A 279,141-nucleotide genomic window follows, 5' to 3' on the forward strand; every position below is an offset into this window, starting at 1 on the left:
TGCCCCCAACCAGTCCGTGCTGGTATTTGGTCTGGTTTGATCTTATGTGGGTCTTGAAGACAATTACATCTACTGTCACTTCATGAGTCAAGTGGCTACATCATATTGACAGCATTACTCCCCATCCTCTCACTATTATACCCTTTCCATCTCTTCTTCTGTAATGTTATTTGAATATGTGGAGGAAGGGGTGGTACAGAAACAGAACTTATGGTTGAGCTCTCAAAAGCATGTATTCTCAGCATCTACACTAGTTATGAATTTGTGCATAGCCACTGAAACAGAAAAATACGTAGTTTCTCTGACCATGGTGTTGAAAGCAACGCTGATCTATGGCTATATAGATCACAAATGTATTTAGAAGATTTGTTTAACAGTATGGCCATTCAGCAAAATAACAGGTTCTTCACTAGATCAATCACTGACTTCCTAGCTATGACCTTTGGACCATGTTTACATTACCAAACATTAATTTTTCTTCTGTGGAATAGGCCTCAAATCTATCCAGGAACCAATCAGTTACCTCCATTATGGACCTACCACTGTCATGCTATTGGACATTTTTCTTAGTAGGTTGTTATTATAGCATTGTGTACAGTGATGAGGTTTGCAAGCATTTTGTAGAGATTTTTTTATATCGATGTTCACCAAAGACATTGCTGTGTAGTTTTTTGTTGTTATGCTTTTATCTGGTTTTAATATTAGATTAATTAGATTATGCCTTCCATTTTTTAATGTTCATGACTCATAGATGTGGTCTTATCATGGTTTCCCCCAAAATCTTATATTTTTTTGTCCATGTGGGCTTTCTTAAACTAATCATTTTCTTTGATTGAATGATCCAAGTTTTCTTCTTTGTCTTAAAAATCTGAACATTCTGCCTTCTACATGATTCATCCTGTTAGAGATGGTATCCAATAGTTTTATCTGGCTTGTTGACTTATTCCTTTCCAGCTTCATTTCAGTTGTTTATTCTTGTATTCCTATCCCATTATTGGATTATACTTTCATATACTGAATTGCCCCCCCTTATTTCATTTCTCTGCGTTTTCTTGGGCTTCTGTCCATTTTTTTCTGTTTTCCTTAAGTTGGTTCAGGTGATTATTTATGTCCTCTTTTAACTCTTAAACTCTTGGAGCAAGTTTATAAATGTTCTTTTGAATTTCATGTTTTGAGTTTATTCTAAGTTGTTCTTAGTAAGGATCATTAATATGATATTGGTGTTGGAGGAGATAGCATGTTATACATTGGTGTTTGTGTTTGTGGTGTTTTTGTGATGGGACTTGGGCCTGTAGGATTAGGCTGGTATTTGTATATTTTATATATAGCTTTGATATATGGAAGGCTGTCAGGGGAGTGGAGTTGGCTTTGGGTATTTCTAAGGGGGCCTGTGGAAGGGGAACTCTGGCTAGGGCCTCATAGGCCAACTGGAGATTTTGTGATAGTCAGTGGGGTGGACTTGGGGAATTCCTCAGGGTTTCAGGGGGAACTCTTGCCAATGGGCTTGCCTGAGTTTCTCTAATGTTATGCAAATGGGGTTGCCATAGGAGATTCCTGAGACAGAGAAATCTGACCAGAGTCCTCAAGGTCTGGCTAAAGCCCTTTGGACAGGAAGCAAGGTGGGGTGAGCTTGAGAAAGCCATTAGTTGACCTTGTGGCCTGCATAGAGCTTTATATGCAGTCAACATTGGTGGATTGGGCTTCTACAAACTATCTTAACAGTGACAAATAGTTGAACCATGTTAAGTGCAGTCTCACATAATCTTTTAATTGTAAGCCTCTATCAAATAAAAGATATGTTATATACTTCTAATGTCCAATGGCACTGAATAAACATGCCCATTTCAAAAGAAAGGAATAGAAGCATATCTCAGAAAGATCAGACCAAATAAAGTCCAGAAACCAGCAGGAAAACCACCAAGTTTTATGGTTCTCTGCCCCACATCTGGGGCTACTAATGGTATTATTATTGATCTCCAACAGTCTTGAACAGGGTAACTTGAACTCTAACAGTCTTGAACAACAGGGTAACTTGAATTCTTCCAATTCTTCTTTTTGTACTATATGAGGCCTCTCTCTTAGACGAGTTCAAGTCTATGTTTGTGATTTTCCTAGGTTGATATCACACAGATTTGGCATCTACAGCATCCTAAAGTCTTCAGTGCAAGTTGGGCTTCACTCTCACAGCTTTGCAGTGTTTTCTCTGGACCTTCTTGTAGGGAACCTGACCTGACCATATGTTGACCGTAGCCTTCGTGTAAACCTGCCTGACCCCAGAACTCTTACACTCTGCATGCCAATGAAGCTAGAACTATATGAATAAGGCTGACAAGTTCCTCTGTCTATTCAAGATGTAGTCTAGCCTTCATCTGTCACAGCTATAATGATGTCAGTGTACCTTAGCAGCTGAAATTTAGAAAACAGTTCCTGGACAGTTGTTTTTGAGCAGGAAATTTCTCTATCTTCAGAGGGATTTTCAATTTAGGATTTTTTTTTCTTCCAAATAAATCTGTGTTTTCATAATCTGGATCCTCTATGTGGAGTCTTACATTTGGGAGCCTCTTCTGTTGTTTCAGCACAGAGCAGAAGGATGTTCTTTAATTGTGCTGATCTATTTTTACAACTGCAGCCCTCTTCTCAGCACCTCCCTTTAATTTGATGATATGCCTTTCTTCACCAAACTGTACATTTTTCTTAACTTGCTGCCCTATTTGCTGCCTTCTTAGACTCTTTGCCAGATTGTAACATGATGGTACCCAGCCCAGTTCTTAAGAGAATCCTCAATCTCTTCTGAAAATTCTTGAGTTAGGTCCCCACCTTCCATATTTATCTTGGCATTCTAGATTTCCGAACTCCCTTAGAATGGCCCAATTACTTTGTGCTCAGGATGGTCTAGGGCTTCTTTAGTGTACAGCTCCATACTCCCTCACCCCAACCCCAAACCTGTTTTAAAGGCCTAAAGATATATGACCAGGATTATCACAGTGATGACCATACTCTGCCGTTTCTTTCTTTCTTTTTCACTGTAGCAGTCAGATTCTAGATAAAAAGAATCTAAAGAAAGAAGAGGTTATTTTAGCTCACAGTTGGAGGATTTGGTCCATCATTGTGTTTTGGGGGATATGGCTTTAAGAGTGGCTATGTGTGGTGGCAATAGTCTGTTAGAAGGTAGCATAGTGTAGTGGCAATAGTCTGTTAGACGCTAACAGGAGGCGGGAAGCAGAGAGAGGTAAATGTTGGTTGTCCACATGCACACATGTTCATTTGCTCAGGGGTCCCGGTGCATGGAATGGTGCTGCCCACCTTCCTGGTAAACCTTCCCACTTCAGTTAAACACCATCATAGACAGACCCAGAGATTTGTCTCCTAAGTGATTTTAAGTTTCATCAAGTTCACTCAAGATGAACCATCACACTTTTTATAGGAGAAAAATAACATGAATTTTAAGAAAGACTCAAAACTATAAATAATAGGGTTTTTTCCTTTAACAAGACTTTTAAAAAATGTCTATCAGTAAGATGCTTCTCTCAGAACTTGCTGTGAAGACCTAATTAAAAGTATCATGAAATCATGGGAAAAAAAAATAGTTGAGTGCCAGCATGAAAATCATGCCAGGATATAATGAATGTGTGGTTTTTTGTTTTTTTTAACAATGCTTGTATGGACGCTTTAAGGAGAAGAATGGTTTCAATGAAAATATTGTGCAAGTAAAAAGAGGACCATTTACAAGCTATATGAGTCTTCTGATCTTCAGTATCCATGGCCCCTAAATCAACACACAATGCCTCGAGTATTCCTATCGAAAGAATGGCTACACTACCACTAACTCAAGGTGCCTGGTGCCTTATGCTCATTATTTTATTTTATTTTATTTGCTTGAATTTAATTTTCATAACTCTATGTCTTAGTTAGTGTTTCTATTCCTGCACAAACATCATGACCAAGAAGCAATTTGAGGAGGAATGGGTTTATTCAGCTTACATGTCCACATTGCTATTTCCTCATTAAAGGAAGTTGGGACTGGAATTTGAGAAAATCAGGAAGCAGGAGCTGATGCAGAGGCTATGAGGGGATGTTACTTACTGGCTTGCTTCCCCTAGCTTGCTCAGCTTGCTTTCTTATAGAACCCAGGACTACCAGCCCAGGGATGGCACCACCCACAATGGGCCCTCCAGAAAATGCTCCACAGCTGGATCTCATGAAGGCACTCCCCCAACTGAAGCTCCTTTCTCTGTGATAACTCCAGCCTGTGTCAAGTTGACACACAAAACCAGTCAGTACACTGTATGAGAGTGGTATGTAAACTCCATATTTACATATAAGAAAAGTAACCCAGGAACCCTGGTGGGAGAGCTGGCAGAAGGACTCAAGGAGCAGAGTGGAGGGGATTGCAACTCCATAGGAAGAACATCAGATGGCTGAACCACCCAGTGCTTCCAGGAACTAGACCTCCAATCAAGACTCCTTGCTTGTACAGGGAGGGATCCATGTCTCCAGATACATACATAGCAGAGAATGGCCTTGTCTGACATCACTGGGAAAGGAGGTCCTTAGTCCTGTGGAGGTTTGATGTCTCAGTGTAGGGGGAGGTTGGGACAGTAGGGTGGGGGAGCACCCTCATAGAAGCAAAGAAGAGGGAGGAGAAGGCAGATGTGGGATGGGGATGTGTGGAGGGATAACCGTGAAGTTGGATATCATTTGAGATGTAAATGAATGGAATGATTAATAAAAATACAATAAATTCTGATAAAGAAAACAGGAAAGTAAAATAATAGTCTCTAGATGGGGAAATAAGTTTTCAAAGCCTTGTTGGATAGTAAATTAAAAAGCCAAACCTTTATTTAAGAAAGAGTCTCTTCTCAAGTCCAAGTGCATCAAGGACCTCCACATAAAACCAGATACACTGAATCTAATAGAAGAGAAAGTGAGGAAGAACCTGGAGCACATGGGCACGGGGGAAATTTTTCTGACAGAACACCAATAGCTTATGCTTTAAGATCAAGAATTGACAAATAGAACCTTATAAAATTTCAAAGCTTCTGTGTATTGAGTGCTAAGGACACTCAATAGTACAAAACAGCAACCAACAGATTTGGAAAAGATCTTTGCCACTCCTACATCTGATAGAGGGCTAATATCCAATATATACAAAGAACTCAAGAGGTTAGACTCCAGAGAACCAAATAACCCTATTAAAAACTAGGATACAGAGCTAAACAAAGAATTCCCAATTGAGGAAACCCAAATGAGAAGTACTTAAAGAAATGTTCAACATCCTTAGTCATAGGGAAATGCAAATCAAAACAACCCTGAGATTCCACCTCACACCAGTCAGAATGGCTAAGATCAAAAACTCAGGGGACAGAAGATGCTGAAGAGAATGTGGAGAAAGAGGAACATCCCTCCATTTTGGGTAGAATTGCAAGCTGGTAGAGCCACTCTGGAAATCAGTTTGGCAGTTCCTCAGAAAATTGGACACAGTACTACCTGAGGATGCAGCCATACCACTCCTGGGCATATACCCAAAAGATGCTCCAACATATAATAAGGACACATGCTCCACTATGTTCATAGCAGCCTTATTTATAATAGCTAGAAGCTGGAAAGAACTCAGATGTCCCTCAAGAGAGAAATGGATACAAAAAACAATGTGGTACATTTACACAATGGAGTACTACTCAGCTATCAAAAACAGTGAATTCATGAAATTCTTAGGCAAGTGGATGGAGCTAGAAAATATCATCCTGAGTGAGGTAACCCAATCACAAAAGAACACACATGATATGCACTCACTGATTAGTGGATATCTGCCCAAAAGCCCCAAGATACAACTCACAGACCACATGAAGCTCAAGAAGAAGGAAGACCAAAGTGTAAATACTTTGATCCTGCTTAGAAGGTGGATCAAAATACTCATGGCTCACAGCCAACCAATAGACTGAGCATAGGGTCCCCAATGGAACAGCTAGAGAAAGGACTCAAGGAGCTGAAGAGGTTTGCAGCTCCATAGGAAGAAAAATAATATGTACCAACCAGTACCCCTAGAGCTCCCAGGAGCTAAACCACCAACCAAAGAGTGCACATGGATGAACCCATGGCTCCAACTAAAAAACTGTGAAATAAGATATTATTGCCCATCTTATTTCTAACTGCTTACAAGTTACAGTTACAATACATAAAATTTGTTTACATTTTGAAACCTAATTATTACCCAATTTTAAACTAATATTTAAAACAAAGAAGTGTTTGTAGTCAAATATAATTTTGTAGCTTTTTTGAGTGGGTACATCTATTACTATTTTTTTATCCTTTGAGATAATAATTATATCATTTCCCCTTTGCTTTCATCCCTTTATACTTTTCCATATATACTTCTTTGTTCACATTCAAATTCATGACCTCTTTTTTCATTCATTGTTATTACACACACACACACACACACACAGAGAGAGAGAGAGAGAGAGAGAGAGAGAGAGTCATGGTTCTCCTAAATATAATCATCTCGATCTGCATAATGTTACTTAGACATACGTTTTCAGGATGACCACTTGGTATTCAATATGCAATCAGTGTGCTCTTCCCTGGGGAAGACTATCATGCCTGCTCTCAGAATTTCTTCATTGTCTGCAGTCCTTTGTTTATGGCTAAGGCCTTGTGAGATTTCTTGACAACCACAATAGCATGCCTATTAGCGTCATCATTGTTTAGCTCATGTGTCAGCAGCCTTGCTGGTGAGACTTTATAAGAACAGCTTCCGACATTTCTAGGAGAAACAGTCTCACAGCCAACTCCCTGATCCCCTAGCTTTTACATCTCTCCACCCCTTCTGCAATGATTGTTGAGCCTTAGGTGTGGATGCTGCATCACCTTTATTTTCTATTTTCCTCCCTTTTGTCTGTTTGTTTTCTTTTCTTCTATAATTATTTTCTACCATTACAATAACTCTGTAAAGGAGGTTATGACAAATTTATGAACATCCACCAGACTGTATTTTCCCAAACCAGATGAATAAACAAACTCCAAAAACAAAGAAAACACCACTGGTCACACCCTTTCGATCATCAGCTTCAGGTTATTGCTGGATACTATTTTGATTTTTACTCATAATGTTTTGATGAGCACCGCTGAATGAGTCACCCTTCCATCTAAACCAAGACACAGTAGGTATTAAACGATAAATATTCCAAAGCTTAAGAGTGACCAACTTAAAGATACTATTTTAGTCATAATCTCTCTCTTTCACCCTCAACAGGCAAAAACACCCCAATGACTCTTGCATGAGTCCATCTTCTGCAAGCTAACTGATCTCTGCCATCTCCTTGAAGGCTGTGTCAATCAACCTGGCAGGCTGCTTGAAAATTATACAACTGCAGGACTAAAATCAAGCCTAATGGAGAGTTAATTCTCATGTTTTGTGTATAATACAATTCTACATTCCCTATTCTTTTTTGACTAAGAATAGAATTGGACAAGGTCTTTCCTGCCACTCCCTGTGGAACTGAAGATTAAGAGTCAACACCTTTAAAACTAGCTCCTATTATGAACAATTACTTGGTCTCATCAGCCGTAATTTCTGCCCCACCTCCCTTTCTGTGTTGAGCTCATTGTAAGTATCCAGGAAGTCACTTTCAGACTGAATATAGTTTTCCCCATGACACTCCCTTGACTCATTTCAAGTTCTGTTGTGACATTGTGTAACCGATTAGCAGTAGGTATATGGTAGGATGGGAAGATGTTGAACATTCAAACAGTATGGGTTAACTAAGCACCTATTTGGTAAAAATACTATTGATGAATCCAAAGAAATGAGTATACAGGAATCCTAAGATGTAGGAGAAAGCCATATCTTTTAAGAGAAATTGTTGTAAATAAAAACAGAAGACAGCACTTCAAATCTAGAAAAATATTAAAACAAGATTAAAATGTAAAGGCATTACAATATTTCAATTTCCTATGTATAGAAATGCACACCTATAATCTTGGCACTTAGAAGGTTGAGCTAGGAGGATCACTGTTAGTTCAAAGACAACTTTTGCACTCATTTGGTCTAATATGACTTCTTAATGTATGTTAAGTCCCAATTCAGTAGGGGCATGAAATAGAAATATTATGTTTATGAAATTAACACAGAAAGAATCATCTGAAATAGAAAAAATAGAAATGATTTAAAACATTCCACATAAGAAAAGCAGTTTCTGTACTTAATGATAAATCTACTCAGGATAATGTGATTCATCTTTTATGAATTAAATTGTCAATAAATGTTAAATGCATGTACTTTAATTTTTGAGTTTGAAATTATATTAAATTAAGTGAGAAATATGAACTACTAGATATGAAACTTAGAAATCAGAACATTTTCATGGAATAACACTGACTATTATAATACAATATAAATGTTTGTACCAGGATATAATTCAAATGCACTGAAGAGATCTATAAGTGAATAACTTGAAGTTAGGAAATAAAAAAAGTTTAAAAAAACAGGTAAAATGTGTAATTTTTCAAAGGTATTTCACTCCTTTCATTGAAAGTACTAACTATAGAATCAGGCATAAGATAGAGTGTCTGCAGATGAATTTATAATGTGGAAAGAGGGACCAGAACTTAGTTCTTGTTTTAATTGAATTCCTATGGTAAATTCATCAGCCACTGCTGATCAGTGATGTGTGAGATAAAATCAAAAGCCTTCTCTAAGAACCTCTTCAGCTTTCTCATGGGCGCATAGAAAACCAAGAAGGGGTAAGTTTTGTTTTGTTGCTTTGTTTTCTGTTCCTTCCCGGCCTTTCTTTTCCTTTCCTTCCTTTTTGATACTGATGACTGAACCCAGGACCTCATGCATGTGAAGTGCTCTGCCATTGATTTCTGCACTGGACTAGCTCCCCACCTCAAGTTACACAATCAGTTAATGAAAAGGCTAAGATTGGAATTCAAATTGTAATTCCCAATCTGATTGTATTCCACTTCAATTCTTCAACATTCGTTATTTCCTAGGAAGCATTCCCAGCGCAGCCATCCAACTTCACCCTTTCTCCTTGCCAACCCATGAGACCAGAATGCCCTTTCTCATCGCCATACTTCTCTTGCCTGCGTAGATTCTCAGATTCGGTCCTGCCTAGAAACACCCTCCTAATCTTGCATCTTTGCCCTAATCCTCCACATGGCCATACTCTCCTTTTCTGCTTGCTTATCTTCTAGAAGCCTGAGTTAAGATACTTTTTCAGGAGACAATATTTGGAATAAGAGTAGGTGTGTTTTAATTTCAACTTTCATGCTTGCTTATCCCATAACAATGTGTCCTGCCTACTCAAGTTCTTCTCTCTCTCTCTCTCTCTCTCTCTCTCTCTCTCTCTCTCTCTCTCTCTCTCTCTCTCTCTTCAAGATTAAGAGGGGGAAAGTATTTTCTCACAGAGATAATCATATTCAGAGAGAGTGTCTGTCAGTGCATGGGAAGTATTTTCTTTAGTTCTTGGTTTTCTGTAGTGAGGAATGAAGTTTATGATAAGAAGCAGAAGTGTCACATCCTCCTGAATAAAAACAACACTGAAATATGTGGTCACAGGGTTGTGAAAAAGCAACTGCCAGCTGTAGTCATGTTTATTCACTACTTACCAGAATAAATGGGATTGTTTCTGATTTGTAAGGTTTGCCCATCTGATTCTGGACCACAAGTCACACTATTGGCTCAAGTTGATTCTTTCAGACTTGTTTTACAAGTTGGGTTTTAATTACCTGGGATTTCCTCCTTTGGCTTCAGGTACACAGAACACGAAAGAGTCATTCAGTTGAGAGGGAATCTCAAAGCAGTTGGACACACTGAAGCAAGGACCTCTTCATTATTCAAGAGTAAAATGTATAGGTAAGTCCTGCCTTTTGCCTCTATAGCTTTATAAGTTTTACTGTGTCTTAAAGCATGTGAAATGCAAAGATGTTTAAGAAACTTGGGCTGTATAAAACAGTTACAGTCACTTCTTTGAAAACATTAGTGAAACTGTTGGAGATTGTTTAAGTAATGTGCCTAATGTTTAGATAGCATGCTTAGCTGATTCTCTGCCTTTTGGAGGGGGAGGGAGGGGATTTATTTAAACCAAATGAATAAACCTGAGAAGATGATTTAGCATTACTACAATATCTTTAAAAAAAGGAAGGATTTTTATTTGTCATGTCTTCATTTACAGAAACTGAAGTGTAAACTTTGAAAATATACAATCATTAAAAACTCTCTCTGTTGTTTTAGAACATTTTGAAATTTAGATATTTTTATTCCTAACAGCATCATCACTGCCTACTAAATATGACCTGAATCCTAAAGTCCTTTCTAAAAGGTTAAAGGCAGTATTTGCCTATATTTTATGCAATAATGATATTTCTACTTTTAGTTAGGATCACTTATATTTAAGAAAATTGTTATCTCTTTAATTTCAGTGTGATTGATAATCAATTATATTCATAAACATTTACATAAAAGACAAGTTGTATTCTAACCTGCCTTCAGGCAGTACAAGCTTAGTTAGCATAACGAAAATCATTACAGAAGTGTATATATTATACATATTGAGTTTCAGTTAGCATAGAAAAAAGATACAACACTAACTGGCATGCTGTGCTAAAGGAAGGATCAACAAAAGAAAGGGCACTGTGTAGGTATAAGTACAGTTGAGTTTTTCTTTAATCTCATTAGGAACAGAAGAAACAAAAATTAAACCATATCAAATAATAAAAACCCATGTAAGACTATATCTATATGAGTATACCTATAAGTAAATAAAATAATGGAAACTAGATAGATGGCAGTCTACATTTCCAACAATAACATAAAAATAAATTATTTCATATTTCTCTTGGAATTTTGGTTCCACAGACTCTACATTTGACCACATTTTGCCTCTTAAAGGAGTTTTTTTTTTTTAACCATCATTGTCTTCACTTTGCTCATTAGCATATAATACCTATTATCCACAATTATGCAAGTTTGATGAAGTCCTGATATTGGGGAAAGGTTGACAGGGAGATAGTGCACTCTCTCAACCTGAGTGAAGCTTAGAATGTCCAGTGTGTGGAGCTGGGGAAAGCATTCAGATGGGACAGGGAGTTCTCTTATTAAATTCCAGCTTCCCAGTTCTTCCACACATTCTGAGAGGTCAGGGCATCAGGTCAGGTAGGAAAAAGGCAACAAATTTCTATAATACAATTTTAAAGGTAGTTCTAGTCAGTTTTTATCTAATTTTAGATGCATCTTTGGGTAACTCTGAAACCTTTGGTTTGACAGGGGCCTTTCTTGGGATATTTGCTTGCATTTCCTAAACACACATTGCACTCTGAGATTTTATCCAAGCTGCCCTTTCCTGAAGGTTGCACACAGGATGTGTTCCTCTCTTTACCCATGTTCCTGTCTTTTGGGACAGAAATCTCAAATCAGGTCCTAGGATCTAGGCACTTCTGTTGGGAAATAACTGTTACTCATTTAAGTTGGGGTATTCCAGAATTTCTTAGGTCCGTCCAGAGTATTCGTATCCACCAGATTTCATAGAAATTGCAAGATGAGGTTGAGATTTAGAAATCAGGGAGATGATTTTCAAGTCAGGATTCAGAACACAGATAAAGACTTAAGGTGCATGAGGATATCTCAACCCAGGAACAGACAGGTCCTGGCAGAGTTCCTCCCTTCATAACAAACCACATTTCCATTCTCTTCTCTTTTGTCACTGTTCATGATACAATTAGCTGAATACGAAGACATGCCAAAGCTGGTCAGGATAAGGGCCTGTAATACAAGCCTGGAAGAACATGAGATAAGTTGAAAATTGACTCTGCCTGTATCCAAATGTGTTTTACACCCTCTCTATTGTTTCCATTTTGGTCTCTGAAGTGTTGTTTTAGCTTGTAAAAATCCATGTTTAGATTTGCAAATCATTGGGCAGAAGATGTATTTCTTTATAAAAACTAGGTAGGTAGGCACCAATATGTCTCTGTAGTCATGGAGACCATCTAATGTTGGGATGGAATGGAGAAATGATGACGTCATGATGAAACACAGAAAGATCAGCTCCTATTTGTCATCCAGGATTAGATATTCTATAGCAAACTGGTTCATATCTATTGTCAATTTGACTACCAGAAATCACTCACAAGGAATTTCTTTAAGATTTCATTTTTTCCCCTGAAACTTGAGCTGTTCTGTAACCCATGATGTCTGCTCTTGGTGCCTCTAAAGTAAGTCTGCCCAACCTTAACATTAACCTAACACATGCTTCCTCTTGCTGAAACATTACCGTCAGTATAAGGACATGTAGAATCATCTTCACTTAGAAAAATCCTTCCTCCAACATTTCTTGTTTTAATACCTCCCCTCCGTAGTAGCAGGACTTTCCTAAAATCCCCTTTATTCCTGCATCTATCTTCCATCCTTCTTTGATTTTCAATTTTTGTTATGATAGATATCATTATGAACTATAACACACATAAAATCCAATTAAAGATGAGCACAATGGTAATGTACGAACAGTATACCATATGTATAAAAAACACTTGAAATTTTTATCGTAAGAGAATGATAAATATTTTAGTACACATAAACACACATGCTGATTTAAACATTACACAATACATACAAGTATCAAAATACCACATGGCATCCTATAAGCAAATTTTTCTTTATATATCTGTTAAAAAACAAGCAGATGATAATCAAACACAAATGAGCTATTCTTCTTTTAAAATTCTTCATTTAAAAACCTTTACCATACATTTTAATCATATTCTTTCACCCTATACCCACTCAACTTCTTGAACTTCTTGTTCTCTCTCTCTCTCTCTCTCTCTCTCTCTCTCTCTCTCTCAAAACTCCTACAAAACAATTAGCAAACATCAAAAACAAACAAACAAGACAATAAGACAAAAATATAAATACAAAACAAAAAGCACACACACATGAAAACCATGGAGTCTATTTTGTGCTGGCAACTGCACATTTCTTTGAAATGTGGTTGACAGAATGAGTGATATTCCATTGGAAGAAACTGGTGTTTATTTTCCCAGGATGCATCAATTGCCGATAGCTTCTTGGTTAAGGGTCAGATGTTTGTATCCATTTCCTTTCTCAGTTCTCAGGTTTGTCAGATATGAATTGTAAAGGTCCTGTGCGTGCTCTCACAATCTCTGTGAGGCCACATGTATCAGCATGGTTGTGTCTGGAAGACATTATTTTGTGGAGTCATCCATTATCTCTTCCTCTGACAATCTTTTGGCTTTCTCTCTACATAGATCCCTGAGCCTTGAGGAGAGGGCTTTGAGAAAGATGTCCCAGTTAGGGCTAAGTGCTCCAAAATCAAAACAAGCTATTTATTTTATTTTATTTTATTTTATTTTATTTATTTTATTTTATTTATGCTGCTTTCTTCAGACACACCGGAAGAGGGCATTGGATCCCATTATAGATGGTTGTGAGACACCATGTGGTTGCTGGGAATTGAACTTAGGACCTCTGGAAGAGCAGTTAATGCTCTTAACCACTGAGTCATCTCTCTACCGCCAAAACAAGCTATTTTTAAATTGAAAGTCTTTAGCATTTATTCAAAGATAAATATAACATAATACTTATAACACAGACTTACTATACAGCAGTTTAAGTAAATAATTCAGATGCAAATCAAATAATAACTCAAAAAATGCTTCATAATAGTACCTATAGTAGGCACTGCTTTGGTTCATTCTAAAAACTAGCAAAACAGTACTGTACTTAATTCATGAATATAATATCCAAGTATGCAAAGGTCTTACAAAAAAACCAAAAAGGAAAGCATTAAACTCATAATGTATGGTTGACTATAAGATTGGAACAGGAAGACAGACTGAGATGAAAAAAATAAAGGAATATAACCTGTAATGTTAAAAAAAAAAGTTATTTATTTTACAAAAAAAAAAAAAAAAGACCTAAAGTGGCAGGACATTAGCAATTTTATATTCTGGATGCTGGTACAAGATATTCATTGGGCAATTATGCTGATAATATTGGGTTACTCATAACAATAACCTATAAAGCATTTCCATAACACAAAATAATGGCACATGCCTACCATCAGACCTGTCTGTATAGTCTGTATGTGAGCTAACCTTATATTGAAAAGGTGCAGCTCCTGCAATGTCTGCTATTAGATTTACAAATAAATTACCTACATTGAATGCTTTTTAAATTACAAAAGATTCAAAATAATAATTCTAATAAAGTAATGGTTTCTCGTGTGTAGACATTTAAAAATGAATTCATGGATAATTAATATTTACTTAAAAGAAATGATATCACTGATATCCTGCCTTTGCAGGCACCTACACAAATATTCCATGTCGTCCAGCTTCCTTCTCCTCACCATCTCTAATGTAACCACCATCTGTGGGTGATGTCTTAATGCTCTTCATTGTGGTTTTCCACCTTTGCGGCATATCCTTTAAAACCTAACTTCTATTTTCACAAATGCATAAAATGTGATCAAAATTGTCAAGTAATAGTGTATCCATAATCATAGTTATCAGGATTACATTCTCAGGGTGTCCTACAACTGACATATCCACTCAGAGCGTTCCTAAGCAGATTCAGTGGTACAAACACACAGAGTCCCTTTAGGGAATATTCCAACACGTTAGTTTTCTGTCACACATTGTGTGCATGCTTATGTTTGCAAATAATTTTATCCCAGTAATAATGGTTTCTCATTAAAACAGCTCTGAAACAGTTCTTGTTTAGTTTTTAATGATCACCCACATTGCAAACTCTTATGTAGTTCTCCAAGCCTGTCTTACATATAAGCTCTTTATAACAGTCCATTCTCTCCTCCATATATAATCTCCATCAAGCTTAAATTCTCTACATTCCTGGTTTCTCCCAGACCCCACTTATCCTCTTTATATCCCAGCTTATTAAAAAGATGGTTCTCATTTTCCTTTCTCCCATATTTGGAGTGGAGGAGTAGTTATTCTGTTTTCTAGCTATATTTTCTGTGTGATACTGTCTATCCTTGAGGATTTGGTACTGTGTAAGCTGGTAGCCTTGAAGGCAATCAGTAGTCCCTGGAGACCATACTCATTCAGTGAGAAGCAAAAATGTTTTCGTCATTGAAAATGAGCTTTAAGATCCTATGGCAAAATAAGCCATGCTTAACTGTTTTATTTAATATTGTCTTTGTAGGATTTGTCTTATTATTGCTTACTTTATACATTATATCCTCATTATATAAGTCTGTTTTTCTTAATAGAAACCATTAGATACAAGATACACAGACTTAGAATGAAGAGGGCTGAGGCCTGTTATTATTTATTGTAAGAACATCCACGGAAAAATTAAATAAGTAAATTACTGTCCAATTCTTTTCTTAGTTTTTTATTAGATATTTTCTTTTTCTAATCTTATTTTTTATTATATATATTCTTTATTTACATTTAAAATGTCCTCTTTCCTGGTTTCCCCTCTCTCCGAAAAATCCCATAAGCCATCTCCCTTTCCCCAATCAACCCTCTCCTGTTTCCCTGTCCTGGGATTCCTCTACACTATGGCACCAAGTCTTTTCAGAACCAAGGGCCTCTCCTCCCTTTGGTGACTAACAAGGCCATCTTCTGCTGCCTATGTGTCTGGAGCCATGGGTAACACCATGTGTATTCTTTGGTTGATGGTTTTGTCCCTGGGAGCTCTGGGAGTGCTGGGTGGCTCATATCATTGTTCCCCTATGGCACTGCAAGCCCAATTAGCTCCTTGGGTCCTTTCTCTAGCTCTCCCATTGGGGAACCCTGTGCTTAGTTCAATGGCTGGCTGAGAGTCTTCCCCTCTGTATTTCTCATGCACTGGCAGAGCCTCCGAGGTTGCAGCTATATCTGGCTCTAGTCAGCAGGCACTTGTGGGCATCGATAATAGTGTCTGGGTTTTGTAACTGTATATAAGATGGATCCCTGGATGGGGTAGTCTCTGGATGGTCTTTCCCTCAGACTCTGCTCCACCCTTTGTCTCAGTATCTCCTTCAATGGGTATTTTGTTCCCCTTTCTACCAAGGAACAGAGTTTCCATACTCTGTTCTTCCTCCTTCTTGGGCATCATTTGATAAGTTAAATGTGTCTTGGGTATTCCAAGCTTCTGGGCTAATATCCACTTATGAGTGAGAACATACCATGTGTGTTCTTTTATGATTGGGTTACTTCACTCAAGATAAATTTTCCAGTTCCATCCATTTGTCTAAGAATTTCATGAATTCATTGTTTTTAATAGCTGAATAGCACTCCATTGTGTATATATACACCACATTTTCTGTATCCATTCCTCCATTGAAGGACATCTGGGTTCTTTCCAGCTTCTGGCTGTTATAAATAGGGCTGCTATAAATATAGTGGAGCATGTGTCCTTATTAAATGCTGGAGAGCCCTCTGGGAATATGCCCAGGAGTGGTACAACAGGGTCCTCCAGTAGTATTATGACCAGTTTCTGAGGAACCGCCAGACTGATTTCCAGAGTGGTTGTACCAGCTTGCAATTCCACCAGCAGTAGAGGAGTGTTCCTCTTTCTCCACATCCTCTGCAGCACCTGCTTTCTCCTGAGTTTTTGATGTTAGCAATTCTGACCGGTGCGAGGTGAAATCTCAGGGTTGTTTTGATTTGCATTTCCCTGATGATTAAGGATGTTGAACATTTCTTTAAGTGCTTCTCAGTCATTTGATACTCTTCAGGTGAAAATTCTTTCTTTAGCTCTGTACTCCATTTTTAATAGGGTTATTTGGTTCTCTGAAGTCTAACTTCTTGAGTTCTTTGTATACATTGGATATTAGCCCTCTGTCAGATGTAGGGTTGGTAAAGATCTTTTCCCAATTTGTTGGTTGCCATTTTGTCCTATTGAGAGTGTCCTTTGGCTTACAGAAACTTTAATTTTATGAAGTCCCATTTGTCAATTCTTGATCTTAGAGCAAAGAGTTCTGTTCAAGAAATTTTCCCCTGTGCCCATGTGTTCAAGGCTCTTTCCCAGTTTCTTTTCTATTAGTCTCAATGTGTCTGGTTTTATGTGGAGGTCCGTAAGCCACTTGAACTTGAGCTTAGTACAAGGAAATAAGAATGGATCAGTTCACATTCTTCTGCATGCTAACTGCCAATTGAGCCAGCACCATTTGTTGAAAGCCTATCTTTTTTTTTCCCCTCTGGATGGTTTTAGCTTCTTTGTCGAAGATCAAGTGATCAGATCATAGGTGTGTGGGTTCATTTCTGGGTCTTCAATTCTATTCCATTGATCTATCTGCTTATCACTGTATTGATACCATGCAGTTTTTAACACTATTGATCTACAATATGGGATACTGATTCCTCCAGAAGTTTTTTTGCTGTTGAGAATAGTTATCACTATCCTGGGTTTTTGTTGTTGTTGTTGTTGTTAATCCAGATGAATTTGTGAATTACTCTTTCTAATTCTATGAAGAATTGAGTTGGAATTTCGATGAGTATTGCATTGAATTTGCATATGCTTTTGGCAAGTTGGCCATTTTTACTATATTAATCTTGCCAATCCATGACCATGGGAGTTCTTTCCATCTTCTGAAGTCTTCTTCGATTGCTTTCTTCAGAGACTTGAAGTTCTTGTCATATAGATCTTTCACTTGCTTCATTAGTGTCACATCAAGATACTTTATATTGTTTGTAGCTATTGTGAAGGGTGTCATTTCCTTAATTTCTTTTTCAGCCTGTTTATCCTTTGAGTATAGGAAGGCTATTGATTTGTTTGAATTAATTTTATATCTGGCCACTTTGCTGAAGTTGTTTATCAGCTGTAGGAGTTCTCTGGTGGAGTTTTTTGGGTCGCTTAAGTATACTATCGTATCATCTGCAAATAGTGATAGTTTGACTTCTTCCTTTCCAATTTGTATCCCTTTGACCTCCTTTTGTTGTCTAATTGTTCTAGCTAGATTGTCAAGTACTATATTGAATAGATATGGGGAGAGAGGGCAGCCTTGTCTAGTCTGATTTTAGTGGGATTGCTTCAAGTTTCTCTCCATTTAGTTTGATGTTGGCTACTGGTTTGCTGTATATTGCTTTTACTATGTTTAGGTATGGGCCTTGAATTCCTGATCTTTCCAAGACTTTTAACATGAAAGGATGCTGAATTTTGTCAAATGTTTTCTCAGCATCTAATGAAATGACCATGTGGTTTTTTTTCTTTGAGTTTGCTTATGGATTACATTGATGGATTTCTCTATATTGAAACATCCCTGCATCCCTGGAATGAAGCCTACTTGATTGTGGTGAATGATCGTTTTGATGTGTTTTTGGATTCAGTTGCCAAGAATTTTATTGAGTATTTTTGCATCAATATTCATAAGGGAAATTGGCCTGAAGCTCTCTTTCTTTTTTGGATCTTTGTGTGGTTTTGGTATCAGTGAAATTGTGGCTTCATAGAACGAGTTTGAAAGTGTTCCTTCTGTTTCTATTTTGTGGAATCATTTAAAGAGTATTGGTGTTATGTCTTCTTTGAAGGGTCTGACAGATAAATCCACCTGGCCCTGTGCTTTTTTTTGTTTGGGAGACTTTCAATGACCACTTCTATTTCTTTAGGGGTTATGGGACTGTTTAGATGGTCTACTTGATCCTGATTTAATTTTGGTATTTGGTATCTGTGTAGGAAATTGTCCATTTCCTCCAGAAATTCCAGTTGTGTTGAGTATAGGCTTTTGTAGTGGGATTTGATGATTTTTTGAATTTCCTCAGTTTCTGTTGTTATATCTCCCTTTTCATTTCTGATTTTGTTAATTTGGATACTGTCTTTCTGCCCTCTGGTTAGTCTGGCTAAGTGTTTATCTATCTTGTTGATTTTTCTCAAAGAACCAGCTCCTGGTTTTGATTCTTTGCATGGTTCTTTTTGTTTCTACTTGGTTGATTTCAGCCCTGAGTTTGATGATTTCCTGTGTTCTACTCCTTTTGGATGTATTAGCTTCTTTCTGTTCTAGAACTTTCAGGTGTGCTGTTAAGCTTCTAGTGTAGATATTTTCTTTACTTACATTTCAAATGTTATCCACTTTCCTAGTTTCCTCTCTGAAAACACCTTATCTCATCCCTCTCTCCCCCTGCTCACCAATCCTCTCACTCCCACTTCCCTGTCCTGGTATCCCCCTATACTGGGGCATCCTAATTATAATAATGCCACAAAGGAACCTTTAGGGCTTTGGTTAATTGGGATGAATGGAAGCAACTGTGAAGCATTTGCTTTGTGGAAATTTCAGCGATACCAGACGACAATATTAACTGAAAATCCAAACATTATTGGCTAAAAGCCAGTCATATCAGTGATTGAGAATTTCACAATCCATTTTTCTAAAGACTCAGTGTAGCAGTATAAGGTAAAACCAGAACAGGGAAGTGGGAAGGGGTGGGTGGGAGAATAGGGGGAGGGAAGGGGGCTTATGTGACTTTTGGGGAGTGGGGGACCAGAAAAGGGATTTGAAAAGTAAATAAAAAATATATATCGAATGAAATTATAAAAAGGGGGAAAAAAGGAAAAAAAGAAGACACTGAAATATCTATTGTCATGAAAAACATATCAATCCACCTATTTTTGGAAAACTTCCTTGAGGACTTACCTATTATATAAACAGAAACTTAAGGGTATAGAGAACAGATTGCACACTCTCTTAAAGGCAATTAAAGAGTTTGCATGTTATCCTAAAAAAAAAAATTGTAAAGCTAGTAAAGACCATGAGTAGGAGCATTTCCTGCTAGAGTAACAGGAGCAACTTGCTTGATATTGGTATCATTCAATAAGACAGAAAATTTGAGGGTGGGAGACAAGAGAGGGTTTTGAGAGTTAGAAAGGATAAGATGAAAACTTCATTTTGGAAACACTGAATGTTAAATATCAATATGTGAAGGTTGCGGTTGGACATTACAGCCAAGAAATTATCTTTATATATGAACTTTGGTTAGTCTTGTCTGGTAGATTCTTAAATGTAGATTTTTTTTTGAACAGCACAACCAGATTATTTGAAATTGTGTGGCTGGTGAACATGACAATTTGCTATTCCCAAGCTCCTTCTGTTCTTAATTACATGATCGGCTGGAACAGTTATTAGATCAGAGGAAATGGGGAGAAAATAAACAGAGCTTGCAACAACACTAAGCAATTAAAGACAAAGCAACTAGCAAATAGTATTTAAGAGATTGAGAGGGGGACAGAAAGAGAAAGATAAGGCGTTTAGAAAAGGACAGCTTTGTGAACGTCTGGTTCTCAGTCTAGGTTGAGCAGAAGAGTGCCAATCACGTTTGTTACTGACTCTAATGGAAAAGTCGACCACAGAGGAGACCCCTCAGTACCCACTTATTAAGGTTATACAAATGTGATGTCTAAATGAGCCTTATAATACACGAATACAGATGTCCATCAGCCAAAATCATAAATCTGAAAATAAACTTTTATCGTTTGTACTGAATACTACATGTGCATTATACTTACTGCTTATTTGCTCCGTTTACTACCAACAAAAGGCAGCGCTTTAATGAAAGTGAATGTTTCTGTGACTATAAAACACCAAGAAGAGGTAACACCTAGAACTTATCTTCAATCAGAAATGGGGGTTTGAAAACAAGGGCAACACTTCAGTCATCAGCCATCACACCTACAACATAATACACACTCATTCGGTAGTTATGAATGTTTCCAATGTTCATTAATAAACACCAAATTTATGCAGCATCCATCACACACTAGGTTACAAAAAAAATAAAGTTTCCAAGAATCTTGTGAGGCAAAAGGTCAAGAAGCCTAAATGCTGACCTTTGAGGTACTGTGTCTGTCTACATATCATTTTATTCATCTGCTTGAGAAAAGAAAAGGAGATGCTTTTGAAGTTCCTTTCTGTTGCCAATATTCTGTCATTCTACAAACTGCTACCAATCTTTCAACATAATGTTATAAAAAAAAAAAGTACTCTGCAGGGCTGGAGAAATGACTCAGAAGTTAAGAGCACTGACTACTCTTATAGAGGTCCTGAGTTCAATTCCCAGCAACTACCTGGTGGCTCACAACCATCTATGAGTTTGGTGTCCTCTTCTGGCCTGCAGCGAAACATACAGGCAGAATGCTGTGCATATAATAAATAAATAAATCTAAAAATAGTACTCTGCTATCCACCTGTATTTGAATTTTTTGTCAGTTTAATATTTTAAATGATATATGAGTTTTGTTGCATGATAGAAGTATATTTCCAACTAAAACTAAGATTTACAAAGAAAAATACAATTTATTGACAGTGTTTCATTTAATCCTCACAGCTTCTAAGTATATATTCTCATATTTGTTTTGCACATAGAAACTAAAGTTCAGAGAGGTTTTGTCACTTTATAGCAGTCAAATAGTACCGTGTGATTTCAAAACCCATAGTTGTCACAATTGTATCTTCTGTATTACTTGTGTAGTAATTAAAGATATGAGGCTTTGTATAATGTTTTACATGATACATTGTTCAAGAAAATAAAAGAATTCCTTTGATGCCTGGCTTTTCGCTCAGTGTTAGAAAGTGTGACAGAAACTCAGACTAGACAAGGCTTGATCTCCATCACAGTCCATACAGACTCAGGTAGGATGACACGGTACAAAACAAATCAGTCAGTACATGTACTCATTTTGTTTTGTTTTATTGTTTTTGTTGTAATATACCAAATCCTAGTACAGGGTCTACCAAGAGCCAAATAATATCTATCATAGTTGCTTTGCCAAAATTTTAACTTGTTTATCCTAATACGACTGGAAGTTAAGCCATGTTGCATGTAATTAGTATATATAGAAATTAAGAGTTGGATGATTTCCTAGGTTCACAGAGTAGAATTCAGTTAGGATAGGTTCAATCTAGGGTCTTGAGTATACTGTGGCATCTGCCTCCCTCTGTTCTTACAGTCTAGTGCAAGACACTTGAAGAGATGGACAGACAAGTAATTGACAAGTGAGCAGACACATATCTTCACTTATTTAAACATCATGCAACGTTATCATCATGACATTTTTTTAATAAAATGTGATATTGCAGATTCTTCTTCCCCACTTCTATTATACACTTCTGTTGGGAATATAATGCTGACAAAACTGGGGAGCCTATATGAGATGTGGGGGCATCTCCTTAATGGAAAGGTCATGGAACTGAGGAGGTCCCTTCAATGTAATGGAAGAGTGGACGAAGAACTGTGGCATTCACCAGAAACCTCACCTATTCTTTGTTCCAATGACAAAGAAGAAAAAACAAAGTCTAGAGTAAGGATTTTTGGGTGCCAAGCAGATGTACTGATCATAGCACAATCCCTGCATGAAAACTGTTTCCCAGGTCATAAGCACATAACTTGCAAGATATCTCACAAGCTCTGAGAAATGACACTTTTAATAATGGCTGCAGAACTTTTGTTTCATAGACCATGCAACTCTGTTCACTTTGTTATGAACTGAAGCATCCCAGGAGAATGATAAAGGACAGCCCAGTTCTTTGTTATGTTTCTGAAAACCATACAAGATTGATGTTTGAAAAATACATTAATGAAAGTAAATACTACTTAAAAGTATTTGAAATAGCTAATCTTAGGTGTGGTCGTGGTTCACTAAAAGTTTCCTTTTCTCTTTGTCCATGATAACAATTGTCATTTACTAGATAATTAAAACTAACCATGACGAATACAAACAGGGCTCCTTCCCAGGTCTCCCCATTAAGTTAGACATGGTAACCATAGGTCAGCTGTTCTGAAGGAATGGTCCCAATATGTTTGTACCATCTCCTTTGACTTCTCTTATTCAATATATTTTACTTTATCTTTTGTGCTTCAAGCTTTATCCATGATTCTTTTTACAGCTAGAACTTTCACATTTAATGATCTATTTCTTCTTCTGATCTCCCCACTCCTGACCCCAACACTTTAAATGAATTTCATGTGCCTTGCGTCTATCCTTTATTCAAATTTAACAAAGTCATCCTCTTAATAATTGTCAAGAACATTTTCATATTTAGGTCTATATTTAACAATCCAATTAATCACTAGAGAATGCACACATTTTCACCAGTATTACCACTCCCTGTATTCAATAGAGTATTTGGAGAGTACCAATTCCTCATCACTTTGGAACATATTTTGTAGTGACAGTAACAAGGAAAACAATACATATCACTATGACCTGAACAGAAACGCCCCTAATTCTTCTGTTCTTTTTTTTATAAAAATCAAATTACGTTTAGCTCCTTACTAGGGTTAGTATATTTTAATGGGGTAATAAGTTAAGAGTTTGAACATCTAGAGAAGAAACTTGCCTAATGGATGGCTATAAGAGACAGGGACCTAGTGTGTATCAATAAAAACTCTTCATCTTCTCTTTGAACTTCTGTAGTCCAATTGTTTCTACAGAGCTCTAAGAACACTGTGTACTTTTAAAATGCTAGGTATGGGCTGGAGAGATGGTTCAGCGGTTGAGAGCACTGACTGCTCTTCCAGAGGTCCTGAGTTCAATTCCCAGCAACCACATGGTGGCTCACAACCATCTGCAATGGGATCTGAGGTGCTCTTCTGGTGTGTTTGAAGACACCTACAGTATACTCATACACATGAAATAAATAAAACTTTGGGAGAAAAAAGAAGGGCCGGGCAGTGGTGACTCATGCCTGTAATCACAGCACTTGGGAGGCAGAGGCAGGCAGATTTCTGAGTTCCAGGCCAGCCTGGTCTACAAAGTGAGTTCCAGGGCAGCCAGGGCCACACAGAGAAACCCTGTCTGGAAAAACCAGAGAGAGAGAGAGAGAGAGAGAGAGAGAGAGAGAGAGAGAGAGAGAGAGAGAGAGAGAGAGAGAGAGAGAGAGAGAGAGAATAAAATACTAGATACTTGAGATACAAATGTTTCTATGCTCAGGTAAGTTGAAAAAACAATCCTGTCTCACCAGTTCAGGCACAGGAAAGAAGAAATCGAGCTGAGAAATATTCACAAGACAATAGCTGTTTTGGTTTCAGCAGGTGAATACAATTGTAAGGCTTTCAGCCTCCCCGGCTTTTCTCCACTCTGACATGTAACAGGTGAGGCAAATACACATTACACCTTTGGAGGGCGCACTGAGTTCATGAGCAATCTCTAATGAACTGTATCTCCACGCAGTAAAAGAAAATGCAAGTGTGTGGGAGGAACATTATTCTAGAGTTAAGAGCATATCATTTTGTAAGAAGATAATCATCCCAAATCTCTGATGCTTTTGCTATTATGTGTAACAAATTGCTTACCATCAACAATACCCCCACCCCACTTAATATTCTCTCTTAGATCTGTTGCCTGCCAACTGCATTGAGTGCTGAACTGAATGAGTTTCTGAGTCATCTTTCTGTTCCTGAAATTTAAACCCACATACACTGTCAATTGCTTACAAAAACCTTGACCATTTTAAGATTAGAATGTCAAAAATATTAAAAGATAAATAGTTTTGAATAGTTTATGTATTTGAAGTGTGGAATACAATAGATTTTAGTGCAATTCTTTATATGTAACTCTCACCAAAATCAAATCAGAACAGTTTTAGTCCAAAAGACACCCAAGTATTCAATATATTCATTTCCAAAAGTGGCATTTTGATAACTAAATAGTACATACCATCACGAATATTCATAATTTTCAAATAGCTGGAAAATAAAGGTGAAAGAAGATCTCTTTGGAAATGAAAATAAGCAAAAAATAAATAAATAAAAGTTACCACTAAATCCAGATAGAATATATATAAAATTAAATTTGGGCTATCTTTGGAAACAGGCAAGGAACAAATCTTCAACCAAGAAGTTATCTCTTGCTTTGAAACTCAGTGGACTTTTTGTTTTTCAATGCCTAAACTTTTTTGAAGGCAGAAATAGAATTCTTTTTTTTTTTTTTTTTTTTTTTTTGGTAAACAAAATTTAATGTAACCATATAGTCAAGTAATGTTTAAAAGACATTAGATACAACTTTTATAAATTTAAACTATGGAGGAAGTGCAATTGAACAAAAACATAAGCATTACTGTACTACAGCAAAACTGAGAACAAGGACATAGAAAACATTTTTTTCACTATCAAGATTCAAACTCTAGGCAATAGGTGTGTGGCGGTTACAGTAAATCACGTACACTTGCTCGGTTCCGGAAGCCTTGGATAGCTCAGGAGACTCACTGCAGGAGAGGCTAGAATTCTAACATTGTACAATAGTGCCCTCTAGAGTATACGCTTTGCTTCCTCCAGCTAATGCATCAATTACACTCTACAATAGCCTGAGTCAGCCCTTTCAGAGCACTACAACAAGTTCTTTAACAATAGAAACAATGAGGTAATTGCTCCCATCCCCTTAAGAACTTATAATAACCAGAGCTGGGAGGTGGCTCAGTGGTTAATATTTGCCAAACAATTGTCAGCTTCAGACATCTGATTCTCAGTGCCCAAGTAAAAGCCTGCCTGGCACAGGAACTGACAGTAATTTCGCCATAGGAATCAGAGGCAGAGGATAGTCAAGACAAGCTGACAATCCAGACTAGCAGGAATTTCAGAGCTTCAGATTCCTTGAGAGACCCCGACTTTGTATGTCAGATATAGAATGATGGAGAAACTCACAGAAAGTTCTCTGACTTTCCAAACATATGCACATGTATATACCCAACTCATTCTCACTCATAGATGTGTGGACACTCACATACACATGCAAAAATATGACTTCTAGTTAATGTACATGAGACATCAACCTCATAAAATTTCAGAAGTGTTTCTGTTGGCAGTGTCCATATGCATGCAGAATAGGCTTCATAGGATCACTTATGATAGGACACAAAATCTACCATTTGTGCAGCTCTACAGTACCGTCAAACATAGCCTTCTTAGAAAAACAGATATAATTTGCCATGTAGCCTTAAGAAAAACATACCTTCAAGTCATTAACAGACTCCTCACAGAAACGTCAAGTAGTCTATAGGTGCCTTCAACGAATAAATACAAGAGCAACTCTACATAAAATATGATGCTGTTCATTGAGTGGAGGCAAGTTGGCCATTCTCATGAAGCTGAATTCATCAGTATTCTTCAGTGGTTCACAACATCCTCCCAAGCTGAACCATTTGTTACATGAGGCAAAAACCACAATATTTATAGATAGATAGATGATAGATAGATAGATAAATAGATAGATAGATAGATAGATAGATAGATAGATAGATAGATAGATAGATAGATAGATAGACAGATGGCAGAGCTGCCAGGGGCCAGACCCAGCTATTGACATTGTGGTCCTGAGAGGAGACAAGGAGTCTGTGAGGGAGGAGTGAGTCAGGTGTGATGGTCATGGAATCTTGTAACTCTGACTATCCATCAAGTTGCTTCTTTATTTAAACAAGTTTCATGGAACAAAGACAGACCAATGATTATCCGAGAAGTTCAGAGTATATACTTTTGTCCTGAGCATGGTGTTTGATTTTTCATCACATGCCCAGTATTACAAATTCAGTTACAGTTAGAAAATAGAAACAGAACAGATTTTATTTTTATTATTATTAGCCCTCTAACTCCAATTCAAAGAATCTAAAGAATGTCTCCACCAAAACAAACACATTTATTAGATGACAGCCTGCTTTTAGATGGGCAGTATTTAAGGTTTTAAAGCACTCCAGACAAACAGCAAATATCTAAACTGGTCTTCTTACGAACAGCAAGCCCTAATACCTAACTCCTTTTACTAGCCTTTCAGCATCTAAGTTACAAAGTAGGAAAGGTTATTTCATCTATCTTATTTGCCGAGTTCTACTCCTCCAGGGTTGTACTCTGTACAGCCCCCTACCTTTGAACTGCATTTTCAGAAAGCTCTAAGCATATTGTAAAAATAAGTCTAGAATCTGTTACAAATTCTCCTGGTCAGTCAGAGTTTGTCAATTATCTGTGTCCTGCACCAATTACACTGTTTGCTTAGGGGTGGAGGATACCTCAAGAAGATTTTTTTGAGTCATGGCCTAATCTAGTAATTTCTAGATTTGTGCTTATCACAATCTTCAAGACATAAAAAAGACTTCCAAATGGGGCTAGATAGAATTATTTTCCTGAAAGCAGAAGGAATATTAAGTTTATGACTTTCCTAAACAGACTGAGGTGTAATTTTCTCAGGAAAAGACATAAAATGAATCATAATGCAGAAAGCCCCCAGAAATTCTACACACAGAGACAAAAATCTAAAAGTGAGACACAGAATTACAGTGGAGTAGCACTCAGCTCAGCTTTGCGGAAACTCCACTACAGCTGTGCTGGCATACAGCTGTGCTGGCTTCCTGACTTGCGCCATTTCCAGTGGATAGGGTTGTGCCATACATATGGATAACTGACTCTCTAGGGAACTAAGAATTAAGAAGGAAAAATATTTTCAGGCAAATACTTAGAGTTTTCCTAGATATCTGATAAACATAATTGCATCAGCAATTTTATTGCTAAAAAAAAAACTAGAATGTATTTAAATATGCAAAATTAAGCAAGAAATCATGGGTCCAGCATGACATCATCAGTGGAGTGAGGGATGTAGACCATGGGTGATGTAGCTTTGTTCCCAGATCATCCCCTCCAATTCCACAATTCTTTCCTTTTCTTTTTCTTTTCCTTCCCCCCTCTTTTAGTAGTAGAGAAAAGGAGTTACTACAAAAGCAGCACCTATTTGGAAAAAGCAAATATGAATAACTGTCCAGCCTATAGCTAAGAACTAGTAGAGAAAAAAAAACCTATCCAAAAATTAAACCTTTGACTGCAGGCTTATTATACCGTGCCCTAAGTGCATGAGCTAATCCCTTACTGACTGATGGCTTAATAAAGTAGGTGTGGTCCTTCAACCCACTGCTTAAATAACCACATACCTAAGCACTGAGCATGAACATTTAGTTTATTTTCATTCATCACTATAAGTTATTGTATTAAGAGTTAGCATTTGCTAGTAAAAAGTTGAGACCAAAATTCACTGTTCCTTCATTTCTATTGGTAAGCCATAGTAAAGTTTTGCTTACTCTGGATCAGACGCCACTAAAATTCTAGTCTTGTGTATAAAATAAGATCATGTTGTTGTATTTTTAAATATTAATTCATGACTGCCTAAGTCTGTTACGCACACGCTACTAGAACTGAGCAGTGTCTGTACATATTACTGACCGCTTTCATCTAGAGATTTATATACTAGAGTCTATATTTGTAATCCAATCATCTTTATTGTAATCAAGTTTGGCTTCTCGTACCACTTTTTCAAAGCTTAAGCTCTACCACTAAGAGAGGAAGGCATAAACGATACTTCCTGTCCCAAGACCTCCTCAGGCTAGAGTCACTGTGGTGAACAGTCTACAATATTGTCTTATTTAATAATTATTCTAAGAGCCTGGGGTATATCCTTTGAAATACAGAGTACAGAGCTAAGCAGATAGCTCTGTGGCAAAGAGCTCTCTGTGAAAACAAGAGAACCTGAGTTCAAATCACTAACATCCATTTAAAGTCAGGCATGAGTACAAGTGTCTGGGACGTCAATGCTGGGGTGAGCAGAGTCAAGTCGATCCCAGGGTTTGCTGGTGGGCCTGGTAAAACTGATGGGCTTCAGCGTCAACAATGGAATCAATTGGAAGTGACAGAGGGAAACACCTGAAGAACTCCTCTAGCATTCATGTCTATGTTCATGGGTGTGTGCACACATACATCAGTTGTTATACATGCACCATGCATGCACACGCATACACACACACACACACACACACACACACACACATAATCACAAACACACTTTTTAAAATTAATGAATTTATTTATTATTTTACACTCCATATTTTATCCCCCACCACCCCTGTCCACCCTTCATCTGGTCCACATCCCACACCTCCTCCACACCCCCTGTCTCCACGTGGATGTCCTTAACCCCCTGCCCCACCTGACCTCTAAACTCCCTGGGGCCTCCAGTCTCCTGAGGGCTAAAGGCATCATCCCTGAATGTATGTATGTATGTATGTATGTCCTCTACTGTATGTCATATACACGCACTTTTTAATCTAGGATGTAGTGAAAATATTTTCTTAATGTTGTAAAGCATCTTGGGCCACATTTCAATTATATAATGAAATAATAGTGACAGTATAATAAAAAGATGCGTGTCAAAGGACTTACAGAATACGAAAATAATTAATTTAAAAACAGAACCACCTAGAAAGTGTAGCCTATGCATCAAATGAAAGACATTCATTTCCCTCCTAAAAGTAAAGCAACTTGTCTTTTGTGATCACACACTGAACTCCAGAAAGCCGAAATAATCAGCCTGTGAAGCAACAGAACTCATATCCCAAGGCTCACTGGCAATACGTATTCATGAACTATCACTTGCTCTGCTCCCCTTTTCTTACTATTCTCCCCACTTTCTTCACACACACACACACACACACACATTCATTCACACAAACACATTACATGGTATTCACACAAACACATTACATGGTAGTCTTTCGCTCGCATTGTATCTTTATGAGCATGTTAATCCTCCAAGCAGCGCTCTGCAGGACACTTGGTTTCTGCTTTACTCTCTGTGCAGTGAGAACCGTGTACATGTTGTGTGGCTTTCCCGTGGAAGACTGGCGGCTGAAGTGAGGCCCGTGCTCCCTGTCGGCTGTCTGCCTCAGAGAGGAGCCATGTGCAACCTAAAGGAGGAGTTGTCTTTTTCTGGTTCGCATGAAAACAAATAGGCTCTCACAGTTCTTGTCTCTATATTTTAAAGTTGTATAGAGTGGTTGACACCATCAAGAAAAAGAAATGTATGTAAATGCAATTCAAAATAAAAGAAATGAGAATACAAATCATTAAAAGAGAGAGATTTTTAGCAGAGTGATAGAGATTTTTCATTCAAGTATAGATTTCTTCTCTTCCATATGAACTGAGAATTCTCTATCAAGCAAATACATTTGACAAACCATGATTCTGAGGCTGCCAGCCAACAAGTTACACAGTGCCGAAGAATGCTGTCTTTCTTTCGTTAGAGTATTCTGTGTGTACTTAAGATTATCAAGAAAAACAAGACAAAACAAACAACAACAAAATGAAAGAGTCCAGCAAGTAAAGCAGGAAATGAAGACCCCATTTCCACGAAAGAGAAAACAAAATGATTTTCTATTTTGATCTGTTTTAAATTATTGAGCTTTCAAATGAGACTTTGTTTAAACAAAGCATTCCTTAACATAAAGTAAATAAATGAAAACTAACTTTATTGGATAGTTCCCATTGCCTGCCTTGTGGCAGCAGTCGGCCTGGATTTAAGGCTGAAATAAAATGCCTTCTTTCGGACATAGTTCTTCACAACTCCACCTCGTAATATAAACACACTTTATCTGCATATTCTATAAGAGAAGGCCTGTTTGGAAGAAGAACCGTGCTTGCATTTCCCATTTTTTAATGTCAACAGTAGAGGCAGCAAGGGCCATGAGTGCTAACCACAGCATATAATTAGACAATCTCCTCCCATCTGTGTAGATCTTGGCAAATTGAACTTGCCAAACCTGGATTCAGATGACAGCTCTGTCACTTACTGGCTGAGTAACTTAATCCCTCAGCTGCTGTTTCCTCGTCCATAAAGCACGTATTTTTATGAGGATTAAGCGAGATGAGGGAGGAAAGCCTGGGACAACGCAGGCACACGGCAAGCATTTAAAAGCTGGTAGACATTGTTCTCTCATTTAGATTTGTATGCATCAGCGTTCAAGACTAGGATGCACAATGCGCACTTTAATTTTTAAAAGTACCTCCAAACTGCTGTAAAATTACATTTAAAATCTTCTTTGTCGATTCATTTGTTGATTTTTCCATTAGCAACGCATGTATAAATTCCGTGGTTTCCTACTGGTCATAATACACAGACTAAGAAAGAAGATTCAGTGATGCCTTTCCCAAGCAAGTAACCTGTATGTGGAACGTGTCGAAACCCCCTTGATTGATATATGAACTTGTAAAAGAGAGTAGGAAGAATACACAGCAAGTCTTATGAAATCAGGGAGCAGTAGGGGAGAAGAAACCACCCTCTGAGGAAGAAGGATGCACGAACTATCTTAAGGATAAGATCATTTAACCAGGCAACTAACCCACAAACATTTTTCAAGAGGTGTCACGTACGGAGACTGAGCCTGGTTAAAGCGACTTAGGCAGGTCAGGACAGCACAGAAGATGAAATGGCCAGGGTGATCATTATGTGTCACAGATGTCACGTGAAAAGTTCAAATACTATCTTAAACACAGGCAGATTCCATATAAGGGAAGGGAAAGGGAGATTTTTCTGTTTTAAAAAAAAAAAAACTCTAGAAGTATTTTCAGGAGTTGATTAGAAAGAAATAAAAATTCTATGTTCAGCTTAAACTTGACCTTGCCCCAAACTCTCTACACTCAAAATTTAAATAATGCCCAGACTCCAACCAGTCCTAGGCCACTCGCCATCATATCTAGGACGCCATTGTCATTCACCTTGAAAGCAGGATAGCCTCCTGCATTCTCTCTCACATTACCTCTCAGACCTACTATTCCTATAACAGCAACCAGAAGAGCCCACTGAAAGGATCTGATGCTCTCCTTGTGCCCCAAACTTCAAATACTTGCCTCCCTCAAATGAAGACCTTTACATGCCTGGCCCTAAATTATTGTCTCTGCCATGACGTTCTCTACCAGTCTCTCTGAATTTATTTCCTTATAGTGTCTTTCCCCGTTCATCCAGCCTCCCAACCCACAAGGTCATTGGTCTCACTAATCCTCCCTCCAGGTTGTCTCTCAAATACACAGTGGGTACCCTGGTTCAGGGCCACCCATTCTCTCTGCCTAGATCTTTATTCTCTTGCATGTGTATCTAGTTTATGACTTTTTTTTCAAGGAGACCAGCTACAATGTATTTAAAGTATCATTAATGAAGCAATTGTCAAATCATAGTTAAGGTAGAGATATACTAAGAAGAAATACGTAGGTAGTAGAATAATAATTGACTGGTTATCTCTTGTATTTGGGGCATATCCATGAGGAATGAAGTGAAGCTAACTCTTCAGTGCCTAATGTATGTAATGTTCAACAACATGAGAAATAGTATGTGCTGGGGACAGGGGCTATAAGCTGTTCATTTAGGTGGCTGTAGAGCATCTATAAGCTATTCAGTGAACAGCTGTAAGCAATGGTACAGAATACACGGAGAGCTATAGGCTAAGGAGGTATCTTAGGAATATTTTACTGGTTGCTTTCTAAAACTACGAGTGAGATCATTTGAAAAGACTACATATCAGAAAAGGTCTGTGTCTCAAACCACTGTTAACATCATAACTGACTTTTTAAAGGGATATAAAAAGTTTCAAAAAGTTCAGTATTCACAATATTATGTATATCTGATCTAATAAGTATTCTGCCACTAACGTCTTCAACTATTGTAGATAATGTGAATTTATTATCAAATTTCTATTCATCTATAGCTAAATATCAAGCATGTCTATGTAATGCCAGAAGTTACTATTCCCATATAAATATATTGAGATATATTTTCAAATTCAAATTAAATCAGTTCCTGTATCACATACTTCCTATGTATACATACTGTGTGTAAAATGTATACATACTATGTGTAAGACAAAATTCTAGACATTTGAGAACACAAATTTGAGATTTGATTAACCTCATGTTTCCTAAAGTGAGATCAAGGGAGACAAGGAACCCAGCACTTTTCTGCCCTCTGAAGTGTGTTGTAATTTAGGACATATACCTTAAGAGGTGTGTGTTCTTTCACTGAAACCTCTTTGGTTTCCATTTCCTGCCCTGTCATTCTTGATCAAAAAGGATTTACTTTCTCAGGTTCACTTTCCCTTTCATTTGCCTTCACATTTCCTAACAGAGATGGACTCTGTTAGAGAGCTCATGAGACCATTGCGAGAGCCAGCAGCCCACATGTGCTGTGTCTGATGGAGGCTTTCACAATAGGGCTATAAAAAAAGGCTGCTCAAGAGGAGAGAGAGAAAGCTAGTTAACCATGTTACAGCAAAGAACTTTTTTGTTGTTGTTGTTTTAATGAAAGTCTCTGGTCAAGAGTGTGGATGAAAAGTAAACTATGTCCTTACAAACTTCAACTACTTTACCCGTCAAAATTCAAACAAATGTTTGCAAACATTGCAAAACTTTCTATGCATTTACAAAGCTTACAATTCAACTGGAATTACCATAAGCTTTATAATCATCAGCGTGCAGAGATTTACCTGTGAGTTACAGGGCAGAGACTTCCTCAGCTTTTTCTACAGGGTGGAACAATCAATTCTTATGTAATCATCGCTTGAGAGATTAAGGTAATTTAGGCTCCACACCCTTTGTTTCTTGAGTCATATGTCTCCTGGTGCTTCTCCCAGTTTAAGATGTTTTCAGGGAACTAAAGGCAAAGTTGGCTCAAAGTCACTCAAACGGGAGACAAGGCTAAAGTAAAGACAAGACAAAGCAAAACATGTGCTGACTCCCACTGTTGTTTTTTGTTTTATTTTATTTTCCTTTTGTAATTTTACTTTATTCTTTTTTCTTCTTTTTTTAATTTTTTTTATTAAATCTTTGTTTTGCAATCCAGCTTTTATCCCTGTCCCAGTCTACCCTCTGCCTGTTCCCATCCACATGAGAATGTCCCCACACCCACCCACACCCACCCAAACAGACTACCCAACTCCCTGGACTCTCCAGTCTCTTGAGGGCTAGGTGCCTCTTCTCTGACTGAATCCAAACCCAGCAGTCCTCTGCTGTATCTGTGTTGGGGGCCTCGTATCATCTGGTGTCTGCCGCATGTTTGGTAGCCCAGTGTTTGAGAGATACTGGCACTACAGTCCTGGAGGGGACAAGTGAATCCAATGATACTCAAAGAGAAAGGGAATGTCAAAATTCCAGTTTTGTCCCCACTGTTGGACTCAGAGAGCCAGTTTTTACCAGTACAGTAAAAAAAATCAGATGAAGTACAAGAGATTAGAAAGGTACAGCTATATCTTTTATTGCTTTACTCTTGGGTAATGCCTTTCCTAGTACATACACTTAAATGCATTTTTATTAAATATGTTTGATCAGAGCTATATTTTTAACTTATAGTGTACCCAGTCAATAAAATCACAAGTTAAGAAATCTACATTTACTTCCAACTTTCATCTAAATGATCACTGATCCCATCCACAGTACATAATATAAAAAAGAATCTATTGCAACAAGGGAAGGGCTCCATTTATAAATCTGTTAGCTGAACATAATTCATCAATTTCATGGCAATCATAACATGAAACCTAAAGTTAAGGGAACAATGATCACCCTAGAATATTCTTTTCTCACCTCAGAATGTCCAAAAGCAAATAGAAGATAATGAAAGTCAGATTAAAATTGGCCTAAATGTACCTGATTCCCAGTTGTTAGGTTTCAAAATATGGAACATGGCCAAGAATTTACAAAAAATATTTATAAATATCACAAATGTTTACAAAAACCCTAAGTATGCCTGACCTTCTAGAGTATCGGAAACAGCAGCATGGAAGAGATGTATCCTAAAAGAATTCACAGATCAGCCTGTTTAACTAGAAATACTTTTATCACGCTAACTTCATTTACATAACCCCATTTCACCCTCCAATAGCCTTGTGAGATAGGCACTGCTAGTCGCATTTCTTCTGGTAAATGATAACGTGATGACCCAAACAAGGAGCTGTTCTGATGACCTCAGAGACAGTGAATCAGACTGTTCTAGACGATATGCCCACTCTGATAGGAAATTGTATATTAATGCAAATTGGTTGGCCTGCACCGCACTTTATTAAGTCATAAAAAAAAATAAGTCACATGCATCCTCTGATGCTGGAGAAGCTCTAATCCAGGGGTTCTCCCAACCTGTGCGGTCCAATCCCTATAGAGGCTGAACAACCTTTACACATGGGTTGCAATTCAGAGGTATCTACCTTGCATATTTGATGTTTACATTACTTTTCATAACAGTGGTAATATTACAGTCATGAAGTAGCAACGAAAATAATGGTGGGGGTCACCACAACATGAGAAACACATCATACATTGGGACAGGTGAAAAACACTTCAGCTCTTGCTACTTTCATGGCCTGTACCATCACCTGTATTAATATGAAGAACAGCTTGAGGGAAGTTATTGTCATAATCCTCAATCTCTCCCCGGCTTCTTTCTCCTCTTTCATCCTTTACATTCAAGGTGGTCTCTCCTTGCCACACCCTTTGTAATGGCCCCTAGTTAAGATGGGTTGCTGCAAGAGTACCAAATTTAGGATCTTGGAAGGCCTTGCAGTGCGGCAGCAGCTTTAGTGGTCAATCTTAAGAGCATACCATTGTGGGATGGGCATTGTGCTGCATATGCTTAACGAGTTTTGAGGAAACAATAGCAGGTAGATTTCCGAGAGTTCAGGCCAACTTTGTCTACACAGAGGTATATAGTAAAACCCTCTCTCAAAAGCACAAACAAAACCCCAAAAATACACAAACGGGTAGGAAAAGATAAAGTAATGTCATGCCATAGGTCAGATGTTCTTATAATTCTACCTAACTACTTCAAAAATACATCAGTTCTATGAACTGAAAAAGTGTGAAAGGAAAAATATGAAGAACATCCTGGTGGGGTTCAGGTTAATTTCTAGGACTATGTTTCTGTAATAAGATCCATGGACAAGCTACAAGATTCAAACACAGTCACGAGCATTGAAAGTACGCATTTCCCAGCAACCAACAAATTGGGAAAAGATCTTCACCAACCCTACATCAGATAGAGGGCTAATATCCAATATATACAAAGAACTCAAGAAGTTAGACTCCAGAAAACCAGATAACCCTATTAAAAATGGGGTACAGAGTTAAACAAAGAATTTTCACCTGAAGAACTTCGGATGGCGGAGAAGCATCTTAAAAAATGCTCGACTTCACTAGTCATCAGGGAAATGCAAATCAAAACAGCCCTGAGATTTCACCTTACACCAGTCAGAATGGCTAAGATTAAAAATTCAGGAGACAGCAGATGTTGGCGAGGATGTGGAGAAAGAGGAACACTCCTCCACTGCTGGTGGGGTTGCAAATTAGTACAACCACTCTGGAAATCAGTCTGGCAGTCCCTCAGAAAACTGGGTATGTCACTTCCGAAAGATCCTGCTATACCACTCCTGGGCATATACCCAGAGGATTCCCTAGCATGTAATAAGGATATATTCTCCACTATGTTCATAGCAGCCCTATTTATAATAGCCAGAAGCTGGAAAGAACACAGGTATCCCTCAACAGAAGAATGGATGCAAAAAATGTGGTATATCTACACAATGGAGTACTATTCAGCCATTAGAAACAATGAATTCATGAAATTCTTAGGCAAATGGATGGAGCTGGAGAACATCATACTAAGTGAGGTAACCCAGTCTCAAAAGATCAATCATGGTATGCACTCACTAATAAGTGGATATTAGCTTGGAAAACTGGAATATGCAAAACATAATCCACACTTCAAATGAGGTACAAGAACGGAGGAGTGGCCCCTGGTTCTGGAAAGACTCAGTGTAGCAGTATAAGACAAAACCAGAACAGGGAAGTGGGAAGGGATAGGTGGGAGGACAGAGGGAGGGAAGGGGGCTTATGTGACTTTCGAGGAGTGGGGAACCAGAAAAGGGGAAATCATTTGAAATGTAAATAAAAAATATATCGAATAAAATTAAAAAAAAAGAAAGAAAGAAAGAAAGAAAGTACGCATTTCCAAGTGAACTGGGTAAACGTCTTTGTTTTATTCCTGTTTCAGGCCAAGATCAATGCTATCGCCGTCGAGATTCTTCAATCCCTTTGCAGTAGCTTTAATTGTCATTACAGCGGTAGGGCTCCTGGCCATGATGGCAGGCCTACTTATTCACTTTTTAGCTTTTGGTAAGTACTTTTCAGATTAAATAATTAAATATGCTCTCAGGTTAAAAAAGTAGTCTTTGCTCTTATGGCTATATCTGTTTCTGAACATAAGTCAATATTACTTAGAATTCTTCTCTAAATAGATATTCCTATATATCCATATTTCTATTCAATGACCATTTTAAGGTTTTGTTTGGTTGTTTTGGGGAGATGGTGGTACATTGGTTTTTTAATAAATAAAAACCATTTGATTATATAAATTCTTTCTTATTAATGAATGAACAATCATCTATTATAAATATCTATTAATGATTACTGAATGAGTAAATCAAGATTATTTAGCTGTAGTACTAATAAAAATTATAATATTTCTGTAAATCTTTGGAGATACCAATAATACTAGTCTGATTTCTTTTACCTTAACAATCTTAGCTTTGTCAATCTTTTGAAAACCCAAAAGAAAATAATCGCATTACATGTATATTATATATGGGTTTTTTTTTTCTTTTAAGGAATACTATTTTAATTCTTTAACTTCTCATAATGCTGTACAAAATAAACAAATTTTAATTTTTTTATTTATTGAAAAGGGAAGTAAAGGGAAATAAAAACACTTTATGATAAAATTAAAGATTTACATGGAAAATATTTCAGATAAACACATTAAAATTGACAATTTTCATAGAAAATTAAAGAGTAAAGTGGTAGACATGTAAAACATTGCTAAATTAATTAAAATATGGGATAGAAATATTTTATGATAAAATTGAAGATTTACATGGAAAATATTTCTGATAAAATTGTAGAAAATGTAGTAAAGCATGTTAGAATTGAAGATTTTCATGGAAAATTTTATACAGATATAATAATAGTAGGTATAAAAGTATTCCTAAGTTGATTGAAAGTGGAATTATAAACATTTTCTGATAAATTTGGAGATTTACATGGAAAATATTTCTGAAAAAATTGAAGAAATATATAGAAAAAACATGTCAAAATTAAAGATTATCATGGAAATTATACAGATAAAATGGTAGGCATAAAGATAATTCTAAGTTGATTAAAGGTGGAATTATAAACATTTTCAGATAATATTGAAGATTTACATGGAAAACATTTCTGGTAAAATTCAAGAAATAAATAGACAAACACGTTAAAATTGACTATTTCATGGAAAATTTTCCATATAAAATGGTAAATATAAAAAACTCTTTCTAAATTAATTGAAGGTGAAATTAGAAACATTTGTGATAAAATTAAAGATTTACATTGACAACATTTCTGATAAAATAGAGGAAGTATATAGAAAGATATTAAAATTGAAGATTATCACGAAAAATAATGCAGATAAAATGGTAGACATAAAAACCATTACAGAATTAATTTAAAAGGGAATTATAAACATTTTCTGATAAAATTAAAGATATACATGAGAAATATTTCGTTAGTCTATGTCTTTTTATTGGGGAGTTGGGTCCATTGTTATTAAGAGATGTTAGGGAATAGTGATTATTTCTTCCTGTTATTTTTGATGTTATTTTTATTCTTGTGTGGATATCTTCTTTTGGGTTTGTTGGAAATTTTTCTTGCTTTTTCTAGGGTGTAGTTTCCCTCCTTGTGTTGGCATTTTCCATCAATCATCCTTTGTAGGGCTGGATTTTTGGACAGATACTGTATAAATTTGGTTTTATCGTGGAATATCTTGGTTTCTCCATATATGATGATTGAGAGTTTTGCTGGGTATAGTAGCCTGGGCTGTCATTTGTGTTCTCTTAGGGTCTATATGAGATCCTGCCCAGTATCTTCTAGCTTTCATCAATTCTGGTGAGAAGTCTGGTGTGACTCTGATAGGTCTGCCTTTATAAGTTACTTGCACTTTTCCCCTTGCTGATTTTGATATTCTTTCTTTGTTTGGTGAATTTGGTGTTTTGATTATTATGTGCAGGGAGGAGTTTCTGTTTCTGTTCTGGTCCAGTCTGTTTGGAGTTCTGAAGGCTTCTTGTATGTTCATGGGCATCTCTTTCTCTAGGTTAGGGAAGTTTTCTTCTACAATTTTGTTGAAGATATTTACTGGACCTTTAAGATATAAATCCTCGCTCTCCTCTATACCTATAATCCTTAGGTTTGATCTTCTCATTTTGTTCTCGAGTTCCTGAATATTTTGGGTTACAAGCTTTATTAATTTTGCATTTTCTTTGGCTGTTGAGTCAATGTTTTCTATGGTATCTTGAGCACCTGAGGTTCTTTCTTCTATCTCTTGTATTCTGTTGTAGATGCTTGCATCTATGACTCCTGAATTCTTTCCAAGGTTTTCTATCTCCAGAGTTGTCTCACTTTGTGATTTCTTTATTGTTTCTACTTCCACTTTTAGATCCTGGATGGTTTTGTTCAGTTCCTTCACTTGATGTGCTTTCCTGTAATTCTTTAAGGGATTTTTGTGTTTCTTCTTTAAGGGCTTCTGCCTGTTGACCCATGATCTCCTGTATTTCTTTAAGGGATTTTTGTGTTTCCTTTGTTGACCGATGTTCTCCTGTATTTCTTTAAGGGAGTTATTTAAGTCTTTCTTGAAGCCCTCTATCAGCATCATGAGATACGATTTTAAATCCAACTCTTGCTTTTCAGGTGTGTTGGGGTATCCGGGACTTGCTGTGGTGGGAGAACTGGGTTCTAATGTTGCCATGTGGCCTTGGTTTATGTTGGTAGGGTTCTTGTGCTTGCCTTTCGCCATCTGTATATCTCTTATGCCAGTTGGTATTTTTTTTTATTTTCTATATTCTTTGTTTACATTCCAAATGATTTCCCCTTTCCCAGATCCCCCCTCCCCATATGTCCCATAAACCTTCTTCTCTCCATCCCTTCTCCAATCACCTCTCTCCTTTTTCTCTGTCTCTGGCTGGAGTTTGTTCCTCCTGTGGGCCTGTAAGCCTTTGTCCTTACTCCTCTGAGCTCAAAAGTGAAAGCACTGCTGGGAGATCTCTCTCTCCTGGTGGGCTATGCACAGAAGGCTGTGGAGTCTCCTGGCTCCCTGGTTTAAATGGCAGCAGGAAGACTTCCTTCCCAGCTGTTCCACTGATCTCATGTCCTGTGTGCTCCTAGCAGGTCCCCTCCAGAGAGAAGGTGGAGATCTCACCTCTGTGCTCAGAAGTGAAAGTGCTGTTGGGAGATCACTCTCTCCTGGCAGGCTATACAAAGAAGGCTGTGGAGTTTCCCCGGCTCCCTGGTACAAATGGTGGCAGGAAGACTTCCTTCCCAGCTGCTCCACTGATCACCACAAAATAAAAATTAATCTACTTAGTAATGTTTTCCTTCCTTCTCCAGACAAGAAAGCTTACTTCTATCATAGCAACTTCCAAATCCTAAATGTTGAATATACTGAAGCTTTAGCCTCACCAGCTACTTATGAATACAGAACCTTGAGTGAAAGAATCGAGGCTATGGTATGTTATTACCCATCTTTTTACTATTTTCTTTGTAATTTTTTTTATCATTTTATTGAAAACAAATGGGATTCTTCTCTCATGCAATACATCCGGACAACTCCCTCCCTATCTCCCCTCTCCTCTTGCCCAACTACATTTCCTCTCTATTTCTTCAGAAAAGAGAAATGAAGCTCACACACAAACACATACATACATGCATGCATGCATTCACAGACACATATGCAGTGCACATGCAGACCAGTGTTCTAGTAGCTAGATCTATGCTCTTATAGCTTATTTCCTGTCTTCCTTGAACATTGAGCTTTCTGAATCTTTGAATTTCAAGAAAGTGAAACAATATGATAATAGACAGTAAAGAAGACCGCAAAACATCATCTCTACTACTAACCTCACAGATAACAGAAAGCACGGAATCTATCAACTAATATAGACTGGAAACGGTGACTTATAGAACACACAAGCAGCTACTACAGTGTTTCCACTTAAGATGCAAAAATGTGAGAGTATACTTTGATTCTATCTGTAGTGCTTTTAAATGAACTACTGAAATGATATGTATAATGATGACCACTTATATTTTAATTTGCTGGCATTTTCTTAAGTGACATATAATTCATATTTGTTCATAAAAGTCATGAATATAAATGGTGAGGATTCTTGAGTATTCTATAATATGAAAGGATTATTAGAACTGTCAATTGTGAGGAAAACACAAAATCCTTTCTTATTCCTTGTTTACTTGATTTTTCCCAATGTGATAAAAATAAAACAGATTGCAAAATCAAATGAATATTAAAATGAATTCATTTGAATAGTTTGATAACTTGAGCAGTTATAACCCAAGCATTTAATAAACATAGTTCTGAAAAACTGACTTCAAGTCCTAGAATAATATAATTTTCAGCACATGTCTAATTCATTTCTACATTCTCCTGTTGACATACACAAGGGCATAGTCTCATGTTATCAGTGAAAGCAATCTATTCTCTAATTTGAAAATAGAGTGTACCTGACCCTGCACAGCAGGGGAACTCTGATAAAGTATATTGTTTCTTTCTCCCCTTCAGACAGTTCATCACTAATCATTCTAATTAGCTTTATACTGATTTTGATTTCATCCATTTATAACTCAGTCATTGTATACCACACACGTGCCAGAAGTTGTTTGAAAGAACTTCCCCTAGTTACTTGAGTCTGATTTCTAACTACCTGACACACAGATACCAAAACATGTATCATGAGTGGCTTGGACTAAAGGCATCCCCTTCTCAGATCACCTGTGCTTAACAGCTGCAAAATAGAAACTGCATCTGAGGGTTACACCATTTGCCTATATTGGTCCTATGCTCTCTGTGACAAAACGAAGCTGGCCTTACCTGACAGATTTTTACTTTTCATCATATAAGTCCCATGTTGCAGATATTAAAATGCAATAAAGAGCCTGCAATTACAGTGGGATTATGTTCCCATTTTCTTTCTACAGATTACTGATGCATTTCGAGGATCAAATCTAAGAAGTGAGTTTATCAGGACACATGTTGTCAAACTGAAGTAAGTGATACCTTACCAAAAACTATATTTGTAAAGATACAATTTAGAACATTTGACTTCTGTTTGCACTGTGGCTGTTAAGTGACATGTTCATGTAATTGTTCTAATAATATGAAAATATGAAAAATGAAGTAGCTGAAAACACAAGGTAAAATGCTGAATTTATTCTGCTATTGATATAAATAACCATATCACTTCATTCTTAATGGGAGAAAGAAGAAAGTATACAGGAAAAGCTGATAATGAAGGGGACTATAACGGGGCCAGGCTACTGTGTAAATCCACTAGATATCATAGTGCAGTCTACGTAAACAGTGTCTCCTTGAATTGCACAATACTTGGGGTGTATTCATCCAAGATCAGTACAACATGCCAACACTAGAAGTACGTTTTTGACTTCCCAGAATGTCATAATAAAAGGAAGATAATGTAGCAGACTCCATGACAAGTCTGTCATGGACTAATAGCAGGAGTGACTGGATGCAGGCTTTGTGAGAATCTGTTACTCATACCTTAGTTACTATTGTGATAAATCAGGCTTTTCCAAGGAAAAGAGCCACACTGAGTAATAGTTCCAAGACTGTCTTCAAGGCCCACATTGCTCGGTTCTTCAAGTGACAATGTGAATATTCATTAATATGCTGAGATATTATGAATTTATTCTCAAGCATTGTTAACATCACAGAAAAGGCAAACTGATAGTTAATGAAGTTTTAATGAAAAATTCGAGGATGCGGAAGAAACTATGGAAGAGTACAGAATACATTTCTACCTGCTCAACGTGCATTCCTTTGGGTGCCTTCTGTTTGTACTAGCTGTTAACACTCAGAGGTTTAAGCCAACACTGGAGGAATAGATGGAAAAGCCTTTCCTTTCCTTTGGTTAACTTCTCACGTCCCACTGTTGTCCAACATCTGGCCACACTCCAAAGTATGAAGCGTTTTTGCCAATTTCATCAACAGCATCCAAATCACAAAATCCAGGGAGATCACTTTACTTTTACTCTTGGACCTCTGAGCATCATTTGGGACTGTTGGATTGTTGCTAAAATGTCACCCTCTGGCTCTCAGGACTCTTACATAGTCATGATTTTCCTGTTATCTATCTAGATAGCTTCTCTCTTTCCTTTGAGAGCTCTAGTTTATCTCTCACGTGTTGAATATGAGTGTGCACTGTGCCACACACATCACAGTTCACAGTCATTTTTTCCACTGGCTTCAAGGCCTCTGTTGATTATCTGTTAATTAGTCTTGAACTTGTATCTCTGACATTATTACAACCGTGTTTTTCATCCACAAATATGAACAAATGTAATGATACTTTTAGACAGCATCAATATACAGAGATCTGTAGCTGTCTAATCATCTCAATCAAACGCATTAGTCCACTAGCATTGTCTGTCTCAGTGTTTGGCATCACCACCAACCAGTTGCTTATGAATGAAATCTTGGAGTCACCTTCAACTTTTGATTCTCCCTCAGGTCCACATACCTAGTTTCCTAGTATTCAACTTTGATTACGGAAATACCTCCCAACTCCATAACTTTTAATGTAATGCAACCATCCTTCTCAATATTAGACTGTAACGGTCTCCAAATGCATCTTTCGCCACTGAATATCTCAAACATAAACATTATTTGAAGGAAAAATCCAAACATACTATTCCCTTAATTAAAACCATCCTACTGTCAATACTTTAACATTATTATATGTGAAAAGTTTAATGTATTATGTTTACATTTATTTACTTATAAATATGCACATTTACATGTTTATTATATAAATAAACACATAAATATAAATATATGTATATTTAAATAAGGGAATGTTAAAATACAATAGATATATAGCTATATATCTATAAATGGGTCCTGATATAAACATATAAAAATTATACATACAAACATAAGATGTATATCTTATACACACATATTTATCAAGAATATGTATATAAAAATGCAATTAAAATTTTCTTCCTAGTTTTAAGAATTCCATGACATTCAAGGATAAAGGTAAAGGACTCTATCTCAGTCACCTAGTACCTAGCACAGGATTATCAAGGTGGCAAATAGTGGTTTCAAGTTTAAATGCCAAAGTCAGGAGTTATTTGGAGGTGAGGACTCGGGATGGTGTGTTTTTATTTGAAAACCATGCTAAATGGTTTATGGTTTTCTACCATCACAAATTTTGCTACCCCTAGGAGTTGAGTTCTCCAAGGATGAAATGTCCCAAAATGTTAAGCCATCAGAACACAGGTAGGAAGCTACATGCTTAATACACCTCATTTAGCCATTTCTTACTTGCATTTAAAATCTCAGGTGGACCTTCACTGCTTCTTCCCCTGAGATATTTTAGTACAGTACATAAAAATAGTTATTCAATGCCTGTATCAACCATTTGTATCTATCAAATTCAACATCTTACTACCTTTTTTCAAGAAATCAAAACCTAACAATGTGGTTCAAATCTCAGTTGTACTCTACTCACTACCAACACTATTGCTTCTTTTACCCATAGTTCTCATCGGTTAAGTGACTGTTTCAGACACTAGTGTCATGTGTCAGACACTAGATTTGGTTCTAAGTATAGACACAAAGAAAAAAAACTGAGTTTCAGATTTGATGGGGAGGGAGATCAGATGATAAGGAACAACAAGAAAGCACAGTCGTGGGTCAATTGGAATATCTTTCACAGAGTAAAAGAACCAGTATGGAGCTAAAGATTGAATGAGATTAAGAAGCCTCCTGTGATGAAATGGTATTTGAGCAGAAATGTGGAAACAATAAAGATGAACTTGGAAAATAACAAGCCTTTCACGTGATAACATGTATGGAGTCAATAAACAGAAAGGATGCCTATGAGGGTACAATGGAGTTAAGGGTGATCAGAAATATAGACAGACACAAGAGCATGCAGGCCTTGTTGGACATAATAAAGGAAAGGAGAGTTTATTCTGAATGACATAGGACGTCATTGCGAGGAAGGGATGTAATCAAAGGATTTTAAAGAATCACAACTGGTAAACTCTTCGCCGTGCAAGCATGAGAACCTGAGTTTGATTTCCCTGAGTCCATGTTTTGTTTGTTTGTTTGCTTGCTTGTTTGTTTTTTAATGAGTATGTTGTCAAATCATTATAATCCCAGAAAGGAAGAAAGAGACAGAAGGACCCTTGGAGCTCAGTGACCAACCAGTGTAACCTGCTTGTTCTAGGCACACCATGCCAATGAGAGATCCTGTCTCAAAAAACTAAAGTAGCTGGCTCCAACATCTGGGGTGGACCTCTGGCCTCCACACGTGCATATGCCCAGCCAAATGAACACACACATGTTTTAAAGGATTCCCACCCTGTGAGATGGAACACAGAGAGGAGGACCAGCACTGACAGCAGGAAGCACCTGAGGAGTAAAAGCAATAAAAAATATAGATGCTGCAGGCCTGAATAATATCCTAGAGCATATCAAAAAGTAATGTGGTTCCAGATGAGCCCTTAAAGTAGTATTGGCAGGACTGGATACTGAATGAAAAAGATTTTCGTTCTTCTGCATACTCCTATGGATTTATCATACAAATGTATCCATAACAGATATATAGAAGCATTATTTTTAAATTGTTTGCATCAGTCCAGGTTAGATTGCTTTTCCCATGAGAATTAGAGCTGGATTGACATTTGTGAACTTTCTAACAAGTTATACCCTTTCAAAGCACAGTTAGTCAACTCTCATTTATTGTGATTATATATATATAAATGAATAATAAAGCTATTACTTCAGTGAGGATGCTTTCTATCAGCAAAGCTTTACCTAGTCTTTTTGTTAGTTTGTTTGCTCTTTTTTTTTTTTTTTTTTTTGGCTTTGTTGAGATAAGGTCTTCCTGTTAAAGCCCAGGATGGCCTCAGGCTAATTCAATCTCCTGCCTCAACCTTCAGAGTACCGAATTACAAGCATGAACCATAACACACCACTTATCTGATTTTTTGAGGGGGTGAAATCATATATTTTTATATTTATAAGCTCTTCTTGTATATTAATCATTTCCAATATACTGTGTAGAGCATTTCAAGGGGTGTTTTTTTTCCTTTTTGTTTTAGCTTGGGAATTCCCTAAAAATTCAGAGAATAAATTGTTAGTATATCAACACAAATGCAAATATCAGAAAGCCAGGTTCATTTTGTTCAAATTATGTGGAAAAAATCTTTTTATCCCATTCATATTTGAGTCTTGGAAAGATATAAAACTTTTCTTTAGGATGAGTAGGGTTTTTTCCTCCTTATTCATGCCTACACTGGAGTTCAGTTGTTTGAAATATCACTACTAACTCCTGTTTTGCACTCCCCTAAGACCTCACCTCTGGTTGTTACATATTTGTTAAATGGAAGCCTACTTAACATTCTAGCATTTGTAACTTAATAGATTGCTTTTGATCACAAGTATTTCCTCACTATCACACAGGCTCAGTTTTGAATCTGAAAGAGAATTTGTACCATTTTATCTAATATTTTACAATATTTCAAAATTGTTTAGCTTTAGCATCATGTAAGTTTTCATTGTTCAGTGTCTGATGCTCCATTTAAACTGCCCAACTGTGAGAGTGACCACAGTGAAATTCCACCACAGCTAATTTATCGAAACTTAGAGTAGTACCAGGCACCATAAAAGGTTTTGTATATGTTCTAAAAAGTACTAAATTAGTTGCTGGGACAGCAAATAGTATTTCTACCATTTGAACTGGCAGTTGAGTTGGAAGGATAAAACAAGAAATGTATGAGAAACATCAAGACAAATATGCCTATTGGACTTTTTCAAAGAAAGAAAGAAGGAAGGAAGGAGGGAGGGAGGGGAGAGGGAGGGAGGGAGTAAAGCAGGAAAGAAGGAAGGAAGGAAGGAAGGAAGGAAGGAAGGAAGGAAGGAAGGAAGGAAGGAAGGAAGGAAGGAAACTGTCCTAGAAACACAATAACCAAAAGCAGCCTGGGGAGAAAGAGTTTATCTGGCTTATAAGCTTACACTTGTACATCACTGTTCAACACTGAACAGGACAGGAACTCGAACAGCCAGGAGACTGGAGACAGGAGCTGATGCAGAGGACATGGGAAGATGCTGCTTACTGACTTGTCTCTCATTGCTTGCTCAACCTGCTTTCTTATTTTTTTTTAATTGAGTATCTTCTTCATTTACATTGCCAATGGTAAAACCTTTCCCAATTTTCCCCTCCCAAAAGCCCCCCTCCCCAAAGATTCCCTACCCATGCTCCCATCCCCTGCCTCCATGTATATGCCGCTCTACCCAACAAACTCCCACCTCCCCACCAATCCCCCACCCCAGTCCGTTTCCCTTTGTTGGGGCCTCTATTGAGCCTTTACCTGACCAAAGACCACTCCTCCCACTGATGCCCAACAAGGCCTTCCTCTGCCACATTTTTGGCTGGAACCATGTGTACCCCTTGGTTGATAGTTCAGTCCCTGGGAGTCTTGGGGTGTCTGTGTGCCCAAAAAATTGTTCTTCCCATGGGGCTATAAGCCCCTTCAGCTCCTCAGGACCACCCTCCAGATCCTCCGTTGGGGACCCCAAGCCTAGTCCAATAGTTGGTTGCTAGTTTCTGCCTCTGTATATATAAGGCTCTGGCAGGGCCCCTTTGGAGACAGCCATGGCATGCTCTTTTTGGTACACGCTTCTTGTCGTAGTGTCGGGGTTTGGTGACTGTTTATAGGATGAATCCCCAGGTAGGGCAGTCACTAGGTGGCCTTTACTTCAGACTATGCTCCACACATTGCCTTCCTTATTGCTCCTGTGAGTATTATGTTCCCTTTCTCAGAGGAACTATAGCACCCTCACTTAAGTCCTCCTTCTTCTTGAACTTCCTGTGCTGGGTGAATTGTAAATAGTTTATTTTGAGCTTTTGGACTAGCATCCGCTTATTAGTGAGTGCATACAATGTACATTCTTTTGTGACTGTCTCACTCAGGATGACACATTCTAGTTCCATCCATTTGCCTAAGAATTTCATGAATTCATCATTTTTAATAGCTGAACAATACTCCACTGTGTATATATACCACCATTTCTGTATCCATTCCTCTGTTGAGGGACATCTGAGTTCTTTCCAGCTTCTGGCTATTATAAATAAGGCAGCTATGAACATAGTGGAGCATGTGTCCTTATTACATGTAGGAGCACCTCCCCGGACCCCCAGCCAGGATGGCATGACCTACAATAGGCTAGGTCCTCCTCCATTAATCACTCATTAATAAAATATTCTACAGGCTTGCATAAAGCCTGATATGGAGGTATTTTCTTAATTGAGATCCCCCCTCTTAGATGACAATAGCTTGGATCAAGTTGAAATAATGCTAGACAGCACACAAGCCTACATCAAATGAAGGAGGTGGCTCATGATGTTAATTACTTGTAACCAAGGGCACAATGAAACCACCAAACTGGACCACTCTGTGGGTAGAAAGAAAGGTTTTGGGGGATAAGATAAAACTGTTAAATGTGTCTGTGAGACAAAGTACAAGACACTGTCAAGAAAGTCATCCAAGTTTATTTGATAGTGGAATGGGAATCTTTGAGCTGATATAAATTGTTTGGATTAACTGAGAAGTAGATGGCCTTGCCTGAGATAGTTGACCTTTGGGGTAAATAAAGGAGGTAGTGGTTTACCTGGTAAACACAAAGCTACCTTACAAAATTCCTGAGGAATGCTGGATTTAGGCTTCTGTTTATCTAATAACAGGGTCCTTCTGTTCAGGACTGTGAGTATTGAAAAAAGCAGGCTAATATTAGTTATAGTGCACTTTAGTGTTTTCCATGCATTTTGGGTGCCCACTTCATAACTAACACCATTGACATGAAATAAAGTAGAATTTATCTAGATTTTGATATCAAATTCATTGTGAGGAATATGTCTCTTTGATCAATCAAGAAATAAATAAAATATTAATATATGACTACAAACTTTGTGTCATGGTCAGATGAATGAGTCTATGTAACAAAAAATTAACTTGACACTCAAACTCACACAAATTTGGAACCTCATCAGTTTTTTAAGTTTGTTTAAGACAGTATTTTCACAGTTTGAGGCTAATATTAGTAGTACACTTTAGTGTTTTCCATGTATTCTTTCCAAAAGTTCTACATCTATTTATGCATATAATCTTCATGAAAACCCATTTAAAACACTAAGATATTTGGTCACAGTATATTAAGAAACTTAAAACAATTTACAAAGAGTCACCTGGTGGTAGCACTCTGACTTCATACCCAGCTGTATGTACTGAAGGTGATTGCAGTGAGTTGTGTTAAAACAAATTTGAGAGTGAACAATGTGATATATCATTGTGTGCGTACCATTATGCAAATGTGTTCTTTGAAGGATTTAAGATAGTTTAATCAAGAAGAGTATATAAACAGCACAAAATTACTCAAAGGATCTGTTTCTCATGACTTCAGGAAAGAAGGAAGTGGTGTGGTCGCGGATGTTGTCATGAAATTTCGATCTAGTAAACGTAACAACAAAAGTGCAATGAAAACTAGAATACAATCTGTGCTACAAAGGCTCAGCAGCTCTGGAAACTTGGAAATATCCCCTTTGAATGAGATAACATGTAAGTACCGTGTTTTGTACCTTTTTTTTTAAATACATCTTTCAACTTTACTCATTCAAATTCACATATTCATAAAATGAGACTCACCTCATTCTTTGTAATTGAACCTTAAAAAGTGCTTTACAATTCTAAATATAATAAATATGTCTCTGATATAGAACATGCAAGAATTTTTTTTACTTTTTACTAGTTATAATTGTTTTAGAGAATTTTTTTAGAGAAAAAAATTGTTTTTAATTTGATTTTCTTCTTAGACATAGTAATTTCAATGTGGGAAGAGATCTGTTTCCTAGTGTCCACATCAGGGCAATGTATTTTAACTTGTTTTAACATGTTTTTTCTGTTCTGTTTTGAGTCTTGTATAAAATGAGAGAAGATGACAAAGAAAGCGCGTTCATCTTCTTTCTGAAATTGATTAGTTTAGGTAGTTCTTTAAGGCTATTCCCATAACAGTGCACATTAGAGGGGGAATCAAAAAGAACTTAAGGCTTCTCTTGATCTTTATAAAAGTTGGAATTGTAATTCCTGACTGATGTCTCCAATCTGCTTAAGAAAAATGTGAAAATACCTTTTTAATATTTTAATTCTATAAAACTTATTGTGAAAAAAGTGCAGGTATCACTTTGACAACTGATTTTGATTCCTTCAGATATTTACCCGGCAGAAGACAGCTGGAGCGTATGGTAGCCGTAGTTTTAGTCTTTCTTTCTTAAAAATCTCCAGACTGTTTTCCATAAAAGCAATGGCAATTCTAAAGCACTATACAGATTCAATGCAATACCCATCAAAATCCCAACTCAATTCTTCACAGAGTTAGAAAGAGCAATTATCAAATTCATCTGGAACAACAAAAAACCCAGGATAGCTAAAACTATTCTCAGCAACAAAAGAAAATCTGGGGGAATCAGTATCCCTGACCTCAAGCAATACTACAGAGCAATAGTGTTAAAAACTGCATGGTATTGGTACAGTGACAGGCAGGAGGATCAATGGAACAGGATTGAAGATCCAGAAATGAACCCACACACCTATGGCCACTTGATCCTCGACAAAGAGGCTGAAAACATCCAATGGAAAAAAGATAGCCTTTTCAACAAATGGTGCTGGTTCAACTGGAGGTCAGCATGCAGAAGATTGCGAATTGATCCATCCTTGTCTCCTTGTACTAAGCTCAAATCCAAATGGATCAAGGACCTCCACATAAAGCCAGACACTCTGAAGCTAATAGAAAAGAAACTGGGGAAGACCCTTGAGGACATCGGTACAGGGAGAAAGTTTCTGAACAGAACACCAATAGCGTATGCTCTAAGAGCAAGAATTGACAAATGGGACCTCATAAGGTTACAGAGTTTCTGTAAGGCAAAGGACACCATCAAGAGGACAGATCGGCAACCAACAAATTGGGAAAAGATCTTCACCAATCCTACATCAGATAGAGGGCTAATATCCAATATATATAAAGAACTCAAGAAGTTAGACTCCAGAAAACCGAACAACCCTATTAAAAAATGGGGTACAGAGTTAAGCAAAGAATTCTCACCTGAAGAACTTCGGATGGCGGAGAAGCATCTTAAAAAATGCTCAACTTCATTAGTCATTAGGGAAATGCAAATCAAAACAACCCTAAGATTTCATCTTACACCAGTCAGAATGGCTAAGATTAAAAATTCAGGAGACAGCAGGTGTTGGAGAGGGTGCGGAGAAAGAGGAACACTCCTCCACTGCTGGTGGGGTTGCAAATTGGTACAACCACTCTGGAAATCAGTCTGGCGGTTCCTCCGAAAACTGGGCACCTCACTTCCAGAAGATCCTGCTATACCACTCCTGGGCATATACCCAGAGGATTCCCCACCATGTAATAAGGATACATGCTCTACTATGTTCATAGCAGCCCTATTTATAATTGCCAGATGCTGGAAAGAACCCAGGTATCCCTCAACAGAAGAGTGGATGCAAAAAATGTGGTATATCTACACAATGGAGTACTATTCAGCCATTAGAAACAATGAATTCATGAAATTCTTAGGCAAATGGATGGAGCTAGAGAACATCATACTAAGTGAGGTAACCCAGACTCAAAAGGTGAATCATGGTATGCACTCACTAATAAGTGGATATTAACCTAGAAAACTGGAATACCCAAAACATAATCCACACATCAAATGAGATACAAGAAGAAAGGAGGAGTGGTCCCTGGTTCTGGAAAGACTCAGTGAAACAGTATTCGGCAAAACCAGAACGGGGAACTGGGAAGGGGTGGGAGGGAGGACAGGGGAAGAGAAGGGGGCTTACGGGACTTTCGGGGAGTGGGGGGGGGGGGCTAGAAAAGGGGAAATCATTTGAAATGTAAATAAATTATATCGAATAAAAAAAAAAAAACAAGATGAGGACTGAAAAAAAAACAAAAAACAAAAAAAAGCAATGGCAATTAACAGATCAGTTTTGTTTACAGTGTTTTTCTATCACCCAGAATCTGATATGTAATAATCAATAAATAATTATTACATGACTGAAATAAATGAACTAGGTAATAACAGACATCTCTTTAGCTCTGCCTGCACTGCTTACTGTCAGGAATCATGACTGTCAGGAATCAAGATCAAAAGATTTTCATAGTTCCAACCCTGGTCTAGTATATACCTATTACAACAGTACTACTTGTTAAATTGTTAGAAGGCTTACTCAGTGGTAAATAATCACTGCATTAGACTGACAAAGATTGGTCCTCAAAGTTCTCTGAATGCCTTTATTTCCCTTCCTTGAACTTTCTTCTCCCCTTCCAACTAAAGAGCTAATGTTTATCTCAATAAAGTATTCCTAGCCCAGATGTTCTCAACCTGTGGGCCACAATCCCTGTGTCATCCTTTCACAGGAGTCACCTAAAACCAACGAAAACACAGATAATTACATTATGACTCTTAAAGGCAGGAGAAAGGGTCACAGCATTAGGACTGTTGAGCATGACTTCCTTAGACACTGCTTCATCTGTTTTCACTGTTTTCACTGTTTCTGACTGTAATTACCCATATACTAGGTCTAAGTAACAAAACATCACCTCTTCTCCTACCCATTAAGAGATGCTTCTAAAGAGCTACTTGGGTATTGGCTATTTGTTTGGCAGTGGTGTGCTGGGAAATTTTGAAAATCAAGAGCAGTTTCTACCTCCCAGAAGGAAGAAGGAAGGAGGGAAGGAGGGAGAAAGGGAGGGAGGAAGGAAGGAAAGAAGGAAAGATGGAGGGGGGAGGGAAGGAAGGAAGGAAGAAAGGAAGAAAGGAAGGAAGGAAGAAAGGAAGGAAGGAAGGAAGGAAGGAAGGAAAAGGAAGGAAGGAAGGAAGGAAGGAAGGAAGGAAAAGGAAGGAAGGAAGGAAGGAAGGAAGGAAGGAAGGAAGGAAGGAAAAGTTCTAAGTGAAAGATAACAGACTTGACAATCAAGCATAGACATACAGAGCCAGGATGAAGTTGTGCGCACTTCTATAGCATGTATAAGGCCCTAGGTTACTTTTCAAAACATGAAAAAAAAATGAAGCAAGTGACAGGATCCATCAGACAGTAAAGACAGTGACTACTCTAGGGAACCACAATGAAAGGGACAGATGGACAGAAGACAGATGGACTCGCAGACATGAAAAGGATCTGTACATCCTAAGACATGGAAGGAAGGACCTTGGCTTGAGAAATAGAGAAATGTGGGAAAAGTGAGTTCCCCAATAATCATAATGCTTTGAAAGAACAGTGGAACAAGAGGCTGGTGGATAGATACCCTATAGGCACTTTTGTTAGGATCCAGAGTGAACCCAAGTGTTTCTTATTCAGAGAAGGAAGAAAAGTGATCAGTTGTTTTTGTTTGTTATTTTTTCCTGCTTCCAGCAGGATAATTTGACCCTACTGATGCCAACCAAAGCAGATGAAGCTCACAAGCCTCACGAAACTTCTAGCTGGAAATAAGTTTTGCATACACCAGTTTTAGATACCATGAAAACTCCATCTTAGGAAGTTTGGTTTCCTTTTATTGCAAATAAGAAGAGTGCCCAATACAAAATTTAAGTCTGGCAGAATGCAATCAGACATAGTTTTACAAGGTATCACTCCTATAAAATAACAATGTGGACATCAGTCTGAAGGTATTATAACTGTACAAATGTCAAACAACCAGAATAGGGAGCAGCCAAGTGGATGAAGTTCATTCGAAGGGATCAGAATAAGAGAAGGAAGATTTTAATCCATTCCTAACTGCCTACGGATACGGTATCTCTTACTGAGGGAGGAAACATAAGTACCATGGTTTTGAAAAGCATGCTCATGCAAAGGTTGAGAGGTCTCTCAGACCTGCCTTAGAAACTGTTGTGGATGCAGACCTGGATGTAGGGTCCACAGACTGTCACTGTGATGCTGATGTTGTTGGCTTTCCTGGCCCTCCCACAACCCTGTTACTATTTCATCACACACATCTGACATCCAGGAACACAGATGCTATTTTACCTTCCACTTGGAGTGTCCTTTCCCTTCTTGTCTTCATGAGCCATTCCTTAGAGTTTCAAATAGTGCAAATGTTATGTCCTTCAGGAGGGCATCGGTCACCCTCTTGGTACTGTTGGCCTTTTCCCCACCTTACTTTTCATTTGAATAATATTTTGGTTGATATCCATAAATAATATGTCAAGAGACCGTTTGTTTTTGTTCTTTATTGAAAAGACAGCACCCTATAGCAATACTAAAGTAATAAACACATATACCAATGTCTACTCACAGGTATATTTGTAAAATGAACAATTGGCTTCTTCTATCACATTTCGCACTATACTCTTAAGTGTTCTTTTGCCAAGAGAAATGAGTGACTTTTGGAGCAGTGAAATCTGTTAAGTATTTCATGAAGTATGTAAACACAAACTTCCAACAGTTTGAATACAAAAACACACTGGGATGAAGTTGCAAAGAGAAATTTCTAGGGCACATGACTCAGAGGTTATTTCCAAAAGCGTGAGGCAGAGCCTGGGAATCTGAATTTCAGCAAACCCTCCCAGTGACCTTTCTCAGCATTGAACTTCATGAAAGTGAGGTGAAATGATTTTCAGCTTCTGTTTTGTTGATTTTATTCTCACCTTTTCTTTCTTAACACTAGCACTCACTGACCAGGATACAGAAAATGTTTTGACTCAAGGTAAGTTTTTAAATTTTTTGGAAATAGTTATCAAATTATAAGGATTTTAAGCATAACTCTTTTGAGCTCCTTTACAAGGCCATATCAGTCAAGTTAGTGGCTTCATTCTGAATTCACTCCAGAGGATTCTTGTTGAAAGAGGGCACCGCACTTCACCCTAGTCGATGGAATAATGTTTAAGAAGTTATTCCTCCTTCTAGAAAAAAGAATGGAAGTGTAGTGAAGGACAATCCATTTGCCACTCAACATCAAGCACCTGCCAGTTTTCTTGGCTGTTCTGGGAAGCTTTGTTCCTGTGGTTCTAAAGCAATGTGTCTGAAAATGTGTAAATTACATTCAATGACAAAATTCATGTAGCATTTGCAAACCAGCAAAATGGCTTGCTTTGTTGTGGATTTGGGTTAATCATAAGTTAATAAATCATAGAAGTCTTGTCAGTTAGAGGCCTATAACCTGAAGGGAAAGTCAGGTTATGCCAATGTCACCCCGGATGTTCTGAGGCTGGGAGGACAGGCATAGAATTCCTAGAAACACGAACTTTGCTTCTCAGATCAGCTGAATGTACTTAGAAGTTAGTTCCAGATACTTGGATTTCTGATTTATTTTAGATACTTAAGAGGTTTTTAAAAGGTAGTAAGACTCCACTCCAAGATATTTTTCAATGCACCTCCATGTTTAATCTATGATTATTTTGAAATTAAAACAATAAAATCATTACTAAGGAATTTATTTGGAGAAGGCATGAAAGGAACCCAGAGTCATGTGTGTTCTTAGTGGAAGTCTAGCTAAACCTCTTATATTGGGAAACTTGTAAGAATGCAAATGCTTAGGGTTAGCTACCTATTGCCAATAACAGTAGAAGTTATTATTTGTGATAAACCTCTAGCATTACTAATAAATAGTAAACTTAACATGAGAAAAACTATCATAAGACTATGGGTTGAGAAGAACTGAGCAAATGAACCAGCCTAGTCCATTTCACCTCTGGCATTAAAATATTTGTAGGTTTCTTAAGATATTTAAATACTACTTTATGATGGAGAAAGATGGAAAAATCTCCACGGTAATTTTCTAAATGGAAACAACCAACAGCTTGTCAGTGTGTTGATACCTTTATGTTGTTGATGATGATGTTGTTGTTGTTGCTAGAATGTGGAGCACGTCCAGACCTTATCACACTGTCAGAAGAGAGGATTATTGGAGGCACTCAAGCTGAGACAGGTGACTGGCCCTGGCAAGTCAGTCTACAGCTCAGTAATGTCCACCACTGTGGAGGTGCCCTGATCAGTAACTCGTGGGTCCTGACAGCAGCTCATTGCTTCAGAAGGTGAGGCCATGACTACTTTTCCATCTGGGAAAAATTAAGAAAGAAAGATACTTGATGACTCCACCCATAACACTCATGACTAAATATAATTGGATATTGACGCCTGAATGATTCAATGGAAAATGTTTCTGAGGCTTTTCTGTTTTTATTCATAGAAACATAATTGTCTTTTCTCCTTTAGCTTAATAGATTGCTGGTAGTCCTCTTTCTCAAATCACAGCACTCCCTCATAGCAAAGGGGAAAAGGATCATACACTAGAGGGCTTAATTTCAATACTCGTTATAGAAGTTTATGGAATTTACACAACTTCTGTTCCCAAATTAGGAGCAACACTATTATATAAGTGATAGTGTTACAGGCAGGACAGATTATAGTGATGCAAAAAAAGGATGTTAAATAGTTGTTATCTAGGCTGGAGAGATGCTTAATTGTTAAGAACACAAGTTGCTTGTTCAGAGAATTCAGGTTCAATTTCCAGCATCCATGGCTCTAGTTTCAGAGCATCCAACACCTTTTCTGACCTCTTGCAGGCATCAGACATGTAGGCAGTGTACATATACATACATACATACATACATACATACATACATACACATATACATACTGGCAAAACACTCATACATGCCAAATTAAATGAATAAAATAAATTTTTATATTAATTTTTTATTAATAAATGGTTTTCACATTGTATCATAGAAACTAATTAGTAGACTGATAGTCAGCTTAGAGACTACAAAATCCCACTCATTTAGTTTTCTAAAACTGATTTAATACCTTTATTGAACACAGTATTATACATCATAGAATTACCAAATACAAACACCTTCAGAATGCTTATATTGGGTAATTTACAATTAGGCATTAAGAGTGACTACAGGCTACTGCTTCCACTAGGATAAGTAACTGATGTAGGGAACCTGTGCAAACTTACTCTTGGTACAAGATGAGGGTCACACTGCTCCTTAAAGAAGGATTCTTTAGTTCAGCATGATGAAAACCTTCTAGACTCAGGAATATGTTGGTACTGAATGTCCAAGGTGTAAAAATTTGAGGAAAACTACTGTTAACAGGTCTGCCTTGTCTGGCCTCAGTGGGAGAGGATGTGCCTAGTCTTGCAATTACTTGATGTGCCAAGGTTGGGTGATACCCAGGGGTGCATCCCATTCTTAGAGGAGACAGAAGTGGTGACTGGGACAAGGATCTGTGTGAGAGGGGACTGGCTGGAGAGGCAGGTGCTGATATTGTGATACAAAGTGAATTAAAAAAAAATAAATAAAATTTTAAACATGGGGGGAAACTAAAATCAAAAAATCACCCAGAAAAGTAAACTCCAATGTTCCCCTAACCGTATCTACACTTTTCTCAGACTTTCTTGATTAGTAGAAAACAGCATCCTTAACATACATTCCAATTGACCCTCAGTCAAATAAACCCAACCTCGTTTCCCAGAGTGTGCAGCCTGCACTTCAGACCCGCACAATTTTTCTCATATGGCTCTTTCAACATTTTCTTGTCTACGAGACTCCTCAAACTGCCATTTTCTCCCTGAAATCGCATCCTTTCCAATTCCTCATTTGTTCATACTGGGGTCCTCTGCATATTCACAATTCAGAAGGAATGCTGTCGCGCTCCAGGAAAGCTGTGTGTCACAAAACGGTTTACTAGCAGAAGGCAGGCAAAGCGTGAAAACGACTGGGTGGCAGCCTCTGAAAAGCCTCTAGGAAACCACACGTTTTTCCCTATAATTTTTTGCTGCTGTTTTTTTTTTTTTAACTCAATGTGGGTGAACAAATTTGAAATTTATTTGGGACATCCTCCTAACATCATGAGATTCTGGTTTAAGATTCAGGCACAGTTGCTGCTGCATTTCAGGGAACACAGAGCACACAATTCGTAAGACCATTTCAATCATCAGTGTCATTTGAAATGCCAAACAGTAAGACTGGCGCTATTGGCTTTCAGTCCCACCCTTAGCGTAGAAACCAAACGTGTAAATACCTGGACTCAGCAGGCATTTAGCATAATTAAGGATGCACTGGAAACCGGATTAGATCTGCACAGTAGTAGAACCTAGTTATCAAAGCTGAGGACAGTGAAACACTATCTTAAAAGTTATAGTCCATACTAAGTGAGGTAACCCAGACTCAAAAGATGAATCATGGTATGCACTCACTAATAAGTGGATATTAACCTAGAAAACTGGAATACCCAAAACATAATCCACACATCAAATGAGGTACAAGAAGAACGGAGGAGTGGCCCCTTGTTCTGAAAAGACTCAGTGAAACAGTATAGAGCAAAATCAGAACAGGGAAGTGGGAAAGGGGGGGGGGGAAAGAGGGGGAGGGAAGGGGACTGATGGGACTTTCGGGGAGTGGGGGTCCAGAAAAGGGGAAATCATTTGAAATGTAAATAAATATATCAATAAATTTTAAAAAAAAGTTATAGTCCCAAGGATCACCATAGACATGCAGGAAGCATCTTTTGATTTTGCCACCACAAAACCATTCACCAACTTGATGGACCCACCAGAAATGAAAAACTTTATGAACCATGTACGGATACCCTCAGTAATGGCCTGATCAGCACTGAGAATCATGAGCAGGTACTTGTTGGGGACTAGCCAACCTTACATCCAGGTACACAGAAGTGATGGGGCTCTACCAAAGATTATTCTGTTGTCATCTCCTTGATGGAGCTTTTATGGTAATTTCTTACTTTTCCCAGTAATCTTTGTGTTTGCTGATAGCTCACTTGTCTCTTCGAGTGGTATATGGATGCCAAAAGTATAAAGATCATAATTATTTAGGCTTTAATTTCAAAGACTTTCCTTGTACAAACTAGACAGCCTCGGCTTGTTGAGCTATGAAGGAGAGAATTTCAACTACATCAGTAGACAGCCGGCTTGGTTCCAAATGCTATGCCTGACATGCTTCTGTTTCATTAATACTTTACAGTCAATCACATTTTTTATATGAACTAGGCATACCATATTTATACGCATCTCTATAGGGACTGGCATAATTATAATGATGCTAATATGTAGCAGAGATAAGATTTACATGTAAATGCTTGTATTCCTTTTTAGTTTTTCTCTACAGTTTATAACTGGGGTTCATTTGCATATAATCAGAAACTTGTTATACACATCATTTTTTTGTATTAATTCCATTGTCTGAGAACTCTTTTTTAATGAATTCATTTTTACTTATTCACTTTACATCCCTCTTGCTGCCCCCACCATATACCCCCTCCCACAATCCTCCTTCATCCCTTACCCTTGTCCTCTGAAAGGGTGATTCCTCCTGCCCCCAGGTATTCTTCCACCCTGGCACATCAAGCTAGAAGAACTTATCCCACCTACAGACAACTTTTAAGATAGCCACCACTCCAGTTGTTCAGGACCCACATGAAGACCAAGCTGCACATCTACTATATGTGTGTGTGGAGGCCTAGATCCAGTCCATGTATGTTCTTTGATTGGTGGCTCAGTATCTGAGAGCCCCAAGCATCCAGGTTAGTTGACTTTGACTGTTGGTCTTCCTGAGGAGTTCCAAAACTCTCAAGGCTCACAATCCTTCCCCATGTTCTTCTATAAGAATCTCCAAGACCCTTCTTCCATAAGAGTCTCCAAGCTTCATTCACTGTGTGGCTATAAGGGTCTACATCGGTGTAAGTCAGCTACAGGATGGAGCCTCTCAGAGAACAGCCATGCGAGACTCCTGTCTGCAAGCCTAACAGAGTATCATTTATAGTGTTAGAAATTGGTGCTTGCCCATGGGATGGGTCTCAAGTTGGACTGGTTACTAGTTGGCCATTCCCTCAGTTTCTACTCCATCGCCCATCCCTGAATTTCTGTTAATCAGGATAAATTTTGGGTCAAACTTTTGTGGGTAGGTTGGTGTCCCCATTGCTTGACTGGTGTTCCTGCATTACTACAGGAGATATCCCTTCCAGGTTCCATATCTCCAATGCTGTGTGTCACAGCTAAGGTCACCCCCCATTGATTCTTGGGTGCCTCTCCTATCCCAAGTCTCTGCCATGTCCTGGAGATGTCTCAACTTTGTCATCCCCTTCAGCTGCAGATTTGTATTCATTCTCATGGCCATCTAGCCATCTCCCCTGTCCCTTCCCACACCTGATCCAGAACCACCACCATTCTGCTCCCCAACCCCTCCCTCAATCAGTTCCTTCCCTCAATCTCCTTCCCACAACCATCGTGTTCCTCTTCTAAGTGAGATTTAAACATCCTCAAGTGTGCCTTTCCTGAATTTATCCTGAATTTTATGGCTAATATCCACTTAAGTGAGTTCATACCACACATGTCCTTTCAGGACTGGGTTACCTCACTCAGGATAATATTCTCGAATTTGATCCATTTGCCTGCCAATTCATGATGTCTTTGTTTTTAATAGCTGAATAGTATGTCATTGTGTAGATATACCACATTTTCTGTATCCATTCTTCAGATGAGGGGCATCTAGGTTCTTTACAGTCACTGGCTATAAGAAATAAAGTTGCTATGAACATAACTGAGCAAGTAGCTTTGTAGGAGAGTAGAGCACCTTTTGGATATATGCCCAGGAGTGGTATAGTTGGGTCTTGAGGAAGATCTACCCCAAGGTTTCTGATAAAATGACAAATGGATTTCTAAAGTGGTTGTGCAAGTTTACACTTTCACCAGCAATGGAGGAGTGTTCCCTTGCTCCACATCCTCACCAGCATGTGCTAGCTCTTGAGTTTTTGATCTTGGCAATTCTGACCAATGTACGTTAGACCCTCAAAGTTGTTTTGATTTGCATTTCGCTGATGACTAAGGACTTTGAACACTGCTTTAAGTGTTTCTTCGCAGAGTCCTCTGTTGAGAATTCTGTTTAGCTCTGTACCCTATTGTTAATTGGGTTATTTGATGTCTAACTTCTTGAGTTCTTTATAAATTTTGGATATTACCCCTCTGTCAGATGTAGCATTAGTGAAGATCTTTTTCTAATCTGTAGGCTTCCATTTTATCAGTATCTACTGATATCAGTAACTATTGATAGTATCCTTTGCCTTACAGAAGCTTTCAGTTTCATGAGGCCATATTTATCAATCATTGATCTTAGATCCTGAGCCACTGGTATTCTGTTTAGGAAATTGTCTCATAATATCTGTTAGTCTTGTTATTTTCTGTTTAGTTTTTTTTTTTTTTTTCTGGATGAACTGTCAATTGGTGGCAGTGGGCTGTCGAAGTCTCCCACTAATAATGTATGTGGTTCTATGTGCAACTTAAACTTTAGCAATGCTTCTTTTACAAATTAAGTGACCTTATGTTTAGGGGCATAGGTGTTCATAATTGAGAATTCATCTTGGTACATATTTCATTTGATGAGTATGAAACGTCCTTTCCATATCTTTTTTTGGAATAATTTTGGTTGAATGTCTATTTCATTAAATACTAGAATGGCTTCTCCAGCTTGCTTCTTGTGTCCATTTACTTGAAAAGCTTTTTTCCAGCCCTTTTCTCTGAGGTAGTGTCTGTCTTTATTGCCAGGTAACTTACAAAGGCAGATCTATCAGAATTATCCCTGAACTCTCAACAGAGACTCTAAAAGCTCAAATGGCCTGGGCAGATATCTTCCAACCACTAAATAATTCCACAGATGCCAATCTAGACTACTATATTCAGAAAAACTCTCAATCACCAAAGATGCTATGTTTCTTGTATGTAGTAGAGTGATGGATTCTGATTTTTCATTCATTCTGTTAGCCGGTGTCTTTTTATTGGGGAATTGAGTCCATGGTGTTGAGAGATTTTAATGAAAAGTGATCATTAATTACTATTATTTTGATGTTGGTAGTGTGTGTGTGTGTGTGTGTGTGTGTGTGTGTGTGTGTGTGCCCCGTGCATTTCCCTTATTTTTGCTGGTATGGAATTATTTATTTTCTGTATTTTCTTGGGTGTACTTATCTTCCTTTGGTTGGAGTGTTTCTTCTACTATTTTCTGTGTGGCTGGATTTATAAATAAATATTGTTTGAATTTGGATTTGTCTTGAAATACTTTGTTTTCTCCATCAATAGTGATTGAGAGTTTTGCTGGGTATAGTCATCAAGGTTGGCATCTGTGGTTTTTTTCAGAGGTGGGAAGATATCTACCCAAGCCCTTCTAGCTTTTAGAATCTCTGTTGAGAGGTCAGGTGTAACTCTGATAGGTCTGCCTTTCTCTGTTACCTAGCCTTTTTCCCTTGCCACTTTTAACATTCCTCCTTTGTTCTGTAGATTTTGTGTTTCGATTATTATGTGACAGGAAGATTTTCATTTCTGATCCAATCTAATTGGTGTTCTATAAGCTTCTTGCATGTAGGCATCTCTTTTTTTAGATTAGGGAAGTTTTCTTCTATGATTATGTTGAAAATGTTTTTAGAGCTGGGAATCTATACCTTTTTCTATTCCTATTACTCTTAGATTGGGTCTTTTCATGGTACCCCAGATTTTCTGGGTGTTTTGTGTAGGGGAATTTTTGAGATTTAACCTTTGCTTTGCCTGGTGTATCAATTTCTTCTATTGTAACTTCTATGCTTGAGATTCTCTCCTCCGTCTCCTATGTTCTGTTGGTGATGCTATCATATGTTGTTCCTGATCTCTTCCATAGGCTTTCCATCTCCAGGGTTTCCAGTGCGTGCGTGCGTGCATGCGTGCGTGTGGGGGGGTGTGGGGGGGTGGGTGTGGGGGGGCATGTTTTAATCCTTCTATTTCCAGTTTCAGGTTTTGCACAGTTTCACTTCTTTCCTTCGCCTGTTCGAGTGTATTTTCCTATATTTCTTTAAGGGATTTATTCATTTCCTTTTTGAAGGCATCTATCATCTTTATAAGATTGTATTTAAGGTCATCTTATTGGGCTTCATCTGTGTTAGGATATCCAGAGCTTGCTCTAGCAGTGTAGCTGTGTTCTGATGGTGTCATATTTGCCTTGGCTTTTGTTGATCAGGTTCTTTTGAGGGCCTTTAGCTAACTGGATGGCTTTGGTAACTGGATATTTCTGGTGTAGTAGGTGTTGGTGGGGGTCACCCATGCTCCTGCTGCAGTAGGCCCCTGATGGGTATGCTTGGACCCCCCCCCCATGGTTCAGGATCCCCGTGTCTGATAAAGGCAAGCAGAGAGGTCAGAGGAGAATGGAGGTTCCTCTGAGATAGCAGATTGCTCAAGGCAGCTTGGGGTGCCCCGAAGGACTCAGTGAGCAGGGAAGATGGGTACAGGAAGGGAATCTAACCTATACAGTTCAGGATCCACAGGTCTGATGAAGGTGGGTGGAGAGGTGGTGGAAGAATGAGGTGCCCCTGGGTTACCAAGCTTCTCAGGCCTGAAAAGGCTTAAATTATTATTTAATTGAATTTTGCTTCCCTCCCATCTGAGGAGCAATATTAAGTAACTTTCAAAGTTGAAAATGTTTGTTTTTATCAGAATCTAAAAATCTCTCCTAAGTTTTACTTTGTTTCCTCTCCCCTCCATGGATCCTACTTCCAACTGCCTCAGTTCCACTCAGTAGCCCTACTGGGCCTAATACATTTTAAATATTTCTAAATATTCACATACCTATTAAACATATAGAGTTTTTAATGTATAAGTGCTGTTAATTTGTGATGACAGCAGTGTGGATAAGTTTTGTATTATTCTTTACCATTTCCACCTGATCATGGGAATTCCCATCTTTTTAAACTGCTTCTGCACAGCAATCCATTATACACAGCCATCATATTTACCTCATCTTTAGAAATTTTTTCTGATATGTACCCAGAAGTAGATATGCAACTTGATAAATATAAAACTTTTTAAATATTTAGTTTGACTAGTGCTGCAAGAGAGCCAACTGTCCACCTAACTGTCATTTGGAAACCTGCTTCTGCTTAATTTTTGTCATTCTTATTAATATACATGAGGTATTCATTGCTGTAATTTCTATCACTTGTTAGCCAGTGGGCTTGAACATCTCTTCTTATATTTCAGAAATGCATAGGCCTCACATTCCATGAATTTTCTATTAATACTCCCATGCCCATTCTACACTGGCTTCCCAATCTGTTTATTATTTATATAGACATTACTGTAAGGCTTCAAATCTTGTAGACACTACCTGGGAATCAAGACAGTATAATGCAAGCAGTTGGAATGCAGAGGCAAAAGGATCTGGAGTTTGAGATAATCTTTAGCTGCCTAACAAGTACTAAGCAAGACTGGGCTGTGTGAGACTATCTCAAAATTCAAATATTAAGCATTATCAATACTTTCTTGTGGTTTCGCATTTATCAGATAAACTTGTGTATGTTGTACTTAATTTTGATTTACTAAAACTTATCTACATTTTGCCTTACAAGTGTCTGTTTACCTAAAACACTCTATAGTCCCAAGTACAATACTAATTTCCTACATTTTTATGTTACAAAATTATCTCCCTAAATGTATGTCCACATTTACTTGTACACACACTATATAACCCTATGCATATATATATATATATAAACATGCATCAAATTTAGTACAGAAAAATTATTCATATATTAACAAGAAAGATAGCCTTCAACCTCACTATTTGAATAGATTTTTCTTCTCAAAACAACAATAGCAATCAAAGAGAACGAGTTTAAAAAAAGATAATTATTTCAGAATCCCTTATTGTATGGACAGGCATATCACGTAAAAAGAAGAATCAATAACATTCCCCTTTAATAGTTATCATTACTGTGTTAGGATATACTGATTGAGAAAGAAAAAAGTCAAGATAAAGTGATTATTTCAAAATGTGCTTTTGAAAAATCTTTTTTTTTTCTGTATATTTAGAATAAAATTACTAGGCTACAAGTAAAGAATTTGATACAATTGTGAGATTACTGTTCAGGAAAACACTCATGAGATGTTGGTGGTAGATACAAAACACATTATATTAAATTCTCAAAGGACTAATATTATTCAAATAAAACCCAAAGTACAAATACATGAAGTAATGTGGAAATCCCCTATTTAATAGCACGTTTTTGTCTTTTTGTTTTATTTCATGTTGCTTTTAGCTACCCTAATCCTCAACAATGGACAGCCACCTTTGGGGTCTCTACAATAAGCCCTAGGCTGAGAGTGAGAGTCAGAGCTATTTTAGCCCATGAGGGTTACAGCTCCATAACTCGGGACAATGACATCGCAGTTGTACAACTTGACAGATCTGTGGCATTTTCCAGAAATATCCATAGGGTATGTCTCCCAGCAGCAACCCAAAATATCATCCCTGGATCTGTCGCGTATGTCACGGGATGGGGATCTCTTACTTACGGAGGTAAGTGTCTCTGGAAAATGAAACTGTTTAACAAGTCCTCTGCTATTTGTTTCTATGTAAATGTGCTTGTTTGTTTTGTTTTGATGACATAGGATCTCATTTTAATTCAGGCTAGCTTGGAATCCACTATGTAGCCCAGGATGGCCTTAAATTCATAATCCAGTTTAAATAATGGGGATACAGGCTTGTACCACTATATCCAGCCTTGTCAATTCTTAGATGAGGAAACAGCCTGAGTGTAGCCTCTTGTACAGAACCACCTACATCCTAGTCAGACCTGCTCTAGCTACAGCTGCTGCCTCAGCAATGTAAACAAGTGACCCTTAGAGACCACAGAGAATTCTAATATCATAACAGGAGAATTTGAAAGGAAGGGATGAAGAAGGTGTCGGGACCAGGAAGCAAGCTCAAGTACATAGATTTATTTGTCCCAGGGGAACAAAGAGGAGGAGATAAAGGAAAGGAGAGACAGGGAACAAGAGAGGGGGAATTACAAGGGAGAGGGGGCAGGGGTGTTTGTCCCAGAGGAACAAAGAATTGCCTCAGGAAAGAGAGGAGACAGAAGTGTCATATAGGCAAGTGGCAGTTTACAAAGGTAAAAGGGGAACACACACACACTTCTTGGGATAAGTTGGTTAATTTTGGTTGGGCAAAAGGGAGATTTTGATTGTTGAGCTCCAATACTTTGATAGTGGACCTTGGTAGTTCAGCCTCAGGAGGAGGAAGTAGCTGAAGAAGGAAATGCACCTTAGTGGCTAGCTTTAGGAATGAAATCTAATGTTTTTTAGCAGGGAGGGGTGGTTGGATGGTAAGGTGGGGGAGGACAGAGCCTGCCAGAGCCATGTGCGTCATGCTCAGGCTGGAACACCTCCAATATGTCCCTTCTTAGTACAGAAACTCTATACTTTTCTGCAAAGACCAGGAGACATAAGATATGACCTTAAGGCATGGCCTTTAATTTATTATGGTATAAAATGAATTCTGCAGCCACAGCAAGGAACTCCATGTATAGATAAAAATTGATCATGTTCATTCATTGGATAAATAAAATTGGAATTAGAATAAACACGATTTTAAGAAACAATTATGGTCAAGAAAAAAAATAACTCTGTTAAGTGGGAAATGGAAAAGAAATGTTGGCAGTTTCCTTGCACTATTACAACCATAGTAAGACATAAAAAATGCGTTAATTGTCTTGGAAAATATTTCATTCTGTTCCTTTGAACCAAGTGACTTGAAATAATAGGTGAAGTTTATACCAGTCATGGAAAATTGTGACAGTGCATAGATTATTAGTTCTTTAACCTTAAAAATCAGACTCTTTTATTACTAAATGTTCACTGATATGTAGCTTGCTAATCCAAAATCCATCAGTGAACACTTTAAATAGAGTAAATCAATTTTAACGTAAGTAATATTGTTGGGTTAGATTTTTTTGTTTGTTTTTGTTTTTTAGAGACAGACTCTCATGGTAGCCTAGGTTGGCCTCAAATTTACAATATAACTAAAGCTGACCTTGACCTCCTCGTGATTTTGTATTTACCCCCTACATATTGGGATTACAGTCATGTGTCACCACACCCAATAGTTTATTAACTCTGAGAGAATAAAGGAAAATATATCACAACCTCAAAAAGAAGAGAAAATCTCATCTCCCTGAAGGAGCTATCCTTTCTTTCCTACAGCAATCTTGCTCAGATTTACTCTTATGTGCATCTTCTGGTGCCATTCTTTCAAAACAGATAATGTTTAGACTATTCATCTTCTTTCTCTAATTCGGCATAGAGTCATTGACTCCTATTTTATGAAGTCTGATTCCTTTCTGTTTTTATACTAAACAGGCAGCACAGTCGCAAATCTACAGCAAGGAGAGGTCAGAATAATAAGTTCGGAGGAATGCAATGAGCAGGCTGGTTATGGTGGAAGTGTCCTGCCGGGAATGCTCTGTGCAGGAGTGCAGTCAGGGGCGGTGGATGCATGCCAGGTAACAACATTCTCTCTGTCACCACTGAGAAGTTTATAGGCATTGTCAAGCACATCACCCTGTGACAGGCAAAAAGGTAACAACAGTTACAACATATAACTCTGCTCCTCAAAAAAAAGTATGCCCTTAATTTTAAAGAGAAAATTCTGTTTTAAATTTTACTTAGCATGAAAATACTAATTGTCAATTGCAACAGATGGTCAAACCAGTATAATATAACATGGTGGATACAATTAATAATAAAGTGTTGTATATTTCAAAATTTCTAGAGAGTAAATTTTGATGTTCTTCTCACAAGGAACAATGTTAAGTTTTTGACCCAGTAGAAGCCTTAGCTAGCTTGGTTTTGTTATTCAATACCATACCCATAAATTATAAAATCATTTCCTATCTTATAAATGTATGTAATAATCAATTCACAATGAAAGCAACTAGTCATTTACAGTTTATAACATAATTATGTTTTAATTTATATTGTTTTATTTGTAAATACTCACCCTTGGCCCAATTAATAAAAATGGTATAGCATGCAACCACTAAAGAAATCCAATCTTTAAAGTACTTTAAAGATAGAAAATTTATACAATATCTTAATTATTTGAATTTCAAGATATCCTAAATTGTATAATAAGTAGAAAAGGAAAAGAAAGAAAAGGGAAGGATTGGGGAGGGAGAGGGGAAGAGGGAAGGAAGGAATGGGAGGGAGAAGGAGGCAAGAGAAAAAAAGGGGGGGACCAGGAAAGAAAAAGAAAGGAATGGAAAAGCAACTAGTTTTCTCTAGCCTGTCAATTTTTTAAATTAAATATCAAAAAAAAACAAATAGTAAATGTACAATTGTCTCCTTATAGTAATGAGTATAAAATAAAATACTAAGAGTTAAATTAATGAAACTTAACAGATTCCATTCCTTGATCTGAAATGAAACCAATGTAGTCATAAGAACAAATAGTTCAGAAATTGAGCATCATTATAAATACTCTAGATTCTTCAGGAATCCACTACCATTTTCCTTGAGGACTTGTATGGAGCATAAATCCTATTCGCCTCATTCAATGCTATTAGCTTTAAATTTATCATGCACAATCTTGTTTTTTATTGAATATATTCTTCATTTACATTCAAATGTTATACCCTTTCCCGGTTCCCCCCTCCCAGAAAACCCTCAATCCATCCTCCCATCCTCTGCCTCCAAGAAGATGCCCCTCGGCCCAACCCACTCCCACCTACTCCCCCCCACCTCGATTTCCCCATGCTGGGGCATCTATAGAGCCTTCAGAGGATCAAGGACCTCAAGTCATTCCTCTGCCACAATTGCGGCTAGAACCGTATGTACCCCTTGGTTGATGGCTTAGTCTCCGGGAGCCCTGGGGGATCTGGTCTGCTCTTCCCATGAGGCTGCAAACCCCTTCAACTCTGCCAATCCTCCCTCCAACTTCTCCATTGTGGACCCCACGTTCAGCCCAATGGTTGGCTGCTAGCCTTACTGATACAGAGGCAGATGCTAGTCAGATGCTAGCGTGCACAATCTTGAAAAAGTGGCGGTACATACAGCATACTAGAACCCAAGCCAGAAGTGTTTTCCCCAAATGATAACATTTTCAATAATGTCAAACAATGAAAAGTGGAGATTTGGTATTGATTATCAAGAGACTGTGATTTATCTACTGGGAGCTTTGTTCCCTTTATGTGAGATGTTCCCACCTTCCATAAAGACAAATTTTCAAGAAGCATGAAAGTTTTCTAAACATCTCATCAGTTATATAATAACCCAGGCTACCAACTTCACATCTACTGAAAATATTGGTTACAGCAACTTGAGGAGATAACACACTAAAATGTTCTTTTTGATCTTACTCTTGCAAGCCCACCATCAGCTTCTGCATATATGTTATCTGCCCTTTCAGGCAGGTTCATGACATCACTGCTGTGAAATTTTCCCTGATTCACCCCAGGCCTCAGTGACTGTTCTTACAACACTCTAAATACACAGAGTTTATGCCTCAAAAAATAATAATAATAAGTGAATAATAAAAAATATAAGTGAATCTTGTAAACATAGACGTTTACAAGATTGATTACATACATTCTTTCAAAGATATATCTATTCTCACATCTGGGTGTCATTCTGTTTGTCAGTGCAACTAGATATTCCCTGACTCATCAGATTGAGAAAAAAGAATTCAGGTTCAAAGGTTAAACACTAAGCAGAGAAACTAACCCTATGTTCTATGGCATTCGTAATTACCATTTGCTTGTCCACGTTAGATAAGATACAATGCAGAAAGCTTTGCCACTATAGAAAAATAGCATAAAACATAATAACAAATTACTGAGGATTAGTAAGATGCAGCATCAATGTCTCATCCAGGGGAAGGAGGTACCGGCAGCTCCCGGCAGCACTTGTCAAGCGAGTTGGTGATTCACGTACTGACTTTTCTCTCCATCTAAACCATTAATTAAATAGGTATGGAAAACCTAACAACTATGAACCGTCAAATGAATGGCTAACTTTTCTAGACATACAATTGGTAATAATAGCTGGGTTTTGTTAGTGCTGACTATAAGCCGAACTGTGCCCAAGTGCTTTGTGTGTTAAGCTCACTTAAACGCATTTTTTAAATGCCATTTATTAATAAAAGTATTTCAGCACAGATTTGTTAAAGAGTTTCCTGAAGTTCACATACCTGATAGGTAAAGGACTCAAACTCGGGCTATTGAGCTCCAGAATTCACAGAATTAGCCCATAATACAGTATAGTCTAAAGGTGCCTCCCTAATTGGATGGTTACGTGTATAAATGTTTCTAGGCAGTTAGTTATTGCTATTGGCTGGTAAATACCTCACAAGAAAGGCTCTGCTTACTGTCATAAAAATTTCTTTTCAATTATTCACAAGAAGAATAGAGGTGGATGATTTACTATGCATCAGGCCACACACCAGGTGGTAAAGAAAGGTTGGCAAGTGACACCGCCATCTGAAGACTCCTTCATTCAAAAGCTATTTCCTTAAGAAGATGCTTAACAAAAGCATCTTCTATGGGCCAGAAACTGAGGTTACCACAGCGTCCTGAGCAAGGATACGCCCTTCCCTCTAGCATTTTACTACAGGACTGCTAACACAGACACTGGCCAAGTATCAAAATACAGGGAATGCTAATACGAGGAGATCTGTCCAAGAGGAATAAGCAGGACTTTTTAGAAGCAGCGATATAAATGCCACAGCACATGCGATCATAGAAAGAAAACAATGGGGCCTGAAACCAGAAGTATGGAGGAAAGAAGAGGTCATAGAAGCCTTCCTAGGGAAAGGCCTGGGAAGACGAGGAAGTAACAAGTACCTGAAGGGAGGCTTGCTGAGAGCATTATGGTCTCAGCCTTAATTGTATACTTGAAGGATATATATATATATATATATATATATATATATATATATATATATATATATATATATATATACATGGCTTGGCGTGTTTCAAAAAGACATATGCCAGTATAATAGCTTGGATCTCCTCTGCTGCCGTGGAAATAGACTGACGATTTCAAGGTTGCTTTTACATTTAAATAATCATTCACTTTGTTCTCTTCAGGGTGATTCTGGTGGCCCGCTAGTACAAGAAGACTCCAGGCGGCTTTGGTTTGTTGTGGGCATTGTGAGCTGGGGATATCAGTGTGGCCTGCCAAATAAGCCAGGAGTGTATACTCGAGTGACGGCCTACCGCAACTGGATTAGACAGCAGACGGGAATCTAGAGCAAGCGAGGGAAACCGTGCCGTGAAATCTGTATCCACGTGTGCCTGACTCAGACGCCATAGCCTCACATTTCAGCTGCGAAGGAATCTGGAAACATCCCATCGGAACATCCCATTACATAAATATAGTTTAACTGTTTAGTATTTCTTCGGCGGTATGGATTTCTTGAGGAAAAAAAAACATGAACATGTTGCTAAGTAAGAGAGGAAATCTGTTAGGCTAGTAATGGGGTTAAGAATTTTATTACAGGGGTGGTAAGGTGTAGTAAAGAGAGAAATTGGGTATGTTAAGTCAATATTTTACAGAAAATGGTAGTCCTGATGTTAAATATATGAGGCCACTGAATAAATAGTGTAAGAACTCTAGCCATCTCAAGTGTGTGACATTCCCAAACAAGTCTCCCAGGATGTTCTTATGTATTGAACAAACAAGCTAAAATCGTTTTTAGGGAGACTGAGAAACACTTACAAATAGTTTTAATAGTGAAATTTCAGTGTAAATATTTTCTCTCTATAGAAAATACCTAACTCCTCCATGGAGAAGCTGAGGTGATAAGTCCACACAACCTTCTCAGCTATATTTGCAACCACAAGATTCATTGGAAGGAAATCCATACTACAAACTTCCTGCTGTTGGCATTATTTTTAAAGTAACAGGGCGCTCAATAGCAAAATTTAAGAAAATTAAAAGTTAATGATAAGGAGAGGTAAAAAAGCTGGTTTGCAAAGACAAGATTAAAGACATTAATATCAATAAATCTGGAGACAAAAGATCTCAGGTTCATATTCTCTGTGTTTCTTTGGGTGTCTCTCTCTCCCGTGTGTCTCTCTCACATACACACACACACACACACACACACACACACACACACACACACATTCTCTCTGTGTATCTCTCTGTCTCTCTATGTATCTTTAAGTCTCCATCTCTCTTTGTCTCTTTCTGACTCACACAGACACACACACACACAACCACTATCAGCAAAAATACAAATTAAAAAGAATCAATTAAAATCTAATGTGACTTCAATCTATAAAACTTGGGTCCCAAATGGTTCAAGTTTTTATGGGATCCCAGTGGAGCTAAGGCTTGGCTGTGCATGGGCACCTGTGTGTCACGGCTTCCATCTAAAAGCCAACTCCTTCTTCTTAAAGATAAGAGAGGTTAAAGACATCACAATGAAATCTTTTTGCTCCTCATAGAGCAAAACTGTGAGACCTGGATTAAATCAAATTCCTTCAACAGAAAAGGATTTGAAAATGTAACCCACTCTTGGAAAGATGTATACACAAATCTTTGGCCCATTTTCTTTCAAATAAACTCTTTTATAATCTTTTCTGCCTAATTATTTATGGAAGTTATGATTGCTGAAGGATGAGCCAAAACAGCTTATTTTAATTGGTTGTCTAATAAGAGACCTTCTGGCCAGACTCCCTCCAAAGGCTGGGCTCCTTCTGCCACCTATAATCAGGCTCTATAACCGAGGTAGCGTCCAGCCCAACACTCCCTCAGTGAAGACAGTGCTAAACTGGTTATTTAGAGAAAGCCTCTAGGGGAGGGTGTCTGTGCGTGAGCGTACGTGTTATTTGTATGTGAGTGTACACACGCCATCACATAACAGACATGCTTGTGTTTATTCCTTTGTTAGAAGTTACTTCAAAGGTAAGACTTATTTAACAGAGATTAAAACAAATTCCTTAAAATATTAAGATGTTACTAAGCAAAAAAAAAAATATATATATATACATATACATATATATATATATATATATATATATATATATATATATATATTATTGTGAAGAGATATTTTAAAACCAAAGGAACATGTGCAGTCTGGTGGTCAAAGCTCCTTTCTCTCTCTCCTTCCCTCCCTCCCTCTCTTCTTCCCTCCCCTTTTCCATCTTTTAGTCACTGATACATGACACCCTACGGAGACTTAAGTGACTTCATGAAACTAAGTGTGAACATTTACAAAGACATGTGGCAATTTATAAATTCTTGCAGATCTTAAAAATTCATACTGAGTTCTTAAAGAAATTTCCCAGGATCAGAATTGAGTGGCAGAATTATTAATGCTAAGTAAAAAAAAATCGAATGTAACATATACAGTCATACATACTAGCCAATCTTAACAATGGAAAAGTGAAGTTTTTAATATTCAAACTAGGGTTAAAATAGTCAATATGATTAATGAAAAGATAAATAATCTGAAAAAGCTTAGAGTTAACGATTGTCTATAAATTAAACTTAGTTTAAATTTCCATTTCATAGTGTAGCTTGTCCATTTAATAAGTGGATTGAGCCCTAGCTCTGTTTTCTGTGGTCTCTCTGAGGCATGAATGAAATAAAGGCAAATGCGTTTTGCTCTTAAGGCACTCAGGCAACACTGATGTATGCATTGTATAATATAATCAGTAAAACAAAAAATAGCACATTCATTTTTAAAAATAACAAGATAATTGGGAATACCTCAGAACTAGCAGAAAATATAATTATTCTATAATAAAATGAAAAATAAATCATCTAGAGCATCAGCATGCCACAAGCCATGACAATCACACTAGGAAAAGGTCCCTCTCAAAAAGGGGAACTGGTAACATTACAGAATATGGATCTGCATCTTGAACCTGGTCCAACCTTCACTATTCACTTCTATTTTCCCATTTTCTAAACATAAAATGGTTCAGAACCCTAAACAGATTTTTATGTCTATAGTTTTACATTTATATTTAATAAGAAAATAAAAAATAAATTCTGAACTGGGGAGATAGATCAATGAATAAAGCGCTCTGTCTGCATGAGGTCCTGAGTTCAATCCCAAGAACCCATATAAAAAAAGTGAATATTGTGTATGTGCTTGTAATGCTAGCACTAAAGAGGCAGACACAGGTGGACCCCTCCATCTCATTTGTCAAGCAGCCTAACTGAACTGGTGAACCCTGGGTCCCAGTGAGAGATCCTGTCCCCAAAACACCAGCATGGACATCGCTTAAGGAACAGCACTCAAGCCACCACCGGATGCACACATATTTGCATGTATACTCACACATACACAGGATCATTACACACACACATACCCACACGCATACACACACACACACATTCACAGCACACACTAAATCTGTTCTATTGCTCAACAATTAGTTTGACTAATCTTCTAAAGAAAAAAATATCATACTTCTGGTGGTTCACTTCAGAAAAAGCAGCTCTCTTAAGGATGAAGTTCATGTTCACAAAAGATTATGCAGCAAAAGCTGGATGATTACATGAAGAAATATTGAGGAAACTTCTGGAATTTGTTGGCTTTAAAATCAGGTCATTCCCAAGAACTTACCCCAATCTAAAAGGCTACCAAAAATAAGCAAATAGTTTTAGGAATAGCTCTGCAAGGAAAAAAAAGCTAAGTATTGGGAGCATTTGTATGTTTATATGTTTGACAAAAAATGAATGTTCTATGGAATCAAGCCAGTCTGAATTATGATTAAGTGGTACAAAGCTGTGGGAGTAACTAACTAGTGTCTGACTAAAACGGAACACATTCCCAACACTGCTTGGACGGTCAAGAGCATGACAATAGATAGCACAGACATCTATTGTCAAAATGAAATACTACTGTTCTGCTGAGAGAACATAGCAGCAAAATGACTCCTAGTGACATTCTGTTATACTCCTAGATCAGTGCCTTACTTGGACAACATCAGAGAAGCTTCCTCCTGCAGCAGATAGGAAGAAATACAGAGACCTACACTCAGACAATTATGCAGAGAATGAGTGACCTTGTAACACTCAGCCCTAAAAGGGATGTCTCCATCAAAATCCTCACCTGTAGGGCTCAGAGAATTCTGTGGGAGAGGAGGCAGGAGCCATAGTAAATAGAGGACACCAAGGAAACAAGACCTTCTACAAACAATAAAGTATGGCAAACACATGAACTCAGAGAAACTGTGGAAGCAGGCACAGGGCCTGTAACAGTCTGCACCAGCTGGGGTTCTAGATCTGAAAGCTAGGTCCAATTGATAGTCATTTGCAAATGAAAACTTCATTCTCTTCTAGGGTCTACTAGGGAAGCAAAACACTCTTTAGGGTAGGTAGGCCCCATGCCCAACAGTAGATAGCCACCATAAGAGGAACCAATGGCATCTTTGCAGGTTCTCTGTCTCAATGTTAAAATGTGGTTTTCTTTTTTCCTTTTAAATCTTAACAGGTCCATAGACACACACACACACACACACACACACACACATACACACACTGTATATATATATATATTATATATATATCCACATATGCTTCTGGTTTTGTATTTTTATGTGATTCCTGTGTGTATAGTGTATGTGTGTGTGTGTGTGTTTCTGTGTTTCTGTAAATTTCTTGTGCTTTTTTTTTTTTTTGACCCCTTTTCTCGTTTGGTCTTTTAGTCCTATTCTAATTGGTTTGCTTTGGTTTTATCTTATTGCAATTTCTTTATTCTATTTTATATTATTTTTTAATATTTTCTCTTAGATTCCTGTTTGTATTCTAACAACAGACAGAAAGTACATAGATCCAGATTGGAAAGGGGGTAGGGTGGATCTAGGAGGAGTAGGGGAGGTAAAATCATTTAGAATATATTATATGAAAAACATATTTTAATAAAAAAGAAATTAAGAATAATTGGATTAAATGATAATTGAAAAAAAATGAAGAAAGTTGAAGAAGTAATTAAGAAAATTAAAGGAAACTTTCACAGGACTGACTATAAACTTACCCTTCTTCCAATCATATATAATTTATACTTGAAATGTTAAAAAAAAACCAGAACAATCTTGATATGATATATTTGAAGTCTGATGACTTGAGAGAATTTAACCAATCAAAGTTACTGTATCCAATAAAAGTAATTTTTAAAATCAATAAAAAAGATAAAGATGTTTATAGATAAGGACAAACTAGAGCAATTTGTGATCTTACCCAACCTTGCTGGAATCTTAAAGGAACCTACAGAGGATAAAGAAAGTCAGTCATGAGAAGACAGGAAAGAGTGGATTTCATGAAAAGAATAGATCAAGGATAGAAAAGATCCAACCACATACAACTTAGCCAATCAGCCAAACCCCATTGTGAATAGAAAGAAATAAAACAACAAACACTATCTAAACCAAATAGGAAAATATTAACAAAATTAAAGCAATCACATATGCTTCTGGTTTTGTATTTTTATGTGATTCCTGTGTGTATAGTGTATGTGTGTGTGTGTGTGTTTCTGTGTTTCTGTAAATTTCTTGTGCTTTTTTTTTTTTTTTGACCCCTTTTCTCGTTTGGTCTTTTAGTCCTATTCTAATTGGTTTGCTTTGGTTTTATCTTATTGCAATTTCTTTATTCTATTTTATATTATTTTTTAATATTTTCTCTTAGATTCCTGTTTGTATTCTAACAACAGACAGAAAGTACATAGATCCAGATTGGAAAGGGGGTAGGGTGTATAAATGGCTTAACTAAAAATAAATGGTCTAGTGTTCCAATTATAAGATGCTGACTGTATATCTGGATTAAAACTCAAGATCCAAATGTTTGTGACCTTCAAGAAATCAATCTCACTATCAAAGACACACAGAGACTAAACATGGAAGGATAGGAGCAGTCATACTTACATCTGACAAGGTAGTTACAAATAAGTCTGCTATGAACATAGTAGAGCATGTGTCCTTGGGCTATTATCAAGAGTCTTTGTGTATATGCCCAGGAGCAATGCATCTGGGTCTTCAGGTAACATGGCTGTCCTCTGAGAGGCTCTACCAGCAGCTGACTGATACAGATGCAGATACTTACAGCCAAGCACTGGACTGAGATCATCAACCCCTATGGAAGAGTTAGGGGAAGAACTGAAGGAACGGAAGGGGCTGGCAACCCCATAGGAAGACAAATAATGTCAACTAAAATGGACCTCTGGTATTCCCAGATACTTTAGCCACCAACAAAATAGCATGCACAGGCTAGACCAAGACCCCTGGCACATATGTAGCAGAGGACTGGCTTGTCTGGCCTCAACAGGAGATGATATGCCTAATCCTGTAGAGATTTGATGCCCTATGGAGGGAAGGATGCCCTGTGGGGAGCACCATCTCAGAGATGAAGGAGAGGGGAAAAACTCTGGGAGCAGGGAACCTAGAGGGGGCAACACTTGAAATGTTAATAAATAAAATAAATGATTAATTTAAAAAAGACAAAGAAAAAAGAAAAAATCAGTTGTGACAGAAAACTCAAAAACTATACAATTATGTAGTACAATTATTGTACAATTGAACAATAGGCTATTATTAAAATGTGTGTGTGTGTGTGTGTGTGTGTGTGTGTGTGTGTGCATTGTTTGCATGTGTGGGGACATATGTGTGTGAAGGTATGCATGCTCACACCTGTTTGTGTGAGGGCCCAGAATTAGCATTGGGTGTTTTTCCCAATCACTCCTTCACATTATTTATTGAGACAGAGTCTCTTGCTGAACTTAGAACTTGCCTATCTAACTAGTATAACTTTCTTTGGGGAATCCTTGACTCTGCCTTACTAGTACTGGGACTACAGTCAGCTGACATTTCTGCCATGATTTAGGTAGGTATTGGCAATCTGAACTCTTGCTTGACAAGCTGTTTACACACTGGGCTATTTCCTTATACTTTAACAGTGTATTCTTGAACAATGAGTACACCACTGAATAAATTTGGGGTGGTACTTTTTATAGATTAAAATATAATTTATCAGGACCTATGAGATATGTAAAGGCAGTTTTAAAAGACAATTTCATGACTTTATATGCTAAAATCACAAAGAAATTGAATAAACTCAATGATGGTCTTTGTTGTCTTAGAAAAAGAAGAACAATGGGTAAAAAATAGATACAAATAAATACCATAAAATGGGAAGAAATTATTAAATATAGGCTAAAAAGAACACAATAGAATAAATAAAGCAAAGAACCAATTCTTGAACAAAATAACAAAGATTGGCAAACCCTTGGTCAAAATATTAAAAAGAAAAATAACTAATTAATAAAAATCAAAAATGATTGGATGTGGTAGTGCACAATTATAATTCCAGCACTCAGGGGACAGAGGAAGGGGGATCTCTATGAATTCAAGGCCAGTCTTGTCTACAGAGTGAGTCACAAGACAGCAAGAGCTACATAACGAGATGATAAATAAACAAGTAAACTAATAGATGAATAAAATTAAAGATAAAAAGGAAATATTACAACAAATGCCAAAGAAATGAGGTCACTAAAGAAAACATAGTCTAAGATGCGAGAAAATCTAGAAAAAATAGTTACACTCCTAGACACAGGTGAACTACCAAACTTAAATCTACAAGATATAAACAACTTTCATTGATACAGCATGAGCAGAATTCTGTCATGGCCTTCAACAAAGAAAAGGACCAGAGATGAATTAATTGTAAATATTACTAGATCGTTAAAGGAAACCTAACACCAATGCTTCTCAACTATTAATAATGAGAGGGAGGGAGAGAGGGAGAGGGAGAGGGAGAGGGAGAGGGGGAGGGGAGGGGCGGGGAGGGGAGGAAAGGGGAGGGGAGAGGAGAGGAGAGGAGAGGAGAGGAGAGGAGAGAGGGGAAGGGAGAGGGAGAGGGGAGGGGAAGGGAGTGGAGGGGAGGGGAGAGGAGAGGAGAGGAGAGGGGAGGGGAGGGGAGTGGAGGGGAGGGGAGGGGAAAAGAGGAGAGGAGGGGAGGACATTGAGCTCATTCTATGAGGTTAAGATTATTCTCATAAAGCTGAAGGGGTTTGCAACTCCATAGGAAGAACAACAACATCAGCCAACCGAACCCCCAGAGCTCCCCTAGAAGCAGGGAGAGGGAAGATGGGATAGGGGTTTGAAGAGGGGAAACAGGGAAAGGGGATAACATTTGAAATGTAAATAAATAAAATATGCAATAAAAAAGATAAAAATTAAAGAAAGATTATCCTGATACAATACAGGCAATACAGGCAGAAGAAATGAATAAGATCCAAACAGAAAGGGGAGAAGTAAAATGAACACTATTTGTATAATACTATACTTAAAATACTGTGTCAGAAAGCACTTAGAGCAAATTAAACAATTCAAGCAAAGCAGCAAGGTACATAATCAATATAGAAAAATCAGTTCATCGATAGTCAATAATGGATTTGTCAAGACAGACATCAAGGGAAACATTCTATTCACAAAAGCTTTAAAAAATTAAGAAAAATACTTACATGAGCCAGGCATGGCCTTTAATCCCAGCACTCAGGAGGCAGAGGCAGGAGAATCTCTAATATTGAGTTCATCCTGTGTAGCCGCCAGCAGCTACATGTGAACTGGGTTACCTGTTGAGAGAATTTTGGGGTCATAGGGAAGAGAAGCGAAAAGAACGTACGGCCAAGTCAATGTTCACTGATCAAAGCCGTAAACTTTAATGGCGCCAGACCTTATAACAGTTCGGGCAAACCCTTCCCCCCAGACTCCAGGCTGAGTTCCGGTGGAAGTTGTCTAGCTTCTCTTGGAGGTCTTCGTCTTGACTGCTCCGGCAGCTGGGTGGGTCACCTGTTTAATTCAGGAATCCCTATACCTGGAGGAACAATGAACTTGACCTTTACTACGTGCACTCCACCCTAGGTGGAGCAGGATCCTGGCTAACTGGGAGAAGTTAACCTTGACCAAAGTCAAACTCTGACCAAGTGCAAGACTGCCCCAATATGGCTCTGTACATGTCCTCCCTTTTTTTATTAATTTGAACACGAGGAGGTAGAAAACAAGTGGATAAATATCCTTCATAAGAAGGCGGGCCTTAACCAGGAGGGGAAGCATTGACCGTAATTCCTCTTAAATATTGTATAACGTCTTTTTCAGAGGAGGGGTAATAGGCTCCCTTATTATTTTAAGGACAGCCTCTCGACGTTAACCCCTATGCAATTAGGTGTACTTCCTGGGGACTCAGAAGCAGAAATTCACCTCCCCATGCAGTGCTTTGCCTCGCACGTCTCGCTGGTACCCATGTTTGTTCAAAAACAAACACACATAGATCTGAGTTCTATGTGGCTCCCTCTTTGGAGATCCACTTGTGTAAGTTTTGAAGCCAGGGGGGTCTGCAAGTGTCTTTAACAGACATGTAATCTCTCCATCCAGGTGAGCCTGGGTGGAGACAGCCAGTCTGCTTAACAGACAAGGTCAAGAGTTAAAGGTGGAATAGGATTAACTTGTCCCAGAAGTATCCAAATCAGTTGTAAATTAACAACTTTAAGGACCCAAGGCTTGGCCTCTGAGATGGGAGAGGTAGCCTTGTGTATCAAGAATTAAGCTGTTACTTCTCAGGAAAAGTGGAGACTATATGTTAAATTAACACAGCTGGCTGAAGATTGTTAGCCATCTTCAAAATTGGAATCTTCAATATTGGAATTATTTCTAGACCAGTCTATGGTTGAGTCAGCTGAACACAATAAGGAGAAGAGTCATTTTAACTCTTCTTAATTAATTTTTCCTAAGCTAGCATAACAGTCTCCATGTTCTGTCCCACAAAGTCTAAAAGCTTGAAGCTAGGCAATTTATCTAACCTGGGACATTTAACAATTGAGGTAAGTCAAGAACATATATCCAATATAACTCTTATGTTACCATGGTCTGGGCATTCAGCAAGCACAGTCAGCATATCTTCTGCCGCATTCTGTGGAAAAAACAGAGGACATGCCTTCTCCCCCAATATTAAATCAGGATCATGGCATATGTTAGTAAGTGAATTCCTTCATTTCACCTAGACATCAATATGCCTAATTACAAGATGTCATATACATTTAGCAAGGAGTTTCTTGGCATCCAATTTTAAAATTTTAAAATTTTCTTAAAAACATGTAAGCATAATTTAAATTATATGCACAGGGACACAATTTCCCCTCTCTTCTTTCTTCCAAGAAGATATTGTTTTATTAATTTAAGTTGGAACACAAAGTATAAACCATAACATAGGCAATAACTATGTAATTATATAAAATATAGTTGCTTTTTCTGTTAGAGCAGTTGCAACTAGACAGCCTAAAAATGAATCATTAGTCACATGTACATATTTTTTTAATCTTTTAAATTAGAAATATGAATATCATTTATCTGTAATAACTAAGTCCTCTAGGATTAACACCATTACATGGTAGAGGTAGAAATTGAGGACATCAAGAACAAATCTTTATAATTTGATGTGCACAAAATATAAAATTATTTCAAATACCTAAAGGACAGTCATTTAGAGAACATATCCTTTGTTCTTAGAAATTTGAATCACATTTGTATAAACTGTAAATATTAAGAATTAGCAGTATTAAAAATGGACCAATTTTAAGCAATTATAAACCATGAGCTATGTATATCTACTATTATTAAAAGCTTGACCTTTAACATCTTAAAAATAGCTGCTATAGCACCCAATTCAGGTATCTGTGTTGAAGCAGGGAGAAACTTAAAGGAATAAACATGTGATCTGATAGTACAAATTATCTTTTGGATAACAATTATTAATTTTGCCTAAAAATGCTTGCCATGTAATAGACCAACCATTAATAATAAATTTGATTGTTGCTTGAAGCAAGGAACAAACGTTTCCTACCTTGAAAACAGAGGTTTAAGACCTTCTGTGGCAAGCTTAAAATGAGGTAAATATAAGATAAAGCCAATTAATATATCCTAACAACTTTTGAAAGCCATTTACCTAAAAATTCTAAAAGTCTATAGGAGCAAGGGCCTGTAACAAACATTCTATGAACATTATACACTGAAAATTTTAAGATCTTAACTTCTAGTATTGAAACAGAGACAAACACTTTTTCTCACAAGACATAAGGCTGTTAGCCATTCCTTGAGGCAAAACTTTCTAATGAAATTGTTTTGTTGTCTCTTTAAAATTAGAAGCAAATGCTTTTATAATTATCAGAATGTAAAGCAAAAAACCAACCCTTTAAATTTACAATAATTTTATAGGGAGTAGACAGGCCAAATGTTAATGCTTTTATAGCCTCCTTGACCTTTCATAGATTTGAACTGTATTTTAACCCACACCTGGATAAGTCAAAAACCTTTTTTTTTTTTTTTTAAAGCCAAACACTCCCTAGGTGGGGCCTGTAAGGCAGAAACAATTTCTCAAAACTTCCTCACTAGCTTCCCCTGAGGCAGCTCTAAGCTTTGCATTAACTCAAATGTAAATTTTTTTATCTGCCCTAGGATCCACCTTGAGTCCTTGGCAAGGACGTCGTATGAGATTCCTCAAATGTAAATATCTTCTAATCTGAGCCTTTTATCTAAGACCAGACCCAAACCTACAAGGACAATTTAAGGATTAAACAAAAGAAGCCTGTAATTTCATGGTCAAAGGAACCTACTTGATATCAAATACATTTCTACAGAGATATCTTTTTTAATCTTGGAGGGTTAAATTTTGCTCCTACCATTGTAGCCTATAAACTTGTGGAAAAGAGGCAATGGGCCTCTAAAACCCATAGCTGTATCACTCTCAAAATTATCTTAATTACAAAATGTTAACAATTACGAGCCTGCAAACTGAAAACTGTAGCCAATGACACACTGATTTTTATTGTAACTCAATGTTTTCTTGCAATATTAGAGCACAATTGTAATTTTGGAAGCAAATCTCAATTTTAAACAATCTATTTTCTTTAAAATTAATGGCAAACACATATTTACAGCACAAGGTTTGTATGCCAGTTCTTATGTTCAAGTGTATAACAGTGTAACTTATTAAAGAGACAATATTTTAAATCTTAATCTTCATTAAGTCTAATCTCCAGGCCAAGATTCACATGAAACACCATGCCAATTTAGGAGCGTCCCAAAGGCCTGTATTTCCTGGATTGCGTCATGCCACGTGGTGTTCTTCAAAATGGCGACTACCCTAAACTAAAAGCCTTAACCATCATGCCACGTGTTCAAAATGGCGACTACCCTAAACTACCAGCCTTAACCATCATGCCACGTGTTCAAAATGGCGACTACCCTAAACTACCAGCCTTAACCTAACTTTTGTTAATAACATTATACCTTTTAAATCATGTGCAGTGACTTAAGCCAATACTCTATAGTCAAGACATGTAAAATATACCTTTAAATCCAATTATAAACAAGAACAAAGCATGAGTGGCGTTAGGCCACGTGTAGTTAGTTAAGATAGCTCTAACACTGAATCACCAGTTTTAAACTAACCTTTTCTTAATAACACTATACCTTTTACATAATAACCAATTAATTTATAACTCTTTAGTCAAGAAATGTAAAGCCTTATATCATTAAAACCAATTAGAAACAAGTATAAAGCGACTACATGAATTTCACAAGCCAAACCAAAGTCTTCCCAAATCTCGAGGTTTCTGGGCTTTAAGAGCGGCTTTTTCCCTAGCCATGTTTGCCTCTTGAGTGAGCTGCGCTGTCGCGGCGTGGCTTTGAATCAATCCCCACACAAACTGTGGCTAGCTCAAGAGGTTAGGTACCTACAACCAGCAGATGTAATCTTTACCAATTTTTTCTTTTTAACATGAAACAGTCATTCACACAAAGACACAGAGAGGACATAAACATACACATAGACAGTCGGTGCACCGGGACAAACACGGAAAGATACACAGAAAGTTAAGCGTGCTTGTTAAGCAATTGCATCCATTTTCCTCTTTAAACAGCTCTTAGAAGCTGTGGACATATGCCTATTTTTAAAAACCCCTTTCTTTTCGCCGAAATCAGCTCTTACGAGCTTTGGGCAAATGCCTACCAAATTCCTTCCCCATATTTCCCTATCTTATCAACCCAAGCAGTCCTGCGCTGGGTCCACGCAGTATGCTTGAAAAACTGTATCCATTCCTTGCACTCACAACCATAGACACGAATTCACTAGCGCTAGTTTTGCCCTCTATGTTGCTTACCGTGCGGACACCATTAATTTTCACCTTTTTCTGCGAAGCTTCGCTGGATAGGGCTACCTCAAGAAATTCTCTCGTGCCAGGTCGTCCCACGTTCAGGCGCCACTATGTAGCCGCCAGCAGCTACATGTGAACTGGGTTACCTGTTGAGAGAATTTTGGGGTCATAGGGAAGAGAAGCGAAAAGAACGTACGGCCAAGTCAATGTTCACTGATCAAAGCCGTAAACTTTAATGGCGCCAGACCTTATAACAGTTCGGGCAAACCCTTCCCCCCAGACTCCAGGCTGAGTTCCGGTGGAAGTTGTCTAGCTTCTCTTGGAGGTCTTCGTCTTGACTGCTCCGGCAGCTGGGTGGGTCACCTGTTTAATTCAGGAATCCCTATACCTGGAGGAACAATGAACTTGACCTTTACTACGTGCACTCCACCCTAGGTGGAGCAGGATCCTGGCTAACTGGGAGAAGTTAACCTTGACCAAAGTCAAACTCTGACCAAGTGCAAGACTGCCCCAATATGGCTCTGTACAATCCTGTTCTAAAACTAAGTTCTAAGACAGCCAGGTCTGCACAGAGAAACCCTGTCTTAAATCGGAAAGAAATGGAGAGGAAGAAAAGAAAAATATTTGTAACTGACAGTTCTCAAAATAATAAATAAAAGCTTCCATAAATTTATGGAAAAATATTTCAACCTCTATGGTCATCAGGAGAATAAAGGCTTGTCAATTGTGGACTCATGTCTTTACAATTATATTCACATACATACTATATTCCTATTTCTGACACTAACTCTTTGAATGACTTTATGAAGTCACCAGCAATTATCCACTACTTCTCCCCAGAGAAACCAGGAATTAATATGTAATATGCCTTATGTCATGAAATAAAGCATAAATCATGCAAGGAAAAAAATCTCACTTGGAATGAGTTAGTAAAATTTCTTTCGCAAATAATTATGCTTCCTTATGGATAAAAATTCAATCATTGAAAGTATCAGCCAGTCTAATATAAATACTAATGATGATAATTATAAAAGTTATTTATGAAGCAGACCTCCCATGTAATAAGACTGGGAGAAGTGTTGTTATTAATACTATATCTTGAAGAAGAATCACCTAAGGTTCAAAAAAGCCAAATAACACATCTAAGATCACAGAGTGAAGATGTTAAAGTCTGAAATCAGGTTTTGAGACTCTAGCCTTGCGCACTCACCTCTTATAAAGTTAATTGTTGGTGTCAAGTGAGGTGTTCACATATAAATTCAATTCCTATTTCCTAAGCTGTGTTTCCAATCTAATAATCACTAAATCCAATTTTCTTAATACAATAATTATCATTCTCTTGGGCCAGCTAGATGGCCCAGCAGGCAAAAAGCATTGGCCACCAACCCTGATGACTTAACACATTCCTAGTACCTAAATGGTAGAAGAAGAAAATTGCAAGCTATCCTCTACCTCCAAGTATCCGTGGGTCACATGTACACTTATACATACACATACACATGCACATGCACACGCACACGCACACATACACATACACACATACACATAAACACATACACATGCATACACATAAGCACACACATATACACCTACACATACACATGCACATAGAGACAAACAAGCAAGTGACTAAATGTAGATAATAGCATTGTTCTCAGTAGTGCCCACATGATAGGAATGATAGAGTTCTGGTGATTTAATGTTCAAGGTTTACTTCCCATGCTCATTTCCTGTTGCTGTCAGAAACACACTGGCTCTGTTTGAACTTAGAGCCTTAGAATCATGGCACTGGTCACTTCCATGTGTCTGATAAGTTCTCTAGACTTTTCTGTGTGACTCTCTTATCTTTCTAATAAATGCACATGCTATAACGCTGCTTTCTAAATATTTGTGTTTATAGCCACATAGCATTGCAGGCCTTTGCTTTGCTTGGAGAAACCTCTTTCGGCTATGAATGATGGACAAGGCAGACACAATAAACAAAGAGCTAAGAGTGGCTTTTTTGTGTGCTCAACTGAAATAGGACATTTATATCACACACCTCTCCAAGGTGTAGGGAACATTGCAGAAGTGGACACAGAGGGTTGTAAAGGCCAGACAGTGGGGAGAAATTTTATATATACACACACACACACATATATATATAGTCTTCCAGATATGACAACGTTGTAGCTACTATGGAAACACAGAGACTGTGATTTGCAAAGGACTGCAAAGAAGGAGGAGGAGAAAATGAAGAGGAGGAAGATGACATGACAGTAGGGGGAGTACTATGGGCGGGAGGTCAGAAGTAGTGAGAGGAGAATCAGAAGAGGAGAGTTAATATTATTACAGTTACAGTGTATACATGTGTGAAACGAACAAGAAGTTAATTTTAGCCTGGCGGTGGTGGCACCAGCCTTTAATCCCAGCACTTGGGAGGCAGAAGCAGGCAGATTTCTGAGTTCAAGGCCAGCCTGGTCTACAGAGTGAGTTCCAGGACAACCAGGGCTACACAGAGAAACCCTGTCTCAGAAAAAAAACAAAAACAAAAACAAAAAAAAAGAAGTTAATTTTAAAAGGAACTGTAAAATATTATTTTAAAGAACAATTTTGTTCTTTATGTTAAAAGAACTTATTGTGTGAGCAATACGATAATAATGTGAAGGAACTATAAATTTATTTAGAGCCAGCAGGACACCTCAGTAAAGGCACTTGCTACCAAGCCTCATGACCTGAGATAAACTCCTTGAAGCCATATGTGGAAGAAGCAACTCACGAATTGTTCTCTGACCTAAACATAAACACAGAGGGGGCAGGGAACATACAAAATGTTTTAAATGGCTTTTGAAGATCAGTAACACTTCTAACAACAAATAACAATTTTCATTTTCATATAGAGATACTATCAAACTGTAAATTAAAATTTTATTCTGCCATGCTTATGTTATATCGCATGTGCTCAGTCATTCTGTACTTATAAGAAGCCTCCTCCAGACGCTCTTACGCCCACCTTACTCCGCCGTCCCGAGAGCCGGGTTCCCTCACTCATCTCACAGGGAGGTGTCACGTGGTTCACATCTTATGGCAGTGTAGTAATACAAAATTAGATTTTAACAACATAATTTGAATCAATAGTTCATAAATTGGTTGATTTTAATGGCATTTTTAGGGGGACAGTAATGTCATTAGAAAGGAAGGAAGAGAAGAATAGAGAAAAATATTTTCCAAGTTAAAAAAATGCTCTAATTTCTATCATCACAATTCTTTACACTGATTTTAAAAACACATAATGGTTGGTGATTTTTTTCAAAGAAGCTTAGAATTACAGTTTCTACATGAAATCTTTCCATAATATTCTTCTATTATAGAATCTTACAGGTATAATCCAATGTTTTAAATTTGTTTACATACCTCATGACTGACTCCTGCCAACAGCACAAGATTGGATTTGCTTCTGTGTTCATAGCGTGCCTTGTGTGTTCCATCTCATGTTTATATTTATATGTTCTCACTTCCAGCTTTCCTCACTATCTACAAAACAAGAGTAAAAGCATCTACGAGTACGATTTAAAGCAAAGTCTACAAAGTCGATGAGGGAAAGTATCATCCCTGTGCATCTTGGATTTCCATTGTCCCTGGTCTAATATACCCCAAGTCCTATCTAATGTACCCCAAGCCCTATGTTTGTTGTAAAGTTCTAGGATATTAACAGAGTTCAAGAGCTTCAAATGATAAGAAACCTCAAGAGAAAAATACGATTTGGAGAGACAAATAAAAATGGCAGGAATACAATGAATCTTTTAAGCATATACACAGATGTAGTGTTTGTGATGATGAATCAAATACAATTAAGGTAGTAATGTTTTGATAATATTGATAGATCTCTGATCAAGGTCCTTTCAGCAAGTGAAACACATATTTCTATTATTATTATTATTATTATTATTATTATTATTATTATTTCTATAGTTTTATCATGATATCTCTGATTATCATTGCCTAAACATGTTTTGAGGAGGAGAGAAGCACAGGCATCATGAGACTAAGCCTCTTTTAAAACAACTGTTGCCTGTTGTAAGTGGAACACACCTGTAATCCCCACACTTGGAAGGATTGCAAGAACAGAGCCTGCCTGGGCGATGCAGTGAAACTCTGCCTCACTATATGAAATAATAACAAAGAAAGAAACAGAAAAGACTATTAAGCATGAAAACCCTTTCTCCTGCAACACATACACTAGAGCCTTCCTTACGCCCTTGCTGCATCCCTGGCCTCTAGCACATTCATTTTTTTAAAACACAGTTGAACATTAAGATGTGTTCCATCTCGCCTCAACACCAATATCAAAATTGGCCACGAGAAGCCAGAAAGCTGTCCAAAACGTGGAAAATTGCTAGTTAAAGCCATATATCTTTTAATTAAAACTCAACACCCTGAAGATTTCAGAGTATCAAACATTCTTTAAAGAGCACTAGAATTAAAGTGGCAGTAAAAATTTCAGAAGGGACTTCATGGAAGGATGATACATGGTTGCAAGAGAGTTATGGGTTGGAAACCATTCAGATCCTAATGGAAGGTTAGGGCTTCAAGAGCCACTGGCTGCTCACAGGGGAACCAAAGAGAAAGCACCACAAGTTTTAGAAGTGAGGTCTAAGCAAGACAAAGAGCGGAAAGAGACAACTGTCGTCAATGCAGGACATGCAATCTCTCATTTCTCAGGCCAGTCTATCCAGCTACTCCCTTGGTCACTACAACTTAATTTTAAATTTCGGCCCCCAGCTGGGCTGATAGGAATATTTATTATTTGTGGATTGGCAGATACACAGCTCACAGTTTACTAATGTTTTAAAATTAATTAATAAATGTTTGGAAAGCACTTTGAAGATGAAAAGTTGTGTAAGTGCTAAGTATTATCATTAGGCCATTATCATAAAACACATAAAAGCCGTAGATTCTTGTAAGCTAAATAGGTGGAGGATGACTGTGCCACGCAGCACTCCAGGGGAAGATGGCAAGGGGACAGCCTCGCAGGAGCGAAGAGCGATGGACGGCCTTGCAGAACAGGTGTGTGACAGGGAGGGGAAGAGGGGAGGGGGCAGGAGGCTTTGCCATGGCTCAGCAAGGTCCTTCCTGCTGGAAGGACCAGCAGCAGGTTATCCACTTAACCCGATTTTAAGGTTCTTCAAATTGAGCAGTTCCTTTTATCTTCTATGAAAATAGGACCAATACAAATTCCAAACAAAGGGGGAAAATGGTTACAATGGAAGAGTTTTCGCCATTGGAGGTCACTCTAAATTCCCTGGGGAACTTTTCAGTTCTAAGCAAGGTGTTCTTGTGTAATGGCTGAAACTTGAAGATTTGGGACTGGGGTATCCTTAAAAGACAATTTCACTATGAATACTGAAAGGACACTGAACATGTATATTAGATGCGTGTCTGTGTTTCTACTGGTGTGGAGTGATGGAGATGTAGTTGTGTTTGCTGTTTTATGTGCTGTGCTATTCTCCCCCTTGGAAGTGGTGAGACAAGGCTGAGGACTTGTGTTTTAGTTACTGGTACACTGGAGGGCTTCATGACTCTATTTTTAGCAGCATAATTGAACATTCGGTTGGGAAGCAAAGGCAACACCAACAAGAACATTTAAATTCCTAACATTAGCAATGATGCATTAGCTAGTTATTGGCCTTAGAAGGCAAAAAAAAAAAAATGTACTGACCAATGATTCAGAAGGCAGGTGGACCAGAAATTTTACATTTACATTTTAATCTTTACGCTGATCAGATTAACACAAATACAAGTGTTTACACACATATTAGTTTTTCCAGCACTATCACAAAATGCAAATATTGATAAACTAATTGGGAACTATTTTTTTAATTGACAAAAGTCTGTGGATAAAATGTTGATTCTGGATAACCAGCATGTTGAGATATTATAACTTAATAATGTCACATTTCCTATTTGAATTAGTATTTAGCTTTTTTACTGTTAGAAAAGAAATGCTAAAATATTTTCCATAAAATTAAGTTACTGTTAATCATTTCATTTGCTTAGCAAAACTTTTAAAATCTCAGATCCTAAATAATATGTTCTGCCTCCTTCGGATTAAGTGGATCACCTTCTTATAGTCCATAAATATTATCTGAGCAATACTATGAACAGACCTTAGTTTTATCTCAAGGAATTAATTTTAGAACCAGGCCATAGTTGGAAGTCACTGTACATCCTTTATAAATAATCCTTTTCCTCATTAATCTTATCATTATTACAGATGAATGATACACTAATATACACTGTTAGTAAAAACACCTGTGGAAGAAGGTTGCTAAAATCAAAGCAAGATTTTTGTTCTTTACCTCAACTCCTTACCAAGACTCCATAGCCGTTTAATGTGATGCAGTTCGTTTGACAAACAACATTCCATCTAGTAACAAGAATTTGGGAAAGTAGAATTTGCATGGCTGATGTTGTTTGTAAGAATGCTCTAGAGAAAAATAATAACAACAAAATGGGACTTTCCTCTTGAGTTTAAAATGTGCTGCTCCACAGGGAAACCAATGAAGCCTTTGGGAATGGGAAGGATTTCTGGGAGGTAAGCAAAGCCCCAGTCCCCAGTCTCACCTGTGTGTATGAGGAAAAAGGGAGCCCCTCTTCCAACCTCTGGCTGGCCCCACAGAGCATGATCACTCTAAAGGCTGGCTCCCCATCCTTTATAGGAGATGCAAAGGATGAGTAGTTTGAAAATCCCTCCTAGCTCCAGACCAGGAAGTTTCTACCTCGAGGCAATTGCATTAAGGAAGTCTGATGTCAATGATGATTCCCAACCGGACAAATGTTTGTACCAAAAAAAAATCACTTCTACATAGCTTTTACATCACTTTTACATGGTTTCTAAATATCTATAATCAATGAAATTATTATAAAATGGTTAAGTATTTGGCTTTTTATTTATAGAAGCAGAATTTTGCATGGTTCTTTTATAAAGAACACAATTAAGAAGAGTGGAAAAACAGATGCCAACTGTTTGCCACATGAAATTTTTCATTTAAAACATTTTCATTGGGACTTATTCTTTGGCAAGTTGCATGAATAAAAGTTAAATAGACATGGTATATTACTGGTAAAACGTGGAGTGGCATGCCTGAGGGCACATGTTCATGTATAGGATTAGATTCCGGGGACTTACCATATCATTCAGACAATTAATTACCCCAAAATTAAAACTACCACTCTAACGTAGATACATGAACCAATCAGACTGGGGAAAATATATTTTCTCTCTATACCAGAATAATCTCTTGAACCCAGATTTCACGGCTAACCTGGAAAGAATGGGGACTAGACATATCTGGAGTAATTCCCTTTTCTATCCCAACCCCATAGGCACCATATGAAAACAGTGAGGGGCAGCAATTTCCATGTGCAAACCACTTAGACAATGTACTTTTTAATAATGATAATCTTATATGAAGTAAAATGAAATCTCTGAGAAGACATGGAAATATCCACATTGCACCCCCCACCTGACACTGTTTCTTTAGGGGAAAAAAGCTCTATAATCTCAGGGCCTCAGTGCCAAGTAACTCGACTTCCTAACAGATATTTTATTTTGTTACCAAACAAAAAATCAAAATAATATAGGCACTAAGATAGGTGAGTCAAAGTGACCAGTATTTAGTATGGTCACTAAAATAATTTATGCTTCTTAATGTTACAAATATCCATATAAGCATGTAATTCTGTAACATATGTATGTGGGTAGTATATAGACTAAGTAAAATATAGAACATAAAGTATGTAATATAGCATATAAAACAAAATATGAGTTTCCTTTGAAATAAAAAAAATACTGCTATTTAGACATGTATTAATAGTAACTCAAAATATTAATACAAAGCAAAATACATACATAAAATGTGAAAATCTATACAATGGATTGAACTGAGCCCTCCCATCCATATATTAATATTGTAGCCCCTGATATCTCAGAACATGAATGCATATAGGGAAAATTAAAATGGCGTGATTTTATAAAAGTTATTGGATAGACTCTACCACACTATGAATGTGCTTATAAAGGGAAGAGTCAAGATGTGAGAATGAAAAAATAGGGTGACGTCACAGGGGAGGAACCATCACCTGGGATGAGAACTTGCCAGAATCATATTTTCAGGTTTATAACCTCCGTAAGCAAGAACACACCGTTCTGCCCTGACTCTGTCGAGTCTATGGAACTTGTCTTGGCAGAGACACAGAGCACACACAACATGCTAATTTTGTACAGTTCTTTCATGTACACTTACAGGGGAAAAGATAAAGTGGTTAACAGATATGGGTGACAACTGATTCTTCATTTAACGATTCCTAAAGACACTTCCACTTTTGTGTATATCAAAATAAAATAGCATTTCCCAGTGCTAAACCATAAATATGCTAAAATAAAATAGCTTCCCAGTTTACAAATAATAAGACAGGTTAGCTTTAAAGGTTATAAAAGTTTTAAAAGTTTAAAAAAATACTTTTAAAATATAAACATTTTTAACGAGGGCTCAGTAAGTGAAGTTTTTGCTGGACAAGCATGTTGCCCTGAGTTGAGAGCCCCAGCACCCACTCTTGGGGTCACAGTGCCTATAATCACTATGGAAGAGGTAAAAACAGGCAGATCTTGGGGATCTGACTGGATTAGATGCTCCAGGTGGGCAAATGACTCAAAAACTGGATGAGATAAGATGGAACTGAGTGCAGAGACAGTTGGCTTTCTGAGGCTGTGGCTTTGACCTGGATGGGTTGCTGAGTTTTGCAGAAGCATTACACATGTCCATAACTGTGGGATCCTATCCCAGGGATCAAGGGCTCTCACTAACTTAGGAAATTTTTAAACTTGCATGTCATTCAAAATAATTCTATCTTTGCTTATTAAGAAGGTAGAGAGAGAGAAAGACACACACCATTAATCTCTGACCTTTGTACACATCTGCAGGCATTTGCACATCACCATATACCCACATTCACACACAATTTAAAACAAACTGATTGCCAGGTGGTAGTGGCACACGCCTTTAATCCTAGCACTTGGGAGGCAGAGGCAGGTGGATTTCTGAGTTCGAGGCTAGCCTGGTCTACAGAGTGAGTTCCAGGACAGCCAGGGCTAACCTTGTCTTGGAAAAAAAAACTGATTAAAATTTTGTATATTCTACTATGTTGTCCATCTATTGTTTCCAAGATGTACTTAATGCCTAAAATTTACAACCCCATGATTTGTGAATAATTATTAACAAATTCAATAGTTGAGTGAAAAGCAGATCTCCAAACGTTATATATTGTATGATTTTATTTTATAATGTCCTTGCAATACAAACACACAAGAAGGGAAGTCAAATCAGTGATTGTCAGGGGTTACAGAAGGTGGGAAAGAGAGGAAGAGTAGATTAGGTAGCTAAGCATGCAGGGCCTCTGGTGATAGAAATGCTCTATATCTTGACTGTGAATGTCAGTGTCCAGTATAGTTATAGTTATAGTATAAACTTCCATCAAGGAAAACTACTTAAAGTACTTTTAGTTACATGAAAGTCTGTAATTGTTTCAAAATGGAACATTAATGTGAAACATTTTAAAAATAACAGAAACATATTCTAAGAATGAGCATACTCTGTAAAAAATAATTTGATCAGAACTGCAGCAGAGAAATGTCATAAAGGAGAAAAAAAGCAGAATTTGAAAACTATTCCAGGTTCAAAAAGTCAAGACATACAGCAACCAAATGCAACATAATAATTTCAATTTCAGCTCAGCTCAAACCAAATACATAAAAGATACTTTAAAGACAAGTTTAAATGTGATCTTGATATCATTGGAACATTAAAAATTTAATAGCTTTACTAGGTGTAGGAATGGTTACAGATAAAGTACTCTAAATTTTTACATAGAATGCAGATTACCTAGAGTGACATCATGAATCCATTGTAACCACTGAAAAACTACATAAAAGCATAAAGTAAATATTATTGTAAAATATTAACAATTCTTATAGTTATGAAATAGGAATGTGGCCATCCAACTAGTCTTGTGTGTGTGTGTGTGTGTGTGTGTGTGTGTGTGTGTGTGTGTGTGTGTGTTCAAGTTTTCTTTAAGTCATTTTCTGATTCCTCGTCTGGGTCAGGGCCTTTTCTCTGCTCCTCTTTTCAGCAAACTCTTCGAATGGAAAACCAGTGGTCCTGTCTCCATTTCCACTAATTCTGTTCTCTTTTTAACTCTCTAGCCCTGTTATTCCTAGCATTTCTGTCGAGATCACCTGTATGATGCCCATCTGTGACTACCATCCTTATTCTTGATTCCGTCTGCACTATTTTCTGGCACAACTTTGCCTGTTCCTCGTCCTTGTTTAGCCTGCATTGGCCTCTAGGATCTACCCTAAATGGCTCTCCGGTCCATGTTATTTCCTCTCTGCTAGGTCCTCTTTCTCCCTAACATTCTAGCAAAATTCTGCACAGGTGATCCTACCTTGGTCTGTTTCTCTACCTACAGTTCCTCCCTTGGTATTGTCATCCACTGATAGACTGTCCTGTACGTGCTCAGGGATGACAAGTTAATAAGACCAGCCCATATTCTTATTTCAAATTCTACGCTTGTATATATGACCCACATTGCCTCGTGACTACCTGCTAAACATCCCTAACAGCAGCACTGCTGCTAAGAAGCCTTTTAATCTCATGTGATAACAATGCCGTATTTTAAGTGTTCTGGGTAAACACTTAGAAATCATCCTCAATATCTCTTAGAATCCATCTTTTCATCAGGATACCTCCATCAGCTTTATCCCTAAAATCTATACAAAGTTGAAACTCTTTCTTGCACCTTTAATACACTGGTTTCAGCCAATGCCATCTTCTGTTTCAGTCGCTGTAATATTTTCTGTCTTGTTCCCCTCTTTCTCCTTGTCCTCTACAGTTTATTCCTCACCCATGCAAAAGCATTACATTAAGACATTGAGCCAAGTCATGCCAATCCTCCCCTCAAACCTGCTCAGTTCAGTGCTGCCATTTTGCTCAGAGGAAAACTTCGAAAATCATTGTCATGAGGCTCCGGAAATCCAGGCCTTACTGCCTCTCAAGGTTATGCTCACACTTCTCCCCCCTCACTACTGCTCCAAACACACTATCCTGTTTGCCAAACTTATGCTGACCCCAGGCCTTCCTCGAGTCATTCTCTTTGTCTGGAATTTTCCAGATGTCGTTATGCAAAACCCTTTAGGTCTGCTCGCTGTTCTCACGCTTTAACCTTCCTGGTCTTGCCCTTGACTGCAAAGCAGTTTTACACACCTGCAGCTAATACCAGAACCCTTATTTCTGATCTTTCCAAGTCTTCTTTTCCTATAGCACTTGTAGCCAATCAGAGATTGCATCTATCTATCTATCTATCTATCTATCTATCTATCTATCCGTCCATCTGTCTGTCCCTCTGTCCATCTGTCCATCTATCTATCTATCTATCTATCTATCTATCTATACCCATCTATCTGTACTCGGTAGTTTGTAAACTTCCTAAGAACAGACACGACAGTTTCTGCAGCAGTGCTCCAGCAGAGTAAAACAATTACAAATATTTTTGAAGGAATAAGTGACTATTGATTTAGTATTACCTTTATCGATCATAGGTACTGGGAAATTAAGCAGCCCCAATCATGTAGGCACAAACTCCACTGTTTCGAAATTCTGCAGTCGACTGAATGCATTGTTATTGTAAAATAACACACGTTTGCACTTAATATTAAATTCATATGTATTCCAACAGGCTTAAATTGAGCTCCTACTGACACCTTTCTGTCCTTTTACTCAGAACAGAGTGCAAAACAAAGATAAAACTCACAAAATGTGGAAAGATTGCCCTAGGCATGTTAACGGTGGTGCTCGCTGCAGTAGTAATTGGACTCATTGTCTATTTTGCCGCCTGTGGTGAGTATCCGTTATGTTTGTCTTTTCAGTCACATGGGTTTACTGACACCACATTGGGAAAACTAAGAAATCTGAGGAAGGAAAGGGGACAGGTGTCTTTTTATTTCTTTCTTACGCTTTTATACCGTATGGTCACTAACATTTACCATACTACCATTTAAAACTTTATTGAAGGATAACTAATACATAAAAATTAGACATGTTGCTGGGCGGTGGTGGTGCACGCCTATAATCCCAGCACTCTGGTAGGCAGAGGCAGGTGGATTTCTGAGTTTGAGGCCAGCCTGGTCTACAGAGTGAGTTTCAGGACAGCCAGGGATATACAGAGAAATCCTGTCTCAAAAAACCAAAAAAAGAAATTAGACATGTTACATTTTTGTGAATTTTTACATAGGATCGTGGCACTTTTAATGGAATTGTTATTACAATTAAAATAGTAAATGTTCATCCCAAAACTTTGTCCTCAGACTTTGACTTCGAGTGACTTTTAGCTCGCTCAGTGCATTTAAAACTAGAGATGTGTACTTTGCTTTGTTTTCTTTTCTTTTGTCTTTAGAAAGATTTTCAGATTGAGGATACATTGATGAAGAAAGCAGACACAGTGCCTATTTTATTAGAACTTAGTAGTTCTATAAGGAGATAATCTATGAACTAACAAATAAATATAAAAGCTAAGGACTTAGATTTCTTACTACAGAAATATTTTACTTGAAAGCCTGTTTCTTATAAATAATATTTCCTACCCATAAAAATCCTCCTTAAATCTAGATTTTCCTCCAATATTGAACAATGAAGGAAAATATGTCTACAAATTTTCCATATAATTTATCTATAAAATAAAAAAAAATTGTGAGGTCATTGAGTTTATGAGCACCTTGTCAAGTTTTCTGTGGTTTTCTGATCATTTTAAGCACAGTGACATTGTTTTCATCATTAAGAACACTGTATTGTATATATTATGAGGTAAGGGGTGATAATTTAATAAATATACATATTTAATGATCAAGGGAATTACCATATCCAGCCCCTTAAATTATATCATTGCTTTATGTTTAACCTTGAAATTTTTCTTCGAAATTCATCTAAACTCTTTCTTAACTTATAAAACATATAATCATAAAATCTTAGTGACTGTAGAACACTTATTCTTCCATCTGACTGTACCAAGGCACTGTCAGCTGACCTCTTCACAGCCATCTTAGTGACTGTAGAACACTTATTCTTCCATCTGACTGTACCGAGGCACTGTCAGCTGACCTCTTCCCTTTTCCTTTCTCGGCAGTCCTAGCGACCACTGTCCCAGTCTCTCATTTTATATAATCAATTTTTATAGCATCCACATGTAAGTGAGAACATACAGTATCTATCTTTGTACATGAGGATATTTTTATAAAAGTTATTTTTCTATATTCACATAGGCAATCTATAAGAATAGTTATTAAAATGCATAAAGACCGATGGTAATGATAAATATAGTAATATTTGTTTTCTACTTGAGTAAAAACATCATTCCCTGGTGGTTTTCTTGATAAATCTTTTGTTTCACTGAAGCTGAAGTACAAAGGGGTGAGATGTTTGCGAGAAGGCACATGCTTACAAAGACTAGGATACAATGTGATTTACATTGCTGGGCCTTCTCCCTCATGGATCTTCCCATTTGTCACAACAAATTCTTTTTAGAACAGTGGCAATACAAATGTCCCCCTGCTTATCCGAAACGTTACAGTTATTGCTCTCCTAGAAGCCACAAAATCTGAAGTCAAAATCAAGGCTCCCAGAAAGCCCTTTCTTGAAAACAGAAGCCTAACCTAAAACTGATCATCTTTGTCAATTACATTTGAAAACCAGAACTGACCAAGGGTTTTGGCAGTCAGGAATATTTTTAAATTCTTGTACTTGAAAATAAAGAATTCATGCAGGAATCATAATTTCCTAAGTCTATAAGAACAGTGGCCTTCATGCATATAAATATTTCCCCTAGAATCACCTCCTGAGGTCACTATGCTTCTATTTTTACATAATTCATGACTCATAGATTGGGAACTACTGTTTGAAAACATGATAGTCATTTCTAGAAAAGAGTTTGCATTTATAAGAGTATGGCTAACTCATCCAATATCCATTTCAGTTTACAAAAGGAAAACAACACTGAAACAGAGAGAACTGTGCAGCGTGATCTAATGAGGCACTTGACAGGAAGTAGGGGTTTTGCAACCACTTTAACTTTATTTTCCACCTATACTTATTATACAGATTGCAATGGCAGCTGTTACCATTGCTTACGCATAAATTATAGTCATAACATATGACAAAAATATCTATGGATAAGAAATATTCATTTTAAAGATTCTAAACTTAGTCGTTCATCAAGAGTAGGTGCCAGAAACTAAAAGTAATATATATATATATATATATACACACATATATATATATATATATACACATATATATATATATATATATATAAATGCTTGGAAATGAATAAGCATTTATTTCTCACACTATTATCACCAACTTAATGCTTGATGAATTGATATTTCCCCTTCTCATCAAGCTGAGAAACAGACCTCATAAAACAGATCAGTATTACCCTGAAATAAGCGCACCCTCATAGATTAAGGAACAAGACGGATTGAAGTCTAACTCCCACATGGAATATCTAAAATAGAAGTAACGAGTGCCTAAGCTGGTGACATGGCTTACAGGTAAGGGAAGCTGCGGATCTTCCAGAGGACCCAGTCCATTCTCAGAACATCTATCAGGCAACTCACAAATCCCTGCAATTCTAGCTCTATGGGTTCTGACTTTGTCTTCTGTCTTTTTGAGGCACCCACCTACAGGTGGCACTCAATCACACAGACACACAAGCATTACAAAGAAATAAAATGAATCTTAAAACAAATAATGGGTTTATGATGTGTCAGCAGCATAAAACAGAGGCAATCCCCTTGAACATCCAGAGCCGTGGGGATAAACGATGTGTTTCTTAGAGAGCAAGTAGAAACTTCCCAGGAAAGAATCTATATCATTTCAGGAACTGAACAAGAGGCCTGACGCAGAACACTTAGATCAATGGTTAAAGAAGCATCAGACAAGTCTCAAGCCTAGTTGCTGGAGAAGAAATAAATACAAGCAGAATAGAGATAAATTGCTCAATGAAAAACAAGACTGTTCCAGCAATGCCAGAAAGCACAAATCAAAGATTCTAACCTATTTCTTTTTGAATGACTCCATAGTATTTTGTAGTTCACTACTGTAGACTCCAAACCCAGAAATAATGAGTGATATGTTGCAACAACTATTTCCTTATTGAAGTCAGTAATTAGCCAAAAAAATAGCTAAGTAAACCAAAGCTCAGAGCAGCTCTCCTGTGCAGATAAGTTTTCCTCTCGGCCTTATGGTACTCGAAACAGTAATCGTATGCTTTCTAGTTAGTTCACCTTCTGTTTTTTTTATTTTATGCATATGAGTGTTTTTCCTGTGTGTATATATGTATGCTATACATCTAGAGTGCCTACTGGGGTGAGAAGGTGGTACCAGATCCTCTGGACCTGGAGTCACCATGTGTGTAATAATAACTGAACCTCGAACCTCTCACCTACTGAGACATATCTCCAACCCCAATTTTACTTAACTTTCTTAGGAAGGCAAGTATTTCTCTTAATAAGAGAATGCAAAAAAAAAAAAAAATAAAGGTACATGAAAGTGTCCACAAACTGAGTTATCATTTATTCACTGAGTGACTACTTCTGAAAAGAATCTACTAATCTAGGTTCTTTACATAGCAAGTGAACCACTACAATGTTTCCAAATAGTATTGGGGGATCTAAACTTTGAATTTCATGTAACTTTCACATATCACCAAATGTCATTGTTCTTTTTACTTTCCTCAACCTAAATGCAAAAGCTATTATGTTTATGGAATATCCAAAACCAGGCTAAATGTAGACCTGAAAATGGTCTTTAAAATCCCTATTCCAAATCAACGAAGTTGAACCCAACTCGGAATCACTTAGAAAGGTTTTGGGTTTTAGTATTACTAAATAGGCTGGGGGTTCCGCTCAATGACAGAACACTTGCTTAGGGACATAGGTCTCTAAGTTCAATTTCCAATGACTTGGGGGGGGGGGGACAAAGAAAGATGAACAGAAGAGAGAAAATGTTATCAAGTTGAATTCTAAACTACAGTTCTATAAGAGAAATAAGTTCAAATGTTTTATTGTACCGTAGGGTGACCACAATGTAGTGCACTTTAAAGTATAACATTGTATTATTCTTCGTAGACTTTCTTTCATGTGTACAATATATTTGGATCATAGTCACCTCTAAGCTTTCTCCTAACTCCTCCTAGATCCACGGCCCATCCCGAAATGCCTTCCAAATTTATGACCTCATTTATTTAATAGCCCACTGTTTCTAATGTGTGCTACCCATACATTCATGGGTATGGAGACGTCCACTAGATCAGAGGTTCTCAAACCTCCTAATGCTACAATCCTGTAACATTGATTCAGCCAGAACAGGTCACATGTATGACATTCAGCTGTTAAACCATGTATAAAACTTGGCATTTATTGTGTTTATGGATCAATTATAAGCCCACATAAAAATGGGCTAGGCCAAAAGTACAAAGACAAAGTGAAAGGATCAATGCAAATTAAAAATGCAAACAATACTCCTTTATGACACTTAAGTCAGAATAAATGTCCATTTCTTTGAAAATAATTACAGGTCATCTCAAATAATTTTTCAATGTAATGAAGAGAATTGTTGAGGTTTTTAGTTTTCCTTAAGCTTTGATCCTTAATAATCATACAACCTTGATTAATTGTATTAATTATTATTTTATGAGTAAAAATAGCACCTAAAACAGATCTAATGCCCTGACTTTTTCTGCTCATTTTTTGTATTATATGTGAGAGACTGGAGCTAACCCTTCATTATGACACTCTGTTCCTATAAGTGCAAATGAAAACGTTCAATTTACTTCTACTCTTATTCAGTCAGTACTCAGTGGTCTAATAAAATAAGGAGCTACAAAAGGCTTTATTCTTAGTGCCTAGATTCACAATGATAAAAAATTAGCCAGGCAGTATAATCTCAGCACTTGGGAGGCAGAGGCAGGCGAATTTCTGAGTTACAGAGTGAGTTCTAGGATAGCCAAGGCTACATAGAGAAATCCTGTCTCAAAAACAAACAAAAAAAAACCTTGATATTTCTAAAAACAAGTTATGTAGTATTTGTGCAAATCAATATAAAATGGCAAAATGCATTTCTTTAGAATTATCCTGAAAAAAGCCTATGACAAGGAAAGAGTAAATATAATATTTAAACACAGATGTCAAAAATATTAGAAAATCAGTAGCTAAGATAATTATAGAGAAAGTTCTTCCTTTAATATTAATTTTCTGAACCAACAAGAAGACCCATGGGTGAGGGCACTTGCGGCCAAGCTGAGTAGCTAAGTTCAAATCCCAAGACTCACATGGTGGAAAGAGAGGAGTGTCTCCCTCAAAATGCCTCTGACTGCCACATGTGTTCCATGGCACACACTGCCACAGTCACACACACACACACACAGCCACAGCCACACACACACATGCATGCACTGCAACAGTCACACACACACACGCGCGCGCGCGCGCGCGCGCGCGCACACACACACACACAAACACACACACACACACGGTGCCACAGTCACACACAAACACACACACACAAAGTACTAAAATTTTCTTCAAATTACTTTTCTAATTAATGTAAGATTTATTGATACAAATAAGATCTATAAACAAACATTTAAAAGATAGAAACTGAAGTGGAGAGATAATTCAGTGGTGGAAAGCTCTTATTCTTACAGAGGACCTGGGCTAAATCCCCAGCACCCATATGGTACCTAGCAACCATCCAGTTCCAGGCAATCCAGGGCCCACTTTGATCTCTGTGGGCAATAGGCATGCACGTGGTGTGCAGACCATGCAGACAGAGCACTCCTACGTATGAGCAGTGTAACATCCTAGCCCACTTCCTTTTAACTTCTTTCATTTATTTTCATGTATGCTTCATTAATTAAATATTTTTCTCAAACATGACTGTAGTGATGACATAATATCCTATGGTAAATTTTACTTATTTATGTATAAGCAACCTATTTTGTTAATTTTTTGCTCTTACATTTATCTAATTTTTTAACATTGTTTTAAGTAGTATCTTTTTATGTTTATATTTCTGTGGAACTCATTATGTGGAGAATAGAGGAAAGGAGGAATCAGAATGAATTCTGAGAATAGATTACAAGATTTTGGTGACATTACCAAATTGTCCTCCAAAAATGTGTTTTTTCTGACTTTCATTACCCAGATGGGCTACAAAAACATCTGGGTTGACTGGGTGACTGATTGATTGATGACTGATTGATTGATTGATTGATTTGTCATCTTTATTAGCATAATCTAAAAACAAAACAGTGGGTTACGGAGAATGCTTAGTGGATAAAATGCTAGCTATCTAAGCATGGAGGCTTGAGTCACTATCCTCAGGAACCACATAAAAAGCTATTCCTAACAACACACACTTCTAATTAAGATGCTAGAGAGCAGAAACAGATTCAACATCAGCCTATGGCCTCCACACATGGGCGCGTGCATGCGCGCACATACACACACACACACACACACACACACACACACACATGCACCCACAGACGCCATATACAAAGTAGTATTTTATTTTACCTTGTATCTCTCCAATTATTGTGAAAGGCATGGCCGACTACATCAAATGATTAACTGCAAACACTGGTATAAAGAATTTTCTCAAAACACTACCAAATATTTCTACTTCTTCCACTGTTTATTTCACCGCTATTTCTAGGTCTCTTCCTCCTTCTCCCTCCTTCTGGACTCGTCACTTTAATACATAAACAGGAGTCACACAAATAAACATCAACATTTAAGAAGAGTGGTTTTTCATTTTCTGTTAGAGGACTTTGAGTGGCTCTGGCCAGCCTCGCTCCTGGCCCATCTCATTCTGTCGCTTGTCTAACATCACACACTTCGTTCCTTTGTTCGGTATACTTAATGTGCGGGGCTTTCAAGATATGTCTCCCCTCACGTCTCCATTGGGCATCTTGATTTCTTACATATTCTATGAGTAAGAAATCCTATGATTTGACTAATTTCTTTCAAAATGTAGCGTATAGCAATCACTAAGACCAAGATAATTACTATATTTTAATGTAATTTTGTTTCATAACATATTGCCCAAACTTGAAAAGGGCACATTAAAATTTTACACTAAAAAACCTTGAATATATTTTTGGTGAAAGGTTATAATTTAACATTCCTTTACCTGAGCATTTTCCAGTCGCTGGGCATCAAGACTTGTAGATATCACGTAACCTGACATTTTATAAGCATGTGACTTCTCAGGATGAAGTGGTTGTTTCCTATGGGAAAACTATGTTTCTTTGCTCTCCTCAGGAAAAGAACATTTCTACTACCACGCTAGCTTTAAGGTTAACAATATTGACTATGACAGCCACTTTGCAAAGCCATATTCTCAGGAATACATGGACCTAAATAAAAGGATCGTGTCTTTGGTAAGTAAAATGGGCTTCTTTTCTGTGCATTCTTAAAGTGTTAAGACTCTAGCAGTCACCTTCCAAGTTCAGAACAGTTTCTAACCAGTGCCTTAGTTCTAGATTATATGAGTCAGCCATTTCAGGCCACCCTCTAAACACGTGAACATGGAAATATGCAAAGGGACACATTTTAAGAAATGCTAAGAAAAATGACATGTCGATATTTCTAATGAATTCATCAGTCACATGAAAAATGTATGTTTGATCTCTAAGATGCACAAATAAGGCCCATGCTCCCTCTCATTCAAATACTAACCTCTCTTGAGGAAGAAACATTGCCAGTCTGAAAGATGGTGTGACCAAAATAAAGATCATTTTGCAAGCCCACGTTGTTGAGGAAAGGATGTAAAATATCTGCTTAAGAATCAACTTCATGTTCATATTGACTGGGTTAAAGGTTCAACAAAAGACCAAGTGTGCTTAGCCAGAACCTTCTGTTATCACAGAAACTACTATACTTAACTCATGTAATTTAATTAGCCAGACTGATAGTGTCAGGAGAACGGATGATATCATTCATCTGCCATTTCTACTAGAATCTCCTGCTAGGGCATTGGAGATGCCCTCATGGTAACACTCCTCTGATGAAAATGAATAGTCCTTCCAAAGCATCCCACTATGTACAAGGTAATAAGTTAGAGTTCCTGAAAGTACTGGTGTGTATTTATTATCATGGGAGAAATTGGAAAATGGAAACAGAAAACGGAGCCTTTAGTTTTGTGACAAAAAGAAACAAGACAATATGACACAGTGGATGAGAAAAAAAATGTCTTCAATGAAATAATCTAGACTCGGAGAGACAACTACTGCTGGTCTTCATTCATATGTGGGACATACACTTTAAAAATATATCTTAAACACCAGGAGAGAGTGATCTCCTAGCAGTGCCTTCACCTTTGAGTACAGAGGTGAGATCTCCACCTTCTCTCTGGAGGGGACCAGCTAGGAGCACACGGGGCATAAGATCAGTGGAACAGCTTGGACAGAAGTCTTCCCACCGCCATTTGCACCAGGGAGGTGAGAAACCCCACAGCCTTCTGTGCATAGCCTGCCAGGAGAGAGAGATCTCCCAGCAGTGCTTTCACTTTTGAGCTCAGAGGAGTAAGGACACAGGCTTACAGGCCCACAGGAGGAACAAACTCCAGCCAGAGACAACAATTCCAACTAGCACCATAGATAACCAGATGGCAAAAGACAAGCACAAGAACACTACCAACAGAAACCAAGGCCACATGGCAACATCAGAACCTAGTTCTCCCACCACAGCAAGTCCCGGATACCCCAACATACCAGAAAAGCAAGAGTTGGATTTAAAATCATATCTCATGATGCTGATAGAGGGCTTCAAAAAAGACTTAAAGAAATACAGGAAAACATTGATCAACAAAGGAAACACAAAAATCCCTTAAAGAAGTACCAGGAGATCATGGGTCAACAGGCAGAAGCCCTTAAAGAAGAAACACAAAAATCCCTTAAAGAATTACAGGAAAACAAAAACAATCAAGTGAAGGAACTGAACAAAACCATCCAGGTTCTAAAAGTGGAAGTAGAAACAATAAAGAAATCACAAAGTGAGACATCTCTGGAGATAGAAAACCTTGGAAAGAATTCAGGAGTCATATATGCAAGCATCAACAACAGAATACAAGAGATAGAAGAAAGAACCTCAGGTGCTCAAGATACCATAGAAAACATTGACTCAACAGCCAAAGAAAACTCAAAATGCATAAAGCTTGTAACCCAAAACATCCAGGAACTCCAGGACACAATGAGAAGGCCAAACCTAAGGATTATAGGTAGAAGAGAGTGAGGATTTACATCTTAAAGGCCCAGTAAATATCTTCAACAAAATTGTGGAAGAAAACTTCCCTAACCTAGAGAAAGAGATGCCCATGAACACACAAGTGCCTTCAGAACTCCAAACAGACTGGACCAGAACAGAAACAGAAACTCCTCCCTGCACATAATAATCAAAACACCAAATTCACTAAACAAAGAAAGAATATTAAAAGCAGTAAGGGAAAAAGGACAAGAAACTTATAAAGACAGACCTATCAGAGTCACACCAGACTTCTCACCAGAGACGATGAAAGCTAGAAGATCCTGAGCAGACCTCATACAGACCCTAAGAGAACACAAATGTCAGCCCAGGCTACTATACGCAGCAAAACTCTCAATCATCATAGATGAAGAAACAATGATATTCCATGATAAAACCAGATTTATACAATATCTCTCCATAAATCCAGCCCTAAAAAGGATAATTGAAGGAAAAAGCCAACATAAGGAGGAAACTACACCCTAGAAAAAGCAAGAAAGTAATCTTCCAACAAACCCAAAAGTTTGGAAAGTCCTGGACTTGTATTTTGATACTAATTCCACTCTTCAGAGGCTGCAGATGAGGAGTTGGCTTGTGAACCTTCTCCCCACCTTAACTTTTCAAATAAAAGCTTGAGCCAATGATTGGACAGGAAGAAGTAGGAGGAGCTGAGAGTCTAGGGGAGGAGCGACAGGGGATAAACAGGAACGGGAGGAGCTACGGGATATCAATGGAGAGGCTGCAGAGAGGAGCTCTTGGCCTGGAGAAACTGCAAGTTATATGGGATAATATAGATGGAAATAGAGTAGTGTAGTGGGAGATCTGCCCAATCTAGGCTTGTAGCTTGTTTTGCCAACTGATTGAGTTGAGCTTTCTTTTACCGGGAAATTGGGTTAGAAACAAAGTAACAACACACAAACATAAAAATAACATCAAAAATAACAGGAAGCAACAATCATTATTCCTTAATATCTCTTAACAACAATGGACTCAACTCCCCAATAAAAAGACATAGACTCACGAAGTATTTCTCATGTAAATCTTCAATTTTATCAGAAAATGTTTGTAATTCCCCTTTTAATTAATTTCGTAATGCTTTTAAGGTCTACATTTTTATCTTCATTATTTTTCATGATAATCTTCAATTTTAATATATCTTTCTATATACTTCCTCTATTTTATCAGAAATGTTTTCGATATAAATCTTTGATTTTATCACAAACGTTTCTAATTCCACCATCAATTAATTTAGAAAGAGTTTTTATATCTACCATTTTATATGTAAAATTTTCCATGAAATAGTCAATTTTAACATGTTTGTCTATATATTTCTTGAATTTTACCAGAAATATTTTCCATGTAAATCTACAATTTTATCTGAAATTGTTTATAATTCCACCTTCAATCAACTTAGAATTATCTGTATGCCCTATTATTTTATCTGTATAATTTCCATGATAATCTTTAATTTTAACATGTTTTTCTATATATTTCTTCAATTTTATTAGAATTATTTTCCAATTTAAATCTTCAAGTTTATCAGAAAATGTTTATAATTCCACTTTCAATCAACTTAGGAATACTTTTATGCCTACCATTATTATATCTATATAAAATTTTCCATGTTAATCTACAATTCTAAAAAAAGAAAAAGAAAAAAAGAAAAAAGAAAAAATATATATCTGTAAGACATTAAAAAATGATGAGTCTATTTTGGAAAATGCAGGAGACCAGTGGATGGGTAGGAAGAGGATAAGAAAAAGAATAGGAAATAGATCAAAATAAACAAATATATATAATATGTCTATATGAAAATATCATAATAAAGGTAATCATTTTATACAGTGAATGCTATCAATAAAAATAATAAAATACAAAAAAGTGAAAGAAATCAACTCAAGAGCCTTAGCCAATCCCAAAGTTACTGCTTTATTAGCTCTATGACTCTAGCTCAGAAATTTCTCTTGACCTCAGCTTCTTTACATAGACATTAGATCACAAATGCCAACATAATAAGATAATGCACACATTACAAAAGATGAAGTGTGATATAACCCAAAGTCCTATTATTTTGTTAGTCTTTAAAACAGATAGCCTTAATTTATGGGTATAATGCAAGTCATTAAGAGTTGGCTTAATATTATATCCACTTATCAGCATAATTGGTAGGAGGTCCTCTCCTAGGATTTATGATGTCTAGTCAGAGGTTTTTGGTCCAACCATGGTACAACATATAGGTTTCATCTTGTAAAGTGGGCCTTAAGTCATGCTTACTTCTAGAGCATCCATGCCAATATTGAGTTTCTAAAACATTATCCTAAGCCAAGTTCTAACTTCAGACCAATTCCTTCAAATCAATTAGCTCCTGCTTACTCCAGAACCATGGTTCTCAAACCTCCTAATGCTATGACTCTTTAAGAGAGTCCTTCATGTTTTAGTGACCACGAACCATAAAACTATTTTGTTGCTTCTTCATAACTGTAATTTTACTACTGTTATGAATCCTAATGTAAGTATCTGATATGCAAGATATCTGATACGCAACCCTTGTGAAAGGCTTATGTGATGCCTCCCTAAGTAGTCATGGCCCAAAGGTTGAGAACCAGTGTTCTAGAATAATTGGTATAACTAATAATCTTGTCATCCTTGCCTGTTAAACAGTAAACATGACCTCTTCTTTCAGGTTTAAACAACTCCATTCCTGGCTTTCAACACATCTGTTTGAAAACAACCTATACCAAATATAGTTGTATAATGCCTTTATACTTGCCTTTCTTTCTTTTTTCATTGAATATAATAATTCTTCATGCATTATAGTCATTACCATATATACAACATTCATAACTACAACACTCTGATAATAAATAACATATACTATGGAGTAATGTATCATTGGCAAAATCTTACACTCACTACAATAATTCCTATAGACTCTCTTATTCTAATTGCCACTCTGTAATCCTTTCAATAATTCATTATAAAGATATATATAACATACAAGCTTATATATAATATATAATTTATGTTATATAATATATAACATATATATGACATATGACGTGTGATATATAACACATAACACATGTATGTGCATATATGTATGTATTATATAAGTCTATATATATGTATATATTTATATATATTCAAGAGAAATGCTGCTATGCTATAAACTATGGAGGTAAGACCTTGATACAGAACATTCTTACAGTTCATATTTTATATGATTTTCTAAAGGACAGTTCAAGAAATCTCTGAGCCTTCCTGATATTTTAAGCTCTTCAGCAGGTATGATATCCAAGTCTGATATCTAATTAAAAATTAGTTCTAAGAACAACTAACACCAGGACAATATCTTGGTAATATAATTAGATTTATTAAGTTTTCAGTACAAGTACATATTTATCAATATTTAATCCCTAGAATGTCCCTATATTATATAAAGAAAATGAGACACTAAGAGATTAAGTTGCCCAAAGTCAAACTTTGTGATAGGGCAGGCAGGTGGAGTCCTCTATTTAGAGACCACAAAAGTACTAGTACATTTTGAGCACTCTTCAAATTGTAAGAAGTAAACATGACCAGGTATATAATCCAATGTGTTTAATAAAGTGCAATAATATTCCACATATATGCTAAGGATTTATAGCAAAATCAAAACATCCATATAAAACAGTCAGCCAACCTTATACATTAAACCATTTAATGCAGTATCCAAGAGTTAGGCATATATTAGTTAGCCATACAACCAGGGCATTCACCAAATAGCATTTCCCTAAGCTACCCAGAACATGCCAGGAGCATATGCCCCTTTAGAGACATGCCTCTTTTAGAGGCATCCCACCAAATGACAGGTTCTGTGTGGTATTCATTAAATTTAAAACATGTCATTTTTAAACACTAATAATAAAATAAGTAAAAATAGTTCTGTTCCATTTAATACAGGTTAACAAATGTTGCAACTTAAGTAAAAATTCCATTAGCATTCATTCAGTTCCCCGCTCTTCAACTGAATGTAGTAGAATAAGATTTAAACTCCAAGAATCTTAAATTCAGATATTACTCTATGTCTATTTTAAAACATAGTTCTGACACACTAAATGTAAACCATCCTGAATTATGATTCTAGCCTCATGGAACTGAGATCATTCAAAATTTATGCAAAAAACATGGTCTTGTTCTTTATATTTCAAGGGGCTTAAGTTTTCCTGTGACAAGAAGTCATGGTCAAGAGCAATTTGAAGACAAAGGGGTTCATTTACAGTCCCAGGTTACGGTCTATCATTGTGGGAAGTCACACTGACAGAAGCTGGAAACAGCCAGTCACATCGCATCTGCAGTCAAGAGCACCAAGAAATGACTGCATGTCACTTGCTGTCTTTGCTAAGCTTTCTGTCCCCACACCCACACATTTCAGGATCTCCTAGAGAATAACGCCTCCTACTGTGGACTAGGTCCTCTCAGGTCAGCCCCCTTGATCAAAACCATCGTATGCCCACTCAGTATTGAGTCCAACTCAATAGAGCTGCCCCTGCCTCCCAAAATGCTTAGATTAAGGACATGTGCCACCACGCCTGGCTGAACTAACTTGGCCTAAAAGGCCCTCTGAAATGGTATCCCCATATATTTTGGCAAATACAGCTTATATGATGTCTCCTTTGTCTCACAGCTGAAAGAAAAGTAATATCTACCAGTCCACTGAATTCATCACTCCAAAATGAATTTTAAAGCTTTTCTTGCTGCTCTTCGTGATTAGGGAAGACATAAGCATTGCATATTATATGAAAGTTAGGAATAATTTAATTTCAGTTATTCATAAATAAGTAAAATTTAACATGTCTGGGCATATAAGACCAAGCTGGATGATGGACAGTTAGTTTGTTGTACTGTTGTTTATTTTTTAGGTATATTTCAAGTTTTCCAAAGTGATAGAAACTTTCTTCAAAAAAGCTGAAATCCTGTCACTAACCCTTTTTCTTTTTAATAGATGAATGAAACATTTCACGAATCAAAACTGAGGAAACAGTACGTCAAAGCCCACACTGTGCAAGTAAGGTACGCACGAAGGCGTTAGACACAGTTTGACCTTCACCTCTCCATTGTTGTTCAGCAAATGGTACTTCTATGTCGTGAAACTTTATGTTTGAAATAAAATTGACTTTAATGTAGAGGGACCCACCCCCATATGTAAAGGAAATTGTTTATTGTATGTTAGAAAATGATTACAGGGCTGGAGAGATAGCTGGAGAACTGCGCCTCCAGAGAATCCAATTCAGTTCCCAGCACTCGCATGGTGGCTCACAGCCATCCGTCACTCCAGTTCCATGGGATCTAACACCCCCTTCGTGGGTACTGTGTGCATACTGCTGATACACACACATGCAAGTAAAGCACTCATAACACATAAAATAAAATAAATCTTAAAACAGTAAACAATATAAATCGACTAAACTCTAACAATGAATTCCAATTTATCTGAGGATAGACAATCACAAAGTAAATTGAAATCTAGGGTATACTTAAAACTTTTAACATGAATAAGAGAGGGCCACTGAGATAACTTGTAGCATAGAAGTTCTGAGCACAGTCTGATGACCCAAGTTCCATCCAGGGATCCCAGGGAGATCTGAATCTAGAGAGCTATCCTCTTACCAAATATACACTCTGACATAGTATGCATGCCAACACACACACATACCACCACCACCACCACCACCACCACCACCACCACCACAATAAATAAATTAAATAAATAAATAAATAAATAAATAAATAAATAAATAAAATTTTAAATAAATAAGAGCATGGGCAGCATGATGTCTGGATTAATTTAGGAAAATTATTTTTGGGGATTGTAAACAGATTTAAGAACTTGATTCGATATCAAAATCAGGGATAGTTCACATAACAATAGATTTAGGGATGTTGTTTGAAACTCAAATTCACATACCACCCTGGTCCTTCACTCCACATGTTAACAATAGACAAAAGTTGCTGTGACAAAGCAGAAAATTCATTTAACTGCATGACTAAGAGACTGAGGAAAGGAAGGATCATAATTTCCAAGCTAGACAGGGCTGGATATGTATAGAAACCTTCTCTCATTAAAACCATATAGATAATAAATGGATAAATAATAAATAGAGAGATTAGGAACCTACTCTTTAGCAGTCTGCAACCGACCCTAACATTTCCCTCTCTCATAGTTAGGGAGCCCATGGGAGTGGTTTCACAGCTTCATCCATTGTCAAGATGAGCACACATGTATTGATAATCATAGGAAATCAGCATGAACAGAAGGAAGCTCAAACAGTTAGAAGTCCACACATTTGAAAATGTGGGGGTTGTGTCTCTAGGAGTTCCACCTCTGTGACAAGGTTTGTGGCAAGGAGAGTTGGTAAAGGAGATAAACTTTTCACCACCAAGAAACAGATCCCAATTAAGGTCAGCTCTTCAAAAGCTATTTGCCACCTATCTGCACAAAAACTAGTTGTCCCTACCTGACAAGATTTTTAAACTTAGGAAATAATGTCCAGAGTATTCTATCAATAAGCTTAGAATGAAGCTAATAGAATTTAGTTTTAAATATGGATTATTTATCATTTCAAGGAAACATTGTGAGCTCTGCTGGTTATTAAGAAGTTTCGGTAAGAATAAAATACAAGTCAGATTCTCATTACTAATCGAGAAACCAATTAGACAATTAAATCATCAATTAGTGTCTATGAAGGTATAAGTATATCAAATTAATAATCTTGGTACAGGAGAGACATTTAGTCTCTAAATCCTAACATAATACTCTCGTGTTGACAAAAAGCAAACATAGACTTTATATAGTGTTGGGCTCCAGATGAGAGCAAAGCTGTGTGTGATTCTGATTCTGAGTTAGAAACAAACTTAAGCAAAACCGAGAGGCCTTACTTAGCTACGTGTTAGAAATTACATCCTTGAGTAAATGATTTTTTATTAAGCTTATCAAATGGACTATCTCCCCTTTTGTAGAGATAGTGACTTTGTGTCATAGTGTCCTATGCTACTTAAATATATCACTAACTATTAAAATACAAAGAGAAAAATCTCGTGCATAATGTTAAATGGGAACTCAAAAAATTAACGTCCACGAAGGCACAAGAGTGTGCCTTTGCTGCCCTGTGAAAATCCTAACTCAAAGTTAGATATATATAGAAGCATAAAACCAAACTTCACATTTCAAAAGGTTCTTTAGCATTAATTAGATCTGATGAGTTCTTAAAGATGAGAGGTTGTCAGGAAAATATTGACAGCATTCAAAGTGAATTAGTTAGTCATTCATGGAGGGGAAACCATTCTTGAAACATAGTAATTCCATATACCTGTGAGAACAATCACACCATTCCAGCAAAAAATTCCTAAACCTTAATGCTTCATAAAATAACTAGCATTTTAAAACTATGTTATATGTAGCTGTGTGTGTATGCAATTCCATTTAAAGCAACAACAAACATAAAGCATAATAGGACTCATTGTTTCCTGGTTTTCTTGCCTGCAACTATATAAATGTCCATAAACTTAAATTTTCCTTTTATCTCCCAGGATATATAAAAATAAGTACAATTGGAAGTCACCCTGGATATATTTAAGGTCCAAGTTTAGATTAAAATTAGTCATACCTATAACAAACTAAAATAGATTCTTCAATAAGAAGTGACAGAATCGTATTTACTTAAGATAACATAGAAAAATGATAGAAATAAGTTTTGTCATCACTGAGGAAATCTTGGATCTTAAACATGGTTTCCATTTCTGTTTGCACATGATTTGAAGGTTTTTAAAGAGGAGGTTATTGGGATCTTCTTATGCTGCATAGAGCTCTCGGTTGTTAATTTTCAGATACATAAATATAGATAGACACAGAAGTACACAACAGACCTTGCCTAAAGCCAGTTATGGTCACTCCCTTGTAATATGTATAGCTTATTCATTTGCATCTTCAAGTCAGAATAAGAGATAAAAGGAGGTCACTCTTTGTACCCTCAGTCCTGATAGCCAACAAGTGAATAGACAAAGACTCACTTTTGTAATTCCATTTAAAGCAACAACAAGCATAAAACAAAATATGATTTCATTTTCGCCTGTTTCTCTGTTTTTATTTATTAGTCTTTCTGCAGAGTCCATCCTAGATTCTACATAAATACATTTATACCAATAAAGAATTTTCATTCACCTCTTTAACATTTACAATTCTTCTATATCCACTAATAAGAAGCTCTCAATCTATAATGGTTGAAAGAAAGAAAGAAAGAAAGAAAGAAAGAAAGAAAGAAAGAAAGAAAGAAAGAAAGAAAGAAAGAAAGAAAGAAAGAAAGAAAGAAAGAAAGAAAGAAAGAAAGAAAATTAGCATTCCGTTTGGGGGTGAGAGTCAGAAACAGAATGGGAGCAACTTGCTATATAATCACAGTGGCCGATATTAGATATAAAATTCAAACTCATCTTCCCTGGATCTAAATATGAAAAGTAATCATTTCATTACATCTATAAAATGTTATTTCCCCTCCCTTGGGAGGCACCAGATGGTTAGCGAAACACAGAATGGTTTTACTATATTGTCTCACCCTCTGTCTCTCTACAATCTCTCCTCCCCAGCCGTTAAAAGTGATACGAGTTCAGTCATGAAATGAAAATCTACTTGTCTGTTTATGTTTTACAGCAAAGCCAAAGAGAAGGTGGTGATACATACGGTGCTGAAATTTAAATCCTGTTATAAAAATAACGTAGAAAGATTCTGGGACAGCGTTGAAACCACTTTGTATCAGAAACTCAAAGGCCAAACTGGATTACTTATAGATTCTTCCTCCTTTAAATTTTCAGGTAAGAAGAGGTATGGGATGGGGTGACTTTCATCATCTCATGATAATTTGTTATTCGTGTGAAGCAGAATTTCTTCCCTTGAGCATTATGCTACATAAAATGATAGCTATTTTTGTGCCCCATGAAAGTAATCAGAATCTCACATAACTTTTTTTTTCAAAACTCAGTAACCTAAACCATGGTCTACTCTGTGATCACGAAAGACCCCTATGTTCTGGTAGTCTCAACAATCTGGATTGCCAGGATTGGTAGAACTTTTAAAAAAACCAAACTCCTTTCTTAACATACATTTAATGGAGCCTGTAGTGCATGGTCAAATAGAATCTGTTTCTGGCTCCCTGGTTTGTGAGAATAAGTCAGAGTGTGATAAAAGTACAGTCATCTCTCAGACGGGTGTCAATCCCTACTATGAATCCTGTTATAAGAATTATGTAGAAAAACTTACGGACAGAATTGAAATCATTTTGTATCAAAAGCTTATTCAAGGGTGGCAAAGTATCATCACTTCTAGAGGAAGGACTAAAAGGTGGGGTTAGGGGTCCTACAGAAGCATTCATTTTCACTGAATACTAAAACATCAAAAGAGCAAAATCTGAACATGCTTCTTCTGGATAAGAGGCCATCCCTGCTGAATGGCGACTTCTCTGAGATCCTGAGATGTTCCTTCTCACATCTTTCATCCTCACGTAACTCATTCTATACATAGTGGCCTCAAAACAGCAGAAGGAAGCAGCCTTCCAACCGAGAGGAAATGCCATCTAAAGGTATATTTCTAGAAACTCATTGCTAACTACATAAACACAAGTATAAAATAAGTATTATATTCCTAGCATCCTTCCCAATTTTAAAATATTACATATGATCTCAGAGGAATATACACTCTGGTGGTCTCTTCCAGACAACTGAATTTTCTAGTACTCGTGTGGTAATGTTAAGCTATACTCTCGTCAGGAGCAGTTAAAATGATGGAGATTGCCGGGCGGTGGTGGCGCCCGCCTGTAATCCCAGCACTCTGGGAGGCAGAGGCAGGCGGATTTCTGAGTTCGAGGCCAGCCTGGTCTACAGAGTGAGTTCCAGGACTGCCAGGGCTACACAGAGAAACCCTGTCTCGAAAAAACCAAATCCAAAAAAACAAAAAAACAAAAAAAACCAAAAAAAATGATGGAGATTGAAGTTCAGACTGTACTCTGGCATTGTCTTAAGTCTTGGCAACTCTCTACCCCTCCCTCTTTGTCCTTCATCAGATGTTAGGTGTCTTGTCTCATAAAACTGAGCAAACCTAGCAGCTGATAAAGTCATTCCCCAAAACCACAGTGGAACAAGTTAATACAAGGCTTATATTCAGGATAGCTCTCATCAAGATGAACGTTTATCTTTTGGTCAACACGTAAGTTGGTCTGTGCCATAGGGATCAGTGAAATGTATTTGGCAACCAAGTTTCTGTTTAGGCACTTCCTTAAATACCATGGCCTTCTGATGGTACCTAGTTAGCTCAGTTACTTACAACAAATATGTCATCCATTTTCATACATCTGCTTAACATACAGAAAGACAGACTTACTGCCACTAGCCATGGCTGTTAATTAGGTGAATGGCTGGTTATAGCACCAGTATCCTATGATATGACTAAGAAAAAAGGCAATGTAAAACAGTGCTTGAGATCACAGATTCTGCTACTAGATGGCTTGGTATTTGGATTTTCAGTGCCTCCATCTGACCATGTCATAATAGAAATGAGGATACGAATTTTAAAAATTACTTCTTATAGTTCTGAAGATTTTGGAAAACTGATACAATTACACATTATAAAGAACATAAATGTTTAACACAATTATTTTTAGTTACTGAGGTTTAACAAAAAATATTAATTACTGAGACTTTTATCCAGAGAAAACAAAACCACTCAATATCTATGTTTTATAGATTTGAAAGGTGTCTTAACTTGTCTTAAATTGTTTAACTATTTTCAATTGTTTCTATTGTTGTAATAAAAAAAAACTATAACCAAAAGAGACTTAGGAACCAAGGGGTTTGTTTTTCCTCTTACAACTAACTCTCAGGTCATACATACTCCATCATTGAGGGAAGTCAGGGCAAGAACTCAAGACAGAAATCTGAAGCAAAAACCATGAAGAAATTTTGCTTACTGGTTTGCTTCTCATGGCTTCTTCAGTGTGCTTTTTGTTTTGTTTTGTTTTGGTTTGGTTTGGTTTGGTTTGGTTTGGTTTGGTTTTTGTTTTCAAGACAGGGTTTCTCTGTGTTGCCCTGACTGTCCTGGAACTCACTCTGTAGACCAGGCTGGCCTTGAACTCAGAAATCCTCCTGCCTCTGCCTTTCAAGTGCTGGGATTAAAGGTGTGTGCCCCCCTCGCCCAGCTTCAGTGTGATCTTTATGTAATCCAGGACCACGAGACCAGGGATGAGCGCTGCTCATAATAACCTGCGCTCTCCCACACAGGTAATTACTTGAGAAAATGCCCAGCTGACTTTCTGACAAACAATCTGACAGAACATCTTTTCTATTGAGGTTCCTTTTGTGAACTTGTCACAAAAAAAAGAAAGAAACAACAACCAAAAAGCAGAAAAAGATATCAGTCAGGGGTTGGTGAGATGGCTCAGCAAGAAGAGGTATTGGATAACAAATCTGATGATCTGGGATTACTCCCTGGAATCATGGTGGAAGGAAAGAACTGATTCTCACAAATTGTCTTCTACTACCATATGCCCAACGTAGCGCACACACACACACATCAGTGAATGAATATAATAAAATTGAAGTCAAAAGAATAGAAGATAGACAGACAGATGATTATTCTTTTTAATTTGATACTTTTTGGGTTTGGTCCTTGAATCATAACTCAGAGTGCCAAAGTTCTAATTACTCCAGAATAAAGAGGATGGCCGCTTCTAAGAGAAACAGAAATGGTATTTTTCCTTCTCCATCCTTAGATATCTGTTTCCTCTCATTAGTGCCTTCTAAAGCACACAATATGTTGCTTTTGACAGAAACATACGGCTCTAAGGCTTCTGTTCATGATGACACATTCGTCAGATCACCCTCAGATCTGCAAACACCAGGGCTGTCAGAATAATGAGCCACAGCAGACCAGGAGGAAATCTGGCTCGACAGGACACAGTAGTCCATGTTGGTTCAAACTTCAATAGTCTGACACCAGGCAGTTTATTTTAGGTATATTTAAATACAGAATAATTTGGAAAAAAAGTTTCCCAGTGTAACACAATCCTGTGTGCAAAATATATTTTATCAAAATATCAAAACACTTTCTAAAGTATATGTCACTTCTTTCATTGAAGGTAGGTTCTATAGATAGAGTACATGTGTCATCTTAAAAGCCTGGAGAAGTACCTGGTGTGGTCTCCAACATACAGAAAGGTCAAGCATCACTAGGCTATTAACTACCTCTGGTCCTGTTTGTAAGAGACTGGGGAACCTGTGGCTGTATAAATAATGCAAAGTTCACCAGACTATTACCCATATCCATATTCAGTGTTCTGGGTGAAAAGCAGGTTAAACCTCTCTCTGTTCAAGAGACAGCAATGGATGTTTAACACTGCTGATTTCCCTAGTACTTACCTATGAGCACAAGGACTCTGTGCCCAGTACAGCCCTGGACATAGGGTCTGCAGTGGGAAAAGAACAGCATCATTTAACTCTCTGATGATTGAGAAGCCTCTTACTTGCACTAGATCACTTCATTCTTTTTCCTGTTTATTTGTTTATCTCATCGTACTTTCTCTTTACCTACCATTTTTTGATTCTAAGACTTAGTAAAAAAAAAAAAAATATTCAAAGTTTCAGGCATCCATTGAAGACCTCAGGTGACTACATAATCTTTACAGATTAAATTAGCTAAATTAAAACTGATATCACACTGGATTAGGGTGGCCCCATTTCTGTGAAGAGTGTCCTAATAAATCAATCTAAAAGCACAAACACATGTCAACCATGTAGGGAGAGCCTGGGTTAGCAACCACTCACACCAAGGAACACCAAGGAGTCCTTAGAGCCACCAGTAGCCTGAAAGAAAGAAGGAGGCATTCCTCAAAGAGCATTCAAGAACATAACCCTGATACCATCTTGACTTCAGACTTTAGCCTTCATAATTGAGAGTAAAGTGTTTTAAGTCATACCATCTGAGATAATTTATTATACCACCCCAAGAAAATTAATAAAGACAACTGTGGAAACCACTACATCCAAAGTGGTGTTTACCTAAAATTTCCTTAAGTACAGTGTGACACTCTAATGGGGAATCTCCACAGTGGACATAAGTTCTTTGTTGGTTAATCAGAATAAATGGATAATACTGATAAAAGAAACATCTTTGACATTTCAAGATTTGCTAAATATCCAGAGTTAGGCCAAACACGATTTCTCTGCTCCATTGGCTCTGGAACTCGAGTGTAGTACATGTAAATAAAGTTGACAATGAGAATCTCTCACAGCACAGTGCTCGGCATGAATAAAGAAGCTGATAAATATCACTCAAGCCTTTTAACAGGAGTCTCTTTCAACTGTCAAGTGACACAAACCAATTTATGTCATTGGCTCGTACAGCTATAAGGACTGGCATGCAGTTTGCCTCTGGAAGGGGTGGAGTCAGGAGCTCTAGGCAGGTTACAGAGAACTTTTTTTTTCATTTCTTAGCTCCATTCTTAGAAAGCTGTTCAGCACCTTTTGACTCATAAAGTTCTCCAGAGGATAATACCAATGAAAGAAGAAATAGGTGCTGTTTGATAAGCCAGAAAAAAAATGCAATGGGAAGCACTTATTTTCCCTGCTTGATCACCAAAAAAAATGTGAATAGGGTGGTAGAGAACATTGGACAGCTCAGGTCACATGGATGGAGAAAGAGGAGGGAAAGAAGGGACCTTTCTCCCAAGAAATCTGGTAAGCAGCAAATACATCCATCACATGCCAAAGCTGGCATCTGGGGGTCACCTTGGAGTGGACTGACACTATAAATAACTACCCATATTTTTATAGCTTCTAATAATTGTCTATAGAAGTTTCATTTTTATGTCATTCAACAGTCAGGAGAAGGCAAATGATTAGCAAATCAGTCCTTTTCTGTATCAAACGTTTCAGGGCTATCAACATAGGATTCAATGTTCTAGAGGATAGAATCCAGGATCAAAGTTCAGTCATTTTGGTGTCTGGTTGAGGGCTTCCAACCTGGTCCACTAGTGATTCTTGCTGCATTCTGACTTAACAAAACATGCTAAATAATTATTTCATTAAAAAAAGTTACCCCCAGTCTATCACCCCCAGTCTATCGTGAGTGTGTGTGTGTGTGTGTGTGTTCCATGGATGGATTGATTCAAAGCTTTTAAAAGCTTTAGGGATGAAGTAACTCATGCATAAAGATCATAGCACATGTAAAAATATAAACACCAAATCAAAGTGTCCAGAAACATGTCTGTGCTTAATAAATATACTTACTGCAGGAAAAACATTTCATATAACCCTTTTATTATTATAATACTATGTCATTGCAAGGTAAGATCGTTAAATCACCTGACATTGACTATTTAAGATAAATACTAAAAAATGTATATATTTCTCCCCTACTCAATAAATATTTATTCCCTTAAAAATGATTTCTTAGGAGGGTATTGTGATATATTCATTTAACTCCAGCACTCAGGAGATAGAGGCAGGCAGATCTCTGAGTCTGAGGCTAGCCTGGTCTTGATAAAGTGAGTTCCAGGATAGCCAGGGAAACCCTGTCTCAAATAAATAAATTAATGATAATAACTATAATATTAACATGTAGCAAATTATTAACCTAATTTTATTTGTTTTAATGGCTATAAAGCTGATATTCATTCCCAACCCCCAAATTTTAGCTCCATGATGTTTAATACCATGTTCGATTAAGGATGATTAGGCCAATAGTTAAAATTAGCTATACAACATCTCCTTTACCTCATTCTGCAGCTTTTTGAGACAGTTCCGCAAGAAGTTCAGGGTGGCTTGGAACTTGCTAAGGCTACAGCTTTTCACCAGAACATTCTGCTACAATTTTCTCTTTATTATTTTATGGCTGCTTATCTGATATCATGAAATATACTTAATAGAGCATGTACTTAATATTTAATGTTTATTTAATTCAAGTTTTTAATGTCAAAGAGAAATGCAAGTGACATTTCATATACCAAACAAGATGTCTCACTAAGTGATGAGTTTGCCTATCACTGATGCAAACTCTACAGCCTTGAGTAAGATGACAGTTCATTTGCAAGAAAATCCCTGAGCAAGAGGACAATCCAGTAATAGACTAGACAAATACAGTGGCAGCCTCTTGCAAGATGTGGAAGAAAAAAAAACCCAAAGCAATTGTATAAAAGAAAAAAAAAAAGCTTCAAGCTTCATATACTAAAGCAAGCACTTTAAATGAAATGCCTAATAAAGTTGAAGTGCCTTCTAATGCTCACAGTTTTAATGGGCCATCGAAGGCTATGATTCTTATTTGTTTTTAAAGAATAACAATCAGTTCCCACGCAGAAACACTGAATTGTTTAGGTATGAAATGTACTAAGTACTTACCCTAAATTATAATTGCTTAAAGCAAAGCTTCAAATCATGTGGAAGAAAAAGGAAAAAATGGAAGCAATAAACTCCACAGACACAGATGCTGACCCTGACTCATGGCCAAGGCTTTTACAGACAAGCAGCAAGGCGTACCCTACCACCCGTGAGCAGCCAGCTCAGAGTGGAGCATAAACTGACTTAGTAGAACACACACTTTCACGAGCCTTGATCTTGAGGCAAGAAACGCCTTCACTGAGTCATGATGTAAATGATTGAACAAACCCCTTCTTCTTCTTCTTCTTCTTCTTCTTCTTCTTCTTCTTCTTCTTCTTCTTCTTCTTCTTCTTCTTCTTCTTCTTCTTCTTCTTCTTCTTCTTCTTCTTCTTCTTCTTCTTCTTCTTCTTCTTCTTCTTCTTCTTCTTCTTCTTCTTCTTCTTCTTCCTTCTTCTTCTTCTTCCTTCTTCTTCTTCCTTCTTCTTCTTCTTCCTTCTTCTTCTTCCTTCTTCTTCCTTCTTCTTCCTTCTTCTTCTTCTTCTTCCTTCTTCTTCTTCCTTCTTCTTCTTCCTTCTTCTTCTTCTTCCTCCTCCTCCTCTTCCTCTTCCTCTTCCTCTTCCTCTTCCTCCTCTTCCCCTCCACCACCTCTTCCTTTTCCTTCTCCTCCTTTTCCCTCTCCCTGTCCTTCCTCCTTTTCCTCCTCTTCCACTCCCCCTCCTTGTTTTTCCTTGAGACATAATCTCACTATGTAATCTTGGCTGCCCTGGAAACATTGCTTCGTATACCAGGCTAACCTCACTCATAGAAATCCACCTGCCTCTGTCATCTCAGTGTTAGGTTTTAAAGGGGTTGGGGTGGGGCACCACCAAACCCAAGACAGAAATCCTCCAGTCCATCCAAACTTGCTACTCATACTTCCCAACCATGAACCGTAGAGATGGTTGTTCTACAAGGCTAATCAGAGAGTATGCTTCAGATCTAATATTCAGTCTCCAACCATATCATACCTATATTTCTCTAGTCTTAAAAGAAATTTGACTCCTTTCCAAAAGAATGTTTTGTCAGCTGTTCAAATCTTCCCATTTTGCTAAACGTTTTTTGGTGCATTCAGTTATCTCCAGGTCAGCCATAAAACCAAACACATGAAAATGGACAGAGCTAGACATTATTTTTAAATTCATTATGAATTTTTGATTCACTGAGGATAAATCCATTTCTGTACTTTGATGACTTAAGCCCACAGAGAAAACTAATCCATACTTGTATGGCTGTCTGGGTTTTTAATTTTCTTGTCCTATAAACAGGTCTGGCCTCAGCCTCACTCCTCCCTTGGCCATGAAGTGCTGGAATTACAGCTGTGAGCCACCACTCCCTGGATTCTTACCATCCTTTGATCCATATCCTCCTTGGCAGAGATGGAGCTATTGTTTTCTATGGCTTCCTCAACACAGTCCACTGTAAACAGAATCCCTTAAGTTACAGAGCTGAAGTTGTGGTTGTAAGGTCAAGCCACAAAACTTCCAACCTCTGAGTGTGAGTCAGGGGACTTAAAAGGCAGGAAATGCAGACAGCCACCACCACTGTGACTCAGTCTGAAAGGAAAATGACTTAAGTCGTTTCTCAATTCACCATAGCTGGCCTTCCACACCTGGAAGTTATAATAACTATTCTCTGTTGAGCTATGGGACAGTACAACCTTTAAAAAGCAAACTACACATTCTGATGCATTTGTTTTCTTTGGCAAGGAATACATTAATAAAGAAAACTTTAAGAAAAGAAGAATGTTATATAAATACCATGGAGTTTTAAAACTTTCAATTAAAATTACAACAATAATTTTCCAGTCCATTTAAAAGTTTGTTTCTAAACATTTTAATATGATTTTACATGTTATCAAGAGTCAAACATTCAAAACCAAACTATAGATATGTCAAACACAAAACAGACTCTAGAAAATAGCAGTGAAGGATAGATGAAACTATGGCAGAAGACTTCTCTTCACGTGGGTGTGGCCCCGTTGTTCTGCTCTAGCTCAGCTGGCTGCTAAGTGCCTTCACCTTTCATTTAGACTGGTCAGCATATGGTAAAGGATTCTTTTGTCTTCCTGATTTATTGTGCAACCAAATATAAAATGGTAAGTGTAAAAGACATGGAGTTTTGATACTTCTTCCGTGATTTATAGAAATCCAGAACATAAAATGAATCAACATAGACATTTATAGTGTTTACCTCAGTTGATAATGCCTTTTTGAACTCTAAGTGGAACTGGCTAGTGAAGTGACAGTTTCCTACACATGAAATTTCAAGTATAACTCATTTATTTTTTTTCTCTCCTCATACTTTCCCCACATCAGTTGAGAAAATTTGAGAACCTGTTCACAAACGGGATGTATAGCAAAACTATCTGCTGTGATTGTTTTCCAAACCTATCCAGGAATGAGATGAAAATTTTAAACTGTCTTATTTGCCAAATTAAACCCTTTTGATCCAAACTAAATGCGCAGTGGAATGGCAAACAATTGAACACACAAAGAGTACACACAAGAGAACACACAATTGAGCACACAAAGAGTATAAATTTTAAAGTATAGTAAAAATGCACTTAACACAAAGAAAAATGCTAAAACTAAACCAAAACTACTACCTGACCCAGATGCTCCACACATGAACACACATCTAAATGATCCTAAGTTAGCAATCCATGTGTATTACAGTGCCGCCCACAGCAGCCAAGATGTCCATCCACCAGCCTAGACATTCATCAACAGATGACTAAAGAAAATGTGATGCCTATATAAAAGGGGATTTTGTTCCTCTGTAAAGGAGAATGACATTATAACAGCTGCAGGGAAATAGAATATAGAGTATGACATTGACTGAAATGAGCCAAACTCAGAGACAAATAGATTTTCTCTCGTTTGTGGACCCTTCGTGGAAAGCATTTGTGTGTGAGGTGTGTGTGTGTGTGTGTGTGTGTGTGTGTGTGTGTGTGTGTGTGTGTGAAATTATAAAAGAGAAGGAGGCCTAAAGGGATGAGGGGATAGGAACAAGAGAGAGTAATAGAGTATGTGTCAAGAAAGCAGAAACATGGCCTATGTGGGGAGGAAAGGGGGCGGCCAGATGAGAGGAGAATAGAACACTGAGAGAGGACAAGAACAAAGTATAACTATATGTGTATGAACATATCACAGGGAAACCAATGTCTTCATATGTTAACCAAAGCATTCATTTCAATTTTAAAAGTGCAGGAAATGTAACATCTTACTTAGTTCGTAGGATTATTGTTAGGGTGACTTCTAGGATCTGATGGAAGGCTATCACTTCTCCTATATTTTAAAGCATTTCAAAAGTAAAATGGCTTTGCAAATTATGAGGAACTTATTTTAGAAGTAAGTATAAATGTTTTATTTCTCTCTCTATTAGTTCATAAACAAAACTGGCAATCAAAATGGATAAAATGTTTACAAGTTATTTTCAAAACAACCTAAGTACAATTCATTTTAAAAAATAAAATGTGTTTATAAGTGTAAATAATTTTATTTTCTTGACTTTTAGACATTGTAATGCCAATAGCAGAAGACCTTCTCAATACGTGTAAGTTTATCAATAATGTTACTTTCCATCAAATCTTCAGTCTTAGACTACCAAGAAGACTTGCAGTTGAGGTGTAATAGGAAGCCTGACTTTTAGAAATGTATGTGTGTTACCGTAGTTATCTTTTAATTCTTTTTTTAATTAATTAATTTTTTTATACTCCATATTTTATTCCTCCCACCCCTGTCCACCCTCTGACTGTTCCACATCCCATCCCTCCTCCCCCACCCCATGTCTCCATGTGAATGTCCCCACCACCCACCCACCTGACCTCTAAACTCCCTGGAGCCTCCAGTCTCTTGAGTATTAGGTGCATCACCTCTGACTGAACCCAGACCTGGCAGTCCTCTGCTGTAGATGTGTTAGGGACCTCGTATCAGTTGGTATGTGCTGCCTGGTTGGGAGTTATCCTTAAACTGCCTGATACCATAGATTTGGGATGCAGAGCGTTATCACATACAACAATGGCAAAGGGGACACGGGGACAGACAGTGGTAATCAAGGACTTAGAATCAATACATGTGCAGTTTGAATTTCAGATCTGCCAAATTCTAAAGGGAAGAATTAGCATAAGTTATTTAGCTTCCCAAAGCCTTACTTCCAAATTAGTGTGAAGATAAAATAAGGTGATATAAATAAATTACCAGAGTATATGTCCTGAAAGCACTCGGTGTAAGTCAGCTATTTGTGTTTTCTTTTTACATGTAAGAATCCCAGGCCCAGGAACTCTCTCCGGAACTCTGACCCTAGCAACTAACTTCGTGTGCAGAAAGCTATATGCTTTATTCGTAAAGCCATTTCTTCCTTACTAAGCATGGCGGTTTTTTACCCCACCCCCACCTCATTACTTGTCTTAGGAAATACAATCCCTGAGGTTTCTGGAACTCTGAGCGAAATGTCAAGGAGAGCGTTGCATTTGTCTGGAATTAGGACTGGGGTAGCTGGATTAGAGCAGTCACCCTCTAGAGCAAGGTGACACTGATCCAGAGTGCTCTCGCCACCCCTTAGTCCCTGCTCAGTTATTTAGTGGAAACTGGGACAAAATTTAAACACACGGCTATTTAGGTTTTCTTTCATAGATTTTTGATTAAACAACTCACAAGCAACTTAATGAAGCATTCAAAGAAATTATTCCAATGAAACCTTCAGTATCTGTAAACTGAAAATACATGATTTGGGAAGGTTGTCAAGTCCATAGATGGTCAGGACAGGTATATGAGCAGTCAGTGCTAATAAAGATATCTACTCCCCAAGTGGAACACTAAGATCCTTTCATATCAGAATTTGACTCATTCTATCTAGGGTTCTGATTACATTTCTAATAAAAAGCAGAGGGTATGCAGAAAAAAAATAAATTTAAAGAGGAGATAATCAGGGTGTGACTCATAGAAGTGTATTAAAAAACAGTAGAAGTAGAACCATAGGGGGGCAGTAAACACTCTGTAGGTTCCATTATATCTCAAAGTATCAGCGAGCAGCCTTCATTATGTTCTTTAAATCCTTGAAAATTTCCATCTGCTCTCTTCTGATATAATAAAGCTACAAGGCGCCGCGAAGCACTTGAGCAGAGGTAACAGCATAAGGCAGTAGAACGAAAATAACGCACAGCAACCATGAGTAAATAGGATCTTCAGAAGGAAAGACACTGTGAGTAAGGTCAGAAACAGTGAAATCGCGGGCTCCTCCTCCTCCTCAGGGAGGCACCTATCCCACAGAGAAGGATCTTTGTTTTTATATCCCTCTCAAGGAAGTTGAGTAAAAGCCAGCTTCCTTTAGGAGTCGCCCAAAAAGACAGAAGGATAGGGAGGAACCATTATCCCCTCCTGGGTTCTGGATTAACTGCTTTATCCTCTATAGAGTCAACAAGGAGGGAATAGAAGGAAAAAGAGAAGAGAGTGACATCCCGTGAGTCAGCTCATAGACAGAGCAGTCAGGAGTGACTCAAGGAAGATGCCTCAACCTGAGGTTAGAGATGTGACTCTAAAGTAAGCCGAGCAAACTGAGAGGCTTTGGAAACTCAGTGAGGAGCTCCAGAAGTGTACATGACTCCCCTCTGTTTCTCATACCTTCCTGCCTTCAGGAAGGGAAATCTCAAAGTATATACAGCCACTATAATCACATACCAATTGTGAAGCAATTGGCCAGCTAGCATTTCTAGTTAATTCAAATATTCTTATTCTTGGTACAAGTCAACTCTGGTGTTTCACTCTTAACTCTGTTGACACAGAGGCAAGCAAAGTCTTTGTTGCAGTGACTCTTCAGTTTATAAAGAGTAATTAAAAATATCCTGGCCTTTGTCCACTGGATATCATTAGGCATTCCCCTACACCATTCCCCACTTACAATTATCAAAAGTGTCTCCACCATTGCCAAATACTAGCTACTGCCTTAGTCATACCTTGAATTTTTACACATTTTTTATTCTCCAGATGAAATAGTAAACAAGTATTTTTATTTCATGTTTTACGGGCTTTATTTGTACATATATTTATTGACTTCCTTTTACGTAAGTTCTAAATATTTTTATGAAAAAAACCATAATTTCTAACCTTTAAAGGTATTTACCAATGAGATGGTAATCTGTAGTAAAGATGGGAAACTTTAAGGACAAATCCATCACTTTGGTTGGTACAAAGTTAAGATAGTCAAAGGAACCCTAATCACTCTGATGAATAATGAACATGTATTATTACTACCAATTTGCTTTGAAGACATTAGAGTCTGGCTGCTTCTGCATTTCTAAACTGAAAATCATGCACAGTTCTATGTCCCAGAAGCATATGACTTTGGAAATTCTGGCAACCTCCAACCATTTCTTCTGTCTGGGCTCTATGTATGGAACGTTTATTCACCCTGTGCCATACACTCAGATTCACTCACATTTTCATATGAATATTTTCATGGCATGCATTGCTGTCTGGCCATTACGAATGTTGCAATCCACATATGTCCTTGTACAATTTAGTAAGTCTGGTCTCTTCTAAAAGCAAACCTATAACTCTACCTATCTCACACATCAGGTTCCAGTAAGATAAGACAGATACAGAATACATATGATGACTGCTAGGCACAGGAGACTAAGACGACAAAGTACTTGGAGAATATCTTCAAGAAATCATGTCAGCAGTGCATCTATTCTAATTCTCCCAGATAGTGAGATTTTTCTCAGTTACTAGTTAATAAGGACATATGTTTGGGGTCATTTATTTAGTATGGCAACACACATGAATGAGAAAATTCAACACTAATGAATTCTTCTTTGAACAGGTTGTGGACGACGTACAATTATTCATGGAGGCCTCAAAGTAGCAGGAGGCCAGGATGCTGAGGACGGAGAATGGCCCTGGCAAGCTAGCCTTCAGCAGAACAGTGTCCACCGATGCGGAGCCACTCTGATCGGTAACTACTGGCTTGTCACTGCTGCTCACTGTTTCATCCGGTGAGATATGACCTGGGCACTCAAGGGCACTCAAGTACTAAGCATCTAATAACCCCTCCCTATTTAGTGTGGTCATGTAACTATGTCCTCAACTGTACAATATGCCAGTGAGGTAAACTCTCAAAAATTGCTCACTTACTTATCACTAAAATAGTAAGTAGTAGTCATCCAACAGAATTGGATGTGTGGTCATGTAACTATGTCCTCAACTGTACAATATGCCAGTGAGGTAAACTCTCAAAAATTGCTCACTTACTTATCACTAAAATAGTAAGTAGTAGTCATCCAACAGAATTTTGTCGAAAGTCGAAATACTGACAATTGGGACTAGATATAATTGTTTATTGTGGAAAGCTGGCCTGGGCACTGTAGAACACAAGGAAGAACCCCTGTCCTCAGCCACCAATAATACCGCAATAGTAACAACTACAGTATTTACAAGACATTGGCAAAGGTGAGTTGGCAAAATGACAATGTAGCCAATGACAGAGTAGCATCAAGCTTGCTGTGTAGCTTAAACTGCCCACAAACTTGCAATCCTCCTGCCTCTGCTTATTAAGTGTTGTTATTACAGGTGCCATCTACCACACCCAGATGAAATGATGGCTGTTTAAAAGTTATTGTTCCAAGAGGAGGCAACCTTAACATCCTCTTCTGTTTTCTCAGTACTAGGGATTGAACCCAGTGCCAGGCCAGCACTCTTCCACTGTGTGGATAAAATTCCATCTCTAACCTGGTCAGCTCTACTGAAAACCATCCTTGCACATTATAACAGTTCAGTAGAAAGCTTGGAAAGGTTCCAACAGGACTACTTCTCAGAACATAATATACAAAATACTAAATAACAAAGCTGGAAGACTCAAGTATTTTATTTGTTGTTTACAATGGTTAAAAGGTGAAGTTTAAATGGTATCATTTCTGTAAATTCTTTATGTTCACATCTCCCCTTACTTTCTATTAAGTCTTATCATTCATGTTGTTCTTGACCTTTTAAATCTCCCTCAGTATTTTCTATCTGAGCCAAGAAATAAAATGAACTTTCTATGAATTGTCTTTTCTCTTGAATTATCTTTAAGTCAAAGTCTCACTACACATAGCTCAGAATGGCCTTGGATTTACTCTATAGCCCTGAATGGCCTCAAAAATCATCATTCTCGTGCCTCCATTCCACTACTCTCACATGCCCAGCTATTGATTATCTGTTTAGGCATATTTTATTGAGTTACTCAAAATGTGTACAAACAACATTGTTTTTATTTCTTCATTATATATAGCTTTTTCTGAGGGGGGGGGAAAGCTTTGCATAGTGGTATACACCTTTAATCGCAAAGTCAGGAGGCAGAGGCAGATGCATCTCTTTGAGTTTCAGGCCAGCCTAGTCTACATAGCAAGTTCAAAAATGCACCGTGATACCTTCTCTCAAAAAAAGAAAAATATATATAGAAATTCAAATTACTTAATTAGTTTTAAAAGGTTAAGACTAGTTCCTTTAGCTCTAACATACGGGAGTTTTAATAAATAAATCTATTTCCTTTAGGGCTGCAAATCCCAAAGACTGGAAAGTTAGCTTTGGGTTTCTTTTAAGTAAACCACAAGCACCACGATCTGTCAAGAATATTATAATCCATGAGAACTACAGTTACCCTGCACACGATAATGACATAGCTGTTGTGCGTCTGTCTTCGCCAGTATTCTATGAAAGCAACATCCGAAGGGCTTGTCTACCGGAAGCTACTCAGAAGTTCCCACCCAACTCAGATGTAGTGGTCACTGGATGGGGAACATTAAAGTCGGATGGTAAGTTCCTGACATCTTTTCATTACAGGACTCCAGCTTTAGGAATTAAAAAGAAGAACATTAAGAATTACAGCTTGACGGGCAGTGGTGGCGCACGCCTGTAATCCCAGCACTTTGGGAGGCAGAAGCAGGCGGATTTCTGAGTTCAAGGCCAGCCTGGTCTACAGAGTGAGTTCTAGGACAGCCAGGGCTATACAGAGAAACCCTGTCTCGAAAAAACCAAATCCAAAAAACAAAAACAAAAAAACAAAAAGCAAACAAACAAGCAAAAAGAGAATTACAGCTAACTGAAAAATATTTCCTCTAGATCATTTAAGTTGGTATAATGTGCTTGCAATGGACTGGCTATTGTGCTGAGTATCATTTATTTAGAAACTATAATTTCATAGAGGTGTTTGCCAATTGCCCTGGTAATAGCAGCTCTCAGAGTGTTTTGGGGGTTGTTTGTTTGTTTGTTTGTTTTGGGTTTTTATTTTGTTTTTGTTTTTTCATTTGGATACATAATTTTCTCTGTGTTATTCATTCACTTAATAAACACTTATCTTTCATCAAGGAGACAATATTTGAGCAAAGCCCACTCATCAAATACATTCCATGACCTTAATCCTGTAGGGAGTAAGGATCAAAATATGTCCAAAACACGTTTTTAAAGCAGTAAAATGAAGCTAACTGATTTTAAAGATCTATAACCACAATAGTAAATTTAAATAAAAAGTTTATAAATAACTATGAAATGGATGCTTCTGACATGTGAATTTTTTTTATTTTACTTTCTAAGATATGCATAGTTAATGTAAAACTCTAAACCATTTTTTAAAAATTATCCTATCACATTTGAAATGCAAACTACTTCCAGGTGTTATTGTAGTTTGCTTGTAAATATGTCTTGCTTTAACTAAATTGTTTTACATTGCCTGAAAAACGCAGTTTTAAGATTAAAAACCAATTTTAAACAGAAACTTTATCGGGTTTCAGAGACACTATTATTGAGTTTTCAAAAAAAATTAATACAATCTGGAGGGCTTTCAAGATGGCTGAGCAGGTCAAGATGCTTGCCTCCAAGCCTCAGAACCTGGGTTTGATTCATAGAACACACACATACTAGAAAGAGAACACTGGCACTCAAGGAGTGACCTCTGACCTCCAGATCCATGCATATGCATGCATGTGCACACACACATGTATATATTACATGTATATGCATGCATGTATACACACACACTCACACAGTATATATTAACAGTATAGTGTGTGTATGTGTGTGTATGTATATATGTATATATATGTATATATATATATGTATATATGTATATATATGACTTTTAAGTTCCTGTTTTTTGTTTTTTTTCTTTTGGTTTTGTTCTGGGTTTTTTTGTTTTTCAAGACAGGGTTTCTCTGTGTAGTCTTGGCTGTCCTGGAACTCACTCTGTAGACCAGGCTGGCCTCGAACTCAGAAATCCGCCTGCCTCTGCCTCCCAAGTGCTGGGATTACAGGCGTGCACCACCACCACCCGAAGTTCCTGTTTTAAAATTACATAATATTCTTTCTTCAGGAGAAAGTCCTAATATACTCCAGAAAGGAAAAATGAAGATTATAGACAATAAGACCTGTAATAGCAGAAAGGCATATGACGGCATGATCACACCTGGAATGCTGTGTGCTGGCTTCCTGGAGGGCCGCGTGGATGCCTGTCAGGTAATTCTCCCCAGTCACTTACATGATGTTTTTTTTTTCTTGGTTGTTTTAGATTTTCAAGGGCAACACGATTTTCTCAATATTAAAGTCATCTAATTAAAATGTATATTGATATCAGTAAAATACTGATGCAAGATCAGCAGTCCTGTTGATGAAGCTGTGTGTGGAACTGGGGAGAGACTCAATGAGCTCTGAAGAGATAAGTCGCATCACTGGGGGCTTCAGTTTGACTTGTCTGTCTCCAAGAAACCGTCAACTTACATTAATACTAAATCCACCAGAGATATTTCACAACCTGGCTCTACCATCCATCCTAATAATTTTATTTACTTAACAACAGGTACATGGGATCCCACACAAAAGGCATGGTTTCAAGATCATTGCAATATTCACTTACTTTAGTTATGGTAACCTTTGTGGCATATTTATAAGTTTGAAACACATATCTGATGAGTATTTTAGGCAAAGAGTCAAGGTAACTCATTTACCTTAGCTGACAGAGCAGGGAAGATAAAAGGGAACTTTGATCTTGTGGCCATTCGCTGAACTCTAAACCCAGAGACTTTTCCTTACTAAAGTGCTACTAATATTCCTATGCCATTAGTGAGGAATCATCCTGGATTGTCTAGTAAGAGTCTAGGCAGGCACAACCAATGCTAGATCCAGGAAGATGTATAGGGATGTTGAGACTAGTAAGTAAATTACTGTACTCTAAGAGCAAGAAGACATGCAAATAAATATTTAAAACATACAATCCTCTATAATAGGTTTTCATCATTCTATTTTTCATACTAAATTAAACCTATTCTTGAAGATCATGAAGCATTTAAACCCCCACTGTACTTAATTAATTAGCTAGACTTGTGACTCTTAATCTGTCACTGCCTTAGACCTACACTTCAGGAACGGTGTTTACTGCACCCCAGTGACTTCATCATATACTTCCTTCACACCTATTTAAATAATCTTTAATCACAGAGTAATCTGTCAATTTTCCTAGCTACTAAGCACTACATGAAATTTTTCCTACTTGTAAACCTAAGGAATTTAATAATATCTGAATGTATCTTTTACTGTGCTGTATCAAATCTTTACCATATGCTCTTATTACATATTGCACTATGTCCTAATTTTCCTTAGAATAGCATAGTTTTGTTAATAACTATAAAATTTAAGAAATTAAATGAAAACCTCTTTAATTTCTTTTCTTCTTACCCCATTTCTATTTGCACCCAAGTTTCCTTGGTTTCAGCAAGTTTCTTCTACGATTTAAAACCAATCGCTTGCCCGTTTTCTTCACTGTCTCCTCCCATCTGCACTATTTGTAATTTATTAATGCTAGCGTTCATATTTTTAAATTTCCCTATTCTGTTGATCCCTTCTGTACACTCTGTAAACATCAAAACAAATCTCTCATTCAAGCCAAATTTTAGGAACTTCCTGTAACTCATAGAAGTCAATACCAAAAGCACCATGTTCTGATTTTTAAAGGGGAAAATGGCCGAAGTAGACATTTTAGAGAGAAAAAAGACAAACGAGGTCTCAAGAAATAGCTTGGTAGCATCATGCTTTCCATATAAGCATGAAGACCTGAGTTTGTGCTCTCCTTCCTCCACTGGAACACGGCAGTCTATATAAATAATCATAGCACTTGGGAGACAGTGAAAGGAGGATCTCTAGCTAGACTGCTAATTGGATTAGTGACCTCCAGGTTCAATAAGAAAACCTGTCACAAAAAAAAAAAAATAATAAGTTGAAGAGTGATGAAGGAAGACACGTGACATGAATTTGTGATCTCCACATGCATACAAATGCACACACACACATGCACATGCACACTCATAAAAATCCAGAAACACCTTTTTTGTATTAAAAGGTGCTCAAAATCGATGATCAAAGAAGTGGAAAATTAAAAACACAACGAGATATCACTTTAAGACGATATTAATTATGACTATAATAAAAATAAGTTGATTTTCTGCAAAGATATAAAGAAAGTTATACACTAGTGACAGGGATAGAAAATGGTATGATCATGACGGGAAAATAGTATAGTACTTCCAAAAACAAACAGAAAATGAAAGAGCCTACCCAGAAAAAGTCAAATGCTGCATGATCTCACAGAGTCTTTAAAGATTGACTCACTAAAACAGAAGATAATGAAGTCTGTCAAGGCTGGAGAGGTGGCTTAGCTCTTAAGAGCAAGCACTGCTCTTGCAGAAGACCTATGTAAATTTCATTCCAGCACCTGCATAGGGTGGCTCACAGCTGCCTCTAACTACAGTGTCAGGCGATCCAAGGTCCCTTCTGGCCTCCACAGTGTCTGGCATACATAAACATATACAGAAATAAAAATATGTCTTTAAAACAAATAATAGTAAAAATAACAGTTATTAAAAGTGGGAGTTCAGAAGAAATGGATGGGTACTATTCAACACAGGCTACAAATTTTGCTTTAAAAAGATTCTAATTTTGAGGCTCTAATGTAGAGCACAATTACTTTATGTATCTACTTGAAATGTGATGAAAGTAGAATCTTAGTGGTTTCATATAAGAAAGCAAATATGTAACATAAAAAGTTACTTTCCCTAATATAGGGAATAGCATTTGCTCAAGAATGGAAAACTATGTCCAATTTTAGTGGAGGGTGAATTTTCCCTTCATTTTTCCTTCAGCATAATAGTAATATAGGGAAGACTGTTCCTCAATATGGTGATGTTTGCATAAGAAGAAATACCTTCAATAACTGCTTAATACATAAGTTGGAACCTTTCATACTAATTTTCCATTATTACATTGCATTAGCCAAAGATGTATACTGACATACTGGACTTTAGCATATAATAATGGGACAGATTAAAAATATGTTAGGCTAGCATCATTTCAAGTATTGAAATATCCAAAGTGTTTTTGTTTGGTTTGTTGGCCTCCCCTGCGATCTACAGGAGAAAAGCAGATATATTGTTTGTTGTTATCTACCATGTCTTATAAATTATGTCTTTTTTGTCTCCAGGGTGATTCTGGTGGACCATTGGTTAGTGAGGATGCTCAGGGCATCTGGTTCCTTGCTGGTATCGTAAGCTGGGGTGATGAATGCGCACTTCCAAACAAGCCTGGTGTCTACACTCGGGTGACATACTATCGAGACTGGATCACATCCAAAACCGGCCTCTAGTGTAGATGTTATCTATATATTCAACCTAAGTGATTACGTATATGTTAAATAAGTTTGTAACCCCAAACCACATTTTCTTAGATATTTCTCCTCTTCTACACATTTAAATATAAATTTTAAAGGCATGAAATTTTAGATGTAAGACATTTATTAAAGTTTGGCAAATCTTTAGTAAGATTATGAGCCAAAATATATAATTTTCTCCTTTACCCATTTGAGTATAGATATAGTAGTGAATATCGTTTCAGTTTATTATGGAAATACTCTCTGATACTTTGGAAGAGCAGATATTTGGGTACTGTATCACATGAGCATTAGTTATACATGTTTCTAATCGTATAAGCCCTCTTCTGCTGACCAGTTCATACATTCTCCGGAATCAATGTGTTTAAGGATGGAGTCCAGTGTGTTGTGGTAACACTGCCCATAAGTGTTACTCAAGAAAATATATCTATTTCCTTTCTGGTCTCTGTGTCAAAACTAATTCTCCTTATTCTTCCTCATCGTAAATTATAAAAAGCAAAATCATAATCCCATGAGGTGTATTAATAGACCACAATGTTTACTGACTTATCATTCTCTCTTGACTGTGAAATTAGAAGGTGGTTCTCTTGCAACTGTAGCATTATCCATGGTCATATAATCTTCTTTCAATAGGTGGCTTTAATTCATAATGCAAATAATGCCACATTGTTTTCCAACTCTTAAAATGTCTCAGTAGTACAAATTAACAACTAGATAAGCTATAAAAAAATTGTTTTCATTTCACTCTGACTTCGCCCATACAAAAACACTCTAGTGGAGGGTACAAGTGTCTGAAACTGTACAGTGATGTAAATTCTGCTGATCAGTTGACACTGCTCCAAAACCTTGTCTATTCCAAGTGCTTTCTCAGACAGGAGTCCATCACTGCTGCTATAGGACTTTATATTTCTCTGCTTCATCACCAACAATCTACAGCTACCGCCATAACCGTCATGACATAAATCCCTAATACTACCTACAGATTTTATTCATAATATTAGATAATATTTACTGGTTCTTATTCGTGCCAGACAATATACATAATTAAAGTCAATGGACAACTCCAGGGAAATGGTCCCCTTGGTATTTCAATTTTGTGGATGAGTTAACTAAAGTATAGAGAAGGCCAGCAGTTTTCTGAAGATCAAAGAGTCTCTGATTGACTAAGCTGAGATCCAAATCACACAGCTCTATTTCAGAGCTCACAATTTTAACAGATTGTTATGACCTAACTTTGTCGAAAGAAACTAGCAAACAGAACTTGGTAAAGAAAAAATGAGTTGCTGGTAGTTTAACCAAACTAGGCTTCTTGCATCATGTTCAAAAATGTAGAATTTCTCAGAAACGTGATGGGTTGATTGTAGGTGTATTATGTGGATGCTTTTAAAACACTCAACTTATCTTGTTATATATTCCTAAGAATTAGTATTTTATTATTTATATTTTAGAAAATAGTATAAACGAAATAAAATGTATATGCACATTGATTAAGACTGACCTAGCATGGATGCAGCCGTGACTCAGGCCGTGGAAGAAGTGGAGCTTTGATTGACAGCCCCTCAATTAAGTAAGGGCAGATCCAAAAAAAATAAAAAAGGTTATTTATTACCTCATGTAAAATCTCCTATGTTCTGAATTATTGGTTTGGTATTCAGTCATATAATATAATAAAGACTGTATTGTGTTTATTAATGTTAAGTTTTATGTTACAGATTCTACATGCCGTATATATTCTGTTCTATTGAAAAAAAATCAATACACACTAATGAGTTAAACTACCAATACTCTCTTTCACTTAATTTCTTTATATATGCCAAGTACAGACTGCTTATGCTAGAAAAGTATAAAATATTTATATGTTGATTCAGAAACCACTTTCATATGAAAGCACGTGTAGCAGTGCTGTGGTGGTGGTGCATGCCAGTAATCCCAGCACTCTGGGAGGCAGGGGCAGACAGATTTCTGAGTTCAAGGCTAGCCTGGTCTACAGAGTGAGTTCCAGGACAGCCAGGGCTATACAGAGAAACCCTGTCTCGAAAAAAAAAAATCCAAAAAAACCCAAAAAAATCAAAAATAAATAAAAAATAAAAATGAAGGCACATGTATCATCAGTAAAATTTCAGAGTATACCTTCAAATAAGGCTGATTAAATGACCCTGTCTACATGATGAGAGAGTGTATAATAATAAATTCCCCTTTATTAATAGAAGTAAACACAGCAATAATGGCTTCTTTCCATCTGGGAACCAATGTCATAATTAGGTATTTCTGCCATAAAACATATTTGTCAAGATCCCATGATCTGAACACATGTAGAGAAATTAAAGTGTGTAATTTTCACAAAAGCTCGCTCTACAGTAGAGAATTACACATGCTATACATGTGTATACAAACTGTACAAACCTCTGTGTGTCCATACAGGGATTAGATGAAAGCTTCCTGACCCAAGTCTGGCAATGATTTCTGTGAGGATGAGACCAAAGTCTCATAGAACGGTGAATAATAAGCATTAAAACTACATAGACTACAAAGCTTCTGCACAGCAGTCAACAAAATGAAATGCATCCTAGATGAGAGAAAGTAAACCATGCATCTGACAAGCGTAATAACCGAATACCCAAAATACACAAGAAAGCAAAGTACCATAGCATACCAGAAGATACAAAAATGAACAGCCTGATATTAAATACATAAATGCCTTAATGTTTTTCCAAAAAAAAAGATATTCAAATGGCCAACAGGTCTACAAACAGGGTCTCAACTTCAATAAATGTCAGAGAAGTATAAATTAAACCATAACATTGCCACCTCATGCTTATTAGAATGAGTGCTATTCAGGGTTTCCCAATGGAGGAGTTAGAGAAAGGATTGAAGGAGCTGAAGGGGTTTGAAACCACATGGAGAGAGCAACAATATCAACTAACCAGAAGCCCTAGAGGTCCTAGGGACTAAACCACCAACCAAAGAGTACACATGGAGGTACCCATGGCTCCAGCTGCATATGTAACAGAAGATGACCTTGTTGGGTATCAATAGGAAGAGATGCCCTTGGTCCTGTGAAGGCTTGATGCCCCAGTGTAGGGGAATGCAGGGTGGGAAGGCTGGAGTTGGGGGGGGGGCAGAGAACACCCTTATAGAAGCAGGGGGAGGAGGGATGATATAGAGAGTTTCTGGGGTGGGGAACCCAGAAAGGGGATAACATTTGAAATGTAAGTAAAGAAAATATCCAATTAAAAAAAAGAAAAGAAATTTAAAAAAAAAGAATGAGTACTACTGAGGAGAAAAGAAGGAGATTGTTAATAAGAATGTAAACTTATAAAGGTACTCTGAAAAATAATATGCAAGTTTCCAAAGAAATTACAAACAGACCCATCATAGGTCCAACAACAGTATCAGGTATACAAAGGAATTAAATCAACATGTCAAAGAGGCCTCCAGGAGCACCAGGTACACTCATGGTACCTGGTATACAGGTACACAGGCAAAGACACAGGTAAAACACCCATACATGTAAAATAATTTTTAAAATATAAAAACAAAAGAGAATTAATCTATAACACATTGTGCTACATGAAATAATCAGTAATGCAAATACTGAATCCTCTGTTAAACATAGAATGTTTTTCATTGCCTAGAAATAGAAGGGTGGTTGCTGTGGGCTGAAGGTTGACAAACATACATATTTTAAATCATTTTTACACTTTGAATATATTCGATCATTATAGATTAAATAGTTAAAAGGACTTTTTAAAGAACAGGAACCTTGCTACCCTAAATATAACTAATTACAAAGTTTATTACGTAAGTGAGTGCTGTCAGGAGTTATGGGGGTTTGGTGAAGCCCGCTGCAAAGATTCCATATTCTTTTACTAGGACAAAGAATTGGAACTAGACACATGGACAGTAGCAGTAGAAACAAGGGGAGTTAATTAGAAAAATTTGTAGTTCCAAGGGAGAAAGTGGGCTGAGCAAAGACAAAAGTGTAATAGTTAAAAGAGTACCACTATACAAAGTCAGGATTTTTATGGCACATAAAACAGTCTCTCCAGGCTAATTTATAGTGTGTGCTTTCTGGTGCTGAGCGATCTGCTACAGGGAGCTCTACAAAGAGTTTATCGCACCATGTTACATGAATATCTTAAGTATCCACAAGGCATACATAGTTTAGTATCACAGTGAGCCTTTAGACACCTTCAGACTCTGGAGAGCCTCTTCACTGCTTCCAAGTCTCCAACGAGAGCCCTTGGGGTGATGTTTAGATACCATCTACTGCTTCCCTTGATATCCTGAATCGGCAGCACTTGTGCAAGCCCTCCTGGACCTCACTGCCTCACAGACAGCACTACAAGTTTTGCATGTTGCTGTTTACTACACCAATCCCTCTTGGCTAGTGAGGTAACAAGCAATCTTTGACAGAGCTGAAGGGGCACTTTTCTGCTTGATTCTCCATTCCCTTTTAAAGTCTGATGCATGTGTGCTTGCCACCTCTTGGGCACACTCACTCTGTGAATGCCATTCTATGCCTTTGTGATTAATTGTGCCACGCTATGGCTTACAGACACACTCCTCTAATCCGTCAATATGAACAATTTTGTCACATCCGTATTTACTCACAACTCTACTTTGATCTCTGATTGCCCTCATTTCTTTCCCCCCACCCCATCTTGCTGTTTTTCTGGTTGTTTAGCCTTTGTTTATACTGGAAGGTATACTTATACCTACTCAGAATTGTTTTGGCATAATAAGTTTACTGTTCCTCAGAAGACACCATAGTGTAAGTAGAAAAAGCTTCTCAAAGAGAAAATGTTTCATTAAGTAAACAACACAAGATTTAAAAAAAAAAAACCACTTCTCTCAAGTCTTTGTACTTACTTACTATTTAATGGATTCTCTTGGTTTAAGAAACAATCAGACCCCATCATAATGAGATCTGATGTCCTCTTCTGGTGTGTATGAAGACAGGTACAGTGTACTTACATATAATAAATAAATCTAACAAAAAATCTAAAAAAAGGAAAGAATCAAACCACCTTGATTTTCCAATGTGAAATGTTAGAGGAATAGTGTCAGTGAAATAAACACAGCTGTTAACTCGAAGAAAATTAGACACAGCTAATACTTGTGCTGTTAGTGAATGAAGGCTGAAGTTATCCCAGATTCTATGTTCGAATACAGTAACAGTTTCACTGAGTTTTTATACAAATACAACAAAGAAAGCCATAAATGAAGGCACATTCGACATTTATCTTAGCAGATAGAGCAGTTAGTGGGTTGCAGCAAGGTAGGGGGGAAAGAGAAGGAATCTCACCCATAGGGTTCAGATGCTGTCTGGTACTCTTAGCCTTTGGGTTGGTGGAAGCTAAGGGACTGTGTGCATTCCAAAAGAATTTACCTAATGGCAACAAGGATGTTAAGGAAAGCATAGAGGTGTGCAAAGGTGGGCTATTTAGAAGACTAGAAGATAACTCAAGATCTGTCTAGCTCCCATTGTAACATTCCAACTCTCTACAGCCTTGTAGAATGTTTAGCACACCTGCTAGGAACTTGGGTTTACAAAGCACAGCCATATTACTTTCCCTTTAAAAACTCTGAGATTTTGAGTCTCTTCTCTTATTCTATATTCTTGTAATCTAAGACTCTGTTGCACAATAAATATTTAAATAAATAAAAGCATGAGTTAATAAATAAAATTTGCAAGTTATAATTCTTAGGACTTTATTGAATAAAAATGCCATTTTATTGTGTGCAAAACATGCAAAATAAAAGGCGACAATGAAAAAATTATGTCAACTATGAGGTTGAAAGAGGAATGAAAGAACATGTCCTGAATTTTTATAGAAACTGACGAGATTCAGAACGCTCAGGACTTTCCCTGGAAAACCAAACTTCCTGATCTACTCTCCCTTTGATTATGAAAATGTGACTTTTCTATTAGTTTCAGTGTGTCAGGTTTTATGTGGAGGTCCTTGATCCACTTGGAGTTGAGCTTAGTACAAGTAGATAAGAATGGATAAATTAGCATTCTTCTGACCCTTGAGGACATGGGCACAGGGGGGAAAGTTCCTAAATAGAACACCAATAGCTTATGCTCTAAGATCAAGAATTGACAAATGGGACCTCATAAAACTACAAAGCTTCTGTAAGGCAAAGGACACTGTCAAAAGGACAAATCGGCAACCAACAGATTAGGAAAGGATCTTCACCAACCCTAAACCTGACAGAGGGCTAATATCTAATATATACAAAGAACTCAAGAATGTAGAACCCAGAGAACCAAATAACCCCATTAAAAGTGGCATACAGAGCTAAACAAAGAATTTTCACATGAAGAACTCTGGATGGCTGAGAAGCACCTTAAGAAATGTTCAACATCATTAATCATTAGGAAAATGCAAATCAAAACAACCCTGAGATTTTGCCTCACACCAATCAGAATGGCTAAGATTAAAAACTCAGGAGACAGCAGGTGTTGGCGAGGATGTGGAGAAAGAGGAACACTCCTCCACTGCTGGTGGGATTGCAAGATGGTGCAACCACTTTGGAAATCAGTCTGGCGGTTCCTCAGAAATCTGGGCATGACACTTCCAGAGGACCCTGTTATACCACTCCTGGGCATATATCCAGAGGATTCCCCGGCATGCAATAAGGACACATGCTCCACTATGTTCAGAGCAGCCCTATTTGTAGTAGCCAGAAGCTGGAAAGAACCCAGGTGTCCCTCAATGGAGGAATGAATACAAAAAAATGTGGTATATTTACACAGTGGAGTACTATTCGGCCATTAGAAACAATGAATTCATGAAATTCTTAGACAAATGGATGGAGCTGGAGAACATCATACTAAGTAAGGTAACCCAGTCTCAAAGATCAATCATGGTATGCACTCACTGATAAGTGGATATTAGCCTAGAAATTTTGAATACCCAAGACATAATCCACATATTAAATGATGTCCAAGAAGAACGGAGGAGTGGCCCCTGGTTCTAGAAAGACTCAGTGCAGCAGTATAGGGGAATACCAGAACAGGGAATTTGGAAGGGGTAGATGGGGGAACAGGGAGAGGGAAAAGGGCTTATGGGACTTTCGGGGAGTGGGGAGCCAGAAAATGGGAAATCATTTGAAATGTAAGTAAAGAATATATAGAAGAAAAAAAGGAAAAAAAAAAAAGAAAATCCTGCAGAGGCACTGGATGCATAAATAAATTGGACTTGATGGATTAAGAAAAGGGAGACAGCATTGGGCAGGCCGGGAAGGGAGAATGGATCTGGGGCGGGGGGGAGAGTTGGGAGGAGATAAGTATTATCAAAGCACATTGCACAAAATCTCAAAGCACTAATAAAAATGTAATATTTTAGAAATAAAAATTATAAATTTAAAAAGAAAAAAGAAGAAAATGTAACTTAAATTCCATTAGAAGAATGTCAATACTGTCAAACACTGATTTCCCAGAATATTCTTTAAACAATTACTCTTATCAGGGTCATCACAATCCTGCTCCATCATCTGATGAGAGTCGGTTGCCCTGGGCACACATCTACCTTCTCTGTAGAAATGCCATTAGTTTATGGAAGCCACCATGCAGATAAACCCAAGAAAGCATACTTTTCTCCACCACATAGTCTCCTTTCCTAATGGTTTAGGGCAGCTGTAGTTCCTTTGTCCTCCACGTCTCCACATGGGGTGAGGGTAAACTCTGTGGCACATGCAGCCAGCTTTGTCTACATTCTTCCTCAACTCTTACTTCTGTAGATGTAAAAAATATCATAGCTCTCACCTCAAAGGGAATAAAATGGCTCATTTTGGAACACATTATTTAGGTTTCCCAAAATACCATCTTCCAACATGGCATTAGTTTTGTGAATTTTTCCTAGATCAAGACACTTTCAAATATACCATTGGATCCATGAGGTAGGTGGATGGCAACCAAGTGGGGAAGTATCTACGATAGGTCTTAGATGCTATTTAATAACATTCTTAGTCTTTGATCTGGTAGAAGTTAAAGGTATGTCTGGACACCCAACATATGTTTAACATTTACTTATTAATTTGTGGGGCATATGAGTAAGTCATGACATGCTATGGAGAACAATTCCACAAGAGTCAGTTGTTTTTTTCCATCACATGGGTGATAGTGATCACAGTGGTCTAAGATCATCATTCTTGGTGACAAGTACCTTTACTACTACTTCATGATATCTTAGCCATCTACCTCATGATTTCAAATTACACATTCAAATAGAATAAAAATAATTAAAAATTCCATAGGAAATTGACTTCAAATGCCTTGCTAAATAATGATAAGGTCTCTGGGGTTCAACTCTGGAGGGTTTTTTTTTTATTTTGTTTATTTATTTTAATGCTTTTTGAGATAAGGTCTCACTATATAGTTGTGGCTGTCCTGGAACTCACTATGTAGATTAGGATGGCCACAAATTCGTGGAGATCTACCTGCCTCTACCTCCAGAGTACTGGAATTAAATGTGTTCACCATTATTCCCTATAGTGACAATTTTGGCATTTTGGTGTCTTTGAAAAACAGAAATATTATAAGAATATGTTTTTGTTTTAATCCCAAGTGTGGGATATGGAACAGTTTTAAGATTCTCCACAGCATGTGACTATGATTTGTCTCATGCTCTAGCAGGGGTGTGATTTTGCTACCCACAAATAGTTTCTGCATTTGTGTAACATTTGGAATGTTGGTGACGTTTCAGAGGGTATATAAAGCCTAGGGCACCAAGGGGCAGTGTAGATGGTTGATGGTTGCTTGGTTGCTCTTGACTGCTGTCAGGTAGGATTTATTAAGCAGTCATACCAAAGAAGAAATATCCTGAAGGCAAAGATCAAACTTGCCCCAAGGAACTCATTTCCACTAATCAGCAAGAAGTAGTCTAATGATAATGATACCTCCTTTCTTTTCTATTCTTTTTCTCTCTCCTATCTAGTGTTAGGGGGTAAGAAAGGTGGATGAAAAGGGGTAAAAAGAGAAGGAAGAAGGAAGAACCCACAACGTAGCCAAAGTCCAGCTCCAATGCCCTTCCTGCTCAACTTTGTTTTATTATGTTCTAAATATTACTTAACTTTTGTCAAATAAAGATATACTGTCTAATAATGGCACTTGTCATTGGCTCCAAGATAATATTTATGCTTTATGAGTAGAAAAGTCAGGACCGTTTGTGGGCATTCTATCTAGATCCAAACCATTTCTGCCACCAGACAGTTATGTGATTTAGTGCAAGTCACCTTACAGCTCTGTGACTCCATTTCCCCCTGCAGAATTGGGGTAATAATATCTACCTCCAAAGTTATCCACATGTACCCAATGGAAGTAATGAAGCCCTTAGAACATCCCCTGATGTATAATTCTGATATTGGTATTTGTTAAATAGAATATTTATTTACAGGAGTTTGACCCACTTAAGGAATGGTCATAACTGTATTTCAGTAAAAACTTGTAAGTCCTCAGAATGTTTATGAAGGAAAAAATTAAATCTTAGCACTCATGGTTATGAGACATAGAGCAGGATTTAAAGCAGGAAATAGTGGATTTTTTTTCATAAATTGAAAAGAGTAACATGAAAGGAGTAGCATGGCATTTTAGGACTAAATGAACTACTCTCGTAAATGGGTTTTATAGATGGAATGAGAATGAAACTATAGTGCATTATAGAGCACTTTATAATAATATATCAATTTTATGTGTGGTAAGAGGAAAACTCATAGCTCTAAGTGCCTCCAAAAAGAAACTGGAGAAAGCATACACTAGCAGCTTAACAGCACACCTGAAAGCTCTAGAACAAAAATAAGCAAGAGAAGTATACAGCAGGAAATATCAGGGATAAAATCAACCAAGTAGAAACAAAAAGAACTATGCAAAGAATCAACAAAACCAGGCGCTGGTTCTTTGAGAAAATCAACAAGATAGATAAATCTTTATCCAGACTAACCAGAGGGCACAGAGACAATATACAAATTAACAAAATCAGAAAGGAAAAGGAGATGTAACATCAGAAAAGGAGAAAATTAAAAATTCATCAGATCCTACTACAAAAGCCTGTATTGAAAAAAAACTGGAAAATCTGGATGAAATGGATAATTTACTAGACATATACCAAATACCAAAGTTAAATCAGGATCAGATAGACCATCTAAACATTCCCATAACTCCTAAAGAAATATAAGCAGTCGTTAAAAGTCTCCCAACCAAAAAAAGTCCAGGGCGAGATGGGTTTAGTAAAGAATTCTTTCAGATCTTCAAAGAAGACCTAATACTGATACTCTTCAAACAATTCCACAAAATAGAAACAGAAGGAACACTACCCAATTCATTCTATGAAGCCACAGTTAAACTGTGTGGTATTCTTCCTTGGAGATGGAATGGATTCTGTCTAATCAGGAATTTGTAACAATTTCCTTTCATAGAAAACTTCATAAGAGATTTTTTTCTACTTCTATCATGTTTAGTGTTCCAGATAGATTTTTAAAACTGAAAAAAATTATAGTGTTTTAATAAAGAGTACCCTGATCTCAAGTTCATGTAAATAAAAGTATCTCACCATAACATACCTACAAATATGCTTGAAAAGATCAAATGTAAGCTTCAGTTGGCTGTCTTTGCTTCCCACAAGTGTACCCTAGTATGTAGTCAATACATGTTTAATTAACAAAATTGTTGAAATAAACACTGTAATTATGATCCTGTCTGTTTAAATGTATACATTCTTGATTGTAATTTTAAAAGAGAAAAGGTAGAGGCAGGAGAGACAACTCAGAAAAATAGAAAACTCTCTCTTCTTCCAGAGGGACTAGGTTTATTTCCAAGCATCCTCATGATAACCTCCTGTAACTCCAGTCCCAGGGGATCCTACTCCTTCTTCTGATCTCCTTGGGTACTTTCACTCATGTATGCACGTGATCACACACACACACACACACACACACACATATAATTAAAAATAAATTTTTGCCGGGAAGTAGTGACGCACGTCTGTAATCCCAGCACTCTGGGAGGCAGAGGCAAGTGGATTTCTGAGTTTAAGGCCAGCCTGGTCTACAGAGTTCCAGGACACCAGGGCTACACAGAGAAACCCTGTCTCGAAAAAACCAAATCCAAAACAAAACATAAGTAAATAAATAAATAAATAAATAAATAAATAAAATTTTTTGTAAAAGACTAACAATTTAAGAGTTAGCGAATGTGTCACCTTTGACACATAAATGCCATCATTATGATTCTGCTTTATTGCTTCATATATTGATGATTTGTGTTTTTTCTTGAATCTGATCAGCAGAAATAGTATGTAAGTTCTCATTTACTATTTCTACAATTAACATCTGACACATCTGTACTAAATTAAAGATTATGTCAAATTGCACCTTCTGAAAATGCAACTAAATATGACATTTTAAGTGTATATAATTGTCTTTTCTAAAATGTGCACACCTTTTAGAATTTATATAAATGCTTCCTCTTAATGGGCAACATTCGTTCTTCATAATTTTGACTGATTGAACCCTCTGGAAAGTCACAGGTAGAGTTCAAATGTGTGTCATGCTTGCTAGCCAATAGATTTAAAGGTCATTATGCTTAGTCAATAACTGAACTGTAACCTTGCTGATGTAATCTGTGCCCCTTTTATACTGTAAGTTTAAAATGTGGCCTTTCCACTGTACCTAACAGCACATTTTAAACTTACCTTGATTTCTTCATACAGTAAAATTATAAAACTTCACAAAATTGCTTTATTACCATCAAAGGCTAAGAAAGTCTGTACAGTAGAGACTCAGTAACTACTAAATTAATTAATAGCATACAGTATAAAAAAGAATATTCAACAAAATTACATTACACCATCCAAGCCAAAATGGTTGCCTTTATCCTAATAGTGTCCCCGCTTTGGGCATGTGTGATGGAAGCAAAGTAGTTGATAATCTGATAACCACAAACTGTGATTTACTAAATTCCAATGGAAGTCATACCAATATTTGTATGGCTATATACTATCATCATGTAACACAGAAAAGGATTCTAAGTAGCCTCAATGTGATTATATAACACATATAGGGTTATAAATTAGCATATTATATAATTAATTCAGTTCCAGGAATTATGCAATTTTGTCATGTAATTTTGCTCCAGTATCTTGTTTCCCTGTCAATTTGGTATAATAATAACAAGTAAAATATTCACCCAATTAGAAAATCAAGGCAATAACAAAAATAATTCTACTATAATTTCAGCATGGATATTCTGTTAGTTAAAACTGGTTGATAAACTTGAATCTAGATTCATTGGTATTAGAACAGGCCACTTAGAACAGTTAAAGTACTAGCTTTATGCATTTTCTAGGACATATGCATAAGTTAACATATATGTCTGTTGTGTGACTACTCAGCAGTATACATTTGAAAAGCAATTGTTTTGAGAAGTATGGTCTTCAAACCACAGATTTTTAATTGGATCGGGATTTTTTTTTAATTACATTTTTCAATTTCATTTTGTATCTGTCTAGTCACAACAGTTTTCAGAAATCGTATTCATTAAAGTTAATTGGATAATATTATGAGTCACTTTTAACATCAGAATTAGACTTCAAGTGTCCTTCCTCACCTACAATAAAACGCCATGAAAAAAAACCGGGCCATCTGCTGAGGGGGTACAGTTACATTTGGCCTTCAGAAGGGCTTGGCATGTTCTGTTAGCACTCTTTTAGATTATAAACCGCAAAACAAGTTTACCTTGATCTTTCACATTAAGTCCAAAGTATCTTGGGAAAAATAAATCGGGCATAAATGTAAACCTGTGACGTTTCCATCTAAAGAAGGCAGAAATCACCGGCACTTCGTGTTCAGTTACAATAAAACATCAGAAGTAACAGAGACTCAACTCTTGAAGCCTGTCCTTGGAGAAATATGGCTAACAACGCATCTCTTGAGCAGGACCAAAATCCTCACTGCTCGGCTGTCAACAGCAGCATCCCGCTGACCCAGGGCAAGCTCCCTACTCTAACCGTATCTGGGAAGATCCGAGTGACAGTGACTTTCTTCCTTTTCCTGCTCTCTACGGCCTTCAATGCTTCTTTCCTGTTGAGGTTGCAGAAGTGGGCTCAGAAGAAGAAGAAAGGGAAAAAGCTCTCAAGGATGAAGGTGCTTCTAAAGCATCTGACCTTAGCCAACCTGCTGGAGACACTGATTGTCATGCCGCTGGACGGGATGTGGAATATCACTGTCCAGTGGTACGCTGGGGAGTTCCTTTGCAAAGTTCTTAGCTTTCTGAAGCTCTTTTCTATGTATGCCCCGGCCTTCATGATGGTGGTGATCAGCCTGGACCGCTCCCTGGCCATCACTCAGCCCCTTGCTGTACAAAGCAACAGCAAGCTTGAGCAGTCTATGATCAGCCTAGCATGGATTCTCAGCATTGTCTTCGCGGGACCACAGGTAAGCCATTACTCCAGAGCTTGTGTGAACACGAGGATTTCCTATCGAATCTAGAGTCCGGGCAGCACCTCCTCGATGTCCTTTAAGAACGTTGTCTCTAAAAGTCAGGGAGTAGGCTTTAACACTAGATACTTTGCTTTTTACACTTGATCTTAGCCAAAAGGCCGAGAAGCGATGATACTTTGCTTTTTTATGGAGGGCAAACTTCTTAATCTCTCCGAGTTTCATTTATAAGATGGGGTAGATGTCTGCTTTACCTGCTTTCATGTTGATAAGGTCAATTGCTTAGATATTAAAGTGTTGTCTGTATTAAAATGTCTGCTCACAACTAACTACATCCTGTTCCTCTCCTTCTTTCGTATTCTTCCCCTTAGGAACACTTGAAATAGTGTTTCGCTGTGTTCCCAAGACTGTTGTCAAACTAAAAGCCTACAGCTTCAGCCCCTCCTAAGAGAGATTACAGACGTGCTCCCTTTGTGATCTGCTTCTTCTGTTTTTCCATTTGCTCTGGCTGAAGTGGATTTAGTGGTTAATGGAGAGAATGCTTACGAGCTATGACACTTACATAGATGTAAAATATTTAAACTTTCCTTACTTGAGATTTATGAGGTACCAACCAAGATCTCTGTCACTGCAACCAAGAAGGAATTACCCTGATTATTATGTTTGCTCTTGGATAATGGCCCTGCAGAGTCTGACTTTTGAAAAGTTAGATCACTGAAGGAAACATGACCATTCTTGCACTAATAAAGAGCCTGTCACTGACAGATGGCTAAGTTGTCTTTACGTTTTATAATGCTCTGGGTGGAAAACCAGGGTATAAGATGTCAGAACAAGTAAGAGTTCTCTGAAATCCAGCAAAGGCTTGCCTGAAAAAAATAATGGAAATCTATCTAAACCGTCCAGGTGTCTAACAAGCAAAATTACTATACAGAACCCACTAAGTATGGTAAGGAGACAAGCCAATGTTTCCTCACTGGATTGAGAGAATGGGTATCTAGTGAATATGTGTCAAATGGCAGAAGAAACAGGCACAGCTGAAATGCTTTTACTTCCCTGGTGACGAGCATCATGACTCCTAATGCACAACACATACTAAGAGTGCTTTCACTTGTCCCTTGAAATGAGGTTATTTAGCTAAGGTTTGCATTCCTGTATTTTCTGTTGTTTTTCCCTCCCTTAAAGTATGATCAATGCTTATTGGCTAGTTTTCTCAAAGAAAATAAAATACAAACTGGCGTGGGGGTGAGGTGACATTCTTTCTGTAGAAAAATATACATGTAAAACTAATACAACTAAATATGAAAACCTCAAAAATATACAAGTATAAAAGGACAAAGAAGTAGCACGTTTAATATGAAATGATTATGAACGTTTAGAAGGATGGAAACCAAATGAAGGGTTCTTACATATTTTTCCAGGAAGACTAAAGGCTATGATCGGTTTTCACAGCAAGCTTGTTTGGTTGTAAAGAGAGGTTGAAAGCTATGATCAGTGAGAAACTGGATTGGTAGTTTCTCTTTTTTTTTTTTTTTTTTGAGCTAAGAATGTACTATATATTTGTCATAAAATAGTGATTGTGTTTGTCATGTAGAAGTGTATATGCTTGTACTAAACTAAAGAAATATTTATAGTGTCTAATAAGATACTTAGTAGAATACAAATTTTAAAAATTATTAGTATGTACAATTTTTATTATTTTATGCTATTGACGTGAAAAGAATGCTAGGTGTGGGGATATATACTTCTTACTGCACCCTTGGAATGCAGAGATAGGACAACCAAAAGTTTAAGGCCAGCTGAAATAATAATTCAGGCCTGAGTATAGCTCTATGGCATAGGTAAATACAGATAAATCCAATCCTCAGCACTGGTGAATGAAATGTAATTAATTAATTTTAAATGATCTAACACTAAAATATTTGGGTCTATAAATGAATGAAAAAATAACTTCAATTATAGAAGGCAGAAAGCCTGATAGCTTTCATGGGTTCAGTATAATTAATTAATGTAGTATTTAAATTTGGTTTGTCAAATAATAATTGTGTGTATCTATATGACATAATGTGATATTTTAATAACTGATGTGTCATGTTTTATAAAAATTAGATGGGGGAATTAGAACAATTGTAATTTCAAAGTTACTTTTTAAAACAAAATATTTTAACAAACTATATGTAGGTTCAGAGTGGAATGAGACAAAAAATAATAATATTGAGTCATCTACCAATGACAGAGTTAGATGAGGGTGGGATGGTATCAGAGGAGTCACGCACTCTGCTAACAGGTCCTGAAAACCCTCATCCTTTGTCTTACACAGCCCAGGATGGCCTCAGAGATGACCTTGAACTTGTGATCTCCTGCCTCTGTTTCCTGTGTGTAATGCCAACTCCAGTTTTTGTCATGATGGGTATCAGACTCAAATACCTATCTGAGTACCTGCTAGCCAGACTCTTGCGGTGTGTAACTTTGAGAATGTTACTTAAGCCTGGTGTGGTTATGTGACCTTTTAATACCAGCATCTAGGAGGTTGCGGCAGCAGGAGAGAAGACGCAAGCCTACCACAGCTAGATGGCTCAAAGCAGACAAATGTGTAAATGCGTAAGCCGTGTTAAGGATGGTATAATATGTGGAAAACAACTTGCTATAACTCTTTAATTTTGATGATAGTTAAGATTCATTTCTGTCTTTTTTTTTTCTTCTTAACAAGGTTTTTGAAGCTAGCAAAGAAAAAAATGAAGATTATTTTCCCCCTTTAGGAAAGAGTTAAAGACAATGATTACATAGAAAAAAATTCATTCACATTTTTCAAAAATTTAGCTCACACTCACACTAATTAGTCAACTTTCTCAAGGTGACCCCGATCGCAAAGCTACAGTACACACTGAGAGCTCTTTGTGCCAGAATATGGCAACTCAAGACTTAAACTTATCATTTCTGAAAATAAGTTACAAGGGAAGAAGGAAGGAAAAGGAGAGGAGGGAGACAGGGCATGAGATACATCAGCAGGCCAGCACTGGGGAGAGCTCTTGTGACCACACATTTCCTTTTTTTTTTTTTTTTTTTTTTTTTTTTTTTGCCTTCTTTATTTTTTTTATTGATATATTTATTTACATTTCAAATGATTTCCCCTTTTCTGGACCCCCACTCCCCAAAAGTCCCATCAGTCCCCTTCCCTGCCCCTGTTTTCCCATCCAACCCTTCCCACTTCCCTGTTCTGATTTTGTTCTATACTGCTTCACTGAGACCACACATTTCCTAATCTAGGTGTGGCCATACATCATTAAACGTCACATTCCTTAGCGAGAGTCTTCTAAAACCACAAGAGTGCAGAGTCGTAAAGAATTTACAGGAAGAGTTCATGCTCCTGGCTTATCTTGTTCATGCGGAGTATTACCAAAACAGCTTTTAAATTCTGTAGTTGACACAAGCCTGTAGGCAAGAAACATGGGACACTCCTTAGTTTTTGGAGTAAGGAAGTATGGTTTGATGATATGCGGAGACTTGCCTTGACACATGAGCTAATTTACTAAGTACAATGCACTTCTGAACTTGACAAGCAGCTTAAATTCAATAAATACTTACCTCCCTTGAGCAATAGACCAAATATTGTTTAAGGCACAAGAGTCACTTGCTAGACTCAGTAGTGGCAATAATAAGATGATAATCGTTGAAGACAAAAATGTGTGTTAAAATTGTGCTAAATGCCTTTACATGTAATATTTCATGAATGTTCCCAACAGCAATATAGATTATGTATATTGTTCTTATTTTTATATGAAGAAATTAAGCCCATGAGTATTATAGGAGATGCCCAGGGTATGTCTAATGAGTAGAAGTTTTAATATAATACAGTTAATTCTATAGGCGAGGTATAAATTACACTAATTCATTTATTCAGATGGCCTTTCTATATCTAGGAATACAATTATTATTAGACATATAAGCATAAAAATTATACTATATTGGTATGTGCATGGAAATCTTTGCTCATATACTCTTGATTGATAATAAGAGTATTTGATAATACTCTTTATTCTAGTAATATAGAAATAGATCTATAACGAAGAAATATAACTTCTCAGTACAATTAGTGCTGCTTGTGTGTGTGTGTGTATGTGTGTGTGTGTGTGTGTGTGTATGAGAGAGAGAGAGAGAGAGAGAGAGAGAGAGAGAGAGAGAGAGAGGGAGAGAGAGAGAGAGAGATTTCAGGATGACCACTGACTTGGCACTAAATACAAACAGGAGACTCACTTCTTTGAGACTTCCAGAGACTATTTCTCTTTCTCTCTATTGTTGTTAATTGCCTGTAGTTCTTGGTTTAAGAGTGGGAACTATGAGCTCTCACCCTTCCAAGTTAAGGTGTATTGATATCATTTTTCAGGCCTTTTTTATGCATCTCTGTTGTTAAGGTATCATCAGTGCAGTGACCCTATCATTTCTTGGAGGCAAACTCTTATAACAGACTTCCTGGTCCTGCTTTTTCCCCCAAGATGACATCAAAACTTTTTTGACCTTTCAAACTACAACTTGCCAGTTAAGCATCAAGATTAAAATAGCCTGTGTACTCTGGCCTAGCACGCAGAACCAGAGGTCTAGGGTATCAAGTTTGACTGTGAAGACCCTCTGGAAACCTTGCCACGTGTCCGCAGTCCTCTTTGTATGTAGACAAGCCTGAAGTTTGTCCCAGGCAGTGTCCTGTATTCTAGTTTCTCTGCTTGAAGAAACCCAAACATGACATGGTGGCACAACTGTCATCTCAGCACATGAGAGATGGAAACCTAAGAGTTTGAAGGTCGCCATTGATAATACTCTTTATTCTAGACAAGATTGGGCTTGCCCTCCATCCAAAGCCAAACCAAAAATAGAATTCCATCTGGAGCCCAGGGCTCTGCACTGGTTCTTCCCCCATTTAATGTCCACTGTGTGGACAACAAGCACACAGTGAGGACTGGCACCGGACTTGACATCATAAGGGCCAGGGGTCTGTGAATGATACCCACAAGCATCCATGGGCCACTTATAGCCAGAGCTTTTAATTACTACACTCCAGCACAGTAGGCAAAGTCTAGCCCACAGGAAGGAAAACTTAAAGTAACAAACGTATATAAAGGGAAAAGTATCGTTTGTATTTATTGATGTATGACTATGTACTTACGTGTAGCAAGAAAGGTGTGCCTCACATGTTTATAATAATGAAGATCAGGCTCTAGCTGGTGTTAGCTTCATAAGTACTATTCCAGGAGCTGTGCATGGAGCAACTCAATTGTCATGGCATCCGCTGTGAGAAAGAGTCTATCACGATTTCTACTATATAGCTGAAGAAATTGAAGTTAAAAAAAAAAAACTAACAAACTAAATTCACATTTAGGGAAATTTAGGCTGTGAGCTGTAGTTGATTTGGTGAACTGAAAACAGAAGATCATATTCTACGAACAAATGCATATCTTCAATTGCTTCCAAAAAAGAGAAACAGAATGTTCTGGATTATAGCAAAATGAAACAGACACTGATAAGACCAAAAGTCGTGGATAAGGGAGAAAAAAAATAACAGAAACTGAAGACAGAATCCAAGGACAAAGGAACCACTGAGAATGAAGTGGATCTCTATATTAATCACTCGAATGAACACGGTGCAGAAAACAGAATAAATCGAGCCAAGGCTAAAAGAAATGAATTTATGGGTAATATTTAAATCCCCATATACTTCCCTGAACTTCTGATTTAAAACTAGTCTATTATGTAATATAGTTATAACATTAAATCCATATTATCCACTTAATACATTTACAAATGTGGACAAAATATCATATTCAAAGAAGAAGTACATATCTTCAGTTGCTTGAGAAGAGGGGAAACCCGGTTCTTGATTGTGGTAAAATAAACACTGATAGGAACAAGAATAAGAGAGAAAAATATAAACACTTTTTTGCTGTCCTTTAAAACTGCAGCTTAAATGAAGTCAAGGCGAAAAGACTAGGTGATAATAAAAAACTCCATTACAATGTTGGGGAAAAATAGACCTGGAAAAAAAAGTAGCTGACTTGTTTGGGTTTCCCAGTTTGGGGATGATGGTATGATCCTTTGCTGCCCTCTAGTGGACCAATTTAAACTTTATTTTCTACCTGACAAAAGATCTGAAATTGAAAAATCTGAAAAATCAATGTTGTAAGATACAAGTTGTTTTTCTACTCCACAAAGAAAAAGCATTTTTCAGCATCCCTTTTTAAAAGCACGCTCCACTCCTACCATATAACTCCCAGATTCAAGAAATCCAGGACGAACTGCTAAGTAAACTAAAATATCTTATTCGATGGAAAAAATTATAGCATATTAACCATCATTTGATAATATCAAAAGCATTTGTTCAAATTTACTTGCTATAGATTTTTTAAAAATCTTTTTCTTCTCTTCTTTGTATCTGCATAATCTTACACAGTAAAATGAAGTTTCTCCAAAGGACACTTGAAAACGACAAACATAAAAAGAAAATGTTATGTGGCGCACGCCAGTAATCCCAGCACTCTGGGAGGCCGAGGCAGGTGGATTTCTGAGTTCGAGGCCAGCCTGGTCTACAGAGTGAGCTCCAGGACAGCCAGGGCTACACAGAGAAACCCTGTCTCATAAAAAAAAAATGTTATTTATGGATCAGGGGGGAAAAAAGAATGCATGTCTACTAGAATTTACTTACTGATTTTTTGTTTTGTTTTGTTTTTTGAGACTCGGTTTTATTTGTGTGTGGTATGTGGTGGGGGCCACAAGAGGGCACTAGATCCCCGGAAGCAACAGCATGTAAGTTCTCCCCATTGACACTCCAAGCCTGGAGTTTCTTTTTGAACATCACTTACAATGTTTTCATTAATGTATTCAAGCTGGTTTTGTTTTTTTTTTAATTTTAAAAAAAAGGATAGCATTTTAAAATAGGATTTCACACTCAGAGCAAGGTCGCAAGCACTTTATGCTTTATTTCCTGGCTACGTTTAACCACTACATCACCAGGTATTAACATTTTCTAAGCTATTCTGTCCTAGGGCTGTAAAAAAAAGACATTGTGACCAAGGCAACTCTTTAAAAAGAAAGCACTGAGTTGGGTTGGGGCTGCCTTGCAATTTTAGAGGGCTAGTCAGTGATCATGATCGTGGTGGAAAGCGCAGGAAGTGAAGGAGCTGAAGGAGCTGAGAACTTAGCATCCTGGCCGGTAATCAGCAGGCAAAGAGCTGGGGGGGGGGGGGGGGGGCGGGGGGGAGCTGGGCCGGCAGAGCTCGTTTGAAGCCTCAGAGTCCACCCTCAACAACGCACTCCCTCCAGCAAGATCACATCCCTCTACCCTTCCAAATGTCAACCGGGGGCGTAAACTTGCAAATATAAGAGCCAGTGAGGGGCATTCTCATCCAAACCGCTGTCTTTGCTCAGAAATGGTTTGGAGTTGTTTAAAAGTTGGAGATATGGTATTTCTTTACCAGTCTGGGCTTTGCTATGTGTTTAAGAGATCTCATGCACCCCCAAAATAGGGGTACTAAAATGAGGAAACTAGCCTTTATGGGATTCTATCATTTAATCTATATGCCCAATTCAAATTTTATTTGGCATCCTAGTTTGTTTTTCTGCTCTTTAAAAACAATTTTATTTAAAACAACTTTTAAATAATGTATGTTGGCCAGGCTGTGGTGGCACACTCCTATAATCCCAGCACTCTGGAAGGCAGAGGCAGGCGGATTTCTGAGTTCAAGGCCAGCCTGGTCTACAGAGTGAGTTCCAGGACAGCCAGGACTATACAGAGAAACCCTGTCTTGAAAAAACCAAAAATCCAAAAAAAAAAAAAAAAAAAAAAAAAAAAAAAAAACCAACAACAACAAAAAAGTGTGTGTTGATCATGTTTTCCCTCCCCCAATCCTCCCAGACCTTCCCCAGTGTCTGCTCTTTTAGCAAAAGAAAACCCAAAATTAAATGGTGGTTTCTATGCTGTCACCGAAGTCTCTTTCCCTGGAATTGTTCCTGTCTCCTTCCGTGTTTTATAAGAGTGATACTTTTGAAGACAATGGGCCACTTGAAAATTGCTCTTCAGTTTAGGTTTATCTACAGCTTAAGCAAGTGTACTGAAGATGTAATGTTGGTCTCATCTCAATGCATCATCCAAGGAGAAAAATGATGTCACCTTGTCCCCCTATCTATAATGTCAATTGCATGGTTATTTCTCCATTGTAAAGTTGTCTTACTCTTTATGATGAGTTAAGTCTCTAAAAGAAGGTGATACTTCTTGATATTCTCTCAATGTCCTATTCTCAAATTTTCACTGATTATTTTTGCCAATTATTGATAATTTTTTGCTGAAGTCAGTATTATAGAGATTAGCAAACAACTCCATTTATCCCCTTTACTTTACTAATATTCTATATTAAAGAAAAGCTTTTAGTTCTGCCCATGTTTGTTCTTGTGTAACTTACATCCAAGTGGATTCACAGATTCTTGCTTTGTTTGATAATTTGTCACTACTTTTTATTTGTTGGTTTTCAAACAGAGCTTTGCTGGGTAGCTGTGGTTGGCTTGCTAAGCTGTCCTGGAACTTATGAATTCTAAAGTCTGTTTGCCTCTACCTCCCAAATGCTAGAACTGAAGGAGTGTGCCACCAAATCCTGGGGGTTTTTTGGGTTTGTTTGTTTGTTTGTTTGTTTTCGAGTCAGGGTTTCTCTGTATAGCCCTGGCTGTCCTGGAACTCACTCTGTAGGCTAGGCAGACTGGCCTCAAACTCAGAAATCCACCTGTCTCTGCCTCCCAAGTGCTGGGATTAAACCAAATCTGCTTTTATCATTACTTTTGATTAGTTTTATTCTTGTCGCTTGATTATTAAACTGCCTCAGATTTATCCAACTGGATGAGTTTCTTGTCGTTTGATTATTAATCCAACTGGATTTTAGTCTCTCTTTCATACTCAAGTCTTCTCTAACCAGTTCCAGACTCTTGCGCTGCCAACTGAGGAACTCGCTGTACTTTTATCTGCCTCAGGCTTTGGGCCACCTACTCCAAAGAGCACTGGATTCTTTTGGTAAAGAAAGGAATTTGGAAGCCAAGCTTCAACCTGCCCTCTAGGGCAGAACTGAAATAAATATAAATGTATAAATACACGGGCACACTCACAAACAGCCCTTACCTATTTTTACTGCTGTGTAGTCTCACATAATTGTATGATCTCCCATAATTCATTCAGCCAATGCTCTGAAAAAGCTCATGTAGATTATTCTGACACTTTCTGGTTCTGGATAATGCACCAACAGTGAATGGCCTCCTGCACAATTCTTTCCACGTATTGGGTTTATGGATATATGTTTAAAGTAAATCTCTGGGTGTGGGACTGATGACAAAGAAATGCTATCTTGGAATTATCCAGAGGAATAGAACCAATAGAATGTATATAGAACTCTAAGAGAGGATTTATTAGACTGGCTTATGTGGGACTCTCTTGGACCACCATAGCCAGGAGGGCAATGATCCACCAGAGAACAGTTGTGTAGTTCTGTTTTCCACAACTCTGTAGCTAGGCTCAGTTCAAACTTTAGAAGTCTGACCCCCCCCCCCCCCAACTGGTTTATTTAGGAATATTTAAGCACGGCAGAACTTGGTGGAGATTTGTCTGGTGGTAATTGACTCAATCCCATGTTCACAAAGATCACATCAAAAGTCTTTGTAAAGTATATGTGAGATGATTCATAAAGATGGGGTCTACAGATTGCCAAGTGATATCTTCCATAAGGATGCATTCTATAAATTGGCAGGCTGGTGATAAGGGTCTGGGGGAGGGTTTACTGTGGTCCCAACTCACATAGAGTGCAAAGGCACCAGGCAATTCACCACATCCACGCCCAGCCTTCTGGGTGGGAAGTAGGCTATATGTTCTTCCACTCTTAGGGACAGCCCTGTGTGTTTACCATCCCTGGTTCCCCTCGTGTTTATCTGTGAGCACAAGGACCTCCGCACCTCCCTCAGGCTTACCCAATCAGAGTCAGGACAATCTCATGACCTTGATCTGCAGACAGAAGCCTGGGAAAGCCAGAAACTGGGAGATTCAAAGCGACGGTGATCAATTATATGGCACCAGTTTGAGGCTGGAGGGGTGTGGGGGAAGCTAGGTGGATAGTTGCCACCGCCACCGTAGAAGCAAATCCAACAGTCAGGAGACTGCTGTCTGAGGCGAGACAGCAGCAAGAACATCCAAGGACTCTGGAAATGTGGAGGAATGCAGGCCCAAGCTTCCTTCTTTGCACACTTGGCTCCTGTGGGCCTTAAGCCATAAAGCGGTGCTGTTCACAGTCGGAGGGGATCTTCCTCCTGCGATTGGCTGAGCCACATGTCAATCATCTCCAGGATGCACCTTCACAGACACATACAGGAATATGTTTTACCAGCTTCCTAGGCACTTCCCAACCCAGTCAAGCTGACAACCAAAATTGTCCATTGCATTGAAAACTGTTAGTTTTCTTTATCGTCGGGTGGTATTTAACATATTCCATTATGGTAGTACGGATTTGCATTCCCGCTAGCCACACATAGAGATGCTGGTTTCCACAGCATCTTGCCCAAAATACACTACTGCACATTTACGTCCGTTGCCAGGCCCATTAGTGAAAATCTGCTTTCTTATGTAACTTATTGACATGATTGGGGGGGGAGGGGCGTGGGGAGGAAGGAGTTTTCTCTCCATGGAAGAAAGAATGCAGTTAAAAGACTTGGAATGTATAAGCAAACATTCATTTGGAAAAGAAAGGCAAATTCTTAAACACTGCAAAGAATTTTCAGTGAGCTCTCTCAAAGGAGTTAGTCTGTGCCGCTGCAAAGGAGCTTTGGGAATTTGGGGTGGCAGCGTATTTGTGGGTAAAGTTACTTCTTTTCCCTCCCAAGTAACCACGCAACAGATCTCTCTTTTGCGGTATTTCTCCCCATGGCTCTCTAGAAAATGGTGTAGGGGGAGACGAAGTGAAAGGTCATGGAATTGGGCTGAGCTCTTTCGAGGGTGTGAGCTCTTCTTTACTGGGCACGTGTGGGAATCTTCCCAGGCGCCTTGTTTCTGACACAGTGGGAGAGACCTATCCCTCGTCGCCTCAAGGGCCTTTAAACACAAAGGGGCTTTCTACTCCCGGGAGATACTCGTACCAAGATACAATTTTAGTTTTCTTGGTTCCCACAGAGCTAACTTCTTTCTGAGACGGTCCAAGCGGGGGTTCATTACTGATCTCACAGCTGTCCGCCTGCTAAAACTTTGTTTTTAAAATTGTAACTTTAGTTGCCTATGTAGCAAAGGATGGCCTTGTTGGACATCAAAGGGAGGAGAGGCCCTTGGTCCTGTGAAGGCTGAATGCCCTCGTGTAGGGGAATGCCAGGACAGGGAAGCAGGTGGATTGGTGAGCAGGGGAAGGGGGAATGGGATAGAGGGTTTTAGAAGGGGAAACCAAGAAAGGGGATAACATTTAAAATGTAAATAAAGAAAATATCTAATAAAAAATTGATGCTTTATATTGAGATCTAATGCCCAGGTTTTATAACCTTTCAAGCCATAAAAAACAAGGGGGGGGGGGGTCTCTCACAACGACACCGTTCTTTCTGCTCACTATTACAGAATAGAAAGAAGCCCGGAGAACAGTCTCCAGTTTTATCCATTCTAAAATGTATAACATGTGGGCCAGGTGTGATGGCATATGCTTTTGATCCTAGCACTCAGGAGGCAGAGAGAGGTGGATCTCTGTGAATTTAAGGCTAGCCTGGTCTACAAAGCAAGACCAGGACAGCCAGGGCTCTGTTACACGGAGAAACCCTGTCTTGAAAACCAAAAAAACCAAATAAAATAAAATAAAATAACATTAAAAAATTTAAAAGTATACAATTTTACTAGGCCTTTCAATGTCTAAAACAAATTTAATATGTATTTTAGGGATATATTCTAAAAGGCACAGTTTTAAACAGGATGGATGTGAAATGAACGAAATCACTTTCAAAAAGTCTTCTCAGCATAACTGCAGGGGAGTCGAAACCACAAGCGAGGTTTAAGTCCTCAAGTGATCATCCTTCTTCAAGCCTGAAATAATTCTACCGATTACAAAATCCTACGGGGTCGTCCAAATGAAGACAAAGACAGTTGAAGGAAATCTCCCTTAAAGATTTCAATACAATGGTCAGAATGAAGTGCCAAGGAATTCAGAAACCACTTTAGGTTTAAAAGTGAGAAGACACTGGGCAGTGGTGGTGCATGCCTTTAATACCAGCCCTCAGGAGGCAGAGGCTGGAGGATTTCTGAGTTGGAGGCCAGCCTCCTCTAGAGAGTGAATTCCCGGACAGCCAGGACAGAGAAACCCTGTCTCAAAAAAACCAAAATATTATTATTATTATTATTATTATTATTATTAATAATAAAGTCAGAAGAAAGAGAAAGAAATACTTTCAGGCATAGACATATAACTTTTTTTTCTTGTTTGTTTGCTCGTTTCCGCAGTTATATATCTTCAGGATGATCTACCTAGCAGACAGCTCTGGGCCCGCAGTTTTCTCGCAATGCGTGACCCACTGCAGCTTTCCGCAGTGGTGGCATCAAGCCTTCTACAACTTTTTCACCTTCGGCTGCCTCTTCATCATCCCCCTCCTCATCATGCTAATCTGCAATGCCAAAATCATCTTCGCCCTCACTCGAGTCCTTCATCAAGACCCACGCAGTACGTAGTCCTTAGATCTAAGAATCACTGTAGACACCGGTAGACAGTAGCACTTCCGCAGAGTGATCCATCGTGCTTTAGCGACGGCGGCAAACAGTTCACAAAGGTTAGGAGGTCATTTAATAATTCACAATCGCCCCTTGAAATAATACTTTTACTATATACTCAATTTATAGATGAGATCTTTTACTGACACCTCATGTTCTTATTTTTCACGGTGGAATAAAGGTCATATAAGGGCTCAGAAGTCCTGGCACGTCCTTAAAGATTTATTCTCAGTTAAGAGTTGGTGGGGGTGGGAAAGACGTTTTTGACAGTGGTGTAGCCACTGTAGCAACTGTACTGGCTGGTTTTGTGTGTCAACTTGACACAAGCTGGAGTCATCACAGAGAAAGGAGATTCAGGTGAAGAAATGCCTCCATGAGATCCAGCTGTAGGGCATTTTCTCAATTAGTGATCAATGGAGGAGGGGCCAGCCCACTGTGGGTGGGGCCACCCCTGGGCTGGCGGCATCCCTGGGCTGGTGGTCCTGGGTTCTATAAGAAAGCAAGCCTAGCAAACCAGGGGAAGCAAGCCAGCGAGCAGCAGCCCTCCGCGCCGATGCAGCAGCTCAGCCTCCAGGTTCCTGCCGCACTTGAGTTCCTATCCTGGCTCTCCTTTGGTAAAGAGCAGTGATGTGGCAATATAAGCTGAATAAGTCCTTTCTTCCTTGACTTGATCTTTGGTCATGGTGTTGATTTTTTCAACAATGGAAACCCTGGCTGAGAGAGCAGCCTTCATGAAATTCATTAGGTCCTTTAGCACAGCCGTGTCCACTGGAGTCCTGAAGCCAGCACAGATGCCTGTCAGAGTTCCAGCACAGCTGAGCCGAATGCCGGATTTGCTGTCTTTCTCTAACTTTTGGGTTTTGGTCTCTGTACTCTTGGGGACTTTCTGCATTGTGGTTCATTTTATGTCTTTTTCTAAAAGAAGTTATAGTCTGAGTCTTTTTGAGAAAACTCCTAAAATTAACTTTATCTGGCCACTCTTTGGAAGTCTTTCTTATGCCCTGGAGATCATTAAGCACAGATAAGCACTTACCTTGACGCCATTACTATGGGAACCTTCTTGAGGTATTTGCCCCTAAGCAAACTGAAACTGTATAATTGGTGCAGGGTTAACAGAGACAACAGGCAAACTCTGACTAGAAAAGATTACAGATTCAAGGCCTTTTTTATGATAGGCTTAGAGCTCTCTTAAATGTAGTTTAAAGATAGGGGGTCATACTGGGTACACCCCTGGAAGAATAAAACTCAGTAAATAAGATGATTGACAAGAATGAACTTTTCCTACTGTATAACATAAACGATGAAATGTACAGTAGAGGAGTTAGGTATTGTTATTTGCTATTCGTAAAAAGACCAATTCAGACATTTTCTCTTTGTCTGGAGGACTTTAAAGCTACAAACGTTTGCAGCCTAAAATCAGGCAGTCATACAATAAGTGTGTTTGTTGGCTTTGGTGGAGACATTCTTCAGATTCTTTACGTCAGAGTTATAAGACTAATAATAAGAATAAAATCTGTTCTGTTTGCATTTTCTAATTGTGGCTGAACTTGTAAGCATGGACATGTAAGCATATACCACTTGGATAATCGTTAGTTTGTCTTTGTTCTGTAACGGTTGTATAAATAAATAAAGAAGCACCTGGTTGCTAGTCTGTCAGAACTGCAAGATTCACCAGACCATGGAGCCTGACTCACTCCTACCCCTTGGCTCACTCCTTATCACCTCTGCAGGTCCCTGCCAGCCAGGATCTCCATGAGGCCCCCTAGGAAGACCCACCCTTCCAACCCCCCCACCTACCCCACCCTAACCCCCTACCCCACCCCCATTTCTTGTAGTCAAGTAATCATTTATTAATGAATCTTTCCCTTTTTTTTTTTTAATCATGTCAGTTTGTGAGAAAACTGACTAATCCCTTACTCTTTGTCTCTATTTAACAGAGCTACAGCTGAATCAATCCAAGAATAATATCCCGAGAGCTCGGCTGAGAACTCTAAGGATGACAGTTGCATTTGCCACCTCCTTTGTTGTCTGCTGGACTCCCTACTATGTCCTAGGAATTTGGTACTGGTTTGATCCGGAAATGTTAAACAGGGTGTCAGAACCAGTGAATCACTTCTTCTTTCTCTTTGCTTTTCTAAACCCGTGCTTCGACCCACTTATATATGGGTATTTCTCTTTGTAATTGGGAGACTACATGAGAACTCATATAGAAACTCATATACGAGGTAACTTTTTTCACCAGTTGGGAATAAGCTCAAAGCTTGCAGCAGATATATTCAATCGAGGCAGAGGTTTATCAACCTTGTTCTTGTACAGAGTTTGTCGTTAGAGCCTCCAAAGAGCTTCAAAAAAAAAAAAATACTGAAATTTGTCTTTAATCATACGTTTCTAAACTAACCTCAGCCTCGTCTGATGTTTTATTGCATATGATTTGGGATTTACTTCCTCCTTAGATAATAATAGATAAATACTTAAAATGGCTACATCCTAAGGTAAAAAGTACCAAAAGGTAAGGCTGGAAAAGCACAATGTATTCAATAACATCAGCATGAGTTGGGGAGGATTTTTTTTTTTCTCAAACGGGGCTCAGCATCAATAACAGACTGGTTCTACCCCAACACCCAGAGCCCACAGAGAGCAGATTCACTGTGCATAGGTCATCAGCAAAAAGCTATCCCAAGACCTAAAGACCAGAGACGGTAGAATCACTGTCCATAGGCTAGCAGGAAAAACAGGCTGATGCTATCCCAACACCTAGGGCACAGAGACACTAGAATCACTCACTGCCCATAGGTCAGGAGCAACAGTAGGATGATGCTATCACAACCTAGAGCACAGAGAACAGAGTCACTGTCCATAGGTCAATTTTTAACCACAATGACTAAAACACTTAATTTTCTCTTTTACTTTAAACGCGGTTTTTCAATTCTTACTCAGCAACAAATCCCACCAGCCTGGCAAGATTATTTACAAGATACAAATTAATCCTATTTACATGCTACACATTGGGACTACACAGAGGAGATATTTAGAAGGGATAGATATTTTCCCCAACAGGTTATTAGACTATTCCATACTGTACAGTATATGGAGTTTATGCTAGCTGACAGTCATGAATAGTGTTTTAATATAATTACAAAAATGCATATAGTAATTCTCTTATAAGCATAATATACAATCCACTTTAACAATACGGTGGGCCGGGCGGTAGTGGCCCACTCCTGTAATCCCAGCACTCTGGGAGGCAGAGGCAGGCAGATTTCTCAGTTCAAGGCCAGCCTGGTCTACAGAGTGAGTTCCAGGACAGCCAGGGCTACACAGAGAAACCCTGTCTCAAAAAAACCAAATAAAAAAAAAACCAAAAAGCAAACAAACAAACAAAAAACCCAAAAGCAAAAAACAAACAAATAAACAAAAACAAAAAACAATATGGTGGGACTTTTGTCTATCTCCTTAACCTACCAAATCATTTTCCACAAATAAATGAGAGAAGTCGATAGAAACATCAAGCAAATAGACAAACAAAAGAGGAAGTTTGATGTCTTAAAGGAACTCAAGGCAGGAAACCATACAATTTCCCCTATACAGACCAAATACAACGGCGGGGGATATTAAAGAAGAGAGAGGTAAAACTCCTCACAGGAAAAAAGCAACTACTACTGAAAAAGAATGCAGTCCCAAAAAACATGTCTTCAGAGTATCACATACTGAACTCAACTCAGCACGGGTCCATTGTTTTGTCATGGTAGGAGGTAAAAATAAGAATACCACTCACTCGGGAATGTGTAGAAACTCGCATTAAATAATTATCTAATAGACATCAATGTGAACTACGAAATGCCATGCAGAACGTGAGAGTAATCTGTAAATACGTCAGGCTGTGCTCGACTATAGAAAGCAAACTGCTGACTGACAGCAAGTCCCTTCTCCCCTTCCCTTTCTTATTTTCTACTTTGGGTTTTGCAGCGTTGTTGGATTTTTTTTTTTTTCAGATTTCAACTTATTTTCCATTATTCTCTCCTTTAGAGAGTTCTGTTAGCACTTTGTCTAAACTCTGCCCCACAGTTACCTGGCAACAGCCAGTTATGCCCAACTCACTATAAAAGGGGCTGCTTGCCCCCTTCTCTCTTTCTCTCTCTCTCTCTCTCTCCCTCTGTCTCTCTCTCGCCTTCTTGCTCTTGCTCTGTCCTCTAGCGTTTCCCCCTCTCTCTCCATTCCCTTCTTTCCTCTCTCATCTGCTCATGGCCAGCCTCTACTCCTTTCTCTCTTCCTCTCCCTCCCCCTCCCGCCCTCCTTCTGTCTCCTAACCTCTCAACTCCCCTCCCCATGCCCTGAATAAACTCTAGTCTATACTATACCGCAGTGCAGCTGGTCCCTCAGGGGGAAGGGATACTCCAGCATGAGCCTTCAGAGGCACTTCTACCCACACACCTGAGTACATTCCTTCTCTCCTTATCTTTTTATAAAACACAACAAGTTCTATCCTTCAATTGAGTGGAACTCAATTCCCCTGTGCTGAAAGGAATGCTCCAAATTTACACGTGCATTTACACCAAGATTGTATAGGACACAGGGCTTAGCTAAGTCAGAACAATACCAATCTAGCTTCATAACATGTGTACTCCTAAAATGATAATAAATCTTACTTCTGGATTTAAAGCAAAAATAATATATATGGACAAGGTAATCCCAAGGGCTTTATCACATCTCCGTCTAAACTATATGTCTTTCATATGGTTTCTTATGTGTTCAAGAAACTGTTCTATTCAGGTATTGCCTTGGGTATTTTAAAGATATATTTGCTATAGGGTTATCTCAATACAAAGGTCCTTAAGTAGCCCACAAATAGAATTATATGTCAATAAATTTTTGCTTGTTTTAGTCCTATTTGTATTATTTTAGACATTTACTATTGTTATTCAGAGAAAGAATTTGCCAACTAAACCAGACTGCCAAAAAAAGTTTAATAATACCATCTTGATTATATAGAAATTATTAAATAAAATGTATCTAACTATAGTTGTTGGCTCATATATATGTTCATGTACATAATTTAAATGCTAAGATTGAAACAGTTCAGTATGCCTAGTTATTCTTTTAAACATCCTAGCTTGTTTAAGATTCAGTATGTTTGGAAAATGTTGTAGAAGATATTTAATCCCAACCCAGGGTTTCTATCCCACCTTAAACCATTTAGTTCCTGGATAAACACACACACACACACACAACCTTTATATTTACAATAAGTCTTAAACAGCACAAGAGCAGGGCAGATACATACCCTCTATGCTATTAGAATCTTCTTTCCTATGGATAACCCCGAGTTATTACTTAGTATGTTTCCTCTGGGCTGCTCTTGACTCTAATTGGCCAGCCCTCAGGGCCACATTTCAAATGTGGGATAGCCATACTGCTGTTGCTAACTTTAGTTTATAGGTCAGCATTTCCCTGACCTTAAGGTCACCATCTTTTCATATTATTTTTTTTTAATTATTTTATGTCTGTGAGTACACTGTCCCTGTCTTCAGACACACCTGAAGAGGGCATCAGATCCCATTATAGATGTTGTGAAAGCCACCATGTGGTTGCGGGGAATTGAACACAGGACCCCAGGAAGAGCAAGCAGTCAGTGCTCTTTTGTTATTTTGTTATACATTTGTTATTATGCAAAAACAACAGCAACAAAAAACATAGGTTCCCCACTCAAAGAGAATAAGAGGTACTTTGTTCTGGATCCAAATCCGAATGACCATGCTCTAAGAATAAGTATTAAGAGGATGAGCCAATGCGGTAACAGTTTTCAAGAAGATTTTATAGTTACAGAACAAAAATGAAAGCCCTTTAAAAGTGCCTTGCTGGGAACACCAAGCAACTGAGCTGCAGAAAAGCAGGAAAATCTCTGCCGTATGACTCAGATGTTATCTGATGACATTCTTACCCTTTGACTTAGTTGAAGCTAGGAGTCTGCCGGTGCATTCCAGAGCACAGCATCTGACCAAACAAGAAAGTTAGGTCTGACACAGAAGCAAGCAGTGATCAGCTAGGAAGAGGGCTAGAGCTAGCCCAAGAGAATTTGGCTCTAAACCTGAGGCACTTCAGCTGTCCACATTTCCACAAATTCTAACCCATCAATCAACCTTCCAGAATTTTTAAGATAGGTGTGCCTTATTTTCAGGGAACTTTAGTTGAAACTAGAGTAAGAATATGTAGAGTTCATTGTGAATTCAAGAGAAGAGGAGGGAGCAAGGAGAGAAGTATCAATGTCTATTCCTGTCCTTTGCCTGTATCTAGTTTGTAGCTGTCTTCAATCACCAGTTGCTTGTTTAGATAGCTCTTAAAACTAGTGTGTGTGGGGGGGGGGGGCAAGCGTGAGCACACTCATGCATGTGTGTGCAAGCTCACACACAAATGAATGACACGGTGTCTGTATCAAGCAGACACCTCATCTCCTTTGTGTCGCTGTGCACAAGGATCTACTTGTGCTCCTTTGTGAGTCAAGCTATGAAGCAGGAGAAGCAGGTTTGACGTCACAAAGGAGATCACATGCTTGATACAGACATCAAAGGAGAGCCTGTAAGACTTGGTTCTTCCCTTCCACCGTGTGCCACCCAGCCATGGAACAGCTCAGGTTCTGCAGTTTGTCAGCAAGCACCCTGACCTTCTGAGCATCTTTCTGGCCCACTGTCTTTACGCCTGGGTGTGATCATTCATACACAACTTTCTTTACCTTTTGGATTTTCTGGAGTTTGAAACATACACTTATAATTAAAATATTTTGGAGATGGGACCCCAGTCTGAACATGGTATTCATTTGCTTTGTATAACCTTATATATTGTCATACTCATAACCTGATGGTAATTTTGTATAAAATTTTTAGTGCACCTCCATTTTGACTGTAACCTATCACATGAAGTCGTATATAGCACCTAACACTTAATAGGCTTTGGATTTTACAACAGTTCAGATTTTGGATAATCAGGAAAACTTATGGTAAAACTCTGGGGGAGGAAAAACAGCTCACTTCTGTGTAGTTTACCTCATGGTAATACCAATACTTTCTAATACTAATAGAACATACAAAGCACCTTGTGTATTACACAGAAATAGGAAAGAGGTGTCACTACTCAGACAGGATTTCAGACAGGATCCAGAGAATCAAGCCAAAGATCAGAGCAAGAGTAACAGAAACACGCGCGCACACACACGCACACACACACACATACTCACACACCACACCACACTAGAAACCAAAGACTGTTAAAGATGAGTAAAGACCAGAATTCAGTAAAGAAGTTCCCACTAAGGCACAAGTAGGTCAAGCTATGAAGTAGAAGCAGGTTGGGCAGCACAAAATATGGTCTAACTTTTACTCCCACATATATAACCAGGGGACCCTGTTAGACATGCAGACTCTTAGCCTCACACTTCAGAAGAAATGCTTAGTGGGGTCTAACAAATGTACCTTAACTAGGAGGTAAGAGGCTTGTTAATATTTGATGTCCTCGGAGCTGAAAGAATCTGGATATCAAACCATATAGGAAAGAAGGTAAAGGAAGATGCCCTGCATAGTGCTTCAGTCAAGGAAACAAAGGCATACAATGAGTGAGAGTTGATGAGAACAGGAGTTTGAAACAGGTCAGACAGCTTAGGGACAGAAACCTGAATAATTGTTCTTGGTCAGAAATTGATTCTCTTCTGGCAGAGTCGATTTTTCCTAATTGCATTTCCTACTATCTTTCTTTTCTTTTCCTTTTACACAAATTAAGTGAACCCCACTGCCTGGGAGCTACACATGAGACATGGCCAAGAGGCATGGGACTGACTGGACTGACTGCCCCTCCCTCATCGCCTGCCCCCACCCCCACCCCCAGCTTGTTCCCCTAGACCTGAGAAAGCCTGGAATCTAGCAGCTTGTCAGTGCCCATTGTCTGGGACCCAGTCAGGCTACATAGGACTTCTCCTTGGTTCTTTCTTCTTTCTCTTGAGGTCCCACCTATAAAACCATCTTCCTTTCTAAACTCATTTTCATGCTGTCTGTAAAATTCATTCTAGTTTAAGACAAAGGACCTACATGGCACTGCCTAGGGTAGCTTTGGTGGTCCTTGATTTTATTTTACCAGTACCTTAGCTCTGTGGCCTACAAATACCTGTGGCAAGAAAGCCTCGGATGCTCCAGTGGCTACTGCATTTTCTGTATGAGTTTAAACTGCAGCTGAGTTGATTGGGGATTAGTGACTGTGGCTATAATCTCAGTCTCTCAAATAAGGACTGGGTATTGTTTCACGAGGGTGCTCAATACTCTCCCTTTCCCAGTCAGAAGAGATCCAGATAAAATTACAGCATATTACCTAGGGAAAAAAAAACATGAAAATTTGAAAGTCCATTTAGGGATTTTCAGGGGGTTTTGTCCTTATTAGTCAAAAGTTAAATATGACAGCATGATTGTTACATTTTTCTCTGCTGTCACTGTTGCCTACACAATTAAACAAATAAAATGTCCTGGAGGGGCTGGAAAGTGGCTCAGTGGCCAAGGGCACTTATCCTCGTCCAGGACACCTGGATTTAGTTCCAAGCATCTGCACGCACACAGTGGCTCACAGCCATCTCTAATTCCATTTTCAAGGTATCTGAAACAGCAGGAACACATGTGGTGTACATACATACAGGCAGGCAAAATACACACATAAACTAAAAACCGCAGTTACACCGAACAGGTTACCTGGAAGGGAAGCTGGGGATGTACGGGAAGGCGGCAAAAAAGAGATGGAGATCAAGATAACACCTGCTATTTAAGGTCTCAAAGTTTAATGAAGAACTCCCAATGTATATAGGCAGGGGGAAAGTCTGGAAGCTTCTCAGCAGAATCAGTTCAGTTGCTCCACAGGTGGCGAGTGTTTCTCAGGAGACTGCAGGTCCTTGAAGAACAGTAGACTTCACCTAGGTCTGAGCACTCCACCCTAGGTGGAGGGGATTATGGCTGACACAGGAGTTCCCACTCAAAGGTTGGGAGAGGAACTTCACATTGGTCGATGTCAAGTTCCTGCCAGGTGGCATGGCACCTCAATAAGGTTCTCTGCAAAAAAAAACATTTTTTAGAATGTCCTTGAAACTGATATTGAAATTGCAAGCTTATGATGATGTCTCTTCTTTTAGTCTATATACAATTTTCAAAAATATTCCAAAAATTGTGATCTTCACATTGCTGTGTAGGCTGTTACATAACGCTGCCTTTCTCAAGACTGTAAAGTGCCCACAGATTTTGTATCTATTATAAGGGCTCACTCTGGTTCTGGGAGAACTGGCTCTTTCTATGCCCTTATAGGACTGGAAGGATGACAAGGATCTCCAAGCTTTCATCTCTGAGCAGTGCAATCTTCAGACTCCATCACAGTGGGTATTCAGTTTCAACAGCTGAATCTGGGTGATGTAAACACATGTAGTTTGCAACATGCCTATTCCAAGCCACAGCCCAAATCAGTGAATAACTATTAAGGTTTTAATAAAGACTTTCCCTTTACAAAGGAATTACCTCTTGGTTAAATAGCTAGCTTCCAACCAGTTCAAAGTTTAGAGCACCCTTGGACAAAGATCTTGCTCAAAATTCAGGAAGCTGAAATGTGCTGACTTAACACCAGTAATCAATTTTTAATCATGAAATTGGTGACCTGGTCTCTGAGATGTAGGTATAATAGACCAGAAGAACACCAGTCTAGGAAGAACACTGAATTCTAGCCCTGGTTGTATGAATAAAATGATATGAATGTATTTGAGCCATTTAATCTCTGAGTCTTCTGTAGATCAAAGAAATTATACATTGAGCATCTTCATTGTGCTATTATTTAATACTTCAGAAGTATGAAATAGGAGAAATAAATTTGGATATGTTCTGTCATTTTAAAAACAATATGATTGTTGGTTATATATAATTTACAATGTAAACATTTGGATTTACAGAATTTTCACATGCATGTATGTTTCAGGAAAATACACATCACAGTATTCACCTACAAAATTTACTAAGATCAAGTCATCGTAAATGCATCCTGGTATCCTGGAATGGATTCTGAGAGGATTGGTTAGCAGAAAAACCTGTGTTATCTTAGCAAAATGTATGGTTTTAATAGTATTGCATGAATATCGATTTCTAAGTCATGAAAGATGCACCCAAATAATACAAAATGGGGACATTATTTGAATAATTCAGATAAATTCTCTGTTATCTTTCTATATTTTCTGTAAATCTAAAATTATTCAAAAACAAATGTTTGCAAGTGAAATTATTACACTGCAACATTAGGATGCAGCTGTTCATTCACATGAGCACACATGCACACAGACTCAGCACAGAGGCAGAGAAAAGAAGCAAGAGACAGTTAACACCAGGCTGGAGAACGAGTGAGTGTGGACATGACAAACGTCGAGCCACATTTATTATTATTATTATTATTATTATTATTATTAAATCTTTTTTTACATTCCAGTCATTAACCCCCTCCAGATTTGCCTCTGGCAGTTCCTCATCCCAAGCCCCCTCCCCCACCTTACCCCACCACTCCCTGGCCCTCAAGTCTCTCACTGAGGCCAGACCAGACAATCTTCTGCTATATATGTATCAAGGGCCTCATATCAGCTGGCATATGCTGCCTGGTTGGGAGCCACATTTTTTTTTTAATCAAGCCATACAACAGGGACAGATAGTTTTTAAGTTAGAAAAGTTTCCCTTAAATCCGTGGAAACCAAAGATCTCCTTGGACTAAGGAAATAAAAATCTATTTTCTGTATTGGCATTAACAGATACAGAAAAAGTCAGACAGCTAGTAAAAAAATATAAAAACTTGTTTTGACATATAGCAAAGTCCTCTGCCTTGAGCAGCTACTGAGTTCACTCACAGAAAACCTTTTTGACTAAAATCACAGATTTTCGGGAACTTTACTGTTTGAATTTCCCACATTAAGATGAATCTATCATTTGTTGTTAAAATATCCAAATCGTGTTGTTAAAGAGAAATAGTTTCCATAATCAACAAGTTGTTGAACCATAGCAAAGAAATCTGTGTTTTATAGTTTCCAAGAAGACAATGAAGACTATGTCTTGGGTCCATATCATAGTTTAGACCTAATGCAGGCCTCTTAATTAGAGCAGGATGGGGGGGAGGGGAGCTTGCTTCTTTTCAGCCTATCAATATCCTACCTCATATTAGTGTCTCCTAAGCTTTATTCTTCCCTAATGTCCTACAGCAAATATATCCAAATACTTTGTTTAAAAATGTAATCTATGGTTCTTCTGGGAAGTTTATTCGCTCCTTGAAACAAATCTCTCAGACTCCCTCTTGTAATTCAGGTCTTTCTTCAGATGGATTTGTTCTTACTGAGCTCAAGTCCCTGCAGAGGACTAAAACTTAGCAGAGAAGTGAGCAACAGAGTATCAAGTTCAAAAGAAAAAAAACACTGGAATGAGGAGTTGCCCATCATCATAGACAATAAAAACATTGTTGAAAGACACACTCAGGAACGGCAATATAGAACTTGTGAAAATTAATAAGCAAGAATGAAATAAGATGAAAATAAAAGCTATCAAACAATGAATTATAATTTCTACCCAGATTTTGAGCCTGTTCCCAAAGGGGAACTTTGGATCCCTCTGTTGCTTTGTCTGTCAAAATAGTCTCTAATATTGGTTAGTGAAGGTTTCAGGAAGAAGATAGTTTTAATTGTTGGTACCAATTGTTGATAACATTTTGTATCATTTGGATATGAGTGTTGTTTTCCTGTGTACAAAATAATTGACTTATGCGTTTTTCCTTTAATATTCTAAACATACTATTACACTTTTTATGGCTTAAAACCTCACTGTTAAAATGTCTGGTGATAAAGTAATTTTTCCCAATATATAAATATGGCAAAACATGAAAAACTGTTAAGATCTGAATTACCTTTTTATCATATCATACATTTGAAAGAATGTATATCACATTAAACTAAGTGTTAGATGCCTACCACTGTGGTTTGGATCTTAAATACTGTTCAAAGCCAGTGGATTAAAGGCTCTCACTAAAGCCGGTGGTGGTGTAAGGGAATAGTTGAACGATTCACACAGTAGTCTCAACCTTCATAATGCTGTGACCCTTTTCACAGCTTCTCATGTTGTGGTGACCACCAAACATAAAATCATTTTTGTGATTTCAAGACAATTTGAAGTAAAAATGTTATACTTTACAGAACGTTGTACTATATCTATAGTCAAAGTAAACACCAGTTTTTAATTAATTTATTTATTTTTTATTTTTTTGTTCTTGTGGTTTTTCCAAGACAGGGTTTCTCTGTATAGCCCTGGCTGTCCTGGAACTCACTCTGTAGACCAGGCTAGCCTCAGAACTCAGAAATCTGCCTGCCTCTGCCTCCCAAGTGCTGGGATTAAGGGTGTGTACCACCACTGCCCGGCTGTAAACTCCAATTTTTAAAACTGAATTGGTGTTTCTTCAAACACATCACCAGTTAGAAAGATTCTTAATTGTGTGTACACAATTGTTTTCTTAAAATGGTAAAATAAGAGTGAACGAAAAAAATAATTAGATAAAAAATCGATAATCTGAGAATTGGTAATCTGAGTTATTGGCTGTACGTTTTTGATCCTATCATTAACTGTTAAGTTCCTTTTATTCCCCTTCCTTAAAATGAAAGTAGCAAATTTTACAGCTTTAAAAAGTCACTTGACTACAGAGATCAGGAACCGATGATCAAAACAATTTAAATGGAATCTTTAAGTGGAATCCCAGCCTGGAAATGTCTGGCAACCGCATCGGGCAGCTGTCGAGTCCTATGGAGCGGCTCGCTCTCACAGGCGGAAGTGACGCGTTGCGGTTCCGCATTTGCCTGCGGCGCTCAGCCGCCTTCACTTAGCCACTCCCCTCACCTGCAAGGAAGCGGGCCCAGATGCCCCTCCCCAACCGGAAGTCAGGTGTCCCAGGGGCTGACTGGAAACCCTGTCCTGGGCGTACTTCCCCAGCTCCTCCCCAGGTGACGTCGCCGCCCGCCCCTTGACCCTCGCGGCACCGCCCCCTTCCCTGCCTCCCGGACTTGCTGCAGTCTCTCGGAAGGCGATGGAGCGCTCCGAGCCGTTGGCTGTGCTTTCCTGTGAAGAGGCGTCCTGCTCCTCCTGGGGAGCCTGCGGGTGAGCGGCCTGGCCCGGGCAGGCTGGGCGGGAAGAAGCGGAAGAACGCCGACGCGGGCTCCGTTCTTGCGTTCCGGCGGCTCGGAGCGCTCGGAGGCCACGGGGCCGCGCGGAGCCGCGGGGAGCTAGCGGGCGGGCGAGCCGGCTGGCGGTGGGTGTGGCGGCGTGGGCGCTGGCCTCGCAGCTCGCGCTCCGCCGAGGAGACTCGCTCTTGCCGGGTCGCGTTCAGCATCCTTCCCTCAGGTCACCACTTCTGACCGGCCTGTCAGGAGAGGGTTTGGCCCCTGTTGCGTGGCACCCCGGTGCACTGTCCTCCTCCAGCCGCGCTCCGTAGAAAACTGTTCTTGAGAGCGCAAGTCAGGCTGAATCAGTTGCAGTCTGGACACCCCGAGAACCCTCTGTTTACTGCGGGGGTGTTGGAGCGCGGGGCGGAGCCCAAGGTCCCTAGGATTATTTCCCGCTGGGGATCTTGGAGTTTTTCTTCCCCCGCCTGCAAAATTACGGGGTTAGGGTCCCTAGTATACTCTCACCAGTGTTTGCGTTCGTTCTCTTTCAGTCATCTTACAATTAGGAAAGCCCCACTTGCATCCTGCCCAGTCTATGAATACTACTTAGCAAAATAGAAGTGATGGATTTATTATGTTCATTTAACATTCATTACCTTTACATTGCACATTGAAACAGATGCTTCAAGGACTGGTGGAAATATTGTCTGCCCTGGCCAATGCTGCTAAAATCGACTTAAGAAATACTATGGAATACAAATAACTGCCCCTTAGTTGGTCTCATAGATGAGTTATTATTGTTGTTGTTGTTGTTGTTACTATTATTATTATTATGTCGATTCTGAGGCTGGCTCCAAGTTTGCCAAAGATGGCTTACAACCCCTATCCTTCTCCCTCCTCGTCTGAACTTCTGAGATTACAAGTATGTGCAATCAGGCATGACTGTTTTTGAACATAGTTTTTGAAACAATCAGTGAGACAGCTTTTTGGAAAGTAAGTATGGTCATAGCCAGTAAGTAGCTAAGCATCAGCCCGTTCTCATTTTTAATCAGAATTTTTTTTAAATATCTCTTCTGCTTTCCTGGTATATATTTAATTTATTTTCTTTTTCTTTTTTTAAAAAAGATTTTGTTTCATATATATATATATATACATATATATATATATATATGTATGTATGAATACACTTGTAGCTGTTCTCAGACACACCAGAAGAGGGCATCAGATCCTATTACAGATGATTGTGAGCCACCATGTAGTTGCTGGGAATTGAACTCAGGACCTCAGGAAGAAGAGTCAGTGCTCTTAACTGCTGAGCCGTTTCTCTAGCCCCTTTAATCCAAAATTTAATCCACCCAAATAATTGTGTGTAAAATAGGACAGCAAGTGAAAGTGTAGTAGAAGCAAGACGATAGGAAGCTACAGGTTTATCTATAGTTTTAGTGTATGTTGTATGAGTACCCTGATTTTATTTTATGATGCTGCTTAGAGTGCAGTTAATGTCTGGTTGCTCTAAAATCTCAACAGCAAGCACTGCACATAGCAGCATTTAGTGAAATTAACTTCAACACATTTTAAAACTTTAAGGAAGATGACAACTAAGAAAACATACATTTTTATCTAGAAGAACCTTTAGTAACTTGTGAATCTAGTCTCGTGCACAATTGAATTTCACATTATAGAGTATTAATATTTAAAAGCCATATTTGCTCTTTAATAGTTTGGGTTTATTTTTTTCCCCTAGTGCAAGTAAAAATTCGCCGACGATGACAACAGAATCTTTGGAAATTGATGATGGATTATACAGGTAAGGACCTCAGAGACTGAAACATACCTTTTCTAGTGGTTAGTACAGAATCTCATAGTCTTTTTGATGGCTATACCTGTGCAGAATTTCATATGGATATCCTACAAGTCTTTTTAAATTAATATTGGAATTTTTGTGGGATTTTCTCATGTTATGTATAGTATAAAGGTTTTAATATGTGAATAAACCCCAGTTTCTTGATAGGACTAAGAAGAATTTTACTCTCCAATATGAAAGTAAATGTCAGTCGGGCGGTGGTGGCCCATGCCTGTAATCCCAGGACTCTGGGAGGCAGAGGCAGGCAGATTTCGAGTTCGAGGCCAGCCTGGTCTACAGAGTGAGTTCCAGGACAGCCAAGGCTATACAGAGAAACCATGTCTCGAAAAAACTAAATCCAAAAAAACAAAACAAACAAACAACCCCCCCAAAAGAAAAACAAAAAAGAGAGTAAATGTCTTGAGTTTAGAAAATAGGTTTTACTACTATTCTTGATAGTGTAGGGGTTTCTTCTGTTATGCAGTCAAATTTAGAGGAAGATTATTTTAGTGATTCTCAAGAAAATACAAAATAAATAATGGAGAAATTCATGACAGTTATAATTTGAATTTAATGAGTTTTTTTTAAGTGAGATATGCCTTGAATAGGAAGAGTCTTCTATGCATTATAAAGGTCCCTAATTGGTGATACGTTTGGGAAAATGTAGAAACTTAAGGAGGTGGGGCCTAGAGAGAGGAAGAGGAGATGACCTATGGTGAGCTTCAGAAGGTTATCCTTGGCCAGTAGCTCCTGTGTGTTTCTGCTGCTGGTTATGAGTTACTCTGGTACATTTGCCACCTGTATGAGACCAAGCAGCCATAAATGAACTCTGAAACTGTGATCCAAATAACATCTTTTTTCTTTTAAGCGTTTCTATCCAGTATTTTGTCATAGAAATGAGAAAAATTATTAGTACATCATTTTATACTGAAAATGATCCTAAAGAAACAGAATTTCTTTAGTTGTGGTTATTAATTTGGTTTGTTTTAAAGTTAGTTAAGACTCTTCCTGATAGTATTAAAAATACTAGTAATCTGTGCTATTAACTGTTTAGATTCATTGATACTCCTAACTTAACAAGTTTGAGAGTCTAAGAATTTAGTGACTCTTTGGGACTTCTGGAAGACTAAGAGATATATAATGATGCAGAATTTGCTGCTCCTTGCATCCTAGGACCAAGTAACAAAGAAAAAGGATGAACTCAGAGATTAACTTCTCAGCTTCAGGTATATAGAACCAAATCTCTCCGGATTAGAGGAATGGTTCAGAAGAGAAGGCTCTTGTCACCAAGCCTGACAACCTAAGCTAGTCCCTAAGGCACACATGATGAACGGAAAGCACCGACTCTGTAGACATTGTGTTTGGACTTTTACATACACATACAGCAGTATTCAAACATACATACACTAAAATATTTTTAGTAACAATCTTGGAAATTAATATGCTAGAGTAGACTTTCCATGTAAAAACCTGTATTGGGAAGATCTGCAAGGTTTATCTACCAGTACTTTAAGAAACATGTTTGTAAGGGCAGCATCAGCATCCATGAAGAGCTCTGTCATGTCTCTACATGCCAATAGTACTATGGGAATGCCGTTACTTGACTGGGAACTTAGTTGGACTGAGGCCTTGGGGTGGAAGGGTCAGGATCCTGCACGCAGCTTCTGACAGAGCTATACTCAGCCGTGAGGATGAAGCTTCAGCGCCAGTCAGTTACCTGGGTTGACAGAGAAGCCAGTACATGGAAAAAATGTATGTTCGAGAAGGCTGCAGTCAGTGCTTAGCGCCAAGAGAGAGACCATGTAGTTCCAGCCAGTAAGCCCCCGAGGGCGGGGCTGGGTAAGAGTCATAATACCATGTGCTGCAGATGCTGGACAAAGATCCAGCATTTTAGTGTGGCTTTGATTCTGTCCTTCTCTCTCAAATAGGTGAGAATGCTCTGCTAATTTACCTTAGAAGTATGTAACACTGTTTTTTATTTTGCAGCTCACAGCTAAGAGTTTGCCTTTGATCTCAGAATATGCTGTGGACTTAGAATTTGATACTAGTGTGGTATTGGAGCTGTTAAGACTGGAGGATGAAGCCAGGTGGTGGTGGTGGCGGCGGTGGTGGTGCATGCCTGTAATCCCAGCACTCTGGGAGACAGAGGCAGGCGGATTTCTGAGTTGAGGCCAGCCTGGTCTACAGTGTGAGCTCCAGGACAGCCAGGGCTATACAGAGAAACCCTGTCTCTGAAAAAAAAATCCAAAAAACAAACAAACAAACAGACTGGAGGATGAGGCAGATGCTATAGTTGGGATATGAGCTATCCATACGCACTGAATTAAATGCTAGTGTCCCAGCTGGCAGTGCTGCTTGGGGAGGTTTCTTCCTCCTGCCATAGTCCAGGGGTAAAACTCAAGTTGTCAGGCTTGCCAGAGCACGCTAACTTCTGAACCTCTCACCAGCTCTGCTTTTTAGTTTTTACTTTATTGAGTTTACATCATTAGTTTTATGCTTTTATTTAACTATACAATTATATAACCATTAGCTATATAATGTAATTATCATAATTTTATAAAACTGTATGTTAGTATGCTTATTCTACTGGAAGATTTGTGCTCTTATTGTCTTACATTTAGTCCTTTGCATGCTATAAATTCACACTGTACCGTTACTGTGATTTAAAGTTTTCTTTAAATTTTCCAGTTATTTAAAACAGGAGAGTAAATCTAATTCCTGTTATTTCACATTGGTCCAAAGTAGAGTCTCAGGTAACCAAGGCTGGCCACAATTTATAGCTTAGGATGAAGTTGAATTCTGGAACCTCCCAACCCCTACCTCCTACCCCCTTTTGTGCTGGAATTATGGGCACAAAACACCAGTTATGCAGAGCATAAACTGAGGGCATTGTGTTTGCCAGGCACTCATATTCTACCAACAGAGCCGCCTCCCTGTGTTGTTCCTATTTTGATGACTCCTTGAACTCTTTAGAATTCAGCCTAAATTAACCTCATTTTGAAAGTGTTTGTTCCTAACTAAATACAGATAATCTTCTGCATTACATAGTTTCTGGTGCTTTTGTGTATTACCTTATATAACTGTTTGATTATCTGTCTCATAGTGAGTGGCATGTCATAGGCATTTTGCTGAATATTTTACTTTTTTTTTTTTTTACAATGTGACTGTTTATAGTACCCTTATGACATTCTTCCCATTATTTTCTCTGCATAGTGAGTACATGAAAAAATCTAAAATATTAATTTTTTTAAAAAAGTTAGATATTCAGCCGGTGTGGTGGCACACGCCTGTAATCCCAGCACTTGGGAGGCAGAGGCAGGTGGATTTCTGAGTTCAAGGCCAGCCTGGTCTACAGAGTGAGTTCCAGGACAGCCAGGACTACACAGAGAAACCCTGTCTCGAAAAACCAAAAAAAAAAAAAAAAGTTAGATATTTTCAATTTTTATATATGGAGTGTTTTTATCTGCATGTGTGTGCCTGTGCACCGCATGCATGGCTAAAGCCTGCAGAAGTCAGAAGAAGGCTTAGGTCTTTCTGGATTTGGAGTTACAGATGGAACCAAATCCAGGTTGTCTGTTAGAGTAGCAAATGCTCTTAACCATTTAGGCATTTCTGCAACCTCCTGGAATATTGTTGTTAGTAAATCATATGGACACATAATGAAGATTTTTGACATATATCCAGAAGAAAATGTTTAGACTATTCAGAGGGAATGGAAATGATTTTGTATTAGGAGTTACAGAATTGGATGTGTTAAGAGAGAAGACGCTAATTGTAATACAATCCATAGATTTTCAAAGATATCAGATGAGTTCTGTATGGCTTCAAGAAAGTATAATTAAGACTGCTGTGTTAAAATATGAGAACATAGTGTTCTTTTGGCAAAGGCAGAAAGTTTAGTTGCTAGGACTTTCTCAAAGTAAACAACTTTTCTTTTTACTGGTCCTTTTCACTTCTATATGGCATGCATACTTAGTAGTGTCATTGGTATAATAGGTCAGAAAAAATGAAAACCACTGAGCATTCCTATTAATCCATTTGAGCAAATCTCATAAATGTGGATGAGCAAGATTGCTCAGTGGTTAAGAACATACACTGATCTTGCAGAAAACTGGAGCCCCGTTCCTTCCTAGCACCCTCATCAGGCAGCTCATGAACCTCTTGTAACACCAGTTCTGGGGTGTCTGATGCCTTCGTCTGGCCCTGTGGTCATCCCTACAGACCCCACACATACATATAAATAAATTGTGTTAATATGGAAGAGGGAACTCTCAGGTGGTCCCAACCTTAGACAAAAAATTATAGGCAACTAAGGAATGCTGAGAGTGGAAGAAAATGGTGTAGCCAAGACAGAGTCCTCCAGTTGGCTTTCTGATAGTGAGTGGTCAGTCCTGAATGTGTATACATGAGTGACGTTATACAGGCCAAACAAATGGTGTTATATATTTAAGAATATATATTCATATACATGTATGTATCTGTATGTCTGTGTGTATAACAACAATTAAAAAGATTGTAGAGCCTATGACTTTATGAGAGAACAAAGTTAAGGGAGAGAGGCAGGGAGAAGAGATTAGGAGGAGAAAATGATATTTAAGTAAAGTAAAAACTTTAAAGTGAAAAACCATAATCTCAGAGGAGAATCTCCAATGTAATTTTATTCAAAGAAACAAGACACACATTCAAAATGAGCTAATCTACATAAAGTTGAAAACAGGCCAGACACTCTTAACAGACTTGATGGGAGAAAAATGTATAGATTTTACTTCTTTCTTTCTTTGTTTGTTTCTTTCTTTCCTTTCTTTCCTTTCCTTCCTTCCCTTCCTTCCTTCCTTCCTTCCTTCCTTCCTTCCTTCCTTCCTTCCTTCCTTTCTTTCTTTCTTTCCTTTCTTTCTTTCCTTTCTTTCCTTTCTTTCCTTTCTTTCCTTCCTTCCTTCCTTCCTTCCTTCCTTTCTTTTGTTCTTTCCTTCCTTTCTTTCTTTCCTTTCTTTCCTTCCTTCCTTCTTTCCTTCCTTCCTTCCTTCCTTCCTTCCTTCCTTCCTTCCTTCCTTTCTTTCGTTTTTGGTTTTTTGAGACAGGGTTTCTCTGTATAGCCCTGGCTGTCCTGGAACTCACTCTGTAGACCAGGCTGGCCTTGAACTTAGAAATCCGCCTGCCTCTGTCTCCCAAGTGCTGGGATTACAGGCATGCGCCGCCACCTCCGGCTAGATTTTACTTCTAAAATGAAAGTCTTATGTACTGATTGAAAATAAACTTTTTGGTTTTAGTCTGGGGATACAACCCAGTTGATAGATTGCTCTTCTCTGAGGTCATTCCTTAGCACTCCAAGTAAATAAACTTATCTACTTGCTAAAAGTTCTGGTTTTATTTTTTTTTTTTTAAGAACAAGGAAGGAAATGATAAAGATACAATTTTCATCTAATTAGGCAACACTTCTAGACTTTTAAATACTAAATACGTAAATTATTTTAATATACATTAAATGTGTCAGTGCTTTAATTTAAGAAGTAAATATAACCAAGGTTACTAAAACTATTTCTTGCTTATACCAAACTCTTATTTTTGACTCTCATAAGAATTATTGGAATTGTATTATCTACAAGGACTAGTACATTATTTGTGTCCTGTTAACTCTCTCAGATAAACTCTTGCTACTGACTTGTCATTGAGCAGATATTTTTAATTTCTAATGCATATTTTTTTTCAAGCCTTGACCTGATCATGCTTGTTCTGTAGATGTATAACGTAAAAAGATCCAACTAAGAGTGTGTGCATGTGTGTGTGTGTGTGTGTGTGTGTGTGTGTGTGTGTGTGTGTGTGTGTGTGTGTGTGTGTGTATTGGTTTTTGGAGACAGGATTTCTCTGTCTTGGCTGTCCTGGAACTCACTCTGTAGACCAGACTGTCCTCGAACTCAGAAATCCTTCTGCCTCTGCCTCCCAGGTGGCTGGGATTAACAGCATGTGCCACCGCTGCCCGGCCCAACTAAGTGTACTTTTACTAAGTATGCTTCATTGCAAAATAATACTCAAGAATTGCTTGGCCAATTCTCTTTAAAAAAAAAAAAAAAACAAACTGATTTTTTTCCCCTCCAAAATCCTGTTTGTTATCAGAATTTTAAATCAAAGAAAGCAGAATCCCAGGCCTTTAGTGATCCCTAAAATGACAAAATGAGAGGAACAGGAAGGAATGGAACAATTGGCAGTCTACCTATCAGAATGCCATGCAGAGGACAGCTGCTGCTCAACTCTGCTTTGTTAGAATGTGGATTGTGGTGCCAAACGACATCACATTGGAAATGGGTTAGTCAGTTAGCTAGCAATTCTGTTGGTTAACTTTGAATGCTGTACAACTTATCTAAAACAATTCTAGACAGAATCGAGTGTTGTGACTGTTAGTTTATGAAACTTTAAGGCATATTTTATTTGATGAATTAATTATTTTGTTTTTCTTGTGCTTTATATATAGTCGACAGAGATATGTTCTTGGTGACACGGCAATGCAGAAGATGGCCAAGTCCTGTGTCTTCTTAAGTGGTATGGGTGGTCTTGGAGTGGAAATTGGTAAATAATATTTTTTTTCTATAATTTCTGTGATACTTTTACATAAGATAAAAAACATTACTCTTATTTTCTTTAAAGGAAATTAACTTCCAAATATTGGTCAAATTTTTTAACAAAATATTTTGTAGCAGAGGTATGATCTTCCACCAAAAACAAAGCCAATGCTTCTTATTTAGCGACCTTAATAACTATTAAATAGTCATTCCTTTGTTCTGTGTTTTGTTTTGTTTTGTTTTGTTTAGACAGGAACTTGCCATGCAACCCTGGCTGTCTGGAACTCAATATGTATACCACCCTGGCCTGTTTGGTATGAATTTTACAAAGCTAAGTTACTCTTTTCTCTTTTTCCTTTACAGCCAAGAATCTTGTTCTTGCAGGGATTAAGGTGAGTGTGTACCCTCAGTGGGAACAGTAGTTTACTGTGAGCTATTGGTGATCATGTGCTTTGTCTTATTTTTTATTTTACATAACTGAATCATTAAGCTGTTGTTCTTTTTTTTAGTTTATTGAGAATTTAAACATAAAAAGAGTCACCTAACTTTTCTTATTTCCTATCACACAGCTTAGGTTACTAACTCAGCATGCGTATATGTTTTATATATTCGCTTCTCGGTCCCTACTGGCTGCAACTGCTAAATTCTTTTCATAAAAACTTCAGCTGTTTTATCACTCGTAAATATTTTTAGTATATATCTTTAATATAACCACAATTTAGTACCATTTTAACACCGTAAATGTATTAATTTCTTAATATTGTTGTATTAGTTTTTTTATTACTGTAAAATCATTCCAAAATTTAATAGTATCATTTGTTATGTCTAGTTTGCATAGGCAAAGAGTTTGGTCTGTTCTTTTGTTAAAATCTCTCACAAGACTGTAAACAGTATTTATAGAAGTTTAGTCATTTTGAGTGTAGATTGTCAAATAATTTGTTTGCAAAGCTCACATTTGGCTGCAGCCAACTTTGTTTCTCTGTGGGGCTGCATACCTTAGTTCCTTCCTGGCTGTGGACCAGAGGTTGCTCTCAGTTTCCTGCTGTCTGCCTGTCTCCATAGAGCTGCTGGCAACTGGACAGCTGTCTTCATCAAGCACTAATGAGAGGACACTGGCCCATAATCAGGAGGAGGGTGTTATGCAGAAGCCTAACTATCAAGAAGTCTGGGGTATTGGTGCCGCCCTGGAATTGTGCTAGCATAAATACAAAATGCCCAGTTGAGAGTTCAACTTTGTTTTCTTGAAAAATCTTTTTTAACGTTTATTTTGTTCTAATCAGGAGCGGAGGAGAATCTGTACTGTATTTTTTTCTTTTAATCTGTAGGTTTACCCTCCCTGATAATTTTTACCCTAACAAAATTTATTTATTGAAAAAAGTAATCATTTTGTGACATGTATAATGGCGCATGTCTGATTCCAGCTTTTCAAAGGCAAAACGGAGAAAGACCTAGCCTAGTGTACCTGCTAAGTTCCAGGCCAGTTAGGGCTACATAGCAAGGGCTATCTCTAACAAAATAGAATGGGGAAAAACTGTTGCATATACTTGTGTCTTATATTTTCCTATAAACTGGTAGTCCTATCCAGAGTCAAATTGAGATTTGATTCCTATAGCAAGTCTCTTCACAGGAAGTATACTGTCCTACCATGAGATGATAATATACTATTTTTCTCTTCTTCCTTATTCCTTCCAATTCCTTTGCCATTAACTATCATTACCTTGATTCATTATTTCATTAATTGTAGTTGTTGAGGACATTGTTCATTAATTATAGTAGTATTTTAGGAAGAAAAATTTCTCTTCATTGATTATCTGATTTCACTAAAGTGTGTAGATTGCATGTACAAAGGGCAGGATAAATACTGAATTTTTACCACCCTCCAAAAGTCATCCTGACAATCCCTCAACTGTCAATAATGAACTTTGATTACATATGTACCATCATAAACTTGTGCATTTAAATATACTGTGTTACATTTTTATTCATTGTATATTTTATTTTTAATTATACAAAAATTGGTTCATCTTTCCAGTGGAATATTTAAGTTTCTGAGGTTTTTAGACATAATACCCATAGTCTTTGTCAATTTAAGTCTTGCTGAGGGATAAAGATAAAACATTAGTCATCAGGAATCAATGAGTTGTATTCAGGTTTAATAAGTTTCTAATTCCCTTGAAGGAATGGATTACTTCTTTTACTTTCTACTTTTGTGTAGTTTATGGTAAGATTCATGTGTTTTAATGATAGTCCACTTGTCCGATATTATATTTAACTTATATGACATGGTTTCAGAATACAATTTAAATATTACTAATTGCCTAAAATTATATCTTTTATCCTTTTCTAAAATCCTTTGCTTTTGACTGATAGCTTTTAAAAAAATCACATTCAATAACTCCTTCAGTTAATCATGTCAACTATTCAAAAACAGTTTAGATTATTTCAGGTTGGATTCTAAGTATCATTTAGTGTCACTTTTTAAATTCAATATTACTACTTTTTTGTTTATTGCATTCAAAATTAAGTATAAAATAAAAAATATTTTCAGGTTAGTCTGGTTTCTATACTCTTTTCCCCCTTATATCATTCACTTTTAAATGTAATTTACTCATTTGTATATAAATATAAACAAATATATGCATACATAAATATTCCATTCAACTTTATGTATCTGTCTCTTCCTGTGTTTCTTAAAGTGCCTTGATTTTTATTACTTAACATCTTGTCCCTAAGATTACTGCATAGTAGCCCCATAGGAGGAACAACATGAACTACCCCAGTACCTCAGCTCCCAGGGACTAAACCACCAACCAAAGAGCACACATGGAGGGACCCATGGCTCCAGCTGCATATGCAGCAGAGGATGGCCTTGTTGGACATCAAAGGGAGGAGAGGCCCTTGGTCCTTAGAAGGCTAGATGGCCCAGTATAGGGAAATGCCAGGACAGGGAAGTGGGAGTGGGTGGGTTGGTGAGCAGGGGGATAGGGGGATGGGATAAGGGGTTTTTGGAAGGGAAACCAGGAAAGGGGATAACATTTGAAATGTAAATAAAAAATACCTAATAAAAATTACTGCATAGTGATAAATATTTGTTTTTTTAATAGTTACTTGAAGATACAATTGTGCAGATAAATCACATTAGACAAATTTTCCTATGATAATGCACATTTTGTTTCTAGTGTTTTTAATAGAATTATACTTAATAACCTTGGCTGTAAATGCTTTTGAATCTTTCTAAGAATGTCTTTTGGACAGATTCCTAAAACTAGGATTGTTCTATTCAAGGGGAAATGTATGTCTTATTGCCAGAGGCTATACTAAGTTTCTTTCCATGGAGGCTAAGCCCCTCACAGTACTATCACAATGCAATATGTGGTCAAGTTGTTGGACGTTGCCAGTCTAGTGGATGGGAAGATGTTTCATAGTCAGCATTTCATATTCAAGAGCAATAAAATGCATATATTATTCCAACACATTCCTTGCAAATTAATAGTTTTCTATATGGTATGTGATGTGATTTTCAATTTTTTTCTAGTTTTTCCATTACCTTTATCATCTGGAGTGTGGAATCTTTAAATTCTTTTATATAAGTTTTTCTGAATGTTTGATTTTTCTGTCTGTTGATTTTTATAACATGCTAATGCCATAAATTTAGAGCTTCTCACCATGTAGTTTCTCCCCAAGTTTTTGGAGTTCTTCAGGTGTTTATTATAGTCATGTCTTCCAAATAAAGATGTAATTGTATATCTTTTTCATTTTTATACCACCAAGTTCTCTTTGTTACTCATGTATATATTGTATTTCCAGCACACTGTTCATAGCATTACAGGTGATATGCACTATGACTCCATTCTGGACTTAACAGGTATTTTTCTCATTTTTTGAAGGCACTGACAATTCATGATACAAAAACATGCCAGGCATGGGACCTAGGGACCAATTTCTTCTTGTGTGAAGATGATGTTGTTAATGAGAGAAACAGGTAAAGATATTTTGATACATTGTCATGGGATTTTTTTTTTTAAACTGGTTATGTTTAAAAATGTTTTATGTATAGAGAATACAGCTTAGATGTAGCTGTTTACTTTGTCAAGGTTAATTCATACCGCCTTACATAAATAAGTAGTGGCATTTATCTATCTCCTTTGTCAAGTTTGTGATACATTTATCCTGTTAACCTAGAAATGAATTTAACATTTTTAAAGGAACTTAAAACATTATTTAGCAAAGTAATGGGTTTCATTGTGACATTTTGATACATATATACCATTACAGTTCACTTTTATCCCCCTGCCCCACACACTGACCTTCTTAGCCTCTTCTCTTTCTCTTTCTTCAGTTAGATTGTCCTTCCTCCTGCCTTGATGGCACATAGTCTGTTGCGTTTCTCTGTTGCCGTGCACTCTTCATCCCCTCTAACAGTCCTTTTCTAGTCTCATGGGTAAAGGAACTCTAGTATTACTGTCATTGAGAGACTTTGAAAGCTTGGAGATTAGAAGCCAGAGGGTGTATGTGAGGATTGTTAAGCTTGCTAAAGAATGTGATAGTGTGTCATAAGATTGTATTATTTAGAAAACACAAATAAGTCTGTATTTACCTACAGTTTATTTAGTTTTCATTAAAATTTCATATGCTGGTCCTTCTTATATTGTCTAACATTGAGACCAAAAATAATAAATGAAAGATTTTATTTTTCTAGGGCCGAAGCTGTACTTCATCGTATTGCAGAACTTAATCCATATGTTCAGGTCTCATTATCCTCTGCCCCTTTTGATGAAACCACAGACCTCTCCTTCTTAGAAAAATATCAGGTTTGTATTAAATGTTATTGATGCATTCCAAACAAATTATATGTTATACTATAAACCAATACCTTGAGGAGCAGAGCAAAAAACATGAGGTTAAAATAATACCTATTGAGTACTTCATTTAGAACTCATGAATGTAAGAAAGGTGTTTAGCAGTAATATGCTGTTGAAACTAAGAGGTTTTTAACAATATGCATTTATCTGTTTCTGTTATATCTTTTAAAGTTATTTAGTTGATAAACTGTGGCTTAATAAGCATTAGAGAGTTGAAAAATACGAGTAAATTACAGTGTAGAACACAGAAATCAGGAAAAGTTAGGGTAAAATAGAAGAATTTAGCTTATATGAAAAGACTTACTTTATGACATTAGATTTCTAGAAAAAGTAAAACTCATTTTCACGCTCAAGAGATGGCTCTGTGGGTAAATTGCTGTACAATCAAAAGAACTGAGTTCAGATTCCCAACACCCATGCTGATCCCCATCGCTTCCAACCTAGCTAACTGATGAGTCAGAGGCTCAGTGAGAACTGTCTCAGAGAAGGATAGTGAAAAGTGACAGAGGAAGACATCAGAAGTTACCTCTGACTTATACAAACATATTTAAGAAAGTTTACACATGCATATACTGCACATAAGAAAATATTAATGTCAGAAAATTTGAGCTGAAAAAATGTTTAGTATCTGATGAACACAAGTCTTTAGATTAAAAAGTGCTGGAGCTAGTACTATACCTTACACAATTTAAACTCTTAATGTATTACCTTGTTATGTTTCACAGATACTGACAGAAAACACTGAGGGATAATTCATAAAACTGATTTGCCAGAACCACAAATTTTAACATAGATAGGAACCCAAGAAAAACAATGTCCATTCCAAAGGTAAAAAAGTACTTTCTAGTGTCTAATGCCAAAGAAAACTTAGTGATGAAGTATCTGATAAAAGAAAGCAGTGGTTTCTAGAACATCTAGCAAAATTTGAAGAAATTAAAGACAGTTTAAAGAAAACAATACATAAGAAATAAAAAAAATTCAACTAAAAGATCTTGGAAAAAATAATAGGAAGAAAGAGCTAAACCAATGACGCAAGTGTAGCTGACAGAGTTTCTAACAGACTAGGCTCAAGCGAGAGAGGCTACCTAAACTTAGAAGCAGGCCTTGTGAAATAAAGGAGGAAATGAAAAGAGCTTTGAAGATCATTGGCACCATAGTAAACAAACATTGCCCATTGGGGTACCTAGGAAAGGAAAGAAAACTATTCAAAGAAGCATTAACTTCAAGTCTCTCTAATCTTGGGACCCATAGGACTTCAAATGGGCATGACCCCACGAAATTCTGGCCCAGACATATTGTAGTTAGATTGCCGAAAACATAAGGCAGGTGGCAATATAGGTCAGTTTTAGAGAAATTGAATACCACGTACAAGGCTCACAGTTCAGTTCCTGATCTCTCTTGCCTCCCTCAAAAAAAAAGAGGAAATGAAATAGTATTCCATTTCAGAAAATAATAGTTCAGCTAGCTTTATATATACCTGGATATATATATAGCCTATCCTTCAAAGATGAAAAACGTTTTCATGATAATGTAGAAAAAAATGCAGGGATTGATTACTACCAGACTAGCCTGCCTAAAGATGCAGAAGCGAGTCCACATCCAGAAGAAAAGAACCATACCCACCACTGTGAATGCATGAAAGTGTACCCCATGTGTAAAGAGGCCGCAGAAAGCAATAATGAAGAGCCAAGCGACACAGGTGAATAATTCACATTTTAAAATGCCATCATTTAACAGCCAGCAAACTGTTCAACAGAAACTTTAACACAGGGCTAGAAAGATGGCTTAGCAGTTAAGAGCACTGACTATTCTTCCAGAGGTCCTGAGTTCAATTCCCAGCAACCACATGGTGGCTCACAACCATCCATAATGAGATCTGACGCCCTCTTCTAATGTGTCTGAAGACAGCTACAGTGTACTTACATATAACAATAAATACATCCTTTAAAAAAAAAAAAAAACTTTAACAAGATGGAATGGAATGGCATTTGTTTTCATTCCCATGAAGAAAGGCAAACTCAAAGGGTAATCAAAACAAATAGGGAAAGTAGAAAGTCTTACATTATCTATATTAAGTGTAAGTGGACTACATTCCCCAGTTAGAGCATGCAAGTTGATTGACGCTAAAATAAGATTCAACAGTGTGCTTTCTGTCAGAAACTCACATTTGTAGTGAGCACACAGACTGAAAGTGAAAAATGGCAAAAAGGTATTCTAGGTCTGGGAAGATTGTGTAAGTTGGCTTCCTCTGCAAGCATGAGGGCCTGAATTCAAATCCCTAGCACTTGGATGAAAAGCGGGCCGTGGCTTTGCCAGCATTGGGGTGAGATACGACGCGTGGATTCTGAGAGCTAGCCCAACTACCCCAGCTGTCTGAGCAGAAATAGTGAGTTTCTCTCTCAGGAAGAGACCATGATTCAGGGCAATATGGCAGTCCTCTTAGAATAGGAAAAAAAAAAAAACCCAAGAGTCCTTCTCTGGATGCCAAATGTGTGTGTGTGTGTGCACACAAAAAGAGATTCCATGCAACTGTAAACCAAAAGTGAACTGGAGTGGGTCTTCTTACACAGAGTAGATGGAAAAACAAAACTGTAAAGCAGCAATAGTCATTTAATCAGGGATCAATTCAATAATATCTGACAGTAATCATTAGATCTAAAGGAGAAGTAGGATCCAGGACAGTGTTAGGACTTCCAATATCATCATTCTACAGATCTTCAGACACAACAAACAGCAAGCTGGTATTTGAGAGGTTAAAAAAGAAGGATTACCATAGCTTAAAAATATGGTGGGTTAATCCTGAGTACAAGGCCGACCAGCTCTACACAATAATGATACCCTTTCTCTATTCTCTCCCATACAGAAATGCAACATTGAAGTACTATAGCTGATATACTGGGCAGCATGTATAGAATATACATCCTTAGCACATGAAACAGTCCTTAAAATATACCATGTATTAGGACATTAAAAATAAATCTTGAGACATTCACAAAACTTAAAGAAGTGAGGACCAGGAATGTAGCTTAGTCACCGGATTGCTTATATAACATCCACAAAGCTTCTGATTTTAATTGCCAGCATCAAATAAATGTGAGACATGCCTTGAAGTCCAGCCACTCTAAACATGGGGGCAGGAGGATCAGAAATTCAGTGTCATCTTTAGCAACATACCAAGTTCATGACTACTCTGTACTGCATGAGACCCTGTCTCAAAGAAAAAATACTGTGTTCTCTCTGACCACTATGTAATAAAATAAAAAATAACAACATAAACTTCAAAAATCTTACCCACTGGAAAGCTATTGCTTAAAAAAAAAAATGACATGCTGGCAAGAATCTACCAAAAAAGGAAAAATTTTTTTAATAAAAAAAAAAAAAGTAATATGTATAATGTAGTTATCACACTGCTAGGTATATAACCAATCTAAATGAAATCAGCGTACCATAGAGGTCGTGCCCATGCTCACAGCAGCACTGTTCTCCTTGAACATACGTAATCAGACATAAATGCCCTTCCTTCAGTGTACGTAAAGAAAACTTGGTTTATGAGTGTGTGTCTGTCTGTCTGTTTTTACACATAAAAACATATGGGGAAAAGTGTCAAAGAATGATTTGCTAGTACATAGGATATGCATATATTAATGTATAACACAGCTTACTAATATGTGCAATTTACATGATGATCTAAAATGTCCAAGTTTTAGGGCATAGGCATTATGTTATGTTACTTTTTACTACCACCAGTTCTGCTCTTTTCCCAACCAGTGCAATGCAGAGGTCTTAGTAGATGCCTCCTTACTGGGTAGTGGGCGGCTTTAAAGGGGGACATTGAGTTGGAGAACCTGATGTTTGGCAGTAAGTTGTTTATCGTGAAGGAGGTTTTACCTCAAGTTTTAAAAAAAGAGTGATCAGGACATTTTTGGCATACCTAGTAATAGTATGAAACCCACACCTTAAAATGTTCTATTGAGTAAATTATTATTCAACTCCTGTATATAAACTCTGAGGAGAGCATAGAACTAAGAATCTATTGGTTTTGATGTTGGTTGGGCAAGTGGCTTTCAAGAAATTTTATGACCTCTATCAGTATAAACTAATTATGTCAAAATCTTGTTTTCACACCTACTTGTATCACAGTGTTAAAAAATTAAGCACTGAAAATTATTTGCTATCTTAAATAATATTTTGATTTTACTAGTATTATAAAGCAAAGGTTTATTTTGTGAATCTATTGAATGCAGAAATTAGAGTTATAACCAATATCCTTGAAGCTTGTCTGAAAGTAATGTTCTATTAGATTAGTGATTGTAGCACAGTGACAGATAAATCTCCAGCCCTCTATTAGGACTACAAAACAACATAGGGTGTTAAGGTTTGCTTCTGATTGTGAGTTATTTAGAGTAAAGGAATGTATTTAATAGGAGCATATGCTCTCTATATTTTTATTTTGGTTTTGCCATTTTGTACTTCTATATGTAATTAATTCTAGACCAGAATTCAATATAGGATAGTAAATTTTGTGAACATAACTATGATTCTTTGGTAGAATTTGAATTTATATGCTTCTTATTGAGAAGGTATATTTTATAAAAGTTATTGTGTACTTCTGATCTTTATTTTATTCTCAACAGTGTGTGGTATTGACTGAAATGAAACTGACATTACAAAAGAAAGTCAACAACTTTTGCCATTCTCATTGTCCTCCAATTAAGGTAATATTATAATTTAACAATTATAATATTAACATGCAGTTAACTAAAGGAAGAAAAATTTTCATATTCCAGCTTTTTAAATAAGCCTTTTATTTTTAAAGACTTGTCAATAGCAAGGCACAGTGCTACACTGAGGAGGCAGAAGCAAAGCAAGCAGACAGCTGTGCATTTTAAGGCCAGCCTGGGTTACACATCAGGTTCCAAGCTAGGTAGTGAAACCATGGCCAAAAAAATACAACAAAGAAACAATTTACAGACACACACACACACACACACACCCCAAAATTAAGAAGATCCAGGTATGTAAATCTCAATCTACACAGAACAGTCATTCTGACTCTTCTACACAGCACAGTCATTGTGACGTTGTGAAGCTCCTTTCGGCCACGTAATGTGCTCTCTGCTGCCTAGAACAAAGTATCTAAGACAGTTCAAACTGCAACCGTGGGCTTGGTTTGTCTTTCATAACTTTGTCCACTGCCTACATTTAGTCCGTCTCATACTCTCATGTTTATTCTTCTTGTTCATCTGTACGTCTTACACTGTCCCTCTGGCACTCTCACTTATGAACATTCAGATTATCTGCTAGATTCTTTTTATCTGGAAGAACCGTTTGCATTTTCCTTCTGAGAATATGCAACCTTTCTTAATGATACACACTTTAAGTAGATCAATTGTTATGCAAATTATGTGCCTTTTTTTGCAGCTGAATAGATTTGTGATATAGAAAGAGCCTATAGAAAGCACTTTAAGCACAAAAACATAATTTCTTTATAGAATCTTGGGATGGAGACTGCCATTATTATAAACTTTATTTTTAATAAACCATTTGTTATTGCATTAAAGAACCTCACATGTATCTTTCCTGGCTTGGTTTGCACTTTGATGACGTCTTGGCCTTTTTTCTGTAGACTACTCCCAGCTTAACGTCTTCTTCTAATTTCCACTAACTAATGCTTTTGGTGAGTGTACACTCATTTCTGTTTCTGTAAATAATAGCTATTCATTCCTAGGCAACTAAACTAGGATAACTGTTTCTTATGTATTAAACTTAAAATTTATGACCAAGCCAGAATTTTTGTTATAACAAGCTTATGTAATGTTGATACATTGAAGGTATTTTTAATTTCATTGTGTCAGAAACCCACTCACCAAATACCATGTTTCTTGATTCCCAAACTGATTTATAAATGATTCATTCTGTACATGAATAATGGTACTTTTCAGGGAATATACTTAATTCTAAATAAAATTGTCATGAATTGACTTAAGATAACTGAGGTGTTTTTTTTATTTCCTATTCACATAAACAAATTTATTTTTGTCTTTTCAGTTTATTAGTACAGATGTACATGGAATTTGGTCCAGGTTGTTTTGTGATTTTGGTGATGAATTTGAAGTTTCAGATACAACAGGAGAAGAACCAAAAGAAATTTTCATTTCAAACATAACGCAAGTATGATTATTTTAATACAATTTTATTAAAGTATAGGAATGCTAATTTTTAATATTCATAGATGATAATTTATAAAAACTTGTAAAAAAATAATATAAGAACTTGGTGTTCAATAAACTACTCTAATTCTTAGGCTAATCCAGGTATTGTCACTTGCCTTGAAAATCATCCTCACAAGCTTGAGACAGGACAGTTCCTAACATTTCGAGAAATTAATGGAATGACAGGCTTAAATGGATCTGTACAACAGATAACTGGTAAGTTTGCATGTTTTATTAATTTGCTTTTAGTTGTTTAGCCTATTTATGATCATACACTTCATCTAGTGTTTTGAACACATCCTCTCAGATTGACTTGATTCACATCTCTGAGCTTCAAATCAGTGTATTCATGGAAGGATACTAAACAGTGGTAATATAGGGAAGAACATAAAGTATAGAAATACATTATGAGAAAATATAAGTTGAAATTTCAAATCTTTACACAAGTAAGAAGACAGTTACGAGCAATTGCAGGTGGACAGAGATTGCTGCTTGAGTAACCTACTTTAGGGGGTTAGAAGTTGTGTAGGTTTTGGAGAATATGTACAATGATAATTCAGTTGTGAATGAGGCAGCAGTGAAATAGTAAATGGAGATGACTGTCAAGTCTGTGTTGTGTTCATTGAATTGAATATTTAAATAGGCAAGTTTGGGGTCTTTTTATCCACTCGTTACCTTAGAGGACTTACAGTTTTATTGCTAAGGGGATAGAGGATGCTAAAGTCAGAGCTTTGAAAGAATAAAGTGGAAAGATGATCATGAATCGGCATGTCTGGCCCATTTGAGGTAATTCATACCATTATTAATCTACATAATTTGTATTTTACCTGTAGTTGTGTTTAAAATATAAAGCAGTACTACACAATTTGCAACTTAACTTTGTGGTGTGCTTTCATAGTTGAAGGACACTGATGACTCACTTCCATCTTTTGAGCACTGGAAAAGTACAGTCAGGTGTGGTTGCCCAGTTAACATAATGACCGCAGTGAGGCTCCTTTTCCTTCACATCCTCTCCAGCATTTGTCATGGTTGTTTGGTTTGTTTGGTTTTTATGAACATGTTTTATGCATTTTCCTGATGGCTAAAGATATTGAGCACCTTTAAAAATAAATATTGCCAGTTTTTTTCCTTTAGAACACTGTTAAGTGCACTGACCTATTGAATAGCAGCTTTATATATTTGTTTTATGTTATAGCTATTATTCTCAATATTAGCTGTTTTGAGACACAGCTAGCAGATTACTGTCTCCTACTCTGTGGGCTGATTACTCACCCTGCTGACTATAGTTTTTGGTTTGCAAGAGCTTTTTAATTTGATGTTTGAATACATCTAAAATAGAGGTTCAGAGCATAATAGTTTGTATTTGGGTAAAGTTGACTAACATGATAATTTGGGATTATATTTGTTTATATTGGCTACCACTTAGTGTTAAAGTGTGGTGGTGATAAGATCAGATGTTTAGAGCTACTTGTATAGTAAGAAATTGCCTGACAGCAACAAATGAAGTCAGCATGAGGTCAGCATGCAGAAGAATGCAAATTGATCCATCCTTGTCTCCTTGTACTAAGCTCAACTCCAAATAGATCAAGGACCTTCACATAAAGCCAGACACTCTGAAGCTAATAGAAAAGAAACTGGGGAAGACCCTTGAGGACATCGATACAGGGAGAAAGTTTCTGAACAGATCACCAATAGTGTATGCTCTTAGATCAAGAATTGACAAATGGGACCTCATAAAATTACAAAGTTTCTGTAAGGCAAAGGACACCATCAAGAGGACAAATCGGCAACCAACAAATTGGGAAAAGATCTTCACCAATCCTACATCAGATAGAGGGCTAATATCCAATATATATAAAGAACTCAAGAAGTTAGACTCCAGAAAACCAAATAACCCTATTAAAAAATGGAGTACAGAGTTAAACAAAGAATTTTCACCTGAAGAACTTCGGATGGTGGAGAAGCATCTTAAAAAATGCTCAACTTCATTAGTCATTAGGGAAATGCAAATCAAAACAACCCTGAGATTTCACCTTACACCAGTCAGAATGGCTAAGATTAAAAATTCAGGAGACAGCAGGTGTTGGCGAAGATGTAGAGAAAGAGCTGGTGGGGTTGCAAATTGGTACAACCACTCTGGAAATCAGTCTGGCGGTTCCTCAGAAAACTGGGCACCTCACTTCCGGAAGGTCCTGCTATACTACTCCTGGGCATATACCAGAGGATTCCCCAGCATGCAGTAAGGACACATGCTCCACTATGTTCATAGCAGCCCTATTTATAATAGCCAGAAGCTGGAAAGAACCCAGGTATCCCTCAACAGAAGAGTGGATGCAAAAAATGTGGTATATCTACACAATGGAGTACTATTCAGCCATTAGAAACAATGAATTCGAGCTGGTGAGATAGCTCAGCGGTTAAGAGCACTGACTGCTCTTCCAAAGGTCCTGAGTTCAAATCTCAGCAACCACATGGTGGCTCACAACCATCCGTAATGAGATCTGACACCCTCTTCTGGTGTGTCTGAAGACAGCTACAGTGTACTTACATATAATAATAAATAAATCTTTAAAAAAAAGGGGGGGGGGGCTGGAGAGATGGCTCAGCAGTTAAGAGCACTGACTGCTCTTCTGAAGGTCCTGAGTTCAATTCCTAGCAACCACATGGTGCCTCAAAACCATCCATAACAAGATCTGACTCCCTCTTCTGGGGTGTCTGAAGTACAGCTACAGTATACTAAGATATAATAAATAAATAAATCCTTTAAAATAAAAAAAAAAGAAAGAAACAATGAATTCATGAAATTCTTAGGCAAATGGATGGAGCTGGAGAACATCATACTAAGTGAGGTAACCCAGTCTCAAAAGATGAATCATGGTATGCACTCACTAATAAGTGGATATTAACCTAGAAAACTGGAATACCCAAAATATAATCCACACATCAAATGAGGTACAAGAAGAACAGAGGAGTGGCCCCTTGTTCTGGAAAGACTCAGTGAAGCATTATAGGGCAAAATAGAACAGGGAAGTGGGAAGTTGGGTGGGAGAGCATGGGGAGGGAAGGGGGCTTATGGGACTTTTGGGGAGTGGGGGGCTAGAAAAGGGGAAATCAGTTGAAATGTAAATAAGAAATATATCGAATAAAAAAAAAGAAATTGCCTGACAACAACAACAAATGAAATCTTTCATTTTAAAACCCACATTTTTAGGAAAAAAATTACTTTTAGGTAAAAGTTGCTTAAATTGAATACTTAGTACTTTATGCTTTCAGCTTTAAGATAGTTTTGTTCTATGAAAAAATTAAATAACTAAAACATGTTAATTCTAAAACAGTATATGTATATGTCTTATACAATTAATACAGACATGTCTACATGTGCATTTACATAGGGTTGTGATTGAGTCCCACTTTAGATTTCCTCCTCTTTCCAAATATCAAATTAGCATGGTATCTGTATGACTACTAAGCATTTACCTGTATATTTATAAGTATTGTAATTTATTTTGTGATTAATAAGACATAGTTTAATTAAGTTTTTAACTATTAAATGGTTCAATAACAAAATAGATTGAAAGTGAAAAGTTTTTTACATATCTTTGCTATTCCTTCTCAGTAGTCAGCTACTCATCACAGGTTCATTAAATACCAGTAGAGAAGTTCTTTATGCTGTCTTACACAGAAAATACCTATACGTTGTAGCCTTTTGCAATTTCTTCAAAAAAAAAAAAAAAAAGACTGGTCTTTGTGTACTTGAATGTATTTCTCAGACATGTGTTTTATTCCTCCATGTACCAATAAAATTAGTATTAGCATAGTATAGAGGTTTTATAACATTTTAATATTCTATTCTAAGTACCTCTTATTTTTTACTTTACACTCTTGTTTTTCTCAATTATTAAGTTCCAAAGCTCACATTGGAAGAAATACTTGGTATAGGGACCAACAGATTCCCAACCCCCTACAAAGAAAAAAGATGTTTTAGAATCTTACTTTTATAAATGGAGAGTTAATATCTTTGTGATGGTACCTATGTGTACCATTTTTTTCTTGCAGTCACATCACCATTTTCCTTCAGCATTGGTGATACTACTGAGCTGGACCCATATTTACATGGAGGCATAGCTGTGCAGGTTAAGACTCCTAAAACATTCTGCTTTGTAAGTATATTTTCTGCTTAAAAAGGTTTTTTTTTTATTAAAAAGAAAGAAAGAAAGAGAATATCCCAAAAGAATAAAGTGCTCAATTCAAGTTACCATAAAGAATAACCTTTTTTTTTTAAAATTTATAACCAATTTGAATAAAATTAAATCAACCAGGGGCAAACTGATACTATAAAAATAACATACAGACATGGGGCTGTAGCTTACACACCTCCTTAGTATGTGCAGTCCTCTGTACTGCAAAGGTTAGACAAATATAAGCTTATACGGTTTAATACCTAGAATACCTTGTGTATGATTATTGTTATACCTCAAAGGAGCTATATCCTCATAAATAGTGAAAGGATTTATCGTACTTTTTACTACCCAAGAAAAAGATAAAAATGTTTTCATTTTATGCAGCAAGAGCTGTTACACTTTATTGCTCAATTATTTGTTAATTCATGTTACTACAGTTTTAATCTGCATTATAACTACTATGTTTGAAATATAGCATAATTCACATTGACTATTGGTAGTGAAAGAAAAACATGCTGGTAAATAGAGTGTAGAGATTGTTGTTTTCTTAGAACTAATGAGTCGTATTTAAATTCATAGGCTGCTTCTCAATGTGATGTGTATAATGTCTTCAGTTGTTGGGCTTTTCATGAGGATGTTGCTACAGGCTATAGGGAGTTTTCAAGATTTCAATGTTTTAACTTCATTGTTTTTTGTGTTTTTCATTAAAAAAAAAACTAGTCTTAAAGGTTTTGTTCACTTCAGTTAAGCCAATTAAAATAGGACAGCTAATGAGATCTGCTTCTGCATACTTTATCTTGCCCCGCCCTACGTTTTAATTAAATAATTTTGTGCATCAAATAATTTCATATATGGTGATGTTTGGGGAACTGTTACTTTTCAAATTTTTCTTTTCTTTGCCTTTCTCTTACCTTACACTCCTGCAGATCTTATCTTTGACTGTCTGCCAAGACTTAGCAGGCATGACTAGCTCAGTCACCTAATGATAGGAGAAGGCATGGTAGCTTTGACATTAGGACAAAGTTTGGGATTATAAAGATAGTTTTCACTAATTTTTTTTGAAGTAACTATGTAGTGCAAGTGGTTTTTAGTATAGTAATGAGATATTACAGAGTATTTTAACTGCAACACTACAAGATTAACTACAATATTACAGCAATCCAACCTCACCCATTTTCAGTCTTAGAGAAAGATCCCTTGCTTCTAGTGCCCTAAATGTTTTGTAAAATAATCACTCAGTATGCTATGAAATAATCACTAAGTATGCTGTGAAATAATCACCTACTAAGTATGCTGTGAAATAATCACTCAGTATGCTGTGAAATAATGTTTTTTTTCTCTTAGGAACCCCTGGAGAGCCAGATAAAACATCCAAGGTGCCTTATTGCAGATTTTAGCAAACCTGAGGTAAATATTTACTTTGCAGGTTTGAAAGGGGCAACTCTGGTGGATGGGATTTGGTAAATGATTCAAAACTTTAAATGGGTTAATCATTTTTTCTAAAGGTTCTATTCTCATCTCAATATTTAAAGTTCAAATCGAAGGATTTAAAATGAGAATTCATGCCATAAAAATGTTAGAGTAAAATGAAGTTGTACTTTGCTGATTTGCTAGCTTTGATAATTAAATAATTTTACTTAATATATAGATAAGGCATTAATGTAAGATTTTCTTAACTGTGCAGTTCTGTTGGATATTTGTTTATTTTATGTGCAGGGGAGGTAGCAGGTGAGCAGCAAGGAGATAATGCAGCATCTGATTGGAGATCAGAGGTTGAACTCAAGGCATCAGGCTCGTTGATCGGCCATTTCACTGGCCACAGAGTTTTATAGTACAGGAAGATACACCCTGGAGCTGTTATAGTCTGCTTTACATCACTAGATATGATACCTTAACAGTAAATATGTTATGATAAGAAATGAACAGTTTCCAGGGCTGAAGAGAAGGCTCAGCGGAAGAGCACTGACTGCTCTTTTGAGGGTCCTGAGTTCAACTCCTAGCAACCACCTGGTGGTTCACGACCATCTGTAATGAGATCTGGCGCCCTCTTCTGGGGTGTCAGACAGTGTACTGACATATAATAAATAAATCTTTAAAAAAAAGAAAAAAGAAATAAACAGTGTCCAAATTTATAAACACTAATAAAACAAAAGCAGTTGTATTTTTTATAAGTGCTTTTGGGAGTTGTTCTGATTTTGGGTTTGGTTTTAGATTTTTTTCAGGGTGTCTAAATAGATCAGGCTGACCTTGAAATCTGAGATGCACCTGCTTCTGAGTCCCGCCTCTGGTTGCTGGGGCTAAAAGTGTGTCACCACACCAGCTATACAAATGTTCTGTTAACTGATGTTTCTTATGAATAACCTAGTAAACACTAGTTATTTGGAAAATGATACCTTTATTGTCTTGAAGCCAAGTCATTTGACTTTTCTAATGGTAATCATTATATTACACTGTGTTGTGAGGCTGAAGTTAAATAATAGTTGAAAAACTTTTAGCCTCATCCATAACACTTAACAAATGTGGGCCAATTATTTGTTTGCAATAGGCACCTTTACAGATTCATGTCGCTATGCTGGCCTTGGACCAGTTCCAGGAAAACTACAGTCGTAAGCCAAATATCAGGTAATGCTGTTTGTTTTGAAAGTAATGCTTTTTGTTCTCTCTCTTTTTATTTTCAAATGAAAGCATATAAAAATTATAGGTTAAAAATAAAACTAACCTTTAATTACATTACTAACATTTATTCATTACTAGAAAATATGCTAAACTTCATTAACATGACATTTAGGGTGATTTATTGGTGGAAGTAGAAAGATCCATTTATAAGAATGGAATCATACTACATGGGAATTTTTCATATTTGGAGACTTTAAAATCTGTAGCCTTTAAAATCAGAATGTTTTCTAATTGGTAAACTGGTAATCTGTGATAATGTTTTCTAGCCTAAGTTAGAAATTGTAAGCTTCTTATCTCATATGTTTAAATCTAAATCTCATATGCTGTCTTAGATGACTATGATTTTGAAGTAATATAGTCATAAGACAGCTAAGACTTTGAAGTTAGATAAAAACACATAGTACTATATTTTGAATATAACCTTGGTGGCAATTCAAAAAATTGAAATTGTATTTTTGTTTCAAATTATAGGTGTCAGCAAGATTCAGATGAACTGTTGAAGCTAACAATATCTATAAGTGAAACCTTAGAAGAGAAGGTAAATATTGATAAAATTGTGGTTGACTATGTATTTGTTTATAACATAAATACATATTGATATTTTCCTACATTTAGATCTTCCCTATGCTACCTACTGATTCTGTGGCATTAATAAAGAAGCTCTTTTGTTCTACTTTAGTTTGTGTATCTATAAAATTAGATGACCTCACCTTTCAAGTTGTTGTGAACATTAAATAATTTTATTTCATAAAGTACCATTAATACCATGTGTTACTTAACAACTATTGTTTGCTGCTGTTACTTTTATATTCGTATTTGATTGTTTTATGGATAAAACTACAAATATGTAGATTTTTATATTGATAAATATTTTCATTTTTCTTGTGAGAATACCTAGAAATAAATTGAAAATTCACATAGTAGATGTAAAATATGGTGTTTAATTTACAAGAAATTGGCGCTTTTTTGAGACAGGCTCTCACTAAGTAGTAGCCCTCTCTGGTCTAAAACTCAATATATGAAGGCCAGCCCCTGGGACAGAGGATCAGCCTGTCCCAGCCTCCAGGGGCTGAGATTTAACGCATGCAGCGCTGTGACCAGCCTCACCTGTTCAAAGCAGCTTTACGAGTTCACGCATTTGTACAAGCTCTATACCAGGTTCAGTTACAACAACCTCTCCAAAACTCTGTTTCCTTTCTTACTGTAACCACATTGTTATTTGTAAGTGTATCACATGGATTTGAGCTGCATTTCACTGAAGTTCACTTACAGTGAACCTGAGCCTATTTTTTTATGTGCTTAAGTGACATTCGTACATTTCTTTGGATAAGGTTGCTTCTCAAATCTTGGCTTATTTTTAATTAGTTATATTTGAATTATTGGGAGTTCTGTAGTTATATTTATAGTTTTTATATAAGTCTTATTCAATACATGCTTTATAAATATTCTCCTATACTTAGTTTATTGGGTTTTTTTCTCATAGTTTATGAGTATAGGGGTTTTTTTCTTCCTAAAATTTTTAGAATTTTACAATGATTAGTTAGATCATGCCCAGGACTTCTGCATACTAGGCAGGCACCTCCTCTGAGCCATAAACTTTTTTAGTAATGTCTCAGAGTTCTTCTGTGCTCTTCGAAATGAATTATAATTTGGCAGGGTTATAGTTTCTTCAAAGATCTAGTGGACCCATCAGTAAAACTCTGATCTGGATCTTTTTGTTGGCACTCTTATTCCTTTTTGCTCCAATCTGTTTACTCATTGTATATCCTAGGTAGACGGTTTTTGTATCCTTTTGGGACAATTTTGATAGGTCATAGATGTCTAGAAAGTTACTCTTTTTTTCTTAGATTTTCTTAGTTATTGGTTTATTTTTTATAAGTATTCCCCATTCTCCTGCATCTCAATGTTGTCTTTTTTTCATCTCTAGTTTTAGTTATTTGGATTTCTTCCTTCCTTCTTTCTTTTGGTTATTGTAACAGTATGTTAATCTTTATCCTTTCACAAAACCTCCCCCTACTCCCCCACCCCCACTTCCCCACCCTGCTTGCAGAGCTGAGGGCTAACTAAACCTTGAAGGCCTTGAGCTTGAGCGCCCTACCCCTGAGCTAAATCCCCAAACCCCTTTCACAAAATTTTAGCTTCATTATTTTGGTTTCTACTTCATTAATTTCTGATCTACATTGCTTCTTGTACCACTTTTATGTTCTTTGAATTCAGTTACTGGTTTGTCTTGCTGTTCCATATTTCTTATGTTTATACATTATTATTTGAGCACCTTTTGGGACATAACATCTTTTCCTGGCTTTGTTTGATGACCTTTGTGGGAATCCTTTTATTGAACTCTTAATTCTCACTGCTGCTAAAGGAGAGGTGACCATAGTAGTGACAGTAACAATTTAGGGGCAAACCAGGTACAGAAAATTAAAAAAAAAAAAGTCAATTGCAAATAGGAATTATACCTTTAGTACCTAGTAGGCAAGAAATGCTCTAGGAATTAGGGTAAATGAGTAAAGATGTAAGGTATTGAAAATTAAGCAATAAGAGGTGATAGAGAAAAGATGGAAAGAAAGCATGATATGACAAGAAAACGGGAGGTACTGTTACAGAAAATAACAATGAAGAAAACCACAAAACAACAGAAAGGCTACTTGGCATTTCTTCCTTGCTGAGGAATTGCAGGTGGGATGGCTTTACTATCCTCCCTCAAGCTTGCCATTTTGCAGTTTACATGATGTTGGGAATAAGAGGGAAGCTAGATAATAGCCAGAAGCTGGAAAGAACCCAGGTGTCCCTCAACCGAAGAATGGATGCAAAAAACGTGGCATATCTACACAATGGAGTACTATTCAGCCATTAGAAACAATGAATTCATGAAATTCTTAGACAAATGGATGGAGCTGGAGAACATCATCCTAATTGAGGAAACCCAGTCTCAAAAGATCAATCATGGCATGCACTCACTAATAAGTGGATATTAGCCTAGAAAATTGGAATACCCAAAACATAATGCACAAATTAAATGATGTACAAGAAGAACAGAGGAGTGGCCCCTGGTTCTGGAAAGACTCAGTGCAGCAGTATAGGACAAAACCAGAACAGGGAAGTGGAAAGGGGTGGATGGGAGAACAGGGGGAGGAAAGGGGGCTTATGTGACTTTCAGGGAGTGGGGGGCCAGAAAAGGGGAAATTGTTTGAAATGTAAATAAAAAATATATCAAATAAAAAAAAAAAAGAAGGAAGCTGGGTGGTGCTGGCTCCTGCCTTTAGCCCTAGGACCATGGAGACAAATCCCTGATCTTCAGGTTTGCCTGGTTTACAGAGTGCATTTCAGGACAGCCTAGGCTGTCTCCACAAAAACAAAAGAACAACAACAACAAAAATACAACCAAACAAAAAACGAGGGTATTGAGTTGTTTTCTCTATGACATCAGGTACTCTGAATATCTAAATAGCAGTCTAGACTACAGTCAGAAAAGCAGAATCGAACAGAAACTAGTAATTTAAAAGCTGCTTAAGGTAACATGCCAATTGGTATTTTTATCATGAGATTAAGAAAATTTATTTAGGATGGAAATTTAGTAGTTTGGGTTGGGTTTGCTTGCTTTTTGCAAGTTAGGTTCTAATGGTATGGATAACTTTGTTCCTGAAGTCAGAGGTACTGTGTGTGAATACTGTTAGTAAGTATCACTGTTGTCTGTGGTTTATGTTTTAGCCTGAAGTGAATACTGACATTGTGCACTGGCTTTCGTGGACTGCCCAAGGCTTTTTACCCCCACTTGCTGCTGCAGTTGGGGGTGTCGCTAGCCAAGAAGTATTAAAAGCTGTGACCGGGAAGTTTTCTCCTTTGTGTCAATGGGTTAGTTCAGTATTTCCTGTTTCTTTACATTTTAAGTTAAATGGTCCATAAAGTAAATGTGTTGTTAATTATAGCATGGCATAAATATATCTTTATATTATATATAGTTAAATATTAAATAGAAAAGGCAAGTAACTTAATTCTATAATCAGAATTTAGAAACTTAATTCTTTAATTGGAACTAACAGGAGCATATATGTATTTTGTCTGTTGGGATATAACTCAGTTGCTTTTTCAGATGTATTTCCTACCATGTAATATAAAAACCACTAAGTTTTTGGTCTACAGTTTTTCTCTAGTATTTTGGTTTAGTTACCATTTTGGAGCTCTCTGAACTCTTGAACTTGTTCTGTAGAAATTTTGACATTACAAATCTTCAGGTTTCATTCTTGATATTGCCTGAAGATAAAGAATATAGCAATGGTCTAAATTTGAGAGCTGTGTAAGATAAAAGCATCACAAAAATTAAAAACATTTGTATCTGTTATAAGAAGGAAAATAAGTGGCACAGTAAGTCTACACATACTGTTTAAGTACTTTCTGTTTGAGTTGATTTTGAATATAACACTGCACCCATACAATACCACTTTTCTGCTAAGTTATTTAAAATAGATTACAAATTGATTGGTATAAGTTGGCAGAGTTATGCCTATTAACAAGAAATATAAATTATGCTATTAATGTAGTAATATTACAATGGTGTTATCATCTTGTTTTGTTCAAATTTAAAACAAGTTACTTAAATGAAAATATGCACAAGACTGGGGTCTTTAATTATTACTGAATTAAAGAAATTCTTTTTGGAACTAAAAATGTTGAAGCTGTCTTGCTGGATCTTGTCTTTTATAATTATATATGAGGTAAAAGATAAAATGTCTCTAGTTGGAAGTACAGTGTACAGAATAGACTCTTTTCTCAAGCTAATCATACTGTTTATTTGAATGTAACTAAAATTTAATGGGAATTCTTCTGTAGTAATGAAGAACAGATTTTGAGGTAAAATTTCCTCTAAAAAATTAAAAAAAATAAAATTATCCTTAGGGATGGATAAGTGATATGAGTTGAATTATATACCTTTTAACAGTCCTTTTAGTTTTCACAGTTTTAAGAATATATATTATAACCATTATTTTTCTAATATTTTACATTGAAATTTTATTAACTCTTCCTATGCTTATTAAATAACTGTAAAAGAAAAGGTGCAGGTGTTTTTTAGTGACTGAAGTCTTAAATGTTCTATTTTCAATCTTCTCTTCAGTTGTATCTTGAAGCAGCAGATACTATAGAATCCCTGAACAGTCCTGGGCATGAGGAGTTTCTCCCACGGTAAAGCTAAAATGTGGATTATTTTTTCTTAGTATCTCCTTAAGAAGCAGAGATTGACTAATTTTTTGTAAGCATGCCTGTCTTAGGTGTGTTTCCTCTTGACATTTTACTTCTTGGCTTGTTACTTCTTTGCCTAGTGGTTAAATATTACTGCAGTACCATGTCTCATTACCACTTTATATAGAGGATACAGAATTTCAGGCTGCATGTATGAGAATGATTGGCATTCAAACGCTATAATATTAATGAGTAAGATTGCTATCCATGATTTTTTTTAATAAATCACTTTCCATTTGAGGCCATAAATCTTTTTCAAAATCAGTTAAAACTTTAGAGATTTCATTATCTCAGAAAACCATGTAACCCAAAGTTCTGCCTTCAATTTAAATGAATTAATAACTCCAAATTCCTTCCATAGATTCCTCTAAGAACCTTTTTTAGCTATCATGATGTTTATAATTTTTTCTTGAATACAATAGTCCCTCTTTATCTGCAGTTTTACTTTCCGAGATTTAGGTGCATGGAAAATATCAAAAAGTACAAAATGGAAAAGTACAGTAATAAACTATTGATAAATTTAAATCACATATAGTTGGGTACAGAGTAATAACATCACATGCTATCTGGCCTTCCTGGGATGGAAATCATCTGTCTGTCCATTCCTTTTGTCTATTCATTAATCCTTTAGAAGCTCAGAAGTATATTCTGTTTAAAGTACAATATTAAATTGTTACTAACAATAATCAAATGTATTTTTATATCTTTCTGTTTTTTGGTAAATGTTTCTTCAGAGGAGATAGATATGATGCCTTACGTGCCTGCATTGGAGATACATTGTGTCAGAAGCTACAAAATTTGAATATCTTCTTAGTAAGTGTGAATAAGGATGGGAATATTTTCAAAATATTGTTGAATGTCAAGTAAATTTTTAAAGTCAACTTGATCTAAATGAATAACTAATAAATCATATAGTCTCCAGAGCTTAATATTGTTACTCCCTGGGCCTTTTACATAAAAGTTAGCCACTTCAGAATCTGAAGAATTTACTCATTTCAAAATAAAACATGAATGTAAAAACTTCAGCATTAAATAATTTTCTAGAAGTACTTTAAAAATATGGTTTTTGAAATCGCTACATTAGAAAATGAGTAAATGTTCTCTTTTTAAAATATCTTAGTTTATTTCGAGAGAAATTTTTCATAAGAGCATAAATGTTGTCTACTCTTAAAAATACTACTCAGTTTTAGCAATTATTTTTGTAAAGTAATATCTTAAAGATTAGCAATTACTGCTGAGACTTTTTTTCACATAGATAGAATCTCTTTTAATCAAGTTTCAAATATCTGTTTTACTAAAATTCTTTGTAGACTTGTCTTAAACATACTTTTGTATTTCAGATAACAGTGAAGACTTTTTCATGTTACCTAGTTCTGGGCTCGGTTCTTATGTTTTTGGTTTCTGTCATTGTTTTCTTTCTTCTATAGGAAATAAGTTCTGCATTTAGCTTTTCTTAAGAATCTTCAGTTTTTTGGGTTTAAAGAAGTTATAAATACTATAGTTTTCTTACTTGTTTTGTACTGTTTTTTGTTTTATACTATTTTTGAGCCATTTAAAAGACATTATGAAACTTGAAAAAGGAAAATCTACCACATGTGAATCACAAATCATTTTTTAAAATTGTAGTTAGTGTTGTAGCAGTTGAAGAAATTAGAATGAAATTCTTTATTCATTAAAAATTATAGTCTTGTTGTCTGATATCTGTACTCTTTCTTCGATAGGTAGGATGTGGCGCCATAGGCTGTGAAATGTTAAAAAATCTTGCATTACTGGGTGTTGGTACAGGCAGAGAGAAAGGAATGGTAAGATACGAGTCATTTGAGACTTAAACATTTATATGTCTCCTGTTGCCCTTTTAAGAACTGTGTTTGACATACCAGCCTCTTTTACTTGGTAGACCATTAAACTGAGAATTAGAGTTTAATTATCTATGGTGAGTTTTTAGTCACAGATTCTCTGCTTCTCTGTTCTTAACTCTGTAATTTCCTGAAATACATCCTGTCTGTCTTTTTGTAGTTACCATCAAGATTAAATTTGAAAAGAATTTTTATTATAGCTTGCAAACTGAAAACCATGTTATTCTTTTGTTATACTATTCATTCTTAATTAAATATTAACATGAGAGATGACATTAAAAAGCTACAGAGTCAGGCCGGGCAATGGTGGCACATGCCTGTAATCCCAGCACTTGGGAGGCAGAGGCAGGCGATTTTCTGAGTTTGAGGTCAGCCATGTCTACAGAGAGAGTTCCAGGATAGCCAGGGCTATACAGAGAAACCCTGTCTCGAAAAAACAAAACAAAACAAAAAAGCTGCAGAATGCTCAAATAATTAAAATGGTGAATTTCAGACAGTGAGAATAACATATTGTTTGGTATGCACTTAAAATTCTTCACCCTGCATTATTGAAAAATCATGTCATATTTAAAATAACTTGTATTAGTGGTACTTTACCTTTAAGATAAATGCTTCCGTTAGTGACTTCATTAGATGCACATATCCATGCTTGGCATTTCCAAGCTGTGCTCCACAAACTAGAAGTCTAGTTGCTTAAAAGTTACTTGGATTTTTCTTGTTTTAAATCGCTTCTTTACTGTAAGCTTGGAGATTACCTTAATGCTTTAACTGTATAGAAAAGCAGTGCTTTTATCAGGTAAATGTCAGGATAAGCCAAAGTGAAGAAACCTACTGACATCAGATAGTCAAATGAAGCCTGTAATGTAGGTAGGCCTGTGTCATTCTGAACACAGAGACTTGTAACAAAACTGTAAGTGTTCATAGATACACCCAAGATGTAAAGAGACATCCCCAGGTACCTAGAATCAAGAGGAAAATGAAACCTTGAATTAAACACCAGATACATTTTTTCTCTATTTTTAATGTCTAAAACTTTAAGTAGGAAAGGGAAACACCAGAAAATAAGACTCTTCACCAGCACCCCAGAGAGGGGGGGGAGGGGAAGGGAGGGAAAGAGAAGGGAGAGGAGGGGAGGGGAAGAGAAGGGAGGGGAGGGGAGGAGAGGAGAGGAGAAACTCTAACATAAATTCCACAAAAATATAGACACATACACAAGGAAAATTACTAAAAGAATGAATGCAAACACCAGTCAACACCTGGAACTGGAACCTGCAGTGAGCAGTATGATGCCAAGGCCAGTCTTTTAAATTCTAGCTTAATAGCACATGCATTTTCAATTCTGCAGATTATTTTACTTGTTTGTTTTCTTCTTTCATCTTCTATAATTAGATTCTATACGATCTTAAAAGACAAGTATTTTAGGCCTATAGATCAACTATCCATGACAGCTAGTTGGCTGTATAAAAATACTCAACTGCCTCAAGTGGTTTATAGATTCAGCCTTAGTTGGAACACCTGCCTGTCAGATTGAAACGTGACAGCATTCTTCTCAAATTACTTCAGATTAAGAATAAATATTGGGCTAGCAAGATGGCTTATCACATAAAGGCACTTGACATTAAATGTGATTTATTTGATCCCCAGAACCCACCCATTGAAGAAGACAAAGGACTTTTAACAAAGTTGTTGTTTGACTCCCACACTCATGCCATGCGTACATACTCCTCCACACACTTGCATAACAATTAGGAAATAAATAAAAGAATGTCATAAACTTAGAAGAGATAGCTCCTCTATGAGTAATTAATTTAGTAGGTCTAAAAGATGATAGGGATATTTTTAGTCTCCAAATAAAGAATTTTTAAAGAAGTTTCTAATGCGCTTAAATCATTTGTGTTGTTTGCTATGCTCATGCACTAAATATTAATTGGAATTAATAAATTTAACAATGATAGCATATTACTGGTAACATTTGGAATTTTGTTAAATATTACAAGCAAAAATGATTGAGAGTGCTGTTTTGCTCATAATGAGAAATGCAAAACAGATTCATTTGTTTTGTTCTCCTCTGTTATAAGGTCACAGTTACAGATCCTGACTTGATAGAAAAATCCAACTTAAACAGGCAGTTCCTATTTCGTCCTCATCACATACAGGTTTGTCACTGTTTTCTTATCATAAACAGATAATGGCTGCTGGGTAATCCTGTTCTTTGTTAGATTCTTAAGAGAAAGAATAAAGTATTCTTTGGAGAGAACAAAATGAAGAAAATAATGACCTTTCATGCACACTGAAATTGGTTTTTGGATGTTATTTTTGAATCCTGAAACATGACTAGTACTTTCCATTTTGTAATCACCGAAATTTGTTTTCATAAACAAGTTCTCCAATTTGAGGTTTTAACAAAGTACAAATATTAACAATACTTCTTGTTTTTTGTTATAAAACAGGTAAGGTTTAGTATTTAAAATTGCTGTTCTTATAGTAACATCTCCTTTTACTATGAAAGACTAGTCATCTCAAACCAAAATATTTAAATCAGGAAAAGAAACAGGCAGTGCACTCAAAGGCAGAGGCAGGTGGATCTCTTGAGTTCCAGACCAGCCTGGTCTACACAGTGAGTATTAGTCACAGTCACATGGTAAAACCCTGTAGTGAAAAGCAGAAAAAAAGAATATGTTAATCAAAAGCATGTGCTTTTAGTTTAAATTTTTTCCTAGTATTGTCTACTCATTGTCGATCTTAGGAAATGAAATGTAAGCATGTTATGGACAAGAAGTGACTACAATAGCTGTCATAGTTAACCTGATAGCCTCTTACATAACTACAAAGGATGCGGTAGCTGTCTCTGTGAATTCAAATGTCTTATAACGTGTATTATCTGTAGATGAACACTACTAAAGACATATTTGTTAATTTCCTGACTTCTAATAGTCTCTGACTTTATTCTTATAGTAAGAAGGAAAATATGTTAGCCTAATAGCAAGAAGAGACAGAAAGACAAATTCAAAGGATGCTGTAAAGACCTTCATAGCACCTGAATCACACAAGATTCAGTGACACATAAATGAAAGGACAAGTGGTGGATAAGCCTTTAATTAAAAGATAAAAATAAACATATTTTTAAGACTTGTAAAAATACTTTAAAATCTCTAAAGCACTTTGCTTCACAATGAAGGACTGTTAATATGTGAATTATTTGAGCTAACTTCATTACTTTGCTGTCACCTCATGTTTTCCAAATGATTAGAATATGTAAATTCATAGTTCATCTTTTCTGTTTAACATTTATTCCTTCTGTTTTTATTTGTTACTTGTTTAGAAACCTAAAAGCTATACTGCTGCTGAAGCAACTCTGAAAATAAATCCTCAATTAAAAATAGATGCACACCTGAACAAAGTTTGTCCAGCCACTGAGAGTATATACAGTGATGAATTTTACACTAAGCAAGATATCATTATTACAGCACTAGATAATGTGGAAGCCAGGAGATATGTAGACAGGTATGTTCTTGAAATTCAAGTGCATAAAGAACTACTTTTATTTTTGTTTTTCACTCTCACTTTTTGAAAAATTACCAAACTACCTAATTATTTTTATGTCATTCTAATAGAACTACTCAATTTTAAGCATACTGATGATTTCCCATAATACATAGAAAAATTTGTAAAGCAGCCTAAATGTTTTTTTTCTTTTTTTTTTATGAAATACCTTTCACCTATCCAGTATTCGTGCTTTAAATGTGACCATTGTTCCCTGTTTCTCCTTATGATAGCTATATAAGCCTTCTTTAGGATTTTCCAAGGCTTCTTTTACCTTAGGAACTAAATTTGTTTGGGGCTTCTGTAAGTTGTATTTCCCTTCTTCCAAAATTCTTGTTCCCAAATGTGTATACTGCCAATTCTTTTCTTTAATATGTTCCTTCATCTTTGAGTTTCAGTCTAAAAATCTTTCTTAAAATAAACATTCACTTCTAAATATGCTTTTCTTAATACTTTTTCAGTATGGCACTAATTTTTATTGACATACATGTTTTCTTAATGTTTGGTTCTTCACTAAAGTTTTCATCCAAAGATCATTTATTATCAATGTCAATCACCTGATTTCATTCACTGTGATTTATGCAATCAGTCATTGAATGAATCATTGTATGACTACAATGTTAGGATACCAGAGCATGTATCAGAGGTTTACCAGTTGAGAAATGAGAGAGAAACAAATCTTGAGCAAAGGAAAAAAACAAAACAAAAAACAAGAAACAAATTACTGCATTTGTTTTTGTGTGTATATGTTGGAGGGGTGGTGCACACACAAAAACCCTTAGACTAAAGTGGGTAAAACATGACTAATGATAGTATTTAGTGAATACTGCTTGGGATAAAAGCCATTTGAGAAGATTCGGTATGGCAGAACTTATGTGCAGGAAGTAATCAAATAATAAATGGGAATTTAGTGAAGAAAGAATAATGTAGTTAATTTAAGGAGGAAGTAGAGATTTAAAAAAATGAGATTTAAATCCAGGTAGTAAGTAGGAAGAAACAGAAATCACTAACTAGGTTGGAAACAAATTTTATATAAATGTGATAGGGCTAAGGAGAAAAACTATTGTGTGGGTCATGGTCTGTTCGCTAGAACACTGAATATAAAAATGATCAGTGTGTTGAATATTAAGCAGCTAGCAGTAAGCTGTCCTTTGTTTACTGTTACTGATCACTTTTCTGTTTTGCTTTGTTTTGCTTTCTTCTTTACATATTTTGTCTCCAAATAGTCGCTGTTTAGCAAATCTACGGCCTCTCTTAGATTCTGGAACAATGGGCACCAAGGGACACACTGAAATTATTGTACCTCAGTTGACTGAATCTTATAATAGTCACGTAAGTCAGTATATTGAATTTCTGTGTTTTTATATCGTAATTTTTGTTTTCATGGAAAAATCAATAAATTTGACTTAGCTTTATCAATCTTGGTTTTAACTCTGACAGGTTAATACATATGTGCATCTGCATGTTTGAACATGTTGAACGTAATTTTTTTATGTGTGTGTTCAGATGGTGGGAACACTACATATGTATAGTAGCCAGAGTTCAATGTCCAGAGCCTTTCTCTGAGATATTGTATGCTGTTTTTCTGACAGGGTCTCTCGCTGAGCCTGGAAATACAGATTTGACTGAACTGACTGGCTAGCAAGTGCCAGGGGTCTCGGCCTGTCTCTTTAGTGCTGGGATTACACGTCAGACCTCCACACCCAGCTTTCAGATGGGTACTTGAGAACACACTTAGGTCCTCAGGCTCATATAACTAACATTATATATCTCCACGGCCCCTGAATATAATTTTTAGAAGTCATTAAAAAAAAGAGAGTTTAAGTTTTCTAACTACCACAGAGTTGAAAATAGCTTTTAAAAACAATTAACCACCAGCGGTGGTGGCACACGCCTGTAATCCCAGCACTCTGGGAGGCAGAGGCAGGTGGATTTCTGAGTTCGAGGCCAGCCTGGTCTACAGAGTGAATTCTAGGACAGCCAGAGCTACACAGAGAAACCCTGTCTCGAAAAACCAAAAAAAATTAAGCTTTTTGACTGAAAATAGAACTGTCACCAGAGACTTAGAATCATATCTATTTTCTGATCTTTTAGTTTTATTCTGCTAGTTATAAGCTGCATTTAATAAAAGAATATAACTGTAATTAATGTGTGTTTATTTTTTAATCTTTTTATTAATTGAGTTGTTCATTTACTTTATATCCTGATGACAGCTTTCCCTTCTCCCAGGCTCTCCCTCTTACCTCCCCACCCCCAATGCTCTCCTCCTCCCCTTCTCCTCAAAAAAGAGAATACCCCCCCACCATAGATATTAACCAGCCTTGGCATGTCAGGTTGCAGTGAGACTGGGTACACCTTAAATGTTTGTCTTCATTAAGAATTTATGCCCCAGCCGGGCGGTGGTGGCACAAGCCTGTAATCCCAGCACTCTGGGAGGCAGAGGCAGATAGATTTCTGAGTTCAAGGCCAGCCTGGTCTACAGAGTGAGTTCCAGGACAGCCAAGGCTATACAGAGAAACCCTGTCTCAAAAAAATCAAATCCAAAAAAAGAAAAAAAAGATTTTATGCCCCTACCATACATTATTAAAAATATTTGTGAAACCTAGTAATAATATAAACCTGGTAATTTACCCAAAAACTACCTGAAAAAAAAAATCATTCTTCAATGGTTCAAGGAAGCAGTGTGTGTGTGTGTGTGTGTGTGTGTGTGTGTGTGTGTGTGTGTGTGTATAAGATAGTAAAATGTAACATTTTTATTCCATAAATTATTTTATAATATTGCTAAAGTTGAAACTATGGGTCTGAGAAATAATTGTAGGTTTTATAATTTAAAACTGAACAGTTTAAGTAAAATAATTAAAATATATGATCTTAATAAGTATTGGTGTCCCTTAATTTAAAGGGCATGTTTTGCTTAGTAAAATTTTTAAATTCTTAGCATCCACTGTTTTCTTATTTTCTTTCATGAAATTCACTGATAAATGTAATGACTGTGTAATATAGTAATTATATAATACACTATATAATATAGTAATAATATAGTATATTAAACTGAACTTTAATTAAATTGGGGAATCATGATATGCCTGATGCCATGGAAGATTTTCACTGTAGAGGATCCTCTCATTCTACATTTGCTGAACTCCTAGCTTTTTATTTCAGACTCTTGTAAAACATAATTTATTATTCTTACAGTGTTCCTCATTGAAATATAAAAAGCTGTTTGCCCATAAGTCATCAAATTAGAGATCTTTCAGTAAAAAGTCATAAATTGACTGAGTAAACCAGTAAGCTTAGGCTGTAAGCAAGCCCTCTAATAGACAAGGAGGTCCTCAATGGAATACTACTTCCATTAGAAGGCATCAATCATTCCCCATCTAATGTATATATTTTCTAGTAAACTACTAAAAGTCCTATCCCTAAATGCTTTACTTCATGGATTATCTTTGGGAACACTGAGAACTTATATATTAAGAATTTTTAAATCATTTCTCTAAGTTAGAAATAGTGTTATAAAATGTTACATGTCACGTGAAATTTTTTTCTAGGAAAAAAAAACCTTAATATTGTGATTTGCCATTAGGACTCTGCCACACCACACAAATACACATGATAAAGGATGATGAGATTTGTGTTTTCATATGACATTGTTCAACAGGTTAAATGTCCAAGAAATTAACTTTTGCTTTATTACCTAAGATGACAGATATGAAAATGTATAACAGACTAGTCAGACTCAAAATTTAGCCAGTTATCTGGTTTTACTTTTTATTTTTCAACAGCGAGACCCCCCAGAAGAGGAAATACCATTTTGCACTCTCAAGTCCTTTCCAGCAGCTGTCGAGCACACTATCCAGTGGGCGAGAGACAAGGTAAAAGTTCTTCTTAGTGAATTTGTCTTCTCTGATTTAGAAAAGGCAATATTATAACTACTAAACATATTTGAAACTTTTTTCCCCTTTACAGTTTGAAAGTTCCTTCTCCCACAAGCCTTCACTGTTTAACAAATTTTGGCAAACCTATCCTTCAGCAGAAGATGTCTTACAGGTAAGACTGCATTTTACTGCAGACCTCATACTTATGTCAGTATAATCTTATTTTCCACTTACCTAAAAATAATAAAACCTTCCTATAGAAATAGGGAGTGCTTAAAACCTTGATAACAGTGAAATGTTCTACTGAGAATCTTGAAATTAGGTCATAAATAGCCTGTTTTGTTTTGTTTTGTTTTAGCTTAATTGAACTGTATATACTTGTCACTGACCTTCAGACATTAGGTTTTGTGGATCAACCAAATGAAGATGTAATAATAATAATAACATAGCAAACAATAGAGGGTTTGGTAAATTCTTTGGGAAAAAAGTTAAGAGAAAATAATAATGACTAGACTATAATAAAACCAACTTCAAAGATATTGCTTTACATTTTTTATTTAATCACGTAAAGGTCAGGTTTTTTTTTTTTTATTAACTCCTAGATCTCCTAGATATATATACTAAGGATCTTTTTGATACTTAGTATCTTACACATAGGAAAACATGAAAATATGTCTTGAATTAAGAAACTTCAAATCTGCTATGAACATAATGGGACATGTGTCTTTATTGCATGCTGGGGAATCCTCTGGGTATATGCCCAGGAGAGGTATAGCAGGGTCCTCCCAAAGTCTCATGTCCAGTTTTCTGAGGAACAGCCAGACTGATTTCCCGAGTGGTTGTACCATCTTACAGCCCCACCAGCAGTGGAGGAGTGTTCCTCTTTCTCCACATCCTTGCCAACACCTGCTGTCTCCTGAGTTTTTGACCTTAGCCATTCTGACTGGTGTAAGGTGAAATCTCAGGGTTGTTTTGATTTGCATTTCCCATTATGTTCATAGCAGCCTTATTTATAATAGCCAGAAGCTGGAAAGAACCCAGATGTCCCTCAAAGGAGGAATGGATACAGAAAATGTGGTATATTTACAAAATGGAATACTACTCAGCAATTAGAAACAATGAATTCACAAAATTTTTAGGCAAATGGTTTGATCTGGAAAATATCATCCTAAGTGAGGTAACCCAATCACAAAAGAATACACATGGAATGCAATGTCTGATAAGTGGATATTAATTAGCCCAGAAGCCCTGACTACCTAAGGCACAAATCGCATAACAAATGACTCCCATGAAGAAGTATAGAGAAGATCCTGATCCTGGAAAGGATTGATCTAGCATTGGAGGGGAGTACCAGGACAGAGAAAAAGGAGGGAGGTGATTGGAGAATGGATGGAGAGAAGAAGGTTTATGGGACATATGGGGGGGGGGGATCTGGGAAAGGGGAAATCATTTGAAATGTAAACAAAGAATATAGAAAATAAAAATATTTAAAAAAAAGATGATAAATCATTACCAAAAAAAAAAAAAAAGAAACTTCAAATCTGGGAGCTGGAAATACGTTAGCAGTTAAGAGTACTGACTGCTCCTCCAGAGTACCCAGGTTCACTTGCCAGCACCCACATGGCAGCTCCTAGCTATCTGTAACCCCAGTACCAGGGGATCTGACACCCCCACACAGAGGTACATATAATATGGGTAAAATACAAATATATTTTTAAAAAAGAAAAAAACCTAGTCTAAAATTTCAGTTACTATTCCCTTATAATTTAAAGAACAAACAAGAGAGAGAGAGAGAGAGAGAGAGAGAGAGAGAGACTTAAGCAGAAAAAAAAGAATTAAAGTGCTAAGCCCATAGTCACTTTGGCTCATCCTTTTGGATTGCGCTTGTGCTTGTTATCAAGTGTTTTATTTTCCTTTGATTTCCTCTTATTCTAGAAGATACAGAATGGACAGAGTTTAGAAGGCTGTTTTCAAGTTATTAAGCTACTTAGCAGAAGACCTAGAATTTGGTCCCAGTGTGTAGAATTAGCAAGACTAAAGTTCGAAAAATACTTTAACCATAAGGTAAGTATGCATTCTGAACCATTAAATGATGGTCTGTCCGTGGCCCATTTCTTTATTATAATAAAGACTTAAAATATTTGTTCTTTTCCTTTGCCAGCCTTTTATAAATAAATAGTAAGTTAACTGAGAATAAAGCCTCGGCACGCAACCAACCTCTCCTCGGATGTTCCTAGGTGAAACATTCAGCTTGCACTTGCTGCTTGACTTGTGAGCTATGCACTCAACTGGTCCTGTGTGCAAAGTTGGGTTTTGGGTAGCTTTTGTCTCTCGGTAATATGGAGTGCGTTAATTCTGTAGTCTAAAGAAATTTGTTCAGAATAGAAACTAGAAACTTGTAGCCGCCAGCAGCCACATGTAAACCGGGTTATCTGTTGAGAGAATCTTGGGGTTATAGGGAAGAGGGGCGAAAAGAAAGCGCGGCTAAGTCAATGTTCACTGATCAAAGCCGTAAACTTTAATGGCGCCAGACCTTTTAACAGTTTGGGCAAACCCTTCCCCCCCAGACTCCAAGCTGAGTTCCGGTGGAAGTTGTCTAGCTTCTCTTGGAGGTCCTCGTCTTGACTGCTCCGGCAGCTGGGTGGGTCACCTGCTTAATTCAGGAATTCCTAGACCTGGAGGAACAATGAACTTAACCTTTACTACGAGCGCTCCACCCTAGGTGGAGCAGGATCCTGGCTTTCTGGGAGAAGTTAACCTTGACCAAAGTCAAACTCTGACCAAGTGCAAGACTGCCCCAATATGGCTCTGTACATGTCCTCCCTTTTTTTATTAATTTGAACACGAGGAGGTAGAAAACAAGTGGATAAATATCCTTCATAAGAAGGCAGGCCTTAACCAGGAGGGGAAGCATTGACCGTAATTCCTCTTAAATATTGTATAACGTCTTTTTCAGAGGAGGGGTAATAGGCTCCCTTATTATTTTAAGGACAGCCTCTCGACGTTAACCCCTATGCAATTAGGTGTACTTCCTGGGGACTCAGAAGCAGAAATTCACCTCCCCATGCAGTGCTTTGCCTCGCACGTCTCGCTGGTACCCATGTTTGTTCATAAACAAACACACATAGATCTGAGTTCTATGTGTCTCCCTCTTTGGAGATCCACTTGTGTAAGTTTTGAAGCCAGGGGGGTCTGCAAGTGTCTTTAACAGACATGTAATCTCTCCATCCAGGTGAGCCTGGGTGGAGACAGCCAGTCTGCTTAACAGACAAGGTCAAGAGTTAAAGGTGGAATAGGATTAACTTGTCCCAGAAGTATCCAATTCAGTTGTAAGTTAACAACTTTAAGGACCCAAAGCTTGGCCTCTGAGGTGGGGGAGGTAGCCTTGTGAATCAAGAAATAAGCTGTTACTTCTCAGGAAAAGTGGAGACTATATGTTAAATTAACACAGCTGGCTGAAGATTGTTAGCCATCTTCAAAATTGGAATCTTCAATATTGGAATTATTTCTAGACCAGTCTATGGTTGAGTCAGCTGAACACAATAAGGAGAAGAGTCATTTTAACTCTTCTTTAGATTAATTTTTCCTAAGCTAGCTTAACAGTCTCCATGTTCTGTCCCACAAAGTCTAAAAGCTTGAAGCTAGGCAATTTATCTAACCTGGGACATTTAACAATTGAGGTAAGTCAAGAACATATACCCAATATAGCTCTTATGTTACCATGGTCTGGGCATTCAGCAAGCACAGTCAGCATATCTTCTGCAGCATTCTGTGGAAAAAACAGAGGACATGCCTTCTCCCCCAATATTAAATCAGGATCATGGCATATGTTAGTAAGTGAATTCCTTCATTTCACCTAGACATCAATCTGCCTAATTACAAGATGTCATATACATTTAGCAAGGAGTTTCTTGGCATCTAAATTTTAAAATTTTCTTAAAAACATGTAAGCATAATTTAAATTATATGCACAGGGACACAATTTCCCCTCTCTTCTTTCTTCCAAGAAGATATTGTTTTATTAATTTAAGTTGGAACACAAAGTATAAACCATAACATAGGCAATAACTATGTAATTATATAAAATAAACATAGCATTTTTAGTTGTTTTTTCTGTTAGAGCAGTTGCAACTAGACAGCCTAAAAATGAATCATTAGTCACATGCACATATTTTTTAATCTTTTAAATTAGAAATATGAATATCATTTATCTGTAATAACTAAGTCCTCTAGGATTAACACCATTACGTGGTAGAGGTAGAAATTGAGGACATCAAGAACAAATCTTTACAATTTGATGTGCACAAAATATAAAATTATTTCAAATACCTAAAGGACAGTCATTTAGAGAACATATCCTTTGTTCTTAGAAATTTGAATCACATTTGTATAAACTGTAGAAATTAAGAATTAGCAGTATTAAAAGTGGACCAATTTTAAGCAATTATAAACCATGAGCTATATATATATATCTACTATTATTAAAAGCTTGACCTTTAACATCTTAAAAATAGCTGCTATAGCACCCAATTCAGGTATCTGTGTTGAAGCAGGGAGAAACTTAAAGGAATAAACATGTGATCTGATAGTACAAATTATCTTTTGGATAACAATTATTAATTTTGCCTAAAAATGCTTGCCATGTAATAGACCAACCATTAATAATAAATTTGACTGTTGCTTGAAGCAAGGAACAAACGTTTCCTACCTTGAAAACAGAGGTTTAAGACCTTCTGTGGCAAGCTTAAAATGAGGTAAATATAAGATAAAGCCAATTAATATATCCTAACAACCTTTGAAAGCCATTTACCTAAAAATTCTAAAAGTCCATAGGAGCAAGGGCCTGTAACAAACATTCTATGAACATTATACACTGAAAATTTTAAGATCTTAACTTCTAGTATTGAAACAGAGACAAAACATTTTTTTTTTTTTATCTGCCCTAGGATCTACCTTTAGTCCTTGGCAAGGACTAGATCTGAGCCTTTTATCTAAGACCAGACGCAAACCTGTGTTTTGAGGATTAAACAAAAGAAACCTGTAATTCCATGGTCAAAGGAACCTACTTGATATCAAATACATTTCCACAGAGATCTCTTTTTTAATCTTGGAGGGTTAAATTTTGCTCCTACCATTGTAGCCTATAAACTTGTGGAAAAGTGGCAATGGGCCTCTAAAACCCATAGCTGTATCACTCTCAAAATTATCTTAAATACAAAATGTTAACAATTATGAGCCTGCAAACTGAAAACTGCAGCCAATGACACACTGATTTTTATTGTAACTCAATGTTTTCTTGCAATATTAGAGCACAATTGCAATTTTGGAAGCAAATCCCAATTTTAAACAATCTATTTTCTTTAAAATCAATGGCAAACACATATTTACAGCACAAGGTTTGTCTGCCAGTTCTTATGTTCAAGTGTATGACAGTGTAACTTATTAAAGAGACAATATTTTAAATCTTAATCTTCATTAAGTCCAATCTCCAGGCCAAGATTTACATGAAACACCATGCCAATTTAGGAGCGTCCCAAAGGCCTGTATTTCCTGGATTGCGTCATGCCACGTGTTGTTCAAAATGGCGACTACCCTAAACTACCAGTTTTAACCATCATGTCACGTGTTGTTTAAAAATGGCGACTACCCTAAACTACCAGCTTTAACCTAACTTTTGTTAATAACATTATACCTTTTAAATCATGTCCAGTGACTTAAGCCAATACTCTATAGTCAAGACATGCAAAATATACCTTTAAATCCAATTATAAACAAGAACAAAGCATGAGTGGCGTTAGGCCACGTGTAGTTAAGATGGCTCTAACACTGAATCACCAGTTTTAAACTAACCTTTTCTTAATAACACTATACCTATTACATAATACCCAATTAATTTATAACTCTTAAGTCAAGAAATGTAAAGCCTTATACCATTAAAACCAATTAGAAACAAGTATAAAGCGACTACATGAATTTCACAAGCCAAACCAAGGTCTTCCCAAATCTTGAGGTTTCTGGGCTTTTAAGAGCGGCTTTTTCCCCAGCCATGCTTGCCTCTTGGGTGAGTGAGCTACGCTGCTGCAGCGTGGCTTTGAATCAATCCCCACACAAACTGTGGCTGGCTCAAGAGGTTGCCAGCAGATGAAATCTTTACCAATTTTTCTTTTTAACATGAAACAGTCATTCACACAAAGACACAGAGAGGACATAAACATACACATAGACAAACAGTCGGTGCACCGGGACAAACACGGAAAGATACACAGAAAGTTAAGCATGCTTGTTAAGCAATTGCATCCATTTTCCTCTTTAAACAGCTCTTAGAAGCTGTGGACATATGCCTATTTTAAAAACCCCTTTCTTTTCGCCAAAATCAGCTCTTACGAGCTTTGGGCAAATGCCTACCAAATTCCTTCCCCATATTTCCCTATCTTTTCAACCCAAGCAGTCCCTGTGCCGGGTCCGCACAGTTTGCTTGAAAAACTGTATCCCTTCCTGCACTCACAACAATAGACACGAATTCACTAGCGCTAGTTTTGACCTCTATGTTGCTTACCGTGCGGATACTACTTCTTACCACCTTTTCTGCAAAGCTTCGCTGGATAGGGCTACCTCAGGAAATTCTCTCGTACCAGGTCGCCCCACGTTGGGCGCCAATTATGTAGCCGCCATCAGCCACATGTAAACCGGGTTACCTGTTGAGAGAATTTTGGGGTTATAAGGAAGAGGGGCGAAAAGAAAGCGCGGCTAAGTCAATGTTCACTGATCAAAGCCGTAAACTTTAATGGCGCCAGACCTTTTAACAGTTTGGGCAAACCCTTCCCCCCCAGACTCCAAGCTGAGTTCCGGTGGAAGTTGTCTAGCTTCTCTTGGAGGTCCTCGTCTTGACTGCTCCGGCAGCTGGGTGGGTCACCTGCTTAATTCAGGAATTCCTAGACCTGGAGGAACAATGAATTTAACCTTTACTACGAGCGCTCCACCCTAGGTGGAGCAGGATCCTGGCTTTCTGGGAGAAGTTAACCTTGACCAAAGTCAAACTCTGACCAAGTGCAAGACTGCCCCAATATGGCTCTGTACAGAAACTGATAATTCAGATGGATTTTTGTTGATTTTGCCTTTTCTAACCATAACTTATAAATACATTTTATGTTTAGTCTTCAACTGAAAATCTAAAATAGCCGGGCAGTGGTGGTACACGCCTTTAATCCCAGCACTTAGGAGGCAGAGACAAGCAGATTTCTGAGTTCCAGACCTGCCTGGTCTATACCAGGGCTACATAGAGAAACCCTGTCTCCAAAACAAAACAAAACAAAACAAAACAAAAATCTAAAATAATGAAGAAATATAGAACACAGTATGCATCAAATAAGCTAATTCATATAAAACATTTAGAATAGGCCAAGGCACATAGTCATTAACACTGTTATTCTTACAGTCGCATAGCTAACAGGCTGTATCCTATGCTGTTTTAATCCCTCCCACAGGGTAGGGCAAAGAACCAAGGAATGAATGCCCTGACCTTGACCTGCCCCTGACTTGACCCCAAGACCTGGGCCAAAAAAAAAAAAAAAAAAAGAATTCCACCAATCCCCGAACCTGCTCCAAGAACAGGTCACAAAATCCTACCAATCCCTGAGAACTAAAGCCCACCAATCCCTGAGTTTGACCCAGTGTCTGACCACTGAATCCCACCAGTCCTTAAGCTTGCTGCAAGATCCAGCCGCCCTAGAAAACCCCACCTCCCCGAGAAACTATATAAAGCCTGCCTTCTGCTCAGTACCCTGCTGCTTCTCCCAATCTACACTTAGGCCCTTACTTTATAAGGTTATCCTTAAAGGGTCCTTGAGAATACACTTGTGTTTTTACCTCCTATATGGTTTGCTTTTTGGAGAAATGTTCTAAGCTCACTTCTCAAAAATTAGGGTTTCTTTCTTAAATAGTCCACCTGTTTTTATCATTATTATCAGTGTGTTACAGTTCTGAGGTTCCCCTGTATCCTGGTATCCCCCGTATCCTGGCAGTTGGGTGCTAAGAAATACCACAAAGTCACACTGTACAACAGGCAACATGTAAAAGATTTGTTGGGAAAGACATAGGGTAATTGACTCTGCTCAGAGAAGCAGCAAAGAGCTGAGTAGGAGTCAGGCTTCTGTAGGGTTTCGGGAGGGTGGGGTAGGGCTGATTTTCAGGGTGGGATTGAAGAAAGTCTGTGGACTGACCCTTGGGCTTTTGTCAGAAGAGCAGGGCCAAGCCTCTAAACCCTCCAGGACTTTCAGTCAGCACCCTCTTTGTGTCTCTTAACTAAGATTCTTCTGAATCATCTTTTGTGATTGTGGCCTTTTTTTTTAATGTTGTTATTTTATTATTGTTGTACTTTTAATGATTGTTTTGTAGAGGAGTGGAGTATGTTCATGGCCACAGTGCTCCTGTGGAAGTCAAAAGACAAGTAATAGTAATCATTGCCTTCCACCATGCAGGTCCTAGGGATCAGACTTGGGTTTTTATGCTTGGCAGCAAGAAACTTACCCACTGAGCACCAGCCCTGTTTGGGGTTGTTGTTGTTGTTGTTGTTGAAAAAAGGAACCATGGAAATATAAGAAAATAGTATAATGTTCATATCCATCATTTTTTACCTTTCACCTCAGTTTACAGATGTTTCATATTCCCACCCTCTTCCAAGCACATCGTAAGCATATCATTTTAAAATGGTAAATGCCATATTTTTGTATTTGTGATAATGATTAGCTCTTAGAGACAAAATGGTGTGTAAAATATTGTAAGAAAGGCCTGAAGTAATTCTAAAAAGATTATAATGGTGTGGGCAGGACAGGAGGAAGCATCAACTGATCAATTGCTGACTACAAGTCCCCACTGTACATCTTTTAGACTTGGTTTTGTTTGATTTATGATGAAAATATGCAATATGTCCAGAGCAGGTTTTTTCAATTTCAGGGTTGTTTTTTTTTCTTCAGATAACAAAAAGGAGAGTTTTTTCTTATTCTCTTTTCCTCTTTTAGGCTCTCCAGCTTCTTCACTGTTTTCCTCTTAACACACGATTAAAAGATGGCAGTGAGTATAACCATTGAGACAAGATTGAATATAAAATACTGGATATGACCTATATTTATTGAAAACAATATTTTATCATTTTACTAGGTTTGTTTTGGCAGTCACCAAAAAGGCCACCTTCTCCAATAAAATTTGATTTAAATGAACCTTTGTAAGTATATGTGTATATTTTAACTGTAAATTTCTTAGTTATAGACTACAGGATCTTCAGTGTTAAATAATATAAGTATCTTAATCCAAAAGTTAACAAGTCATTCTAGTCAGCAGAGCCAGCTACATCCTTCCTACAACAATATGCATCCTTTTATTTATGTGCTAAATAAATTAATGTTTGTATTATCTACTCCATAAAAAAAACTAAGTCATCTACTTTTGCCTCTAAGAAAATAAAAAAATGAAAATACACATTCTTACAATAAATAAAGCTAAGATGCTTTATGTGGAGATGCGATTAATATGACCTGCCCACACTAATACAAGTAATATTTAGTTTGTCCCTGATTGAGTGCCTGGGTCTATGCGCTGTTTTAGATTCGCCCTTAGCGTGTATACTCTCATCAGACACGTAGCCTTTGCTTAATTTCCTCAGCTATTGCTTTCTTCAGAATTTGACTTATCCTAAATTGCCTTTCTGATATGTCATACCCATTTTTGTTTTTAGTAAACTTTTTTGCTGCCTCAAATTTAATGTATACTCATTCATACCTGATACATATATTCTTATGAATTAAAGTTACTTTTCTCCAAGTTTTCTAATAGTAATGCACATCACAGTTTTCCTGGTGGCTCTTTGAATATAGTGTTTTAACATGTGTTTTTGTATCAAAAGGACATTTGGTATTTCCTTCTGTGTTGTTTTAGGGGTCACAATAATTTCATCGTTTTAACTTTAAGAGGTTGTAAAAATTAATTCTGCAAAACAAAATTTAAATGTAGTTATTAAGAGTTAATATGAAGGCTGTATTTCTTACTGTATTTAAATAGCTTCTTTAAAACTGCCATTCAAACTGCTTTATTTTTTATTTTCATTTCAAAAGGCACCTCAGTTTTCTTCAGAATGCTGCAAAACTATATGCTACAGTATATTGCATTCCATTTTCAGAAAAGGTAAGATACTCTCCAGGCTCTAGTAAGTGATTCAAAACCCAAGTTGATTTAGTTGGTGGGATCAAAATTTGTTTTTAGGTCATAAGAATCAATCAGTCTCTTATTTGTGTATTTATTTGAGGCATGAGCTAGAACTTGCCTTGAGCTCCAGGTCTTCTGCTTTTACCTCCTAAGCTAAAATCATTCTTTTGGATTAAAAAAGAAAAATCTTTTCTTTTGTTGTGTTACTGTCCAATTTAATGTCAGAGGTTGTCTATTCATTGCAGTGCTGGTAAACAGAAAACTATTTTTTCTTTCTGAATTTAAATGTTGAAATAATATTTGTGACAGCAATCATAACTTAAGTAATAAAAATATTTATCTTTTTTACCTTTTTCTGTTATCCTAGTTACTCTGAATTAGAAGCCAAAATGAGCCAGTTCATAGTAATTTAAAAATACTTTAGAGATAGATTTTCTTTACATTATTTTTACTTCTTTCATGTTAACTTTCATACGTTTCCAGAAGTTGGAAAGTGTTATCCTGCTCTGATTTTCATGTCCTTAGAGTGATGCTCATTCTGTGAGACATCATCTTCTGAGTCCCACCCAACAAATTCCATACAGTTTGGAGAGCACATGGGCATAGGTTAGCTTTCTCCTTAATGCATATTAGAGTTAAATAAATTCTGCCTTCAAGTAAACTGATTAGAGAAATATAAAAAGAAAAAGGTCTTAGATTTTGTTTTCTTTTTTAAGATAGGTTTTTACTAAGTAGATGTATAAACCCAACAAGAGTACCTTCAAACTCATGATTCATCCATTTATAGACATATGCCCCAAACCTGAATCTATATTTGGCATAGATATGCCTGTTATAGATTAATCTTTCTTGGAAATAAAATATTCCATAAAGGTCTAGGAAAAACTAATAGTGTTCAATCTTGTGTTGCAATTCTTAACTAATCTCAAAAACAGGGTGTCTGTCTTTCATAAGAGCTTCCTAATAGTAAATGTTAATGCAGGTTCATCTAGTTCAGCTTGAGCTGTTATAGTTTCTTGCTTCTCGATGTATGAATTTAATTAATTTGTCAGGTATAACATTCAAGAGAGCTAAAACTTTGGCACTGAGGAAATGAGGAGAAAATGGTCTCTTTTTTAAAATTAGCAGAAAAAACAGGATTTAAAGTTTGGTAACTAATGAGTAAATCTTAATCCCAAACCTCCTTTCTTCCAGTAGCTTTTATGACTGATACTACTTTATGAAATGGGCATAAATGTTTCAGATGGATATAAATACACAGTGATATGTTGTTTAATTAAGTTACTAATAGTTACCTATTTATTATTAAAAGTTACAAATACTTGATATTATAAAGGGACCTTTTTTTAGTAGAGTTTACTTTAGAGATTCAGAGTTCAAAGACATGTATTGGTAAAATTAACTTTTATGAAACAGGACTTATCAGTGGATAACCTCAAGGACATTCTTTCAGAAGTTAAAATTCAGGAATTCAAGCCTTCCAACAAGGTAAGACAGAAGTCCATTCACATAGCTAGTGCTTATTAAACTGCTGTTTTTAACAAATCCCATTCTCAGCCTGAAGAACCCCAGGATGAACAGTTTTTGCCCTTAGGGGTATTCCAAAGAGTGGAGATGGGATATAGAAAGAAATGTACCCAAATCCTGCTCTAACTGGCTTGCCACTTGGGCAGTTGCTAAACAGGCAAAAGCATTTCTCATCCTTAATCACAGAAGCCTGTCCTTACAGTGAGTGGTGGGAAAAGAAGAATAGTAGGGAATCCTGTTAGGTATTTCAGGAACACAGGCAGAAGAGGATTAATAAGATGGCATCGAACTGGATTCTTCGTATACATCCGGGGTAGCACTGACAGAAGTTCTCAAGATTTGAAATTAAAAGCAGCTGTGGGAAAGACTACTATTTTCTTTTTTTTTTTTAAATATTTATTTATTTATTTATGTTTATATGACTACACAGTTGCTCTCTTCATACACACTAGAAGAGTGCATCAGATTCCATTACAGATGGTTGTGAGCCACTAAGTGGTTGCTGGGATTTGAACTAAGGACCTTTGGAAGAACAGTCAGTGCTCTTAACCACTCTCCAGCAAACTACTAGTTTCTTAAGTAAAATAAGTTTAACAGTTTAGGATGAAGGTAGGAAACTGAATTTAGAATGAGTATGTAGTAATTGAGAGCAGAGTAGAGTAAATGTTACAGAATTGTGAGACATCACTGAGGATTCATAGAATGTTAGCATGTGTGAGGTGTTCTACTATAGATTGCCATGACATTCAAGCACATTTAGCTTTGGTACCATTGTGGCCCTTGTTTAAGCTGCCAAATAGATGGAAAATTGGTCTAATAATTATGCCCAGAAAATATCTTAGAAAGTATCAGAACCTGAGAAATAGGCAGGGAAAATAGGAAAGTTTGAAGAAAAATGAATAAATTTTAAGTGTATAAAGTATTTTTCTTTTTTATAGACTTGCTGTGTGCTATTCTTTTATATACTCTAAAAATTAACCATGAAACAACCATCCTCAAGGAAGTGATATATGTAGGCATCCTGCATCTTTATTTCATAGAAAGGGATCTTTGTAGCCAGTGGATTTTTACATAAGTGGATGAGTTTTCTGAATAAAATATTCAGGACATGTAACCTAAAAATAATATGATAGTAAATTAAGGACAAAAACCGTGTCACTTTCATAAGAAAAATTTCCAATACATCTTTCTTTTTGGCAAAGTAAAACTAAAGCGCAGGAAGCACACTCCATTGTGTTTTTCTGGCTTGTGTTGCTTCTGCTGGTATCACAGTTCAGGGCTAATGGGTTTCTCTGAGCAGTATAAAATGTTAATATAGACTGTTTTACAATTTAAGATAGCTTGCACTAAAGGTTTAAGGCCAAAATTCTCTTGTAGTTCTAGATGTGACAGAATATTAGACATAATGGCAGCAGAAGTTTCTATTTTATTGATTCTTTAATACATCATAAATGTTTGTGATGTTTAATACCTCAGAACATAATTTGGTAAATTTTAAAAATAAATAGTACTTTAACAATCATGGAGTCATTCTTTGGTTTGAAAACATCAATATTCTTTGGTTTGGACTGTCTATTAGGTAATTCAAAGATAAATCAGTTGTGGTATATGCTTCACTAATGATGCTGTAGTTGTATATGAAGGAAGATTTGTCTTCGTAATTAGCAAGTACTTACAGGCCAGATCATACATTTTGCAAATATTTCCATTTTTCTGCATGAATCACCTACTTAGAACTGTGCAATTTAAGTCTAATGTAGATTTGTCAAAGTCAAAACTACTGATTATCAACTTCATTCAAGTATGGAATTTTAAGATATCACACAAGCTTTTCAGTTTAAAATAAAATAATTTTCAAACTCCAATAAGAAAAATAAATTGTTTTAGAAATGCTAGCAGTCTCTCAGTGACCAAGATGGAGACCCAGGTTATAATATAAACATGCCAGTATATGGAAATAGTAAACAAAAATTAAAATAATATTACTAAGCAAGAGATAAATGAGGCCATAATGAGTAGTAGAGGAATTGAGCAAATATTTTCTCTTATGATAAGTAGTAGTCAAACTTGGATATAAAGTGTGATAATAGTAATAACATGTGATAATAGTAACAAACATATACACGTATGTTTAAAGGTTGTTCAAACAGATGAAACTGCAAAGAAACCCGACCATGTTCCTGTCTCCAGTGAAGATGAGAGAAATGCTGTTTCACAGCTAGAAAATGTTCTTTCCTCTAATAAAGCTACCAAAAGTAAGAGGGACTCTTTAAGTACCATGCACAAGATAGACCTACTTTCCCAAAGAGCCAGATTGATAAGCTCATGGGAATAATTATTAATCATAATAATGTTATGATTGTTTTTAAATTCATCACTTTCTTATGTTGTTACTTTCACGTTGTAAAATGTAATATTAACTGTTAGGTTGTAATTCTTTCTGTTTTTATGCTTCAGATGTTGGCCAGGTCTATCTAGGCATATTGTATCATCAGGGTCAAGGAAGACACAGTCTTCCTGAGCTGTATAGTAAGACCCTGTCCATGATACAGACCAGGGTACTGTTATAGTATGTAAAGTGATACTGGAATTCACTAATCTAGAACCATTCAAAAGATACATAAATGACTTTGTGAGTTATTGGAGAAAACGCATTTCAAAGTATTATTTTTGCAGTTAATTCTTAGTAGTACCAATGATTTACTTTTATACTTTACTGGGAAGCAAATAATGTGGCAAATTGCTTTCTTATTTCTCTATTTACTATTTTTCATACATTAACTTCTAGTTTAGTGGTATTAAAGTCATGGTTTTCATGTTCTTTTCTAACTTCAGTTGCTTTGTTATATATTTTTCAATTGATTAATAACAAATAGATATCTTTATATCGGTGGGTCCTTCAGCTTGGTAACTTGTCTATGTCCTTATTAGAAATCTTGTTCTTTGAAAATAATGTACATATACACTTTATACATGGCTTTTTACCTCATAAAACCATTACCACTGACGAGAGAACATTGTCTGGTTGCTCTGGTCAGGTGACCTTCAGATGACAGTGCTTTCATTTGAAAAAGATGACGACAGTAACGGACATATAGATTTCATCACAGCTGCTTCCAACCTTCGAGCCAAAATGTATAGCATTGAACCAGCTGACCGTTTTAAAACTAAACGTATAGCTGGTAAAATTATACCTGCTATAGCAACATCTACCGCTGCAGTTTCTGGCTTGGTAAGCTTATTCTATTAAAAATGCTTCTGTTTCTCCAATATTATACCAACCTTAGCTTGCCACTCAGATTTTAGAGACGAAGTTGGATATTCTAATTTAAACTTTCAAGGTATTTCTGAAAATATAGTAAGGTATATATGTTGATCCTACATATATAAATATAGTAAGCTCAAGATAGGATATGGTTGTTCTTACAGACAGTGGTCCCAATGACATTTCTTTCCCTCCTGGGTTTGGGGGCAGTGGAAAGAACAGACCCACCCCAATATCCAGCTGAGAAACAGGACCTGGAACCCAGGGGACTCTTCAAGATCCCCTGGATTTTGAGTTGAGCATGCAGAAATCCTGAGGTCCCAGAGTGAGTTATGGAATCTGAAGAGTACTTGATTTTGAACACTCAGAGAGAGGCAGCTGGACAGGCTCAGAGAAGATGGGGTATCCCCATCCTCCCAATCCTCCCAAAGCACAGAGCTGAGGGCAGCAGAGGAGCACCCAACATCCTGTCACTTTCCCTCCAGTACTCCACAGGAATCTCGTTAGCCTCCATGCAGAGTAGGTATTCTTAATATTGTAAGTCCTTGAGAATCATTATTATGACCATTTATTATGCTGTACTCTATTGGTACTCTAAAGTTAGAGTCAGTTATCTATCCCTGTATTGATTGGTTTTAAATTGCTTTAGTTTTGTGTTGTGATGTCTGATTTGAAAATAGGATTATTTTGTGCCGAAATAATTTTGTTTACTATTTATGGAATAGGCTGAACATATGTGAATCTATTCCATTTAAATTTAATTTAATTCCAATTAAAATGCCATACTAATGGAATTATAGAATATATAAAAAAATCAATAACTTTTTGATGTTTTAGATGTCGATTCAGGTTTATTACTTTCAATAATGCATGCATGGGCTGGCTCAGAATTTTCCATGAAAGGCTCACTTTGTTACATGATTTAGAATACATATTTTTTAAAAGACACTTTCAAAAACCATTTACCTAGCTAAAACATAAAAAATGAATTTGGAAAATAATCATTTCCTCAAATATTTTCAAATTCAGATGATAAAAATATTTGGGCACAAAATTACATTAAATCAAATAAATTAATATACTACTAAATTTTATCTACTAAGAGAATAAAATAATCAGTTACAATTTTTGTGGTATTTACCCAAGCTATTTACTTGTATTAAAACTTCCTGTTGTACAAATCAAGTGTGTATATTTTTGTAACTTTTTTATGTTTTAACTAAAGTTAAACATATTTACTTAAAGAAAAAACATGCTTGAAGTTCTTTTTAAAATATTGGATGTTCCTAAGAATTTAAAAATATAATAGTAAATTACTGAAATAAAAATTATGGCAAAATAAAAAACATAAAATGTACTAAAAATATACAGGTCAGTTAAATAAGAAATGTATAATGCTCTAATCATATAGCTGATCATACTATTTACAGAGAAATGCTTGAACCTTGGAAAACAACAAAACCAATTAAGTGCCCAAGTGGTTTTAGACTCTTCAAATAATCAGATCACCTTCTCTTATCTAGGTTGCCTTGGAGATGATCAAGGTAGCTGGTGGCTATCCCTTTGACGCTTACAAAAACTGTTTCCTTAATTTAGCCATTCCAATAATAGTGTTTACAGAGACATCTGAAGTAAGAAAAACTGAAATCAGGTATGTATGAAAGTCTGTTTTGCTAATATAACAAGAAAAAAAGTACTCTACTCTTAAAAAGGAAACTATACTTTTTCATCTCTATTTCTTCTGTTTTTGTTACTCCTTCCTACTATCTCAAGACCCAGGCAAACCTTATGTTGATAAATTATTTCCAAGTAGACTACCCAAAGAATTGTCAGAGCAGTTGGTTTGTCGCATCACTTAGTGTTATACTTGGTTCCAAACTTGGATCATTTTAAAGCTATTCTTGTCTGATTATGTTCTTGCCTGACTGTGAAACATACAATCTAAGTCCACACATTTATTACAACAGAAAACAATTCCTTAATGTTTTGTTTGGGACATTTCAAGTTGGCCACACCAGAAATGTGAGTAGAAGAATCTTATCCAGAAGAGCCGGTTCATATTATCCTCATACATTACTTACAAACTCTATACAAAATAAAGTGAGGTGCTATGTTTCTGACTTTTACATACATTTGCACACATGCCAAATTACATATATGCCAAGATAATCATTGTAGCATGTTTATGACAGGCAATGATTTGAGCAATCTAAATGTTCAGTTATTGGTGACTAAAACATCTGCACCATGAAACCCCTACAGCTACTTAAAAAGAATTTAAAAGGGATTCATGTATGTACGTGCATAAACATAGACACACACGGAGAAACACCACATAACATAGCTATATACCTATATAAGACATGAAAACAAAAAGGTTGTATGGAAGAAGGGGATCAGAAGGAAATGAAGGAAAGTCATGGATATTAGTAAAAAGCAATGGTATACATGCATGAAGCTGTCCTAAACTCATTACTTTGTGTGAACTAAAGTATTAGAAAGAAAATGAGGGTATTTGGCATGAGTCACTGAAAAATATACAAAACAGAGAAAAGTGGTTACCTATATGTACTAACTTTTTAGAAATTATAAACCCTACCACCACAGCATTAATTTCTAAGCAAATAATAAATAATGGGCTGCAAAAATGTTTTTGTTACTACTAATAGAAATTGATTTTAATGTTTGTGTTCTTGATATATTTCTACAACAGAAATGGAATATCGTTTACGATTTGGGACAGATGGACTGTACATGGAAAAGAAGATTTTACCCTCTCAGATTTCATAAATGCTGTCAAAGTAGGATATTTTCATTTACTTCATTTAATTAGTACCTTGATGTCTGTGGTTTCTGTGTAATTTGCCTCCTAATTCATGGAAACTCTAGTATGTCCTTGAAACTATAATAGTACTAAATTCTTAGCAGGTTCACTCCTGTATGTGCATATGTAGTATAATTTACAAATAAGACATTATAAGAATAACAAGAATATTATAGTAGAACCCATACTGTAATAACAGGATTTCTTTCAAGATTGCTTAGTTTATTTTGCAGTAGTTCTTAACCTGAGCCCCTGATATTTTTTCCTTTCCCTCCAACATTGGAGCTTTACTTTCCAAGGAGGAACTCTTGGGTTCCCTTTGGCATGTCTGAATTGTCAGTCTCATTGTTGTTGCATTTTGTGTCTTCTATTAAGTCAGTGGTTCTCAGCCTTCCCAGTGCTGCAACTCTGTAACACAGTTCCTTATGTTGTGGTGACCCCTAACCATAACATTATTTTTGTTGCTACCTCATAGCTGTAATTTTGCTACTGTTATGAGTCGTAATATAAATATCTGTTTCCAATGGTCTCAGGCGACCACTGTGAAAGGGGGCCACGACTCACAGGCTGAAAAGTGCTGTATTTTGGAGCAGAGCTTACTTAAAACACTAGCACTAGAGAAGTCATTCAAGTAATAAAGACAGCTACTAAAGCAGCTGATAGGTCGACCATGTGAGTGTACTGGACCAACAATTGCTTCACACTCTGGGTACATTAGAGGACAGCTTCAGACATTACCATGCTGCCTAGAATGGCATACAGTTCAGTTAACATGTTTATTCTACGCGGCTCCATGGAAGAGCACAGGGCTGACATGCATCTAGCTAAGCACAGCCTTCTATACTGGGGATGCACATAAGTTGTTCAGTTCTGAAATTTTCCATTTAATATTTTTAGGCTCTGGTTAACTGAGAAAAGTGAAACCACAGATAACCACCATAGTTTTTAACCTGTAAAGCTGTTAGAAGGTATAAATAATATTTATATAAGCCTGCCCTCATTTTGGTAGATATAAGACATTTTTACCATGTACTTCAGATGAGGCTTTGATTGTTTCCTTTGGTGTTCACTTTTAGGAAAAGTATGGAATTGAGCCGACAATGGTGGTGCAGGGAGTCAAAATGCTTTATGTCCCTGTAATGCCAGGTCATGCAAAAAGGCTAAAGTTAACGTAAGTATTTAACATACATGCAGAAAAGTGATGACAATCAAAATGTAAGTTCCAAGAAGTTACTGGGATTTATATAAAAAGCATTATTCTTGCTTTATGCCATTAGTAAAGACTGAGGAAGGCCAACAGACCAGCTCTCAGAAGAGACTCATAGGATTAGACCTTTGTAAATTTGTTACAGACCAATCAAGTGTGTACTAAGTAAAAGTAGACCCATGCCTTCCTTCTGAACATAGAAAACTACATTTTTAAAATTGAGATCTAAAACAAGAGTACAGCATGCTGGTAGTTTTGTTTGTTTGTTTGTTTGTTTTTTACTAAAGATGCCTGTTGTGTGTCAGGCTTTATTCTAAGCATTGGGGATACAGTTGTGAACAACAGACCTTCCTGCTTGAGGAATTAGGGAGGAAAAGAACTATAAATGGTAAGGTAATGGTAGATGGTGTACAGAAAGGATAAAGCAAGCAGGGAAAAGGAGGCTGTGTTGTTATATTTAATAATCTGCATAGTCGCTCTGCATGTTAGATTCTTTACCTGCTGATGTTGCAGTTTAGAGGAAGAAAAGTAACCAAAGAAAGCCAAGATCTTCACAGTTGTCTACAAGGCACTAGTTAACCTAGTTCCTCTGTATCGTTATGTGGGCCTTCTCTACTTCTCTCCTTCCCTCTGCATTGCTGTCTGTGTTTCTGGAACATGACAGTCCTTCTCTGGTGAGGGCTTTACTCTAGTTACTTGTAGACTTGAGACTAGGCTAATAGTCACTTTTGGTCTTTGTACTTCCTAAAATGGCCTTTCTGAACTCTCTTTAGCACCGCAAACTATCTCCAGTTGTAGTTTGGTATTCCTGCCCTGTTTTGCTCTCCCTTTTTAAAAATGAATTCTTTATTCGTCAAAAGTTGATGATAATGTACCTTGACCATCATCATATACTTGGATCATCATTATCCCCTTATTCCCTTTCTCCACCCGTTAAACCAGTAGTTCTCAACCTGTGGGTCACAACCGTTTTGGCAAACCGTGATCTCCAAACACATTTATGTTACTATTCGTAACAGCATAGGAAGTAGCATGAACATAATTTTATGTTTTGGGGTCACACAACGTGAGGGACCATATTGAAGAGCACAGCATCAGGAAGGCAGAGAACCACTGCATTAAACTCATTCTTTTCCTAGCATTACCTCCTCCTAATTTTAATCTTTTCCCCCAGATTCTTTTCTTTTTAATTGTGCATGCACCTCCACACATGCAGGCACTTGTGTGGAGGCCAGAGGACAGCACTGCAGAATGTGCTTTCTCTGCACTTTCTCACATGCGCTTCAGGAATTCCCAGGGTTGGATAGAAAGCTCCTACACCCATGGAGCCACCCATACTGCCTTTTAATTCAAGTTGCTTTCACTGGCATTTGTGGAGGGTTATTTGATTTGAGCTTGAGGAATTTACCAGTGGCTACCCCATGAAATTAAATTACACACCTTCCTCCTGTAACCATAGCTATCTTATGTGCCCTTCCTCATTAACTGTGGAACACTGATGGGCTGGTTTTGTGCAACCATTTTTGCTCTGAGTTCATGGGTGTAATAGCTGTGTCCAGAAGATAACATTATACCTTCCCATCCTCCAGCTTTTGCTTTCTTTCCACCCCATCTAAAACAGTGTTCCCTGAGCCTGGGAAGAAAGCTATACAGGGTCCCAGTTAGGGCTGGCCACTCAGTCATCACCTAATCTCAGCACATGCAGTTTCCCCATCCACTACTGCTCACTGCAGACCCAGCGGAAAGCAGAATGTCTGTGAGTAGAAACAAATACTTAGGCGTTGGTTTGACACTGTCCGGTTAGCAAAGTAACCGTAGGTGTTGTTTCACACAGAGACATTGTCTCGAGCCTACAACATCCTCCCTAGCCTTAGATTTTCAGTCAGGGTTAAAGTTTGAAGTCTGAACTCTTGTGTAGTAAAGCTAGACATCAATCAGAATGCAAGTGGTTATCCCAATAACAGCCAAACCACTCTGGTGCCATTGGGCACAACTGAATCCCTAGTGGTCTATTTAGCACCTTCCTACATTATACAGTCCAGCCAGCACTGTGGATCCTTCCAGCACAGTTCTAGCTTCATTCCTTTATATCTTTCAATCAAAGTAGGTGGTATCTTCAGCAGTAGGGTCTTATGTAGCTCAGAAGGGCAGTCAAGAGAAATGACATTGTTTTGGAGGCTTCTGAGGCCTTTCTGAGCAAATCTTACCAGGAAGTTTAAACAAAAGGTAAGATTTTTGTTTAATAAACTATGGCATGGATTAATGGGTTCAAGTGATTGCCACACAAGGGTGGCAACCTGAGCTCATTCCTCAGAACCCAAATCCATAGAAAAGTAAAGGAAACTCAAAGAAACCTTCACACGCATATGCCTTGGGAGAAACTTCTACACATACACAGGATATTCTCACATGGGTATACAAAATAATAAAAATAATTGTTGTTATTATTATTATCATCATTATTTAAATAACTTAGGGCTTTTGAAAACAGCATTATCCACTCATGTATATTTCTTTAAATTTGTATTATAGTTTATCATTGGCTTATAAAATAGTATGCATCCATATGGATATTTGATGGATTCTTAGATTCAATTTTTAACCTCACACACATCCATGTATTACATCCCTACTTAAACTTTTACATTCCTAGTAGTTTTGTTTACTTTTCTATCATGTATTCTTATATATCTATAGATAGATAGATAGATAGATAGATAGACAGACAGATAGACAGACAGACAGACAGACAGACAGACAGACACATACAGAACCAGCTGTACAGATGGTTGTGAGTCATGTGGTTTCTAGGATTTGAACTCAGAACCTTCAGAAAAACAGTCAGTGCTGTTAACTGCAGAGCCATCTCTCCAGCCCCTCTATCACATATTCTATCTCTCGCTGTTAGGCCCTTTCTCTCCCACCCTCCACTCCCCCCCCCAATTAACCCCTTTTAGCTCCCTGACCTCAACAGGCGCCAAATGTTAAACACAATTCTAAGAGGATGAAGGTAGTATCTGAATATGAAAGACAATATGTAACATTTGTCTTTCTGAGTCTGGGTACCTTACATAGTATTATTTTCCAGTTCTATCCATTTTTCTGTAAATTTCATAATTCCATTTTCTTTACAGAAGAATAATGTAAAACATCCCATTGCATGTATGTCTATCCATTCATCAGTTAATGAACAGCTAAGCTGCCTTCATTTCATAGTTACTGTGGATAGAGTGCCCGTGACTACGGCTGTGCAAGCATATCTGTAGTAGGATATACAGTCAGTTCTGTAAGTCCAGAAGCAGTAGGGCTAAGTCTTATGGTAGTATTTTATGTAGCTTTTTGAGGAACCTCCACACTGATTTCCTGTGACTGCACTGGTTTATACTCCATCAACAGTGAGGAAGTCTGCCCTTCCCCACAACCTTACCAGCATTTGCTAATAGCTATATTCTTGATAGCAGTTCTGACTGGGATAAGATGGAATCTGGAGCCGGGCGGTAGCGGTGCATGCCTGTAATCCCAGCACTCTGGGAGGCAGAGGCAGGCGGATTTCTGAGTTGGAGGCCAGCCTAGTCTACAGAGTGAGTTCCAGGACAGCCAGGGCTATACAGAGAAACCCTGTCTCAAAACCAAATCCAAAAAAAAAAAAAAGATGAAACCTGGAAATCCTTTTAAATTACATTTTGCTGATGGTTGAACACTACTTTTAGACATTTGTATTTCCTTGAAAACGCTGTGTTTAGTTCTATAATCCAGTTTTTAAATTGGGTTGTTTGCCACATTATTTAGGGCGTGTGTGTGTGTGTGTGTGTGTGTGTGTGTGTGTGTGTGTTTTAAGTTATGTTTTCTAGATTTTAATCTGTTTTCAGATACAGCTGGTGTTTTCTCTCTTTCTGTAGACAGGTTGCTAGTTTATCTGTTGTAGAGTATTTGCTGTTCATAGAAAAGACCAGTTCAGTTATTTTCTTTTTATCTGTTTAAAACTGTAAATCAGCTTAAAAGCAGGCTATCATATAATAAATGTGTTTGCTTTGATGGAGACATTCTTTAGATTTTTTGAATTGGAATTATAGGGCTACTAATAAAAACAGCATACTATAATTGTACTTTCTAATTATGACTAAACTTGTAACCCCAGACACAAAATGAGAAATCACATGTCTGGAGACAAAATAATATCATCTGTACTTCTCAGATAATCATTATTCTGTCTTTGTTCTATGAAACCTGCATAACTAAAAAGCAACCTGAATGCTAGACAGTCAGAGCCGCAAGATTCCATTGACCACCACACCTGACTCACTTCTTCCTCACAGACTCCTTATCTCTCGCAGAGAGGAGACTACAGTAGGGACTAACCCCCTCTCCCTGGAACAAATCAATAAAATGAAGAATAGACTGCGGGCGGTGTATATTTTAAGATTTTAATGAAACTTAATTTTTTCTCTTTAAAAAGAATGCTAGAGGATCCGTGATGTCTCTAAACTAGGAAGTATAGGAAGAATCACTGTGGTTTTCTTGGATTTTTGTTTCTTTTTATCATGACCAGAAGAGGTCCTATTAGATGCATCTTTTTAATTTGGAGCTTTTAGTAAGGAAAAATTAATGTATAATGATAGGCAGATTGTTATATTTTAAAGTATATATACAAGTCCATTCTCTGACTAGTACTAAGTAGCAAAACGTTCTTTCATTTAATCAAATTACCAAAGTATTTATCTTTGCTTATTCTTAGAATGCACAAACTTGTGAAACCTTCCACTGAGAAGAAATATGTGGATCTTACTGTGTCGTTTGCCCCAGATGCTGATGGAGATGAAGATTTGCCAGGCCCTCCAGTAAGATACTACTTCAGTCATGACACTGATGAGTAGACGTTCCGGAGATACTCCAGGACTACTTTGTTTTGGAAAGTGTACTTAATTCAGAAACTCAGCTCATAATACTGTGGATTTCTTTTTGCCTTAACATAAGGGAAACATGAGTAGGAAACTTTAACTACAGTGAAGAATTGCAAAACATTTTGAAGCATAGTACACATTTGTTGCTTCCTACAGTTTACGATCACAGCAACTTTGAACTGGAATACCATTTTCTAATGCTTACAAGATTGCTTATTAAGCCCTGTGGATGAAAGAAGGAACAAGAAATCATTTATCTATGACCAGAAGAAATAAAGATGAAGAAATTGAAAATAGTAAATTTGTGCTATTCAGAAAGCTAAATCCTATTTCAAGGTTTTCTTTTTTATTTGGTATTTGAGACCCATTATTTCAATATAAGTAGTGTGGCACTGAACTGCTTACATGACTAGGCTTTGAGAATACCATAGCTGAGAGGAGGAGGATGGCAATAGATGACATGTGGATTTAAAACTGTAGTTACACTCGGGTCCTGTTACCTCTGCTAACCGTGCGTTATATTCCTTCCTCCCCAAAGTCAGGACTGTCCCTGATCTGATCAGTGTTGTAAATAATGAGGTAAGATGACATGTTAACTTGGACTACAGGTCAACAGTATTACATGCACTCTGAAACTCATAGAAAATCCATGAATGTGAGCAGATAAATATGGCTAATCACTTGATTGTTAATATACCTTTATTTTATTTATCTGGAGGTCTAACCTAGTCATAGTATATAAGACCAAAATGTTTTATAAAGGGAATATTCTTAGAAATACATGAAAGTTAGAGATTTAATACTAAATCAGTAGTCTTTTTTCCCTTTCCAGCAATGTAATGGAGAAAATATATATATATATATTATTTTTTTTAAAAGGAAGCATGTCATTTCACTCTTCATTCCCAAATTGGGAAATGACCGAAATAGAAAATATTATATTTTTTTAGGTTTTTCTTTATTGAAAAAAATACTCCGTTTCCTGATATGAACAGTTGCTATTAATGATAAAATTGGGTCCATTAAAATATATAAACAGTACTTGACTATAAAATCAGTGAAAACAGTAAGTGAGTCTTTTTTTACAAGGGTTATCATGCATTCTAAACAAGTTCTTACAGCCTCTTGAAGTTACGTGCCTGGAGTTCCTATTCTTGTTAAGACCATTACTAAATACTTTGAATTAAAATTTAGATTGCATCAGTATTAACTCCAACGGTATCTCTTTACACTCTGTACTTACTTTCCATTTACAAACAGTTTAAAATCTCTATGGTAACCAGCTTTTTGTTTCCTCCTTATATGAAGTGTCCATTTGGGAAATGGGATGAGTTTGTGTAATAAAATGTTCTGTTCAATGAGAGACGGAGAAAAGTGGACAGGATCCATCTTAAAGGACTGGCTACCTTTAAAATAAACTATAGTTTTTATCATATACCCTTTGCCATTGTTCGTAAATTGAATCCATGAACATCAAAGGCTCTGTGGTTTAGAACTTAATGAGAAAAAGAAGTCTTTTTCTCCAGTTTTCACTTTTTTTCCTTCTCTTTGGTAGTAACATATTTTCTAGGTAATCATTCAGGACTCATTCAGCCTGGCGCTATTTACATAAGTCTTCATGTATATTTGGAACCATGCTTGGTAGAGTGCTTTAGTAATTAAAATCAACCAGGTTAAGTTGGTTTGTAATTAAACCCACAACCATTTTGCCATTGGGTTTTGGTTTTGGTTTTCTATAGTTAGTGATTATTACTGTCCTTCTAAATTTTACTGAACTGGAAAGCCATAAGGAAGTTAATGACAAAATTTTTTGTTTATTTTGTACTTTAAGATTCTTGGTACTGAAATATAGCTATTGAATACTGGGTGCAAAAAACAAAGTAAAGAAGAAAATTGGTGTTACTCCATTTGGTTTGTGGTTTGTTTGTTTTTTTAATACTAAAAGTAAGAGAAGTTTTAGGTATCATTCTTACCTGCTCTACGGTTCATCGCAGAGAATTTAATTACACCTCTTTTCTGTGGTTAATGCTGCTATTGTCTCCTCGCTTTTATGCTTTGCAAGCAGACTAGTATGGGGCATATAAGTCAAAGAGGGAATGTGTTTTTAGCAAGCTCAAAGCCCTACCTTTAATATACAGGTGCAAAAATAAATGAGAAAAAAGGGCAGAAATACTCACTCCAGGAGAAACTTAGTTTGAGGTTTCTAAAGGTCTTGGAGCAGTTGTGTTACATGCCTTATTCCTTATGCATTGTTCCAGAAGTAGAACTTGGAATCACTATATATTACATTTATAATTTCTCTTTCATGACACATTGTTGGGACAGCATCAGAATACAAAAACATAGCCATAGCTGGGGTTGTAACTCTACAGTAGACAAGTACACAAGATATAAACAGTACACAGGGCTCTGGGTTTGAGTCCTTACTCACAAACAAAATCACAAAGTTTAGATTTTAGAGGAAATACCAACAGGCAATTTGTGTTTGCTTTTCTCTTACTGTATCTTGAAATGGTGTGTGTGTGTGTGTGTGTGTGTGTGTGTGTGTGTGTGTGTGTGTGTGACTTGTTTTGCCTGCATGTAAATGTGCCACATGTATGCAGTGCTCATGAAGCCAGAAGAGGGTGTTGGATCCCCCGAGACCAGAATTACAGACAGTTGTGACCTGCCGTATTCTTCCTTGGGAGCAAACACAGGTTCGCTGGAAGGGCAGCCAGTTATCTTAACCACTGAGCCATCACTCCAGCCCCCAAAGCGTCCTTGTTTTTGAGAAATGCATGGTGAAAGTATAGAAAATGTGAATATACAGTTTAAGGCATAATTTTAAGGTGATTTCTTTTCTAACCAATATTGAAATCAATAGAACATTAGTATCAGAAACCTTCCTGATCCCTCTCCAGTCACAAACCTTTTAAATACCCTTGATAATTACTGTGGCCTTCTTTTTGTATTAACGGTTGCAGTCACCTCGTTCCTTCTGGAGTTACCCCCACTATATATGCAAATCTAAGCAGAACAGTTTAGTTCTGCCTGCTTCTGAACTGTATGTAAAGAATCGTTCTGCATTGTTTTGTGTCTGTCACTCATCATAATTCATCTATGTTTGTTGTAGCCGTACTTTATTGACCATTGCTGTAATACTTTACTGTTGTATTAATATACTAGTTTATTGACTGTTGTATTGACTGTGAATAATGAAGATGTATTCTGGATAATTACAGTTCTATAATAAATGTGTTGTATTCACACATCTCTTGAGTTGCAAATAATGTCAAGGATAAAAATTGCATGTTTGTAGATGTTCTTTTTTTTTTTTAGAAATATTCTCGTTTTGAAATGAAAATATAAGTACATCATTTCCCCTTCCCTACTTCCCTTTCCTCCTCCCAGCACTTACCACGTCACCATCGCTCTGTGCTAAGCATTGAATATGTTCATTTTCTCCACGTTGTAATCAGTTTGTATGGCTTTGGCTTCTGCATTTTGACAGTGTGGTACACTGCAATTGTATTTCATTGATCATTTCCTCTTTTCTCTTATTACAGGGCGTGGGGCACCTTTTCACAAAATTATTGGCCATCTCAACCTTCCATTTTGGAAAGTATCTTGTCATATCTGTGGCACATCTACATTTTGTTTCGGCAGTGATTTTCTTCATTTGATACATGAGAGATCTTTATAAATCATGTTCTTTGTTGTCCGTGTAATTGTAAATATCTTCTGTTCAGAAACTAAAAGTTAGATACTTGGCGGGACCAGTCTTTCGTTTCATAATTAAAACCTCATTCCCAGCCTGGGGAATCTTCTCTTTTGACTTCTAAGTACATTAGTTTTGCGTTTCAGGCTTAAGTTGTAATGCATAGGGAGTTCGTTCTGGACATGATGGTAATAGTATTAGTGTTTCTTCTTTCTAGGACTGCTGAGGTAGCATTAGGACATGTGTATGGCTCCTTCTGAACCGTTTTTTTCTGTCTTAATGACAATATGCTGCCACCATCACTGTAGCTGATATTTTTTTTATGATTGGCAAAATTCATTTTTTCAGACTTAATTTTTCTGTTAAAATGTCATGATCGTTCTTAGCCCTCTATTTTCTGTTCTCAGATTTCTTTATAAACCAGCAAACTGGGCACTCTGGCACTTCTCACTTTTCTTTTAAAAAATTGTTTTAACCTCATTTGTGTGGTTTGTGTGTCCCTGCAGTGTGCAGACCTTCCCGTGTTTATGAGCACCATGTGTGTGCAGATGCCAAAAGAGGGCCTCAGATCCCCTAGATAAGGAGTTAGCAGGCGTTAGTGAGCTGCCCAAAATAGATGCTGTTAATGAGACCCTCTCCTCCACAAGAAAAGCAAGTACTGTTAGCCACTGAACCATCTCTCTAGCCCAAAGAATGAGCATGATCTAATTTCATAATCAAAAGCCTTCCCGAATCTGTCAATTCTCTCTTGTTTCTTCTGTTCTTTCTCTGTATCCAGTTTCCTTTTAATTACTTGCCAATATTTTACTTGAAGATGTACAGAAATTATTAAATAGCAGGATATAATTTTTATTTTTCAGGACTTCTCCCCCACCATACATACACATACTCATCTTTTGTTTCTGCCAAAAACCTAGGTACTAGTAACCTAAAATCACTTTGCTGGAATTTCATTCAGGCACTCCAATTTCCTGGCCCTTCAAATGGAATTCAAAGTAGAAAGAACTTTATATTGTTGAATCTCTTAGTTCTTGTCTATCCTTAATCTTTTAAAGTTCATCCCTTCAAAGTTTCAAACGCAGTTTAAAGTTAACAGAGTCCCCACATCTTGACTGGTCCTGAAAGCTATCTTAGTTTTTTCTTAACCAACATCCAGCTAAACTAAAACTCAAGAAGATGGAGCAGCTAGAGAAAGGACCTAAAGAGTTGAAGAGGTTTGCAGCCCTGCAGGAGGAACAATAATATGTACCAACCAGTACCCCCACAGCTCCCAGGGACTAAACCACCAACCAAAGAGTACACATAGAGGGACCCATGACTCCAGCTACATATGTAGCAGAAGATGACCATTTCAGACATCAATAAGAGGAGAGGCCATTGGTCCTGTGAAGACTCAATTCCCCAGAATAGGGGAATGCAAGTCAGGAAATTAGGGGGACAGGGGAGGGGGAATTAGCAGGGGGAGAGGGGATGGGATAGGGGGTTTTCGGAGGGGTAACACAGAAAGGAGATACCATTTGAAATGTAAATAAAGCAAATATCTAATAAAAATGAAATATGAACTCAAAAAAAGAAGATTATTACAAAAACCATATGCTTTGAAAATACTGATGACTTAAAAACTCATGCTTAAAACACCCTAATGAGCCAGGATCATTGGGATGTAGTACTGGAGCATGTGTATGGCATCAGATCTTTAATAATTAAATTTTCTATATCCTTGTGTTTTAATAAGCTATAATGTGAATTATTATAAGATTTATATAAAAAGTCACTTATTTCTTTGCTGTTTTCTCCCAGAGTGTATTTCTGGTTTATACATCCTGAAGTAAAATTATTAAGTGCACTTATGGTGGTTTAAGAATGGCCTCCTAGGCTCATTTATTTGAATACTTAACCAGAGTGCATACTGTTCAGGATTAGGAGGTGTGGCCTTGTTGAAGGAAGTGTGTCACTGGGAATGGGGTTTGGCTAGGACTCTGTGTGTGTGTGTGTGTGTGTGTGTGTGTGTGTGTGTGTGTGTGTGTGTGTGTGTGTGTGATGTGTTTGCCATGTAGCTCTCAACTACTACTGCAGTGCCATGCCTGCTCCCATACTCCCCATCATGATGATAATAATTCACTAAAGCGAAACTATAAGCCCCTAATTATATGTAAGTACACTGTAGCTGTTTTCAGACACCGGAAGAGGGCCTCAGATCTCTTTTCGGGTGGTTGTGAGCCACCATGTGGTTGCTTGGATTTGAACTCATGACCTTAGGAAGAGCAGTCTGTGCTCTTATCCACTGAGCCATCTCTCCAGCCCTTATAAGCCCCTAATTAAATACTTTCTTTGATAAAAGCTTCGTCATGGTGTCACTTCACAGCAATTTAACAGTGACTAGGACTGTAAATCTAGCTTCTTATATTTTCCTGTTGAATTGTGTTTTGTCAGTGTGAAATATCTTTGTGTCTTGAAGTCTTCTCTTTAGCAATCTCAGGTTTCTTTTTGGTTGGTACTCTCAAGGAATACCTCTAACTTTGAATCTTTCCATACTCTAATTTTTAGACATTTGCCTAGTGTATGCCTCACATGCTTGGATTTGGTGGTCAGGAGGTGCTGATGATGTCATCTTCCCCAGACAGTTCTTCAGCATCTGTGATGGTTTGGCAGGCTCCAGTTGTTCTCCGCATCCGGGGAGTATCTCTCCCGGCTTCTACACTGTTCTCACCTTTCTTTTTTTATACTTGTGTTTTATATGGACATTTTCATTTCTCCCAAAATATGTTTACTGATTTTTATGGCAAATTCTTATTTAAAATACATCATGGCTTCTGTTTTCTTAAGTGATAAGCATTTTTTCTCTTAAGTAGTGGTTTTTACTTTATTAAATTCTACGTGTTCACACAAAATAAAACTACCTTTGGCAAATTACATATTCCCCAAACAGCAATATTTCCAAAACCAAATACTCATATAGAAAACCGCCACTCCCTGCCCCTATTTAAGACTTCCATGGTTGGGTCCCTTGTGCTCGCTTCCATTGCACATTGTATCTCTTGAAAAGTTCACTCATAGAATCTGTTTGTGAAGAAACCCAGAGACTCCCATGTGAAAAAATTGAGGCTGTTGACAGCCTCAGGTATCAAATGTAAACAAGCTTGTAAAGTGATTTCAGGTCTAGACTTCATAGAATAGGGTCTAGCCATCCTTTCCTGTGTTGACCTGCCAAGTCCATGAACATACTGTGGTAAATTTTAGAGTTCTTTATTACATAAGTATCAACCTTGTGATATATCTCCAGCTTATATTTCATCACACATTTCTTTACATATTTTATTCTGTTTTATACTACAGTGTCTGAATTGTATTAAGACAACAGTCAATACTTGTATTTTTAAACAACTGAATAACTTTCTTTGGTCTTTTTAATATCCATTAATACATTGGAAATATGTATTTTGGGCTAGAGAAACAGCTCAGTGGTTAATACCACTGGCTGCTGCTCTTTCTGAGAACCAGGTTCATTCCCAGTATCCCAGCTCACACCTGTCTTTAACTCCAATTCCAGGGTATCTGGCTCCCTCATATAGACATACATGCAGGCAAAACACCAATGCACCTTAAAAGTAAAATCTTCTGAAAGTATTCTAATATCTCATGGCTTCCATATTTGCTGCCGAAACATCTGCAGAGCTTATTTCCCAGTTAAATGTATTTATGACTTTTTAGTACAAACTTTTTATGCTCTGGGCTTAGATTTCTCTGTTCTTTGCAGCCAACTGTGTTGTTTCACCAGCTTTACAAGTCTAGTTTTTAAAAGATGTTAAAGTTCACAAGTCTCTTGTTTCAGAACCTCATTTGGTGCATAAGCTGACAGTGCTGTGTTCATTATCAACTTTCTGTTAATAATACTTATATTCCAGATCTAAGAATTCTCATTAACACTAACGATCCATTTAAAAAAACAGCCTTACCTGATTTTACATAAATTCCTGCACAGAAATTTAACATAATCTCACACTTACAAGGCAAAATTGTGGGTCAACCCTCAGAAATCCTAGCTCAGTAAATTAAAGGGAAGCTTAGAACTAATTAGCTCACTAATTAGTTGACTGAAGCTCCATAAAAATATAGGGCTTAAGAGGGAAAAAACGGGACAGCCAGACAATTTAAGACTTCCAGCATCAAAACTGAGAATATATATTCTTTTTATTGTCATTTAGTGGCGGTCTTCTCCCTTGGTCTCCTATAGCCTTTCTTCGAATCCTAATCTCTTATTAGCATCTTTATAAGATGTTTAAGTTAAGAGAATCTTAATCCACTCTACCCTATTTGTTTTTGTTTTGCTTGTGTGTTTTTTAGGTGAGGAAAAACAAGTTAAATACCTAAGTATTAGAACCAAGAGTAGAATATAAACCATATCATATTGTTGGGTTTTTTTTTTTTTTAGAACAGTCTTTTTTTTAAGATTGATTGATTTATTTATTTGATATATGTGAATACACTGTCGCTCTCTTCAGACACTTCAGAAGACGGCATCAGATCCAGTTATAGATGGTTGGGAGTCACTATGTGATTTGTTGGTAATTGAACTCAAGACCTCTGGAAGAATAGTCAGTGCTCTTAACCACTGAACCATCTGCTCCTCATTTTGTTCTTAATTCCATGATTCTTTAACTCTGTGACTACTGAAATCAACTTAGGAATTTCTTTTCAAAGAAAAGAATAGTATGACTGAAATTGTGATTCCAGAGATCCAGTTTGGATGGAGTTTCCTTGTTTTTTAAAGAAATGAATCCCCATAGTTAGCATGTATAGTATTAAATTTGAAGCAGTGGTACGTATTTTATTGTCCTTTAAAGATATATGGGTTAGTTTTGAACTAGCAAAAAAATAGCATCAAAAAAGAACGTAAAGTGCATTGTAATATGTGGCATATGTATAATACGTGGCATATAGCATCTACACCAGAGGGGCATTTCCTAGTTCATTTCCTGTCTGTGACCACCAATCTAGATAATTTAAATAACTTATGAAAGGGCTTAAAAGGGAGGAGTATAGGGGGTCAGATGAGTGTGGCTAGGCGGCGTGGGGGAAGGTGTCCAGGCGGGCCCTTGCCTGGGCACCTCTGCCCCTGAGGGACCACACACACACAGACATGGTATAGAATAGAGTTTATTCAGAATAGGGGATGGGAGTTAGTGGCAGAGAGGTGAGAGAGTGTGGGAGAGCAGAGAGCAAAAAGAGAGAGGAGGAGCAAGTAGCCCCTCTTATAGTGGGCCAGATCTCTGGGGCGGGGCATACCTGGCTATTGCCAGGTAGGTGTGGGTGGAGCTTAGACAAAAGCCCAACAACTTATATTTGATTAGTCTGATCAGAGTACACTAAAAACCTAGTTAGGGTTTAGGAGATTGGTAAGATTTAGGGGAACTAGATAATTTGCAATGCAAATTGTTTATGTGAAATTGAAGCCAAGAGGGAACAGAAACCTGGCTTTGGAAAGTAATTTTTTTCTATTTAATGCAAAGAAATGCATGTATCAAGTTACTCTACAGAGAGCTGGTGGTAAGTAAATTACTTTCCTGCTGATAATCAAATTATATGCTACATCATTTTATTCTTGTGCCCAAATGAGTGAAACTAGATCAGGGAAATAGAGGTTGTTTTCTTTAAAAGTGAAAGTCTTCCTTTTGAAAATAAATACCAAGATACATGAAGGCAGAGGTCATGTTATTTCATGCAGTGTGTGGAGCTTTCTTAAGCTGCTCCCTCCTCTCTTCTTTGTTGGGCTCTTGACCTAGAAATTATGAATAGAAAGTCTGATCAATTAGTGAAGCGATACTACAGGACCAAGTGAAGCTACTTAAATAGGAGTTGGTTTTCTTGTTCACCAACACCGGCACTATGTTAGTATTATATAACTAGATGCGGAATATCCAGAGCTCCCAGGGACCAAACCACCAGCCAACTCCAGCCCCATAGGTAGCTGAGGATGGCCTTGTTGCACATCACTGGGGGGAATGGCCTTTGGGCCTGAGGGGGTTCAGTGATCCACTCTAGGGGAATGCCAGGGCTGGAAGGCAGGAGTGGGTAGGTGGATGTAGGAGCACCCTCATAGAGGCTGCGGGGAGGGGAGACCTGGAAAGGGGATAACATTTGAAATGTAAATAAGGAAACTATCCAATAAAAGAGAAAACAATAACAACATAACAAACAAACATAACAATAACAAACATAAAAATGAAGCACTTAAGGGGATAGGTGTGGCAGGGGGCTTTTCTCAGAAAGTCCTTTTTTTTTTTCCTCTTTCTGCTTTTGAATGTTACTCTCCAGAAGCTTTTCTGATTTGAAAAGGCTCCCCTGGCTGCTGTAATTGACCTGTTTTCCCTATCAATAACAGTAATAAAAAATGAATCAGATACAAGGCATTTGAGTAATATTCTCTTGATCACAAAGCAAATCAAATCATTTCAGTCAAATAGCAATAATAATCTGGTTGTCTGTTTTTATTTGGTTTTTGTTTATTTGTTTGTTTGTTTGTTTTGATTTGGATTTTTTTCGAGACAGGGTTTCTCTGTATAGCCCTGACTGTCCTGGAACTCACTCTGTAGACCAGGCTGGCCTCGAACTCAGAAATCCGCCTGCCTCTGCCTCCCAGAGTGCTGGGATTACAGACATGCGCCACCACCGCCCAGCTGGTTGTCTGTTTTTAAAATCATTTACAGTTTAAGTCAGCAAGCTATGTTCCATTTATTTTAATTTTGGTTTTGGTTTCTTCTATTCTCTGTTTTCTTCACTCCTGGACCTAACTCCCCAAAGAAAACCCCTTCTGGCCATAGAAATCAAGACAATGGGCTTAGAGAACTAGGAAGAGTTGGAATTGCTTTTACATATTTTTTCTTTGTTTGAAGAGACAGTGCCTAGCTCACAAGACAGCCCCTTGTTTTACCTAGATGACCAGGAATAATGGTCCTTAGGACAGAGAAGTTCTAAAGAGGTAAGAACTGGGAAAGAGAGCCACCTAATTTACCACTTGTGACACAGATGACATATATCACGCTGAACAAAAATATACTCATATAGGCCAAAGATCTCAATGTAAATCCTCCAAATGCTGAGACTGCTAGAAGGCCATATACACAGAGCCCTACAAGAGAAAGGTGTAAGAACGTTCTGAATAGTAATTCCATTCACTCAGGGAATAAGGCCAACAACTGACAAATGGAACTTCATAAAACTAAAAGTTTGTATAGCAAAAGAAGCCCAGAGGGGGAGAGATGCATCAGATAGAGGTTAAGCTACAGAATACATAAACAATGTTCTTAAATAGTCAAAAAAACAAGTGACCTAATTGAAAAATTGGCTATGGATCTGAAAGTTCTCAAAAAGAAAAAAAAATGACTATTATCTCAAAGGGTAATGAATATCCTTAGAGAAACGTAAATCAAAATTAAGATCAACAATCACAAAGCTAACAATCAAAAGCTAAGATCAACAACTGAGTAATTGCTGGGGAAGTTGTAGGGAAAAAGGATTCTTCATTTACTATTGGAGAGATTGGAAACTGTTTCAGCCGCTCTGGAAATCAGTAGAGATTTCTCAAAAAGCTAAAATTAAATCTACCATATGACTGACTCAGCTGTCCTTTCCAGAGATACTTGCTCAGCCATGTAGTTTGCTGCCCTGGTCACAATGGCTAGAAAACAAAAACAATCTAAATGTCCTCTAGCTGATGAATGACTTCTGACAATGAGGTGCATCGGAGGCTCTGAGAGCTAAGCTGCGGTGTGGACCATGCCCAACACCTAGGACAACATCTTGAGGTGTACAGACCCAAAGCAGCAAAATGAAGGAAGCTGGCTCAGAGCTTCTTCCCACAGCAGCTGAGACAGCCGCTTCACCCTAGCAGCAATCATGTCTGCTTAAAACGAGGAAGTGTTGCAAAGGCTTTAGAAGGATGTAAAGACTTATCGCAACAATTCTCAAAATACCCAGACTGAAACCCAAAATTACTTGATAAAAAATAAGAAACATTTTTATACACAAAAAGCTAAAGAAATGTGACCAGTTCCCTAGTTCTCCAGAGAAAATCTCAGAAGTCAATAGGAAAGCCACCAAATGTTGGAATTATCAAATGGATTTTAGAACAGCTACATTTGTTTTTAACTTGAGGTAGAGCACTTGTGGAATAAATGCAGAGTCTTTGTCTGACCTATGTTCTCCAGCCCAAGGATAAAGCTCCAGAGTTTAAGATGGAATAAAACCATACTGAAACCTAGAAGGTAAAATATGAGAAGTAAATTCGCTTAGTAAAAGCACACTATGTCTCATAAGCAAGCATATTTTTGAATATCGGGCAAATCCAACACATAATACACTATAACCAAGTGGGTTCAATGAAAGATTTGATAAACAGTAGAAACTATGTGTGTATATATAAATAGTAAAGACACCTCATTAATCAACTAGGGAAAAACTATCTGTGATCATATACAACATATGTAGGAAAACAGTTGACAAAATTCAGCATCTACCCATGCTATCTGAGAAAAATGAGATTACAAAAAAATAGTAATTATAAAGGGAACTTTTTTCATTCTGAGTTACAACTAAACAAAACAACCCAAAACAAACAGCACAATATTATACATAGTAATACAAGATGGAAGGGTTCTCCCCTAAAGCTGAGAACAAGGGCGGGAGATTTTGGATACTCCACCCAATGTGGTAAGGAAAAAATAGTGTATATGCCTGCTGGGAAAGCTAAAGCTTTCTAAAGCCAAAGATGTCTATCATCCCATGAATCCTATAGAAAAATCCCCAAAGCCAGGTGTGGTGGTATGTGCCTGTAATGCAAGCCCTAGGGTGGTGGAAGAAAGGCCAGCCTCAACCTCCTGTCAAGCTGGAGCCCATGTGAGGGACAAAGTGAGACTAGAAAAATTGTCCAAGTCCAATCAATTTTCTGGCGCGCAGAACAATAAACAAATAAAATCACAAATAAATAAACCACCCTGGAGTAGTTTATTTACAGGGTTGAATAGTGAACTAATAGAATAGTGTTCCAGGAGGAGGAAAGTTACAATGGATTCTCTACATACCCCAAATTTTATTATAAGAAATCCTAAGGGATTGAGGAAATGTTATTTTAAGAACTCGTTCTCTCATAGAAATCTAGTCGGTGTGTTTTCCTGCATACACATCAAACAGCTCATTATGTTGACTTTATGTGTAGTTGCGTGTCCACGCTTGGGATCATAGGCTATGAGAGGTTTTCAGAAGCTAGGCAACCTGAAGAGAAGCTTAGAGATGAGAGGAAAGCAGGCTGTGGGAAACAGCAACTCAAAGAACAGATAGAAACACTAAGAGGAAGTACTGCGGTTATTTTGATGGTATCTCTAAGCCTAAAACTAGATCATATGGATGAAGATAAAGGAATGTTTTAGACTCAAGGAAGAATTTTTTTAGAACAAAAACCCAGTAAACTGCTTCCTTAAGAGTCAGTGAAGCCCGTAACAGAGGTTGCCAAGCACACTGTGTAACCACAACTTACAGACACTTCCTCTGCTGCGTGTACAGAGGACCCTACACAGACTAAGATCACACTTGATCCCTTTCTCAATCTCCTTTGGACTGAGCTCTTGTATATTTTTGTATTGTTATGTAACATCCAGAGATTAACAGTGATATTTTAAGAACTTATACTTTTAAACCTGCTGCTGTTTTAATTAGTGAAACATTCCAGATATGCCCCTAGTGCAGGTAGACAAAATGTTTTCCTTTATAATGTGTAGGGAAAAAAAACTGTTTCATGGAATGAAACCCAAACTAGCTAGAGATGGTTCACTCTCCTGCTTAAAGCTTGCCCAGGGACCACATGTAGACTGTTGATAGAACAAGGCAAATGATCACATCTAGAAAGGAGCCAATTTAATAAATGTTCAAACTGCACTGATGACACAGGTCTCATTGCTAAGTTTAGTGAACCATTGTCTAACTACCATTGTCTTAACATTCATAATTTATGAAAAAGGAGACTGCCGGTTCTGAAGCTAACCCAACATGATTCTTTTCCAGTAGCTCCTCATCACTCCATCCATATGACCTTGTCGTCTGACTCCTTTACCCTCACAGCAGAAGAGGACTAGGATTGAGGCCATTACTACCAAGTGGCCAATCCCCACAGCCTTTGCTTATCCTAAGGCATTCTACCTAGTCTCAAGCATCTGATGCTGTTGTGGGTCCATCCCTTTACATTTCCTTTTTACTTCCAGTGAATGAATATTGTTTTGCTGTCCTGTTGTCTCTCAACTTGTTTGATGATGTCAAATAGAATGGTAGAATGGCATTAATACTTACAACTCATGCCTCATAGACCATCTGCAAAAACATGCCTTTTCCCCAGACTCTGACAAAATGCTTGCCAAATGGAGAGACTGAAATTTTTTAAATTTAGGCATGTTTGGGGTTTTGTTTTGTTTTGTTTTATTTGATGCAGTAGCAAAGTCCAGGACATACCAAAGTTGTCATCAGCTGAATGTATAAATGGTCTCAAATTCCCTCGAGTCTCCTTCACAAAATAATCAATGACGCTGAAAAGGCTTGGGAGTGTTACCTGTGTAAAAGATAGTAAGAGATAGCTCAGTTCTTGGCTAAGAAAGAGATATTCCCCTACAGAGTAGTAGGGATTGCTAACTATTTCCTGACCTCCAGAAAGGCAGGTCATCATACTCCAATGACTTGCTGAATGGCTATAGTTTTCTTACCCATGTTTGTTTTTTCCTTTTTTAAAAAAAAAGATTTATTTAATTTTATGTATAAGTACACTGTAGCTGTCTTCAGACACCCCAGAAGAGGGCATCAGATCCCATTACAGATGGTTGTGAGCCACCATGTGGTTGCTGAGAATTGAACTCAGGACCTCTGGAAGAGCAGTTGGTGCTTTTAACCGCTGAGTCATCTCTCCACCCCATGTTTTCTCCTTTTTTTAAGGACTATGAGGCCATTTTCTGATGAGTTGTTCTCTTTGCATTTGCTATAGTCTGTTAAACAATGCATATTTAGGTAATATGCCTTCCCACCATTAAAACATAAAAATCACTTAATGTAGGCCAAACTCTCCCTTCCTGAAACTGGAACTTAAATAGACAAACCATAAGAAAATGACAGCTCTAGAGCTAAATGTTTTTTAGATTTGCTATCTTTCAAAAAGTTTATAATAAGAGCCTTCATAGGTTAGTAATAGAATTTATGCATTTTAATACCTCATAAATCAATACTTTTATACAAGTGAAATCTGGTTAAACCTGAATATCCCAAATAATCTTGAAGTAAAATAACTCAGTAAAATGCAACCTGGTTGAAAAGCAGGGTTAGGAGGAGTTTGAAAGGCAAAAGAACAATCTAGGCTGTCCATTTTCCTTCTGTGGACCATAGAGGCAAATGACGAGGAGTCCAGTTGTGCACTTCAAGGGTGCAGTAATCACACTGGTCCTCCCTGGAAGCACTTCTGCCCATTTGGTCTTATGGACGCTCCTTCAGGAATCGAGCCCTCTGACTCTTTATTAGAACTTTGCTTACAAAGCTCAATTGGAGCCAGGTCTAGTTGGCTTCTTTCAGAGGCAAGAAGATCTTGACTTTAGGATGGACTGAGATGTAGCTGGATCTATAGGTGTGAATCTGAGAAGTTCTGGAGGCATTCCTGACTAAAGTGAGCTGTGTGAATTGGTGTCTCTCTAAGATTCACAGGCAAAACAGGAGAAATTCTACCTCATAGTCCATTTGACTATACGATGTGCCCGGAGAGGCAGAGGAACCAGGAGCTAAGTTTCAAGAGCTGTCAGGCCGTGTCACTACACTTTCAGTGGCTGAGAGCACTCTAGATGCCAGTTTACCCCCCTATATAATATGTATACCAATTATAGAATTGGAAATAGAAAAAGAAAAAATTTAAGTTGCATATATAAATCACTTAGCCGTGTACCTAACATTGTGTTGGAGGATAAGACTGCCTATCATTAGCTCCAGGGGATAACTAAGCTTGAAAAGGCGTTGAGGACAAAGAAGAAACTTGGCCTTCTGCACACTGCTGGTAAGAGGGCATTTCTGGACTTCTGCATGACACGTATTAGAGGGCAAGGCACACTTGATTGCTTCCCACCCCATAATAGGCTCATTTAAATATTTATAAATAGAGGCTATTACACAAAGACATTTAATAAAAACACTTTTCTTTCCCTGAACATGAGCAGTCATTTGCAGAGAGAGTAAAGGGAACGCCGCTGTTAGCAGGCTATTGTCTAGTCAGTCTTGGTGTCTCTCCTTGTGTCTCTTCTCACCCTTCCTGAGGCAGGCTTATCTACCTGCTTATCCCCCCTTTATCGTCATCTCCGCATCTGCTCCTCAGTTTCCGTACTTTTCACTGGATTCTCTACAGATTGATTCGGAAGGCAACAGGAGAAAGCTTATCAACAACAAAGAAATGGCTACGTACAGGTTTTTCCAGCTCGATGGTGTAGTTCTTTCCAGTGCGCATCACTTTGAAGTGCTTGATTCTTGGCATTCTGAAATGAAATACATGGTTGGCCCACTTTTGATTACACGGTTGCATTGATGCAGCTGTGGAATTAAAATAAAATATGCCCTATCTGGTTAACCCCTCCATCTCCAACTCTAGGGGTATAGAATTGTATTTTCTTCATTGGGATTATTACATCTCTTTGAAGCAAATGGTAAACATGAGGAAGCACAGGAAATCTGAGTCACTATGTTAGTAAATGAGAAAAGAATAGACAAAAACAAATAAACTAAAAAAACTAAAACTCAGTAACCTATACTGTAGAGCTATAAAATCTTACGGAAGAGGGGGGATGTAACTCAGTGAGTGGTTCAGCGCTTGTGTAATGTATACCACTCCCTAAATTTAGAAACAAAACCAAGCACGCAAACAAAAAAATAAATCATAAACCAAATCCCAGAGGAATACAAAATAAATCTTATGTGTGCACATATAGGTCAAATAATATACTCCTTCTATTAAAGAGAAATAAAAGGAAATATTGAAAGCAAAATGCTGTGTATTCTACCTTATCACGAATCCCAGCAGAAGGCCTTCTACACCTGTCACTGTGCTAGTTCACATGCTCTATTGCTGCTAACTTAGAGATCTTAAAGATAGGAACATGATAAATGCTGTGTAACAGGGACGTGGGAATGTAAATACCGCACGGGTATCTTCAGGTCTTCCTCTTTAGTTTTACAACACACCAAATTCGTACCACCCCAAATATCAAGATTTTGTTACAAATCGCTCCAGAACAAGATATCAACATTGCATTCATCACTGTTATTTCAATGTTATAAACACAGATTTTATAAAGCCAATTGAACAATATTAGAAGCTCATCTCAAAATGCTTTCTGCTGTAAGCTGAGTCTCTCCGGTGCCCACAGACGTCAGTGCCCATGGTAGTTAGTTTTGAATAGTAGAGTGTTTGTCTTGAGCTTGTTTGGTTCATATGGCGATCGTGTTTAACCTAAGCTTTTTCTAATGGTGAGGAGTTGACAGCATGTATTATGGTGTCACTTATCTGAATGGCAAACTGATTCAGTATCTGCCTTCTGTTTAGAATCACGACTTCTCCATTTCCAGGGTCAATGTGTATGACAGTGTCCTGTTTGGGGCTCTTCTCACCTACCACCATGTCCAAATCGCCCCTCAGTTGCATACCACATAGGAAAGCAAATCTTTACTCTCCATGACCTACTGTTAAAACAGGGAATAACCCTTAGCCAACCTGCTCCCTTCATAAGAAAGCATTCCCTCATGAGAAAAATTCACCAATCAGTTACAAACTGTCAGGAAAAGAATCTTGAGACAGAGGCTGTCTTACGTGGGCCTGTTCAAGACGCTTGGCTCTCATTTTACCTTCACCCCAATCAAGACAACATCTCTGCAATCAGACAGTCACTGTTGAAAACTCTTCAGTTTCAATTAGAATTCCTGTGTCCTGACAGTAAATGACTGCTACCCTTTGGGAGATTGATAGAACAGTTGTCTTAAGTTCTGTTTCTATCATATGTGCTTTCTAAACCTCCCCGCACTGTGTGTGTGTGTGTCTGTGTGTGTGTGTGTGTATGTTGTGTAATTCTGTGTGTTTTGTGAGTGTGTGTGTGTTAGAGAGAGAGTAGGTGAATGAACGTGTGTGTGTGTGTGTATGTGTGTGTGTTTTCAACCTATATAATGGAGGTGATAAAGGCTTGCCTCTTAGGTAATACTTGCAAAAGCCATTAGTAAAGTCCTTGACTTAATTAAGCACTCACTAAATTATAATTATTTTATCTACATTTATCTACATATGTAGATTTATTTATTGTTTTCTGCAAGTCCAATTTATAAAGCATGGAGAATACTATATATCTCAGTCTTTTGTGCCTGTAGGAAACGCCTGTAGCACTCAGCACAAGGCACGTGAAGGGTATCACATACCGGGACAACGGTTGGGAACAGTCGTCACCTCATCTCCTCAGTTCATGGGAAGCTGTGAGATGAGTGAAGACAGAGGTGGGCAGAAGCTCTCAGAACATCTGAGACTTTTTCCAAGTCCGAGCTGATGTGAAACAGCGGCCTGAAGTCTCAGAGGCTTTGTCTCTCTGTTTAGACCGTACTTTCCTTCCAATTTTTGTTTTGTGTTGGCTTGGGAAGGAGAAAACGAAATGGATAAAATCTGCTCTTTAAAGTATTCTGGTTATGATATTAAAAATAGAGTTGTAGGAAATGTGGTGGCATGCACCTGTGATCCCAGGACTTAAAAGAGGCCCGGCTGGGAGAAGTGTAAGTCTACCTAGGCTATGACAGGAAAAGAGAAGCTAATTTTAAAGAAAAAAATGGCCTTCAATGTGGTTCTAGATATTTGTTCTTAAGTCCTGAGCTCGGATTTTGCAAAAGGATCTGTAGTAAGGATTTTCAATTGCCTCCTTAGCAACTAATTAGGTGCCTATAATGCTAGCCCAGCTCCTAGTCAGAACAACTTCAAGGGGGGGAAAGTATGAGGTTTGTAAAAATAGCTGTATGTCTTAAGAGTTTGAATGCCACTTGCCTGGTAAAATGCCCTGCTCTGAGAGAGGAATCACCTGATAGTTTGGCACTGGCAACCTTTGTTTACTCCTGAGAACAGCCTTCCTACAGCTGATCTGTAAAGACATGGGGGACAAAAACTACTTTCAAGTTTTGCTGTGTAAACCAGTTTGTCCTTTCCAGCTCGTGTTTACCAGACTCACTGACTAGTGTGCATGGCTGAGCATGGCTCCTGGAACCTCCCCAAAAGAAAATGAGCTTGTTTAGTGGGAAACACAGGTGCTTCTTAATAGTCCAGATGCCTGCCAAAAACTTTACATTAAACACAACTCTACCAGCATGGCGCAATTCTAACATCCCCTCATATGACTATAAAAGTCAAGTGACAAGTGTAGAGAAGACTCAAAACCCTGAGACTGCAGCTGGATTTAATGCTTTGTATCTCCTATTAAAGAGCTGATGTTTTTCCAGGGTTTGGGACCGTGCAAATGTGAACTGAAAAGGATGACACCAAAGAACATCCATCCCAAAGTGAATGGGAATAAACCCATGAGGTCTCAACTCCAAAGAATCATCAGTAACTGGGGAAATCTGGGCGTGGGAGAGGTGGTCTTCCCGAGGGAAGAACACAGCGTTTGGTGGTGCATATGTGCATGCCATAAATGTTACTGAAAAGAAGAGGCCTTGAATTTGAGGGACAGTGGGGATGAGTAAATGGAAGGGTTTGGAAGGAGGAAAGGGGGAGGGGAATGTTGTAATTGTATTGTCTCGAGGAAGAAAGGAGAGAGAGAGAGAGAGAGAGAGAGAGAGAGAGAGAGAGAGAGACCTGTGTTTACTACAAAACATATTCACCAGCAGGTATATAAATACTTCTTGTGGGTTTATTTCAAGGTTGCTGGTTAAGTTATTAATCGAATAACTTTCAGCTTTAAAATATATTTTATTGTATTCTGATAGAGCTGAAAATTTGTCGCTAATATTCAGCTTGTCATTATAGCATATTCTACAAACTAAAAAAATACTAGTATATAATAAATAGGTAAAATAAGGAATCTGCAAGAAGCTTGACAATATTTATTGTGAAAAACTATAAAAATACACACAAACACACACACTATAAAAATACACACACACACACACACACACACACACACACACACAGGGTTGGGAACCCCAGGATCTAATTTAACACCTAACATGCTTGCTGCCTGTGCATGATCAGTGCAGGAAAAACAAGTGTCTGTATTAATTGTAGCACAAATGAAGCTCTGGAGGCCATGGCTCATAAGGGCAGATGAGCCATAGTGCTGTGATTTTAATTTTATTTTATCTTTTTTTTTTTTTTTTTTTTTGGTTTTTCGAGACAGGGTTTCTCTGTGTAGCTCTGGCTGTCCTGGAATTCACTCTGTAGACCAGGCTGGCCTTGAACTCAGAAATCCACCTGCCTCTGCCTCCCAAGTGCTGGGATTAAAGGCATGCGCCACCACTGCCCGGCTTTGCCACAGTAACCCAGTGAAGTCTGTAGATATATTTTACAGACAGAGGCGGAAAAAATGTCTCCTGGGAATAATGGACCTCCCCATATATTTAGAAGCAGATAAATCTCACTTGGCAATTTCTTAAACTCTCCTATTTGCTTATAGCTGAGACATGGCCTAACCAAGCAAATATAGATATGTTAGAATCTAACTTATAACCAAAAATTCTGCTTTGCTTCAACCATTTATGTTATTATGGTAAAGAAGGCATTCCAGAAATTCCAGGCACAGGTTCTAGCCTACTACCTTTCAAGGCAGATATTTTCCAAACAATAGCCCAGACTAAGGATATTTACATCTGAAAAATCTTACAAGGTCCCTGCCAGAAAGAAAAGTATTTGGGCAAGGTAGAATTTACATTTGAGTTGGTCCGTAGCTACCTCCTCCCACAAGTTAATCTAGTTCCACCTATTGACTCTTGATTTTGCTTGCAGATAGGCTATCTCAGGCCCACCTGAAAAGCAAGGGAAGCTTTATGAGGAATTGGCCTTTTGTGTTACAGGCCTCACGCAGGGAGCCCTTAAGGAAAACAACTTTTCTTAGCTTAACCAGGTGTGATTCAGAGATTCAGGATACAGTTTATACTTACTAACTCAAACAGACAAAATTGAGTCACAGAGTCAGAGAGAGAGAGAGAAAGAGAGAGAGAGAGAGAATGTCAGAGGCAGAGAGACAGTAGATACTTTTGATTTACAGAGAGGCAATAGATTCTCTCTACTCAGAGAAAAAGACCCAAAGAAAGAATGAGTTAGCTAATTCATCAAGCTGCAGCCAGTTAGCTTTACCAGGCTAGAGGCTAGAGTCTGCTACCAGAGCTAACCATTAGAGCTGATCGCCCAGGGCCCACGGTGGCCCCAAGCATGGCACAGAGAAGAATGCAACTGGCAGACTAGGCAAAAGGACTCTTAAAAGACAGCACAAGCAAGACAGCTTCTCAAGTTCTACAGTGTTGCCATTTTTGCCAGGAGGCTAGGCACAAGAACCCAAGAGGCTAGGCACGAAAACCATCTTTCTTCAGCTCTAGAGCCAGCGTGACATCGAGACCAAGATGAATTAGTTTAGCCACATGGACCCTGGACTTGGGGTAAACACCCTGTATTGCCCGAGAAAGCCTAGTTAGCCTTTTACAAATGTATATGATGCTTAATTCGAGATGTTGACTGGACTAGACTTTGAGAGATACTCGAGAAATACACTCAAATTTTAGACCACCTCTGTGGTCACGTCAGTTTGTCATGTTTCCACGAATTTATGTCTTCCTGGATCAAGGAACCCTGGTTCCCCCACGGCAGACCCCCACGCGGTCAGTAACACGTGGTCGGTAACACGGCTTGATTTTAATTTTTTCTCTAAAATATTATTCACTTTTTACTCCATTTATCCACTCTCAATATCCTCATGCTTGATCCCTTCACAATAACAAATATTTATGACATATACTGGTACATGTATTATAGCAAATAAATAGAATATGATCCTAACAAAGAATTGCAAATTCAAAAACTCAAATGTTTTATTTATGTTTTATATAAAATATAGCCATTTATTGAATATTTAAATGTAGGATGAAAGTATATTATCATTTGGGACAGTATTACCTAATCCAGAATCTCTATTAAAGTACAGAGCTTTTATAGACTCTGAAAGCTGAAGGAGTCTTAAAAGTCCAGAAACTCTAATTACATATAAAAATATTTTGTGTGTATATTTGCATGTGGGTACACATATATCCGTGTGCACTAATTTGTAGACTCCAGAGATCAATCCTGGATGTATCCTCAGCCGGTTTTGTTTTTTTTTGTTTTGTTTTGTTTTCTTTTTTAAGACAGGGTTTCTAACTGGCTGCAACTTGCCTAGTAACCTAGGCTGGCCGGCCAACAAGCCCCAAGGATCTGCCTGTCACCACCTTCCTGCTGTAGGATTACAAAGGTGTTATTATCCTTCCTTCCTTCCTTCCTTCCCTCCTTCCTTCCTTCCTTCCTTCCTTCCTTCCTTCCTTCCTTCCTTCCCTCCTTCCTTCCTTCCCTCCTCCTTTCCTCCCTCCCCTCCCTCCCTTCCTTCTTCCCTTCTACCTTTCTCTCTCTCTCTCTCTCTCTCTCTATCTCTCTCTCTCTGTCCTGAGTTCTGCAGATTTAATTTAGGTTCTCACACTTACAAAGTAAGAACCTCATATCTGGGCTAGCTCTTCTGCCTTGACACTTACATTTAGATATTAATGGCTTTATCAAAGGAAAACAATTTTACCAATTAATAATAATAATAAACTTTATATAATACAGGAAGATATCCCTCCTTGCAGAACTCCAAAATGTCCTAAGGCTCTCTTTGGGGCTCTGTTTTTCTTGTTTTTCTTGTTATTCTTTACTGGGCCTTTCTGTAGGTAAACTATGCAGACACAATGGCCTTTCTCTTTCCTGAACAAGAGAGGTGCTTGCTTCTGGGGATGTGCCCTTGCTTCTGGGGATGTGCCCTACCCTGGCAAGCACTGGTGTGGATTGATTCCCCCTCTTTTTTGAGTCTCTGCTTAAATGTCCACTAACTGAGTGCACACTAACACTGCACATGAGAACAATAGCAATCCCAGGACTATTCTCTTCGCTACTATTAAGGAGAGAGTTTTGCTTATTCTACAGTACTTCTCATTCGTGTGCTAGTATTTGCAGCCCTAGGAGAGTGCCCAGCAGGTAACGACTGGATGCCTGCTCTTAACAATACGACAGCCAGATTAAACTGAACATACTCTATCTCCTGCCGGATAGTGATGGAGTAGTTTCTGCTGTCACTGCCAGGCCTCAGGATCAAATTTCCCAAAGAAGGATTCTTTTCCAGCATCTCAGTCGCTTCTTTCCGGGAAACTGCATAAAAGCATCTACGAATATGAGATGAAAAGGGAAAAAGAATTAAAAAAAAAAAAACTTACTTGAAAATAATGCTACCAAAACAGCTTGAGAACTACAATGGGTCTTTTAAACATAGAGAACATGAAAAGCAATCTACTAATTCATGTGTAATCATGACAACCATTGAAAACCTATGACAACTAATAGCACAGCCCCAGTTCCAATTCATGATAGGTCTTAGGTTGATTTGTTGGTGGTTTCCTTGCAAAACTCCAAAATGTCCTAAGGCTCTCTTTCAGGCTCCATTTTTCTTGTTTATCTGTTCATTTGTTTTGAGATGGGTCTAGAACTCACCATATAGACTCTGCTGACCTTAGAGATCTACCTGCCTCATCTTCTCAGAGCTGGGACTGAAGGGAAAAGCCACCCCGGCCAAGAGGGGTTCTATTTTAAACAACTGACACTAAGACTGTGTCTGAACTGAATCTATTTGGTATAATTTGTTGTTTGTAGGGTTTTGTCTCTTTATCTGATATTTTGAGATTAAGTTTCTCTGTATAGCCGATTGTATGGCTGGAAAAACAGAACTCGCTCTTTAGACCAAACTGGCTTTGAAATCAGAGACCTACCTGCTTGTGCCGATGCCTCATGAGTGTTGGGATTAAAGGCTTGGCTTATAACTTCTGTTAAAACAGCACCCATAGTATTTTTAGACATAAAATTAAGAAATTAAGCACTTCCTGCTTTATAATACATGTTATATTTGGTGAAATGTAATTGTCATAGAAAAATTTGACAGTATATAATACATCCGAGGTGTTATTGGCAACTGTCTTTGAGTGTCGTGACAAGAATTAATTTTAGGGGCTGGAAAGATGGCTCAGTGGTTAAGAACACTGCCTGTTCTCCCAGAGGTCCTGAGTTCAATTCCCAGCAACCACATGGTGGCTCACAACCATCTGTCATGGGATCTGATGCCCTCTTCTGGTGTGTCTGAAGATAGCTACAATGTACTCACATACATGAAATAAATACATAAATCTTTAAAAAAAAGAATTAATTTTAGTCTTCTCCTTATTTATCTATAATAGACATATTATCTTCTTGTGTTGGGGCGAAAGAAAAAGAAACAGTCCATGTGACTTTTATTTTATGAATTGGACCCCTGTCTAGTTTGAGCTGGCAGTTCTGATTAGCAGGTCCCAGTGGCTTTAACACAATGGACTGGGCATCAGAATAGGAAAAGGCCCATAATATTTTCCTCAAGAACAAAGACATATGAAGGATGCTTCAGAATCCAGCCTCTGTCCCAGCACCCTGTTTAGAAAACTTTATACAAGACTTTCTTCAGAAGGCAAGTTCAATGCTCCTGATCAATCAACTGAATACAATATTCTAAGAATTTAAAAATATTCGGTATAAGTGAGGACAAATCATCCAGTTATAGGGTCTCACGTATCTATGCCATTTCCTTCCTTCTTCCTAGCAACTTTAATTTAGGGTTGAGCTCCGGAAGGGGATCTATATAGTCTAGATGTGTGGGTGGAAGGGGATTTCCTCTGTGGTAAGAGTTAGTTCAAATGCGCACGATGTTGATCATGACATAAGAGAGGAAGTGTGGCAGGGGCTCGCAATTGGTCCCCAAGATATTTAGCATCCTTGCTGCAACAGTTCTAGTGGGCAGTGCTACCTGGAAACTAGCAATCAGTCTTCAGTGAATGAATAAACGAGCCAATTGCACACTTACTCCGGCAGTGGGTTCACTACATCCGCATAGTCTTGTACCGGCTCCTTCTCTTTCTCCGCAGGCAAAATTGGCAGCTGGTCCGTCTCAGTCCTTCTTTTCTTTTCTCTCTCTAAGACTTCGTGCAGTCGAATCACTTGTCCAGGTAGAAGCGACACGTGTTGAGGAACTGACAACTGAAACCAGTTAAAACAGTAGGCAAACTAAAGCTGCAGCCAAATAGCATACTGGCTTTAGTAGAGAGGAGCTTGTTGACCGCAAGGAGTTGTAGTGACTGAATGTCTCTCCATTGTCAGAGACAAATGGACAGAACAATGCTGGGGACAGCAAACAATGACCGGAACTGCCTGCAGTAGGCCGGGAGGGAGACATCTCAGAAGCCAGCAGCAGCTCCTTGTAGGAAAGGATGGTGTCTGGGACCCTGAGAAGCAGGACACACATCCTTCCAGGGGACCCGCCATCTGAAATAAGGGGCTGCCTGCACTAGGCCTGGATGGAGACATCTCAGTAGCCTGAGGCAGCTCTTTGTAACAACAGTTGCTCCCATTTCTCCTAACCTTAGCCCTGGACAATGGCTGTATAGATTTCATTTGTAAGTGACTGCTTTTCAGTTGGTCTTGGTGTGCATAATTATTCTATTATATTTGACTTTCTTACTTCTTTCTCCTTCTGCTCTGGTGAATTCTGTGAAACTAAATGTTCCCTGATGTAATGATTCTTAAATAATTAAAAATTGAAGCATGGGGCACGGCACAGCACAGCACAATGCAAATGGCCCAGGTGCATGCTGTGTGTTCTCATCTTAGAAACAATGCAATAACTGCACAATGGTAGTTCCAGATTAATGCTTGACTTGTAAACAAAGCTTGATGAAATTATTAGAAAATGAATTAGAGCCAACATTGGGACCCCCAAAGGAAGAAAAAAACTATTAAAGTTATGAAATAAGTTTTGTACAACATTTGAGAGTGGTTCCTGGATAAGCAAGTATAGAATATGTAAAATCTTAGATTAGTAAAACTAAGTCAAAACACTGGGACTCTTAGAAGAGTCATTGTGTGCAATGTGTAGAAGCGGAAAGCTAGGGGAACTGCGGAGTTAAGGGTTAACTTGAGTCTTTCTGGCCACTGCCTGGCAGCTTTGTCCGTGTCATTATCATTACAGCTTTACAAGAAAATGCAAGTAGCTGACCTCAGAGCTCGGAGCTCTGAAGTATAATAAAGTTAAAATTTAAATAATGATAAGTTTGCAATTATTATTATTTTGGCTCTAGGCCTAGGAATAGGGAAGCTTGAAGCCTTGGGAACAATTGTAATTCTTGGTTCTTTGTGGGAAGTGGTTATTCTTTGTGGGACGTGGTTATTCTTTTGAATTTGATTTGGCAATGATTATACAATGTCTTTTTTATGTGCTTTTGGAGTATCAATAAAAGGCTGGGGCAAGAAGAAGGCAAGAGAGCATGTAGAGAGCATGTAGAGAGCATGTAGAGAGCATGTAGAGAGCAGGTAGAGAGCAGGTAGAGAGCATGCAGAGAGCATGTAGAGAGCATGTAGACAGCATGCAGAGAGCATGCAGAGAGATGCAGAAAGCATGTAGAGAGCATGCAGAGAGCATGTAGAGAGCATGCAGAGAGCATGCAGAGAGCATGTGGACAGCATGCAGAGAGCATGCAGAGAGCATGTAGAGAGCAGGTAGAGAACAGGTAGAGAGCATGCAGAGAACATGCAGAGAAACTGCAGAGAGCATGCAGAGAGCATGCAGAGAGCATGTAGAGAGCATGCAGAGAGCATTAGAGAGCATGCAGAGAGCATGCAGAGAGAATGCAGAGAGCATGCAGAAAGCATGTAGAGAGCATGTAGAAAGCATGCAGAGAGCATGCAGAGAGCATGCAGAAAGCATGTAGAGAGCATGTAGACAGCATGCAGAGAGCATGTAGACAGCATGCAGAGAGCATGTAGAGAGCAGGTAGAGAACAGGTAGAGAGCATGCAGAGAACATGCAGAGAGACTGCAGAGAGCATGCAGAGAGCATGCAGAAAGCATGTAGAGAGCATGCAGAGAGCATGTAGAGAGCATGCAGAGAGCATGTAGAGAGCATGCAGAGAGCATGCAGAGAGAATGCAGAGAGCATGCAGAAAGCATGTAGAGAGCATGTAGACAGCATGCAGAGAGCATGTAGACAGCATGCAGAGAGCATGTAGAGAGCATGCAGAGAGCATGCAGAAAGCATGTAGAGAGCATGTAGAAAGCATGCAGAGAGCATGCAGAGAGCATGCAGAAAGCATGTAGACAGCATGCAGAGAGCATGTAGACAGCATGCAGAGAGCATGTAGAGAGCATGCAGAAAGCATGCAGAGAGCATGTAGAGAGCGAGTAGTGAGCATGTGAAGAACAAATGAGAGAGCGAATGCAGAGAGCATGAGACGAGCTTGTGAAGAGTGAGTGAAGAGAAAATGTGAGGTGTACATGAAGAGTGTGTGAGTGAAAGGAGAGTGCATGTGTTGTGTGTGTGAGAAGGGTGTGAAGAGTGTGTGTATGAATAAAAGGGGAACACACAGGTATGTATGAGCGTGAGAGTGTGAGAAAAGAAAAGCACACAGGGGAAAAGCAGAGTGCACAGGAGGATGCAGAGGGCGCAGGAGGATGCAGAGCATGCAGGAGGATGCAGAGTGCGCAGGAGGATGCAGAGTGCGCAGGAAGATGCAGAGCGCGCAGGAGGATGCAGAGCATGCAGCCTCGAGCTGTGAGAGAATGAGCAAGAGAGAAAGAGAGCAGAGAATGAGAGAGAAGAGAAACTTTAAGCCTTGAAAATTTTCCTGTCAGCTTGTACCCTAAAAGTAGTCTGTGTATATTTATTATGCGCCTTCCAGATATCCCTGCTTCCAGTTGAGAACTCTGATCCTGTGTCCAGGCTGGACCCTGACAGAACAATAAGTAGAAGACTCCAGTCAGTACTGCCCCTATATCAACTAGAACCTGAACAGTTTTGCTTGGTTGGTTGGTGGACTGGATGGTTGGTTGGCTGGTTGGTTGGTGGACTGTTTGGTTGGTGGACTGGATGGTTGGTGGACTGGATGGTGGTTGGCTGGTTGTTTGTTTGGTTGGTTTAGTTAGGTGACTTTGTTTTGTGTTTGTATGTTTTGTTTCTGTACCATCTATGTGGTCCAGGCTGTCCTAGAACTCACTATGTACATCAGATTGGTAATAAAACTCACAGAGATCTACCAGGTGTTGGGATTAAAGGTGTGTTACCACCATGCCTAGCCGAGATCATATTTGATCTCACACACATACTTTTTACTGTGAGCTAAATAACAACCAATCGCTCACTTTCTTCCTTCCTTCCTTCCTTCCTTCCTTCCTTCCTTCCTTTCTTTCTTTCTTTCTTTCTTTCTTTCTTTCTTTCTTTCTTTCTTTCTTTCTTTCTTTTTTTCTTTCTTTCTTTCTTTCTTGGTTTCTCAAGACAGGGTCTCTCTGTATAGCCCTGGCTGTTCTGGAACTCACTCTGTAGACCAGGTATTTGCCACCAACACCCAGCTAATCTCTCATTTCTCATTCTGAACTTACATACCTTTGCAATGCCCAAGAAGATTAGGATCTCCGAGAGATATCTTATTCTCCCACAAGTTAACTTGGAAAAGCTTCACATTATTATGATAACATGGGTTAGAGGTGGGCATAGGATCAGCATGTTAACACTCCATGGCTAGCCATTGCTAACCATCCACTCATATTTAAACAGGTTGATACTTCTCTGCATGCTAGATTTGTTGTTCTCTAGAAATGTGTTTTGAATTCCACTATCCATGTAAAGTCTTGTGAATTGCATTCACATCTCAAAATTTAGTTGCTTTCTGGGGAAGTATGGTACTACATTTTTCTGTGACATTAGCTAGCTAGTCAGTATTTGGGGGCAGCCATGTCTGATTTATAATTTGACCACCAGAGGAGAATGAGTACTCACCAGATGACAATCCATGAGAGTATAAAACTTCACTTTCAATTTAGCTAATCTCTCTCTCTCTCTCCCTACCCCCTCCTCTCGTCCAGTCCCATGCTTAGTTACTATTTCATTAATTCCTACTGTTGTGTATTCATTGTTAAGACTCAAATCCAGGCTCTTGGGACTCAAAATGAGGACTCTAGTCTGTCAAATGAAGCAGTGAGGCAGCCTGTGCTCCGTGGGCTCCTCTCCTAAAGGTCTGAGAAAGTTATGGTAGTTAGTTCTGTTGTTACCACCTTTTCTAGCAGTGTTGTTTTTGATTGAGTCACCCAAATATGTCCTAGTAATGTGTTCTCATACCCAAGTCTAGTTCCTCACTATGCCGTCTTGGGGCAATAGTCAGAACAGTAGACCATGCCCTAAACATTCATAGAACAGAAAAATCATAGACGAAGTAGATCTCCCTCATCCCTTGCTCACCAATATTACTTCAGAACAGTTATCACACGGTGAATTGGGCTGTGTTTAGTACCATTAGCATTCTTAACCCACCAGATAAAATGAGATTAAAAAATTATGACTTTCAGAAATAAAAGCATTGATTTCTATCTGCCTTTTCTAGTTTCTACATCCCAGACACTTTAATGCACACAGTGTCAGTAGGTGCTAGCAACTATTTTATAACTAGATGAGTCAGCAGACATTAATGATCTTCTGCTGGACGTGGCGACTCACAGTGGTAATCTTACCACCTGGCTGGGAGGTGGAGGCAGGAGAATCATAAGTTTGTGATTACCATGGGCTATTGGCACCTTGTCTTAGCAAAAGAGGCAGACGCCCCCCTTACCTCTGTTACTGTAAGAATGAAGCCCCTCCATTCTTCCCCACTTTCTGTGTTTTCGGTCTAGAGATGAAAACAAATATAAAGCAGAAAATACATAAATTAATGAGTGGTCTGTAGTAACTTTAAATCACAAGAATTTCGCAGGGTTATTTCCTGACAAAGTAGGTTCGCCATCAAAGTCTAGCTAGTAAGATCTCAAGTGAGAGAGTTGGCTCTTTGGGTAAAGCGTTTGCCTCATGAACATGAAGGCCAGAGTTTAAACCTCTGAGACCAAGTAAAATGCCAGGTGCATGTGGCAACTTGACTGTCATCCATGTGCCTAGGAGGTGATCACTAGACACCTAAGACAGATGATCACTAAAGCAAGGTGGCTGGGTACACTGGTCAAATTGGGAAGCCATGAGGTCCTTGTGAAAGGTGTTGCCTCTATGTATAAGATGGAGCATGAATGAGAAAAGTATCTGCTGTCTATTTCTGGCCCTCTTACATATAAGCACACACATGCAAGTGCACCTACACACACCTGTACACCCATGCACATCCAAAGATCCATGCATACATGCACATGTACCACATGCACATACATGCAGAAAAAAAGAGAGAAAAAAACTAGCAAGACTGACAGAAACACATATTCTTCTGTTCAGAAACTTCATTAAATAAGATTATTTGAAAATCATAAACTGCATATAATCAGCTGCAAGGAGAAATACTTCATTTTCCTTTTTGCTTATAATTAACGTATTTATCATAAAATATTTCAGTCCCATTTTCTTTTATAGGCAAGCAAAAATATAAATGATTGGGAGTTGAGTTTCTTGTGAACAAAATACTTGTGTTAAAAGACCTGAATTCAAGCCTTGAAAAGTCACAGAGTTGGCCACATTGAGACACATAATCCTAGCATGCCTCTGGCAAAATAGGAGGTGGTGAGAGAAGAATCTCTAGAAGTCACTTCCAGCTACCCAGCATCCTCAGAGTCAAACAACAAAGTGGCTGTAACCTAGAATGCATCCAGCTATGCACACTACAGGTATTATCTGCTTAGTCATGTTAAAGAAAGGTTATAGGTGGTCATTGTTTGCTAGGTTTCTGCACTGAGGTCCTGAATGATCTTCACTAGAAATAAAAATGGAGCCATCTGTATTAATGGTCCACATCACTAAACCAAAATGAAATCTTATGCTGCCTTCTTGAGAAATCAGGAAAAAAAAAACAAAAACAAACAAAAAAAGCCAAAAACCAAAAAACATAACAACCACATGTCCCATAAAGATCAACTTCAATTTGTTCCCTCTGTGCCCAAAAAAGTAGCCTGAAGTAATGACAATTATCTTTCTATCATTTGTCTTCCAATTTTTGCCTACCATGGACGCTTTTGAAATGAATAACTAACTTTACTACTTGTTTTAAATTTGTTTTAGTTTCCCTTGTCTGTAATATTAATTTCTGCTTTTCAACCAATTGAAGTATTTTATTCTATGGAATAAAACATATCTGGTTCTTTAGTAGCCTATAAAACTAATTAAGATATTTATATGATGTTGTAATTTTATTCTCTGACAATCTTCAAGTTACCTTAGCAAGAGGCATTTTTATTATCCTTCTTTGTATCCATTCAATTAAAAGATATATATTGTTAAGTGTAAATCTTGGGAACAAAACAAAACTCCTCATTCTGGTGGAGTTTGAAATATAGCAAGGAAGAATAAATAGTTGATGGAATAGTAATTTTGATTTTGTTGGAAAGAAACAAATAGGAAAAATAAAATGTAGAGCAGAGTAAGGCAAACTGATAATGGAATGAAAGGGAGGGTCTTAGTCACTGTTCTACTGCTACGAAGAGACACCATGACCAAGACAACTCTTACCAAGGACAGCATTTAACTGGAGGCTTACTTACAGGTTTAGAGGGTTAGTCCATGATCATCATGGCAGGCAAACAGGCACAGTGCTGGAGCAGAAGCCGATAGCTTTACACTCTGATCCACATGCATCAGGCACAGATAGCAAGAAGGACACAGACCCTGGCCCTGGTGTGGGGTTTTGAAACTTGCAAGCCCACCTTCAATGATGCACAAAGCCACACCTCTTCATCCTTCTAATCCTTCTCAAACAGTTCACTAACTGGGGACCAGGCATTCAAAACACAAGTAGCCCACGGGGTCCTTCTCATTCAGACCACAACAGCAGGCTAGGTAGACCAGATTACTATTTTGATGAAGTATTCCAGGTGGGCCACTGAGAGTGCCTTACATTTGAGTAAAGACTTATTTTTTATCCAAGAGGTTGGGTAACTTGCCTGTGATACACGGCTTCTGCATAAAATAGCAAATTCTGACTCCTACACTACAAAATTTGACCACTACAGCTCTCAAAGTCAGCCAGCAACTTCTTAGGAACTTCTCCAATATCTTTACCAATTCCAAGCTGTTCTCAGTGTTATGACTGTCATTGTTGGGGGATTTTTCTTAGTTCACTATGCTAATTCAAGGACAACCTTCAAAAACACCAGGTGAGACCCTTGACTTAGTCAGAGGATAGAGGTCTAATGTTTCATTGTGCTTATAGACTAAACAAGTGTGTGTGTTCTTCTAAACTGTAACTCAGCACTGAAGTCCTTGGCAAAAATGATAGCTAAGTGTTAAGACTTGGCCCCTCTTATAATTCTTCTTCATTCCAGCTATGGGATGTTAAAAGGTAAAAACAATGTAAAAACTTTGCTCTCTATGAATTGCTATTTCTCCTCGCTCACCTTCAGATGTACTTCTTCCTTGGGCAAAACAAGAGTGAATTTCGCACAATTCTTTTCAGTTGAATGTTGTCCGGTAAGACACACGAGGTCTATTATGTCTAACTTGCCAACATACTGCAAAGATAAAGGAAACTATTATTAAATCACTTCCTGGGTAAAATATGTTTGTTCTAACATGAAGGAAAATCATAGTTTTTAATCATATTTGCATAGTAAACTGCTTTCCCCAATACCAGAGAGTATGTAAAAATGCATTTTTGGGGGTAGTGTTGTGACTTTGACCCATACAAATTTGCAAGAGTCATATTAAATATTTGAGAATCTTTCAGTTGGTCAACATAGCTATTATTAAATTTTAATTATACTAACATACTAGGGAATAAAATATGTTATTAACATAAAATTTATAATATGGTCAAAATTCAAATTTCATCATGTTTTTATTATATTGTAATATTTTACTGTGTATAGTACCGACATTATTTACATCCTAGTTCGCTGTGGCATTAATGCCGTGCAACAGTGCTCCTGTGCATTTCTTCATACGCCGTGCTCAGTACAGTCACATTGATAGGTTGCATCAGTCACCGCAGGACTGTTCACACTCTGGAAATTGGTAAACCACTTACAAATGAGCATATAATGTATTAGCATGTTGCTTGCCCCAGAGACAGCCCTTCTTATAATAAATACTCTGGCTATGTCTAGCTCAGTCTCAGTGAGTTTTGCTGTAACAAACAGCGCCTGATAGATACACCAATTACAGAAAAGGAGTCATATCTTCTACTTTTAACTGTAGGTTGGAAAGAGCTTGAAAGGTCATCTGTCCAACCCAGCTGTTTGAATCTGCTCTCCATGCTGACCTCAAGCCTACAGCTGAACATCTGTAATAACACTCAATTCACACTGCTGAAGCAGCCCTACTTAGTGCTCTGTGCATTAAGCCAAAGTTTTTCCCTAACTACTTCCCATCCACTGGTCCTGAATTCTTTTCTCTGGCATAACACTCAACAATTCAATGACCTTTCCAGTGAGGTCCTCTAAGCCTTTTAGACATGTAAAGACAGCTTTAAATTGTTCCCTTTTAGCCGGCTGTGGTGGCGCACGCCTTCAATCCCAGCACTTGGGCGGCAGAGGCAGGCGGATTTCTGAGTTCAAGGCCAGCTTGGTCTTCAGAATGAGTTCCAGGACAGCCAGAGCTACACAGAGAAACCCTGTCTCGAAAAACCAATAATAATAATAATAATAATAATAATAATAATAATAAGATTGTTCTTAGCTGGTCTATTCTGCTGTTTCTTCTGAGACTATCATCCAGAAAACTTCCCCAAGTGTTTTCATCCTCTTTAACAACTGGTAGGTGGACAACTGTAGAGCCTTTTGTTGTGACCTCTTTGTGGCACTGTGCCTAAAAATATGGGCTCTAAGGCCTGGGTCACCCCCTTTTACTAGTGATATCATCGTGTACAACTTCTTTCATGTATATTTATAAAAACGTTTTAAGAGGAAAATGTGAATTCAGCTCTTCACTAACATAAATTGTGCAAGTCTGTTCCCCACATTTTGTACCTTTAGGGAATCATAAGGGTTGGCACATCTAGAATACAATGACGAAGGCTCCTCCTTGGAAACCCACCTTGGTGATGATGGTATCAACCCTGCCGGGTGTGTATGATCATCTACAATTTCTTAATCCTTAAACTTGACAGCTTTCATTTATAAAGAGGGATTAAGTAATTGCCAATACCGCCAAGTGAGAATAAGACCACTACCATAACTTTAGCCAAATTTGATGCAAACTTTATTAAATATTGGCCAAGTCCATACCCAGATTCCAGTGTATGATGCAGAATTACATCAGCCAGGAACTTATAAAGGCAAAACTCAAAAGACTACATGCTTCCTGTCTTTGTCCAATCAGAGGCAAGCATACATCCTAACATACCTACTGCCTAGGTCTAATCAAGCACCTCCGGTGTAGTTGGGGCAACCAGGCTGGTTAACAGAAGTGAAAACATATGGCTTATTTTTTTATTAGATATTCTCTTTATTTACATATCAAATATTGTCCCCTTACCTCGTTTCCCCTCTGAAAACCCCCTATCCTCCTCCCCTGCTTCTGTGAGGGTGCTTCCCCACCCATCCACTCCCTCTTCCCTGTCCTGGCATTGCCCTACTCTGGGGCAATGAGCCTTTACAAGACCAAGGGCCTCTCCTCCCATTGATGTCTGACAAGGCCATCCTCTGCTACCTATGTGGCTGGAGCCACGGGTCCCTCCATGTGTACTCTTTGGTTGATGTTTTTTGTCCCTGGGAGCTCTGGGGGAACTGGTTGGTTTATATTGTTGTTCCTCCTATGGGGCTGCAAACCTCTTCAGCTCCTTGGGTCCTTTCTCTAGCTCCTCCTTTGGGGAACCCGTGCTCAGTCCAATGGTTGGCTGAGAGCATCCCTCTGTATTTGTCAGGCACTGGCAGAGCCTCTCAGGAGACAGCTATATCAGGCTCCTGTTAGCAAGTACTTGTTGGCATCTACAATAGTGTCTGGGTTTGGTGACTATATATGGGATGGATCCCCAGGTGGGGCAGTCTCTGGATGGCCTTTCCTCCAGTCTCTGCTCCACACTTTGTCTCTGTATCTCCTCCCATGAGTATTTTGATCCTTATTATTTTTCATGAACAATAGCCCTCAGCATGCCAGGGAGTTATTTGTCCTTGGGTAAGTAAGGCTTACAGGTTAGAGGTATTTTGTCTTAAAGATCAGTTAAGCACAGTCATTTAAACTGAAAACGTAAGTTTGGATGTCTAATGGCTCAGAGCCAACCAAGGGAGGGAGGAGATTGTATGAGCTGAGCTGGGACTTTTTAATGTCATGAGTGAGGGACCTCCTTCCACAGACCTGCCATTTCTGACTGCCACATGATCTAGGACTTAGCCATCCCACAGTGCCCAGTGGTGCGCGTGCTTGCAATCTCAGCAGCCAGGAGACAGGCAGGAAGATGGTCTAGTGCCCTATGTCGCTAATCCTTCCATCAAGTGCCATGCTCCCCTTAGTAGGAGCTCTCCCACTCTTTCCTCTCATGCCTCATGTGGTAATATGGAATTATTTTTAGCCTGACTACTAAGTGTGTGACTTCCCTATATTCTGCCCACTACTTTACATGTCTATAATGACATTATTAAATGTTCTTCAAATTGCCAGATTTGAGATGTCATCTGTTTTCTATTATGCCCCTTTTATGCAATGAGTCACAGAGAGGTTAATTATCTCAAGATCCAGGTTACCAGTGGCAGGGCTAGTACTGAGAAACCAGGCAATCTTTCTGGGCATACTAGGCTCCCAATCACCAAGCTGTACTGCCTGCCCCTTGAAGTGCTCTAAGTGAAGGTGGCTACTGGGAATCACTCAAGGTTTGGGCCAGGGTCTTTGCTTTCTTGACATCACTGGAAAGTAGCAGTGCACTATTTTTAAAAAGCTTACTCTTTGGTTTTTTTGGATTTGTTTTTTTTTTTTTTTTTTTTTTTTTTTGAGACAGGGTCTCTCTGTATAGCCCTGGCTGTCCTGGAGCTCACTCTGTAAACCAGGCTGGCCTCGAACTCAGAAATTCACCTGCCTCTGCCTCCCAGAGTGCTGGGATTACAGGCATGCGCCACCACCGCCCGGCTAAAAAGCTTACTCTTTAAAAGATTAATTAAATAATTACTTCCTCCTCCTCCTCCTCCTCCTCTTCATACTTTAGCTCTCACAAGTCTACTTTTAGAAGGTCTGTTTTTGTCTGGGAAAATTAAATTGTGGCATCGTATGTTCCAATGCTATGGTAATCATCTTGTTCCTTTCAGATTACAGCTGCATTCCATAACATAGATGCATTCTACAGTTACAGGAAATGAAAGCTATTATTTTGCATTAAGCAGTTTATATCGAGAAGGTATCTAAGATCTCTACTTTTGAAGTAACTCTTAATTATCTAGGCCAGGAAAAAAGAATACAAAGTTAAAAACAAGCCGGGCAGTGGTGGCGCACTCCTGTAATCCCAGCACTTTGGGAGGCAGAGGCAGGCAGATTTCTGAGTTCGAGGCCAGCCTGGTCTACAGAGTGAGTTCCAGGACAGCCAGGGCTGTACAGAGAAACCCTGTCTTGAAAAAAACAAATCCACAAAAAAAAAAAAAAAAAAAAAGTTAAAAACATGAGCTAATACCCTCTGAATTGTCCAGGGAACTGATAGGCCCCTTAGATGTTTGAATACCTTGGTTTGGGGATGATAAGGAAAGGGGGTGATGAATTATATGCCCAGGGTCTACTGAAAGGCTGAACTAGGTGGCCATGTCAGGCTCTACTTACGATTGTACTTTTTTTGTCAGTGTAAAAGAACAGCGTGGTCCCTCTCAACTCTGTCCAATAGTGTTGGTACTCCTGAGGAAAAGAAATCATAAACACCATTTCACAAGGGTATGCTCAACTCGTTTACCTCCTGTTTTACCTTTTGTAATTGTATGATATGAAGTTATTCTTTATTCTTCGCATTTTTGCCAAAATTTATCTATTTTATTTTATTTTGTATGTGTGTGCTCCTTGTGTAATCAAGGAGGCCAGAAGGGTTGAATCACTGGGACTGGAGTTCCAAGAGGTTGTGAGCTGCCTGATGTGGGTGCTAGGACACACACACACACACACACACACACACACACTTCCTTCCTTCCTCTCTTTCTTTGTTTTATTTTATTTTTTTTAATTTGGAGACAATGTTTTAATAAATAACTCTGATCGGCCTGAAACTTGCTGTATAGACCATATCTGTCTTGAACTCACAGAGATCTGTCTGCCTCTACTTCCCAAGTGCTGGGATTAATGGTGTGTAGGAACACACCTGGCTATTCACTGGATTTTTCCATAATTTTTTTAAATTGCCATACATGTAATCATTATATGACTTTCTTAAATGGAGTCCACCCACATGTTCATGGCTTTACTTTGCAGTCAATTAAAAAAAGATATATTTATTTTATTTTATAGGTATGTGGGTTTTTTCCTGAATATATTTTGTCAGCAGCACATGCGTGTCTGGTATCCCTGAAGATCAGAAGAGAGTATTCAATCCCCTGGAGCTGGCCTTAAAGACAGTTGTGAGACAGTGTAGAAGGACTGGGAACTGAACCAGGTTCTTAGGCAAAGCAGCCAGTGCTCCTAAACACAGCCATTTCTTTAGCCCTGCACTTAATTCTTTCGTATTTCAAACGTATTTAGTATAATGTTTAGTATGATGCTTAACTAGATCACTTCTGGAACTCTTCTCGTTAATTTAAAACTATTCGACTTTAGTGGAAGCTCGCACGAGTGACAGGGCTGTATCAGAGATCATATAGGACTTGGATATATCTGCTCTCTATGGGAGATGAAAGAATTGAGCAAATATATAAAGCTAACATACTTAGCAGAGGACATTTCTCTTAGATTGGGTTCGTTAAATAATATTTATTACTGACATAGACTAGGGGGATAGATAAATTGACAATAAAAATAATTAATAGTTGAAGTTTAAAGAACATATTTCATTCATTAAGTAACTGTTTAATTATTAATAGGTTCACATTTCCATGAGTTCTTTACAAATAATGTTCTAAATTTAAAAATTTGTAAATAACCTGGCTGGACAGATTCCCATTTCACTTAGTTCAAGCTTCATTTATTTTTTATTTTATTTATTATTTTATTTTATTTTATTTTATTTTATTATTTTTTGAGATAGGGTCTTGCGATGTAGCTCTGGCTCTTCTAGAACTCACTGTGTAAATCAGACTTCAAGCTAGCCTTGGATTCACAGAGGTCTACTGGTCTTTGTTTCTTGTCCTATCCTGTCCTGACCTGTCCTGTCCTGTCCTGTCCTGTCTGCTGGGATTAAAAGTGTGTATCTTACGTCCTGCTCAGGCCTTATTCTCACACTTTATGAACATTAACAGAAATGGACTGGGAGACGGACAGTGCATTCTTAAGAATGCTTACTGCCTGGGTGGTGGTGACAGCTAAGGTGGTGACGCACATCTTTAATCCCAGTGCTGGGAGGTAGAGGCAGGCAGATGTCTGAGTTCAAGGCCAGTTTGCACTACAGAGCAAGTTGCAGGACAGCCAGAGCTACACAAAGAAACCTTGTCTTGAAAATAAAACAACAACAAACAAACAAACAAAAGCAAAATCAAGGAAGGAAGGAAACAAACAACAAGAAGCAAGCCAGCTTACTGTTCTTCTAGAAGATATAATCCAGTTCCCAACATCCATGTTGGACATACCTACACACAAACCCCCACAAATATACATAAGATCAAATACTAATATTAATTCACATAATTAAATATGTAATGTTAATTTACATAATTAAAAGTAAATCTCAAAAACAAAACACTTTCTGAACATTTTCTAAAAGAGAGTGAGCCCAAATGTGTAAATATACTTGTGTCATTTTTAGTGTGCTTGTGTGTGTGTGTGTGTGTGTACACGTACACACATAATGAATTTATAGTCACTATGTGTGTACAGGAGCCCACAGTGGCAAGAAGAGGGTCTGGTCTCCTGGATCTGGAGTTAAAGGTGGTTGTGAGCCACCATGTGGGGGCTTGGAACAGATCCCAGGTCCCTTTGAAGAGCAATAAATGCTCCTAACCACGGAGTCATCTCTCCATCCTTAATAAGCATATTATTAATATAAATTTCTGCTTGTGCTATATTTACCTAGGAGTGATACCTGGCCTGGTCAAAATGAAAAGATGTAAAAACAGGTTCACCTTATGGTGAAAATAAAAGTTATACTGCGGTGGTATGTGCATATGGTCAAGTTTAATTCAAGTGTTAGCATTACTGCAGATATCTACTCCAAATACAGAGCTGGGACTTGGGAAGAGTTGGCCTTGGCCATGGGAGGTGGTCTTTCCATGTGTCGACTCCTTACTGTGAGCTGTCTACCATGTCATAGGCCTATAGAGGCAATCGTAGGAATCCCCCCCCTCCCCCCCCCCCCCAGTCAACGCATTGCGGAGAGCTGACTGCGACGGGTAATAGAACTGTGAAGGTAACCATTGGGTCAGTCTAAAGAGCCTTCCTGGAGGACACTTACAAAACAGAGCAAAGAGGTTCCTGAAATCTAAAGGTTCCATGAGTGCTGGTGGCTGACTCCGGCGTCAGAAATATCCTTCCTTCTGTTCATACAGAACACCAAGTTTCCTTTAACTATGATAGCCCCACCCCCACCCCTACCCCACCCTTTTCTCTTTTTCCTTTTCTTCTGGCCTTCCTTCCATTCTCTTAACGCTCTTCCATCAAGTCTTCACTAACCGACGCTGCCAGAATGACTGATCCTGATTCGAGTAGGGCTGTATCAAACAGGTGAGGCTTGGCTCACCCCTTCCTGTCCTTCCTTAGCCTTGGCTTCCGGGAGAGAGTGGGTACACTGCTCTGTTTCCCCGCCAGGCAACCAAGAGCGGCTAAGAAGCAGAGCTTGGGCCTTTCAAGCTGAGTCGGTGATCAGGAGTAGCTCAGTCTAGGATGAAGCATCAGTAGCTGAGGCCCGCTATCAAACTCAAACACTGATAGGCTTTATTAGTCATAGGAATACGCCACGGATCCTTAGTTGGGCAATTCCCGAGGCTGCTGGTTTAGAACGTGGGAGAAGAAAAAAATTACAGTGGAAGATTATAAAACATTTAGAGTTGGGGCAAGAAAGAGGGACTTCTTCATATAGGGATGGGACTTCTTCATATAGGGATGACTCGAACCGGCAGATGTAAGTGTCCTGGACAGTGAGGTGCGAAGCGGGAGGACCCGGATGAGAACTAGAAAAGACAAGGCAGGAAGACAAAAGCAGTAGCTGGGACCAGAAGGTCTTGTATAAGATGTGCGTTAATTGGAATGTTGTTCCTGTCCCCACCAACTGTGTGTAAAGCTTGCCTGCAGGTGTGGATTGGAGCTTGCGCCATTCACCACCCGGGTGTATATATGTACACATGTGTATGTGTGAACAGCTTGGAGCCTGCTTGCCAGAGCTTTGCTCTGACTATTCTATGTGTGAACGTGTATATATGTCTGTCTGTAGCTCTGTGTGTGTGTCTGCATGTATGTATATATTTGTATGAATAAAGTTATTGCACTCTGCCTTTTGTGTTATCCACTGTGTGCGTGTGTGTGTGTGTGTGTGTGTGTGTGA

At 37.6% G+C, this 279,141-nt stretch overlaps 5 protein-coding genes across 8 annotated transcripts in view; 4 read left to right on the forward strand and 1 right to left on the reverse strand.

The window, feature by feature from the left end:
- Positions 1 to 9,535: 9,535 nt before the first annotated feature.
- Positions 9,536 to 72,329, forward strand: Tmprss11d (transmembrane serine protease 11D). Of its 2 annotated transcripts, none has more exons than XM_052198340.1 (11): positions 9,536 to 9,639; positions 9,758 to 9,859; positions 36,785 to 36,906; positions 40,204 to 40,322; positions 41,809 to 41,876; positions 49,322 to 49,476; positions 54,596 to 54,634; positions 55,784 to 55,961; positions 65,005 to 65,264; positions 67,106 to 67,248; positions 70,834 to 72,329. In XM_052198340.1, the coding sequence occupies exons 1-11, from the start codon at positions 9,551 to 9,553 to the stop codon at positions 70,993 to 70,995; spliced, it is 1,437 nt and encodes a 478-aa protein (XP_052054300.1). In that variant the 5' UTR covers positions 9,536 to 9,550; the 3' UTR covers positions 70,996 to 72,329. The 2 variants fall into 2 exon arrangements, with proteins under 2 accessions (XP_052054300.1, XP_052054301.1); XM_052198341.1 differs by having other exon boundaries at positions 9,576 to 9,644.
- Positions 72,330 to 88,899: 16,570 nt separating this feature from the next.
- LOC127695979 (transmembrane protease serine 11C) lies at positions 88,900 to 134,404 on the forward strand. Its single transcript, XM_052198342.1, has 10 exons — positions 88,900 to 88,955; positions 95,727 to 95,842; positions 103,324 to 103,442; positions 110,288 to 110,355; positions 113,987 to 114,147; positions 124,252 to 124,290; positions 127,558 to 127,729; positions 129,267 to 129,526; positions 131,080 to 131,222; positions 134,236 to 134,404. Exons 1-10 carry the CDS (start codon positions 88,900 to 88,902, stop codon positions 134,395 to 134,397), a joined length of 1,296 nt encoding a protein of 431 aa, XP_052054302.1. The 3' UTR covers positions 134,398 to 134,404.
- A 12,884-nt stretch (positions 134,405 to 147,288) lies between these two features.
- Positions 147,289 to 162,782, forward strand: Gnrhr (gonadotropin releasing hormone receptor). Of its 2 annotated transcripts, none has more exons than XM_052199449.1 (3): positions 147,289 to 147,858; positions 160,337 to 160,553; positions 162,538 to 162,782. In XM_052199449.1, the coding sequence occupies exons 1-3, from the start codon at positions 147,334 to 147,336 to the stop codon at positions 162,780 to 162,782; spliced, it is 987 nt and encodes a 328-aa protein (XP_052055409.1). In that variant the 5' UTR covers positions 147,289 to 147,333. The 2 variants fall into 2 exon arrangements, with proteins under 2 accessions (XP_052055409.1, XP_052055408.1); XM_052199448.1 differs by having other exon boundaries at positions 147,334 to 147,857; positions 160,461 to 160,553; positions 162,538 to 162,565.
- Positions 162,783 to 173,562: 10,780 nt separating this feature from the next.
- On the forward strand, positions 173,563 to 241,788 carry Uba6 (ubiquitin like modifier activating enzyme 6). The gene is made up of 33 exons (XM_052198454.1): positions 173,563 to 173,772; positions 175,522 to 175,584; positions 182,087 to 182,181; positions 182,538 to 182,566; positions 186,062 to 186,156; positions 186,874 to 186,985; positions 191,671 to 191,751; positions 193,085 to 193,207; positions 193,341 to 193,464; positions 197,305 to 197,408; positions 198,774 to 198,836; positions 199,975 to 200,051; positions 200,577 to 200,643; positions 203,817 to 203,960; positions 205,219 to 205,286; positions 206,078 to 206,156; positions 207,065 to 207,145; positions 209,278 to 209,355; positions 210,522 to 210,703; positions 211,969 to 212,074; positions 214,525 to 214,614; positions 214,709 to 214,789; positions 216,553 to 216,681; positions 223,635 to 223,686; positions 223,774 to 223,837; positions 224,724 to 224,793; positions 226,231 to 226,302; positions 228,479 to 228,596; positions 229,380 to 229,573; positions 231,130 to 231,257; positions 232,320 to 232,407; positions 233,507 to 233,601; positions 238,373 to 241,788. Exons 1-33 carry the CDS (start codon positions 173,702 to 173,704, stop codon positions 238,509 to 238,511), a joined length of 3,162 nt encoding a protein of 1,053 aa, XP_052054414.1. The 5' UTR covers positions 173,563 to 173,701; the 3' UTR covers positions 238,512 to 241,788.
- A 5,588-nt stretch (positions 241,789 to 247,376) lies between these two features.
- Stap1 (signal transducing adaptor family member 1) overlaps positions 247,377 to 279,141 on the reverse strand; it is a 35,075-nt gene continuing 3,310 nt past the window's right edge. Inside the window, exons 2-9 of one of the 2 annotated variants that reach the window (XM_052198757.1) lie at positions 275,292 to 275,363; positions 270,953 to 271,066; positions 268,201 to 268,257; positions 263,415 to 263,587; positions 261,568 to 261,696; positions 254,708 to 254,777; positions 252,733 to 252,829; positions 247,377 to 248,014 (exon numbers count right to left, since the gene is read on the reverse strand). In XM_052198757.1, the coding sequence (XP_052054717.1) occupies positions 247,953 to 248,014; positions 252,733 to 252,829; positions 254,708 to 254,777; positions 261,568 to 261,696; positions 263,415 to 263,587; positions 268,201 to 268,257; positions 270,953 to 271,066; positions 275,292 to 275,363 (774 nt within the window). In that variant the 3' untranslated portion in view covers positions 247,377 to 247,952. The remainder of the gene's footprint in view (positions 248,015 to 252,732; positions 252,830 to 254,707; positions 254,778 to 261,567; positions 261,697 to 263,414; positions 263,588 to 268,200; positions 268,258 to 270,952; positions 271,067 to 275,291; positions 275,364 to 279,141) is intronic. The other variant, XM_052198758.1, reaches the window with a different exon arrangement.

This window comes from Apodemus sylvaticus, chromosome 11 (genome assembly GCF_947179515.1).
Source record: "Apodemus sylvaticus chromosome 11, mApoSyl1.1, whole genome shotgun sequence".
In the NCBI taxonomy this organism is placed as follows: Eukaryota; Metazoa; Chordata; class Mammalia; order Rodentia; family Muridae; genus Apodemus; species Apodemus sylvaticus.

What these genes read in the sequence shown, in the direction of transcription:
- Tmprss11d (XM_052198340.1), top strand. Translation starts at nt 9,551, where the DNA reads ATGTGGTCACAGGGTTGTGAAAAAGCAACTGCCAGCTGTAGTCATGTT. An exon ending in CCCTTTGAATGAGATAACAT is followed by an intron (nt 49,477 to 54,595) that starts GTAAGTACCGTG and finishes TCTTAACACTAG; the next exon opens with CACTCACTGACCAGGATACA. An exon ending in GCAGCTCATTGCTTCAGAAG is followed by an intron (nt 55,962 to 65,004) that starts GTGAGGCCATGA and finishes TGTTGCTTTTAG; the next exon opens with CTACCCTAATCCTCAACAAT.
- LOC127695979 (XM_052198342.1), top strand. Translation starts at nt 88,900, where the DNA reads ATGGCAAGGGGACAGCCTCGCAGGAGCGAAGAGCGATGGACGGCCTTG. An exon ending in TGTCTATTTTGCCGCCTGTG is followed by an intron (nt 95,843 to 103,323) that starts GTGAGTATCCGT and finishes TGCTCTCCTCAG; the next exon opens with GAAAAGAACATTTCTACTAC. An exon ending in AGAAGACCTTCTCAATACGT is followed by an intron (nt 124,291 to 127,557) that starts GTAAGTTTATCA and finishes TTCTTTGAACAG; the next exon opens with GTTGTGGACGACGTACAATT.
- Gnrhr (XM_052199449.1), top strand. Translation starts at nt 147,334, where the DNA reads ATGGCTAACAACGCATCTCTTGAGCAGGACCAAAATCCTCACTGCTCG. An exon ending in TTGTCTTCGCGGGACCACAG is followed by an intron (nt 147,859 to 160,336) that starts GTAAGCCATTAC and finishes TCGTTTCCGCAG; the next exon opens with TTATATATCTTCAGGATGAT. An exon ending in CCTTCATCAAGACCCACGCA is followed by an intron (nt 160,554 to 162,537) that starts GTACGTAGTCCT and finishes TCTATTTAACAG; the next exon opens with AGCTACAGCTGAATCAATCC.
- Uba6 (XM_052198454.1), top strand. Translation starts at nt 173,702, where the DNA reads ATGGAGCGCTCCGAGCCGTTGGCTGTGCTTTCCTGTGAAGAGGCGTCC. An exon ending in TGGTCTTGGAGTGGAAATTG is followed by an intron (nt 182,182 to 182,537) that starts GTAAATAATATT and finishes TTTCCTTTACAG; the next exon opens with CCAAGAATCTTGTTCTTGCA. An exon ending in ATCTGTACAACAGATAACTG is followed by an intron (nt 193,465 to 197,304) that starts GTAAGTTTGCAT and finishes TTTTTCTTGCAG; the next exon opens with TCACATCACCATTTTCCTTC.